The following is a 234546-nucleotide window of genomic DNA, read 5'->3' as shown; positions in this document are numbered from 1 at the left end:
CTATCATGTCACATTATGTGTTGTTATCATATTACGTCATTCTATGTCAAGCAATTAAAAAAAATAAGAATGCATGGTGTCACATTAAGTGTACAGTTACAATAGGACCGAAATATAAGTATTGAAAAAAAATTTTAAAAAACACCTTCCTCACATTCTCCGATTCATGATGGCTGCAGGTAATTTCTTCATAGATATAGATTTGTTGGAATTGCGAAATGAATTTTGATCAATTGGGTATTAAAACAAAAGAATGAACTAATGTTATGTTGCTCACGAACAGATCGATCTGATACAAAATTCCATATTATTGATTATATTAACTAATCGTTCTTCGTGGAAGACTAGGATTGAAAGAAGATTTTAAAAAAGCCAACATTTAATAATGCATGAGAAGATGCATATGAAAAAGTTTCAGTGTGGTTCCTTTGCAGCTATCAGTTTTGTATCACCTTAATGGTGTGGAAACTAGTGCATCCGCTAAACAACTTTAAACTACTCACCGCAAATGTTTGTGTCAGTTTCACCAAGTTAGGTTTCGTTTATGTGAAAAAGTTCGTCCTACACTTAGTACATTCGCAAAAAGACAATTTCTAGCCAGATATTTTTAACAAAACCGAATCTACGTTTTTCAATTCAACCGTGCCATTAGAGAAGCATAATTGTAGATCTTTTAAGTCCAACCTTTTTCAGAATAAAGCCCGGCTATCAGAATCTGGTAGCATTCGCTAAAAATGTTCAAATATAAATTTTGTATTAGGTTCAAAGAGAAAATCATTTTTTATCGTCTCAGTTTACCTCACTTTTCCCTACTTTGAAGGCCACGAAAGCCTTAGAAGGTTAATTTTTTTTATTTTACAACAAATTTCACTTTAGTTTTTGATCTTACAACAACAGGGCCCTAGCAAAGCCCTCCGAACACTTTCTGGGATGCGTTTACAACCATAACAAGTTTTCCTTGTCACGCACATCAAAAATAAAAGCTAAATAACTGTCCATCATGTAGGTACTCGTTGCAAACAAAAGCAACATTTTCCGCTACTTTTCTGCACCCATATGTGTCCATTTGCAAGGGTGTCACATTTCGCTTCTTTCATCTCGGGAACAAAACATTTCAACCGAAAAATCCTGCCATGTAGTAGTGTAAATACAAACTTTGACATTTTCCTTCGATCGGTGCCGCCGTCAGTAGCGGAAAAATCGCTAACGAAGTGACGGCACCTGCCAATTGATGTACCGAGAAAGGTAAGCAGAAAGAAGTGTGGATGGTTCCTAGCTGTTGGCACTAAAACAGGCACAGCTTTCTCCCACGTCAGTTATTTACATGAAGATGTTTTTTTAGTACTAATCGGAAAAATTAAAAACGCTCGCACTAACACTATAAAGCCAGGGACTCCTTGTTTCTGTAGCGTCAAATGTACGTAACTGGTAGCATGTGTAGTCACTGTTGAGAGCGGTCCTATTTCTCACTTCGATGCTCTCTTTTTCTAAGTGATGATAGCAGTTTAGTTAGCGAGGGTGGTTGTTTCTCTTTGTGATTAGTTCCTTCAGACTGGAAGAGAGCAGATATCTCAGAGGATATTTTCCATTTTTATACCTACTAAAATTCGCAATGCCATTTTCCGCTGATATCTTCTTTCTAGTGGCGTTACACCGTTTTTTCTTTTTCCTCTGTCACATACATACACTCTCTGCTCCGAATGGGATGCCATCGTTGAGATTGTGTACTGTTACATGAAAAATTAATTAGAGATTTAATTTCAACAAGCCATGAAAATAATGTCTTCTTTTGTTTTCGGGCTATTTGGTAAGGTAGCTTGCCAAATTTGTTTCTCCTTCGCTGATTACCGGGCCTATTTTGGCAAACCCACAAAATGTAGCTCAAACCGAGTTGATCACAAAGCCTATCACTTTTTTGTTTCTGTTCTGCCCAAAACTTCGAGCTGGTTTCGTAACAGAACTTTGGTAGCTATTTTCATTGGCAGACGATGAGTAACATCCTTGGAAAAACTCCAAAAGCATATACAGAATATTTAGCGCTACTTTGAACCAACACGCTCTCACTCTTTTTCGCGATTAGATAATTGAATTAACAAAATTGGCTTGCAAAAATTTAGCCCACCTTGCAATACCACTTTCTCGCTAAGTAAAACCTTTCTTCATGATTCCTACGGAAACGCTGTTCTTACTTTTAAAAGGTAATATTCAGGAAATTGATAATACAAAGAGCACAGTAGACGACACACGCACCGAACTCCACCACAGGAATATCCTTGAACTTCGAAAAAAAACTTTTGTTCGTTTCTCTTATCACATCAACGATCCAGAAAATAGCACACCGAACAGCCAAACTTCCCGACAACGGACACGTTGATTAGTGCGAATTTTCCAGCCAGTTGAATCACACGTAACAAACTATAAGAAAACCCGACCACTTTTACTTAGCCTATATTTTCTTCGAACGATGTACACGCTTTTCTTTATAGTTTTATATTTCTGACCGTTCCGCACTGCTGTCACCCACTCACTGAAGCCTGGTGCGGGAAAAACTCGCTACTACTCTAGTTTACGCTACTACCAATACAGTAATTGGTAGAATATAGTAAAGTGAACAGCTAAGGAAGCGAGGATGCTGCACGAATACGTCTCCGTGAGTTATGTTTTTCACGACCGTCGACGGATGACCATGCTGCCACTGCCGAGAAAATCTAGCATCCTTGCTCACCAATACATTTTTCGGTTTGTGAGAGACTCGTCTTCTTTCTGTTTGATTATGTGTACGTTTTCATGTGATTTATACAATCAGGCTCATGCTTGCGTAGCTTTTAGTAACACAGTTAAAGTCAAAGCTGTGCTTCCGAGTGGGGTGGTAAAATCTGAGCTTTTGCCATAAAAGAAAAGCTCACCGAACAAACGCTTTTTGGCTATCTTTACGGCGCCATGTTTTTAGCAACAGATTGTAACGATTCCGTTCACCTCTGTTCTGTTATGATGGACGAGTTACGCTATCGTAATTTCATACGATTGTAAAAAATAATACTGATTCTCAATAAATAAAGTAGCTGAGACAATGTTTTAACGAAAATTGCTTCCAGTTCCTTAAGAGCTAGGAGCTTAAGATCAGTGGTTTTTTTTAATTATCGTACAGGTTTGACCCATTATGGATCAGGTTTTCTGTTCGTGGAACAGTAATACAGATGTTTTTTACGAATAACTGAGATGAGATGACCATATATTGTTTTCTGTATATGCTAGCTGGGAATTTTGGCCTTTCTTTCCATCTGCAACACAAAAAAAAATATTTTCATAACTAGAAACGTCTTTCGCATATAACCATGCACATTTTTCAAGAAATGCCCAAAAATAAAAATTTAATCAATTATTGAGTAAATTGCTTTATTTTCGATTTTTTTTTTCAAAAAAAAAACGTTAGGAAACATTAAAAATATTCCGTGTGATGAATACGTATATGAATTATCTTCATAATGACTGTAATTTCGTATACATAACTTAACAAGTGTTGTAATCAAGCACGCCAATCCAGTACGAGCTGCTTAAGAAATTGTCGCTTTTTAATAAAATTTTATATTTCTAGGAAAGTAAGGTGAGGTAAGTATGTACATTACCTTTGAAAAATACGAAAGATTATTTCTCTGTGTCGTTTTTTTCCCTCGAAGAAAATTAGAAAACCCCCTTTTTTGAAGTCGACTGCTTTGCCAAGTCGACTGTTGCAAAGAAATTGAAAGACTTTTTGGATTCCGTGCAATTACTTCAAAAATTTCATTTATCCCCATTTCTCCATGACCAGTCAACCATTGATGTTTAGTAAACCTTTAGTAGCTTGAATTGTTTAGTTAAAAGTGGCCTAATAATACTGATTAATGGTTGAAGAGGTTGTTTCTAAGACACGACCGAAGATTAACGTAGAACTACGACAGTCTGTCTTTTGTCAATGTATTTTTTGCAATAGGTTTGGGAATACACTCCATTGTTAATTGTTGTTAATTGATTTAAGCGGTAAACACCAGTGATGATTCTCTTTCAACTCATTTTCTTTGGAGAAAAGCATTGATTTTGGATTGCCATTTACCATTGACATGGGATGATTCAAACTTTCTTGTCATTTTCCGCTCCATACACACTGCAAGAAAGCAAACAAGCCATAACGATCATACACACACGCTAACGGCACACTCACTGCTATCAACAGTGGCCAAATAACTGAAATCAAATGCCACGCGACTAATCCAGATGAAATTATTAACATTTCCAGACATGTCCAGCAATTTTATGCAGTGCCGCCGTCCACCGGTTGGTTCCTTCTGCTGTGGTACGCTGCGATCGAATTAGTCGCTTGCTTAACCTTGCCTCTTCCCAATCAGCAGGTGCTCTGCTGGCTGCGAATCTTGGAAGTTTCCAGTAAGAGTCAACCGTCCTCTTGCTGCAGTCATCGATTATACAATGAAGACTAAATTTCTGCATGCTAGCTTTTATACGTAACTACTGAGAGTTAAACTTCCGGTAGGTGTGTCTTTTTGTTCTAGAGTGAGTAAAACAACAATTTGAATATAAAGTTAAATCGTTGTATACCGGCTGTGCTGGGGAAGTAGGCCCTGTTTCTGCTCTGATTGGTCGAAACATGAGTTCAATAAGACTCTGCATTTTTCAATAGTTCAATCACGAAATCACTATTTTCTACATTTTGGTGAATGCATATCTAATTTTCCAATCGATTGCTGTTATAGTGAAGGAAATCTGTCGGAAACTGACTCGTAGGACGTAATTCTGCCCATGCTTGTCATTCTCCTCAGTATGTGGAAAGAGCAGAGAAAAAATTCACCGGGCACTTCCCTTTCAGTTTGTGCCTGCGGGTAGCAAATGCTTTCACCACACTGTTTCCATCTCCACTCCAAAGTGTCTCAACCAACTTACAGAGAGACAAACATAATTCCAGCTCATCCTACATCTGATAGAAACAAGAGGGGTGAATCACTCTACAGAGAAAACGCAGAAGTACACCACAGAGTCCACTGGCGAGTAGTCTGGAAAGTGAAAAAAAAACCTACCGGGCAAAAGTGTAGTCCTCGTGTAGCTACACCGCGAAAACGGATTTGACCAGAGTAAACTCGACCTGCACGAGCAACGCAGTCTTTTTTTCCCCCAATCTCTTTTCCTCTTCTACCATTCTCACGAAACAAACTGTAAAACGCAACGCAGATAGCTCTGCTGTGTAATTATTGTGCGTGATGTCCGTGTGTGTTCGAATCGTAGTAGAATCAGGCCATTTGGTTGCCAAAGGACTTTAGCATGGGTTTATTCTCAGGCTTCCCACCAAGTACCTTTCCTTCAATTTGAATTCTACAGTACCTCTGTTGACTTTCCTTCTAACAAAAATATAAATCCCTGTTATAATAAAACTGGTGTGAGTAACGTATGAAAGTTCTCTCCAGGGAATTGTAATTAGGCGATATTGTTGGAGGGACAAAGACTCGGTATAGTAGAGTAGTAAGCTCGGAACGGAAAGGTAAAACTGACACACAGGCACGGATATGAATGATAAGCGTATCACTTACTTCAATGGTGATACCGCCAATAATATGAAGTCTGGAGTACAGAAAACACCTGGGCAATATCACAACAGATCTAATCTCTGGTCGCTCATCACTGCCCACACTGGAAAAAGAACCGAGAGACTGAGACTGTCTGTAAAGATGAAATAATGGTCCGAGGGTGTTAATCCCTAAGGTATAGTGAATTGCAGCCAATGCCGCGTCGTAAACATAAGCGGCATTATTGGATTCGGTTAAATTGTTGTTGGAGATACCGAATCCAGTGGACCCATCGACAAGTGATCCCTCAGTATAGAAAATTGGTATTTGTGAGAAAAAAAAATAGGGATATGCTGCACCCGTAAATGATCCGATTTTAAAATATTTTTTATAGATTCAACAACTCTCGCTGAGTTTCGATTGTTTAAAATTTATAAAATAGCACCAAGCATGCCCCAGTAACATAAACCCGCAGCAATCAAATAAGTCACTGCGAATGTCCAGGTTGAAAATCATCCATTGAAGTGTCGTACCAGTACCGAAAGAAATGTGTTACAGATAGAACTAGCAGGTCCTGTCATAATGATCGCTTACAGCCAACAGCCACTTGAAGGCTACATCATGGTGCACTGGCTCAGCTTGGTACGGTTACCTTTCACTTTGTTTAATTGTGCACCGTGGATAGAACTGTTTTCTATATACATATTCCTTTACCTTATTTCCTAATATCATGTGATTGGATTCTTACCGTAGCACATAGGAGTACGTAGAACAAAAACCTGGCCAAAATTATTTTAATGACTTTTCAGATAGCAAATGTGTCTTAACGTGGCTTTATCTCTGTTAAGCTTCATATTTAGACATAAAAACTTATTATTAACAAGATTTCATCAAGATCTAATCACCTAGCAGTGATATATCAACTTTTCTCTGCTTTTACTCTGCAATTCTAAAAAGTACGAATATAGTAAGAGCTTGTTCTGGTGAATACTTTTTTTTTATGATATCTATTATCTGCTACTTTCAAAGCGTCTTTTAAATCACTCGCTTTCAAAGGATCGTCTGATATGGTCTTAATAATGTTGAACAGCGCAGTGCTCCCCGTAGATCATTGAGTCATGGGAACTGCGTAACTCAACTCATATGTGGGGATGGGGAGCTGCGTATCCGCAAGGTTACAGAGTCCGCTTTGTCAAGCGGATGGTCTTGGGTTCAAATCTTAGTAGAACCAGGCCATCCGATGTCAAAAAGGACTTAAGCATGGGTTTATTCTCAGGCTCCCAACCAGTTACCCTTCCTTTACGCTGAAATCTACAATACCTTTGCGTGACTTCCTCTCAACAAAAAATAAGTCCCTCTTATCAATAAAACTGGCCAGAAGGACGCACGACGAAACTTCTCCAGGGAATTATAATTGGTGATATTTGGCAAGAGGAACGAGTATCGGTATAGTAGAACAGTAAGCGTGTAAAGGAAGAGTAGCACATTACACACAAGCACTGATGAACAATAATAATTCGCATGCCACTTCGCAATAGCGGTATTACTATTAACAGAAGTGCGGGATACAGCAGACACCCGGGCATATCTCTCAATAGATCTACGATTCTAGTCGCAGTGAGGAAGTCCATACAGGAAAAAAAACTCAACTCCTCTAATGGTACAATTTCTCGTTTGCGTTTTGCGTCTCTTGCTTCGATCACTGCCATCAACCCTTTGCTTGGACTACACAAATGTGAAGATTCCAACCAACTTTACAACATTATGGTTAAGCTATACCTATTTTGTCATAATAGTTTTATATAAACTAACATTTGTATTTGTATTTTGGTCGAGTCATCCGACAATTTTGATATTATCTACATGAAAATCTTAAATCTAAAACTATTACAACATCCCAGACCTTGAGATTATTTTGCCAAAAGCACGTGAGGAAACATTTCCGAAATCGAATAAATCTTCGACCAACGAGAAGGTACGGATGCATGACGTCAGTGGTTCAAAAAAGCCGTACAAGGTCTGATGAGACCTAGTTGTCAGTAAGTTTGACGAACGAAGCAGTCTACTTAGTGCTCGAAAATCAAGGTGAAAAAGCAAAACCGAGGCATCAAGTTCATTGTTCAGCAGCTTAGCTACGAAGGTAGCTTGTTGTATCTTCCGCCGACTCTCCAGTGTATCCAAAGCCAACAGCTTACAACGGTCTTCGTAGCAGGGAAGATTATTATTTTTATTTTTTTCAAAGGTGGCGGGGAAATCTGCAAACAGACACCTGAGAAGAGAACTCAGGGTGTGGGGATGAGACTAGGGGAGAGATGCTGGGGTAGTTACACTCCCCCAGACACCTACTGATCCCTGTCCCGACCCACTAAAACCCCTCCAGTCTCCAGCCCTGGTCTTCCCGGAACGACGTTTACGTCGGGAAGTGGCTTTTGTGCGTGATGCACTCTTATAACCTCCTAGCTAACTACCTGGAGACTGGTAGTTAGCTACCACTGGCGTGTTGGTGATTGACCCGCCACACACGTTGTAGCTCCAGGACAATCTGGGAGGCGGCCGCACAGGCCCGGAGTAGTGCCAGGCCCGCTCATAGCCATCATGTTGCTCCTTGCTCTTACGAAACGGGGGCATACGAAGAAGACATGCTCTGCAGTCTCCTCCTCTTTCACGCACTCGGGACATATTGGGGACCCCGCGTGCCCGAACCTGTGCAGATATTGCCTGAAGCAACCATGGCCTGACAGGATCTGTGTCAGGTGGAAGTTAACCTCGCCATGCCACCTCCCGACCCAGCCGGATATCTCCGGTATAAGTCGAATTAGACCATTCCCTCTGCCAACGGAGCATCGAGAATGACCTTCTGGTGCCTCGTATGCCAATTGTGTCACGGTGGTCGAAACACTCTCTGTCCTCCTTGATGGCGATGCTGATAGGCATCATGCCGGACAAGACACAGATTGCATCACAGATTGCCTGTAGGTACTTTCCAGTTTACCGCGGTAACTGTTAGTACCTAGCGCTCTGGACCATACTGGCCCACCATACCTAAGTATGGACGAAACCACGCTGGCAAGAAGTCTTCGCTTGCTGCCATAGACCGCTGAGCTGTTGGACATCTTCCGAGATAGTGCTGCAATAGCCGTGGCTCCCGAACGTGAGCTTGTCGTCGACCATAACCCCCAAGAGCTTCAACGATCGCTTTGAGGTGATGGTACAGTCTCAGGCTCTGACCACCGCCTGTTGCTCTGATTTACGGTTGTTCACAACCGTGACCTCCGTCTTATGGTGCGCGAGCTCCAGTTTCCTGGAGCGCATCCAGTCCTTGACCTTCCTTATGCAATGCGCAGCCGTCAACTCGACATCTTCGATCGACTCGCCGTAAACCTCTAGCGTAATGTCGTCTGCAAAGCCGACGATCACAACCCCTACAGGAAACTTTAGTTTCAACACCCCGTCATACATGACGTTCCACAACACCGGACCCAGGGTTGTACCTTGCGGAACCCCGGCGGTGATTGGGACGCACTTCTGACCCTCCTCTGTGTTGTAAACCAGTACTCGATTCTGGAAGTAGTTTTCCAGAATCTTGTACAGCGACACCGGTACGTGGATGCTCCTGAGCGTGAGCGCTATGGAGTCCCAACTGGCGCTATTGAACGCATTCTTCACGTCAAGCGTGACGATTGCGCAATAGCGTATACCCCTTCTCTTGCGCTGGAGTGCTATCTCCGCCGTCTTGGTGACGGAGGCGATGGCATCCAGCGTGGACCTGCCCTTCCGGAAGCCGAACTGGTTGCTTGCCAGACCATTTACACCCTCTGTGTACCTCACCAGTCTGTTGAGGATAATCCCTCAAGTACCTTGCCCGTCGTGTCTAGCAGGCAGATAGGCCTATATGCCGATGGGTCACCTGGTGGTTTCCCAGCCTTCGGCAGTAGGACCAATTTCTGCCGCTTCCACCTATCCGGAAAGAGGCAGTCATCCAGGCACCTCTGCATGACTACTCGAAACAGCCCGGGGGCCGTTTTTATCGCCAGCCTGATTGCCAGGTTAGGGATGCCATCCGGTCCCGGTGCCTTGCTCACCTTTAGAAAGTTGGCGATCACGATGAGTTCCTCATTCGTAACCCTTGCCTCCTCCTGAACCTCGACACGGCTGTCGTCGCCCACGGATTGGATGCTCGGCAGGTTGGCCGACCATCCCTGGTCTGTGTCTGAGATACTGGAACGTCGGACGTGGGACTCGACCGCCGGAGGCCAAGGACTTGGCTCGTGGCGCGGAAAGAGTCCCTCGATTATTCGCTCCAGCATCGCTGGTGATCGCTCTGCAGGCGCCAGCGCGCCTTTGGTCTTGACCATTACGATCCTGTAGGCGTCACCCCACGGGTTCGTATTGGCACTCGCGCATAGCCTATCGAAACAGGCCCTCTTGCTGGCCTTAATCGCACTCTTCAGCGTCGATCTGGCAGAACTGAATGCTGCGCGGCGCTCTGTCCTCTGTTCGTCTGTTCGTCTGTTCGCGCACGCTGCATCCTCCGTCTCGCACGGAGGCACGCACTGCGAAGGTCCGCTATCTCTTCAGTCCACCAGTAGACCGGTGGCTTCCCATTCCTAGGTTGGCGAGTCCTAGGCATGGTGGCGTCGCACGCCCGAGATAGCATAGCAAATAGTTGGTCAGGCGTCAGGCGAAGCCAACTGCCCCCCTCGCGCTCTTGTCTAATTGCCTCTTCAAATACCTCGGCATCAAAATGCGATGTCTTCCACCCGCGGGCGAACGGAGTGTTGGCCCTATTTGTCGCTTGCCGCCTCTCGTTGTTGTCTTCACTATAACAGACCGCCTGGTGGTCGCTATTAGTGTAGCCATCGTCTACCCTCCAGTTCTTGATCAGTCCTGGGCTGGAGAACGTCACGTCGATGATCGACTCCGCGCCATTTCTGCTAAATGTACTTTTGTTTCCAACGTTCGTTGGCCAGATCTAGGTTGAGTTTTGCCAAAGCCTCCAACAAGATCTGGCCCCTCTGGTTCGCAGATTGTTGGGTCTACTCCAGGGTAAATGTCTCAGAGCGATACGAACAAACCTTCGTTGAACGCGTTCTATTCTGTTTTTCCAGCATAGGTCATAAGGATTCCAGATGATGCAGGCATTTTCAAGGATTAGCCGAACTCATGCACAATACAATGCCTTCAAGCAGTATGGATCTGTAAAGTCTCGAGCAATTTTGGTGATGAAACCAAGTTGTTTCGAAGCTTTGGATATGACAGCAGTATAATGTTGATTGAAAGTGAGCTTATGATCCAACAAAACTCCAAGATCGTTGATCTAATCTACGCGTTTGAAAACACATCCATTTATCTGGTAATGAAAAGAAATGGGCACATGACAACGATGGAATGTTATGACCATACATTTAGCGATGCTTATTGTGAGCTTGTTTCTGTTACACCATACAACAAACGTGTCCAACAGTGCTTGCATGCGTTGGCAGTCCTGGACAGAATTCACAACAAGATAGATCTTCAGATCGTCGGCATATACCAATACGCACCCGGCTCTTAGCAAAATGGCAATGTCATTGAAGTATAAAGCAAACAGCAGTGGACCAAGATTACTGCTCTGAGGGACTCCGGAAGTGTTGCTAAATGTCCGTGAAACTGCGGAATCCAGCTTAATACTCAAGGTGCAGCCTAAAAGATACGAGCTCAGCCAAGAGGTTAGTCTCTCAGACATACCGAGTTTAGAAAGCTTATGTAAAAGTATTCGATGATCTACTGTGTCAAAAGCGGCCTTAATATCTGTATAAACAGCGTCAATTTGCAATCCAGCTTCCATCTGTGAGATACAGGTGCTTGTGAATTCGATCAAGTTGGTCGACACTGAACGACCCGGCATAAAACCATGCTGATCAACTGAAATATAGCTTCTAGTGCAGTTTAGAATAACACTGTGGACGATGACTTCGAAGAGCTTAGATCCGGCAGAAATGCTGGTTATTCCTCTATAGTTCCTTACGTCACATTTGTCTCCCCCTTCTTGTGTATCGGAAATATGAAAGATTGTTTCCACAGCGCTGGAAATTTTTGTTGTTCAAACGATTTGGTAAAAATCCGACTGAGGGGCACGGCAAGAGCAGTAGCGCAGCGACAGAAAATAATAGCTGGAACACCGTCGGGACCAGAAGAGTAGGAGCTTTTCATCTTCTCAGCACCAGCAATGACCATAGCAGGGGTGATTTCGAAAATATCCATGTCTACAGCACCAACAGGTACACCAGTTGCAGCTAATTCAGCTTCAGACTGTGTTGTACAGCCATTGGCAAACACAGAAGAAAAATGATCAGCAAACAATTCGCAAGATTCCGTGACAGTCGAAGAGTCTGTGCCGCCCAAGAACACACTAGAAGGAATTGGAGAGCTTTTCCTCTTTGAGTTCACAAATGTACGAAAGTTTTGAGGGTTAGATCGCAAACTGAATTGCGTCCGCAATACATAGGATTTGTAGAGAGAACTATTCAGCCTACGGTACGCATCACTTGCATATTTAAAAGCACGTCTATTGAAGAGTGTTAGTTGTTTGCTGTCTTGCGTTACGATATCGTTTCAACCTTCGCAGTTCACCATTACCCCAAGCAGGAACTTTAGGAGGTCTAGTTGTCGGCAGATTATCGTCTAACCAACTGCAGATAGCATCGCAAAAACGCAATGTCATATCATCAACGTCTGATTCGTCCAACAAGGCTACCCAATCCAATGCAGAAAGATATACAGCAAGTGCATCAAAGTTGATTCGACGATAGTTAAGAGGTGCCATACCAACAGAAGCCGCAGGAACATCAACGGAACAAGCCGGTATTTGTAGAAGTAACTCCAGCGGCGGGTGGGGTAGATCAACGGGAAGCAGCGGAGCAATAGCTAAATGCACTGAGATTTTTTGTTCTGGCAGGCAGTAAACAAGGTCGAATACACGCCCCAGTTATTACGCAGTGTATTGACTTGTTTCAAGTTCAGGAATTCGAATCCATCGATGACGGCAGCACTAGCAACATGAAGCAGAAGAGAACTATCACATTGCACTTCATTCTCTCCATTAAACCAGGAAATTTGCGGCTGGTTGTAATCACCGCAAATGAGAACTCTGTCGTTCAGAGAACCTTTGTCACATAATTCGCACATCGACAAAATATGCTCGTCAATGAACCTAACAATTTTGCTTCTATCGGGAGGGATGTAGACTGCAGTAAGCAAGAACTTCGTGCCAGCAGAAACACAGACTTGTTCAAGACAACTACCACGGCATAAATTTATCGCCGAACTACAGAACTTTTGAGCAACGGTAATCAGTACTCCACTGAAACTACTTTTGTTGCTATTACTCGCGCTACGAACACACCGATAGACGTTATAAGCAGATCCGAACAGTTGAAGGGAATCAATACAGTCATCTAAACCGGTTTCTGTTAGCATGATTATATCATAATTGCAGTCACTAGATGCAAGCAACATTCCTTAAACCTCGCACGTTCTGATAGTAGGCGTGAATAACATTCGTCAATGTCGTGTGTAGTAAGTTTCGGTATTGAATGATTCTGACAGGAACTATCGGGCGACTCTGTTGACATCTTAAGATCGTGTGCTTCTTGGAGGACATTTGGGGTTTTTTGTAAGACTTTAACCACTCGATCATTGTTTTGATCTTTTGTAGTGACATTTGAGGGTTTCTTTAAGTTTTTCCTCCAGAATCAGAAACTTTTCAATTATCGAATGTTCATAGCATTGCGCAATCAACCCGAATAGAAGACAAATCGCGCGAAATGACCGATGGTCGAATATCGACCATTTTTGATTTGAATGAAACTTTGCACACGTATTTGGCTTACCAAACTGAGCATTTTTCACAGATGGAGAGATTTTTTACACCCATGAGTTACATTCAAAAAAGGCGTATGCCTTTTGGCATATTACTCTTTTGTTCCGATTTCAGAAAATAAGATACAAACGAAGCTGTTTTCAAAAGATGACGAATCATTTACTTATGATGTATATAAAATATAAGATGAAACTAGTTCTGTAAAGTATCTATGTCATAAAAAAAAATATTCCTGAGATAATGAAACTCGAAAATAAATATTTGATTCTTATATATATTTATATCACTGAGAACATTTAACTCTTTTCTTGAGAACCGTTCGCCCAATCGTTTTGTTGTCAAAGAATGAATTGTATATTTTTGTATAAGCATTCTAATGAACGTATGGTTTTTGCTGGAGAACCATGGACAAATTAAAAAAAAACGTGTATTTTCCGAAATATTAATAATTTTTCGAGCTTAAATTTAAAATAACTCGAAAACCAATGCCTTTAGAATGTTTACAACCGAGAGCTTTTTGATTTAAAATGACTTTCTGCATCTTTTAAAATCATCAGAATACAAATATTTTGAAAAATGTTTAAATAAGAATTTTTATTAAAAAATTAAACTACCATAAAAAAATATTTTTCATTTCTCCATCCTGGACTTTTCATAAAAAGTTGCGTATTAACGTCAAGTTTCTTTAAAAAAAATTAAAAAAAAATTCAACTCTTTTTTTTTTAAATTGAAATTTAATGTTTATTTTTAATTTTTTTTTGGTCAAAAAAAATTTTTTTTTGTACAGTGTATATTTTTTTTATGGTGCAATTTTAAATTACCTACAACTCATTCTCAGACAGTTTTTCTATACAATCAACGGTTTCTGGGCTACAATGCTTCGAATAAAACCTATGCCAAAAGGCATACACCCTTTTAGAATGTAACTCATGGGTGTAAAAAATCTCTCCACCTGTGAAAAATGCTCAGTTTGCTAAGCCAAATACGTGTGCAAAGTTTCATTCAAATAAAAAATGGTCGATTAAATTTTCGCGTATTTTCAGGCGATTTGAAATGATTTTGCTCTAGGGTTTTTCTAGGCAAGTTATCACAAAATCAGAAGAAACTAATCAAATTTTTTCAATCGATGTATGACAAAGGCATGATGAATGCACTCATTCAATAAAAACAAAAATTCAGCAAATCTGAATGTTCAAACTTTGCATTGGTCGCAATTACGAATGGGTGAACATGGGGCAGATTTTCTTTCTGGTACTTATTGAGAAACACATAAGCTTTCCAATGGTGAGTGAGTTTTTGCTGGGACTTGCTGGGAACCCAAACAAAAATCCTTTTTGACATACCGTCGTTGTTACCGCCCATAATAAATTTAGGCTCAAGAATCACTTTAAAGTTATAATAACATGACTGGAAGTTTATACTTTTCGTACAACAATTTGTGACTTATTCATGAGCTCTAATTAATAACAAGGTTATGATAGTTACTGTAGTTTGTAAACAACTCGGATAATTTCAAGATGGCCTGCATACAAAGTAGAAAATATCAGAGAATCCAAAAAGGATCAATAGCACAAGAAACACTTGAATTATTTTTTTCGTATTTTGGTCAGGTTTCTAATTGAAATACTCCTATGTGCGTAGTAGGTAACAATCCCACAGAAAATTAAGTGCCATATTCTGAATTGAAAACGCCCCATTCGCAGTGTTCTCTGGAGTGGGTTCTCGATGGGGAGAATGGTTCATAGAGGTTCGTGATATACGTCAAAACGTAATCGTTACCTTCTTGTACAGTTCTAAATTACGAACTTAGCTTAGCTTAGCTTAGTTCTGACTTGTACGGTTCTAAATTATGAACTGTTGAAAAAGAATATTTCAATTTTTTCATCTTATATTTTTTATATGTAGAGACTTGCTCAGAAATATATTTTTCAAATTAAAGAGATTCCAAATTCGGTAATGGAGAATTCTTCTTTAAAAAAGAGACTCTTTTCAATAATTATTGAGAATGTACACAATTATTGAAAGTGTACATGAAATCCTTTTAAAAGCAAAATAATCAAGTTAGATTTCAGTTGAGGCATTCCATGGAAAATAAATAAAAATAAATATTTTTTTAGGATGTCTTTTCCGATTTTGCTGAAACTTTGCACAGTTGTTCCCAACTGATAAAGAGGTCATTCTACACTATCAGTTCTTCATGTAGACTCACGACTGCTGTTTCGAAAGGGCCTATTCAAAAATGTGACTGAAGAATAAAATATTTTGTATCAGAAAAACAACTTGTTTGATTGAAATTGTGTTTTCAACAAAGTTGTAGGTAATCAAATTGTAATTCTAAAAAAATATATACACCGTAAAAATATTTCTTTGATTGACGGGACTTTAACCCGCAATCTCCCAACTTAAACCCGCAAATCCGCAATCCCGGAGATTGCGGGTTCAAGTCCCGTCGGAATGCGGTATATTTTTCCAAATCTGTATCATATTTCCAGTTCGCTTATTTTTCGCTTTCCCTACTGCACACATTGTCTGCTTAATGAACTTTTACTTATTACTTGGAGAGTAATAAAAAAATATTTTCCTTCGTGTAACAAATCTATTACCTTACAAGTAATAGGTAAAATTCTTCTCCTGTTGAGTAACAACTCTTACTGTCATATAATGTGCACATATTGTTGCAGATCACGAGTATCTAATAGTAACTGTTACAACTACTTGCAAAACTTTTACTCACTACTTGAAAAGGTAAATGAAAAATCATCCTCATCTCCAGTCGATTTACAACACACACTGTCGTGACTTAAATGAATTAGATCGCTGCATCAATACAAATACAGCAGATGATGTCTCGCTTACACATGCAAAGCGGCCCTTGCTTGTATGTTCCCCTGCAAAAATGCATACAAGCGCGTAACTTCATTACTTGTTGGTTATTGGTATCTTAGCAGTAGCAACAACTATACACAAAACAGTTTTGAAGTGAATAAATAAGTGGTTAAGTGAAATAACTGTTGGTGTTCAGGTCCAGCAAGCAAATGAATAACACTACGTACAAAATTAAATGTATTCGACCTTTCGATGGTAAAAAATGTTCGAAGTTGCTGCGGAAAGTATCGGATAATAATATCCAAATTAACCAAATTAAATTAATTTTTAAAACCGTCCGATAGCGGGAATCGTCGCTGAGTTACGCATATTAGATTTCAATAGGGCCAGTATCAAAATGATTGATTATGTAACAAAAATAGCGCGTTGGATTTGTATCATGCTCTTAGCGGTAATTTATAACAATAACAGAAAAAACACCCAAAAAAAATCTCAGTGAAAATGACAAAATATTACGTCCATAACTTTTTAGTTTTTCATTTTACCAACACCAAATTTTGACAGATAGTAATAAATATTTTCGTCTTCAATGTGTAAAAAAATTAGATTTTTAAAAAAAGTACTTTTTGGAATATTTTAGGATTTGTGACAATTTGGAATATTTGGCCCAAAAAAAAATATTTTTACAGTGTGTATATTTTTTTTCGAATCACAATTTTATTACCTACAACTTTGCTGAAGACAGCATTTCAATCAAACAAGTCGTTTTTCTGATACAAAATATTTCATTCATCAGTCACATTTTTGGATAGGCCCTTTTGAAACAGTAGTCGTGAGTCCACATGAAGAACTGATAGTATATAATGACCTCTTTATCAACTGGAAACAACTGTGCGAAGTTTCAGCGAAATCGGAAATCGTCGATCAGAATCGATTTATGAAGTAGCGTGGACTTGCTCAGTTTATTGATTGGAATCACTTTATAGACTACTGACGATAAATTCGTACACGAAATAAAGTTGTTTTTACATATAAACTAATACAATGTTCAAATTAATTAAGGTGGCATATTAGCTGTAAATGAACGAATACAATATTGTTCAAACAGTTTTGATAATTACTATGAAAATGAGAGAATCACAGCTTTTGAAGATGCTGCGTTTCAATATTTTAATCGATTACTTTTCAATAAATCATGTTATTTGGTTTCGAATAAGCATTTGTTAAGTCTAAAACAAGTTTTATTCCAGTTTTACAAAACTCAGCCCTCGAAATCGAAAATTAAAAGGGAAAACCAAGAATATTGATAAACTGAGGAATATTAACGATTTCAAATAATTAAAATATCTTCTGATCTAAAAATATAACTTAGGGGCCATCCACATACCACGTGGACAGCTTTGGGGAGGGGGTATGTGTGATGTCCACGGTCCATGCAAAATTTTTAAAATTCATATGGGCACTTGTCCACGGAGGAGGAGGGGGGGTCAAAATCGTTAAAAATCTGTCCACGTGGTATGTGGATGGCCCCTTATAGGTATTATCTAATTAAGATCTGATCCATCCACCTCACAACCACTTTATTTATTTTATTCTTCACCCAAGTTATTGTTTCAAGATCTTTTTTTTTCAGTTGATCTGCTGTTAACAACGATGAGTTACTAAAACATTCCTGTAGAATCATTCAGGTTTATTTATCAGTTTTGAGCCATCATCCGATTAAAAGTATTTGAAGTGTTCCGAGGCTTCAAATTTCAAACCAGATTGTACTTCATCAAGCACTTGATGTTTTCACCTTATTTGGGATAAACCTATTTCGACATAGTTACACTGTTTTTATCTGTGTGCGTTGTTGGGGAAGTAACTCCCGGTTCAACGACTTGTCTGCCGTGTTCCTGGCCATGGATATGGGGGTACATAGTGTATCATGCATAATAAAATACTTGTTACGAAACGGAAGTTTTATAGGAGGAAAACTTTATCCATCACGCAGGAAGCATTTCCTATCGTCAATGAGTAACACTACGTGAGCAGATACGTAGCGAAAGTGTGGGTATCTGGAATAAAGAGAGTTTACTGAAAAGCTAACTTGATTTGGAATTATACCAATTTATATCACCCGTTACCATTCTAACTTTCGTTATGTAATTTCGGTTTCGTCTAGTGATGAGATATAGGTATCATTTGAGTTCTTAGCACATTGATATATTACAATTTTCAGGGCGCTTTTGCTTTATAAAAACGCTCACTATTGTCGCTTTGAAAAAAAAAGTATATTAAAATTTTTCAATAATCGGGCATCGGCTCTTTAAGTTTTTTTTTTTTTATTTTTTTCTCCGCCCTAATTTTTTTCTGCACCTGAATGTGAGCATTTAATAAATTTCAGGCAGCCCAAACTGCAACAAACCACAAAATTTTGACGAGAATGTCCACACAAAAATTTATTATTATTACCTGTGCTCCCCTATTGGAAGTAGTATCTCTGTGATACAGGATACATTACAGTCTGTGTTCCCTCGAGGAAACATTCGTCGATCGAAAACCAGGCTTGATTTTACATTGAGGCCTTCTCATCATATCGTGAACTGAATTTTGTTGGATTAAAGTTTCCGAACTTCCAATTGGTTATGAAACTAGGGACTGGACAATTTGATTTAATTTGCTTATGTTATTCCAGGTATTAGCGGATGATTTTCTCATTGCGTAATTATTACGAAATAAAAACAAGAGTAGGGTAAGTGGGTAACCAATTCAAAATATGTTTTTTGTTGTTAATTCCTATTGATGTGTCTTCAACTCTGAAACGCGCATGGTTAAATAAGTTTCAGAACAAATCGCTGGAAATTAATTTCTACACTCATATACAGCACGATAATGCATAAAAAATTAATCGTTCGAAGCTTCATCATTTTCTATTGGTGTCTCTTCTAGTTTTTTTAAGCGCGATTTCGTCATTCTGAGCTTAATTTGGGACGAATACACTGAGTACCACAAGCGAAACAAAAAAAAAAAAAGTTTTTTTACAAATTCTGTGAATTCCTATAAAAAAGTTTCCCATACCGGGAATCGAACCCGGGCCTTCCGGGTGAGAGCCGGATATCCTAACCACTAGACAATATGGGACTTGCGCTAAACCAAACATCACTCAACAGAAAGCAGATGCATAGCACGAGGAAATTTTCCACACCGCAAACCACACAAATTGACACAGCCCGGGTTTTTCATCCCACATCCCAGTGAAAAGCGCCAGAACACTGCACGGTTCGCTACATTTGTTTGCAAGCGCAGCTGCTGCCGTGTCGTTCGGCGACCTTTGCATTTTCCGATGGAAATAGCATGCGGAAGTCAACAACATTAAAACATTGAACTTGAAAATGTGTGTGAATTTTCGTTCGTACGAGAGCGTAAAAACAAAAAGCCCAAACAACCGAATTCCCGCTCGCCATTCCGGCTGTGTCGCACTTTGACAGTCTGATACTGAGTGAGGAAGTTGGAGGGTTGAAAAAACTGTAAACCATATAATTGTGTATATAATGAAATTATCTTGCTTTTATTTAACTACAATTGAATCATTTGCTTACTATATATAAGTAAGCACAAAGTCACTCTCAAAGGCAGTGGCCATGGTCGAATCACCGAGTTTTGTTCCGCTGTAAAGAAGCTAATACGTGTACTGCTTTAATATTCATCCAACAGCAATCAAGCGCGGGTGTGTTGAACATTCATTCACGCCGGTGGATGACAATCATAGACAAAACAATGCAGTAACTTACAGAATAGTTTTATATAATACATGGTCCTAGCTGTTGTCAGGGCTGGCGTTTCCCTTGATGCAGAACCCGTAGCTTCGAATAACATAGTTATTAATTTACAAAATTTGATTTGTGGTAAAATTTTCACTTACTAAATACGGCAATAGATCGACTTCAAACTCAACAATTGATTTACGAAACTTGAAGAATCCGGTAGAGCCGGCTCTGGCTTTTGCACCGAACCGCCTAAATATGCAAAAGCTTTTATTACCCAGGTAATACGGTGGCTACAGTACGGGGCGATTCGGTGTGACGATGTGAACAAAACTGTCTGCGAATTATAATTTTCGTCATTGTTTCCAGAATTTGGCACGGTCGATGGCTTTACAACCCGCCGCCGTAACCGCCGATAGTTAATTGTCACGCAAGCAGAGGTGAAGCACCTTCCGGTCAATAGTTCACCGCAACGCTTGCCTTTTTTATTCACACATTTTCTAGCAAAAGACAGTTTATGTAATACATGTATGTAATACTTGTACTGCCTGTGATCGCATAATTGTAACATTCGACATTTTATGGATTTCGTGCTTTTTATTGGGAAATGCTTAGAATAGTATGTACTTTTTACATCTGGAAAAATATGCTTATGTTTGTGTGAAAAAAGTCGTAAAAAATACCAAGTTGTTTTGTCACATAGCGTAAATAACCGCATAATTGTCACACTACATAACTTTTTCAACTTTTTTGTCAAAAAAGTTTCCATCCAAATCCACATCTGCATCCTTTGGAACTCGGAAGTTATTCTGGTCCGGTAACCAACCACCGGTGATCCGTTTCTGATGTTCAGCTCATGCTTGTTGAATACATGAAAAACTTCTTTTTCCATGTGATATATTCCGAAAGTATCTTGAAAGTGACGGCATAAATGTATCATTGCTAAAATGTCAACCAATTTGACTTCAAAAGTAATATTCAATGTATACATAGTGTAAAGTAGTGCTTTCTTCATGATACTAAGTATAGTTAAAGTGTCTATTTGCGAGAATATATTAGTAACAATGCATTTAAGGTCAAAATATAAAAGTGCGAATTGCTCGAACAACCAATTTTGCAAATGTTACAAATATGCGATTATGGGCAGTGTATGTAATACATGTATGAAATACAATGGGTTCTTTTTGGTCCCTATAGAAAGATTGGGTTCATGAATCGAATATTGTCAGTTTTTTCGCATACTGATTTCCAAAATGGATGCTGAAGTACGAACCATAGTGAGTAAATTCACGCCGAATGACCATATCAATTTAGAGTAGTTCAGATTAATGGAAAACTGACTTTTTTCCTTAGACGTAGTCCATTTTCCAAATTTGTATAATACACCTTTTTCTAGATTTATTTTAGAATCACAAACAACAATCATCGAAATGCATTTCACTATCACACATTTCATTTTGTGATAGCTAGAAGATTGCATGAATAATTCAAAAGTTGTACCTGTATATCATCTGCTTGAATTGTAGTAGGTAGAAACAAAAAAAGCTTCTAGGAACATTCACGAAATATCGATTGTGGGTCAGTGTACGGTACCCGTGTCTCATGGTGTACCTGAAATGTCTGTTCTCCGTATAGAAATTGCTCGAGGCTTTTCGGAAGTTGTCAGTGATAAATTTGTTTAGGTGAAGTAATATAAATTGAAAATGGAATTCAATAAGCCTGACTGTTGTGATTTTTCTCCTAGAAAATGGGAACAAACTCCCTGAAAGATGGGCTAGATTTATTGAAGCGTAAGTCCAGAGGCTTTGAGGAGATGAATTTGCTATTCAAAAGAAAATTTGTTACGAGAGAAAGTCCATGAGAATACAAAATAAAAATACTGCTGTCTTGAAGAAAATCCTCTTCAAAACAGATGCAAACTGCTCAAAATAAGTTCAAGGTGATTGAAATAATGTCCCTTGATTGGAAATTTTAATTAATTATTGCTAAAGTTTGCTAAATCAGTTTTATAATCTGAAAACAAGAGCTGACAGAGAGAAAGATAGTAAACGAATTGATTTAGTAATGTTTGTATTTCACCATACACATTTAGAGTATTTTGTCTCAACACATGCAAGGCTGTGTGAGCTACTTAAAACAGGTTCCCTATCCTAGACGGAAAACTTAGTCTCGTAAACTAGTCCAAGTTATAACAAATCTGTAATTTAAAAGAGACAATAACAAAATCCCCTAAGAGCTGGTACCTAAAAAAAATTTGTTATTTCTCTAATCTAAAATTTTCACCAAAATTTATGCACATCGCAATTTGAATTATTCGAAATTTTGTGTTTGTTCTAGAGTTTTCATTATTTATGATTTTACAAATCACTAACAGTTTCTTACAGCTCGTTTTCAAACAGTTTTCTATACAATTAAATATTTCCGCTCTTCTAAAAAAAAATTTTCAAGTCTGAAACATTTTTTTTTTCGAGAAATAATCAATCAGATTTTGAAAATCGAATAAAATTTTACATATTTTTAGGATATTCTAGCTGCAAACACTCCTATGTTTTTCCTCCAAATTGCCAAGTATGATAAAGCGAAAGCAAAAATAAGCGTTACTGATTCTCACAGAGACTGCAGCTCAGAGTCACAAAATTTGACAGAATCAAAATTACAATGCAGAGATTTGACAGATATCACGGCGTGTAAAAAGAACAACTTTATTTTAAAAAAATGGGCATCGCCAAAACCTTCACCATTTGAAAATATAGCTTTTTACCTTTCATTTGAGACCCACTGGAAAATCATCCTTTTTCTCACAAAAATAACTTTTCTTACAAAAATAACTGACAAATTTCAAGTGAAGTTGAAAATTTGCATGGAGAAGTTTAAAAAATAATTCACAAATTTTAATGAAATTAGTACAAACCTATACATATTTTGAAAACTCCATTTTTCCCCTTTCCAAAACGGCTGAAACATTCAAAATCGGCTGGAAAAGAAATGAATCAAAAATAATTTTCATGCGCTGAGGTGAAAAACAGGCCTTAACCATAATTTCAAGTTTCAGGGGTGTTTAAAAAAAAATTTTAGTATGAGCGAAAGTTGCACTCGACTAAACTTACAACCTTCACTGCGTCACTTCAAAAGATCTTGCATTTTCATTTCCATTTGTAGCACCGTAGTATCCTCTCGGTAGTTAGACGCTTTGCTGTCAGAATACTTTTTATTGAAAAAAAAGTTGTTCGAAAGCCCGCGATGGATGATTTTCCGGAGGGTCCCAAATGAAAGATGAAAAGCTATAGTTTCAAATGGTGAAGATTTTGGCGATGCCCATTTTTTTAAAATAAAATTGTTCTACGATACACGCCGGGGATATCACACAGTGAGGAATTATAATAATTCTTGAGCCTTACCCTACCTTACCAAACAATCGCAAGCCGTGGTGTGGCCTTTGCTGCAGGTAAGAATCGTCTCCATTCCACCCGGTTCATGGGTGCCGTTCGCCATTTATCGGGCTGTCATCCGACATCCTTACGACATGCCCAGCCCACCGCAACCTACCAATTTTGGCAGTGTGGACGATAGATAGCTCCCCAAACAGCGTTTCGTTCTCCATCTGCAGTCCACTGAAGATGGTACGCAACTCCGTCCGCTCGAAGACCGCAAAGGCGCGTTGGTCCTCCACAAGCAAAATCCACGTTTCATGACCGTAGAGGACTACCTGGTTAGATCAGCGTCATGTAGATGGTTAATTTGGTGCGGCGGCGATCGAAATTTCCTACGGAAACCAAAGCAAGCAAGATGAGTTTCTCCGCTGATATCGTTATCGGCAGTTACCAGTGAGCCCTGGTACACGAATTTGTCGACCAGCTCGATTTCATCACCACCAACTTGAACTCGAGGTGGGAGTCCCCAATGACGACTTTCACGTTCGGTCGCGGGCAGCTATCGTAGACCTGCTCAAGCTGCGAGTAGAACACTTCCTTTCCGTCGTCGGGTCTTCCTTCATGTGGGCAGTGCACGTTGATGATGCTGTAGTTAAAGACTCAACATGCACATCCTTAGATTGATCGGCTGCCACCCCATCACGTGTTGGCGCATCTTACCCAGTACTATGAAGCCGGTGTCCAACTCGCTGTTGGTGCCACAACTCTGATAGAAAGTAGCCACCCGGTGCCCGCTTTTCCATACCTTCCGTTCTGCCTAACAAAGTTCCTGCAGCGCTACGACTTCGAAGTTGCGTGGATGTAGCTCGTCGTAGATTATACTGTTGCATCCTGGAAAGCGGTTTGCAGTTCCATGTCCTAAGTTTCCAATCATAGTCCTTATTTCGTTGCCTAAGTCCATGCCGATTTTTCCGATTCGTATTATCTCTTACATTGGCTGTAACATGTTATATTTCGGGCGGCTCGTAAGACTTTTCCCAAGCCCCTGACGATCGTGTTCCGTTCAGAGTTCTACGCTGGCACCAGGACGTTACTCAACGGCTTCTGACATGGGGATCAGACGCTGTTTTGAGCCGCACCACCATGGTGAACGGGCGCTCGGGTTGACGAAGCATTTCCTCTACCCCCGAAAGATGGACACGGCGTGTAAGAAGAACAACTTTATTTTTAAAAAATGGGCATCGTCAAAACCTTTACCATTTGAAAATACAGCTTTTTACCTTTCATTTGAGACCCTCCGGAAAAACATCCATCGCGGGCTTTCGAACAAGTCTGTAGCTATTTAACTATTCCTGTGAATGTTGGTGCCCCTAGCCATTTCACAAGAAGGATACAGCTGAACATCCACCGGCAATCAACTGCAGAAGTGGCTACAGAGTACCTGCGGAAGGTTGATGAGCGGATCGAGGTTAAGTTGGAGATAGCCTGAATGAACAGTAGAGGCATATCCACAGTGCAATCGGCACCACTGCAGGAGAAGTATTGGGTACATCTGCGACAGCCACGTCCAATGAGTGGTTTGACGCTGAGTGCCAGCGAGCGACGGATGAAAAGAACTGCGCCAGAGTTCACATGTTAGCCACGGCTGTAAGTCGCCAGAGCGTAGGAAGGTACCGGGAAGCTAGAGCTGCTGAAAGAAGACTCCATCGTCAGAAAAAACGACAGCATTGGGAGCGTATTCTTGCGAGGCGGAAGGTTGTTTCTCTAGGCACGATACGAGAAGCTTCTACAAGATAATAAATGGAATCAGGAACCGGAACGTGTCAGCCCCTGTCATGTGCAACGATAGCAAAGGGAACCTGATTACCGATAGAACGGAGGTGACAAGGCGTTGGAAGGTAATGTTGAATGGTGAAGAAAACAACGTAGTCGAAAGGAGCAGGATGGTGATTGAGGATGATGGCAAAGCTGTGGACCCACCATCCATGGACGAGGTTAAGGAAGTAGTGAAAGAGCTGAGAAAGAGCAAGACAGCTGGTAAATTTGGGAGCAAACAGCTGTATCGTGCTTTACACCGGAACATGCTGAGAGTGTGGTCCGATGAAGAATTGCCCTCGGACTGGTCTCGGAGGGTCTCATATGTTCGATCTACAAGAGAGGCCTCCGCCTGGAATGTAGTAATTATCGGGGCATAACCTTTCTCAACACCGTTTACAAAATTCTCTCCCGTATTCTGTTCCATAGACTGAGGCCGTTGTCGGAGGCCTTTGTTGGCGATGGTGGTGTGGTTTTCGAGGGGGACACTCCACTACGGACCAAATGTTCACCCTGCGACAGATCCTCTAGAAATTTCGAGAATTCAACCTGCAGACCTTCATCTGTTCAATTCTTCAAAGCAGCGTACGATACAGTTAAGAGAAATGAGTTATGGCGAATTATGCTCATTGTTCAACATCGCATTGGTGGGTGCTATACAGAGAGCCGGCGTGCAAAGAAGCGGCACCATCATTATGCTTTGTGCAAACTACGCCAAATATCACCTGATATCACCAGATGATATCGGATATCACTTCGGATGTTCACACTACAGTCAGATGATATGGTTTGACATTTGCTTTGGTAATTGAAAAGCGAAGAAAACGAAAACCGGTCAAAGCAAAAACAAGACAACAAGAGCAATGCAATTAGGATAGAGATGCCAGCTAGTTGGCTTGCACCAACGCGAAATCAAACATGCAATTGTCAAAATGTGCGGGATCGCAAAAGTATTTCCTTCCTTCTTACTCGCATGCAACACGAATCACGAAATTTGTAGAGTTGCGTCAAATGACTTCTGGCCGTGTTGCCAACTGCTGCAAATCTGGTTTTATTGGTTTTCAAACATGATATCCGGGATATCATGTAGCCGAGGTGATATCCGATGGCAGCTCGATTGTATGGGATATCAGGTAATATGGATGGTGATATGGCCTCGATAGCTCGAATCGCCTGATATCAGGTGATATGCGGTGTAGTGTGAACGGGGTATTACGACGTTTCACACGCTTCTTGGTTTTGCGGACGATATCGACATCATTGGTATCAACCGTAAAGCAGTGGAAGAGGCCTTCGGACCTCTCAGGAGAAAAGCTGCGAAAATAGTGCTCATCAATAACTCTGCCAAAGCGAAATATATGGTGGCTGGTAGAGAGCGTGGTAGACCGACGGATGTTGGTGCTGAGGTGGTGTTAGATGGGGAAACTTTTGAAGTAGTCGACGAATTTATTTACCTGGGTACATTGGTGATATGTGACAACGAGGTTAGCCGTGGCCCTCTACGACCATGAAGCATGGACTTTGAAAGTGGCGGTTCGGCGAGCTCTTGGTGTTTTTGAGCGTAGGATTTTGCGTTCAATCCTTGGCGGCAAACTATAAAATAGTGTTTGGCGCAGACGCATGAACCATAAAGTGTACCAGGTGTACAAATCAGCGGATATAGTTAAGCGGATAAAACACGGCAGGTTGCAGCTAGAATGCCGAAAGAACGACCAGCGAAAACTATATTCAGCGCAAAAATTCCGATAGAGGCCGTCGACTTCGAGATAGGCCCCGCACTCGTTGGATGTGTGCTGTCGACGAGGATGCCCGCGAAATAGGTGTTAGGGGAGATTGGAGGATCGCAGTACAAGACCGAGTGACATGGCGACGTATTTTGAATTCGGCATTGGATCGATAATCGATCTGTCGCCGTAAAAGTAAAGTAAGTAAGCATTTTCAGTTACGCGACAAAAGCTCCCACCCCCTATAACACTAACGTTTATAGTGCGCCTCCTTTTACTGTTGAATCGGTGGAGACACCAAGTACATCGTTCTAGGGAACGAGCTTAAGGGGACATTTGGATCTAGAGCTAGTACCTAGTATTCTAGACAAAAATATTTGCTCTACAAAGTTGTTGCCTATGATGGATCGCAATATTCATTGTAATCACAAATTAGGGTGACTAAAATCTTCGATGACATCCTGCATCTAACTTTCTTATCTTTGCAGATGGACTTTAATGATGTTCTACAATGTTTTAGGAGAAAGTTTTTTTCTATCTTTCAAAATAACCGATATAGAGCTATTTTACTAAATCACAACAAGAAAACACCCGGTGCGGCCCTAAAGCTCAAACTAAACAAAAATTAAAAATTTTATATTTACTCATTTCTGTGAATTTTGGTGCCCTTACCATTTCAGTTATGCGACAGAAGCTCCCACTAACTCCAGAGCGAACGTTAATCGTGCGCCTTCTTTCACTGTTGAATGAATGGAGACGTCAAGTACATCGTGCTAAGAAACGAGCTTAGAGGAAATTTTGGAATCCTGCAAACATCGTGAATTCTTCCGGTGTCGATTATACCATGAGTATACCTTGATTCGACTGCACGAATGTTCTTGGTTTCTGGCAGCACACAGTTTCTGAAGAAAAATAGTCAGTCTATCTTTCATCGGAAAAGTGACCAAGTTCCATTACATGGGACGCAATATATGACCATGATGGGCTGCGCATGATGAGCATATCCTTCAGCCAAATTCAGCTGTACACATGCGAGATTCGAAACATATCTCACACAGTCCTAAGTTAAACTGTGAGTTTCAACTTGATCTATATGTCTATCTAAGCTTCGTAGCCGCAAGTTCACAGAGTCCGCTTTGACAAGCAAGTGGCGATAGGTTCGAATCTTAGTAGAACCAAGCCATTCGTTGGCAAAAGGACTTTAATTATGGGTTTGTTCTCAGGCTCTTCCACTTAAAACTTTCATCCAGACCTAAAAACACTGGTCTGAATCTTCAATAATATCATAGCCTATAGCACGTTATACGCTGTTAAAGTGATAGCCTGCAAGAGGATATGTTGAAGTCGATTAGGAAGGAAGTAGGTTATTAAGTCTGAGGGAGAAGTCAAAAAGCACTATAACATGGAGCAGGTTGCTTCTCAATAAGTAGTACTGCTGTACCTGATTGGGCGTACCTTAACACTTCGATAGTCTTACTGGAGGCCACTAGCCTTAGCCTTCAGATTGCCCATCTACAGAGCACTATAACTCACAACGCGGTCTTCGGACGCATCCGTAGTAAAATATATATAACAATTGGGTACATAAAATAACTTTATTGAATGTTGCAAAACTTCTATTTATTAGTTAAGTTTTAAGAATTTATTCTCGACTCTTTAGCGCGGGTCAGTAAGATTGCTTACGATCGAATAAGAACTGAACTCTGGTACAAGTGCGGGTACGACATTATATGCCACTAGTGGTGAATTCAGCACCCGATCTCACACGATCGAATGTTGATCGCTATCCTTATTTGACCTAGTTCGATAAGCGCGATAGCATGATAAGAGCAAATTATAGGGAGAGAGAAATATTGTGGATCACGTTTGAGTTGCCAGTAAATCTTGCTTATTGGATCTTAAACAACTGTAAAAGGGGATAAAATAAACGAACAGCAAAAACGTCCGGACAATGTCACAAAAGATCAAAAAACTACTGGTTGCCGTGGGGTCCATACAGAAAAAAGTTGCTTTATATATGAGTTTTACAAACATAGTTTTAGAAGATGAAGATAGTTCCTATTTAAATTTAACAATGTCTTTTTCGTACCTAAAATTCATAACGGAAAAAATCACCTTATTATGATTTATGAATTAAAAATTATCTCTTAGTCGGTTGTTTTGAAAGATAGATTTTTTTTAAAGTTGCCTCAAATTTACGGAACAGCAACATTGTAAAACAATCTTCAATTCTATCGACAAAGATACGAAAGATGGATATCTGATTTGATAGAAAATTTCGGTTACTCTAATTTGTGATAACATAGAAATAACCGCCTCATCATATGTAACAACTTTGCAGAAGAGAATTTTTCTCTAGAATATTACTATCGATCTCTACATTAAAAATTCCCCCTAAACTCGTTCCTTAGAACAATGTACTTGGCGTCTCCATCGATTCAATAGTGAAAGGAAGCGCACAACCAACGTTTGCGTTAAAGTGGGTGGGAGCTTTTGTCGCGTAACTGAAATGACTAGGGGCACCAAAACACATATTGATGTATAATCTCTAGCTATAATCTTTATTTTTTTACAGTTTGAGCTTCGGGGCCGCACCCGTAGTTTGCTTGTTGTGACTTAGTAAAAAAACTCTATCGGTTATTTTGAAAGATAGAAAAAAAGACTGTTTGTTCACAAAGTTACGCAAAATTGACGGGGCTACAACATTGTAGAACATCATTCAACTCTATTTGCAAAGACAAGAAAGTTAGATGCCGGATTTAATCAAAAATGTGGGTCATTCCAAATTTTAATTACAGAAAAATGTGTGTTCCATCATATGTAACAACTGTGTAGAAGAAATGTTTTCTCTAGAGTATTACTATCGAGCTCTAGATGCAAATTTCCCCCTAAGCTCGTTCTCTAGAAAGCTGTCGAATAATTAACTTAGCGTCTCCACCGATTCAACAGTTGAAGGCGGTGCACGGTTAACCGTCGCGTCGGAGTCAGTTTTCAACAAATCTTCTTCATTTTTATAGCAATCGATTGGAAAGCTATATAAGCGTCTACAGGAATGCGAAAAATTGTGATCTTATGATGATTACTATTTAACAAATGAAAACTGAAGAGATTTTCAGCAATCAGCAAATAAACAAAACACGCTTACGTGCTCTTATGGAATCGTTCAGCATTGTATATTAAGTAAACTTAGCTAGATTTATCCTGAATTTTGTAAAACAAACCATTTTTCACAACGCTTCCATATTCATCTCAAAACTTGAATCACTGCTCAATTATTCATCTCACGTTCCCTTCATATTCATCACACTGTTAATCATGAATGAATCACATTATCATGAATGAACGTAGCCGCAGCCCGTCGTAGAAGGTTACCTAGATATCCGCTGCAGTTGTTTACGTGCAAAATTGGTAACCTAGGTAGCCACTGCAGTGCTGTCGATTTATGTCAATTATGTCGAAATAATTTAACATTTTCAGTATGATTTTTTCGTATTAACAGAAACTGATTTGGCAACTTTTAATTTTCTTCAACGCAGTGAAAACAGATGAAAATACATACAGTTGAAAATTAGGAATTGTAGAAATTCATCTCAAACATTTCTGCTAATTCTAGTTCGTATTTGAAAATTTGATGTGAACATTCCAAAGATTAAAGTATTTTTAGTGTAGTGAGTGATTTTGTTTAGTGATTAAAATAAAAAGTGGTCCGCTAGTGTTGAAATAACTTTGGTTGGCTGCTGAACGAGTCCCGTGGTAGCCGTAGAGAACAATGCGCGGATTTTGTTTTCTGAGGTAGGTGATTGAATTAAATGAGTTTCCGGGTGCAGATGCCCGCCTATAACATCAAATTTAGAGCTTTTAAGTGAGTTTTTGAGAATTATACTTTATGAGAAATCTAAAGTGACCTTAGAAGAATCCATTCCATGGACAAGCAGATTGGTTTAGTTACAAATTTGTCTTTTTTCCTGTTTTCAATTGTGTTTTCATGTTGTATGAGATGAATATATGGGCTGAGATGAATAATGGAGCAGTTCTCCTAATTGTTACCCCTGAAAACATTCACCTGCCAAATGTGGTTACAATTAGTTGGTCAGTTCTCGCAATGTGCAGAAATTTGTGTTTCATTTGTATGGAACCCATCCAGAAGAGGGAGGGGTGTCGAACAAATATGGATATATTTGTTACCCCTAAGAACGTCCACATACCAAATTCGGTTTTATTTGCTTGATTAGCTCTTGAGTTGTGCAAAAATTCCTGTTTCATTTGTATGGGACCTTTCCCTTCCAGAAGAGGAAAAGTTCTCACACCATCATAGGAACCTTTCTCGGCCCCGAAAACCACTACATACAAATTTTCACGTTGATCGATTCTGTAGTTTCCAAGCCTATATGGATCAGACAGACAAACCGGACTGCATTTTTATATGCATAGATGGATAAAAGTTACCGACAAAAACATATTGACACAAAATAGTTTATCGTAAGCTGAGCGTTAGAGAAAGTTGAATTAAATTTAAACTTGAAAATTGCCGGTTTAAACCACCAAAGTAAATAATTGCAATCTAGTGTATTTCCTAACAATAGCCAGAAATACATTTACATAAGACAAGCTGTCGTAATTCTACGTTCATCTTGCGGTCGTGTCGCTTACACAAGCACTTTAACTTTTTCAAGTTTGAGCTCTAGGGCAAAACCAGTGTTTTCACATTTTTCTCGTATTTCCAGTGGTGGGCACCGCTTACCGAAAATTCAGCGACGCTAATCGCTAAGCCGCTAACCGGAAACTTTAGCTCGATAATCGCTAAACACTAAACGTTAACCCCACGTTAGCGGAACTTTAGCTAATTACTAACTTTTTACTATGTAAATAGTCATATCGCAATACTTATTGCTCGTGTTTTGTAAGATTTGGATTTATCTTTTGTGGTAAAACAAACGAAAACAATTACTTTTTAGAGCTATTTACAATAAGAGGTTCACAAAACGGTGCTCATGCTTGATTTTGTAAAAACAAGTTTTAAGCAATAAAAATAGATACTTTAAGGAAAGTTTTCATAAAAATTCAATTATTATCAGAATCGAAAAAGTAGAATCAAAGTTGTCATAATTTTTAGCGCATTGCAATTTACAAAAGTTCTTGATGTGCCGAAAATTCAATCTAGACCTTGAGCTTGTTCTTCAAAATGCTCCTGTGGCTTGTACGATAACTGGAACTCCATTCTATGGTAAAAAAACTGACAAAAGTAACATTCGCAGTGTTCATATTTCGAAGCAATTCACGTACGCCATCAGCAATTCACAGTTTTTCTAAATAGTTCTATTGCTGCTTCTCTACCAAATTTAGCTGGTTAGCGATTCGCGTTTCGGAGGCCAAAATTTAAGCGACACCAACAGTTTCGCTAACCAGCTGAAAAATTAGCGAAATCACTAAACCACTAATCGAATATTAGCGTCGCTAATTAGGGATTAGTGAATTAGCGGAATGGTGCCCACCACTGCGTATTTTTGATCTGATGCGGCTGGTAATGGCTGAGTGGTGCATACCACTAGTACTTCATGTACTTGTAGGCACAAAATAAACTTCATTGTAGTCATATTTCGGAAGTAGTTATGAATCCGTTACCGAGGACACGCAGTCTGTGTTGTAATATAACTCGGTATTCGCAGAGCAGGTGTTACGAGGATTTGTTCTCAAGTCTGCAGAAGTGGCACCTCTCGTCATCGAGTTTGCCTAGCATTTTCAGATGGTACTTGCTCGGAGGAATGTTAAACCAGATAAGGGGCGGCTCATGATAGCGTCTTACCCGAAGCAAGCAACTAAATTATGAAACGTGTTGTCTCGAACGCAACATATAGCCAAGAAAATATAACTCGGAACATCTGACATGGAGCTAAGCCACGAAAAACGGACCACGAGTGAAATACTACAAGGTATACAGCCCTAGGAGTTGTATGAAATGGTGACATAGCACTAAATGTAACTAAAATATACTGCAATAAACTGTTCATAGGCAACACTACCGTTTATATTTGATAGTCGTTATTGTAAAACTAACAATGCATGAATACATGAAAATTTTACACTAGTAGTAGTTGCGGAAGTTCTCATAACTCTTATCTTCAAGCATCTATAGTTCTGAAAAGAACCGATTCCATAGTCTTCAGTTCGTGCTACACAACACTGATGATCGCACCAACGGTAGCTTTGAATATTTTTCTTGGCCTCGCATAATAAAGTTTGCTCTCCGCTGTGCCCTCCAGTAGCTGTGCCAGCAAAATATCCTGCAGCGTACGATGGTAACTGTTGCTGCCGAATGCAAAATAAAGGTAACATGCTCCGCAGTGCCTGGAAGTTGACTCGTATGCAGCTCTCGTTTTCTAAAGTCGCGTACCTCTAACAGCTATACTCCACTCGCTATTGTGTGACAATCTAGACTGAAGCTGAATTTTCTACACGTAGTCTTTTGTATCGAGTTCAGCGTAGATTTTTGCCATGAGGGCGTGGTCACGCAGTTTCGAGAAAGGCGAACGGAACAAAACACTTTGTTGAGTCAAAATATGTAGGGAGAGGAATTTATTCCGTCCATGTTATTGTTATCCGTGCTCGGGAAGCAAGCCAATAACGAAGGAAATGTATGGGAAAGCTTGACCTTGGAACTTTTCATCTTTTTTCACCATTACGCAGTAAAGCAACAATGTTAAACATTATATCAAACAATTGTTACACATTTTATCTCTCCACCGACATATAAATGACTAAGATGCATTAAGTCGTTCGCTTGCTATAATCGTTTGTAATCTGACGCAACATTTGCCAGTTTCATTTTCAATTTCACAAAATGTCATGTAGTATTGAAAACAAAGACGTAGTCCTACGTCAAAATCCATACCTGGAAGTGCAGGTCACAAAATTTTGTAGCTGATCGAGTAGCTAGAATCCCGCAAATTCGGCATCGTGACTTTACAAGAGATCTGTCGCAAAGGTGAGAAGGTGTGGAAAGTCCGTAAATCGTTCTATGCGCAGTTGGAAGAAACCCACGATAGCAGCTCATCACGGGAAATTAAGATCTGAAACTGACACGAGCAAAGCTACCTGGACCGAATGATTTCGAAACGCGCAGAGGATTGATACCATGAGATGTATTATCCTGCACGATGTTCAATTTTGGGGGTATAATCTGACGAGCGGGCAGACGACCTCGATGTTATTGAAAAAAACTTTACAACGGCGGAGACAATCTACGCCGGACTAAAAATGGATGCAATGTATCGAAAACTAAATCATAGACAACGATGAACTCGAAGTGGTAGATGAGTTCATATACTGTGATCGCTGGTAACGCGCAAAACTGAGTTTACAAATCTAGACACTAGTCATTCTTTGTGAATTTGAAACCATGACGGATAAGCTGGCCGTATTTCAATGAAAATTATTGCGAACAATTTTTGGTTGAGCGAAGAGTAGCAGGTGTATAAGCGCACTACTAAAAGAGAGATTTTCCTCGTGCACCTGACGCAGGTTGGGAGGTCACGATAGGCCGGACATGTCGTAAGGATATCGAATGAGAATGCGGCAAAATTGGCTGTCTCCAAACACCACATCGGCACCAGAAACAGAGGGGCCCAACGTGATAGATGGCTTTATCATGTTAACGCGGACCTACGATTGTCGGGGCGCCTAAAGAATTTGATGATTCGCATGGTAACTGTTACTAATATTTACAGGCTTAGGTGATTTCATCACTTAACCATTGGTGAACATCAGCAGAAGAGATGAAAACAACGGGCCCTGTCATCGGCGAAATTCACAATCCTCTCGGTTGCTTTTGTGATTTATTCGTAATCATTCAGAAAAAAAAACTTTATTTCACATATCGTAAATTAAATTACTCATTACATGACACATTCTTTCATTCATATTTTTTTATTAATTCTTCAGCCTATATATGCTGCATCCGAACACATCTTTTGATTTTCCTTTCTTTCTCTCCCTGCGCACTAACTAATTCATTAGTAGTTTAAGATTTACAGCCAACTGTGTGTACCTACTCGGTCGGTGTGTGTGTATGTGTATTTGTTCAATCAACATTTAATAACGATTCCCTGTTCAAAACTTTCGTAATAACTCAACAACAGAGTTTTTGGACATTCCAAGCCGTGCCGCCGCATCAAAAGATGTGTCCATCTCGAATATAACACTATTCTGTATCGTTTCTGCTGTAAAATATAGATTTTTGTTTCTGGTTTGCAACTACGTTCCAACTCACTGATATGAACGGTAGTTTGGATAGTAATACAATTCTCTTTTTTTGTTTGTTTGTTTGTATGCTTGTTCGCTATTTACTTATTTTGCTTTGTTGCTACGGTATTTCATTATACAGATAAAATTACTTAATTTCATGTTTTTTGTTGGTTTGATTTTCTCATTAGTTTCCTTTACTGTAATATGCACTATTGTTTACTGTTCTGGTTTTGCTTCGCGATTGGAGACGCTCTTACAAGTGAATCTTTGTATATAACACAGAAATCTGCTTTATCGACATAGATTTGAGTTTGTTTGATTTGATAGTTTTTATTTTGGGAGGGTGGCATTAAATAGTTCCATTTCTTTCTTTTCTCGCTTGTATTTATTTGACAGTCATAAATTTGAATGTAATTATAGTTTCAATATTTGCTGGTATGCTTTATTTCTCAATGAAACGGTATTTTGTCAGCGTGTTCTCTCGCTGGATAAATCAGTTTGAACGGTTTTTCGTTTTATTTCGTTTCATTTTCTTCGATTGTTCAAAAAAACTTTTTTTTTATACAAAACTAATCGATAGGAATGCAAAACAGTTCTCGTTTGGTTATACATTTTTTCTTTGTTGTTGTTTCGTCGTCGCATTGTGGTGAAAGGTGACATATCTGGTACGGATTGTCGTTTGGCTTGTGTAAGTGTGGGTGCGCCGTTTTCCTCTCGGTTTAAATCCGAGTATCACTGCTCACTGTTGATCACTGCTAGATATTATTGTTTTTTTTTTCGATGGAAGAGAGGCTCCAAACAAGCTTCTGAGATGATAGGTAGCGTGATGGTCATCGGAAAATGTAGTTTGCCAGTATTTGTGAGTTGATTGCTTCACCGATAGATGGAATAATCTCTCGTCTCTTGGGATTCATGTGATTTCGCGCTATAAGAAGACACAGAGAGGGCCACAAATGCAATCGGCGTTTAACGAATATTTATCATTTTTCTTTTTTCATTACTCCGGCCGAAAAGTTTCCCAAACTTTTCTTAACTAGCTGAATCACGTGTAATTGCATTCGGTGCGTTTTGTGTGCCATCGGACAGAAGAAGGTTGTGGAAAGATTCGACTAACTGCTAGCCGAATTTTTTGATGGAGAAGAGAGAGCGTTTCAGAGGGCAACGGGAAAAAACAAGGTTCGCCAGATTTTGTTTGGTTTTTCCTTTATTCCAGACACAAACCAACTATTACTAAGCATTGTTTTTTTTCCTGTAAGTTTGCTTTTTAGTTTCTTCTTCTTCATATTTTCTCCACAAAGCTTGCGGGGTTTAAATCTATGAATTAATCAGCATGTGAATCATAACTTATTTAAATGGTCGAATAAAACTATATAGTAATTCATGTATGTCTTGCAAAATCATTTCGTTCATTATCGCATCTTATTATTTTATAAGTAAAATGAATTAAACTTCTGAATTGTAGTTACAATAAATCAAAAAAATGATTTTTATGATAAGGTTTTTACATTTTTCGATTTTTCTTTTATTTTCGTATTTTCAATCACAGAGAATGTAATCATCTACATAGTAATAACATAGCTTAAAACTCGTTTTCTCTTCTTTCTTTTTTTAGTTATTTTGAGTTGGAGTCTGCGAACCAGGTCGCATCTGCCGCTTCTATTGCAAGCTTTAAAGCTTAGCTCAAATCGGCAATTCTCTCTGTATCGCACTGTGCACAGCTTCCTTCATAGTACAGTTACTAAGTCACTTCAGCTGGCGAAACTAGACAACGGTACCGCAGTTCTGTCGCATCAGTGTTGCCAGCGAAGCTCGTGTGTTTAAAATTATCTACAATGGGATCAACACTTTTGCTTTTACTAATCAAGACGGCTTTCAGTTTCCGAACAAATTGGACAGTCTCTTGAACTCTTTAATTATTTTTTTCTATTCTCGTATAAAGTTGTTTCACCTTGAAACATTCACACTTCTCGCTATCCTGATAGGTAAAAAACAAAATACGAAACCGAGAAGAAAAACGAACGTACGCTCGGAAAAGCGCACCTGATCAAATGAATTTTGACAGATACATATCGGTGTAATTATTCTCACTTACAAACGATATACAAAGAAGGAATTAACACAGCCTTTTTCAACAACTATCTCGCTCGTTAGCTACTACACTCTTAGGTCCACCATCGTCGGAATAGTTCCATCATCACTCACTATTTTTTGTTCTTTTGATTTTTGTTTTGATTCTCTGTTTGTCGCATCATGCTAGTTTAGACGGGTTGGAAGGAAGGAAGCTCGTTGCATCTTTTTTTTCCTAACCAATTATTTTGTTTTGTGCCTGTGCCTTCATTAGCATACATGAGATGATAGATACATTTTACCAAAAGATCGTTCCAATTTTTTGCGTATATATATATATATATATATATATATATATATGTATATATATATATATATATATAATATATATATATATATATATATATATATATATATATATATATATATATATATATATATATATATATATATTTTTATTATGTTGAGAGAAATCTTTCTGTCTTGATTTTAAGGCTCCTAAATATTGCTGGTATTCAGTGATTCCGTCAGTAAAACGCAAATTTAGTTTTGGTAAATTAGTTAAATCCGAAAATATCGACTTTAGGCCACCTTCACTATCAAATTGCGGATTAAAAGAAAACGAAAATCCAGTAAAAAATGTTGCGAACAATTTGTACAAATGCGTCGATTTTTTTTACCATAAACAATTTCGATAGGCATAACCTTTTGTTCCCCTCTAAATTAAATTTAATTTAAATTGTAGTGAAATTTTTCATACGTAACGCATGTGTCATGAAATTTTTCTTGAAACATTTAATGTGTCGAGAAATGTTTCATTTGAGGTGGAATTGTTCATTGCTCATCTGCTGTTTTTCTAAATCGATTATCAAAACTAAAAAATTGTGTTACCAAGTCGATAATTGTTTTATTTTTACTTTTAGAAAACTTCAAGCGAACTAGTGCCTCTCCGAAGAAAAAGGATATTACATATTTACGCTGTCATGCATTTTTATGTCTTTGCTATGATGTTACATCTCTCTATTTCTTCATGTGAAATGTTTCCTAAGCCAAGGAACTCATTTTCGACTAGAATAGTTTAAATTCATCAATATTATTTCAAAGCAAAATAACTCCTCCAACTTTCGTTGTGCAAACAGGGAAAAACACCTTTTTGTTGAATTTGATTTATCGACCTTGCACACAATTCGTCCTTTCCAATTGGCACTTCTTGTTGCAGTACGGCTTGGTGACTAATCGAATCAAAATCCGAACGATTTCACACTCAGTTTGCCATCCTTGAGGCACAAATTAAACGCACACAATCAAACACCAGCGGCAAAAAAAAACCAATCAATTGGCTTAACACTAACGATTGGTTTCAATTCCATGTAAAGGAAAAAAACTTGAACGACACAAAAAAAAACACAAACTAAAATCACAGCGTAAACTTCATTATAATAGCCTGAACTTAGTAAGCAGTTTCCTTTAGCCTTCTTAGCGTTAGTTTCTCAAATTATAATTGAAGCCATTTATTTCCTCCCATCGAAGCAGGCAGGCAGCAATCGATCGAGACTTGATGGGTTGCATAATTCAGTTGGAAATCGAAAATTGCATTTTAATACGGCCTTCTGCCTACCAGCGTTTTTTTTTCTTTTCTTTTCTTTCTTGTTTGCGAACCGTACGTAAAGGTAGGTTCTGATCGGTTTGATTGCATTTCTCGTCATCATCGATTGATTAACGATTTACAAAAACAAAAGCACTAAATTATCCTTGCAACAGTGAAACAGTGGCGCTTACGTAATACATCATCGACAGCCAAGCTGTTTTTTTTTTTATTTTGGGGGCTTGGTTATGGCTGTAATTTTTGAATTTTTCATCAAACAGAGAGAGGATGGACAGCTGGAAAGATTGGGAAGGAGCAACTAATTGGCCTTACTGACCTCATACCAAAAAATGTTAGAAGAGGTACGTCCTAATTTCACGATCTTGCTTCTCTGTTGAATACCAACACATTTGTTTAATTGCTTTGTTATTTTTTTTTTCTCTTATTATTTGTGAGGCAATCGACCCTTGCAGCTTCAGCACCGAAAGGGAGGAGGGAGCTTTCAACCAGAAAAATTGATCGAATTTACAAATCTACAACCCTCCGGGGTGTGAACGTCGTCGTTAGTTAACTGCTCAATACGACCTATCAGCTAGTGCTAAACATTCATATTGGTATTGGTATTGGTATTGGTAATCGACACTCAGAGTTAAAAATTTTCGCTTGAAAGTCGCGCCTTACAACTCGCTACTTAGTAAAATACGCACACATGCTACTACTGCAGAAGCGAGATAAATATTAGTTTTCTTTAATTTTTTACACATTTTGTACATTTTGCTGTCGTAAGTTCAGTTAACATTGGTTCTGTTTATGTTATCTTTATATAAGCTACAGTGATTGTTTGGTTTTGTTGTGCAACCACAATATTATATAACTTGGAGGGGTTTGAAATCAAAAATTTAAGACAAACGACGCCATTGTTTCTACTGTTGCTCTTATAAAGTGTGTGTGTGTGTCTGTCTACAACTTCATATCTTTGGCAAGAACTTCCAACCACTAATCGATTGTACTTATGTTACGTAAAGTCGAATATTAACAATGTTTCATAATTACAGTTTTTTGATCTTCAAAATGCATGTTTTTTTTCTTTTTCTTCTTCCGCATTGCTGCGATTAGATTACACCTGTGCATGTGTAAGTATTTTATTGTTTGCTTACTCTCCTTGTGATCATCGTTCCGATACTAACACATTTCTTAAGCAACGACTACTGCGGTCCGATACGTAGAATTCGGGTCGCTGTTCGGTCGATAGTGGGTCAAAAGTTGCCACTAGCGGTGCGCTGGTGTTCTGGGCGTTGGTGGTGGTGAAGCTAATAATCGATCCCACTAGCAGTGACGATGGAGTACTGCTGTTGTTACTGTAGTTGTTGATGTTGTTGTTGGTGGTTGTAGTAGTGGTGGTATTGATGCTACTGGTGGCGTGTTCCTCCATGGCCGATCACGTCGTTAGCCATGTCGTGTTGCATGTGCAGAGCGTCGTTGGGATGACTGGAGCGTAGTAGATTCCATTGGCATAGAGGAGACCAGCGGGCTGCGGTGCAAGAGAGATAGTCTGTGGTTGCGGTTGAACTTGTCCCCCTGGCGGAGGTTGCGCCTGCGGATGCTGCAGCTGCAGGGTTTGCGTCTGAGGAGAAGTCTGCGCGTGGTGATGGTGGATGACAGTCTGCTGTACTGGGGAGTGTGGCTGAGGTTGTAAGCTCATCTGGGAGAGCTGAGTCTGAAGTGGTTGCAGTTGTAGAGTGGTGGCGTGCTGTGGTATCGCACTCGCAGCGGTAATAATTGTAGCCTGGTTCTGCTGCTGGTCACGGTAGTAGACTTGCATCGCCAGCGACTCGATCAGCATTAACGTTTGCCGACGCTCGTGACCCATCAGGCAGACCGTACTCTGTTCTACGACCTCGTATAAATGCATCAGGTACTGGTACTGCAGATGTTCCTCCACCTCGCCCCAGAAATGGTTCCGCAGATAGCTCTCCAGCTTGATCCTCTGCTGTTCGATGTCCGGAAAATCAATAAAGAACCTTGAGCACATATAACGTTCCAAAGTCTTAATCTTTTGAGGATCAACGGGAATATATTGCCTCACGAGTAAGTTGCAATACTTGAGCAATCCTCCGCCACGAATCTCCTCCGGTTGCCTCGTCGATATCAGCTTCTTCTGTAAGTGGTACAAAGCTTCCTGGAAATCGCCGTAAACCGACTCCCCAACCACGGTCGGATAGAAATTTTCGGTAATCATGGGCTTCTCGGTGCAATCGTAGAACAGCAGTAGCGAGTCCAGCACAATTTGGAACGAATCGACGCTGAATTCGAACTGTCGACGCATCGTATCGACAAACTTCAGCTCGACGTTCTTGTGCCCTGGCGAGTTGCCGAGCGAGATCAAACTCCAACGGTCACCGTCGTTGTTAACCTTCACCATCTTGCCAACATACGCTTCCTTCAGTGAGCACTGCGTTATCCTCCTCCTCACCACACCTTCCGGCAGCAGATCCAACAGTGAAGACAACACAGCCGACTTTACTCGGTCGAAGTGTCTGTTTGAGCTAAACTCTACAGCGAAGATCAAGTCCAAATCATTGTATGGCTGTGCTTCCGAAGCCAGCACGTGACTAGCAGCGCCTCCATTTAGCCGAATGTCTTTCACTGTCATTCCGGCTCCACCGGAAGCGATATCGGTTTCCAACTTTTCACGCACAATATTCACCAGATCCCTTAGGCGAACCTCCAGCGTTGGAAAGTTTCCACGGCCATGGATCGCGACCGGTTCGTTCATCACATCGTTCAGCTTCCTCACCTGCTCGAACGACAACACCGCTAATCGTTGGGCCGAATTGTCCAGATTCTCATAGGACGATCCATTCTCCGAGCCCGCTGACGACAGCCCGGAAGAGGTGGACGCTGCCGACGAAACGGCCGATGACGACGAAACGGAAGAGGATGAAGCTGTCGAGTAGGAAGAGGAGGAGCAGGACACTAGCGAACTATTGGAACGTGGTGACGGAGGAGGTGACACGAAGCCCGCATCCGAACCGGCATAGCTTAGCGTCGTATAGCCGACGGTGCTGTTGTGATGCTGATGGGCATGAATGTGTTGGTGCTGGTGGTGCTGATGGTTGTGGCTATGGTGCATCTGATGGTGCTGCTGCTGGACATGTGACTGTTGATGGCTGTGCTTCTGGTAGGTGCCGTTGTGGTGGTTGTAGCTTCCGTTACTGCCGTCCTGAATCTGCACATGGTAGCCGTCCATGATCCGCTGGTTGTGGGAGTCGGGAACTTTCAAAGTTCCACACTGGAAGAGAGGCGAGAGAGAGAGATAAAAATAAACCAGTTAGTTTCAGTCGTGAGTGGGTATCATCAATGAATGGTCGTCAAAAGCGTGATTTTGAGTTCTTGATTAATCGTGGCAACCAATTTGAGACTAAAATAGAATATGCTATGCCTCTTTGCTTGCTGATTAAGGGGAATTAAAAGGCTAAGGAACTGATCTGACATTTCATCAAATCAAACCACGGAGTCTGTAGCAAAATGTCATCAAAAACTCAACAGGTTTTAGTGTGCAAACCGTAAAAGGCGCAAAAGGTAGAGTGAAAGAGTCTTCGTTCTTCTCACAATTCGTTAAGACAGATTGATATTTCTTTTCTTAGATCGCCTGTCTGTTCGTCGCCGACCACAGAACAGGCAATTTTGTTACTGCAAATCGCATAAACAAGAAATGAAACAGACTGAATCGCGAAATAATCGGATTTAGCTTAATTTCGATAAGGATATATACATTTTTTTTTATTTGCGATGAAAGTGGAAGCTTTTAACTGTTGTTCCCTATTAATGGGCCTGAGATATACAACGAATGGCTTATGAAAAAGACAGTAAATTCTATTGTATAAATTGTGGAAATAATCTTCAAGAATTCAGCTGGTTGAAAGCAAAATCATGTATTTGCTCGATTTTTTACAATTACTACAATTACAAAATTACTCGCTGATTCTCTTAACCTTCTATTTTACTTTTTCTGTGTTCTAGTATTCGCAGTGCTATGGATTCGAAAAAACAGAAGGGTTGTGTGCAAAACCACAACCGCAACATCAACGTAGACATAGGGCTATTTGTTTCATTAGTTATATTGTTACATTCGAGAGTGATCGCGAATGATAAGTTCGAAGAAAACTTTTTCTCTTTTTCAGTGGCGTAGCGTGACTTGGTGACACCAGGAGCGGAGAGTTTAAGTGTTACCCTCTAGGTCACAGTAAAATTATTTTGCAACTAGTAGGAAAAACTTTATATAATTATCGTGAGTGTCACCTATTAGGAATGACTGTCATGACAATTGATAATTATTTTCGTGGATGTTACCCTTTTAAAATAAACACGGATGAAAATATTCTCGTAGGCGTCACCCGACTGTTCAAATTTATTAAGTAGTTCTACGTCAACCTTGCGGTCGTGGCTCTACACACAACTTTTTTGTTATTTTTAATAGGAAAATCGCTGCTGTCCACTTCCACTGCTGCTACTTTGTTGGGACCATCCTAGCAGCCACTCACTAGTAACATAGTTGTTTTAAGCAGAAACAGGCTCTTATAAAGCCCAAATAGTACATTCCGGTTAACAAGGTATGTAATCCTGTCGACCGTGTCAGGGAAAACAACCATTAAGCGACCAACTGGATCAATTTTAGTATGCATTTCAACAAGGCTTCACAATTTTTAATAATGCAATAGCTCGAATGAGAAATGAGAAACCACAAATAAGAAATAAGAAAAGAGAAATAAGAAATGAAAAATGAGAAGTGGTGAATGAGAAATTGTAAATAGAAAGTGGAAAATGTAAATGGGATATAGATGAAGAAAAAAAAAGATGTTAATGGGATAATAATATTGGAAAATTACAAATGAGAAATGAGAAATGAGAAATAAGGAATAAGCACTCAGATATGAGAAATGAGAATAGCGAAATGAAAAACGAAAACGAAACGAAAAAGGAAAAATGAGAAAGTAGACATGAAAAACGAGAAATGAGAATTGTAAAGAGGAAAACGAGAGATAGAAAAGAAAAAATGAAAAACGAGATATGATGAATGAGAAATTGTAGATGAAATATGTATAACTAATGAGAAATTAGAAATGAGAAACGGGAAAAGAGAAAAAAAATGTGAAAAGAGAAGTGAGAAATGAGAAATGAGAATTGAGGTATGTGAAACTAATAATGAGAAATGTACAATACAATATATAAAATGAGATATGATAAATTGGAAATTGAGAATGAGAAATGAAAAATAAAATATGAGTAATGAAAAACGAGAATCGTGAAACGGGAAACGAGAAATGGGAGAGAAAAAATCAAAAATGAAATATTATAAATGAGAAATTGAAGATGGAATATGTATTACTAATGAGAAATTAGAAACGAAAAAAGGAAAAAGATAAATAAAAAAAGAGAAGTGAGAAATGAGAAATGAGAATTGAGGTATGTGAAACAAATAATGAGAAATGTGCAAGACAAATACAAAATGAGATATGATAAACGGGAAATTGGAAATGAGAAATGAAAAATAAAATATAAGAAACGAAAAACGAGAATTGTGAAAATAGAAACGAGAAGTGGAAAAGGATAAACGAAAAATGAGATATGATAATTCAGAAATTAAAAATGGAATACAGGTCGGACTCGATTATCCGGAGACTCGATTATCCGGGGGCCCGATTATCCGGGGCTCGATTATCCGGAGAATAAGACTCGATTATCCGGAGTATTTTTTTCTTCTGTATTTCCATAATGTACTTTTGTCTTCCGGGTCATTGGGAGTTTCGGGGTTGTTCAAAATTATAACAACAATGCCCCGTTCTGTTTAGGTAGTTCGTTTTTAACAGTTTTCTCGTCGTTCCTACAACCAATTCTTACTCAACAACCTCCAAAAGCGAGGTATTATGGTTTTTAGTTGCCGATGAGGACAACCACTATTGGTCAACCGGTTTCGAATTCATGGCCGGAAAATATTTCTGCAATATAATGGCCATGATTAATGCAGTGCTTAGAGCCCCAAGCCTGTTTCGGTAGTGTTCCGGATACTCCTGGATCATTAAACCAAAACTCATCAAGCGAAATCAATAACGATTTGAAATCCGCAAAGTAGCCCATTAGTGGCCATATCGAGCGTCTGATCGTTATAGGCCACTTAGAAAAAAAAACCATGAGTGTTGTCAAAATCGAACAGGGTCTGTATATGTAACACCTCAATTCTTCTTAATATTTAAAATACTAAAACAGGTAAATACCTAAATCAAATCAAATTCTATTATATTTTCTGGAAAATATATTCTTTAATCTCTCGAAGCAAAAGCTGTCTTTCTAATGGTAGTTCTGATTTATTTCATTTGGATTTTACATCTTTGAAATAATCAATATTACATAATTTATTATTATGTATATATGTATAACAAACGCCGACAAACAGTCTAAACACAAATTTCAATTTATTTCGTCCGTACATGTATTGTGTACAACATACTATAATAGAAAACTCACTGTTCTAAATGAAAGATATTGAAAATTAAAAAATAAAAAATGGCTCGATTATCCGGAGGATTCGATTATCCGGAGTGAAATGTTTTTCAAAACTCCGGATAATCGAGTCAGACCTATATAACTAATGAGAAAAGAAAAATTAGAAATAAGAAATGAAAACCGACAACTGAGATATGTGATATGTGAAATTAAAAACGAACAATGTGAAAGAAAAGAGATATGAGATATAATATATAGGAAATGGGAAATCGGAATTGGAAAATAACCAATGGAAAATGAGAAATTAGAAACATGACAAATGAAACATGGAAAAAAATGGGAAATGAAAAATGAAAAATAGGATCGTGAAATTGAAAACGAGGAAAGGGAAAGAAAAAAAGAGAAATGAGATATGAGATATGTTGAAAAAAAAAAAAACGTGATAGAAAAAATGAAAAATGACATATGATAAAATGGAAATGGAAAGTTGAATTTGAAAAATAACTAATGAAAAACGAGAAACTAGATATGAGACATAATAAATGAGAAATAAACCATGAGAAACAAAAAATGATACATGGAAAATGATAAGTGGAAAAAGAGAAATGATACATGAGAAATAACAATTAGAAAACAACTAGTAAGTAATAGAAAATGAGAAATGAGGAACAAGAAAAACCGAAACAATAAGAAATAAGAAATTAAAAATAAGGAAAAAGAAATAAGAAATAAGAAATAAAAAATAAGAAACGAGAAATAAGAATTCATAAATAAGAAATAAGAAATAAGAAATAAGAAATAAAAATTAAGAAATAAAAAATAAGAAATAAAAAATAAGAAATAACAAATAAAATACCAGAAATAATGAATAAGAAATGAGAAATAAGGAATAAGAAATAAGAAATGAGAAATAAAAAATAAGAAATAAGAAATAAGAAATAAGAAAAAAGAATTAAGAAATAAGAAATAAGAAATAATAATAATAATAATAAGGAATAAGAAATAAGAAATGAGAAATAAAAAATAAGAAATAAGAAATAAGAAATAAGAAATAAGAAATAAGAAAAAAGAATTAAGAAATAAGAAATAAGAAATAAGATATAAGAAATAAGAAATAAGAAAAAAGAAATAATAAATAAGAAATAAGAAATAAGAAATAAGAAATAAGAAATAAGAAATAAGAAATAAGAAAAAAGAAATAAGAAATAAGAAATAAGAAATAAGAAATAAGATATGAAAAATAAGAAATAAGTAATAAGAAATAAGAAATAAGAAATAAGAAATAAGAAATAAGAAATAAGAAATAAGAAATAAGAAATAAGAAATAAGAAATAAGAAATAAGAAATAAGAAATAAGAAATAAGAAATAAGAAATAAGAAATAAGAAATGAGAAATAAGAAATAAGAAATAAGAAATAAAAAATAAGAAATACGAAATAAGAAATAAGAAATAAGAAATAAGAAATAAGAAATAAGATATAAGAAATAAGAAATAAGAAATAAGAAATAAGAGATAAGAAATAAGAAATAAGAAATAAGAAATAAGAAATAAGAAATAAGAAATAAGAAATAAGAAATAAGAAATAAGAAATAAGAAATAAGAAATAAGAAATAAGAAATAAGAAATAAGAAATAAGAAATAAGAAATAAGAAATAAGAAATAAGAAATAAGAAATAAGAAATAAGAAATAAGAAATAAGAAATAAGAAATAAGAAATAAGAAATAAGAAATAAGAAATAAGAAATAAAAAATAAGAAATACGAAATAAGAAATAAGAAATAAGAAATAAGAAATAAGAAATAAGAAATAAGAAATAAGAAATAAGAAATAAGAAATAAGAGATAAGAAATAAGAAATAAGAAATAAGAAATAAGAAATAAGAAATAAGAAATAAGAAATAAGAAATAAGAAATAAGAAATAAAAAATAAGAAATACGAAAAAAGAAATAAGAAATAAGAAATAAGAAATAAGAAATAAGAAATAAGAAATAAGAAATAAGAAATAAGAAATAAGAAATAAGAAATAAGAGATAAGAAATAAGAAATAAGAAATAAGAAATAAGAAATAAGAAATAAGAAATAAGAAATAAGAAATAAGAAATAAGAAATAAGAAATAAGAAATAAGAAATAAGAAATAAAAAATAAGAAATACGAAATAAGAAATAAGAAATAAGAAATAAGAAATAAGAAATAAGAAATAAGAAATAAGAAATAAGAAATAAGAAATAAGAGATAAGAAATAAGAAATAAGAAATAAGAAATAAGAAATAAGAAATAAGAAATAAGAAATAAGAAATAAGAAATAAGAAATAAGAAATAAGAAATAAGAAATAAGAAATAAGAAATAAGAAATAAGAAATAAGAAATAAGAAATAAGAAATAAGAAATAAGAAATAAAAAATAAGAAATACGAAATAAGAAATAAGAAATAAGAAATAAGAAATAAGAAATAAGAAATAAGAAATAAGAAATAAGAAATAAGAAATAAGAAATAAGAAATAAGAAATAAGAAATAAGAGATAAGAAATAAGAAATAAGAAATAAGAAATAAGAAATAAGAAAAAAGAATTAAGAAATAAGAAATAAGAAATAAGATATAAGAAATAAGAAATAAAAAAAAAGAAATAATAAATAAGAAATAAGAAATAAGAAATGAGAAATAAGAAATAAGAAATAAGAAATAAGAAATAAGAAATAAGAGATAAGAAATAAGAAATAAGAAATAAGAAATAAGAAATAAGCAATAAGAAATAAGAAATAAGAAATAAGAAATAAGAAATAAGAAATAAGAAATAAGGAATAAGAAATAAGAAATAAGTAATAAGAAATAAGAAATAAGAAATAAGAAATAAGAAATAAGAAATAAGAAATAAGAAATAAGAAATAAGAAATAAGAAATAAGAAATAAGAAATAAGAAATAAGAAATAAGAAATAAGATATAAGAAATAAGAAATAAGAAATAAGAAATAAGAAATACGAAATACGAAATACGAAATAAGAAATAAGAAATAAGAAATAAGAAATAAGAAATAAGAAATAAGAAATAAGAAATAAAAAATAAGAAATAAGAAATAAGAAATAAGAAATAAGAAATAAGAAATAAGAAATAAGAAATAATAAATAAGAAATAAGAAATAAGAAATAAGAAATAAAAAATAAGAAATAAGAAATGAGAAATAAAAATAAGAAATAAGAAATAAGAAATAAGATATAAGATATAAGAAATTAGAAATAATAAATAAGAAATAAGAAATAAGAAATAAGAAGTAACAAATAAGAAATAAGAAATAAGAATTAAGATATAAGATATAAGTAATAAGAAATATGAAATATGCATTACGAAATAAGAATTAAAAAATATGAAATAACTAATAAGAAATAAGAAATGAGAAGTAAGAGTTTAGAAATGATAAATGAGATTTGAAAATAAAAAATGAGGATTGAAAAATGTGAAATGAGAAATGAGAAAAATGAGAAAAATATGAAAAACCGAAAAATGAGAAATGAGAAATCAGAAATGAAAAATGAAAAAATAGAAATGAGAAATGAGAAATGAAAAATGAAAAATGAGATATGAGAAATAAGAAATGAAAAATGAGAAATGGGAAATGAGAAATCAAAAATAAGTTCTGGGAAACAAGAAACGAGAAATAAGAATCGAAATTCTCAGTTTTCAAGAAAATGAGAAATGAAAATTGAAAAATGAAAAATGAAAAACGTAATATGTATTAAAAATAAAAAATTAGAAACTTAAAACGAGGAATGAAAAATTAGAAATTCAAATTTCAGACAGAGAGGGAGATAGGTAATGAAAAAGCTGCCAATTTGGCAACTGGGTTTCACATGTCAGAGTGCAAGATCTTTTTTAAAAGCGCAATATTGACTAACTTTTCCATTCGACTTGTAAATTTGGTGGTGACGATGAAAGTTCTTCGGAATTATAAGTACATCACAAAAACCGTGAAAGTGTCAAATTTTATGTTTATGTTTAACTTTTTACAATGTCACCACAGTTGCTCATTATTTTGTTAATGCAATTTTAGAGCGTTCTTAATTCATTGTTTAGGAACAGAACAAGAAAACGTTTCGAAAATAAATATGTCCTTTATCGTACCTGATTGCAGTACCTCTCAATGTGTTGTTACCTTTCTTATTCGTTTGACACATATTTTAACAGATCGTTTGGCTCATAACATTTTTTCCGCCTATTCTCAGTAAAGACTACTTCAAAGTAATAATTTAAGTGAGCATTGATGCGCAATAATTTCAATCTTCTTTGATGATTAACAAGCGACTAAACTCGCTTCAAATTAGTAGAGCAATTTTTTATCCAGGGGGAGTTTTTATTTGCAACTGAAATATTTTTTTAATAATTTATCACTTAACTATTTTGTGTGGTCAAACACCGCTGCCTTTAATTTTATTCCATTTCGATGTGCAGTAACCAGAACGACCAGAGTAAAATATAATTTATTACTATTGGCTTAGCTAATTATTTAACCTCCCCAAACCCCAAAATGGAAAGCCAGATGGAACAAAGGAACACAACCCAGTTGTATTTACCGACCCCTGAATAATATAATTTCCGAGAAAATTGAGCCGTTCACACAAAATGGGCATCCAGCTTTACGGATGTGTACTTCTTGATGTTGAATATTTAATCACAATTAAAATTTGCAGCACAATTTTCCACATCGTGACTGTTCAAACATAGACCGGCAGTAAATATTTACCTTACCTTGAGATTTGTTTGCTCTCTCGACGAGCCCAAATTTGGGACGCTGCGAAATTTCTCCCATTGTCTGATAACGTGCTCTTAAGCTGTGCAACCTTGCTCACATTTTTATCATTTCCAAGAACATCATAAAATCGTATCACCGCAAACAACCACGCCCCAAAGCATGTTTGTCTGCTCTCCTCCGTTTTTTATGGTTCACTTTGAGCGGGCAGCACGTGGTCCGGCTTTTTTCCGCGGCAGCTTTGAAAGATGAGATAATTTTACGATCTAATTTAAATCACAGGCCATTCATTAACCGTGATTGATGCAGGGTGCCCCCCCCCCCCCCCACGTGCCTTCATCCCATGCTGGTTGGTTGTAGTGTGTGCTTCGCGGACAGTGAGCAGCAGCAGCAAGTTCGAGTTCAATGCCAACCAGCTTTTAGCTGAACCGGATCAGCGAGCTTGGTTCACTGGTTCAGTGATCAACACAAAATTGGCCCCTTCACCTATCCGGTTGATGCTGGCTACCCACAACAACAACTGCCACCCGCTGACACCCGGCCGTGGGTGAGGAATTCGAGGTAAATTAAAAAGTGACTTCAACTTTGCGTATCAAGCTGACCTCCCCTTCATAGGGCGCACTGCGGTGAGAGTGGTGGTGACATGGCGGTAGCGTCGATAAAAATTAATCACACACCAGCTTTCAGCTTCTGTCGATTTACCGTGTCGCCATAAATCATCGACCATAACACAGCTCCTGGCAGCATTGTGGCCCTTGTTCCACCGAGACCTAGAAATCAATGAACTTGAAATGTCCGCAAGTGTCCGGTCCCTCCACTCGAACGGCAGGCGCGGTGTATTATGCAATCTTTAACCACTTATCTGCCATGTCCTGCGTGAACTTGATCACACGAGACACATGAAACTGGATCAAATTACGCGCTCCGCCTGGGCCCGTTTAACCGGCCAGCGGCGGATCAGGTTGCGAACGTGAGAATTTTGCATACCGTGTGCTCGGTGTTCACACTAATGTTGCCCCGCCCCCACATCACCCATTGGGCCCAGGTGAATCAATTATTTTTTTGTCGCTGTATGTGTGCATGCCGATTGGGTGACAAGATAGCCTTCATCGAATTTTAATAAAAACAGCCATGCGCGGCACACGCACCAAACCGGTGTCCGATTTGTTTTGCTCTCAGCCAGCCGTGTCCTTGAAAGGCCGAACTGCGTCTCCCCCGGCAGCGGTATGCCCTTGCTTGCGTTTTTGCAGTAGTAAATCTCACGACGTTTCTTTCATTGACCGACATTTTTGGATCATGTTATAATAACTCAAAATCTGACTATCGTTTGTCGTTGCCTCTTGCTAATCGAAGAGTTTTTTTTTTCACGGTCACCGTATTGCGCAGCGGAGGAGGAGTGCCATTCTACTTTTGCATATTTTTTGTATCACACGCCGGAACGTGATGTGACATCTAAATTTGTCTAAATTGTTATAATCGGGGCTGACGCCGGAGAGAAATTCCACGGTTGCAGCATTTGTTTATAAAGAAAAAACGAACTATCGGTGTTATTTAATAAGTTTGAAGCCATTTTTACGGTGAGAGTTTGAACCGTCGCAAATAAAATCTTGGCGCCACTAATCGCTAATCCCGCAATCGATAAAAGTAGTGTCGCAAACTCATGTACAGCAAGTTTTTGTGAGTTATACCGAACAGTCAATAATTACTAAAGAATAAATATATTCATCGCAACTCTCACATTTTGCTGTGTAGATCGATGCTAGAATAAATTAAGCTCTCATCAAAAACAGAATACTCTCAGAAAATAGAACATAATTTGACAAAATTATAAAAAAATACTTCATAGAATCGCAAATGTACATTACAACGTATCTATTCATACAATTGTTTTTTCTGTTCTTGAGTACGCTAAAAATTTTATGTGCATACATGTTTATGGCGTTTACTTTTTTTTGTAACTAAAATATTTTACTTTACTTTTTACTTTTACTCCATTTTACTTCAAAGTGTCCAAAGGAATAGTTACATCGACCATCTCCGTTTTCTACCAAAACTTGTGTGTCGATGTATCTATTTTGAGTTGAAACTCTTTAATTGAAAGTTTTTCATATCGATTGTTAAACCCCTTGACCAATGGGACTGACCCCTTTTTTGCGAATTAAGGAAAACAGCATTTGCAGATATCTCGTGACTCTGAAGAGCTACAGGGTGGAGCGACCAAAAAGTGCTTAATTTCAACGCAAAATTAAACCCATAATCGATTATCTAAAAAAAATAAAGGAAACCCCTTTTTTGTTCGCACAGGTGTGTAGAATGATGTCAAAATGTCCCCAGGCAAGAGGAACGGTGTTTAAAACCTCTGCACGCGCACCAAGAATTTCCACCTTTGTCGTAGGGGGACTGCTCCATTATTCATCTCATTAACCCGATATTCACGAAGAAATGCTCAATTTGTCTCAAACGACGGTTTCTAAAGTGATTAGAGTGTTTGGGGAGAGGTTGACCACAAATCGGAAGCCTGGAAGTAGAACCACATCCCGACGATCGAGCAGACAACCAACGCGGTGAAGAGGACATACACGAGGAATCCAAATTTATTGATCCGGGATATGTGCCAAGAAAAGAGTTGGACTGTCAACGTACAAAAAGGTGAAGACCTCAAACCGCGAAGAAAAGCAAAACAAATCGGCCAAAACGAGGACACGAAAGTTGTACACGACGATGTTGACTAAATTCGATTATATTGTTATGAATGACATCAAAATCGACTTTTACCAGCTTCTGGGACAAGAATTCTACACGGCGATGGGAAGGGGCAAGGTGGCAGAGATATTTAAAAACATTAAAATGTCGAAATTCGCAAAGAAATATCTGGTTTGGCAAACGATATGCTCGTGTGGAGAGAAGAACATCAACCAGAAAGTTTACGTCAACGAGTGCCTGCATAAGCGATTCCTACTGTTCCTGCAGCAGCAGACGGATTCCTTGCTGTTTCGGCCGGATTTGGCCTCATGCCACTGCGGTCAACAACATCCAATTCAAGTCTAAACAGGTATTAGATGAAGCAAATATTTGGCAATTATTTTGTGCAAATAAAATTCGTACCAAAAATAGTAAATGTTTGCTTCGTCTAACACCTGCTTAAGGATGAAAATCCAAAACCCCAGAGCTTCACCCGGTCGAACAACACTAGGCCATCGTAAAGCAGAATTTACGGAAGACAAAAAAAGTCGTCAGGAGCGAGCAGCATTTCAAGGTGAACTGGTGTGTAGCAGCTAAGAAGGTTGACAAATCCACTGTAGAAAATCTGATGCAGCATGTGAAAAGGAAGGCCCCAGCATTCGTTTCTTCGCCGCAGAAGAATAAACCAATTTTTTTTAGTAATGATTGTATGAACTTCAAAAAGAAAAAAACATAAATTTTGAAATTAGGAATAAACATACTCTAAACGTTATTTTGTCTTAGCACTTTTTGGTCGTTCCAAAAGTGCCTTGATATTCCATTTCGAAGAATTTTAGATGTAGAATCGATGTACGTGATCTTTTTTGTCTGCATTTTAGAAGGAAGCAGGACAGAGACAAATATTTGCATCAAATCTGGACCAGAGCAAGATCACCGAGAAAACAAAACCTAATGGATGGTGTAGAGTGCAAAGTACAAGATTTTTACATCAATGGAGAATAAGCCATTGGGTTTGAATCTGTGAATTTGTAACCATATCCCATAGTTATGAAATAAATAGTCATGTAAGAAAAACAATGCATGGTAATTGTTTTTTTTTTTTACATATTTACGCGTCCGGATTATAGCGAGTACAAGCCTTATACGGCGAGTTTGACCACCAACTTTTCTGGGTCTCGGATTCTTTGATCGTCAACACTTCTCCCTAATACTCCTCCCTAATGCTCGATTTCTAGGATCCTCTTCTAGGTCACGATTCCGGTTTGTACTATTGACTTGGTAAACTCATCGGCAGCTTGGTTCTGTGTGTTGACGTAGCTTATCATAACCAACCCAGTATCGATTACGTTGTGAACCAAATGGTATCGTATGTTCAAGTGTTTGATTCTCGAACAGTAAGCTCTTGGCGATGCAGATGGCCGATTAGTAATGGCACTAAAAAAAGTTAGTTTGACTTTCGTTCACGCGCAGCGACAATCAGGTCCGCTGGATACTAAAAAAGTCAGAAATCTTGTTCTAGTCATCTTTGGTAACTTAACCTCGGTAGTTGCAACAATCCAGTCGATCGTCCTTCTTGGATATTTTGGCATATGAGCCCGGCCGCTGCGAACACCTTTAACAACTAAGCGGTCCTAGGATCGCTTAATATTTCTTTTGGGTCTCCATTTGGTTTCAAAAAATCATTTGTTTTTGAGAGGCTTCCCGTAGTGCAATTTTCTCTTTCATGGCCACCATCTGTAGCTCTCGGTCTGGTCTACTCAACGCCTTGTTGTACATGGTTGGATCGCTGCCGTTTCTTCGGGTCGTAGTGCAATCTGCAAATCATCACTTGCATCATCGACTGCCACATTGAGAAATTTGATCCCCAGTAATTCAACTGGAACTGCCTGCTCGCGGCCAAAAAAAATGCCATCAGTTTTTACACGCAAATTTTTTTCTTGTTACTTCAAAAGCAATAACGAAAATTTTTCCCTTTTGCAACAAATTATTACCAAAAAAGCAATAAATTCTCCTCCAGTCAACTAACAGTACATACTGTCATATATTTTGAACATGTTAGTACAACTAACTGTCAAATAATGGTCGTTGCAACCACACGCAAAATTTTCACTTGTTCCTTCAAAAGCAATAACGAAAAGCTCTCCCTTTCTATCTCCATCGCTTAATGGAAAATCATTGGAACTGTTTGATGATACAGAACCGTGCCCATCTAGAATACCAACATTCGCATCTCCGGCAACTCTGGTTACAAGGTGATACACCTTTTCAATTCCAAGAAAACAACGAGGAATGAAACAAAACGTAGTAAAATGTTCCTCAAAAGTAACAAAATCTTCTGCGTTTGATTTGGGTGCAGGTTGTACAATCTTCTGCCTGCATTTTGTGTCCCTAATATAACCAACGAACATACGTTTCGTTGATTTTGAGTCCAGCTACTTTCTCTTCTGCCACGGATCCAACTTTTCACAGGTGGCCAACGTAGAGTTTCATTCATGATCACACCTTAAATACCATCCAAAGATCGCATTGGACTACAGTTAATCAGGTGTTCACCGTTTCTCCGCAGAACTTCTCCGGTAAAATGGCATCACTAAGCATTATGATCAGCCGTATACGGACAGGGTTTCTGATTCCGTCTCGCTTCATACTTGTCGTGAATCGACCATTTACCTATTCTTGCCCACCGAGAATCGTGCAACTTGTATCCAGAATTCCGTTCAGCATATGCTTTGAGGTCTTCATATGCCTCCAAAGTCTGATCCTTTGATTCCAGAGTATATATGATCGTTTTCCGTGTAGCATCATCGATGAAACTTATGGAATATCGACTTTCTACACTAGATGGCACTTCAAACGGAGGGCAAAGGGTCATCGGCCCTCGAATTACTTTTGGAGCATTTCCAAAATTCAATACCATATCTCGGGTTCGTGGTATGCCTGCAACCACCGATTTAAGGCCCAGTTACACACACGGCGTAATGACGCCTTCTCCATACAAAATAAAAGGCGTGAAGGCGATCACGGCTCACACAAAAAAAACCGTTAAAGACTGGCGAAAATCCAAATTTCCCTATCTAAACCCGCCAGATCTCCCTGATGGACTTCTCGATTTGGGGATGTTAGAAGCGAAACCCTGCTCACGAAAACATACAAGTTTGGACGAGTGGAAGAATTCTTTGCTCAATTTGCTGTAAATAAATTCCTCAAAATCGAATTCGGTCCACCTTCGAGTCTTATCCTAAGCATTTCTGAGTTATCATCAGAGCTAAAAGAGGACACATTGAATGAGTTGTTGGTTTTGACTTTCTCCTAGAAAGGTATAGCAATCACTTGCAAAACCGAAAGTATAAAAGTGCTCCAAAGGGCCGAATGGCATATATCACTCGACTCAGCTCGACGAGCTGAGCATTTTCTGTATGTATGTGTGTGTGTATGTGTGTGTGTGTGTATGTGCAGATTTTTATTCACACTCACTTTTCTCAGAGATGGCTGGACCGATTTTCATGAAATTATTTGCAAATGAAAGGTCTCTTTGTCCCATAAGACCCTATTAAATTTCATTGTAATCGGATTTTTAGTTTAGAGGTTATGAATTTGTTTATATGACGACTGAAACGGTTAGTTTGATGGGTTTATCGGCTTAATCAGTCCGTGTACACGGACTGATTAAGCCGATAAACCCATCAAATTAGAGGTTATGTTTCAAAATGTGAAAATCACGAAACTTCATTATCTCAAAAACTGCACAACCGATTTGATCAATATTATTATCAGATGAGCGGGCTAGTTAAGGGTTAACTGATGAATTATGATTGAACACGTGGTTCCAAAGTTTGGCTGCCCTATACGTTCCCATTTCATTTGATTATAATTGAACTTAAGCCACCGTTATGTATTAAATTGTTAATAAAACAATGAAAGTCTATTATTTCACATGACTTATTTGAACATAACTAGTGTCATACGAACGAGTCATCTCTCAAACTTACAAATAACAAACTTCATAACAATTTGATATGTGGCTTAAAAGTTATGGAAAGAAAAGAAATTCAAAGACTATTTAAAACTATTGATTGATATATTTATGTCGAGGATCTTTTTGAACTGGAAATTTTCTCGACTCACCACTGGGGCACGGTGTATCGTTGTACTTATCCTACACATGCAGAATGTGCCAAAAACAATATCCAAAATGTTGCCTGAAGTCTGAGGTATTTGTTACCACTAAAAACATTCACCTGCCAAATATGGTCCAATTTAGTTGATTAGTTCGCGAGATGTGCAGAAATTTGTGCAGAAACATGTGCTTCCATAAGAGGGAGAGGCGTCGAACCATTACGGACATATTTATTACCCTTTAAAACATCCACATGCCAAATTCGGTTTCATTTGCTTGGTTTGTTCTTGAGTTGTGCAGAAATGTATGTTTCATTTGTATTGGACCCCTCCTTTCCAGAAGAGGGAGGGGTCTCAAACTATCATAGGAACCTTTATCGGGACCAAAAACCTATACATACAAATTTTCACGTCGATCGGTTCGGTAGTTTTATTTATTGGATTGAAGCGTTCATGTAAATCTAATTTTACAAATAAAAGTTTGAATGAGAAAGGCTGGGTCTGACCGCTAGGTGGATCAATTTAGGTTTTTTAATTGCTTGTACTAGATAAATTATTTATATTTCAAACCTTTTCTGTAACTTGTTAAAAACATGCTTAACGGTCATATGTTTCTTGTTACAATTATTATGACGCACCCTGTTGGCTGCTTCCAGCTTCCTTACAGTTGTTCGCTGTGAACACTATTGTGAAACCTTTTCTGCATTTTACTTACTGATAACAGATTTGCCACAAACTCTGAAACTTCTAGTGCATCTTGCAGTCCAGGTTCGCGATGCTTTTAACCATGGCCGTCATACTGCGCCCATCTCATACGAGCCTCCAACTTCGCTTGGAAATTCGATCCACCGGGGTATACAATAAGTTCGAATGTGTCTTCTGTAAACTGGTTTTGATGTCAGTTTTAGCCTCATATATAGGCTAACCGACGCATATGGTGTCGACTTGCTGACATTTGTTGTTTGTTTACCGCACACGATAAAAGAGTTCCGCGACGTCGTAGTAAAGTTGTTTGCGGTACGCAAGTCAGGAGATCGTGTTTTCTGACATCCCGCAGTCCCGTGTCCAGGCGTGGGAAGCTATCACTGGTGTTTATCGAGAAAAAAACGTGAAAATCAACGCCGCGTGCTATAAGGCCGATGTTCTGGAAAAAATTGTGGCCCCTGCACTTCGGGGCTTCTACGGGAAAGATCATTACGAGTTTGTCGCCTCCCAGCTCCCTGTACTCTGAGAAGATCGTAGCGAGCTGAGACCACGAGTGGATGTAAAAAAGTTTTCGCTTGTGGTTTGTCTGTGTATTTCTAGAACATTCGCTAACATTTCCCGGTTTGTCGTGCTAAAGTGCTTAAATATTTGGAGAGAAATTCAATCCCCATTTTCTTCGCTGTTGTGGATCTTTTTCGTTTATCACTCTATTTAGACTGTGAAGTTACATCTACAGAGAAAAAGTGTGTTATTCAGTTATTAATGTTGTTATGCAGTTCGGAGTAAAAGCTGCAAACTGGTTCCAAGTAAGGAAAGTCATGACTAGAAAGAATGTTTTTTTTTTTCATTTTTTGGAACCTGCAATCATGAATGTGCGAAGATTAGTCAACGTTGTGCCAGACGTGATCCAGTAGAATAGCACAATAATGATCTTGGAGCAGCCATTCCATTCGATGGCGGAGCGCTTTTCTTCAAAAGTGCTTACCATCACTAAGGAAACGACGTGATTGTTTGTGTGCGAGTCATGAAAAAAGTAACGGAATGCTCTGTTCGCTGAATGCTGACATTCATTTACGACAACGTTTATTTATAATTTAGCTCAGTGGTTGAGGATCTTGAGCAGGGCCCAACATTTTCAATTCAATGGGTGTAATTCATCCTGAAAATGACCCACCCAAACGTCACTGTCAATCAAATACGTACAGTTTCAACGTACTACCATACTCTTCACACTTTCGGTTTCGAACGAACATTTCATCAAGCTTCACTCCTTTTTTACTATTACGTTCACGCCTTCTCTGTTAATCATATTGATGCGAGATTGTAAACTTCATCAGTCCGAATAAAAACGAAAGGTTGCTAGTTGGAGCAGTATTTTGTCACACTTAAATCTCATGAAAGCACTCAATGCTAAGTCAATGAAAGACAATCACCTTAGTCATTCAACAGTAGCAGAAAAGAAATACAATAAGAAGGATTGTTTATTTAAGATATTTTTAATTTTTTAATTTCATATGTTCGCCAAATGTCATGAAGGGGCATGTGTTTGTTATTTATCCGAAGTATTGCAGCTCAGAAGCCTTCGACTGTACAGAAATTATTTCTGAGAAAAAAATGTTAGGAATTGATAATACCCGGTTAAAAGATGTACACCATATGTGATGTAAGTTTTAGGAAACATGATCAGCTCCCTACTATTCAAAATCAGACATTTTTTGTTTGCATGCAAAGGTTTCTGAAGTACAATGCTTTGAATAAAATCTATGTCAAAACTCTCTTCTGGAAAATTACTCTTGAGTCTTAAATACATTTCACCCGTTGAAAATACCCGTTTCCACCCACGTTATTAATGTATGGCCATTTTATTTTTGGAACTGTCCGATATGGTAGTGATATGGAAGTGAGTAAGATGTTTTTCGATCAATTTTTGTTTTATTTTTTTTTATTTGCGATACCAGAGAAACTTTCCGTTTCTTTTATCGTACTACTCTACTAAGAGAAAAAAATCATTTTAATTCAAGTATTTGCTCCTTGGCTGCGTCGCATAGCTTGGGAATAATTTTGTCAAATAGCGGTTTGTTTAACTTAATAATCAGGATATTTGATAATGTATCCTCACCAAGAGTTGATCGGTTGTTGGTGAGCACCAATGCTAAAGCACTGAATGCCCTCTTAACCGACACTTGGTTAGACGGTGTAGCTAACACCACCGCAGCTACAGCACTCAATTCAGGATGTGTACACTTGCGGTCAACCCAAAATTTTCACACGTCAAAGTTATATGTTCGCCTTGGCTCAACTTCTATCGCCTTGAGCTGCTGGTTGAAGTTATTGTCTTCCAAAAAAAAAAGGATTCCGCGGTGCCCCCGAAAAGCTCTGTAAGTAACACGTCATTCTCATCTTCACCTTTGTCTTGGTTGATTAGCTGCTGAACGTCTGATGGTTTCGCCACCGGAGATTGAAGTTGATGAATTCTGTTCCAGGTTTCAACGATGTACGACTGAAACAATTTTGAATAAGTTTTTATTAAAATTTCTATTTTCAAACAGTGTTGTTATCATAAACATTTATGGGATATATAAAACAGTTATGCATACAGTCAAGTTTCATACCTGAATTTCTTTCTTTTCACTGGTGAACAGCTTGGAGCCCGCGAAATTAAGTCTGGGGTCAAGATAGAGTGCGATCTTAAATGCGCGAGATGTTCGCAGACTTGTCAATCGTTTATTCAGTGATTCGACAAGTGGTGCTGAGAATGGGTTCGTATCCATCTTCTTTACTTTTTGGATAGTAATCATCCATTGAAGATAAAATTCACTCAGCGAAATATGCTTCGATTGCATGTTTTTGGTGCATATAAAAAGAGGTTTGAATGCCTCTGCATATTGTCTCGTAAAGTCCCAGCTTCCCGAAAGATCTGAAAAGGTAGGAAATTATAATTGTGAATGAAGTCTCGTAAAAACTATGTAACTACCCATCTCAGGGAGCTGCTCTGCCAGTTTCTCGAAAAACGATTTTTGGTCGAGGAAACAAGACACCATCGAATAAATACCGCACCAACGGGTTTGTCCCCAAACGGGAGGGTATCGTGCCTTCTGCAGCTCAAAGGCGCTGGTGTACTTAACCGATCTGCATTTCTTGGCAGTCTCAGTTAGTAGCTTAACTGCTTCGTGTGACTTGCTCACTACGTCTAGAATCGCTAGCTGTAGTGTATGGACTGCGCAGCGGATAAGGTTTAGGCTCTCGCGCAACTCCTCTCCTAAAGCAGCAGTAAGTTGATGCTCCGCCATATCATGTTCCGCGTCCTGATCTGTGTAATCGGAATTATCATCATCATCGGCGTACAGATTGCTCTGGTGTTGTTTCTCCAGCTCCAACTTAAGCTGTTTCACAGCGGCGAGCATGTTCGCCCCATTGTCACAGGGGACGCTCCACACGTGCGTGAGTGTTAAATTATACTCCTGTATAACTTGCAAAATTTTGGTTTTTTGGAACGCAGCAGTTTGACGCACTTTGACTTCAATTATTCCTAGAAATCGTGAAATACGTAACTCTTTTAATTTAATTATACACTTTAATGGTAATGGTAGTAACTACGCTTTGACGTGTGTGGCGTAGAGTTGTTGATCGTTTCCTCAGTAAACACTTACCTAGGGTCCGGATGACCACCTCGCCATTTAGATCATACTGGGCTAGTATGGCCAGTACGTGGCGATTATGACGGCTTGCCAATCGATTTTGAGAGATACAAGTATTTCTTTCATTTCAGTGGCAATCTCTTGCCTCACCAATTCTGCTGCCTTTGCTAGGTAGCACTTCAGGGTTCTGGTATCCAAAGTGACCCCAAGAGCTGCCTTTATCGGATCGAGTAACACATTCATTCCCTCCCATTCGACACACGAAACTGGGAGGTTATGAAGGGCTACGAGCTTCGTTGCTGCTTCGACCAACATTTGTTGATCGATCGGAATAGGCCGCTTTGGGACGACTCTTGGTTTCTTAGCCGAGGGCTCTTGCTCCAACAACAAACCGAGGGCCTTCGCCCTCTCGGTGTGCAGGGACCGAAAATGCCGAATAAAATTCTGTAGATCCATTTTAGTCCTTTGCATGTAGCTACATTCGACGTCCGGTTCAATGTTGCAGGACCATCTAGCGTCAGTGGTTAGCACGTGTTTTCCTGCAACTTCCGAGAAGCGATATGCTCGTTTGGCGGTAGCATTTTCCTTTCACGGGCCGGGGCCGGGGAAGATTCATGTTTGCAATAAAAACACTCCTTTTATTTTCTGTTTCACTTTATGCTGCGCCACGTCGCGAACCACTAGGAGAACTGATATCAACGACAGAATTTTCAATCATATCATGCAATGAGGTGAAAATATTTGACAGATGAAACGACTGGGCCTGGTTTCAAGCAATTCAAATAGTCAGTGATAGCCTGTCGGTAGTCAGTCTGGCTGAAGGTGTTCATGAGGCGACTGAAACTATTGAACAATCAAAGCAAACTTGGAAACAGGATAGATAAGTTTCCGTTTCGACAATATGAGACGAAAAAAGTAGTTGACTATGACATTGCATGAAGTAAGAGGGAGAGGCTTGTTCAGTCATTTCATTACAATTGAGTCGAAAATGTCCCTGATCTTGAGTACATTTTTTCTATCCTCGGTGAAATATCAAATATTTATAAGCTAGTTTTCTAGAACCTTTTCTGAAATTTCCAAGATTCAAATAACTCAAACTTTGACATAATTTTGTAGGTATTTTGTCAAGCTTCGTTTCATGATTTTTCTAGCTTTTGAACAAATATTGATTTTTGAGTGAATATTTCGAAGCATCATAATTCGGGATCACATGAATCCACGACGGTATGCTAATAATGACAATTTTGACATTTGAAAAACTTCTCTATAAACAACTTCAGTTAAACACGAGCGAGTTTTTCGATTTTTCAAGCTTTTGGTTAAATGTTGCAGCTAAATAGTTTTAAAAATTATGACTAATCTTTGTGGAAGCGTGACATGAATTCACGACAACTGTACAATGATAAGTTTGGCAGTTTGAGATCAAATTTAGGAATATGTTTTGGTGTTTGCATTTTTATAAACTCTGAAGGCTTTGGATGCATGGAATTTTGCCAGTTTTTCAATTTTAATAAATAGTTTTTACGTCAACAAGTTCCTGCCTAACCCTCTTTATCCAACTCCGTAGTACTTACGAGAGTGTCACTGATTCGGTGGCCTCTCACTAAGTAAGTATTACATCATCAATGTCCTTTCTAATATCCCCAATCTACGGTAAAGATGGGCGTGGCCAGCAATGATTACTATCGGGCCTACTTCATCTCAGATTGGTTTAAATGTTACTCCCAAACATTGTACCCCATACAATCCGAGTGGAAGCGTTAGTCACCAGTCTGCCAGAAATATACCGTGCTTACGCTACGCTCTCAGCTCCATGGACTTTAATTCCCTGGGTTTTTAGTATGGTCGTAAAATTCTGGCCAAGCAGAGCGAACATAAAGTGGACACTATGGACCAATTTAAAAATCTTATTTTGAAGATCTGCGATTTGCCTTGTGCGATTTCTTCAAAAACGTCTCATGCTAGTCTGTACTTCTAGCTAATATGTTGTAAAATTCTCAATAAAACCTGCATTAATGAAACTTGATTCAGGAAAAAAATTCTTGTATTTTCATTTTTTAGCACCTTTTTCAAGTATGTTCGAACTTATTGAACACACTGTAGTCATGTAAATTGTGAAGTAAATTAACCTAAACTGCACACTGGTAATGATAATGATAATGTGTAATTTTTCAACATCAATTTGCATGCAAGTTACAAACGTCGTCACTTGCACACAAGTTTGCCTTTCTTATTTGGTGTTATTTATTTTTTATCCACCCTTCTTGATTATCTTTGATAATCTCTGACATGAAAACAATTCAAAACATAACACATAAAAGCAATTCATTTGTATCAGCTTTGAATATCACCGACGAGATTCAAGAATAACAATTAGCGTAGTCTAACGTCAACAATGCGGTCGTCTTTCAGATACAGCCATCCACTTTTTGTAGAATCCAAAACCTAATCAAACTGAAACCATCACTTTGCGGGTAGTTTTTTACAAAAAAAAAAGCGCTTGAAGGTATAACCATCTGCAGCTAGTTTCATAGCAAAAGGCGTTGCGTCTAGACACGCAAGCCAATGCACACATATTTGCCAATCACACCACGGCCGTACATCATTAATCTAAACCACCAAAATGGCGTGAAAAAAAAGGTGTTCCAGTGCGCTCGTGCACAGTTGGCAGGTCTTTTCGAGGGCCACTTGACTGCGGTCAGGGTCAGCTGCGCTTAATCTTCGAAGCGATCGTCGAGGGTTGTTATTGATAAAAATGGGAATACCCCTTCTGTGCTTGACCAGCACTCGATTCGGCTGATTCGAATTAGCGTGCACGCGAAACTCCTTTCACTTTTAGCGTTGCCCACGAAATCTGTCTGTCAACTTCACCTTCAGCAGATTTTCAGCGATCGTATTGGCGAATGCACTCATGCTCAAAGGTTCTTTATCTTAGTGTCTAAACAAGGAATTCATCATCATCCTAAAACCGAGCTGCTTAAAACCGCAGACATTCCGTTATACCGGAAGGAGCCAAATGATATCTGTTACGCTTCCTTGTTCTATTTCGCATTCGATTGTGGTTTTCAATTGGTACCTTCCACCAATAGATGCTCCAAATCGTGCAATTGCCGTTCCAAAACCAGACCTTCTCACTATGCACATATTCCATTCCGTTCAGGCAGTACTGTTCTCAAACGAACGGTAAAGTTACATCACATATTTAATAACACGTTTAACGTCAAACGTGATTGTTGCAAAACCCTTTGTAGCCAATCACGCCACCACCAGCCGCACAGGTGAACAAAGAGAGCTCCCTCAGATAATTGCCAGGATCGGTGACTCAGAGCGCTGCGGTTGTGCGAGACTATTAAGGGCTATTCCCACTGCTTCCGTTCCGGGGCCGGGCCGGATCCGGGCCGTGTCCGTGTCCCGTCCGGGACTTTAATGCATTCACACTGCGCCGTGTACGAACCGTGCCTGCGCTGCGCTCTGGCTGAGAAAACACAACACTTTTTTAACAAAACACTTTTCCCGAACTATAATTCAACGTTCGACTGTGACGGCAATATGCATGAATGCAAATGCAAAGCAAAACCGAAAATATGTTACTACTACATACACGCATCTACCCGAATGCCTTCCGTGCACTCTCCCGGCAACACAAAGTATCGTCGGCAACGATAGTTTTTTTCTCGCACGGCGGCAGCACGACGGCAACTCAGCGCTGCTCCGGTCTGGGCACGTCGCTTCGGTGTGAATGCGTTCGTAAGAACGCATGCAATCAATATCAAACGAGCCCGGATGACACACGGATCAGCCACGGCCCGGTCCCGGATCAGAAGCAGTGGGAATAGCCCTTTACTGCACCGTTCCGTGTATCGCGTAACTCCCATCGCAATCTAAGCCCGGTACTCTCGATCTTCGCTAATCAATTTATTTACTTCGGGCCAATCAGTCAGCTTTTGCCTGATATCGATCATCTTTCCATTCCAAGCCGCGCGCGCTGCACACCGGGGATAATCAATTCTCCACGCCATCCGTCGTCTGGAATCCCTCGAAAGGCACGCGTCCACAGACCCCGTAGTGTCTGACTGTCTTTGACTTTGCCGCCAGACTGGTTTTTGCTGGCGCGGGAAACCACTATCTATAGGAATCTATCGATTCTGGTCAACGAGCTGCGGGAAAATCAACGCGCGCGCACATTATGCAATGCGCAGCGCAATTTACAGCATCTTCACTTATTTTATATGCACTGTGTAAGTACTATATACAATAACGATGGTTAGAGAATCACCGGATATTTCCTGCTTTAAATGTTATTTTTGTCTACCAGTTGTTGCTTACAATAATCACAATTTGCTTCTTGTTTTTTTTTTTTTTCAATTTCTAAACCACAATTTTTTTGAGATTGAAGTATTTGATTCAATTCAACCATCCAGCGGCACTGGAACAACACAAGCCTAATTAAGTCTACGTTCAAGAATAACAGAGCAGCGGGCTGGTTTTGTACTCTAGGTTAACGTATCTTTAATTATAATAACACGCTTCGTGCCTTGCAAATGATGATACTCGTGAAATAAAGAGGGAGAAACAACAGCGGTACTGCTGGGGAAACGATCCGTGGTAGTTGTTGTTTTAAAATAAAACCAAACTTTATCTGGGTCGGGGAATTAAAGTTGACAATTTTGGACTTGAAATTTAGGTAGTGGAGTAAAAATTATGTTCAATTAAAAACCGTTGTAGATTCGATCGAAACCCATAGTATTTACAAATTCAATTCATCGAAAATATCATAGGCCCCGAATGAATATCATAAAAAAATATGTTTCATCAGTGAAGTGATTTATATCGTACCCAATTTGTTTCAGCTGCAAGCCACTGAAAACAGGCGATTATTTACTAAAATTTTCACTCCTGTTGAACAGCGAATTTCATTCCCTTGTTTATTTTCACCCTTCCTCGTATGTGCGATGAAATGTAACGAAATTGGTAATGGTTGCAATGCATAATTGAAATTTCCCAAATGAAACCTCGACAATGCACACGCAACGCGCAACCTGTTCGGTTGGTTCTTAAATTAAAATCATTTTCCCGCGTGCGGGTGCGTTCGTAATTCGGTCCGTGCCCACACGGATAAAAATATCCGGGTGAAACAGAATTTAAACGAATCACACCCGCCCCCATTTGGTTTGATCCGCCTCGGGCTAGAAATTGTTGAAAGCTGACGAGAAGCTCAATAACTCGGCAAATTAATATTTAATCAAAACGGTCAATAAACGCATGTGTTTCGGTTTTTTTTTTATTCCGCCTAACCAACCCTTCTGCGTTTCCAGAGGTGGGTTTTCATTATAATTGAACACGATTTCACACGTACAGCCATCCTTTTTTGTAGGATGTGTCCCACCCAATTCATAGGTGATCACAATGCAATAGGAAATTATGTTGCACGATTTTTGTTAGCGACTGCATAGAGTTTACATTTCGGTCATCAGAATCAGCATTGCTTTCTTTTTCAGTTTTAGTGTTGAGCCACTTAACAACTGGCAGCAATTATCGCACTACACAAATACGTTGGAGCAGAAAGGGACTGAAAGAAAAAACCCTCTGTGCCACATCCTCGTGTGTGGCACCATAAGACCTTCCGCTTTACTACTGGCGACAACTTGCAATACACTTTTGGAGTAGCGTCGCCATGGCGGGACATGCAGGGCATGGTTTGCATTTGCTTCCAATTAGCTCCTCGATTAAATGTTGTACGGTATTTAACACGAGTCGACAGGAACTGGTTTTAAACTTTGTTTGGTTGTTCGTGAAAAAAAAAACAAGACATTTTTACTGGTTAATAACAGAAAACCTTGGTCAGCATGAAGCGAGCGACTTTGCGGCGCTCTAGAGCTGGTTCGGAGAAGAGTTTACGAGTTATCGTTTATTACCTTCATTCATCAATCGAAAATTCTAAATCTTAAGTTTCAATACATGAAATAATTATTTAAAAGATTAGGTTTTATAATAAAAACAGTTGAAGAAGTTGTTTATCAGACATGACGGTAAGGTTAACATAAAGTTACGACAGCCTATCTTATGTATTTTTTGCAACAGGTTTTAGTCGATTGTGGTTAATCTATTGAATGGTGTGAAGCGGTAAATTTCTGAATTTTTTTAAGCTTTCATTGGAGGCAAAATGTCATTTTTACCGCCTCAATTAAAAACATGTGATCGTCCTTAATTCATTCCCATTCCCCGCGGGTGAAGCTGTATGGAATTACCTGATATCTAAAGTTTGATTGCAGTTTAACAACTATAGGTAAGGTAACCGCTCCTATATTCATCTCAGTAACTATATTCATCTCATCACGCCTTTTTCATCAATTTACCGTCAAATTTTACCATATTATCAACGTAAAACTTTCAACCGCTTAAGAAAATCGAGAAACAAATAGATTTACTTTCAAAAATTTGTATAAATTCGACGGTAAATTTGACAAATGAGAGAAATAAGATGAATATAGGTGCACCAAGCTGTTGAGATTAATAATGGAGCGATTACCCTACTTGAAATTTGGAACGAGGGAAATATAAAATACAGAGCAGATCGATCTTTAATATGCTATACAGTTTGTGAAAATTGTACATCAAGTTGATGAGCAATAAGAAATTAAACGTTAGTGGCAGCTGCGAAACTTCTTTTTTTGTGTAACCAAATTGAATCGATCTGATTGAATCGATTTTTAACCGATCATTCAAGCAAGGAAAATTCTCGCAGATTTAAAAGTATTCTCACATGTTTCTCGTGTTTAGAAGTAGGGATCGGCGTAACATGAGGAATTATCGGGGTATTACCAGTCTTTCTGTCTCGTCTGAATTGTTTAAAATTATGGTTAGCTCGAGAATCCTATCTTGTACGAAAAGCTACATTTCTGGTGGCCAACCCGGATTCATGCCAGGACGTTCTGTTACCACAAATCTCTTGGATTTCATATCGTCAGACATTCCTTCGCATTGCGAAGCCCTGTGCTGTTCGACTACAAGATTGATGGTCATATAATCAAAGGAGTGGATCAAGTAAGGTGTTTTGCTCGATGCAGCTCATTTTTAACCTTAACGGGTCATCACATTTCTAAGACAACTCGACAACTTGACTTCATTGGTAAAATAGGGCGTGAATTTAAAGATCCATACAGTTTAAAGGTTTTATACTGTTTACTTGTGAAACCATTATTGACATATATGTGAAATACAGGTGTCAGTAGGATCGTAGCGCTAGCCTCGCAATTGTCCTGTACACTAAACAGTTGGCTGCGAACAGAAGGTCAAGTTCCGAATCGGAATGTAGCACCAAGGTTTTGCTTTATTTTATGCTCGAACGACGCAGAAGAATCCAGGGTTTGTGACCAAGTTATTGAATGGCGAAATGGAGTAATCGAGAATCCTAGCGTTTCCCAAAGTACCAAAGGATTTAACAGGTTCAGAATTATTGCTCTCTGTGTTAAAAAGATTTCAATTAAAAAAAACTGTGGCCAACTCCATATTTGGAACAGAAGAAAGTTCAAGGTAACGGTTTATTTCGCTTTAAGATCTGGCAACTGTGATCATGTGAAACCAATTCGCCAAATCGACAGTATTTTCACTGCTCGTTTCTCTCTCTCTCTCTCACACACACACTCTGTTTTTCACTCTCTCTATCTCTCACTCTGTCTGTCTCTTTTTTTTCTATCAATCTCTCTTCTGTCTTTCTACTATCTATATCTCTTCTATCTGTCTCTTCTATCTCTCTCTCTTCTATCTCTTTCTCTCTCTCTCTTTTGTCTCTCTTTCTTTTGTCTGTCTCTCTTTTGTCTCTCTCTCTCTTTTGTCTCTCTCTCTCTTTTGTCTCTCTCTCTTTTGTCTCTCTCTCTCTTCCTCTTCTATCTCTCTATCGTATATCTCTCTCTCTCTTGTATTTCCCTCTTCTATCTCTCCCTATTCTATCTCTCTCTTCTATCTCTCTCTTCTATCTCTCTCTTCTATCTCTCTCTTCTATCTCTCTCTTCTATCTCTCTCATCTATCTCTCTCTTATATCTCACTCTTTTATCTCTCACTCTTTTATCTCTCTCTCTTCTATCTCTTCCTATATATCTCTCTCTTTTATATCTCTCTCTCTCCTATCTCTCTCTTATATCTTTCTCTTTTATCTCTGTCTATTCGATCTCTCTTTTATATCTCTCTTTCTCTTCTATCTTCCTCTTCAACCCCTCTCTCTCTTACTTCGATCTCTCTCTTCTATTTCTCTCTTCTCTCTCTCCTATCTCTCGCTTTTCTATCTCTCTTTCGCTATTCTCCTTTCTCTTTTCTATTATTTTTTTTCTACCTCTTTTTTGTATCTCTCTCTTTTCTCCTTTCGTTTTCCTTTCATTTTCTTTTCTATCTCTTTTTTTCGATCTATCTCTTTTTTTTTCTATCTATCCCTTTGTTTTCTCTCCGTCTCTTTCTTTTCTATCTCTCTCTCTCTCTTTATCTCTCCCTTTTTATCTTTCTCTCTTTTCTATCTCTCTCACTCGTTTCTATCTCTATCTCTCTCTCTTTTCTATCCATCTCTCTTTTTCTCTGACTATTTCTAGTTCGTTTTATTTTCACCGTTTCAATTTTTTCTAAAAACTTTTCAATTTGGTTTTGGTGTGTGAGTAAAAGTCGTAAATTTGGCCTATGTACTGTACAATGCACAGTGGTCCAATATGGCGAAAAGTGGAACTTAATTTTATAGCGCCTTTCACCTTCATCCTAGCTAAATGAAGTCTTTGGAACAATTGTTTGTATGAATGACCCGCATAATCGGAAATAGTCAAAAAGTATGGAAAGTTTACTATACCAAAACTAAAAAGAATTAGAAAAAATATGCTGAAATGTGCTTTAACTTTGTAAGGAAAAATCCTGGAGATATGTGGTTTTTAACAAGAACGTGTGTTTTGTTTGCCCAAATACTTCTTTGGAACAACGTTTTCTTGTAAAATGTAACTAACAAAAGTTAAGTACAAAAACTAACTTTTAAGTAACTTTCATAGAATATACGCTGTAACTCTGTACCCAATGAAAATAGGAATTTTATTCATTCAGCAAAGTTTCATATTTTTGCACGTTCTGAAACTTTGTCGAATTGACCATTCGTCTATATCTTAACACAAAAAGTTAGTATTTTGGATATATGAAAACCTACTGTAACATATGCTCACCGTACTCTAATATGGGTGGATTTAGTCTAACTTCAAGGAAAAGTTTTGACATCATGATTCCACTTGCCCCTTTTTAACCTATACGTTCCTGAAGTTATCGAAAAAATAAGCTCAAATATGATATAACTTTGTAGAGAAAAGTCCTGGAGATATATGACCTTTGGCAAAAATGTCTCTGAACAATACTTGCGTGTAAAATGAAATTAACAAAAGTTAAGTACAAAAAACTAACTTTTAAGTAAGTTCCATGTAATATACTTTATAACTTTGTACCGAAAGAAGATAGGATTTTCATTTGTTCAACAAACTTTCATATTTTTGAATTTTCTACAACTTTGCTGAAAAAACTATTCTTCTATCTCTTAACACAAAAAAGTTAATTTTTTTTTATTATTATAGTAAACTTTGCACACTTTTTGACAATTTGCGATTATGCGGGTTATTCATACAAACAATTGTTCCGAAGACACTTTTAAGCTAGGATGAATGTAAAAGGCGCTATGGAATTAAGTTCTACTTTTTGCCTCATACGACCACTGTGCAATGGCAACACGCGACTAGAATCAATTTTGGGCGTTTCGGTTTGGTAACGCTCGCGGTTCAATATTTATTTTCCTTTTACCAAAGGACCGGTGAAGATCATTTGTTTGGATTTTCATCACATTTTATTGTGTGACTGTCGTTGATGTGCGGGAAATATTTCATCAGTGTATGACAGCTAGTCACAAGATTGAAGATTAAGTGTATATTGAAGCGTGCTGCGTTAATTGGAAGTGAAAAATAAACAATTGATTGTAATTTCCGAAGAATTTCGCCATTGAAAATGATTTTTATCAGCACTAGAAGGTGTACAAATCCTGTATCCAAGGCACGCAGGATAGAAGAGCTTCTTAAACAATTATGGATCAGACCTAGATCTTGATTTTCATCCAACGTGATTTTCTTGTATTTTAATCATGAAAAAAAAGTTTTTAACTATTCGTTTTATACTACAGCGGACCCAAGTATGAAAAAACGCTGGCAAATAAGTGAATTCGTAGCCAAACATTTTTTTCTTTATTTTGACCATGAAAATATCGAAATTGGGACTCTCAAAATTAATCCATAATTGTGTATTCAATGAGTCATAAAAAAAAACAGATTGTGTGAGAAATGCTTTCAAAACATGGAAATACAGAGCCGTTTCGATTTTATCGCGGTCAAAAAAACACTTTCCGGAGAATCTAACGAGACTGTGGATTCAAGGAAATGATGGAGGTTAGTAATTTTTGTTGAATAGCATTGAAATCTAACAAAAAATACTAATTTAATTCATTTCAGCAAGCCCACAGCTTCGTTGTAATGACGGGAACATGTTTTTTTGACCGTGATAAAATCGGAACAGCACTGTAATAATTAAATCGACTGAAGAGACATACATCTGTAACATTTATAGATTATTTCTTAACAATGACAAGATGTGCTGATCATGCATTATACATCTTTTTAAGTGACCCATTCTCGTGGGAGGATAGTAAATATATTGAACTTCAACAGAAATAAAGCAACCAACAACACTCGTCATAATAAAATTTGAATAATTTCGCCTGATTCTATTTCAAGTTCAACGCTCGACACCAAGGACCCCGCTTAAGCTTTTTGCGCCGTCCGTCCCACTCGCTACTCCTGTCGCAAAACTAGGCCAAGCTATCTGGTGCAATGTCTTTGATTTGTGGTGTACATGGTTATTATACGCCAGTGCAGCCGTGTGCAGCACCGCTCACTACTGCCAGGCTGGATATTGGCATCGAGTGTATAAATAGCAAGTAGAAAGGAAAGGGAAGCCGCGTACCCGCTTTGCCAGACCTGCCGCTGCTGCCACTACCTTGAGTGATTAATGTATTCGGATTCGTGTGCGCATAAATTAGGTGCATGGCAACACGGTATCGGTGTCGGAATTAGTTATAGTAAATAGGGTACACTTGGTGAGTTGACGACGGTGGGACAAATATAGTGCGGGCGCGAGTTTTACCGCACGGTGTGACCGTACCGAAGGATTATAAAATGTGTGTGCCTCTCCTCTTCGCTTCTCCACGGTTCGGGCGGATTGTGTTTCGTAATACTACTTATTTACATGTATGATATACAGTGGATGCACAATCGCTGCCATTGTCACATTTTCTTATCAAGAAACAGCAAGTATTTTAATGCTAAATTTTTCCCTAACAACCTTCTTGGCGGTAGTAATCCAAACCGCATCATCATGGCACTGATTTCAAGAGGAAAATTGAAACATTACTAGAGTTGCACTTTCATTTTACTGACCACCACAGTCACTACTGCAGCGCCGGCCACCCAGATCCTGTCTTGGACGACTCCCGTATGTTTTTAGGTCAGTAGTAGAGTCTCAATCTATGAGACCTACCCAGCACGGAATGATGGGGGGCGTACTGAAACCCGGACATTGGCAACGGAACCCCGGGAAGCGGGGAATCAGGAGAAAAAATTGCAAGCTATTCAGTGCAACCCACAGAAACAATAAGTTGAGATGGTTTATGCAAAGTGATCGGTCCCCATATTGGTCTTAATGTCACATTTATTTTCGATACCCATTTTAGATTGAAACTGAAAGAAGATTAGTTCGGTTCATGCAACTTTTAGTTGATGATTTAACAGAAATTTCTCTAGGCCCAGCATTTGCTCTGACACGGTAGAGCAGTTCTCGTACTCCAATTAGCGTAACTTGATGGTGCCACCATTCTTCTAGGTCTGTCGGTTTGCGGTTTGGATACGGGTTATGATACGGATATCTGTAATCACCTCTTACGAGCTAGTAAACTAGCAGACTAAGCTAGTTATTAGATGTAGTTTTTTTATTTGTATTACCAGAAACTACGGTGGGGAAACCCGCCAGCAGAATCTTTCGAACGATTGTTTTGTTTGCACGTGCTGGACTCCCTCCTCCTGCTGTAAACATTGATTAACTAAGAAGGGACATTTCGTTCATTTCGATCCCCATAAATATCACAATTACGAAACATCATTACCACGAAAATAACAATTTCCTTTACGAAATCCCACCAATTTTGCCTTCTACTAGTGAATTGTTTGGCAGACAGAAAACATCACTCACCATGACTTGCGCGGAAGTCGATGATTGTACGCTAATCTAAAAAAACTAATGAAACAAAATTGAGCGAAAGAATACCTTCATTACGCAAACTGCACACTCTCCCCTCAAGGTTAGACACGGCAGGTTTTTCGGCCATTGGGCTTTATTCTAATGACGTTCCGCTTGTTATCGGAGTGTGTGTTAGCCGCGTTGGCCTATTTTGGTTTTTGCATCAATTTTCACTTTATTGGTCATCTAATCTAACAGTAATCAAAATGATTATTACTTAATGATAGATGAACAGATATTACAAAGTATGACGTAATAACAATTACTTAACTTGTATCTTGATCAATGGGTCTGCAGAACGCTTTCGCAAAAAAAGCTTCTACCGACGTCGGTCGGCAATAATTATGTATGACGCTAGTGCTAGTTCATGATGAATACAGTTTTACCAACCTGAAATAAAAGAGAGAAAAAAAAACAAATAAGAATCTACGGTTTCTCACGTCATAATCTAACAAAAAATTTAGCCCGTATAGGATGATGTAGCAGATAACAAAACAGCTGCGCGTCTTAACCGCGTGAAGTTCCCCGGTGGGTGTTCAATAATTAATCGGAAATTGAAATCAAAAGCTACTGATATATTTTTTCATTGGAAGTCCCCCGCATAGGTGAACGCGAAGATATGTCTCGCAAAACAGCTGATGCTCAGGTGTAAGGTTGAATTCCCGATTCAGCAATAGATTATTTAAAAAAAAAGCAGGAAATTCTTCAAGATAAGATTGGATCAGTTTATGGTTGGGATTCTCCCACTAAGAGTATTGAAACTTTGCGGATATTCACACCCGACCTAATCCAGCCATGGTCTCAAAACATCCTCTGGCTGCGACAAAAAATGGACTTTTATGCCTATTCGTGAAGAGTTCGAGCCAAATAAGCTACGTAAAACCCCAATTTCGTCACCCACGAAGCAAGAATAATAAAGCAATTAAACCCGATTAGGCTTGTGTACGTCAACATGACTCTCTCTCGCAGAACAATTGGTGGTGGCCTGACGTGAGAAATTTACCCCGTGAACAGCAGCAGGTAGTTTTGAATGATAAGAAAAACAATCTTTGGACGCAAAATCATCCTGTTATCGGTAGGACTGCTGTCGCAAACAAAAACAATTTTCAAACCCCAGCAGCTTTCAGCTAATAAAAACCTAAATTAATCCACCTAGCGGTCAGACCCAGCCTTTCTCATTCAAACATTTATTTGTAAAAATAGATTTACATGAACGCTTCAATCCAATAAATGTATATTACACCCTTAAAAAATATTGATGTTGTAATCTATACATATAAAAATGCAATCCGGTCTGTCTGTCTATCGGATCCCTATAGGCTCGAAAATTACCGAACCGATCGGCGTGAAAATTTGTATGTAGGGGTTTTTGGTGCCTATAAAGGTTCCTATGATAGTTTGAGACCCCTCCCTTTTCTGGAAGATACAAATGAAACATAAATTTATGCACAACTCAAGAATTTGGCATGTAGATGTTTTAAGGGATAAAAAATATGTCCATAATGTTTTGACACCCTTCCTTATTTTGGAAGGGAGGGATGCCATACAAATGAAACACAAATTTCTGCACATCTCTAGAGCTAACCAACTAAATGGAACCAAATTTGGCAGGTGAATGTTTTAGTGGTAACAAATAGGTTCCATAATCGACCTCAGGCGACATTTTGGATTGTAAGATGGCAACTTCCGGTTTCTGGAAATCAGCCTGAAATGGACGATTCCCATTAAATATGAGTATCTCCGGAACCAGAAAGATGCACAGAAGCTAAAAATTGATCACAGACACAATCTTGAATTTTAAGATGGTGACTTCCAGTGTCTGGCAAACAGCCGGAAATGACCAAATACCATTCAATATGAATGTTTTCGGAACCAGAATTACGCCCAGATAACAGAAATTGATCGAAAAGGCAATTTTAAAGTTCAAAATGACGACTTTCGGTTTCTGAAAAACTGCCCAAAGTGACCAAATACCACCCAATATGAGTATCTCCGGAGCCAGAATGTTGCAAGAACACCACTATGAATTGTAGGATGGCAACTTCTGGTTTCTGGGAAACAGCCAAAACTGGCCGATTTTCGTCTGACATGAATATATCCGGATCTAGAATGATACACAGCAGCTGAAATCGACCACACACCCCAGTTTGGATTCTATGTTGGCGACTTCCGGTTCCTGGGAAACAGCCGAAAATGATCGAATAACACCCAATATGGGTGTTTCTTCAACCAGAATGACGCTCAGAGGCTAGAAATTATCTTAAATACCATTTTGAAATCCAAGATGGCGACTTCCGGTTTGTGAAAAACAGCCTAAAATAACCAAATACCATCCAATATGATTATCTCTGGAACTAGAATGATGCAATGAGCTAACAATTGACCTCAGGCATCATTTTGAATTGCTAAATGGCAACTTTTAGGAAACAGTCGAAAATGACCGGATAATACTCAATATGAATATTTCCGTAATCGAGATGATGCATAGAAACCAAACATTGACCCTGGAAACCATTTTGAATTTAAAGACGACCACTTTTAGTTTCTGAAAAACAACCAAAATAACTAAATACCTCCCAATATCCCAATATTTCTGGTGTCAGATTGATGCCAGAAAATCTGCTGAAAATGACCGAATACCACCCAATATGAATATATTCAAAATTAAGGCGATGTACAGAAGCCAAAAGTCGAGGATATTGTCATTTCGATAAACTCAATCATTTCAAACGATTTGTTATTTGACTTTGATCATATCCTATGGCAGATTCGTCGTGCATTTGCAGACTTTTAACACATCGCAAGGAATTAATAAATTTGGAACATTCAAATAGTACGATACCACATTTAAATTATGTTGAGGCCACATATATCGATCAAAGCAGGTATTGTTTTTAATAGTCTTTGAGTTTCTTTTCTTTCCATGACTTTTGAGCCACATATCAAATTGTTATGAAGTTTGTTATTTGTAAGTTCGAGAGATGACTCGTTCGTATGACACTAGTTATGTTCAAATAAGTCATGTAGTCTTTGAGATAATAGACTTTAGTTGTTTTATTAGCAATTTAATATATAACGGTTGCTTAAGTTCGACTATAATCAAATAAAATGGGAACGTATAGGGCAGCCAAACTTTGAAACCACGTATTCAATCATAATTCATCAGTTAACCCTTAGCCTGCTCATCTGATAATAATATTGATAATATTGATCAAATCGGTTGTGTAGTTTCTGAGATAATGAAGATTCGTGATTTTCACATTTCGACACATTACAGACAAAGTTACTGTCCGATTATAGTTAAATTCAATAGGGTGTTATGAGGCAGCTAGACCTCTCATTTGACACTAATTTAGTGAAAATCGGTTCAGCCATCTCTGAGAAAAGTGAGTGAGTCCAAGTAGTCTTCAGAATATGTTCCTTTTCATAGCTGGATTTCACAGTTTTAAACATAACAGGCAAAGTAATAGTCCGATTGCAAAACAAATCAGAAGGGTCTTATGGGGCAACTAGACCTTCCATTTGACACTGATTTTATGAAAATCGGTTCAGCCATCTCTGAGAAACATGAGTGCGATTAAACAGTCTTCAGAACACGTTTCTTTTCATAACATTTGAACCACATGTTCAATCTTCATAAAATTCAAAAGTTTGGGGTTCTTTAGATAGCCCGTTCATTTGAAATTTATTTTGTTCAAATCGGTTGTGTAGTTTTTGAGACAATGATGTTTCATGATTTTTACATTTTGATACATAACTTCTAAACTAAAAATCCGATTACAATAAAATTCAATAGGGTCCTTTGGGACAACAAGACCTTTCATTTGCAATTAATTTCATGAAAATCGGTCTAGCCATCTCTGAGAAAAGTGAGTGAGAATAAAAACCTGCACATACACACACACACACACACACACACACACACACACACGCACACACACACATACAGAAAATGCTCAGCTCGTCGAGCTGAGTCGAGTGATATATGCCATTCGGCCCTTTGGAGCACTTTTATACTTTCGGTTTTGCAAGTGATTGCTATACCTTTCTAGGAGAAAGGCAAAAAGTGCCGTGAGCAATCAATGGGTAACAAATATTTTAGATGACAAATGTTAGAGCGCATTTACCCAACGCTATAGATTTCATATAATAACATGTATTAGCCACAGGTGCTGTAATCCTGCATGTAACTTTCGAATGATAGAGCTTCTACACTTGTCGTTATATTCGAGACTTCCAGAAAACATACGCGGTTCGTACATTCCATTTATATGGGCATTACATGGATAGTGACAGTAAACAACAACGATTTATCACTGTGTCCAGACTTGCGTCAAATTAGATTAGCACATGCCGTAACAGTGCTGCAACCCATCACCACAACCGCCGGTGTGAATAGAAAAAGAGTGCAGTTTTTGCTACTCGTATGCTCTTCCCTTTCGGCATACGTTGTGAACTAGACGATATCTTACAGAATAAGAACTGTACTTTATTAGCAAATGGATGCGGATTAGATGAAATATTAACATGGTAGTATATCTAATTACAAAGTTTGAAATAAAATAATTTAATTTGTCCTATTGGCCAAAAAAACTCAAATAAACAATGATTTGTTCGAAACAGCACAATAAATTAGAATATTGTGGTTACTGTCAAACACGTTCAACGGAATTTATAGCTGTTTCTTGCAGAAAATAATGAGAGAGTATGCTACTAAAGTGATACACACACTAGTCAAAGCAGGTTTGCCCTAAAAATTTTAGGTTTTCATTCTTGTGTATTTTGGTATTGCTGGCAAGCGCGGAGATACCTGTGAATTTTGGACTTCAGAGTCTTCAATAAGGTCATTCCGAAAGCAAACGTAGAAGCGCCGAACCCAGCGAGTAATTACTTTGCAGCCTTTTAACGTACTTTCGATCTTTGATTTTTCATTTTTTTCCAGGTTGAGATCTGAGGCAAATTGTTTTTTCGCATTTGTCGAGCAATGTAATCTAATTCATATATGCCAAAAGAATAAAATGATTCCAAAAAAACATATATGGTTTGCTGCACTATTAAAAATAAAAATAAAAAAAAGCTTAAATAATTTTTCCATTCCAACAATTGACTTGAAAATAGAACAAATCTGGGACAAAAATGGTACGCAAGGGGCGCAATTTACAGAAAAATGACAGAAGTAAAAAAAACTCCCAAAAAAATAATTAGATTGGTGTCAAAACAGCAAATTCGAAAGTAAAATTTAAGTATTTGGAAAGAATAATTACACTGGTCTACAGAAGCGAAAAAATGCTGCCCTAAAGCTCAAAACAGTTGTCCTTGAAAGATAACAGTTTATTAACCATTCCTTTGAAATTTGTTGCCTCTCTAAGTCTCTGAAAATATGTTGGTGACAAGGGGCAACAAAATTCACAAAAATGGTTAAAAAGCTATAATCTTTCATTTTTTCCAGTTTGAACCCAAGGTCCACACCTTTGTTGACCAGTGTTATTGACTCAAATTGGCATTAAAATTGATATTTGTCAGGTGTACAAATTGAAAACCGTCGATATCAGGCGAATACGGTGGGTAAGCTAGGACGGCCAATTTCAACCTTTCCTGGTACGTTTTAAAGGCGTAGGCAACATATGACCGAGCATTGTAGTGCAGAAGAATCACATTATCGTGTCTTTTCTTGTAATATGGACATTTTTCTTTTAACGCTCGGCTTAAACGCGCCAGTTTATGTTGGTAAAAAGCTCCTGTTAAGGTTTCACTACCAATTCTGCGTCTACAGTTTTTCCAAAGCTCTAGGACGCTCCTAGTGTTCTACATCGAAATCGCCATTTTTACCAAACAAAACAAAAGAGGACAGTCCAAAAATGATAATGTTATGATTTTCAGTTGTTGACTAGTGTCTTGGCCAGGCTTGTTCTTCTCCTCAATATTTTAAAAGAACAGAATGAATATTCACATGAGCGCTGCGTGTAGCAATTTTTTGCACCCCACTTCTTCTTTCTGCTTTGTGCTGTGTTTCTGCCGCTCGCAGAAAAATTATTACACTTGCTGCTTACATCACAGCTGAGCAAAACAAGAGTGGTGAATCACACTAGTGAGAGTACACAGAAGTACACCGCGGTGTGCACTGCTGGCGGAAGCATTCTAAGAGCAAACATGGATGGTTTTTTTTTCAGTTTCGAGATATAAATCAAACAACGCAATCTTCTTTCCTATCTAGATGCTCCCCTCATTTGATATATGCTTAAAAGGCACACAGTAGAAGTTTTGCAGTGAGTGTTTCTATGCAAGTGGTTTTTGCAGACCCGGATCAAGAGTTGTGGGGGCCCGGGGGTCAAGTAATATGTCGAGGTCCCTTTTCAGTTGTCAAAATTTCAATTAAGGAACATGTCATACAAAAAAAGAGGTTATAGAAGGATTGTGTTAGTTCCGTCTAAATTCCAGTTTTTTTTTAAAGTGTTTTGTTGGAAGTGAAGTTTTGTGGGGGGCCCTCCCTAGGTCTGGCTATGAGTTTTTGAGGTTTGTCGTGAGGTCCTCAGATACAAACGCTTTGCTGCTCTCTTCTAGTGAGTGCATCGCTTTGCCCACCAGTGTCAGAGCAATTATTTTCGTAGCAAAAGATATTCTGCTACACGCTAGAGATTCTCTGAGAAGAAACGACAAACCAAGGCCTCAGCTTACGATACTACGTTCTGATGTGACCTTTTTGATGAAGAACTACGTCTTTCCGTAAGGGTCCATTTTGAGATTTCTTTCGCATCTTGTGAAACGTTTCATGTGTAACATTTGAATCACGTGAAGCGATGTAAAAATCGACACATATATTCAAAATTTATGCATCATTCGAATGCTGTATTTTATAAGACTTGTTATTAGCAGCAACAGTACGACACGCTTTCTATTCAAAGATATCGCAAAAATGTACCAAATTTTGCCTTTACACCTCGCATCCTTATCACTACCACGTGATTGGCCGTTTCATCAATCATCTAACTGTTTCCGTGGAAGAGATGGTCTCATTTTCATGCATAAAAGCAGCACAGGCATGCGGCTCGTGTTCACTTCTAATCTGGCTTCTGAGACAGAAGCATCAGCAGCAGTTCTTAAATATTTTCGGAAATATGATCCATATGAAGCACATACAACTTTTTTAAGTTCTGTCATCCTCGCTTCTACGTTTACGGAGGTGGTCGTTTTTTCCAAAGCAATCGAAACGACCAGCTTTGCTTCATTCTGCCAAGTCTCGCCATTCATCAATCGGATGCGAAAGAAGTAACTTCAGCCAGTAGCTGTGAACAACCCTGAATTGAATTGAATTTAGTCCGGTAGGCATCAGACAGCACCATTCGGATTGACTATATAAGCCCTCCGTCAAGCGTATTTTTGACGGACACTAATTCGAGATAGAGCAACTATCTTCTGCTTCCGGTTGCGACACGGCAGGAGACAATTTCCGACTGTAGAGTAGACACAGTAGATGCTGGCTGCTATGAAAGCAGCAGAAAAAGTGCTCATTAGCTACTAACCGAAACGAAATTCTGTTTTTGCTTGATGATTGGGGGCAATTGTTCCTATACAAATACTGTCCTTTTCAGGACAAACAAATCTACAATTGCAAAGTTAATGAGTTTTCTCTCTTGTATACCTATACACGAGCTTGAAGAAACATTCTTTTTTTTTTGTAGTGGTGATAGCTCGGGCACTGGCACACTGTCCTTTACAGGACAAAAAGGATTAAAAATTTAAGAGTTGATTTTCTCCGGTAATTCTTCATTTTGTCATATCATAATATATGTCGTTATAGCCAAAGTGCAGAATTACTGACAAGCTTGAGGAAAAGTATTCCAATACATGGTGGTGATAACTCGAGTTGTTGGCACACTGTCTGTTCTCTACTCTACAGGATAAAACTCAATTTGTAACATAACGAGACATGAATATTTTAGTTCGCCATTAAGGGGATAGGGAGAATTTATGTGCTGAATATGTCATTACAACCAAATAATATTAAAGCGGTGATGAAACTGAAGCCAATGACTTTGGCAAGTAGCCATTAAGGATGTGATAATTTTAGTTTTCTACCCTTTCAAAACCAATACCAGCAATGGCAATTAAATAAATTATGCCCAATTGTTGAATGACAAATGACATAAAAGTTAGGCAAACAAATCACCGAAACAGCACAAAAACTTGAAAAAATAAAAAAAATATAGTAAATTTTATTTTAAAATTACATGAAACTTATTATAATAAACGGTGTCATTGCATGTTTTGGTGTAAAACTGTAAAACAAGTACAATAATTACTTTTTATACGGGGAAGAACATATTTTCCAAAAAGATTGATTGCCCGAAAAAATGAAAAGGTCACGTAAAAACAGAAATTATTTAGGAATTGAATGATGAAAATTAACCGACATACTGAACAAACGATTTGAAAATCAAAAACCGTATGAAAACCGATTTTTTTGGAAAATACACGCAAACAACCCCATAAATTCCGAGATCACGCAAAGTAAACCGCGGTAATACCTAGCTACAGAATTCTTCTTTCTTCTTGCTCCATATACCGGCCAAACAGTAACTTGCCAATTTTTCAATAAAGAAGACCTTTTTGTCATATCTCTGAAGTAACGAAACGTAATTCACCACTACTAACCGAGAACAACCAAAAACCATTCTAACCGTTTCTGAGCAAATCAAGACTCCAACCATTAAATCAACAGAGCAGTTTAACGAAAAATGTCCCAGTTTTAATATATTTTTTTAAATTGTCATTTTTGATTTGGCTGAAACTTCGCATAGACGTTTCTATAGGCAAAAGATGCCATTTTGTGCTATTTGTTTAGTTTTTTTGAACACGACTCAATTTTGAGAGGCTATTGAAAAATGCTATTTTGGAAAGATATTGATGATAACAAATATTTTTAGGGCTGAAACCGTTTGTTTTATCGGATACCGGTTGGTTGCAAGGTTGCAGATAATAATTTTGTCTTTCCGAAAAAAATATACACTCTAGAAACAAATTATGTTTTTTGTGAAAAAAGGTTGAATAAAAATTTAAAATAAGTCATCTAAAAAAGCTCATTTTTTGAAAATCTGAAAAAAAAACAATTGTGCATAATTGAAAATCGTTTCTCCGAGCTGGTCTCGAGGTACGATGCTGGCCTAACATGCCAGTCATCGTAGGTTCGAGTCTCGGCTCGGGAGAGACTGTTAGTGTCATTAGGATCGTAGCGCTAGCCCCGCAATTGTTCTGTACACTTAACAGTTGGCTGCGAAGTCTGTGTATAATAAACAGAAGGTCGAGTTCCGATACGGAATGTAGCACCAAGGCTTTTTATATAAAAAAATAGATTTTCAAAAAATGAGCTTTTTAGATAATTAATTTTTAATTTTTATTTTAACAAAAAACAAAATTTGTTTTTAGGGTGTATATTTATTTTCGGAAAGACAAAATTATTATCTAAAGCTTTGCCAAAGACGTCATAACGATCAAACAAACAGTTTTATCCCTAAACATATTTGTAATCATCAATACCTTCTCAAAATAGCATTTTTCAATAGCTTCTCAAAAATGAGTCGGGTTCCAAAAAATTAAACAAATAGCACAAAATGGCATCTCTTGCCAATAGAAACATCTATGCAAAGTTTCAGCCAAAACAAAAATGCTCGATTTAATTGGTTGCCCGTTTTTTGTGGGATTGCTCAACAGCAGAAACAATAGCGAAGACTCGAACAACGATACCAACCAGAGCGAACCCATTACCGCTACCCGATGAACTTACAGTCTTTGCAAAGACGAATGACCTAGAAACATCAACACCACATCGAAACGTTTCAGAGCACAGCATCAAATTTCTATGTACACTTTGATTCTATGAGTTTTGAAGTTCCAAAGTGTTTTAGAGCAGGTCAGTCAGATGCTTTCTGGGCAGAAAAATTGTTGACCCTGTCTAAGCCTGCATTGTAATGGAAATAAAATACAAAAAATTGTATTAAAAAAATAGATAATCCAGAATCGAATTGGAATGAAGCACTGGAGTGTCACATCAACTTCACAAATACAATTTCCAGATTTTCCAGGATTTTGACGAAGAATTATGGCTTACGGCAGAATATATAGGGGTACAAATTAAAACCGAAAACATCGAAAGCGTCACGAAAATTGTCCACTTTGAAATGTTTAAGATCCAGTCAGTTTCCAACTGAGTTCCTTCATTCTTATAGCAATCGATTCGAAAATCATCTATGCACCTGCCCAAATGCATAAAATAGTAGTTTGATTTTTGGAACATTTTTACTATTGAAAATTAAAAATCTTTGTTGAAACGCTGATTTCGTTCCTGATTGGTCGCTTAGTGCTTGCTTTCCCGAACACGGTCGACAGAATATTATACCTAGTTAACCGGCAATGCAGTATTTGGGTGATATAAAAGTACGGTCTTAACCAAGTAGAAGCTGATAGCAGTAGCGGCAGCGGATACTAGCTACAGTGGGGAGAGGGATGGTACTTGCAGCTGGGATACCAGAAGCGGTAGTAATAGCAACATAGGTAGGTGCAGCGGCACGGATAGCTACAGCGGTATTTCTGACCAGAGGTTAATTTACTTCGAACTGGATCGACCAGCAGCAAGCAGAACTGCAACAGGCGGTGATTTCAAATATCTCGTCCATAGCGGACGGACCAACAAAGCAAACAGTCCGCAGCTTGTAAGGACGACCACAAATATTCCAGTTCAAATCGTATTGATGTTATTTTAATGCAAAATTTCAAATATATAAGTGTATTTGTGGATATTTGTAGTGTAACTAAATTGAAATAGCAAAAAATCATCACAAAATTTTTCGCAGGATTTTTTCCCAAAACCAATTTTGCGTTTTAGACCTGTTGATGCCAACAAAAATACGTAGAATAATATCATTCTCCCTTACACAGGGATGATTTATATTTTGCGTCAGATAAATAGTAGAAGATCGACTAGTTTGAAATTGTTTTTCTGAGCGAAACACTTGAAAGTTTAGTAGGTTACATATTCAACTTTTTACTTAACCCAAAATACCGCTTCCTCATCCACCACCAACAACAACAACAACAGCACACTGCGAGTCGGTGATCGACGCAATCGATTGCTCACAAACGAAACTTCCGTCCGTCTATTTTCAATTCGAAACACTCAGCCAGTGGTAGGTATGTATGTACCTAGCAATGTGCGGACAGTAGCCCCCCGACTGCCGCACCGCGGCCGTTACAGGATTTCGTAAACGGCACCATATCGATCGCCAAAAGTGGTGCAAGTAGTACGCATACATACACACACACAATGAACACCTTTCAATCAGCACCACGAACGAAAGACGGTGCGCTGCGCATCCGGTGTTGAGTGTTTTGTATGTTTAATATGTATAAAAACAAACTTACTCAGCCGTGCACCACGGCGAGAATTTCGATAGAATGTTCGAAGAATGTTGAATTATTTTGCTGAAGGTAGGCTGTTAGCGACTTGAAATAGACGTCTATCGTACCGCCTGGAGAATTGAAGCTGCTATTCGATAACTCATTTAATATTGAAGTTATTTGATTTGATGGATTATCCGTCACCGTACAATCGTGTTGTTATCGTCGTTCATCAATTAGCGCAATACCAATTAACAAAGACAAGCGAATACGCCATCCAATCTAATCCGGCCATAATCGACGGGAGTTTTATCGACTTTGGCAAACCACCAGCCCATGGTGAATTACTAAAGGGGAAATATTTGTTAGATCGGGTATTGTCCTTTATTCCAATTAGGCTTCAAAACAAAATCCTTCAAGCTGAGCATTTCTTTGAAATACGATGTTCCAGTACAATACCATCATCGGATGAAGAGAAATTATTGCGCGTTCCACCGTCACTTCACAGTGGCTGATAATCGCTATTCTTTGTGGATTAAAGCAAAGATAATAGCATTTACTCAGTTTGGTCCTATCAAGTGGGAAATCCTCAAAGATAGCAAGCAGCTGTTTTTGTCTCTATTGTATTTCGAACAGAAATCTCGAGCCGTCTAAATTTCGAAAACCTTGATAATTTCATAATGGCTGTGCAAACAACGTTGCTAACCGCTACCGCGCAAATAATCAACCGGAAAGCCGAAATTTACGCACGAGAAAAACACCTGCATGGAGGTCTGGATGCTTCGCTGGAGTCTGCAACGATTGTCCCGAAAGCGCATTTGTTTCGGGACTGACGCAATTCGCGTTGACGGTGTTGCTGATATTTGTTTGGTTTTTGCATGCGATAAAGAAGGAAGGAAATATTTTTGCTTTTGTCATCACGCACATTTTGACAATTACATATGAGTGTTCACGTAGGTGCGAATAGTCTTCAAAATCTCTTTCAACGCGAATAACCCGAATAAACACAGCTTGTTCGTTGACCGAATGTGTACATTTAACGAACAAATACATACGTGCGAATCGATTCGACCGATTGAGGCAAACTTCAACTAACCAACAACCGGTACGGCGGCAAGACTCTGACTCACTGTGTTATAGACCGTTCCGATAATTATAAATACACTTACGATCAACCGTCATTTCAAATAACGTGCAGTATTCAACCAAACGTTGGCTGCGTCCTGTTGTTTACATCCAAAAGAAACAGATGCTGTCATTTTTTCTAACGATTAGTGCGAAATTTTGAAAATGCGTGGCCTTTCTCCCGAGCAAAGAAAGCGAATTGTGCACAAATGGGGTACCGTGAGTGGTCTTTCTATAAGAAAATTAGCCAGAGAAGAAGGTATAAGTTTCGGAGCAGTTCAAACCGCATTGCGGAAGTATTGTGAAGAGTGCACATTTACTGATGCCTCAAGACGTGGTAGAAAACCCGGGCCTGTTGATCCCACAATGGACAAAAAGGTTAAGGAATACTACAAGCGGCATCCTTCAGTATCAGTACGAGATGTGGCGAGAAAGCTTGGAACCTCGGCGAGTAACGTTATGCGTGCCAAGGGAAGAATGGGTCTGCAGACCCGTCGGAAGCAGAAGCAGCCAAAACGAAATCCAAAACAAGCTGAATCTGTGAAACCGAGAACTTCTGACCAAAAAAATGGGGTGTGTTATCATGGATGACGAAACCTACATAAAACTGGACTATAAGACTCTGCCAGGACGGCAATTTTATACATCACCGAAGGGAAAGGATGTCCCTGTACCAGTGAAAGCCATTTACACCGAAAAATTCGGCAAGAAGGTAATGGTTTGGCGGCCATTTGTGAATGTGGGAAAATATCTCGTCCATTCATTACGAATGACACAATGAATGGTAAAATTTACGTGAAAGAGTGTTTGCAGAAAAGGTTGTTACCCATGGTTAAGCAGCATAACAATCCTCTAATCTTTGGCCCGATCTTGCTTCCTGCCATTACTCTAAGGATGCACTAGGGTGGTATAAAACAAATAATGTCACATGTGTCCCAAAGGAGATGAATCCTCCAAACTGCCCTGAAATTCGCCCTATTGAAACTTTTTGGGCTTTGACCAAGGCAAAGCTGAGGAAATATGTCAAACCAGCGGACAATGTTGAAAAATTTAAAAAAGATTGGCTTAAAGTGGTAAAAATGGTCGGAGAACACACTGTGCAAAAGCTTATGAGTAGTGTTAAGAGAAAAGTTAGAGAACTCGCGTATGCTACGAAAAATAATCCCAACTTGAATTGAAACTGGAAAGAAAACACTTATTATCTATATTTCAGAATAAAATGACCCGAGAAATCCTGTATTTTTTGTTTTATTCAAGAAAGAAGATGTATTTATAATTTTCGGAACAGTCTATACTGTATATTCGTTTGCAGAAACAGCCTGCAATTATCATCGTAACGAGAATTTCGGATGGATCCCATACCTGCTGATCAATGAAATCCCCACAAGCGAGTTGAACTGGTTTTGGCAGTTGCGCAGTATGAATCACAAGTTTTTTTTTCTTCAGCCTTACCATATGAACGTACAATCATTCAGTTTACTATGTCTCATTATATCCAGACTTGACAGCCCGATCCATGTCTGCTCACAAATGCTTTATTAGATTTACCCACCACTGGGTATGCGTCACGATATAATCTAAGCAGTTGAAAACAGTTTTGTCATGATGATGCACTCCAATTGGCAACCGCATTTTCTATCATTTTTGAATTCAAGCATCATATTCTCCATTAGCTTAACTACTAGTGCAGTGTGTACACCCGTGATCGCTCGGAACGCATTACCGGCTGCAAAGGCTCTCAGGTTCGCAAGCTGCTGCCTTTAAAAATGCATTAAAATCATACAAATCTTCCTGGATTGTACCAATAGAGAACTCCCGTTGGGTCAAGCAATAGATTGCAACCACAATTCGCGAATGAACGACCGCCCTCCGTTTGCTGTTTGTAATGGAAAATAATTGTTTCTGTAATTAACCTCACGTTTTAATTCAGGTTTGAACAATATTTATAGTGCGCTCGCGGTATATCGTATCGTATCGCATTGTGTACTTGCTAGAGCTGCTGCATGCATGTCACCCGGTGTACTTCGTGCGTCCATCGCCAACACTCATCGCCATTTACGAGTGCGAAATTGCCATCATGGGCCGGCAAGCAATCACGTATGTACCTACACTGATGCAAAATAGCAGCGATGATGCAGGCTACGTGGTGAATTCCACTCGACCGGCAGAAGCAGAATTCTCGCATTAGATCGATTTGAAGCAAGCACGCCTCATAGCCGAAAGCTAGCTAGAAGTGTTGAACATGAAACAGACCTAAGCTGTACAAAACAGAGGCCGAACGATTCGAAAGAATTTCGTGTTATGTATTTCTCACATTCCATCGTAATGTTGAACAACTCAGCACTTGGTTTGCGCTTATTGGGAGCGAACTGCTCTGAACATAAACAATACAGCAATGAACAAAATTCTTATCGATGGAATATTCGTTTCGCCGCGGCAGAACACAACAGTACAATTAGCTGAAGACGGATGACAGATTTATAATGAACACCATCCTCTAATTTAACGTCTCAAATATATTGATTACACAAGAATCATGTTTTAGCGTCGTTAAAATATGAATAACAGAATATCAATCTTAAAAAAAATAAAAAAATAGATGAAAATTCAAAACTTCTTGTATGAAAATTTTTCAAACATTGTGCCAATAATTGGTAATGAACAACTTAAAGAAGCATTATCCAATTCAGAACTATCAATTATGACAAAAAGTCGCAAATTTTAAAAATGTGAAATATGCCGAAAATGTCAAATGACAGAAGAGACAAATAATAATTTCAACTTTGTACTCATACCGCTAGAAAACTCTTAAGAAGCTCATAAGAGACCAAACTATATTTGAAGTTTCCGATTTCTGCCAGTCAAAATCACTGGACAAGGCCGTGAGAGCCAAAACTGAAACAGAAACGTTTCAGCCCCAACATATTCGAGAGACCATTTCCAAAACCAGGAACAGTTCGAAATATTATTCCAATAATACTATAAGTCATTTAAAACCGAAGGCGAAAGAAAAAGATCATCCAAAAGATTTGATTTAAAGGAAAGATTTGTAGATATACCAAGTTCTTTCATTAAATTCAATTTATTTACCAAAAATTTGAAAATTCAGTCTCAAACTGCTGCAAACCTCCAAATTTCAAAACCACCAAAGAGGATATGAATAAAAATATATTTTCTCTTCCAATCAAAAATATCGGAAACATATCAAATACATGCTAAACATATGAATTCGTCTAAATTGTGGAAAAAGAGAGGAAAAAGTGTTTGAATTAGAAATTAAATCACCGGAAATTAATTTAAAAGGTCAGAAAATGCAAAACACTTGAAGAACAAAATTTCGTTTTCAGTCCAGGGTTGAAGAAAAAAATCGTTCACTGTTTATGATAATACACCCACAACAATTGGAAAAGGGTTTTGTTATCTTTTAGCAACTTTCAATCATATTTTATATCTTAGAATCACGCACTAAACAAAAAAGTAAAAAACTAAATTGTTACTTGTAATAAATTATAGTTACCCGATCAGAAAGAAAAAAAAAAAACAAAAATGTAACAGAAGTTGTTAGTTTGTTACGGGAAAAACCTTACAGGCTGTGTTTTCAATTTGGTCCCGTTAGGTGTTAAAATAACAGAAATTATAACAGAGATGATTCTACTAGTATCAAACACATATCAAAATTTGTTACTAATCTATCAGCTTTCTAACAAAATAAGATAGTATATAGAACAATATAATAACAAACATTGTTAGAAACAACAGGTTTTGATAAAAACGAAAAATTAGTTAGATTTGTTTCAAAACTACTACGTTTCACGCAGGGGCGACTCGTCCATAGGTGCAACCTGTGCACTGCACTGTGCATGGGGACGCCAGCAATAAATATATTCCAAACGCAAATTTTTATTTATATTTAAATTATTTTCACTATTAAAAAGTATCAGAGAAAATGACTTGCGTGATTACGCGGACATGATTGTGACTACTTTCCCAAATTATGATTTAAAGAATTCTTAGTTGAACAGGCAGGTACAAAAGGCACGAGTCGCCCCTGGTTTCACGTTTTGTTATTATAACTCATTCAGATTCAATTTTGTTATCAAAATTATATGGAAAAATACAAAATTGTATCAAATGTTATTTGTATCTCACGCTGATAGAATTTTGTATTTTTTTAGTTATGCTCTTCTGATCGGGTAGTTCTTGTACGTGTTTCTACAGCGGAACATCGAACCAAGAGCCGCAAAGCATATTTCATTTCTGGTTCATTTCAGTCCTCTCTACTCACTACCCGATCAGAAAGAAAAAACAAAAATGTAACAGAAGCTGTTAGTTTATTACGGGAGAAACCTTACAGGCTGTGTTTTCAATTTGATCCTGTTAGGTGTTAAAATAACAGAAACTATAACAGAAATGATTCTGCTAGTATCAAACACATATCAAAATTTGTTACTAATGTATCAGCTTTCTTTGTTAGAAAGTAAATAGAACAATATAATAATAGATAAAATTTTGTAATTTTTTAGTTATGCTCTTTTGATCGGGTACACATGCAGAATCTCTCTCATAGCGTCCCAGTCTCAAAAATATAATTGGAAACACCAGTGTCACCGCACTGTTTACAAACTGACAATAAAGAGATTTTACACAGTGACCAGAGTTGCCAAAAATAATTGCAAAATCACTTAAGGTGAGTATGGGTTTCTAGATTGGAATGAATTTCGTATTACCAAGCAGGTCATAATGAGCCTTTTTTGCGGTTAACAGGATGAAGTTTAGGGATATAGGAATCTAGAGAAGGAAAAAAAATATACGTGGTATATCTAGTAGATATCGATGCATTTGATCAATATTCTATTCCGGGATACAATATTGCTGCCTGTTTGTCACATTCTAGACATACTGGAGGGGTTGCTATTTATGTCAAAGAATCAGTACAATTCAATGTTTGTTTCAATGAAGGAAATTGGTTTTTGGGCATAACAGTGGACCGAGGCATGAAGGTTGGTAACTATGGTGTAGTTTATCATTCCCCTAGTTCTAGTGATCAGCGATTTTTGCAAATACTAGAAAACTGGTTTGAGTTATTTGTGGATAGCCGCAAATTTAACGTGATTGCTGGTGACTTTAACATAAACTGGCGTGATAGCTTTAATTCGAGCCATTTGAAGAGATTAATAGAGTGTTGCAATTTAAAACAAGTTGTTACTGAATATACGCGTATTTCTAGACACAGTAAAACTTTAATTGATCATGTTTATACAAACTTTGATTCTGTTTGCGCTGCAGTAAATTCTGAATTGAAAATAACCGATCATGAGTCTCTTGTTATTACTGTAAATCAGAGTATAAACAGTGATGATAATTTAGTTAAACTAAAGTGTTGGAAAAATTACTCGAAACGAAAGGTTTCGGATCTTGTCGCGAGAAACGTGGATTTCCCATTATCGGGATGCCTTGATCATAAAACCGATGTTCTCAATAACGTCTTAAAAACGTGTACTAATCAGTTAGTGGAACAAAAGTTTGTTGTTGTGAAGAACTCCAACCAGTGGTACAATTTGGATCTTTTACGTCTTAAACGTAAGAGAGATGGATGGTATAAAAAGTTTTGTAGAACAAATAGTAATGATCACTGGCGTAACTATACGATGGCGCGTAATATATATTCTCAAACTCTGATCAAAACACGGAGCGAATATACAGAGGAAAATTCAACATCATAAAAATAACAGCAAAGAGTTATGGAAAATATTAAAGTCATTGTTGAAACCTGGCGTTTGCAAATCGCGGTCCATAACCTTTAATGGCACAGAAGAACGATCAGAACAAGCAATCGCTTCTAAATTCAATACTTATTTTATCGATAGTGTTTCAGATATCAATCGATCTATTGAATTGGTGGATGAACCTGATGAAATGAAACAGCCAATAAATGTTAACTGTACTTTGACCGGTTTTCACCCTATTTCATACATAGAACTGAAAAACATTTGTTTTTCAATGCAAAAAACGGCTGGAATCGATAACGTTAATGCAAAAGTGATTCAAGATTGCTTTCATGTCATCGGACACGACCTCCTTGGCCTAATCAATGAATCGTTACAAACTGGGCACTTGCCACGAGTTTGGAAGAAATCTTTGGTGGTTCCTATTCAAAAAGTTGCTGGTACGAGTAAAGCCGAAGAGTTTCGTCCCATCAACATGTTGCACACATTAGAAAAAAATTTAGAACTTGTTATCAAAGGCCAAGTTTTAAATTATCTTAATATAAACAGTTTGTTAATACCAGAACAATCAGGCTATCGAGAAGGTCATTCTTGTTAAACTGCGTTGAATTTGGTGTTAGCAAAATGGAAAGAAAATATTGAGCGTAAAGAAACTATTGTTGCAGTGTTCTTGGATTTAAAACGCGCTTTCGAAACAATTTCTAGGCCCTTATTGTTACGAACAATAAAGCGCTTTGGTATTACAGGTACTGCATACAAGTGGTTTGAGAGCTACTTGTGTGACAGAACTCAACGGACTATTTTCAATGAATTTACATCTTTTCCCATGGGAAACATTCTTGGAGTACCTCAAGGAAGTGTATTAGGGCCCATTTTATTCATAATGTACATTAATGACATGAGACAAGTTTTACGTTTCTGTGATATTAACCTTTTTGCTGATGATACTGTACTGTTCATTGCAGCTAAAGATCTCGATTTTGCTATTATTCGCTTGAATGAGGACTTGTGTTCGCTGAGTAGATGGTTGAAATTCAAACAACTAAAACTGAATATAAGTCAAACTAAATTTATGGTTATTTCACGCAACCGTGTTACTGAAAATGTCTCTGTGGAAATTGACAGCGAGACACTTGAACGCGTACGTGAGATGAAATATCTTGGCGTGACTTTTGATGAAAAACTTAAGTTCAATATTCATATTGACAATGTCATCAAGAAAATTGCCAAAAAATATGGAATTCTCTGTCGTTTGAATAAAGAGTTGAGTACTTTTAGCAAGATTCATCTCTATAAATCAATCATCTCTCCCCACTTGGACTTTTGCTCTTCCATTTCATTTTTGGCAAATGAAACTCAAATATCGAGGCTACAGCGTTTGCAGAATAAAGTTATGCGGTTAAATTTGAGATGTAGTAGATTCACTTCCTCGGCCTTGATGTTGGATGCCTTGCAATGGTTATCTGTGAAGCTGCGAATTGTGTTCATGACGATGGTGTTAATTTTTTAAATAGTTAACGGATTGCTGCCTCGATATTTGTGTGATCGAATTGTGAGAGGAAGTGATATTCATAGATACAATACTAGAAACGCGACAGAAATTCGAACACCAAATTTTATTTTTGGAGCTTCGCAGAATTCATTATTTTTTAAAGGAATTGAAGTGTTCAATTCGATGCCTACACAGGTCAAACGTGCAGCAACGCTACTTGAGTTCAAGAGACAATGTATTTAACACGTCAAAGCTGTTTTTTAGGCAGCTAAACAGAAATGTTTTACAATTCACGCACTAAATTGACGAAGTTTTCATAACGGATGATTTTATGTGGACTTTTGCTGTAATAGCTTTTTAGTATTTATTTAAGCATTGTAAAAACTATTATGTTCGTCCCGATGATAATGATGGATTTTGTATTTAATGTAGTAGTAAAAAAAAATAATTGAGAAGTCTACAAAGGTTTGAGAATCGCGCGCGTTACACAGATATAATTGACTACCTTTCTTAAATTAATATATTACATTTTGAAAAATAAAGGTTTTTTTTTATTTACATACATACAGATGTATTATGCTGATGTATGTTATAAAAATTGAGTTTTTGTGACACAATAAACTTTTAAGTAGTTCTGGACATACGTCGGATTACTCGGGAAAATTATGACACTTTTGATTGTCTTTGGACGTTGAAATTCCTAGCTGTTCTAGGACTTTTTCGGGTTGGAAATTTTCTAGACTTCCCTAGGTGGGGACATCCTCATGAGTCTCATGTTAAGTTCACGGTTTACCTGTGCTTTGCTTGCTGAGTTCGGCGGGAATGGCCTTGTTGGGACTGTAGCAATTTAGCTGTGGGCTAGATTGGGTGTTGGCTTAATTCAGATGTGAATAATGTTCAACTGATTGAAAGAAGTAAAATAATTAGAACTTGGTAATCTTGGTCGTAGAACGGCTTAAAAATTTGTGTTTAGTTTTTTTTTTTATTCAGTAATACTGCCGTTTAAGCATTGGAATATTATGGAGGATTTTATATCTGTATTGACAAAACCAGTCCGTTTTTTTTTTTTTGCTTTCTGGTTTAATTGAAGTAATAACTAATTATCTAATAGATAAATCGTCTACCTCAAATCTTTGTAGGGGTAAGAGGCGGGACCATCATCATCATCATCAATACCCGTCACCGAATGAATTAGAGATGGAAATATATTTTGTTAATTGCTTGAAGATAAATGTTATTGCTTTTCAAGTAACAAATTTATTACGAACGGGAGAATTTTTCTTTATTGCTTTCCGTAGTAACAGTAACAAGAAAAAAATTGTGTATGCTTCATTGAGAATCAAACTTTGAAACTAAAAGAGGCTGATAAAATGACTCTTACTCTGGTTAAAAACTTCTAAAAACCATCCCTACATTGTATTGTAAGCGAAAACCAAAAACGTAAACAATGCAATGAAAAATTTGATCTACAATCACCAGTAATGGCAAATAATGATTGTGAATGTGAATGTGAAGAAGAGTAATTCCAAAAAAAAAATTATTTTTCTTAGCTGCAATTTTTAATTTGGCTGAAATTTTGCACAAATGTCATTTTGGGCGATTGTTTTTTTTTTTTTTTTGTAATCACGACCAATTTGTGACAAGGGTTTACTTAAAAATGGTTTTTCCGATTACAAATATTTTTAGAGCCAGAACAGGTTGTTTGATCGGCGTAACATCTTCAACAAAGTTGTAGATAATTATTTTGTCTTTGCGAAAAAAATGTACAATTATACACATACACTCCAGTTAATTAAGCAGACAATGTGTGCAGCAGCGGAAGCGAAAAATAAGCGAACTGGAAATATGCTACAGATTTGAAAAAATATACCGCATCCCGACGGACTTACAAAAAAAAATACACATACACATTTCCTGAAAAGTTATTTTTTCACTGCATTTGAGCATAACGACCGTACATTTCGTACTTGCTCCTCCGTGGTCAATCTGAGCTAGTAAAGTTGCACGAAGAACCACATATATGGCTACTTGGGACTAGTTTACCATCTTCAGTGTACAACAATTCAGTAGCTATAACGGCAAAGAAGGAAGTGTAACAGTCGTTGTTGTCGAAAACCAACTTTACTTCTGCATCTCCACGACTGCGACGGAAAGGCAGGGTTGTGTCACCGTGGTCTGCGACTGCATCGGACAGTATTGCACGCAAAGTTAACTCATTACTACGACGAACGATGTATAATTTTTTATAAAATCCCGTTGGTCTATGCGAGTGTCACACGTGAAAACCATTTATCATCAGAAGCACCCAAATGTTTGAATGTTTGTCTTTTACTATTCCCGAGTGTCTTTGATAAAACAAATGCACTTCGGCAGTCATAGTCATCAGATTAACGCTATCCCCGCGAAGAAAAATTAGTTTATACCTTGAAAAACGACATTCAAAATCCTGTTACCCAGCAACCACATGCACAATTGTCACAAACTCTATTGCATGTTGAAGATCGATCGGTTCGCTAACCGTAGAAAATAATTTCATCGTCAAAAAATTCAAGTTTATTTGTTGAAGTGTAATCAAAGTTTAGATGTTAGGTGATGCCATATGGTATCACCCGCGGGGAATGGGTTAATCAAGATTTTTATCGAGCGAACGAACCTGCTCCAATTTGCGACGCGCTATTTTTGAAGCAACGCAAGTTATCTTCGGCTTCACCGTTCGACCGAGATCATGTTCATCTCTGCATCTCTGCGACTGCGGTGGGAAGGAAGGTGTGTGTTATTATGATTCCATGATAAATGACGAAATCAAACAATGTTGCGCGCGTAGCTTGCTTATCACGAGAACGAACGAATAGTATAATTCTTGTCAAACACCGCGATTCTAAGCAGATGACGCGCGCGTAAAAAGTATCCACCACCCGTAGCATCCAACCCTTTAAGCATTTGTTTTCTATTACCAATCCCAAGTACTTTTGAGGAGGCAAACGTGGTTTTCCCTCAAATCACTACATTCTCGAATCCTTTATATGAGCAAATCTCACCCGGGTCAAATATGCGTTTGCATAGGAACATTAGACATGACCACTCTATTCCATTCTATCAGCGCTGACGCTCAGGAACACGTCGTTTCACACCGAATCACTCTTACTTATCAACGCGAGTTTTGCCTTATTAGTAAAAATAATGACAAAGTTTCAATTCTAAGCCTTAGGAATTTAAAAAAACTATGCACAGCCAAAATTGGAAAACAGTTGCTTTTAAAAAGGTTCACTGTAAAGTGTTTGCCGAGATTTTTGAGCAATTCATAGCACTCAGCAAATGGCATGCGCAATGCTTCTTGTTTCAACGCCATTTCGAACAGAACTGAGCTAAACAAAAAATACTGACATAAAGAGGAGGGGCATCCGCATCCATAAATACATATATTAATTCCAAATTGTTTGAAATGGCTACAAACTATATCGAAAACATCAAAACCATCAGAGAAGAGAAAAATAGGAGTAGAATTTTTTTGTTTTTAATCAAACACCAAGACACATAAAACTGTCTAGAAGAGCGAAAAAGGTTTTCCTGTTCAATTGCAAATTACAAAAAATCGGTCATTTTAGGCTGTTTTTTTAAAAACCGGAAGTCGCCATCTTAGAATTCAAACTGATGTCTGAGGTCGATTTTTGGCTTCTGTGGACCATTACAATTCCGGAAATTTCCATTTTGGGTGGTATTTGGACACTTCAGCTGTTCTGCAGATGCCGGCAGTCGCCATTTTGGATTTTAAAATGGCACGTGGAGTCCAATTCTGGCATCTGGACATTTTTCTAATTCCGGCACAACCGATTTTGGGTGGTATTGGGCCTTTTTCAGCTGTTTTTCAAATACCAGAAATTCCCATCTTGGATTCAAAAATTGAGCCTGTAGTCGATGTTTGGCTGCTGAACATCATCCCGATTATTTAAAAATGTTTTCCGAAAAATTGGTTGAAATATCTTTTTTATTAGCGTGGTAGGTGTCGAGAAAATATTTTCTGCTCCTAAAACCTCCACATGCCAACTTTGGCTCTATTTGCTTGATTAGTTCCTGAGTTATGCAGGAATTTGTATTTCATTTGTATGAACTTACCTCTTCCAGAGGAAAGTGTCAAACTACCACAGAAATAATTTTTGTTTTCAGAAACATCCCCAAGCCAAATTTGGTTCCTTTCGCTTGATAAATTCTCGGGTTATGCAGAAATTTCATTTCTATGAGAGCCATCCCCATTCTAGGGGAGTGGTAGCAAACCACCATTTGAAAGCTTATTAATCTCAAAAACATCCGAGAAAGACTCGGTGTGACGACCATAGAAACCGTTCGGATTCTAAAAATATTTATAATCATCGAAGCCATTTTTACACAAACGTTATCTACAAAACAACAAAAAAACATTTTTGAAGCACTGCAAAGCAAAAAAGAAGCTGGTGACAAATTTGCGCATGCTTCTTGTTTCGACGCCATTCTAAACGGGGCATGCATAGCGGTATCGAGCACTGCTCAGAGGAAAAATCGATGTAGCTCCTCGAGGTACTGTAGAAGGCCTTACCTACGCCCAAGATGGCGTTGTGTACAAGGACGGTTATCGGATAGAAAAGTTTGATGATGAGCGATTGGATCAGCTGAACGTGAAAATTAGAGTGTTGGAGAAGAAAAGCCACGAAAAGGATCAGAAACTTGACCAGCTGAACGTTAAGCTGCAAGAGCTAGAGAGAAAATCAGCTGAGCGTGAAATGGTGATAGACGAGCTTCGATCTAGGTCTGCAGTCGGGCAGTAAGTCCATGCCCAGTACTTCGCGCAGTTCTGGTGTGTTTCGAGATATTCCAAAATCTTGCTAGATATATATAAATATATATATATATATATATATATATATATATATATATATATATATATATATATATATATATATATATATATATATATATATATGTATATATATGTATATATATGTATATATATGTATATATATGTATATATATGTATATATATATATATATAAATATATATATATATATATATATATATATATATATATATATATATATATATATATATATATATATATGTATATATCTGTATATATATATATTATAATATATATATATATATATATATATATATATATATATATATATATAAATATATATATATATATATAATATGTATATATATGTATATATATATATATATATATATATATATATATTATATATATATATATATATATATATATATATATATAAATATATATATATATATATATATATATATATATATATATATATATATATATATATATATATATATATATATATATATATATTAGGGTGGGTCGATTTAAAAATCGCTCAGGCACATATGATTTTCGGGTTTTAGGGATCAAAATAAGATACTTTCTCAAGAAACCATACTCTAAAATGAATTCTGATGTCCCTTGTACTAACGTGTGGGTACCCAAAAGGTCAAATTTTTAAAAAATCCTGTTTTGACCCATTTAGAGTGACCCAATCGAGTCCAAATGTATGACCGACCCCCACTAACTTTGGAGGGCTGACCCACCCATGCTAGTGTTACCCCCCTGAGACCCCCCTAGGGGGTCTCCCATACAAAAATATAAAAAAATATCAAAAAATCACCATTTTTGGCACTTTATATGACAAAAATCAGTGAAATGGCTATTATTTTTCCGCACAAATGAAGTTTCTAGGAAAAAAATGTTTATTTTTGTTTTTGGATTTTTGTTTTCTCTTTAAAAATTTATTCGATCAGAACATAGGAAAGAAACTAAAAAATTATTGTTTGAAGTCTTTATGGGTTTCAACACTGGGCAATTTCACACGGCTCTCTAATGTCGCCTCCATAACAGCCTCTACATTTTCCGATATTACTCGTTTGGAAACGCTAGCTAGCTGTTGAACGTGTTATTCCGTTCCTTGTATATGTAATGGAATATGCGGATCAGTAAATGGTGAATCATCTTCATTTAAATATGCTATCAATGTTTCATACGGAATGATTCGCGTGAATGGTGGTTCAAATACGTTATTTTTATCAGTCAAATCGATCATTTTCGTGTAATCGAAGCAATGGAAGTTTATATCTGGTTTTTTATATTCTCTAAGTTCCGATGGGTCTTCAACATTGTCTCGATATCGTAAAATTTTCTTGATAGCAGAGTCGCGCACCTCTTTCCTATCATCAAACAACATTGATAGCAAGATATTTTCCGAATGTGCAAAATATGGATTATTTTTAATTACATGATTGACAACAGTGCGTAAATTTGGCTCCAGAAATTGTGCCCAAGTAATGTACTTGAAAAATAATACACTACCGTACACGACAGAGCTGTAATACTTGATATTAAAATACATTGGCACATAAACCTTAATTATAAATTCAACCAGAATTCTTAAATTTTTAGGTGGTTTTTTCATTGTCACATATAATCGTAATAATCTAGCGGCCTTGGTGAGCCAGCGAGAATGTACAATTTTCCCTGGTTTTATGTTAGCCAGATCCACAGAAACCACGCCATTAGAAATTGCATGTGCCATGTCGTATAAGTACTGCGAATCGGTGGAATATTCGTGCTGTTCTGCAACAGGAGGCATATTTTCCAACGCAATTCTCTGAAAGTCGCTCACCACCTAAAAATATATAATAATTAAATGAATTTATTATGATTTCACCATTCAAAATGTTAGAAAATTATAATAAATGAGTGATAGCAATGACTTACCGGAAGAGCTTCAGAATTTTCAATTTGCTTGCTTAGTTTCCCGGTGTTGATGTTGGTCCAGTGGTGGATGATTTATCCAAAACCCCAAACAAATGTCGAAACGGAAGTTCGTTGAAGTGTAGAAGGCAAACAAACCAATGCAATGGTCTTTTTAGCAGCAATTCGAATCTTCGTATAATTCCACCGTGTGTGCCAGTGTTTGTTGGCTCACCGTCAGTGCATATGCCAATCAATGCATCCAGAGATATGTTTTTATCGTTGAAAAATTCATTCAATTTTGTTGTTTTGTATTCAGCACTTTCCTCTACCAGTCTTGCGTAACCAATCAATCGAGAATTCGGTTCTCTCAAAATAACAAGGTGAGGTTCTTTTACCATCCTACTATGATACCTACCATCAATTTTTTCTCTCGTATAAGTATCATCTTTTCGGCCGTCGAATGAAAACGATATTAAACTGGAATCATCAAACCTTTCGCGGAGCACTATTCGTCTGCATTTCTCTCTTTCACTACGAACTTTCGATTTATCCATGATGAGAGGTTCGCCATGCTGATCTTTCATTTCAAAATCTTTGAAAAGACTGGTTGCCAATGCTGACGCTACTCTATCAGACACACCAAATCTGTCACACATCAAGGCAAAGTTAAAACAATCGTATCTTTCTGTGTATTGTGAACTTGTGCTTCTATTCATAACATCTTCATCAACCGTCATCGGTACGTCTACGTATGTTGTATCATCGGGATCTTCGTATGTTGGCATTGTTGGCATTGATGACGATGACCCTTGCTCTTCAATTTCCATCAGAAATGCATCAATTGTTAGTCTTCTCTGTTTATGTTGATCGTGCATAAACTCTTTGAGGCGTTCTGGAACCAAACCGCAGTTACATAGAGCTGCCGTCAAATCGCATTTACATGCTCCAACATAAAAAATTTCGTTCAGATATTTTATATGTTCAGATATATATATATATATATATATATATATATATATATATATATATATATATATATATATATATATATATATATATATATATATATATATATATATATATATGTGTATATATATATATATATATATATATATATATATATATATATATATATATATATATATATATATATATATATATATATATACATATATATATATATATATATATATATATATATATATATATATATATATATATATATATATATATATATATATATATATATATATATATATATATATATATATATATATATATAGAGAGAGAGAGAGAGAGAGAGAGAGAGAGAGAAAGAGTAAAAGACAGGGAGAGAAAGTTTGAAAGAGAGAGAGAGAGGAGCGAAAAGGGCGAAGATATGGTTCTAAATTAAAACTATATAACTGAAACCTTTTACTGACATATCGATTGGGGAAGCAATATAAATAACAATATTCTTATGCAAGTCTTGAATCACTGCTCTGTTTGGATATTCAACCTGCATTTATTCTGGTATTAATCAACTTGAGTTCCTCATTTGTTTGTGTGCCTAGTTAATGTGAAGAATTGCAGATTTATTAAAGTTTTTATAGGAGTTAGAAGCCAACTGTTGAATTACCGAACAATTATTGAAATCATCCACGTGTATAGCACATAACATTCACAAACGTACGAAAAAAAAAAACAAACAAACAATAAAATTGTTCTTTGGATTCCTTCATAAAAACATGTACATATACCCATACGTAATGCAGAGCTCAGTACCAACAAAAAAGTACGTACCAAAGCATAAGCACCAAATAACACCGATTGTTTGCGCAATTAACCCACGCATTAGACCCTGCTCTGCTCGCCGGAGAAGTGAACAGGTATGTGAACTCCATGTGTAAAACCACACATTAGCCATCATAAGTGCCTACGTACACCCGTGCGACGACGCTAGGCACGTGAAGTCACTCGCTAAAATGCGTACGAAACAATGCCACTCAGCATCATCATGCACCCTTGCATTTGGATCTTGGAAATCATAGGTTGAGGTTGAGGTCAAGGTAGACTGATGCTGGAGCAAAAAAAAAACAGTAATAACGCGCGGTTAAGTCGGTCATAATGGTGCACAGCTCAGCATTTGCTGAGAAGTGAGCCGAAATTAACTTTTAGATGGTTAACATCTCGCGCATGAAACACCGATTAGTCTCGATGGGGTGCTAGACGTTTTCTAGGGTGGTTTACCGGTAAAACAAAAACCGGTAAAACCGGTAAAACCGATATTTTTTTCAGTACCGAAATACCGGTATTGGAGAGGCGAGAAAACCGGTATTTACGGTATTTTTCTTCATATTGAAAAAAAAAACTTCACAATTTTCATAAGCCATTGTTAGGCTAATGAATGCTACTCACTTAGGTAAGCGTTACAAATCACATGATGATGTATACAGGGTGTTAGCTCACTTTTAATCAAATCCTTTAAGGGGTGATTGAGGACCCTATTTGATGAAAAAAATCTTTCTGCGCATATGGTCAAAATTTTACTACTGAAGAGTTATTCTATTCTTCCAGTTTTCGGTTATGTTCACCTTAAACGAGGTCTATCACAAGAAGTATGATAGCTAGCTCAGTTCTGTTGGTTCTCTAGGAGAGCTGAGAAAATTTCGTAATCAATAGTGTCTCAAAAATTCACAATTTTCGGCTCGTTAAAGGCAAACATAACCGGAAACTGAAAATAGTGAATAACTCTGCAGTAGTTGACTTTTGGTCATATGCGTAGAAGGATTTTTTTTCATCAAATATGATCCTTTATCGCCCCTCGAAGGATTTTATGTGAGCTCCCTAACACCCTGTATAATAAATACATTTAGACAGAAGCAACATTAAAAATTAATTTATCCTTATTAATCTACCCTTATATGTCAAAAAACTTCATATCAACAAAGCAAAACATTTATTCAAGTAGAACAGCTAATCTCTTTACACACTCATACTCACAGAGGTAACGCGTAGGCTTCGAACCTACCAGTTTAACTACAAATTAGGAAAATCATAGTTTGTGGCAAAAATCACAATCATGTCAGCGAAAATACGCAAGTCATTATTCATTTTGTGCTATTTAAAAGTAAAACTAAAAAATATATATAATTAAATATAAATTTGGATTAGGAATTTATTTTTTGTTAAAACAAAGTGTTCACAAGATGAAATAATCAACCAATGAAAAATTTCATCCTAAAAATTACTGCTCCTTGAAAAAGTAAAATTTAAATAGCTGTAGCATGGTCGAAGCTTCGTCGCCCGTACCGCAGCGGGCTTTTATTAGCAACTCGCTGAATGCACCCAGGCTCACTCGTGTAAAAGTTTATGCTATTTCTATCATTTTCTATATTTTTATATATTTTTTACCAACCTCTCATTTCAAATATTTATTTCGATTTCAGTTACAAACTTGTTCATATGCCACATTTTTCGTTTCTCCATCAGGAGCTAAAGTTAATAAAATAAGTTGAAGTTAATAATATATAATTTGGACGAACTGTTCAAAAAGCATCGAACAGAATAAAAAAGTATTTACCTTCGATTCATTCGGATTCGTAAAAAGTAAATTCTGGTCTGATCGTGATTTCTTTTTTTTACTCCATTCAGAAGAGTATATCTTCTCAATAGTTTAAAATGTTGTTTTTCTACGAATTTTGAAGTTATTCACTAATTTGAAACTAAGCTTTGCGATGTGAAAGAAAATATAATAAATAAAAATCTGCATGTTTTTTTTGTTATTACATGAGTTTTGGAATTATGTTCTACGTAATCATATCACTAGATTCATTCATTGGAGTTTTTCAAACACTGTTATCCAGTGTTGTATCTGGATCGTATACCACAAGAGATCAAAACAATAGTCTCAGAGGTCCTAATCTTAAAAAATCTGGATCGTAATGAAGCATAGATACACATAAATGCAAAAACATAATCATTCAGCGACACGTCCATGCATAGATGCAACCTGAAACGCTGAACCTGAAAGCAAAATATAAATTTCAAATCCAAATTTATGTAGGCAACGTCTTCGGCAGTGGCTTACTTCGGCAGATTTTTGCATGAGACTGCGGCAGGAAACCGTCCAAAGAAAACCACTACCGGAGACGTTCACCTTTAATTATTTTTCAGTTTCATTTTTAAATAGTACAGAGAGAGTGACTTGCGTTTTTTTTCGCGGACAATCATCATTACTTCCCTAAACTAGGATATCAGGGATTTGGTAGCTGAAAAAGTAGGTTCAAAGACCACGGTTTGTATTAATCCGAAAAATATAAAAATACCGGTTTTGTACCGGTTTTACCGGTTTTTATTTTCATGAATACCGAAATACCGATTTTTCGAATAGTCGGTAATACCGACCACCCTAACGTTTTCTCAACCTTTGGAAATATCATTCTTAGCATTCGATCGCCGAATCTGTTCCAGATAAAGGTCAAGTTCGGCAAGCGGCAGTGTCCGTGACGAGGGCCTCAGTGCTCGGCTCTGAGCATGACAGTCAGCCGACAAGGTCGTCGGAAAACGAAAACCCCGGTCCGGTTTTATTAGCGTGTTTGTGATGTGTGCTGCTACAGATTGGAATTCAATCTCATTCACCGGCTACTTTTTTGTTTGCTTCTCACTTCATCACTCTGTCCTTTGTCGTTTTGTTCTAGACGATCTAATTTTAGAACTGGAATCCAAAGTAAGAGGTAATTTTTAGATTGTTCTGCTTCTAGAAAAAAACATCACAGTAACTAAATGTCACATTCCGGTCTAAACTCAAATGTCAAGGTTAGTTGGCGAGAGAGAACTTACCGGTGACAAATGTTTAATGGTGCATGCTTCCGTATGGTAGCTGCACGACCACTTTGCATATCGGAACATAAACTGAGTGAAGAGCATAAACAAAAGGTCGTTTGAAACCACAGCAAAAACCTAACACTGTTAAATGGCTTTCTACAGTGCTGATGAAGATTAACAACTCTGCAGCAATGATAGAATTAACTGATTTTCTTTTATATTGTTAAAAAAGGGAAATACGCACTCACGAATGATTGTTTGATTGATTGTTGATAACTAAGTTTGGACATAATTTAATGTGTGGAATTATCTCTTTTCTTATGAATACACAACGTCGATGGCTTGAATCATATTGAGATTATTTGACTAATCTTGAAAGATTCAGATTAAATGCGCACGAGGCTGTTTTTTTCGGGTTCAAAGGGGGCGGAAAACAAAAAAAGGTTTTTGATAAGAGAGCTGGGGGAACCCCAGATTATACGTACGTACGTGATTATACGACCCGATCATACATACGAGGCAATGAGATGCGGCAATATTGACACAGCAATACCAAATTCATATAAATAGGTAAAATTTATGCTAATTTTATCAAGGCACTAAAAAAATGGAATAAGATTTCAACGATGATTGTAGTTCATGGGCCCAGTATTAAAAAAAAAGCGAAAGGTGAAACGATACTTACAGTTATATTCTAAAGAAAAAAAACTTATATATGAGAATAGCAAATTTTTACTTTCCCGGTAAAACAAATTGCTTTCTTGTGCCAGTTGGCATGGCAGGCTGGCACGGTGGAATCATGCAAATCATGGTAAACAGCGCAAAAATATTAATGTACAGCATTGTGCTTACCAACAAAACCTACTTTTTCTGATTAAACTTTATTATTAGTAATTAAAGTCAGTCATAAATTCCGAGAGAGATAGAAAGAGTGAGCGTTGCTATTTGTAGACAGTTTCACTGGTTTAAATAGTACCACAGCCATTTTCACTCTATTTATTTTATTCTCAATTTCAAAAGATTTAGGTTAAACGATATTTGAATTAATGATAATTTTATCCTTGTCTCTGAAGACTAGACGGTGTTTACATAATTTAGCAAAATAATCAAGTTTACCCTGTTTGCAGTGGATGACTTCTTTTGTATCGTTCTCAGTCTGGACTGAAAAGTCAACCGAAAAACTGTTTTGTAGCCGATTGCAACATCAATACCGTTCTAATGATGAATTGTAATACAAACCTGAAAATAAAAAAGAACGAAAATTTATTATTAGTAAAATAGAAATTTTGTCTTAAACTTAAACTGGTCTATTGCATAGTTGAGACTGATCGGTAGATCACAAGTATCTCATCTTTTGTGCTCAATCGCAAACAGCTTAAAAACCATCCCAACTGAACACATACAGCAAGTCCCACAATAACAAACAACAGATAATCTACAAAGCAAACAAACTGTATCAACCCAAGCCGGCATACCGGCTGCCAACCTGTGACCGGTGTAAAGTCGCCCCTAACGAATCACGCGAAAAGACTTTCCTAAATCCACTTTACCTGTTCGCAGGCAGGCCGTCCTTGGCCAATTCGAATGGGGCTCCCCATAATCGGGCATGTGCCGCGGGCTGTGGCAAAACTGGTGCGTCAGTAGCATCGGCAGTTGTATGGTTTCAAACCCGCAGCAGCGGGTCCGTTCCGATGGGCACAAGAATCGCAAATGGCGCACACCAGAGAAAAAAATCCCAAACGCGAAAAGAAATCCATTGCAGGACAAAATTGTTGACATTCCTCACCAGCTCACGTGACAAAGCCCATCGCCATCCGACCATGAATGAAGAAATGCATCCACGGAATTTACACGTAAGGACAGAAAACGTGTCCGTGTCCGGGCTTCAATTGTATTGTTGCTTTCGTTCCTGCTCCTCTACTGTTGACACATTCGTTGTTTTGATACATGCTATATGCTTTCCACTTGAAAAAGCGAAGTCGAATCATCATAGACCGTTACAAGCTCATGTAAAAATGCTAATTAAATCGGTGCAAAACAACTGTACAAGTAATTATCCTAATAGCTCCTAATAATCTTGGTTTCGTTCATTGATGAGATAACGTACGAAATCGAGTTCACACTGACTCCTAACACCGGCACAGCAAATGGCTCACGATAACCATCGAAAATTGGCGACTGCTAGCTAAAAGCAAGCTAATTGATGTCTTGTTACATAATCGCGTTCCATTTCTTCCACACTACATTGTTGCGCCGAGCTAGAAATGCATGTTGGAGCTCTTCTCTTGTGACGATTTGTTGGTAGCCGGAATCGAATCGGCTGAAATAACATGACACAGTACGGTTTTGAACTGTGGCGTAATGTGTCAACCCCAACGTTGCAATCCATTTGAACGGTCAAAAAACAAATGATAAGTAAAGAATGTTTCAAGAACAATGGTGAAATCAATGTTTATTCTTCATACATGCTTTTTTTGGTACTTTCTTAAAAATTATTGAGGCCGGGGATATTTATTCTTCTATTTTTTGTGGGATAGCAATAAATATTAGATTTGGGATGAATAAATTACAGAATTATCCTATTTTGTCCACGTGAATCCTAAGAAACAACGTGCGATATATTTCACCTTGGGATTTTAATTACTGGATATTATGAGCCATACCCAATTCTAAATAACTATTTCTGGCGAGTTTTGTCCCTTGAAATTGTGTGAGGGAACCACACTGACTTTTTGCAGTATTGCTCATCTTATTTGATTTACTACATTCACACTTCTGCATTAGTTTATTTTCTAAGCAATGAGTTTTTTGGGGTTTCACAAAACATTTGGTGCCTTTTAACAGAATTTGAATAAATTTTCAATAAATAAAATTATTTCAATTTATTTATTATCTCTAATTTTTTATTTTTGTACTACACAATTTACAAACTTTTGTTCACTCAATATTACCAAAATATATTTTATTTGTGTGATAATTAAACTTCACCATTACGCTTTGCCCCCTGTTTGTGATGAGTATTTAGCAGTCACTTTTATTTTACTTAAGGTTGCAGTCATGTTTGAACTGTTTCCATTTTTTATTCTTTATTTTTTATTCTATTATAATTCTATTATGCTTTTTTGTTTTTGTTTTCTCCTTCTTTGTTGTTTTATGGTTCCCAGTGCTTTTTCCCAATTTATTCTTTCTTTTCTTTTTTTTGACGTAGGACTACGTCTTTGTTTTCTATACTAGATTACACTTTGTGAAATTGAAAATGAACCTGGCAAATGTTGCGTCAGATTTCAAACGATTATAGCAAGCGAACGACTCAATGCATCTTAGTCATTTATATGTCGGTGGATAGATAAAATGTCTAACAATTGTTTGAATTAATGTTCAACATTGTTGCTTTACTGCTTAATGGTGGAAAATAGTGAAAAGTTCCAAGGTCAAGCTTTCCTATACATTTCCCTCGTTATTGGCTTGCTTCCCGAGCACAAAAAACAATAACATGGAAGAAATAAATTCCACTGCCTACATATTTTGACTCAACAAAGTGTTTTGGTTTATTTGTATTTCTCTAAGCTGCGTGGCCACGCCCCAATGGCAAAAATCTACCAATCTCAAAAAGTTCAGCTACAGAAAAGTTAGTATTCAATGGATTTTCTTCGATCTTGCATCCATCAATTGGAAAATCATTTATGCATCTTCCCAAACGAAAAGAAAGTTGCAATTTGATTATTCAACCTATTCAACTATTGAAAATTGTCAAGCCAGCCGCAGGTTTCGCCCCCTGATTGGTCGCTAAATGCTTGCTTTCCTTAACAGGGTCGACAGAATATTGTATCTAGTTAACCGGGAATGCACTCTTTGGGCTATACAAAAGCTTGCCTATGCTCAAACCGATCATTTTACTAGTGGATGGGAACTAGGATGGTCGTAACTACGTAGTTGCGGGTAGCAGCACTAGAGGCAGCGGCACTTCCTCCAATGAAAATCTGGCGTATTTTGACAACACACAAACGGTTTTGAACTTTGGACTATCAAATTTTCAGTGTGAAAACAGCTTCCACTGAGTTATCAAAGACCCCGTGGTAATTTGAGCCAATCTCGAGATATAAAAATTTTTACGAAAAATTAATTCAGAAATTCAGAAATATTTTCGTAAAAATGCTATATCTCGAGATTGGCTCATATTACCATGGGGTGATAAGTGTTTCTTATGTAAAATTTTCTAAGAAATAAGATGAAACCATCAAATTTAAAATGAAATTAGCTGCATTGGCCGAAAAATGCAAATTTAATTTTAAAATACAAAAATAATCCATCTGGCAACACTTCCGGTCAAAACTAATATTTTTTTCTGGATTCCTAGGCTTATTTTCTTCAAAATTCACCTATCACTATTTTTTGAGTGTCTTACGTCTATAAATTATAGAATAAAATAATTACGAAGTTTACAGCTTTTTTCGTAAAAACGTTATAACTCGAGATTGGCTCATATTACCTCGGGATGATAGTTTTTTTTATGTGAAATTTTCTAAGGAAAACGATGAAATTATCAAAATTAAAATCAAAATGGCTGCATTTGCCGAAAAATGTAAATTTAGTTTTCAAATACAAAAATTATTTATCTGGCAACATTTCCTGTCAAAACTTATATTTTTTCTGGATTTCTTGGTTTATTTTCTTCAAAAATCATCTATCAGTATTTTTCGGACATCTTACGTCTAAGTTTGTGCTCGTGCAAGTCGTGGTCACTTCGCATGGAATGACCCATATTCCATTTTGGAGTGTCAATTCCATTCAATGGGCCTGTCCACCTGCCGGTAACTCACTCCACAAGTACAATCTTGAAACATGATGTAAGACAAGCTTGCAGTCCTCAAATAATGCTTCAAGTTTGTCGAAGAAAGCAGTGTTCTAACTCTTATGCCTAAAGCGTGAGAGCCCATATTCAGTGGGATATTCAACCAATATTCGCGGTGAATATTGGCTCGATATTGCACTGAATATGGGCTCTCACATTTCAGATTTGAGAGTTAGAGCATTGTACTATTCGACAAACTGGTAGTACTAATTAGGGACTACGAATTTGTCATACATTGCTTCTCAAAATTGTACTTGTGGAGCGAGCTAACGGCACGCGGCGAAAAAGCGCCCATAAATTGAATATGAAGCCTTATATCTGATTTAATATTGAACAACAAACTAAAACAAATAAATGAGCTAATGGTTTAACATTTTGTCGTTTTGCACTAGAATTACTCTTACTGTTGACACTTGTTTGCGCCGCTCGAAGTTTGTTTCAGTACTGCTCTGTGATGTTGTATTTATATGTGCAAATTTAAATTCGGATCCTCTTTTGCAATAAACTTTAAAAATATTCTTTAAAATTTTTATTTTATTTTATTTTCATGTTCGTTTACTAGTTTTCCTATAGGGTCAATTTCATTCAATAGTGCCATGAATCTCGATTGATTTTTAGAACTGGCCTATGTTAGAACGGTATTGATGATTACAGATGGGTTCAGAGTTAAAACGTTGAAATACACATTGTAAAAATATTTTTAACTTTTGTTTTATTATCTCAAAAGTCTAATTTGTAAATGCTAATTTTTATGAATACTAAGAAAGGTTAGCTGAACATTGCTAATTGTTCATAGATCACTAACACAGAAAAAAAAGGGTAAAAATTTTCTTAAAAAACATTTTTTTAGGCCCACGACGAAAGCAGCGTCAGTGGTAGATGCAGCGGCACTACTTCCTCTATGTAAAAGCTGCATCAATGGTAGGTGCGTTGACCAGCACTTCCTCCAGTGAAAAACTCTATCGTAATTAGCTGTTTTCGACAGCTTTCCACTGTGTTATCAGGAGAATGCCTCATTCCCATAGTCAGGAATAGCACAAAAATGCCATCAGCATCATATCCTGTTTTAAATTGAACAATAAACTTTCATCTGAAAGACAAATTAAATGCTTGATTGAAGAGTTGATATTTTCGGGTAACCAGTAGCGGTAGTGGTAGCAGCGTCAGCGGTAGGTGCAGCGGCACTTCCTCTAGTAAAATAACAGAGCTGTTCGTTACAACACTTGTATTTTTGCATTGGGGAATGATCGCGAGTTCTTTGAATGCTAGACGCTAAGATTGCGATAGATTATCTCATATCAATGTTAATAACTTTTACCCAACATTGATAAAATAGCTCTCTAGAAATAATGTGGCCCTGAAAAGATTCAAACTGGGGTCGATTTACGTAGATTGTAACTTGGTCGATTTACAGCCCATGAATATCCTCGGGATGACCCGGCAATACTCATCTAAGGTGGTATTGGCCGTTTTCCCAGAGCCGGTAGTCAGCGGTGAATTTCACCATAAATCGACCCAATTTTTTTTTTCAGTGCCCTAACATTATTTCTAGTTATGTTATTAGTGTTGGATAAAAGTTATTGTCATTGGAGAAATGTAAGTAATATAACAAACTACTTCATGTAGTTTGACGTCAATCTCGCGATCGTGGCTTTGCGTACAACTCTTCTATTATTTTTGATTATCTGGGTGATCAATCCTCCTAAAAGTGAGATAGAATAGTTACTTTTTCATTAGATAAAGATAGACGCTTGGTGTCTTAAGCAAAATATTAGGTGATCTCAAAACAAGAAACTTTACAGAAGACATATACATATACATATTGCAAGCAACATAAAGTTTTCTATGAGAAGGCATTAAAAATCGTTATTTACATTTTAAGATTTTTCTGGTTGCAATATGTGAGTGATATCAGCATGCTGTCTTCGGCAAAGTTTAGTGTTGTGAGAACATCTAATATTTTGCTTATGGTACTGCGCTACAAAAAAGCAAGTAATTCAATTTACCAATTTAAACAAAAACAAAAACGAATAATAAACTTAATTGTAATTTATTTGCAACTTTACATCGGTTTTTTTAGGTTTTTATTTTTTTAAGTTTGTTCAGAAAAGTTTTAGGCAACCGAATTATCTATCTAAAAAAATGTTTTAAAAAAATAGTGATGATCGATTTTATATATTCACTTTTTGTTTTTGAATTTTTTTTTCAGTGCAGGATCTCAAATTGAATTTTTTAAATATTTTTTATAAAAGCTCAGACAGTTTTCTCAAATTCATCCCTTGACAACTTTTCTCTATCTTTTGTCATTATTCAGATATATCGATCGATCGAAAAAACAACTGCAGCTTTTTTCATATGTTTGTACAGACAAATTTTCCAAAAAAAAATAAAATCGCTGATTTTACGTATTTAGTTGTTGATTTAACATCTTCAATAAAAAAAATAAAATTTTAAAAATTTCCCGATTATATCACTTTCCCTATTTTATCACGCCAAAAATCATCACCCTGATCACTGTATCGCAAATTTCAATTTTTAAAATTAAATCAAAATTTTGATTTTAAGTCTTCAATTCTAATTTTTTTAACACTTTCTAACCTCCTAATGTTTGCGATGATAAAATTTCACTTGTTTTACATTTTACTCTTTTTTTTCACAACATTTATTTGACACGGATTTTTCTCATTCATTTAGCTTTCAATTTTTAAGATTTCTATTGTTTTATGCATTTTATTTCTCACTTTATTTTGTCTGGCTGATTTCCTCTTTTCATATTTTCATTTTTTCGACAGGGTTCCAATTGAGCAGTTCCACAAAAAATGTCCCAGTTTTAATTTCTTTTTAATTTTCATTTTTGATTTGGCTGAAACTTTGCATGGACGTTTTTATAGGCAAAAGATGCCATTTTGTGCTATTGATTTAATTTTTTGGAACACGACTCATTTTTGAGAAGCTATTGAAAAATGCTATTTGGGGAAGGTATTGATGATTACAAATATTTTTAGGCCCAAAATGGTTTGTTTGATCGGTGTGACGTCTTCCACAAAAATGAAAAAAGTAAAATTCGCTTCTCACTGTTAAGTGGATTAATCACAAAATTTCAACTTCTATAAAATGTAGAATAATCAATGGATCAACTTTCCTGAAGGCACTATGGCTCTAAAACCTTTTTTTTGGGTCAAATTAATTTCGATCACGTTTTTGCAGTTTTGGGAACAGTGTGCAATGGGGAGATCAGGGCGCCAATCATCGTATGGAAAAAAAGTGACCAGAAAATTTCAAAAAAAAAACCTATACAAAATGTTCACCTGCTTGAAAAAACACCCTGTGCAAAATTTCAGCTCAATCGGACTTAAAATGGGGTGGCGCAAAGCGATTGAAGTTTGGCTTTTTTGAAAACCGAAAAAGCACCCAAGGGGGGGGGGGTACGTGAAATTTCGGTTTTCGAAAATTTTTTTTGATGCCAAATGACTTAAAAACGCATGAAACGTGGAGAATTGGTGTCATCTGAAAAAAAAAATTTTCAAAAATTTACTCTCTGGGACTCGTATTTTCAATTGTGGAAGGCGGAGTTAAAAATGTTTAGAATTTATCTTTTGAAATTGATCACTAGTCCCTCGAAATAGCTTGTATAATGATATACACTATAACTAGCATCAAATACATTATGTTTCATTAGGGTGGTTCATTTATTCGACATAGGGTAGTTCATAATATTGTGTAAAAATGAAAAAAATCACTTTTCACTGAATACCAATAGAAATATTCTGAAAATATCATATTTGTTATATCATTGTCGTTAGGGTAGCAATGTTGAATTGGCAAAATTATATGTAAAATGGCAAAAAAATACAGAACAAATGTACAAAATGTATCAAACTACTCTGTGCAAAAAAAAAATTATCTCAACCAAAATTAAGATTGTGTCTCGTGGAAAATGTTGAATGCTTTCATGTCATCACACACGGGAGGTACATGGAATTTTAATATTTTAAAAATGTTTTCGATTCCAAGTGTCTTAAACTTTTAAATGAAACGGTGGAAACTGATGGAATATGTTATATTACTTTGTTTGAAAAATCTACTCTCTAAGACACTTGCACTCGTCTTTCGAATGTTGTGCCAGACAATTTATTCGTTTTATTTACCACAATAATGTCCTTTGCCAACACTTGAATGAACACAGTGCTCTGGCTTATATAATCGGACAAAAGACTGTATCGATGTTATTCAGTGATAATGAGAGTTTAGGGATCTCAATCAGATACGCAACACAATTGACTCGTTGTTTCTGGGTTTGCGTTGTTTTGGCAGTTCGACCATACATTTTCTGTCAAGTTTACATCATCAGAACGTAACGTGCCAATTGGCTGAAACTTTGCATATACGTTTTTATAGGCAAAAGATGCCATTTTGTGCTATTGGTTTAATTTATTGAAACCAACTCATTTTTGAAAAGCTATTGGAAAATGCTATTTCGGATAGGTATTGATGATTACAAAAATTTTTAGAGCCAACACGGTTCGTTTCAGCAGTGTGACATCTTTGGCAAAGTTGTAGATAATAGTTTTGTTTTTCAAAAAAAAATATACACCCTAAAAACAAATTACTAATTTAAAAAAAAATAAAAGAAAGTTATAAATTAATTATCGAAAACAGCCCATTTAAAAACTGATTTTTTTTTATAAAAACCTCGAAAGTTTACCTGAACAACGAAATCGGCCATGGAGAAATCTGCAAAAAGTTATATATTTCAAATTTTTTTTTTTTTTCACAGGGTACATTTTTTTGGAGGAACGAAGTTATTATTTACAACTTTGCCAGATACACTATGCCAATCAAATAAACCGTTTTGACTGTAAAAATATTCTTGATTCCTCATCGAGTGCTCTATTGGAAATTAAATATATGTCTACAGTCGAAACGGCATAGTGTCTTCGGCAAAGTTGTAGATAATATTTTGTCCTTCCAAAAAAAATATGCCTTTAAAAAAAATAATTGAAAATATTTTTTTTTTTAAATTTTTTTTTTTTTTCAAAAAATGATAACTTATTTTTCTTAATTTCTATATGATCGGACTGGTTTCATTGTTTTGGTAATCTTTCGTAGGTTTTATTAAAAAAATCAAGTTTTTAAAAAATGAGCCCTTTTGAATAATTAGTTTTTAATCATTCTTCTAACTTCTGAATGAATAATTTTTTTAGTGTAATTTTTTTGAAAAGACAGAATAATTATTTACAACTTTGTCGAAAACGTCACACCAATCAAACGAACCGAAGTGCTTTTTTTAATTTTATACTCATTTTTCACAATATTATGAACCACCCTATGCCGAATAAATGAACCATCCTAATGAAACATAATATATTCGATGCTAGTTATAGTGTATATCATTATACAAGCTATTTCGAGAGACTAGTGATCAATTTCAAAAGATAAATTTTAAACATTTTGAACTCCGCCTTCCACAATTGAAAAGACGACTAAGTCCCAGAGAGTAAATTTTTGAAAAAAATTTTTTTTGAGATGACACCAATTCTCCACGTTTCATGCGTTTTTAAGTCATTTGGCATAAAAAAAAAATTTTCGAAAACCGAAATTTCACGTAATGCCAATGCCAAATGCAACACGCCAATGTAACAGACAAATATAACTTCGGTCTTCTTGTCTAAATCATGGTTCAAGCCCAGTGGTATGGCTGTTAAATAAGATGTGATTCTATTTCTTCAAAAATGCCATGCTGATGAAAGGTACGTGTTTTGGCCCGATAAAGTAGCATTACATTACATGACGTCCATTCGAAGACTTTTTTGGGATTGTGAACTTCACGATGCACAAAAATAACTAGAGAGCAACGAACTACTAACATTTCATTAGTAAAATCAAATTCGAAACATCGACGTTATGGCCGTACTTCGTCGAAAAGCTTCGTCTGTTACAGACCTTTTCCAAATGTTCAGTCATTTTTTTTTTCGTTGGTAATATGAGAAATAAGTCAGTTAATCTTAAAGTACATCTACTTTTTTGACAACAGTAAAATTATTCAATATTTAAGTTGTCAACCTAATCAAACAATGATGCAAATAGATAACGCTTGAGATTTAAATAATTTAGAAAACTTGAACCGAAATTGATCGTACCAAGCCAAGCTGGTAATTGTCCTACCCGTATCCGCCTCTAATAACCGCTTGCGGCGGAAACGGAAAGACTACAACCCTATTTCATCATAATTGGGTTCATGTTCCGATAGTTTGCGATGACGAATATCGATAGGTACCGTAAAACCGTGACTGCTGTTGCGAAACGGTCGGTACCGAAAGAAGCGGGACGTCAAGTTTGGCATGATAGCAAAGCGCTCTTTTCTCCTGACTTTTTTTTTGTGGGAGCCTAATGGAAGTGGGTGGTGATGATGAAAGGGTCTGATGGACACGAAGACGCTGACAGTGACGAAGGAATGGGAAATCTGCCACAATTAAGCAACGAGTCAATGGGGTGCCTGCCCGGCTTTTTTTTCTTGTTGGCGGAGAATGTTGGGCAAATTTGCTGTTAGTGTGATTATCAGAACTAATTGCAAATTAGTACCCTGTGTTCTGTTATTCGCTTTCGCTGAAGGTATTTTTTTTTTTGGGTGAGCGGTTGGGTGTGAGTTTTTATTATTAGAAATTAATGCATGAGTTTTTTTTTTGCGGCTTTTGACACAGGACTACAGTGGTCTTTGTTTCCTAAGCTGGGGTACATTTTGTGAAAGCGAAAATGAACACGCGACGGATGTTACATAAGATTTCAAATAGTTATAATTGATTATTCATATAATGTATTGAAATCATTTATCTATAATTGGATTCAATAAAAAATCTCACTAACATGTAAAGTTAACCGCTAGTCACTGATGTTCTTTAATCATGAGCTTGCGAAAAAAATAATTCAAGCGTGTAACATTCCAGCACTATGAAGACTCCAGCGACTGTGAATTCCATTAAGAGAGGCAAACAATCTTCTTGCGGTAAAAACTCATCAGCACTCATCAGCTTCTTTTTTAATTTTCAGCTCATTGCGTCAATGATGGCTATAGAATTCCAACTTTTTGACGGAACTAAGAGCCTGTGTAGCCAGTTTTCATTGCTCATCTCCCATTTCCAGGAATGTCTACTGTCTAACTGTGGTCAGCATAGTCGATGACGATGATTGTCATCGTTATTTAACGTTGTTTCAGTTATTTGCTTTATAGAAAGCACGTGCCTGATCTGCTGAATAAATAAATACGCGTCGTTGTCGAGTGAATGAATGTCTGACTCGCTGTTCGTCACCACTGCAGGGAGAAAAATTTGCCATTAGATTTTTATGTAACCATCGCTCAGAAATCAGCTGTCTCAAAGAGTTGCATAGCTTTCCCACTTCGTTGCGGTGCTGCCCCGGGTTGCAGCAGGAATATCTGATTGAGTTGTTGAGGCGAGTGTCATGCTGTCCAAACCGGTTGCTGCGCGGTCTGCCGAAAAGCGTTGAATGGTGCATTACGGCACGGCCAGCTTGGAGTGGCACTCCAAGTCTTTTCGCAGAAAAAAAAAATACAAAACCACAAATTAAGTGCGACTATTAAGCTGATGGGAAAGACCCTCCTCGACCGGCAGAGTGTGTGCCAACGACCTACTTCTAGGCTATTGAATTCGACCGGGTCCAACTGCCAAGAAGCGGGCGGCAAAGATGAGATGCATTTTTCCTCCCCTCTCCTAGTGATGAATCTTGATCTAAATGAGCAAGGCTCTTCTGGGTAGGTTTCTCTTGTTTCGCACGGTTGAGGTTGCTCGAGGTTCGGTTGTTTTTCTTTTTTTTTCAAACGCACGGCACGCTGCTAATGAAGTTTTGATGGCATAACTACATTGCCGTTGAGAATCGAAAATCAATCAATTTTACAATTGCAGATGTACTTCTTCACGTTGCTTGGGTTGCTTTCTCGAAATAAACGAAAGGCGATAATGGCAGACGCCTTTCACTTTGTCAAATTACCGGCTCATCAATACGGAAAGCTCACCGGAAAAGGTCGAACGTTGGCTTTGTTGTGCAGCTTGAATTGATTCCAATTCATTTGCTGGTCGAATGCACTGCACTACGAGAAGTTCTCCAAGCATATCAAACAGAGCAATTCATTGTTAGTATTAGAAGTTGTTTTTTTTTTTTTGTGAGATAATATCAGTTTGAGAGTTGTGTTAGAGCGTTTTTTCATGTAATTAAACTGTAATTACAGCATATTGGGATGATATTTTTCGCACAAATCCGGATGTCTATTTTTATCAGTTTCGAAAGCGAAAAAGTGTTAAAAAATTATTGCTGTGCTTCCTGCATACTTCGTTGTCACTTCGTACTGTTTTGATTTACAGCACGGCTTGGCGTTTCAGCTACGAAAGTGTTTCCCCGTCAATATCGGCCTAAGCTCTACGCAAACGAATATTTGCATGACCGAACTGTACTCAAACAACAACGTTGCAAGTTCTGTGTGCTCGTCACGAAGGGAAAGTTTGGCTTGACAAACCGTGTACGTCAATCTGTTCCAGTTACGATAACAGCTGATAGAACAAATGCCGCTTGGTAACACAGCTGATTCAAGCTGTCGATAAGAGTTTGCAATCTACCGGTCGCAAAAAAACACATTCTACGTGGGGGGAAAGGTGCTTATCTAACACAGCTTTCTTACATATTTCTGATGATAGGGGGAAACTAGTCTGTGGGGATGCTTTTGACCATGAAGTCATCATTCGATTTTTGTTTTCGATCTGATAGCACTTTGGACCGGATGTTCCTTTTAAATTGTACATGCATAATGAAACTGATCTGGATGAGGAACGAGAATTGACAATTTATATCGTGATATTAAATTGTTAAACGATTTTTGACCTCTTAAGGAGAGTCGCAAACCACTCGATACCATTCCACAAGGCGGTATAGTGAAGCACCTGACTAGCTAGCATTCAATGCATCCCACGCAAAAGCACTCTTGCTAACCATTTTTCTGAGCCTAATAAGACCATGGTTCTACTGCGATTTTTCAACAATCACGCCCGCCCACACTCTCGCAGTCGTTCGAGCACGAGCACCTGTCACAAATGGTCAGATCCAGCTTACGATGCTAATTAAAATTTAATGGATCCATCTGTGCAGCGAAGGAAATCCAGCAAAGAAACCACTGAAAAATCGTGATCTCATTGAAACGTTTTGTCGGCAAAATATGGTCCACCTTTTTCGGCCGAGTAGTCATTTCTAGCAATTGCGCTTTCTGCTCTGAGCCAACACTAACTGACGTGATGCCGGTCTGTCATTTCGGAGTCATTTAAATTATTGGTTTGGTATTTCAGCTGGGTAACTTGTCATTCTCGTGTCTAGTGCTAGTTTCGTAATCATTTTACCTTGTTCCCAAAAAATGCCTGTTTGTATGCTATCGCCGAGAAATGTTACTTTCGGTGCTGAATCCATGCGGGGATACAACGCATGTGAGCCAACAATAAAACACTCACTACACTAAACTACACAGGGTTGAGAGTGACAGCAAAACCAGGTGCGATATTTGATTTCTTGATAATACTATTTGGAAATCGATCATACGGTTCAAGATACTTGTTTTAAAGGCAATCAATTTTCGGAGCCTTTTTAAATCCGCTTTTGGAATGTTGCCTTCCACTTAAGTGGGCTTCGCCCTTCACCACATAGCTAATCTTTTTTGATATTAAATAGCTGTGCGTAAATTGACCTTTCTATCACAAATGGTTAACGTAAATTGACAGTTTAATGACTGGCTGGCAGGCTGTAGAGGACTTGTTTTTCTATAGAATCAATAATACACATTTAACTACTTTCACAGCGCTTACACAGTATTATTCATTAGTAAGTGCCTGAGTATTGATCACAATGTATGCCAGCACCTTAACGGAACACAGCAGATTCGACTTGTGATTTTGTTAGTTTCTTAAGCTTTTGAACAACACTCTAACAAGAAATAAATATGCATTTCACTCAAACCCATTCTCATTTATGGGTATGTGGATATACTTCGTCATAGCTTTTAAACCAAGTACTAATGCTTAGGGATTTTTTATGCAGATATGAAGTGCATTCCCGCTTAACTATCAAAAAAATACATGAATGTAGGCGGAAGAGCAGTCCTGACGAAGTAGTCCCACATACTACCAATTGTAAATCTGATTTGTTTCTCATGAAGATACTTTCATTATTAATGAAATAATAAATAAACATTTGAGAAAGGTCCGTAATCGGCTTTCCGACGAAGCTATTTCATGCAGCCGGAATAAGAGCGGTGTTCGGCCTTCACTTTGATACCCCAAGGAACTAAAAATCCCAAGAAAACCTTCCATTAGGCGACACTGGGGCTGATTCGTTGGGTTGCGTATTTTGAGTACAAATATGGTCGAGTTGTTGTTTGGGAACGTGTGTGTTTATGAGTAATACGATGATGCTTTATCTGCCCTAAGCATATACCATGGAACGGGATGAAATTGATCAATTTTTATAACAATTTCCAATTAACTAGCTTCATGTACATTTTTCCCGAAATAGTATAATTTTAAAACAAGTACTGGTATGTGCTCCAGTAACCTCTATGGCTATTGGTGAAATTTCTATCGTCTACTTCATGGAATAAATTTGATAATTCTATAAAGATCTATGAGGTAAATTGGGCTGAAAAATTTATAACTAGTTTGGAAACGAAGATAACGATATTTCTGGTTAAAATTTGTTTATTTTGGTTCACGAGCTGCTTATTGCTAAATTTGCTCTTATTTGATCTTCGTTAGACCGATTTCAATTCGATTTGTTGCAAAAGCTCAAAAACTAGCTCTGAAAATGAAATCTTTGTGGTTTCCTGCGAATTCATCAGTATTTCTTTAATGGTATGGAATGATCATTGTTGAAAATTACATTTTTTGAACTTTTATCAAACTTTACTCACTTCTCCAATTTTAACGTAATTAACCCTCAACTAAGATTACTTTAAGTAAATTCAATACTTTTTTTTTGTTATTTGGAAACATGTTTGATCAAATTTGATTGAGATTTGACTGAGTTCGAAGAATTTTTCTAAAATATGAAAAATTGCACCGGGCATGCAAGGGTTAACTTTGACAGGTATGTGAATCATTTCAGGTGATAAATTTCACCCCATTTCACGGTACCTTACATCAGTATAATACAAAAGAAGAAAGAAGGATTAAGTGAAGTGTGCCACACAAGATGTGATCGTAAGTCTTGCATAGTGTAGCGAAATCGCGAAATAGCAGAGACCACACAAGCTGATTGACATTTGTCTATTAAGAGCCAGTTCGCGAAGACCGCAACTAGGTCTTGTTTCGAAGTTCTCCGATATGAGCAGTTTCTGAATATGTATAAGATTTTGAAGAGCCTGTTTACCCCACTAACCCCTTTTCCAAAAACCTCAAATTCTTCAAACTATTGCATTAGTCCATAAGCAAAGTTTTCAGGTTAAACTATAGCCCAATGGAAGAACAACGACACAAAACGGAGTTTCGCTTCTCGCACAGTGGGTTCGAAATGATGGTCAATAACATGTTACAGAAAAACTGGATTTTGTCAGGGATCTTTATAACGGCGCATTTTTGAAATATATCTAATGAAAGCTCTTGAGTTGCACTACAAAACGTATTATTTCGATTTCAATCCTAGATCTGTTGGCAAGAGAAAAACTGCTGTGAAAATCACCTTATTTTTTTAGAAAAATGCGAATATCTCATCATGTATTCTCGATAGCAACGATCCAATGACTTTCATTTTGTTTCCTTTATAAAGTAGAATAAACATGCCAATTTTCATGAAAATCGATTCAGTTTTCACAAAGTTATATCAATTTTAAGTTTTTAGCAATTTTTGGACATCAATTTTTGACGTGCTTTTTTACCCCACTTACCCCTTTTCAAAAAATCTGACATTATGCAAAACATTGTTCTATTATATAGATAAACAAACCCTGAAAGTTTCAGTCCGATCGGAGAACCTCGATACAACCTCCCTTGTAAAGGTGGTTGCGGTTCTCGCGAACTGGCTCTTAAGCAAACGCTTCACAACGGTTGGAAATCGCATGCAAGTTATCTTGCATACGATCTCGCTACTCAATCAGATTTACGATTTTTTTGCTAGACAACCATATACTTTTGATTCCTACAGTTAGGTTATTATGTGAAGTCGTCCAGAATGGTTAAAAATCGTGAGGAACCTAATTCCACAAACATGAAAATTGATGCAAATGTCTATGACTGTAGTCTACAGAGCAAATCGACGGAAGACGTTGCTACATTTCTTCGTCTATTCGTCTATTTTTATAATTATAATGTCAGGAAAATCCAAAATTGTAATCTTCAACGAAAGGTGATTGTTGACTTCATTATTTAATTTTACATACCTTACTTACCAAACAGTCCCAAGCCGTGGTGTGGCCTTTGCTGTATATAAGAGTCGTCTCCATTCCACTCGGTCCATGTCTGCAGTTCGCCAGCTCTGCAGTCTGCGTAGGGTCCGCAGGTCGTCTTCCACCTGATCGATCCACCTTGCCCGCTGTGCACCTCGTCCCTGACGGATTGGTTTCAAGAACCATCTTTATCGGGCTGTCGTCTGACATCCTTACAACATGCCCAGCCCACCGCAACCTGCCTATCTTAGCGGTGTGGACGATATATGGCTCCCCAAGCAATTCCTGCAGTTCGTGGTTCATTCGCCTTCTCCACACTCCGTTTTCCATCTGCAGTCCACCGAAGATGGTACGCAACACCTTCCGCTCGAAGACCGCAAGGGCGCGTTGGTCCTCCACAAGCATAGTCCATGTCTCATGCCCGTAGAGGACTACCGGTCTGATCAGCGTCTTGTAGATGGTTGACTTGGTGCGGCGACGAATTCTACTCGATCGGAGCGTCCTCCGGAGACCAAAGTATGCACGATTTCCTGCCATAATGCGCCGTTGAATTTCTCTGCTGGTATCGTTGTTGGCAGTTACCGGTGAGCCCAGATACACGAACTCATCAGCCACCTCGATTTCCTCACCACCAATTTGAACTCGAGGTGGGAGGTTAGCACTGTTTTCTCGTGAACCCTTTCCTTTCATGTACTTCGTCTTCGATGCATTGATGACCAGTCCAATCCGTTTGGCTTCAGCCTTTAGTCCGATGTACGTATCCGCCATCTTCACAAAGGTCCGAGCCACAACGTCGATATCGTCGGCAAAACCAAACAGTTGAACCGACTTTTGGAATATCGTGCCACTTGTGTCAATCCCCGCTTTTCTAATGACACCTCCCAGGGCAATGTTAAACAGTAAGCACGAGAGACCATCACCTTGTCTTAGACCTCTTCGGGTTTCGAAGGGGCTCGAGAGTGCCCTCGAAACTCGAACTACACACATCACTTGATCCATCGTCGCTTTGACCCACCGCGTCAGTTTGTCCGGAAATCTGTAGTCGTGCATAATTTGCCATAGCTTGTCTCGATCGATTGTTTCGTACGCCGATTTGAAATCGATGAACAAATGATGTGTGGGCACGTTCTATTCGCAACATTTCTGCATAACCTGCCGAACCGCGAATATCTGATCCGTGGTGGCGCGGGCACCCATAAATCTCGCCTGGTAGTGCCCCGCGAACTGCTTCGTAAATGGTGATAGTTGACGGCAAAGTATTTGGGAGAGTACCTTGTAGGCGGCGTTCAACAGAATGATTGCCCAGTAATTGCAGCACTCCAGTTTGTCGCCCTTTTTGTAGATGGGACACACAGTACCCTCCATCCACTCCTCCGGTACTCGTTCTTCCTCCTAAACCTTGACAATGAACCAGTGCACGGCTCTAGCCAGTATTTCTCCACCGTATTTCAATAGCTCGCTGGGAAGTTGGTCCACTCCAGCAGCTTTATTGTTTTTCAGCCGACCAATCTCCTCCTCCACCTCAAGAAGATCGGGAGCTGGAATTCTGATGTCTTCTGCTCGTGCACCAAGATCAGTTGCCATACCGTCCTCGCGCTCTACTGCATCGCCGTTTAGATGCTCGTCGAAGTGATGCCTCCACCTTTCGATCACCTCACACTCATCTGTAAGAAGGTTGCCGTCCAAGCTCCTGCACATATCGGCTTGCGGCACGAAGCCTTTACGGGAGCTGTTCGGCTTCTCGTAGAACTTCCGAGTGTCGTTAGCTTGGTACAGCTCTTCCATCGCTACGCGATCTCGGTGCTCTTGCTGGCGCTTCTTCCTTCGGAGGGCTGAGTTTTGGCTATTCCGTGCCTGTCGGTATCGTTCCACGATCGCTCTCGTACGGTGTTGCAGCATTCTCGCCCGTGCTGCATTCTTCTCCTCGACTAATCGTTTTCATTCGCCGTCAAACCAGTCATTTCTATGTATCGGGGCCCTTGTACCTAGTAGCGCTACAGCAGTGCTACCTATGGCGGATCGGATGCTCCTCCAGCCATCTTCAAGGGTAGCTGCGGCAAGCTGCTCTTCCGTAGGTAGCACTGCCTCCAGCTGCTGCGCGTATTCCTGTGCAGCCTCGGCGTCCCGCAGTTGCTCAATTTTTGGTCGCGGCGTTCGACTCCGGCGGTTGTTATACACCGTCGATAGTTTTGAGCGCATGCACACAGCTACTAGATAGTGGTCCGAATCTATTTTCGCACTGCGGTAGGTGCGAACGTTGATGATGTCGGAGAAAAACCTGCCGTCGATTAGAACGTGATCGATTTGGTTCTCTGTCTGTTGGTCGGGTGATCTCCAGGTGGATTTGTGAATACCTTTGCGGGGGAAGAAGGTACTTCGGACTACCATACCACGGGAGGCCGCAAAGTTTACGCACCGATGGCCGTTATCATTAGACACGGCATGCAGGCTATCTGGTCCGATTACCGGTCTGTACATTGCCTCCCGTCCTACCTTAGCATTCATGTCTCTAATAACGATCTTCACATCCCGTCGCGGGCAGCTATCGCTGACCTGCTCCAGCTGCGCGTAGAACGCTTCCTTCTCGTCGTCGGGTCTTCCTTCATGTGGGCAGTGCACGTTGATGATGCTGTAGTTGAAGAGCCGGCCCTTTATCCTCAACTTGCACATCTGGTAGAAATCAGGAGCGGGGGCCTAGTGTGGTTGGTAACGTCTTCGCCAACCACGCTCGACGCCTGGGTTCGAATCCCACCGCCAACATAGGTGTCGATGGTTGTGAGGTGGCGTGATCCACTCACAACCAACCCAACTGGTCTAGATTCAATCCTAGCCGACACCGGGAGATTTTCTGAGGCGAAAAATCTCTGGGATCACGCCTTCCATCGCAAGAGGAAGTAAAGCCGTTGGCGCCGGTCCGTTAATAAACGGGTCGTGAGTTAGGGTCCTGGGTGTGGTGTCGCCTCCCTGGGCGTCTGTGATTGGCCACAACAGTGGCGGAACTAGACCGACGGAAAATAAGCGAGAATAAAAAAAAAAATCTGGTAGAAATCTGGTAGAAAGTAGCCGCCCGGCGCCCGCTTTTCCATACCTTCTGTCCTGTCCAACAAAGTTCCTGCAGCGCCACGACTTCGAACTTGCGTGGATGTAGCACGTCATAGATTATCCTGTCGCATCCTGGAAAGCAGAACGATTTGCAGTTCCATGTCCCAAGTTTCCAATCGTTGTTCTTATTTCGTTGCCTAGGTCCATGCCGATTGTTCCGATCCGTAATATCTCTTACGTTGTTTGTAATATGTTGTTTTCCGGGGCGGCTCGTTGGGCCTTCCCAAACCCCCTGTCTCGCCGGGGGACCATCGTGTCAGCTCTGTTTAGAGCCCCACGCTGCCACCAGGACGTTTATCAGCTGCTCCTAACATGGAGATCAGACGCTGTTTTGAGCCGCACCATCTTGGTGAACAGCCGCTCGGGCTAGCGAAGCATTTCCTCTACCGCCGGAATATGGTTACGTTTAATATCACATAGCATAAACATTTGTAATCAAGGCATTAGGCCATTAAATATATATAATTATTCCTTGGTTTATTTTCTTCAAAATTCACCTATCACTATTTTCCGGGTGTCTTACGTCTATAAATTGTGAAAAAAACAATTACGAAGTTTACAACTTTTTTCGTAAAAATGTTATATCTCGAGATTGGCTCATATTACCTCGGGATGATAGGTGTTTCTTATGTGAAATTTTCCAAGGAATACTATGAAATTATCAAATTTAAAATAAAAATGGCCGCATTTGCCGAAAAATGTAAATTTAGTTTTCAAATTCAATTCCTTGGTTTATTTTCTTCAAAAATCATCTATCAGTATTTTTCGGACATCTTGCGTCTATGAATTGTAAGAAAAAGAAAAAAGATATTCTGAAGAAAAAAAATGCGTGACTTTGCAATAAACAGGGGGGTCCCACAGAGCGGGGGGTATTCCAATCGACACCAAATTTGGGATTTTTCCAAAGTGACAATAGATGAATAATTCTCCCAACTTTGAGCAAAATCTGTGATGGTCGTGTCCAAGTTTGTGCTTTTTCGTGGTCACTTCGTATGGAATGACCCATATACATGTGGTTTGGAGCAAGTTGAGAGTCAGTTTAAAAGTCAAATCTAAAATATCCCACATTAGCATCTCGGGTGCCCAAAAAACGGCCCAGAGAGTCGGTTTTCGAGATAACACCTGATCTTCATCGTTTTAAGGATTTTTAAGTCTTTTGGCATCGAAAAGATTTGATTTTTCCAATGACATTTACTTCCCTTTGCCATATTATCAAAGTCGAATTCGAAAGTCAAAAATTCACAACTTGGAGCGCTTTGAAGAACCACTAAATCATATCCGATTGAGCTGAAATTTTGTTCTACTTCAATTAGAATAATACCAAAAACCAAAAACCCCGCAATTAAGAGACTTACAACCGAACTAACATTTTAGATAAAAATGAAGAAAGCTGGAGTTATTTAGAAATTACTATAAGAAATAGTAATAAAAAACTCTAAGCACAGCTTGCTATGCATATCTCAATCATGTGCCCTAATCTTCGGAAAATCGCTAAACTCACATCATACCAATGAGGAAATCGAAAGGTGCGGAAACGGCTCTCATTTTTTAAAAACAGAGCAGCTATTATTATGACTTAATTCAGTACAATTAATTCAAAAATAATCAAATGCTGCGTTTGCTGGCCCATTCCAACCACGTTGTAAAAGGTGAAGAAGTGTGTACCTACTTTTGCACCACAAAATACCAACTAAGTTAATAACTGGGCTGCTGCCTCGATGAAGGAGTTGTTCCCTATTCACCGGACGTGTAAAATTTTAACCCGGCAGGGTTTCGCCTAAGTTGAGCTGATTCTTACAAAGTTGCAAAGCGAAAGTTACGCGTTTTTTTGTTTTTTCATCGGACTTTTGCTGCCGAACCATTTTGTTCTGGCTGCACGCGCGCACGTTTTGTTCGAGCGAATTCCACTTAGGTACCCCTTCTACCGCGTACCACCAACAGGCGATTGTTTCGGTTTTTCTCAGGGGGAATCTATCTGTCAAATATCGTGTAACCGTGACCGGCATATTTGGCAACAAGGCGTCCGGTTGTTTTGATTGTGTCGTTTTGATTGAAGTAAAATTGAGTAGAATTGTAACGTTCTTTTTTAACAAAACTCTAGAAATCGCGGAAATCTTTTATTAATACTGCGTTACGTAGTGAAATTTGGTGGCAGCAGCCTGCAATTAGCTGAAAATCATAAAGTTTCCTCGACACACAGGAAATCTTTTAAACGTCATGGACCAACAAACTTCATGGACCAGAGTTGATCTGCGATAACGCACACATATATGAATTCTGACAGCAGTAAATCCCCCCTGGTTTTTCTAACGCCGCTGCGGCAGCTGACTGTAGCTGTGTGACCTTCCCTTTTTTACATTCGGTTACGGTTGTCGCGACAGAGTGATCGTGCGGACCGCCATTCATTCATCGATTTTTTATTTCAACCACTGGATGTTTTTTATTACGGTAAAATCCTGACTGAAACAACGCAATACCCATCAACATCAACAACATGGCCGGGGCTTCAATTGAGTGTAAGTGAAATTTTTTGTCAGATGTTGCGGCCGGCGAATTCTTCACACATGAATTTAATCCCAACCAGCATCAGTTGGATGCAGCATTATTGAGTTGAATGATATGTACCGTTCCGCTATCCAGTATAATCGCAGTTTTTTTTTATCGAGCTGAAACCAAACTATATGCGGTTTCCACACTTTAGCAAGGTATTAGCTGTTTTACAAAGTTGACGATGGAATGACGAAATGCGCCGGCTGCTGCTGGTTGGCTCGGCTTCTCGACGAAAGGTTCGCTGCGATTTGTGGAATTTTGCGCAAACATTTGCTGATGCGCTTAGTCGCGTTATGCTTCAATGCATTCTAATTCGTAAACGGTTTGTGTGTACCAGCTTTTAACGGCCAGCAGATGATGGTTCCATGACTCATTTGGTTCAGTTTTCAAATGCTTGTGAATTTATGAATAGATGGATTTTTTTGCATGGCCACTTTTCATTAGCTTAGGTTGGGAAGCAGAAACAGCCTGCAATCCGTACAGGAATTTCATACTAGATAATTGATTAGGTTGGCTCCAGGAACTGCACGATAATTACGAATATTTTCATAGCTATTAATGCCCAGTTTATATGCACATTAGTGGACATTTTTAGATAACGAACGGAATGCTTTTTAGATCCCCTTGTTCGGAATTTCTTCTTTTTGTTTTGTACGTAACTGATATTTCTTTCATTTTCAGGACACCAGAAATTTGTTTTTTAATTGAAGCTCTTTTTGAAAGCAGGAAACGACAAATGCTTTGCATAAGGAAATCCGCACTGCGCCGCAATACTTCCATTTGTAATCGATATCACTTTGACTCAGCAACACTTATATCAACTGCACCAAAAACCATCACCGCATAACTTGTGCAAATTTCGGGTCGCTAAAAATCGCACGATTGCTCCTCACAATCAATACCACGAAACCGCTGACTTTTGTTTTACTCAGTCTCCAGCGCTTGACGAAATAAATAAGTAGAAAATTAAATTCAAATTATAAGACGCCGAGATTGCAGCGAATAATTTATACCACACTTCACCCAAAATGCGGTGCAACAGCCTCACCGCAAAGTGACCGCGCGATAACCTCTAACATTTCGGGAGGTGAGAAACCAGGTCCAACCTAGCGATAGGTACCAAGCAAAGTCAGTCAGTCAAAGCGCCGCAAGTTTCTTCCGCTAGTGTCAAGCAGACTGATGACGGCTGCTGCTACTGCTGCTGCTGCTTGTGTTTTGCCTGGTTTAATGGCACAGAAATACTTCTAATTAAAACTGATTATCTCAATTAAGCCAGACTCCCAGCTGAGCTGCTGTACGTGGCAAGCGAGAAACGGCCCCTGAGACTGAAGCAGGTCAGTTGGTTTCCCGTGCGACAGACTAGACAGCAGCCGTCGTCGTCATTTCCTAGTTCCTTTAGATGTTCGCAAATTTAACGCTGAATATAATGTATCTAAGTGGAAGCAGCAACTTGATGCGTACCGCCAGCAGCGGGGTTTTTGGTCCAAGCACCGTAACGAAGTTTCGTCAGCAGTTTTTCATTAAAAACTTTAACAGCAAGGTGTGTCAAAAAGCCTTTGAGAAATGAATTATACAACCCGTCCAGTCAAGCCGGGCCAGAACACTTATTGTCCTCGAAAAGGGGGCCCCTTATCGCACCTGACCCAGCATCGAATGAAAAGGTCATCATGGGTGTTGAAATTAATCGAAACTATACTGATAATCGAATTACTGCCACCGCAATTCGAAGGCCACCACGAGGTGGATTTCACTTTTCGGGGGCTAGCTCGGATTGCCCAATTGCGTTAGTTGGCGAGTTTTTTTCGTTGTTTTTATTGTGTCTATCATGAAGGGAACATTGAAGTTTCATGTTTTTCTATTGGCTTCACTGCGTGCTTCGCTCCACGGCCTAGCAAATTCAGTGATGCTTAAAAGGTTGACGCCAATTTAATAGCGAAACCAAACAGCGACGAGGCATGTTGGCTGACGAACCGGACGGGAAATCGATATGCCAGCAGCTGGTCGAACCAATGAGGTCGCGCACCCGATGAGGCGATGAGGGGGAGTTGAAAAGAACATGTTTACTTAGGACCGCATATATCAAGATGGCTTGACAAAATAATTGTTTTTAATTCTTTTATCACCAATATTTAGTGGTTGATTTGTGAGTTCGAAATCCAATTTGTGGTAATTTGTGGTTAAGTGGTTTCCGAGAAATTTTCAAAAAACTGAGTCAAGCCATCTTGAAACATCATTTTGCTTCAAATGAATCGGACAACGATGATATATACATCCATCGAAAGCTCTTAATTTGTGGTTCACGAAAATGTAATTTTAAGGTCATAATTACTAGTGTTTGTACAGAAATTTGTGTTTTATTGTTCACGTAGTTCTACGTTTTGTTTATTTGTTGATGACGCTGCTGGCCGCTAGTGGCGTTGACTGTTTGCGGTGTTTGTCATTGCTATTCTGAGCGTGCGTGTGGGGAATATGGTAAATATCGAGATTCGGGAAACTTAGCCAACACACTTGCTACTACAGGTAGCCCAACAGGCGCAGAATGGATATGTGTAAATTTGTTGTCAAAAAGGATACCGGTAACGAAATGCAATCCAAATTCGACGGATTATTTTTCGAGCGCACAGAGAAGTAACTCGAGTGGAAACCTGGCCAAAATTATTTTAGCTACTGTTAAGTAATATGTTGGAAAATATTTGAGTGAGAAGTGGAAGCGGCTGGTTCGAGTATTGTATCAAAAAGTAACTAAATATCAAGTACATAACTTGATGTTTACATTTACATAGCCTATGTGGCTTCATTAATGTTACTGAATAGATGAAGAAATACGCTCGTATAATTTGTGTTCGCAAAACGGGCAGCGAAACAAATCGAAGAATTTACGAGAAAAATGAGGTAGCAAAATATCTTCATTTTGAATTTTTAAATTTGTTGCTCACAGATTATATGATGCCTCGTGGAACCTACGTAGGTTAGAAAAAGGCTTTTGGACGGAGTGTTATTTACCTGAATTATTGATTCTGTGCATCAAGTTAATTTTAAGTTAACTTAAATTATTTGAAGTTCATTCACTTAACTAATCTCATTTAATCTTTATTGAACTGAAACTCTGTTTAAGGCATGAGGCAGGTATTTGTCTAATTGGTATATGTCATGAATAACTTTTTTCAAACGGGTCGCAAATGTCAATTTGGACGTTACCGGCTGAGGTATTTGCGTGGATGTGATGTTATGAACTTCCATTCCCCCGATGATTATATGATCGGATCCTGCGAGATTCGATAATTCTTTCAATAATGAAAACGCTCGAAAATACGTAAAAATCACCAATTTCAAAAACTTCTTAAGAGTAGCTATAAATTTTAATATCAGAATTTTTATCAACCGGTTTATTAGCATTGAACATAAAGAATTCATTTGGTGCATAATATTGCTCAATTGTCATTTTTTTGACGCCTGGCACAACTTGGTTCGATTCCCAAAAAATGCTTGAAAATTTGTCAATGTTTACAGCGCTCCCAGCATATGATAATACCGCTTAACGTTAATCGAGTGATAATATTGTGAAGCATTTATTTAAGCTGCAGAAAAAAATATAGCGGCACCAAAAAGCGACAAATTTTTTTTTCTTATTTTGGCCATATTTTTGTTCTATGTACTCCTCTGCGCGACGTTGCCACTAGTAGCTTAACAGACCCGCGGACAGCAGACATCTTCTTTACAACTTTGCTCATAAGTTAGCACATATGCATGAAAAAATAACAGAAGAGCAACATTAAGTTGGATCCCGGCAGTTTATTTGAACATTTGTTTGAATATTTCCGAAACATTTCTCAGAATCTAGGTGATGAAAAGGGATAATTATTGTTTGCCATTCCTACTGGTTCTGAAAAATAATCCGTCGAATTGGATTGCTTTCCTTTGAAAGTGCATTTTCGTTACCGGTATCCTTTTTGACAACAAATTTACACATATCCATTCTGCGCCTGTTGGGCTACCTGTAGTAGCAAGTGTGTTGGCTAAGTTTCCCGAATCTCGATATTTACCATATTCCCCACACGCACGCTCAGAATAGCAATGACAAACACCGCAAACAGTCAACGCCACTAGCGGCCAGCAGCGTCATCAACAAATAAACAAAACGTAGAACTACGTGAACAAACACAAATTTCTGTACAAACACTAGTAATTATGACCTTAAAATTACATTTTCGTGAACCACAAATTAAGAGTTTTCGATTGATGTATATATCATCGTTGTCCGATTCATTTGAAGCAAAATGATGTTTCAAGATGGCTTGACTCAGTTTTTTGAAAATTTCTCGGAAACCACTTAACCACAAATTACCACAAATTGGATTTCGAACTCACAAATTAACCACTAAATATTGGTGATAAAAGAATTGAAAAAAATTACTTTGTCAAGCCATCTTGATATATGCCTTAGGACCAGGCTTGTAAACGGTCACCATTTTCATTTGATCTCGCTTCCTTAGCGTGTGTCACAGTCGGCTTTTGCTCGTAAATGTAAAATGACCAAACCATCGCCGCTCAGCTCACAGAAAGAAAAGGATAGTCAAACGACACTCACGTATCAAAGATATGCACACTGTCAATCGTTTAGCGATTTTATTTCGGCCTATTTCTGTCTACTTCGTTCATTTATGTTGAGAAATTTTATTACAAGATCAATGATATAAATAATTTACAGAATACACGCACTCAACGTGCGTAATTCTCATTTCTAGGAAAAATGTCAAAATACGTTTGAGGAAAATAACGTCGTGGTGGCGATACTCATTTGACATGTTTGTTCAAGAATGTATTCAGACAGCGAGCCTTGGTAGCGTCAGAGGAAGAAGAAGACGATTATCGCAGTGAAAAGTGGTTCTATCGTGACCATTTCGAAGCCTGCTTAGGACTAGAACTCTCAACAACATTTTCCAAGTTTTTGCCGGCTGCCGATAGAACTTTTCAATGTGAAAGTTGATGGATATAAAGACTAAATATATAATATAAATGTAAAATAATATTGCTTTTTGATGAAACCAAAAGTGACGTAGTCGATCACAGTAAATGAGTATGAAAATTTCCAACCAAGTAGAAAGAGGTTGATACATACCATGAACAATTTCCTAGAATAGGATTTGTGAGTACAAAGAATCGAAGAGTACAGATCAATTAGTATGCCAGAGCTACACGAAAAGACTTTGGAAACTGTTGTCAAAGGCTAATAAATAAAACTTGTTGATTGCGATTCGTGAGAAATCATAATTACGATAATGGAAATACAAAATCCTTCGTAAGCTGTTGGAAACTTGATATTGTAGAAATAGGAATCTAACTTTGAAAATGGCAAACACATTGCTTTTATATTTCTGAGATTTATTAGCACTTTCGGTCCAATCGGCAGATCGTAGTTACTTATGCATGTTGAGAATTCCATAAACTGCTGATAAGTTTGGATTGATCTGTCTTTCTTATAAATTAAAATGCGATACTAAAACAAACCGTAAAGCGGTAGGTTCGTAATCATCTGGTTTGGGATGTGGACCAAAATTAATGTCTATCGTTGGTTTGAAATCCAACATAGCGACTTAATTTTCAAGTGATTATTAGATCATAGAATAGTAATAAATTTTGTCGATTGTGTTGACAAATAAAGTATTGAGAATATCTCGCTAGGCTAATTTTTTAATCGATTTAGCAAACCCATTTGATTGTCGAGATCTTTTATAACTTAGTTGTCACATTCAGTATAACTCAGGTGTTTGGATAAACGGCTGCTAACATGATAATTCGTTAGTCATCAATTTCAGATAGAGTCAAGATCCTGAGAGAAATCACATTTTAAACTGTTGGCAAGAGATATGACAGCAACACCAGTCGGAAATAGAAACACAAAGTTGCCTGCTCAATTTTTTTCCAATTTAAAAAGTTTGGCACCCATTTGTAATTAGTACTTGTTTATCACAATATAAATTTCAAAAATTCAATTGCAACAAAAATGAGCACGTGTTCATGTCAATCTATAAAAATCTATATTTGAAAGTTTTTCGAGCAGGTCAACCGTTTGTGATATTGATTTGGCACTAAGCACATTTACTCGCTGGTGAGCTGTAGCTTTTACAACTGAATCTAATCGATGAAAAGAAAAAAAAAAGAAGTAAAATTTAAAGTTTATGCCATATTCATATCAGCAAATGTATAGAGCTTACTAAGAACCCCAGAAAATGTTTGATAATTAGAGAACAATGAATGCGTCCTTGTTGACTTTTGAATCAAAATATGCATATGTCGATAATGCGATTTCGATAGCAACAAATTTCTGCACCGTTCAATAATGTCATCTTTTGAATGATGGTGGCGCAAAACGCTGTTGCCCATCTGTCAGACTTTGTGTGCCTAGCAGAAACAGTCACAAAGCATTATACCAGGAAAATGTGGATGAAAAGTATGGCCAAAATCTTTCACAAGCACGTCTGCATACCACAGATAGTATCAGATTTTTAGTTCCTGTTGCCTTATTCTTTGCTTTATTCAATAGAAGACTGTACTAAATACCGAATTTATAAAATAAAGTAGAACTCACACTTAGTTCGGAATCTCAGTCAACTAAATTTTTGTTGTTACCTGAATCAGCTGAGAATTCGGGGCAAAATTGTTTTCCCAAGAGTTATTTTCTTCCTAACAGTAGAAATGTTATTAGTAAAAGTTCCATCCAAATTTAGGTTCCGCTACTAAACGGATTAGTGAAGAAACGAGTCAGCAGATTATTCTGAGCATGAGAAAAGTTTTTTTTTTTCGAAGTCTATTGTTTATTTTGAAGTCGCACTTGGAAAGGCCGATTTCCTAATCAGCTGTTAGGAGCACTGAAGAGCGCTTGCGGGTATACGAATAGTTAGATAAAGCGATTGATTGACACAGATTATGAGTTTCCGTTTGGGATTTTGGGGATTGGATTTCAAGCGTTGAATGAATCTATTTAGAAAAACTTGGAAAAGTCATGGAATGTTTAGATCAATCAGGGTATTTTAGCTTTTGTGAAAGTAATAGAGTATTTGTTCCATTATTCATCTCAGTCAGCCGACGTTCACGAAGAATGCACGGATTAAACACCAGATTTACACGAAATCGTTGAACGAATAAACAAAATATGATTGCATGCTCTCATGGAATCGCCCAGTAATAGAAATTTAGTAATCTTAGCTAGATATATCCTGAGTTTTGTAAAACAAACCTTTTTTCGTAACGCTCCCATACTTCTCTCGAAACATTAATCACTGCTCACGACGCGCAGTGCGTTGAGTGTATGGTAAGACGAGACAAAAACCAAAACTATATGATTTTGTCGACTAATCACAATGATGTCATGGAGAAAGTTGTTCGTTACCTTCAGAGCTACTAATTGCACAAAAGTCTTAAAAGATTCACTGAACGGAAAAAGTGTCCCAAACGCCAACTTCCTAATTCAATACCAAAAACCGTTAGTTTTTGTGTAAAAGTTGTCCATAGTAATGAAATTTGAGGTTTATATATAGCACCCCAGCTGGTCTCGAGGTACGATGCTGGCCTAACTGTTCCAAGTTCCGAATCGGAATGTAGCACCAAGGCTTTGCTTTTTCTATATATTTTCCACTTTTATATAATTGCTAAAGTGACTCAAATGCAATTATCATGAAAATAAAAAAAAATATTTTTTTCAATTTATTTTGCTATGTATATTCATTTGATTACTAGAAAAATGAATGTACATACTCTTGAATAGGCAAGTTTTAACAGCTGAAACTACTATTAGCGTTTAAAGGATACTATAAACGATGAGTAAGTTTTGAAACCAATAAGTGTCGTGAAATGGGGTGGAAAAGGGGCAGAAAAGGAGCATTGGACTAGAAAAGGGGCATGAGACAGGTTTATATGTACTGCTAGGTGAAGGAAAATAAGTTTTTGTGCACCTTTGAGAAACCATCAAAAATTTTGCATCAATGAAAATAAATTTTTTTCGTGCTTCGATCTAACGTAACGAAAAAAAAGGCTTATATCGAGGTATGACTGTATAACCATGTTGCAGGTGTATCAGTGATCTTACGAGGTTACTCATACACATGCAGTGTATTTCAAACATGAATGAAAAGCACTGCGTACTTTTTATAGGGTATCAGTTCTATTATCAGAGATTTCAGGTAAGTATTTGAGGAGTCTTCTTCATGAGTGAACTAAGAAGAATCCATTCCATGGATTAGTAGATTGATTTAGTTAGAAAATGTGCGTTTTTTCTAGTTTTCAATTAGGTTGTTGTATGTTGTATAAGTTGAATATATGGGCTGAGATAAATAATGGAACAATTCCCCTTTCGCTTCATGAATTTACCTCCACTTCTTTGAATTCAATTTTTTTTTTTTAATTTCTTCATTTCTAAAAACTTCTTCTTTCGTTATTTCTAAAAAATCTAGCTCTTATTCTAACACTAATAAGTATATTTGTACGGCAGTTTCTAGTTATTGATTTGGTAATCATGTGCTTAGAACATACGATTCAATTGCTCAAAAATGGTTCATTCAGTGCGTACAGAAAAAAGGAGAAGCGAAAAGCGGGTTCAATTGGAAGAAAACTCGAAGAAAAACTTGCTCTAAATTTAAGAATTGGAGGTAATGTGATGGAGAACTTTAAAGAAAATTGAAAAAAAAGTAATGGCAACGAAAAAATTTTAAATCAAATTAAATTGATAGAATCAACTCTTCAGTAATACTGTTGAAAACTCTTATAAAACTGTTAAAACTGTATAACTCTCAAGATTTTTTAGAATCCGAATACTAACTTAGGTCTTTTTTGGCGTAAAATTTTCAAACATCACCAGTATGAATTTTATTTGAAAATTTTTTAGGCCTTTGTCTTTCGATGTTTTTAGCTTTTGGGTAAATCTTATATGTATTTTTTAATGATTATTGTCAAACCTTGTTTCAGCGTGACACAAACACAAGATAACTGCATCCTATTTATGACAAGTTCGGTGCTTTAACAACAAAGTTGACAGTCCGCGTTCGAGTATAATCTCCATGTAATTGAAATTGAACAACCGCGTACCGCGTAGTTGCCAATTTAAATAACGATATCGAGTGCTCTCATGGTTGTGCCCAGTATGATTCCATAATTCATATTTAGAATAAGGAAAAAATTAAGATAGTTTTTTTTCGGTAATTTATTAGAATCTACACTCGTTGTACTATTTTCCCTAATAAGTCACAGGATGGTCTATCACGGTGAATTATGATAGGATATTGGCAAATGAGCATATTTTTATTTCAAATTTGATAATTTCATCGTGTTCCTGAGTAAACTTTCTCCGAAAAACACTAATAACTCTGAAATACTATAGGTAAAACTCGAGTTACAGCATTTTTAAAGAAATTAGGTCAAATTTTTTCTGGTATAAAGCAATCGTCTTTCCTAAATTTTTTGCATTTCCGAATATGTCATAGAAATGGACGTTATAGATTGCATTTTGAAGAAAATTAGTCGAGGAGTTCAAAAACAAAATTAACTTTGATCGGCAGTGTTGCCAGATATATTCTGTATTGCATATGTAAAGCTGAATTTTCGATATACGACTATATTCTGATTAAGTTAATCGTATTTTTTAAAAGTTTCGCATGAAAAATACTTACCATGATCACAGTCAAGTTACAATATTTTAATTAAATAAAGTCAAATTTACTCTGATTTGCTTACAATTTCAATTATTAGTTTGCTAATATCTTGGCCATGAAGTAATGGAATGCTAAAATGGGCCATGAAGTAATTGGAAATTTTGACCAAATGTGTTGCCAGTTGCTTAGATGTCCCGAATAAATGTTGTTGCAATAACTTATAATTTTTATGTTCTAACCTAAACTTCGCAAAGAGTGGTATTTCCAATCTAAAGAATTTTCCGTAACAATAGATTACCATTCTGAAATAAATTAATACTTAAACAGATTGTGATAAACATTGTATTGAAGATTTTTTTTCACATATACGTTGTATTGAAGGTGAACAGAACATTATTTTTCATCAAGCATAGAACAAAAGTTATCAACACGGCTTCTAAAAAAAATATTATCTGTATCCTATCCATTGAAATCTTGAGTATTCTTGTAAATTAGCAATTTTGCCAAAACTGAGAAATTAGATGATGTCTATCAGCTCATCATTGATGTTTCGGTCCTTCCATGGGACCATCATTAGAGGCTACAATATATTTAATCTTTTACGTATGATTGAACATGAATTGGGACAAAATTACACTATACGGCATTGCAAAACTACTCATTCGAATCACTTAATCAAAGCACTCGTGTACACATTATATTCCTTCTTTTTTCTGTATATGTATTTGGTTAGAGTTGGGCAGTGCAAGTGGGAAAATATTGTAAGATGAAAGCAAAGTGTGTCGCTTGATAGATTGTTCACCAAAAACAACCAAAGCAAAACCGAACGAATTAATTTGTATCTTCGCTTTCAAAGTGCGACATTAAACCCTTTACGTTCGCGAAAATACATTAACTTGTTCATCTCCGTTTCGAATGAGTAGTATTTCAATGTCGTATAGTGTTATTTTGTCCTAATATACGTCCAACTGAACGTAAAATGTTAAATATTCTGTAGACCCCGACGATGGTCCCATAAAAGGACCGAAACGTCGGTTATAAGCTGGCAGAAAACGTCGCAATTCATCAGACTGCAAACCGACATATCAATTCCTGGTACTAATACATCAATTCCAGTCGAAAACATGAGCAATTTCAAATTGTTTGCAGACAATGCTGTATCTGGTGTAAAAATAATTTGAGAATTGAGAATCTATTCCTAGGGCAGATTTCATCAATAAGAAAAACCTTTCCTTCTGATGTTAAAGTTGGAACATGTAAATAGCAAATAATACAAAAAATCTGTTTTTTTTCTGGATACTCGAGCAATGGCAACATTTCCGATCAAAATATTTTCTGAGTTTCCCGAATAGTTTCCTTCAAATTACGTTATTTAGAATGTCCCTAAAGGAAAGTATTCCAAAGATATTACCAGAACAAGAATGAAGCAAATTTGACCTTATTTCTTGAAAAAAATTTAACTCGAGTTTGCCTAATAAAAAATAAGCTAAAACATGCTATAATTTTGTAAGGAAAAGTCCTGGAGATGAGTGGTCTTCAACAAAAACGTGTGATTTGTATGCCCAAATGCTTCTTTAGAACAACGTTTTCCTTTAAAATGTAGCTAACAAAAGTTACTTTTACAGAAAATACTTAGTAACTCTGTACCCAATGAAGATAGGAATTTTGTGTGTTCAGCAAAGATTCATATTTTTGCACGTTCTAAAACTTTGCCGAATCAACCATTCCTCTATCTCTTAACACAAAAAGTTAGTATTTTGGATATATGAAAACCTACTGTAACATATGCTCGCCATTCTCTAATATGGGTGGATTGGGCCAAATGGAACCTTAAAAAGTTTATAATACTTCAGCCTAACTTCAAGAAAAAGTATTGACATCATGATTCCACTTGCCCCTTTTTAACTTATACGTTTTTGAAATTATCGAAAAAATAAGCTAAAATATGATTTAACTTTGTAAAATAAAGTCCTGGAGATATATGGCCTTTGACAAAAATGTGTGTTTTGTGTGCCCTAACAATCCCTCTGAACAATACTTTCGTGTAAAATGAAACTAACAATAGTTAAGTACAAAAAACTAACTTTTAAGTAAATTCCATGTTATATACTTTAAAACTTTGTACCAAAAAAAGATAGGGTTTTCATTTGTTCAACAAAGTTTCATATTTTTGAATCTTCTACAACTTCGCTGAATAAACTGTTCTTCTATCTCTTAACACAACAAAGCTAATTTTTTTATTTTGAGTATAGTAAACTTTTCATACTTTTTGACAATTTGCAATTGTGCGGGTCATTCATACAACCAATTGCTCCGAAGACACTTTTAAGCTAGGATAAAGTTGAAAGGCGCTAAGGAATTAAGTTCCACTTTTTGCCTTATTCGACAACGTTTCGATTACACCACGATGAAAAAAAACCGCGTCACATTTTTTTTTCATGTTATTTGCATGTGTTACTGTTTGTTCATATGTGTTTGAATCTTATGTTTTAAATACTCGGTATAGTTACACTGTTGGCTACCAAAAAATTGTTATTTAGAGTGAAAAATAAATCCAGCAATTATTATCAAGGCGTACTTTTTTCTGAAAATTGAAGTATTCGTGTGAATCTATTCTAACAAATAATAAGTTCGAATGAGAAAGGCTTTGTCTGACCGCTAGGTGGATTAATTTGGGTTTTACCATTTTGCAATCAATAAATGTGAAAAAATTATTTTGATTTTGTTAGTCAGTAATGTCGAAATCGCGTACATGCTTACTTGGTTACTTATACAGTCTTTAGAGGAATTTGATTATACCTGGAAAGAGAGAAAAAAAGAAATACATTAACGAAAACCTAGTACAAGTTTCTCCGCTGACAATTAAAAAGTACACCTAGATTTTTAAATATTAAGATAATTATGAATATTGCCTCCCCAGCTGGTCTCAAGGTACGATGCTGGCCTAACAAGCCAGTCGTCGTAGGTTCGAGTCTCGGCTCGAGAGAGACTGTTAGTGTCAGTAGGATTGTAGCGCTAGCCCCGCAATTATCCTGTACACTTAACGGTTGGCTGCGAAGTCTGTGTATAGTAAACAGAAGGTCAAGTTCCGAATCGGAATGTAGCACCAAGGCTTTGCTTTTTTATGAATATTGGTGCTGACATTCTTCTTTTACTAATTCCAAGTAATCTATTTATTCATTTCATTAAGACATTGATTTTACTTGAAGTTGCAGCTGTTTTCGGAAGTTGGAATGGAGTTTAAAAAAAAATAAAAAAAAACTCAATTATCACAAATCACTTCGAGTTCTATGACAGTAAAAGAAAAAGATTTGTGGGGTCTCAATTATGCCAAATGACGCAAAGTAAAATTGGATAGGCTAGTTAGGTCCATAGGCATTTTAAAGAAACACATAAAGATTCTGTGCGTGCGAAGGGTGCCAAAAAGATCAACGTGTGAAACTTCCTACGGAAAATCTGGCGATGATTACACACAATAGGATGAAATTTTAACAGCGATTTGGGACAAAGAATGCAACATGGATCCACAACAACACTCCTACACAGTCAGCAAAGTGGCTCTCGCCTGATGTGAGTCGTCCGAAGCGCCCAAAAAACGTAAACCTTAAACATGGTAGTACCATCAATAAACCTTATAGTTTTACGTTATTGAATTGGTTGGACATTGAAATCAAGGTATGACGAGATGTCAAATAAATGTTGTGAAAAAAAGATATAACGGGTGCATATGGTTAAGAGAAAAAAAATGCTCTTCCACCAAGACAATGCTCCCGCAGATTCTATTCGTAATACGACCGATAAATTTGTTGTTTTCCACTTCTCGTTTTTACCAGATATAAATAAAATCCTCTGTTTTTCCGGTAGATAATGTGGATCTCTTGCAAGCAATTTCACTCGAATGAAGAAAGTTTCAAGTCAAGAACTTGACGCGCAGCACTACAAAACTGGCATTGAAATGTTAGAGGGCCACTGCAATTACATTATATGAGATGGATCCTGCTTTGTTTATCCTGTAAAGTAAATATTTGCGGAAGTTTATTCCGTCAACGTTAAATCTTCATAGACAGAGATTCTATTTTTAATCTCGTCAATTCCTTGATTTCAATCAAATAACTGAAAAACTATAACTGTAGTAAGCATTTATATAATACGGAAAGTTTCTTTTAATCATGCAGAAAGGAAGCTTTTCACAGAGTAATTGCATAAACATTGAGAAAAAGCCACTACACAATATGTATATTCTGTTTGCTTCAGTAAACTATCGAGAATGATCGAGCTGTTGCTCGGCTTTTAAGCCCTAGACCGCCACCAGTCACAACACTGTAAGTGGCTCGAAGAGCGTCACCATCAGAGCAGCGATGTACAATTGCAATATAGCTATAACCAGCTAAGAAATGATTCATTCTCGAACACGTGCATCGCCACTTGCCGGGACGCGATGTAATCACGACGGCTCAACTGTTCAAATCAGTCAGTGGGTGGTGGGTGTACCGTAACGCAGCTTCCACGGATGCAACACACCGCACTTGCATGCGCGATTCCATGGAAACGCGGATTTTTTTTCCGCTCTGTCCAGTGTTGGCAGAAAATGTTGCGGAATAGGAGACGCTGAAACTACAATAAAAACAAAGCACGAAAGTTAACTGTCAAACCCAAACAGTTTTGAACTCAGAACGTTGGTAACCGGGAGCAATGCGCACACACAAAGATAACCGTGACGTGTAACGCAGCTCAATACGGCACGATGCACGGTAAGCGGATTTATCTTCGCATTATTCGGCTAAACTCGCACTGACGGAACGCGGACCCGGCGCGATTTACATCAACGATACAACAACAACAAAAAATGAAGGTTATCGTTATCGCCATTCGCCTGTCACGATTTGCCTTGTTTTGTTACCATGTGCGAAGTGCAGCCCCCCTGATGGCAATAATTGACGTTCGGTTGACAATTGGTGTTGTTCTGATTATTGCGATCGTCGATTTGTCGTCGCGCGAAATTGTGCATTTGTTCGTGCCTGTATTGGGGGAGCGACGAAGATGAAACGTGGACAGGGTTGATCGGAGAGCATGGGGGGTTTCTATTATTCTTAATAGCCTTGTGGTTGCATTTATACGCTCTGTATGATGATTATTCGGAGAGAGAAAAAAAACATCCTGCGGTAATGATAAATGTCACTGGTGGTCAACTTCCTACTGTTGCGTTTGATTCGCTGGAGTTGATTTGTTTAAAATTATGTAAACATGAAGTAATCTCATAATTAATGACAGTCTTCAACTTTGGTGCGAAATGTCACAGGCATCGATTATCCATCATTTTGACAAAGCTAATCTTGGTGTAATATTTTAGAGTATTCAATTTTTTGTCCAATATTTCGTATAATGTTACTAGCGCCAGTATCAATCTTTTAAAAATAATAGTGTTAATGGTTTTCAATCGACCTTAATTTCAAAGTCCAATTGAGTGCCAATTCATGAAATTAACTACACCATACACTCATTATTCTGCATTTTCCTCCGGTCCAAGCTAATTTCACTCTTCCAGCTGTGTCAAACCCCGACGCATGAAAGACGGTCAGGCGACGCCATCGTCACCGGAGCGCACACTTTCCCAAAGTATCTCTCCGCTTGGCCCCAAAAATAGCATAAAAAAATCAATGATAGTCTCTACCCTTTCTCCGGTCCGGCCGAGGCAGCTCGCACTGTACTTTAACAACGCATTTCTCCTCCGCCGCCATCATCATTAAGCCGAACTGGAGAAATAAAAACGCCATCGCAATAAACTGGGTCAAAACGAGATCACTAAGCTGCCGACGGCGACGTCGTGTTAGGCAATGATCCGATCCCCGCTCGGAAGCTAGCTTTGGCTGGTCGTCTCCAGTGTAATTGCAAACATCTGTAGGGTATGGCAACGTACGACCAGCGCGGGCAACGTGTGACACGACCGACCCGGTCGCATGGCAACTGTACGGAGCGTGTAGACGACCGAGACGAACAAAAATCGATAAACCGATGTAGTCTTGTGCTTCCGCTGGTGTTTCCTCCCAGACCATAACAACTTCCAACACGACGACGCTCGTTCGGATTCTTAACTTTTCACTTTCTTCGATGGAAAAGTTGCCTAACCTGAAATAATGTGCTCAAACTGTTGAAAATATACAACAAAACTTATAGAATTTTTTCGTACAAAAAAATTGGAACAACTTTATCTATTTTTACTGCATTTTGATCGCAGTTCGTGTCGCTGCGACACCAACAAGCGTGCTTGAACTGAAAATACATACTTCTCGGCAAACGGAAATACCGTCCACACTTTCTCAAGGAAAGAAAAGCTAGCAGTAAACATGGCATAATGGTATACAACACGAAAAAAATAACAGATAACCACTAGGCGGTAGCGACCACTTAACAAAAATAGACAGCTGGCTAGTCCCCCCCAAAACCCCCAGCACCAATTCCCTTCTTCATGACTTCACCGCGACCACATTTGGTTGTTGTATGTTGTTTTTCGCCGAGATTGTTGGTACACGCTAAAAAGCGCAAACATTCTATCCGTAGTCGAAATATCTTAAACGACCACGGTGGATTACCATAACAGAAAACAAATTTATTTCAGTGAGTGCACAGGCGCACACCGCTAACCACTAGTACCTACTAGTTAGTATACAGTTGCATTCGAAAGCTAGCCAGCAGCAGCGACGAGGTTAGGGTTTTTGAAAGACAGCCAAAACAGCGCCGGCCATTGCGTGATTACCTGACGGTTCACACTGCCTGCCGCTTGCTGTCTATACCCATGAGTTTCCACACTGATTTTCTTTTTGTTTTCTGATTAGCATGTGTATGATTGTGGAGTTTTTGTCATTCAAATTTATTCGGAATTTAATTTTCGCGGAAGCTAACCGATTGCACAAACGAACAACGCAGTTGTTAGTTTTTTTCTGCATTCATAATAACAGCACGCAAAAAAAACTGCGCAATCTATTGTTGGAGTGCATCTCGGTTTGGTGGTCAACAGCCAAGGTCAGATTATTTTCGAACCTAAATCGCGCACAGAATGCAACTTAGATAGCGGAACGGCGATATTACACAACAGTTGCATGTTTTGGCGAGCGCTGGACGATGAACTTGCATTGAGAGGGGAGAAGTTGTTGACCGCACAAAAAAAAAAAAACAAATCGTTGGTTGTGCAATGCATGTTTTGAAAGCTCGCAATCGAAACGTCATTTAAAATCTGGTTAAGTGGAAGCTCAGTGCCCTGCAAATGACGGTTATTTTTTCTCTTGCTTCCATTACCGTTCGCTTTGGTACGCAAAACGTGAAAAATTGTTTTGGCGTGAAACCTTTTGACGTCATTCTGGAGTGCCTCGTCGGACTGGCACCGCGACTCGTGGACGATAGCAATATTTTTGAACAGGTTATAAATTTGCTTTTGAATATAATGATCATTATTGGTGTTACAAACAACCGTTAAGGGTGCGATGAGTGACGCAAAGTTTATTGTGTTACCGTTTTGAACTGTTGAATATATTAAAATTTTCCCGTTGTAGTATTGAGGAGACATGATATATCTTTAAGTTAACAAATTAAAATTTGACACCAACAACGGTCATATGCCATGTAAACACTATTACTCTACAACTGCACTGGTATGAGTAAACACACCTGTTGCAACAGCGAAGTCAGAGATGTGTAAAAAATAAGTAGAGATAAATTGGGGCCCATCAACGTTTTTGGCAAAGTCTCAACAACATTTGATTATTACTTTACCGATGATATCTTCCGCATCATCCTGATAGTAGAGGGGAAAACGCCGGAGATGCAGGCAAGGATTCAGTTGGAAATAATTTGATGTTTTCTTCTAATTATTTTAGTGAAGGGCTTGTTATATTATGACGTGTAATATTCGGTAAAGACAAGAATTCATAGTTAATCGGATTGCCAAGTGCCAAAAATGTGTTCAAATGTAGATTGGAAGATGTTGGTTATAAGCTTAATCAATATCCAAGCAAAAGGATACCATTCAATCTCCCATCTTAATCTGATAAAAAAGTTAAAAGATGATTTTTCATTCAAAAATTCACTCAAACGCATATAAAATATAGCTTGTTTCAAACTAACACGAGTAGTTTGGCTTGTTAATTAACACTAGCAGGCTTGTTATTCGCCTCAATATATGGGAACAGCAAAGAGAATATTCAGGGCTCACTTCCTGCCTAGCATGAGCGCTGCGTGAAGCAATTCTTTGCACAACATTTCTTTATTCTGCTTTGTGCTGTGTTTCTGCCGCTCGCAGAGAAAATAATACACTTGCTACTAACACTACAGCAAAGCGAAACAAGAGTGTTGAATCACTCAATTGGGAATACACTGAGTTATCCGCGCTGAGCACTGCTGAGATAGCATTCGAAGAGCAAAAATGCGTGACGGGTGGCTAAATTCATTTTTTTTTTTCAGTTTCGAAATGCAAGCAAATAACGCAATTTACTTTCCTACCTAGATGCTCCCCTCGTTTGATATATGCTTAAGAGACACACAGTACAAGTACAAGTTGTGTAGTAATTGTGCGTTAGCTCACACCAGTTTGTTATCTCTCAGGAGAGATATTCAGATTCCACCGCGGTATTTTCTTTGTACGCTACTCAGATACACACGATCAGTTGCTCTCTTCAAGCAAGTGCGTCGCTTTACCCATCAATGCAGTTGTTTTCGCAGTGAATGTCTTATTCTCCTACACGCTAGTGATTCTCTGCGGGGAAATGACAAGCCTGAACACTTGTAAAAACAGGTTTTGCCCTACAGCTCGAACTGGAAAAAATGAAAGATGAAAGATTAAAAATCTAGTCATTCTAGTATTTTAATGCCTTCAACAAAGATAACTTTTTCAAAAACTTTAATAAGTTTTTCCGCAAGCAAACGTTGAAGCGATGAACCTGGCGAGGCGATCTTCTTTTTCTTTTTCTTTTTTCGACCAGTGTAATTTATAACTTCACCCTTATCAAATGTTTTTAGGTGCAATAGTCAAAATCGTGAGGTAATATGGAGAACACTCCATATTCTCTAGAAGACTTAACGGAAACCCGACACAAAAAGGGACCAATAAACCGTAATAAGGAGGCTCCAGCAGAACGCCTTTTTAAATCAAATAATTCACTTTTTTATCTTTAGGCCAAACGGTATTAAATCCACAAATGGCCAACTTCGCCAAATTTAGTATCGAAAAAATATGCTGAAATATGCTTTAACTTTGTCAGGAAAAGACCTAGAGATGTGTGGTCTTCAACAAAAACGTGTGTTTTGTATGTCCAAATGCATCTTTAGAACAACATTTTCTTGTAAAATGTAGCTAACAAAAGTTAAGTGCAAAAATTTAACTTTTAAGTAACTTTTACAGAAAATACTCTGTAACTCTGTACCCAATGAAGATAGGAATTTTGTTTGTTCAGCAAAGATTCTTATTTTTACATGTTCCAAAACTTTGCCAAGTTAACCTTTCCTCTATCTCTCAACACAAAAAAGTTAGTATTTTGGATATATGAAAACCTACTGTAACATATGCTCGCCGTACTCTAATATGGGTCGATTGGGGCAAATGGAACCTAAAGGAGTTTATAGTACTTCAGCTTAACTTCAAGAAAAGTATTGACATCAAAGTTATTTTTTTTATTTTTAGTATAGTAAACTTTTCATACTTTTTGACAATTTGCGATTATGCGGGTTATTCATACAAACAATTGTTCCGAAGACACTTTTAAGTTAGGATGAAAGTAAAAGGCGCTATGGAAATAAGTTCCACTTTTTGCCTTATTGGACCACTGTGCAATGGTGAGAACAACAGGAGTGCTTCAAGAATCTCTCTCTGCCTGTTTTCCAAAATTACACAACTGGGTTATAATCGAAACACCTCACAAAAAGCATGGTATAGAAGTAAAATCTGGCTACAGGTTCAAGAAAAAGTGGTCTACTGTAGTGCGAAATGTTGTGCCGAACCACATGGAAGGCACGGTCAACAAATTTTGCTTACAAAATTCCAGTTCAATTGGACTTTGAGAACAACAACAACTCAAAGCGGTCAAAATTTTACTTTTTCGACTAATGAAGAAAAGCACAAATTGTCAATAACAAAAAATTTTTTTGGTGAAAAATCGAAAGAAATCGACTTTTTGGGACTTTGAGCTGGGAATCTTTTTTCAGCTCGATGTAAATGTTAGGAAGATTTTGATGAAAGGAAGATGCGTCAACTCGACTGAGGGGCGGACAGCAACCTATCAGAGCTCAGTTAAACAATGTGGAGGTGTAGGTCTTACTGAACTAAGCAAATTTTTCTCGAAAGGTCAGAAAATTTCAAGCTTTGTTTCATACATCGATATATCTGATCTGATATAATGACATGATGAGAGATAGAGAAAAGTTGCCACTTTCAGATAACTTTCAGGAAATTATCGAAATATGTATTGAAAAATATTAACAAAATTAAAATCGATATCCTACACTGAAAAAAAAATTTTTTTTAAACTAATGTTTTTTTGATAGGGTCATGTTGGATTTTTTTTAAATTTTCAGAATTTTTAAATGGACAATTTATCGGCCTAAACATCTTCCGAAATCGAACTTTTAAGCAAAAAGAAAGTTTTTCTTACAAAATACTTTTCCATTTTCAACGTGAAACAGTGTTGAACTCAAGAAAGTTTTTGCTCGAAAACTTTCGTTTCCCCAAGAGCGTCCACTTTGAAACGTTCAAGAAAGTTTTAGGCCTTCTAAAGAGCGTTTCCAAGCCAAATGGTCTATTAAATTCTCAGAATTTTTTTTTCACAGGCGGAGGATTTTTTTACACTCAAGAGTAATTTTCTAAAAGGGCGTATGAATTTTGGCTTAAAGCCATGTTGAAATTTTCGTCCGAAAAAGAATGACCACACTGTTAACATGTTACATCATAACAATCAGTCTCAAATCAAAAAGCTAAACCACTTTTTGTGCTATGGAAAAATTGCACACGCTTGCGTGCGTCCCAACTGAATTCTTACTGTCTGTTGATCTAAATCGGTATCAAATATAAATAAGCTGATTGTGCATCTCTATCAAACCGACTGAACAGAGAATAAACCAGAACAAGTATCAAGGTGAAACCTTATCCAACGAGGCCCTTCCCTACTAACTAAAATCTCCTTCCTGTGACCTTTGTGAAGTCGCTGAGAATAACACGGTCTCCAAACAGCAAAAATCACATTAACATCTCGTCCCTCTTCCAACTTGGTTGCAAGGACTTGGCCGGCGCCGTTATAGATTCTAGAAAAAACATTTAGTCACTAAAACTTGTACAACAAGAATGGTCGGTTACTCCCTGCTACGTATTTTGATTCAAATTTTTACACACAATTTTAATTTTTTTATATGAACATTAAAGTCTGTTCTCTGCGACTAAAGTTTTATTTACAATAAATAGACGAGTTGAATTTTCTTCTAATTTTTTTTAAGAAACCTGAAGTTTTAACAAAACTTTTGATAAAAAGTCCCGGATGAAAACATTTTTTTATTAAAGTTTGAGTTTCAAAAATATTGTCAATTTCGTCATTTTGTTAAATGATTATATTCTAATGATGTTAAATGATCAAAAACAAATTCCTTGATCAAAAAGCTTCTGATGATTTACCTCGTAAATTTATTCTTGAAATTACTTCAAAACTTTTGATAAAAAGACCTGGGTGGTGAAATAAAAAAAAACACAAATTTTTACCAAGAAGTTGAGTTGAAAATTTTTACAAATTTCAAAATAGTAGGAAAAATTAAACTGTGATGATGCTGTATGATTTTGATAGTAATTTCAAAGCATAAAGCTTTGAGTAGTAAATTATTTATACCACAAAAGATCAAAACAACGGTCGCAGTGGTCCAAATCTTAAAAAAAGTTAATCATTTAAATTTTACTTATAATTTTAAATCTAGGCTTGGAACTTTTCAGTATTCTATGAAATACTAAATTACTCTGGTTCTCCAGCAGCAAACAGTAATTTATTGAAAAGGTATATACCACATTTCATTTTTTGACAGCAAGAAAATTGGATAAAACTGGGTTTTACCCTAGAGCAAAACCTGGTTTTTTAGAGAAATTTTGGGCAACTAAACTGTCTATCCAGAACCTAATTTGAAGAACATCTGAGATGACCTTATTTTCAAGTCAGTTTTTGTTTCAATTTTTTTAATGTAAGATCAATTTTTTTAATGTTAGATCTCAAATTTAATCATTTTCAATATTTTTTAAATAAAAATTTAAACAGTTTTCTAGCAGTCGTCCCTTGACAACTTTGGTTTATCGCTCGTCATTAAGCTCTTTTCGAATGTCAGTCTAGATTTGTGTTTTTTTTATTTGTGGCTGTCAGTCTAGATAACTTTTAGAAAAATTCAATATGCTAAGTTGCTTAGTTTTGTAAAATCTACACACATTTAAAAATCCCGAAAGGTTTCATTCAGATTTTGGTCGATTGAAAGGTAACACTGGTCGACGAAAGCAAAAAAAAGTGTTGCCGTCAAGAAATAATAGCTTTATACCATTCCTGTGAATTGTAGTGCTCCAAGCTTGATAAAAAATGCGTCAAAAAGCTGCATAGGAATTGTTCGCCGGGTTCGTCGCTTATACGTTGGCTTACGGGAAAACTTACTCAAGTCTCTGGAAAAGTTATCTGGAAAAGTCACAAGAATGGTTAGAAAGTTATATTCATTCTTTTTGTTTCCGGTTTGAGCTCTGGGGAAAAGTCTGTGTTTACCAGTGTAATTTTTGAAAGTCAAAAGTTATGAATTTCGTGTATTTCTGTTTTAAAACTCTCTGTTGTGTTTACACAATCATGGACTCATGTTTTGTTCGTTCAATTAATCGAAAAAGCTAGAAAACTGCTTTGGAACTCTTGTAAAGATCTTTGCGAATATTTTGCCGCTTAAAGCACAAAAGTCACAACAATAAGCAGACAAGATCTACCTTTATTTTATTTTATAGAGCAACCATTAAACTTTGCTTATTGACTTTCCATTGGAAGGCTAGTCGATCTAAAATGATAAAACAGTATTACACTATCTAATCAATATTAGATCCAATCAAATTTGCTTCCCCAGCTTTTGAGCTTTTGTCTCTATTTCAGGGAATGGAATTAGCCGTTAATGGCGAGGCTTTAGCTGCATCTATACCTTATTTTAAAGATAGTTTTGGTAATGAGGTGAAATAAAGCTTTCGCATTTAGTCCGTAAAATATTTCGCCACCGACAACTTCTACATGATTTTTCCAATTTTTCCATCTCCGAATATAATCTAACGAAATGATCATATTAAAGTTTTGAATTATTATGAGCTTCGGCAATAGATCCACTGATACATAAGCGAATTATCTGAATTCAAACTACATAACTCTGGCCTATTAAATGCTTTTCGAAACTGACTTATCGAACGATTACTCCGTTATTCATAATCGATTTTCAAACAAAGCTTGCTCCACTACTGGCACGTTCTATTAATCACAGCCTCGCGAACATTCAATGTGCAGACAATCGTTTCACAGCTGCGCAGCGAAAAAAACTCCAAAAATCATTCATCTATAAACTTTCGTCACCGGCAGTAATTACCATTCCGCCTAATCATCGTCACCGTCGTTAATGACAACAACGAAAATAAAAAAAAAACTCGAGCCTTCAGACAACGACTATACGGCATATTGTCACATTCTTTCACAACCGTTCACGCGGTGGTGGCGCGCTAAGTGCAGCAATTACACAATACCCATACTGCCGCACAGTCGTCGTCGATACGTGACAAATTGCGGCCTTTATGCCTTCGAGCAATTGCAAAAAGCTAGGGTAGTCGTATTCGAAATTCGCCGGTTCCACGGTTCGAGCCAATGTTCCACGTCAACACGGGATTGTCAAGAATGCACCAATCTGCTGCATTACTCCATGCCGTTCAGCTCAATGCTATGGCCATAGCATGAGAGGTGAAAATTCTAATGTTGTCCGAAAATCATCGTTTCGGTCATTTGACGGTGCCCGACTAGCCGACTGCCGGCAGCAGTTTGTGTTGTTTGGTCGTGTGCCACAAACCGCGAATATCGACATTCTCGCCAGGCTGACACCGCTAAAAATTGAATCGACTCGTCAAATTACCCGATGCACCCACTGGCCTCGGTTTACCCTGCGCGCTCACTCTGCCGCATTTTTTTGCCATTCGCCAACCCGATCGAGCGTAACCAACCGCTCTGCACCATGCCGTCCGGGCCGTAAGTTCAATGATCGATTTCGAGTCGGCCAGCAGCGGTGCGGCTATCGTTTGCGAAAAACCTAAATTAATTCACCTAGCGGTCAGACCCAGCCTTTCTCATTCAAACTTATTATATGTTAGAATAGATTTACACGATTTGAGAGAAAAATACTCCTTGAAAATTTCTGCTGGTTTCAGCACAACTATACCATTATTGAATACTATACCATTATTAAATTAAAATTGAAAACCTAACATTCACACACATATGAGCATACATTAAAACATACATATGCAAATATAATGAAATAAATATGATTCAAATACATCACGCAAAAATCCAGATGACTACTTCTGGTTACCGGAGTACATTCTAAAATGGCTAAATTTTGCCTAATCCGGGTATTTCTATGGCGAAGGTGCCGACATCATCCATTATGAGTATTGCGTAAGCGGTACACCCAAAGGCCAGAAATCAACTTAGGACGCCATTTTAAATTTCTAGATACTTAGTATCTTCCGATTTCTGGAAAACAACCTTACAGGGACAAACATTACTTATGTTTTTCAGGAACATTATCCCGGGCTCGAAAGCCGGGAGTAAACTCCATATTTCACTTTGAAACCCGATTTTGCAGCATTCGGTTTCTGGAAAACATCGACACACGTACACACCCACACACAAACATATACACCAATACATGCACACATGCAGAAAATGCTCGTTTCGTCGAATTGAGTCGAGTAGTATATGACATTCGACCATTTGGATCACTTTTCTACCTTTTAATTAGCCAGTGAAAGTCAATATGTTTACTTTCATTATGTGATTTCACATTTTTATGAACAACGGACAAAGTTACAATCCGAATACAATAAAATTCAATAGCAACCTATGGGGCAACTAGACCTTTCATTTGACACTAATTTTGTGAAAATCGGTTCAGCCATCTCTGATAAAAATGAGTTAGTTTAAACAACCTCAGGATAACTTTTCTTTATATAACTTTTGAACCATATGTTCAATCATAACGAAATTTGAAAGTTAAGGGTTTTGGAGACAGCCCGATCTTTTGAAACCAGTTTTATTGAAATCGGTTATGTGGTTTCTGAGATATTGATGTTTCGTGATTTTTACATTTTGATACATAACCTCTAAACTAAAAATCCGATTACAATAAAATTCAATAGCAACCTATGGCGCAACTAGACCTTTCATTTGCAATTAATTTTATGAAAATCGGGCCAGCCATCTCTGAGAAAAGTGAGTGAGAAAAAAAAAGTTGCACATACACACACATACACACACACACACACACACATACACACTAACATACATACATACATACAGAAAATGCTCAGTTCGTCGAAAGGAGTCGAGTGGTATATGACATTCGGCCATTGGGACCACTTTTATACCTTTGGGTTTTTCCAGTGATTGCTCTACCTTTCTAGGAGAAAGGCAAAAAAAAAATCCGCCGACTTGCAGTGTTTCAACAACGAAACCAACAACGCAGAACTAATCGAAACCGAAAACTTCGCGGTCGGTGCGAATGGAAAATAATTGTTAGCAGCTGCATTGTGACCCGGTGATATTCGAGCCTACAGCAACTGAGCAACTGTTATCAGTTTTCGGGTTAACGTTAACATTTGTACTAGATACTTAGCATGAGGTTAAGTTTGCTGCACTGGATTTGATTTTGGTTTGATTCGAATGTCTTATCAGTATTGGAAAAGATTCTCACTCACTGAAGCCTAGAAAACCGAAATTAAAAACTGGGCCTTGCAACGACGAGAATTCAAGTCAACACTTGAAACAACACTGTAAACCAAACAAGCGGCTCGTAACACGTAAACTCATTTGCCAAATACCAGCCGCACGTAGCGTAGGTACTATCGCCATTAAAACGGAGTAGAATTAAACACACTTCATATGATAATTATTGGCCCCCCAAATGGCCTTCTCTCGCTAACGCTCAGTTTAATCGATTGCCAGCAGTAGAAAAGCAACGAAGAGTAATGAAATATCTACCGTAAGAATGGTTAAAATGTTGAACTCCAGTTTGATGCTCAAATTCCCACCTGCGTAATACGAACGAAGATGTGCAGATTAGTGCTGACTTAGAATTTTAACAGCTACTTGATAAAATAGGGTTTTTTGTAACAACTTTGATGTGCCGCAAGGAAGTAGTCTAAAATCATTGCTTTTTCTATCAATACAAGGCCAAGTTCGCCGTTCAAAGTCATTGCTGTTCACTGAAGGTTCATTTTTCATTGCTCGGTTTTTCAGATCTCAATTAAAATAACTGAATTCGAGCAAGAGTTTTAATTGTACACATGGTGGTTTAAGTTTCTTGCAGGAGTTTGCGAAAACTTGTGATTCATTACGGATATGTTAATTTTCAAAGAAGGGTCGGTTTTTACTTCAAAACCTTCCCGAAGACACCATTGTCCTTGAGCGTAACGTTCGCGCGAAAATGATTTTTGACTAGTGTTTGATTGATTGAATTTTTTTAAAAGAACTCTAACCTTAATAGATCATTTGTCCCTGCAATTGATTTTTAACCACAGTGCACCCCTCGTTCCGTGGAACTCACCTCTTCTGTTATAAACGTGCAATTTTTCGTCAAATTCTTGTAATTTAGACTACAAAAGTATGATGTCTAAAGACAAACTGATACATAATTTTTGAAAAAAATAGTCAAGGAATCCAACAAAAATATCAATTTCTAGCAGCAGTTTTGCCAAATATGTTATTTTTGCGTTTGAGCATAAATTGCATTTTTAGGCAAATGAGTGTATTTATATTTCAAATTTATTATTTTCATCATGTTTATGAGGAAATTCTACACGCAAAACACCTATCAACCCGAGGACTCATGAGTTAAACTCGAGGTGCAGCATTTTGAAGAAATAAAGTCAAATTTTCTCTGGGTTTTATCCATCTTTTTTTTTAAAAAAAGGAGGTCTTGGGTTCAGATGTGTGAATCTATAGAAAGGACTCCAGTTGCTTCCAGATTACAAAAGACTCTTGCCAAAGATCATACCGTTGAGCTTGGCAATCTAAAGCGTCACGACGGAATCTATACTGATGGTCCTCGTGATACCTTAAATCTAATGATAGAAACGCATTTTCCCGGTTCTATTGAAAAAACGGATTCAGCAATCTCTGGTTTAGGTGAAATTTGTTCTACGCAGACTAGCTATTGGTCTGCTAGAACGAAAAGTACTGTATCAGATGTGGCGGATGGAATTTTTACGAGAACCAAGGTGGAAAGTGCTATGAGATCCTTCGCGCCTTTCAAATCTGCAAGTCTAGATGTAGCATTGCTTTAAAAAGGTGAAGCAATACTGATTCCTTCTCCTATTGAGATTTTCAAGGCCAGTTTAAGGTTGAATCATATTCCATCCAAATGGAGGGTAGTAGGAGTAATCTTCATACCTAAAACTGGGAAGCGTTATAAAATGCATCCTAAATCATTCAGACCCATTAGTCTTTCTTCGGTTTTGAAAAAAGTGCTGAATAATTTCATTCATACATCTTCCATGCAAACAAAACCGCTTTCAAAGCTCCAGTTTGCCTATCTAACTGTAAAATCCACTCCAGTAGGCAATCCATCGATAGGCAATCGAACTGTAGAATGTCACACCGCTTCATACGCTGGTTATGAAAATTGAAAAGTCACTTTCAGCTATAGAAATTGCTCTGTGCTCTTTCTTGGATATTGAAGGTGCTTTTGATAACGCGTCCTATTCTTCAGTGTCTAGTGCAATGAGGAAAAAAGGATTTCACACGAGTATTGCTAACTATATTCATACCATGCTTGCAAAAAGAGAAATCACTTCTGAGTTGGAAGGTTCGTCTATTACGGTAAGGGCAACGAACGGATGTCCACAAGGAGGTGTTCTTTCGCCACTTATGTGGTCTTTGGTGGTAGACGATCTTCTCAAATGCTTAGAAGCAAAAGGTTTCGAAGTTGTAGGCTTTGCAGATGACATAGTCATCTTGGTAAGAGTAAAGTTCGACAACATAGTTTCGGAAAAATGCAGGAGGCTCTGAAGTAAACCCAGTCTTGGTGTATAAAGGAGGGTCTCAGCATTAATCCGACAAAGGCTGTAATCGTACCTTTCACTAGAAAGAGGAAATTCAATCTGAAAACTCTCAAGCTTGGAGGAGTAGAAATTCCATTCAGTGAACAGGTTGAATACTTAGGAGTTATCTTTGATGCCAAGCTAAACGGGAATGCACATCTTGACTATGCAATCAACAAGGCGGTCAGTGCATTATGGTTATGCTCCAAAACCGTTGGGAGAAAGTGGGGCTTGAGACCGAAAATGGTGGATATTTACATCTATTATACGTCCGGCCTCCCAGATGGTCTCGAGGTACGATGCTGGCCTAACAAGCCAGTCGTCGTAGGTTCGAGTCTCGGCTCGGGAGAGACTGTTAGTGTCAGTAGGATCGTAGCGCTAGCCCCGCAATTGTCCTGTACACTAAACAGTTGGCTGCGAAGTCTGTGTATAACAAACAGAAGCATGCTTGTCTTTTCTCCTCAGAAAACCTCTAGAGTGCAGGAGAACATCTTGCACTGCGAAAAGCAACTTCCGTCACATTAAAGAGCAAATCAACGCTCATTCTAGAAGAGAGCGACAAACGATTTTTATCTGTTGAGCTACCTGAACGCACTGCGGTGAAATCTGAAATCTCTCTCTTGCGAGACAATGAACTATGGTGTACTTTCTCACACGTGTGGACATCACGCACAATAATTACACTGCAGAGCTATCTGCGGTGCGTTTTTCAGTCGGTTTCTTGAGCATGGCAGAAGAGGAAAAGAGATTGGGAGAAAAAAAAATAGACTGCGTTACTCGTGCCGCTCGTGCCGGTCGAATTTACTCTGGTGGAATTCGTTTTCGCAGTGTAGTACACGAGGACTACATTTTATCCCGGTAGGTTTTCTTCACCTTCCGGACTACTCGCCAGTGTACACTGTTGTGTAGTTCTGCGTTTTCTCTGTAGAGTAATTCTCCCCTCTTGTTTCTATCAGATGTGGGGTGAGCTGGAAGTGTGTTTGTCTCTCTGTAAGCTGGTTGAGACACTTTGGAGTGGAGAAAGAAGCAGTGTGGTGAAAGCATTTGCTACACGCGGGCACATACTGGAAGGGAAGTGCGTGGTGAATTTTTTCTCCTCTCCTTTCACATACTGAGGAGAATAACAAGCATGAACAGAAGGTCAAGTTCCGAATCGGAATGTAGCACCAAGGCTTTGCTTTGCTTTATACGTCCAAAACTGACCTACGCTGCATTAGTGTGGTGGCTAAAAATCTTGTGAGTCACCTGACTATACTGAACTTTTTTAAGAGAGGGCCAGTGATGAGTATGAATGGAGACTGGATGGCACCTCAGGGGAATCATAATATTCCCTACAAGGTATGCGAAACGTCGCGTACAGACTGGGAAGTCGGAGTTCCTGATGTCCGTCTCGGTTCAACAATATTTTTCACAGATGGCTCAAAAATAGGTACAAAAACTGGTGCTGGAATCTTCGGCCCTGGAATGAATGTTTCAGTGGCAATGGGACACTGGCCAACAGTGTTTCAAGCAGAGAATTTGCAATTCTTGAATGTGTGTCTGACTAGAAAATACAAACATGCAAATATTTGCATTTTCTCTGACAGTCAAGCAGCGCTGAAAGCACTCGATGCTTATAAATGTACATCCATGATTGTCTAGGAATGAATTCTCACATTGCGACAGCTATGTCAAACAAACTCAGTAAATTTGTATTGGGTTCCAGTTTTATTTTGCTGATTTCGGGCGAAAAATTAATAGCGTCTTCAAATTTGATTTTAGTGGTATACTTTATTCGGAAAAGTTTTTACGTTTTTTATTGTGCTTCTTTTAAAATGTACGATTTAAAGATTAATTCATCTAGAAGTGATATGGAAAATTTATTTTTTCAGGACAGTGAGATAGACAGCTAGTGTCTTCAGAAAAGTTGTGGCAAATGGTTTCACTAGCAACTTTGTCGAAGATGTTGGATTTCTATCTCTTATGTTAAAAAAGATATAAAAAGTTTTATATGCATAGTTCACACAAATCATAATTTTAAATATAACTTTTTTCCTGGATTTTCTACATATTTTATACCTTCTGCAAAATTATTAACCAAACAGAAATACACCTTTTTGCTGAACATTTGATCTAACTATGGTTCAAAATATAAAAGTTACTCGACCTTTAACGGTTTTTCAAGGGTTAGTTTAACTTCAAAATACTCAGCCGTACGCAAAAATACGCAGATAACTTTATGATTTTCTGAAAGCATGTCTATTCTACTTCCAAAAGAATATAAAATCATTTGTCTAATAGAGTCTTTTCTATTGTTTCAATGAAAAAAATCATTTGCATGAAAATTCTGACTTTATCAAATAACTTTTTTTAATTCTAAATAAAGCGTTTTACAATATTCAGCAAAAATATAAATTCAATAAAATCGCGTAATTTTCTAGAAGGTCATAAAAATATAGAAAATCATGAGAAAGAGTTATAACCAAAAAATATGAATTTCTGGTCAAAGCTCAACGCATGACATCATCTAAAGTGAATCAAAAATCGTAATTTTTCAGTTTATTCTTCGTTTTCTTCTCCACTGTCTTGTTCGAATTGAACTAGAAGAGTTTTAGCATCTTCTGACAACTCTTTCGTATTAAGTTTTGGCCAACCTCGAGCTTCCGTCACCATTGGATCCGAAGAAACCAGCAGTTCCAGTGCATGAGATCCTCATTCGCACTTTTTCTGGATACTTTTCGGGTGTGGTATTCTCGATATCTGTTAATTAAAAAATGAATCACCGAATGGATTTCTGTTTGGTTAATAATTTTGCAGAATGTATAAAATATGTAGAAAATCCAAGAAAAAAGTTATATTTAAAATTATGATTTGGGTGAACTATGCATACCAAACTTTTTATATCTTTTTTAACATAAGAGATAGAAATCCAACACTTTCGACAAAGTTGCTAGTGAAACCATTTGCCACAACTTTTCTGAAGACACTAGCTGTTTATCTCACTGTCCTGAAAAAATAAATTTTCCATATCACTTCTAGATGAATTAATCTTTAAATCGTACATTTTAAAAGAAGCACAATAAAAAACATAAAAACATTTCCGAATAAAGTATATCACTAAAATCAAATTTGAAGACGCTATTAATTTCTCGCACGAAATCAGCAAAATAAAACACTGTGCATTGGTGGGAATGACAAGGCAGACGAACTTGCAGAACAAGGATCTAACTCACAGTTATGTCTAACTGTCAACCAGCTTAGGTCCCTTGCAAACTTGCAAACGTCGACGAAATTCGCTCTGTCTAAAATGCTGATCGTTCCGGTGGCCCTTCACCTTCTCATCTAATCATCTAGACTAAGTTAGAACTTAGAAATTCCAAATTAATTAAAATAACTGTTTTATTTTTTTTTTCTGGATATCCAACTGACTGACAACACTGACTGATAAAATTTTTGTATTTTCTGAATTTATTATGATTAGAAATATCGTTATTCGTAACAATTTTTTAAATGTTTGCTTTCATTTTATTTCATTTATTGAAAATTCTGTAACTCGAGTTTTGCTGTACTCGAGTACAGGGTGATAAGAACTTTTTATGTAAACATTTCGTAAGAACAAGACAATATTTTAAGATTTGAAATCAAAATATGCTGATTCGCAGAAAAAACATTTGGTTTTTAAATGTCATAAGAACACAGCCGGCAACACTGCCTATAGAAATAAATACTTTTGTTGGATTCCTTTAATACTTTTCCTTAAAATGCAATTTACAGAATGTCCATTGATATAAAATATCCGTATCTATATATGAAAACTTTTAAAAAAGAAGATTGCCTAAAACCGGAGATAATTTGACATTATTTATTAAACTGCTGTAACTCGAGTTTTGTTCATAATACCTCAATATGATAATTGTTTTTCATGTCAAATTTTCTCAGAAACACGATGAAATTGTCAAATTTGTAACCAAAATATACTCATTTGCCTGAAAATGCAATTAAATTTTACAAATGTAGAAATAGCATGTTTTGCAACACAGCCGCACTGTTGACGCCATCTACAGACAAATAGCAAGAACTCAGTTGTTCACCTCAATGTTCAGTTTTAATGAGTTAATAATAAATGTCAAATGAGTCAATAATAAATGGCGTAGTCATGTTATATTTACACCTGAACAATGATCAAGTAGGTATTAATAAAATGACAATTTTAAAAATTTCTTTCAGTATAATCCAAAATGACTTTTTAACATAAATTCTTTATTTCTAATAGAAGCTAGCGATCAAGTAACTAATGAAGCATTAGAGCTCATGTTAATCTTGTCAGTACAAAGATTGACTATGGAGGGATTTTACAACATTTCTCAGTAGTCTGTCTAAGACAGTTGTTATGTTTAAATTGCATTCTTCTTTGGTGGAATTTTATCCAATAATTTTAACATACTTTCCTAAATTTCATTAAGGAAGGTGACGAAAAATTAAATCGAGCTTTCAAATTTAGATGTAGAATATTTATCTCTTCCTTCATCGTCCAGTCAAAACATATATCGTCAAAGCGAAATAGAGAAACAGAATTTGTGAAGCTATACTTTTTTCAAATACTTCAATTGCAATAAATTTACAATAATGGTACCCCCACAGAGTAACAGACATAACACTGGAACCAAGCTCCGTCTCCACAAAAACGATCATTTCTAATTTTCATTCAAATTACAGTCGTCGCGCGACAACGCTGTCTGGGGCGCTGTCATGCAATCTCATATATTTTTCGTGGTTCCCAACACATGCTCGTACGCTAGCGCTGCTGTCGGAATACAGGACGCAGCGTAAACACGGCAGCAGGTGGTGCTAGTGTTACTTACTTAAACTACTGTTATCATCCGGAGGATGGATTGATTGATTATTTGTTCAAAGTGTTTTGTCTGTTAGTCTGTGGTACTCCGTTACACCGTTGCACAATGGGGAATCTGGCCATCGATCCAAAATTGAAAATGAAAAATTTTTTAAATTTTTTTGATTTCATTTCAATTATATTTTTCTATAGTTGTCTACTATTGAAGTGTCAGAACCCAAATTTTTAGAGCATTACGACAAAATTTGAATTTTCTATGATTTTTCAAAGTATACTGAAACAGCGTTTTTAAGCGTTTTTCTTGGAAAAAATGCAATGTTGCGAAACTTGCTGGAGCCTCAAGGGTAACTTAAATCTTGATGACGTCTAAGAAAAAGTTGTATATAAAATAGTGGAGAATAAATCCTCATCATTCGACAATGCATAATATCATCGTAATACTCAATAAAAATTAGGCGGAATCAAAAAATTACGTATTTTTTGCATAAAACAGCGTTTAAAGTTTCGACGGCAGGGTTTGGCACTATTGGCACTAGTTTTAAAAGATAGCTTGGAAAAAATGTTTTAAAATGCATCTAGTCCGATCCTGCGCAGAGTACTCTTCTTTCGAAGAGAAACAACGAGTGTTCGTCACATATCGGACTTCAAAAATGTAAATTTAAATTGCACACTGCAAACCGTCAACAGAATAACAAATGGCTCGTATTAGTTTAATAATAATAACGTTTTCAAACATGTTTCAGTATAATTAATCATACTATTTCCATATTTACAAATTTAACTCTTCTGTATTCCGATAATTAACGAAGTATTGAAAACTAATCATTGTTTTGGATCACCAGCACTGGGCACCAAAATCATGTTTTAAGTTTATATCATACCAGTCACATGTAAAAACAATCGTGTAAGCACAAACCATGACATAATACATCACCTGCTAATTTATACAGAGCAAATAGTGAATTATTATTTTGACGTTAGAAACTGCTTTTTGAAAACCCTCCCTGAAGATATTAAAACTGTATTGAAAATGAACACAAAAATGAAGATGAAGGTAGAAGTGAATAAAAAGAAAAATGCGATTAATAGGAGCAATGTAATACAGTCACTTTAAAAAAAAAGTCATAGTGATTTTCAATACAAAGCATATTTTTAAATTGATATTTTTTTTATTTTCTTAATAACTGATTATTATTTTATGTTTTTTTATGGCATATGAAAGTCTTTCAAGCATCATGCATTTTATTTTCGAAAAGATTGAACCCGACATAAAGTTTTCCTCATACAATATATATAAAAAACATGAAAATTTCCCTGGCGTCAAAAATATGCATTTTCATGAAAAAATATTTTGAAATTCGGACTCAGCATCCCAAAATTACATAGAAACCATGTATTTTTCATGATTTGAAGACATTTTTTTGCGTGGCCAGCATTTGTATGGAGTCGCCCCACTGTGCGTTGGTCAAAATATAAGTGGAATCCTAGCGCCGTATTCCGCATTCTCCAAGGCAAATGAGAACCAAAGATGTCAATTCTGTAGTTGTGTAAGATGCGCGTTTGCATGCATGAAGAATGGTTTGTCGTCGGTACTTTCTTGTTTGCTATGTAAGAACAAAAGAAAGAGAAATATTCGCACACGAACAGTTTGTTTGAACTAAATATTATTATAGAATTGTTCCCGTGACTCTTGTTAACCATAATTGTTCTAATGTCAGCGTAATTCTTTTAATGCCACGAAATTAGGGTTATTCGAAGGTGAACACTTGTATATTTTAGGAAAAGTGGAATTAAAATATCGCAAGCCCGGTATGATATCCGGTATGATCCACCATCGAATAACTGTTAGGAGTATTTTCATTAGAGATAATTAAAATAGTTCCAACAAAGAATTATCGTGGAATATTTTCAGAGCGTTATGATGAACCACATACAAAATAATTAAGATTATGCTGTCAAGGGGATAAAATTTTTCCCTTACTTGTTTGTTCTCTGGAAAAATTTCTACACTGATTATAATAGCTTAAATTTGGGCTTGCAATATGCAACACGATCCACTTTTCACCGAACACCGAAACTAATATTAAAATTGTACAATATAATTGTCATTCTCTGCCATAAACATTACTCCTTCGACGTTAAATTGAAGCAATAACATCCATGTACACTCCCTGCCGCCGGGATATGACTTGAATTTAGAAACTCAGTGATTTCGCGGATTGTTTACAAAGTATTACCTCTATAGTGAAAAGAAACCCGTCTGTCTGCTAACGCGCAGCTCACCTTCAAAGCATGAAGATTGAAGCGTTTTTTTTTTCGGAGCATGTTTGTGTACGTGACCTTCCCGCACTGTGTGCAAACGCTTCACGGTGTGGTGATTTCCCTTGGCGCTTCTCGGGTGCGTGTTTTCTTTTCGTTAGTGATGTCATGCCGTGTCACATCAAAAGCATACTCGGCATCTTGTCTCATAACTTCCCAAGATTGAGCACGGTTGAAGGTCGACGAGGGCAGTGTGGCGCGTACGCGGGAGCCCAATTATCTCTGTGATAGGTTATGTTGGTTCGGAAATTGAACTCGAAACGTGGCACTCGAGAGGTACCTTTCCACGGAGACGAAGGTCAATTTCCATAACAGGAGACCGGGCACCTGTCGGGGAATTTATTACGGTTGAGTAATTTGCTTAGTACACATACATGCCGTCATTGCCGGCTTAGTTTTGTTTCGTATCACTTCCATAACCTCGCTGGTGATGCACAAGCCGAGTCGGCTCTCTGGATGCAAGATACTAGGCGAACGGCGAATCAGCAAGAGTCCAAGTGCTGGAACAACAAACTCTTCGTACCGTTTCCAAATCAGATTAGAATGACGACGACAAAATAAAACACAAACGAGTGCGATGCCTGCCTGTGTATGCGGAGGCGTATTATAATCGAACCTGGTGCGGCAGCAGTGTGGTTTATTTACATCTACAGTCTGCACCATTAGAGACCGAGTACGATTACACGTGTAGTTTTGATCGAGATCGGTTATATGCACACTTCTTTCCGTTGTTTAGTTAGTAAAATCAATGCTGTCTAGTGCATACATCTACACAGTTAGAATTTACTTCCATATCTCGGTAATTTATTGCCGAACTGAAGTTTTCCGCAAAATATCCAAAATCTCGGCAAAAAAGTTAACACGCAAATTTTGGTATGCAGTGTTAATATATAATTGAGGTCAAATCTTGAGCTCAAGAGTCATTTTCAAGTGTGTATGTCGCTACTGGTAGAAATTGGTGTTCTCCAAAAACATTGTATATTTTTGTCCTGTTTACACACATGATTTAGCCACTGTAGTAACCTACATTCAAAGTACCCATTAAAGAATAGCTGCATAATTACTGAACTCCAAACGGAACAGTAGGGGAAAACGAAAGGTAATATCCTGCTCAGTTGGTAACTAACTTGAATACGAAATCAAATGATATAAATCAAATAAACTGCAGGGAAATGGCTGTTAAAGCTGAATAAACTGCAGGAAAATGACTGTTAAAGCACAAGAGAAATCACAGCACATTCTATAGCACAATGTAGCAATAAAACTAAACTAAACTTGAAGAGCACGTGAAATAACATGATTCTGTATAACGAAAAGTGTGGAAAGGTTTGCGATCAGAAATAATTAATCGTTTCTGTTTTTGCTCTTGGTCATAAACGAGAGACACATAACTTGAGTGTTTCTTTAAAACACTTGCTGACTACGCTGCAGCTAATTTGAAAAAATAAGAAGTAGTTTCCAAGTATGTTTTTTAACTTGTGGATTAGAATGATTGTTGAATTTATTGTTCTTCTAGCTATAGAAACAAATCAAAAAGTTGACAGGTTCAAAAATAGAAGAAGAAAAATATTATCGACCTTAAGCAGATCCTAATATTTCTAGCTGATTAATTATCCCAAGTAACATTACAATTACAAAAAAAAGTTTCGAAAAAGCTCCAAGAGTATCATGGAACATAAGTTGTTACTTGGGATGAAACTGTAAAATAACCGGCTTCGAGAGTTGGCGCGAAAGTTTACTATTTGATCAATAAATTTCAAGAAATCTATTATCTGAACCGGCAAAAGAAAGTTTGAACTTGAATAAAATATGAAAACACAATAAAGTGCACGATGTTTCTTTGCTGAGGCCTGGATGTGAATTGAGTAATGGCTATTGATTCGCTTGATATTTTGTTTGTTGGTTCAATATGTACCAACAACCGTATCAATTAAGATAAATCGTTAAATCTTGACGCATCACATATATCATGTCACAAAAGTGCGGACACAGATGTGCTCACTACAACTTACGCTATCGATGATCGTCTGGATTTGAATTACGTTACCTGTAAATAAAACTAGGAAAACTTATTAGTTGCAAGCCATAACAAGTTCTATCGAATAAACTAATGGACGGATTTACAATCACAACAAATGTGTCATTTGCTCAGGAAACAGCACCAGAGGAAACATTAAACCTACCGCCAGTACTTGTTTACTAACATCTTCTAACGCAGATGTTGGAAATACCCGCGCCATTCCGGCAAACCGGCAATGCACCAATGGTATGCGTGTTTATGTAAACACATCACACTGCGTCGATGTTTGCTATAATGGCTAAATGATTTATAAAACTGCCCTAAAGTACGTAATAATATGGCCGAAGCAGAGCGAATTCTGTGATAAATGGAAACCCAACCGGAGCAAGTTTTTATATTTCCTACAAATCGTTGACGTGGAACCGACTGACCTTTTGTCCGAAAAGATAACAAGCCATCCCGCTTTTATTTTTTTATGAATGGTCTGTCGTATTTTCGCCATACTTGATAGATAAACTTTCCTGCATATCACAACCTAGACCCACGCATATATCGCTCCAGCTAGTCCACCAACACGTGGTCCTACTCGCAACCTACATCACACTTTTTGTACTCTTTTTCTACTCTGTCCGACGATTAACTACTCCTCGGACAAACATTATTTACTACGTTATTTCGCAGCCGCCGGTATTTTCAGCGAAGGTCTTTTTCGGGCCAATTTAACGAAATCTCGAAAGTGGCCGGTCGTTTCTCTTCCAATCCACCCATCTCGGTACGGATTCGCAGTTTGGCCTTTGCATGCTTCATGCACCGTGCTGGTGCACTTTGCAGTTTTGTTGCACCATTACCACACGTTGCACCTTAGCCACACTCGCGCCGCACCCTGGACTTTCGTGATCATCGCCGAATCATGAACGGCCGGCGAAAGAACGCAACGCGCACGATCACGTTCTTGTGGGGTGCGATGCAATGGACGCCAGTCAACGGTCGCCATCACCACCGCGCGGTGCGGTGGTTGTCAAGTGAGCGATCGGTTTGGTCAGAGGAAGGCTTCAAGGTTAACCGCTATTAATGCACCCACCGTAATGGGTTCTTAACTATGTTCTGTTCTCGGGTGGCCACCCACCAGCCAGCCGAAAGATCATGGAGCCCCGCAGAGTACTACTGGCGGAAAGGAATTTTGCCGATCACTTTTTTCGCACATTAATTTGTCTCGGGGAGCCGCAGATCGAGAGTCTTGCTTTGCCTGTACCGCGGCTGCACATGTTTGTAAGTGTATGCACATACCGATTAAGGTCTTAAACCATCTCAGGGCACAACCGAGAACAATGGAATTCTTGAGGCCTACATGACATGCGCACGGTAAAGCCAATATTGCCATCTACCAATGCCGTCGCCGCCATCCGGTTTCTACCGTAGAGGCTCCCCTCTCGTGTCTCCTCACCGCAACAAAAATCGGCCAAAAGCAGCGCTGCGGCAATTTGGCGACCTCCTCTCTTGGTGCTACAGCGCGCCGCACAGCAACGGAGTCAATGTCAGGTGTTCTGTTCTAATGCTTGAAGCATGATTCATACGTTGGCTGTTGGAAATTACGTCGAGCCTTAGGATGGTTTGCAATAGATTCAAACGAGAATCATTTATATTCGCATTATCAAAGCTGTTGAATTTTCAAAAGATACTTTTCCAATCAGTTGTAATAGTCGGAATGAAAGTGAAGAACCAATTTTGGGCAAAAATAGCAGGCTTTGTGAAAAATATTTTTCACCATCAATAACAGAATATCTCAAGCTACAACTTTTTCCCATGTTTCTAGCGGTACTCGAATACCGTTACGATAAATGTTGTCATCTTTTGAAGCTATCCACAAATTAAGCCTTTTTGTGGTGTCTTCTTATGAGCAAAAATACTGATCAACCAGATCATGTGCCATCGAACGCTCGGACGGTACAATGTCTGAAGAATATGAGATAGGACTTCCCATTTGAGCCTGTCAATGTCAGTTTTAACAACTTTGCCAGTGTGAGGCCGAGTGTTGTCATGCAATAGAATCACTTTTCTGTGCCTCTGCTCGTAAAGTAACCGTTTTTGGCGCACTGTCCGACTTGATCGCATCCATCGAAGCCGATTCCGTCCTACAACAATGGTTTCGTTCGGTTTCAACAGCTCAGAAAAAACACCTGATGCCACGAAGCACATAGCATAACCAACGTAACAAGTATATTTGGCTAGGCCGATGATGTAGAAGCATGACCGGGCAGTCCCCATGACTTTCTTTTCTTCGAGTTGCTGTGAAGAATCCATTTTTCATCACCCGTCACGATGTGATGAAGTAAACTCTTTCTTTTTAGCCGCTGAAGCTTACAAACGGAAAAACGACTCTCAAAACCTGGTTTCAAATCATAAGGAACCCAAATTTCTTGTTTTTGAATCATTTGCAAAGCATGTAATCGCTTCATGCGTTTGACATGGATCCTCATAGTAATTCCTCCAATTCAGTGTCTTCGAGATTTTTGGCCACGAAATTACCGTCTTCTCAGCAACGCAGCCAACCACGGAACGTTGTTTCACCTAAATCAGCATTTTGTAAACTTTTTTAACTCTCGATGCGCTTCAGTCATTGTTTGCTTTGAATGAAATGAGAAAAGTTACACTTCTCGCAAATGACCCATTTATTGACAAATAACGAGAACTAATGGCCGTTCCTGTCCGAGTTCTCTGATTCGCCGCAAGCTAGGCTTCGGAACCATTCCCAAAACCGATTCCTGGAACTCGGCCAGTAGTCCAAGTGGCTAAATATCGATCGCCAATAGTGTAGTTTTGTGAAAACATGAAGTTTACAATGTCGCAAGCAAGGTTTCGCTACCATTTTCAATCTGGCCTGGTCTCTGGAAGGGTACTTATCCCACGGTTCCCCTCGATTAATCTGGAACAACGGAAAATTTCGAAATGTCCTCTACTGTCCCAAAAACTATGATAAATTTGTGATCTTTTGAAAACAGTTCAATCAAATTTGGTTTAGATCTTGCAGAATGGTAGGCAAAAGAATTTTCATTTTTTTGGCTCTGGAGGGGTCAGGTACGCAAGTGTTAAGAACGTATTGACAGTATCTGCACAACACGACCACCGCATTTCGGTAACAGTCCAAATTCACCGGAGACATTTTCCCCCTTTGCCAATGACGAATGTCGTGTGATGGCTGATGAAAAAGGCTGCAGAAAGAATAAGCATAATGAATAAAATACAGACTTCGTGCAATGGAAAACAAACTGGGCAATAGAACGGCTGTGTACTAAACTGCCGTGATATGACATTGTACGGTAGATCCAAGTGATCAGTTTTTCAGTATGGCCCAAAAACGAATGAATTTCGCGAAATGGTTGCCTACGTCACTTTGTTTTTTTTTTTTTTTTTTGATTTTATACAAATTACGAATAAGTAACAACGAAAAGGAAGATACCAAAAGATAGGAACAAATTGGCATGAAAAACCCATATTCGAAAAAATGACCTCTACGTCACTTTGTCATCTCACGGCAGTGAAGGATGTGTGTTTCGCATACCGAATGTTATATACAACCAGACATGCCATTGTCAACATGGTGAACGGTAAAGAAAAAAACATTTGTGTATGGGGAACTAAACGGCAATGTTATAGTCGCAAAACATTTTGTCTGTCGGCTGTCTATATTTTGCCAAAACCACTACTGTCATAGAAGAACACTCTCGAATGTCATCAAAAAACTGTCATCGCTTGGTACATTTTTTCCCCTGTTATTGATCACTCTTGAATGCAAGTAATGTAACAATAAGCCTACGAATTTTAATTTGTGAATATAAATACAACTTCACTGTAGAACTAGACACGGCCGGAAGATCAAAAAATTTAAAACCAAAAATTCCACAAGTTTTCTGTGTGGCCCGTGACCAGTGTTGCAAGACCTTTCTCCTCCTTTCTGCTTGAAAACGAGACATATGCTACGCTTCTCATGTTTTCAGCACATACGCTTTCCAGATACTTTATTCTTCATGCACTCACCGGAACAGCAGCTCACGTGCACCTGCACGCAAAAACTCTTTCGTCTTGTTACGCGAGTTCCTGCCTGCGAGTAGGAGTACTCGACTGAAATTGCTCAACTAGGAGTGTACCAACAGCCGAGAGTGGGGCGAAGAATCTGTAAAGTATCGCTTACTGGAACGTGTATCGGACTGCTTTGGTAAGTTTTTTACACTCTAGTGCAAACCCAGCCCAAGCAGATCGCTACCGAAGTAATCTTTTATTCGATAAATTTTCGCGCCCACGTAATCATCGCAATGCATCTTGAAACAAGTGTCTTCAGATGGACGTGCTCGCGAGTAGGAGAGTAGCCGCGAGTGTGTGCATATGATTTCGGGAGCGAATGTAAGCAAGTAAGAAAGCGGAAAAGAACGAGAAGTAGCTTGAATGGAGAATACACCAATGTGTGAAATCGGCAACAACGAGGGGGACTAACAACACTGCCTGTAATAGACTCTGTAGGGATTAATTACTCTTTCAGATTATGATCGTCAGGATGCAAAAAGTTTGTGTTGATGCCAAAATAAGGCAGAGTTTCACCATCTATAAGTAAAATGATTTGTTTAAGCTGAAGCTGGCTCTTATATAGACCAAAGAATACACTCCCGGTTAACAAGTTGTAATATTCTGTCGCCCAGGTTAGGGAAAGCAAGCAATAAGCGACCAGTCAGAGGTCGAAATCTGCGTTCAAACTAGCTTGAAAATTTAGGCATAGCATAGTGAAGATGGTCTTTCAATAGATTGCTGTCAGAACGAGGGAAATTTATTGAAAATTTAACCGTTTTAGATTTTCATTTTAAACCCCTATATAGCTTAAGTTTCTGAGAGATGTAGCTCTACGTCAAAAATATGAAAACGCTAAAAAAATTAAAAACTCGGGTTGTCACAGCTTCAACTTCATCAAAATACTAAATTCTATTTCACTTGTATGGACCAACCACTGCGATAATAAATATTGATCTACAATTAAGATATTTCTCGGGTGTCTGCTGTACTGCCGTTCCAAGCATAATTGTCCCATGTTCTACACAAACCTTATGCCCAGTGGGACAATTATGCTTGGGACGGCAGTGTACTCCCCACTTCTATTTTTAGCAATGCCACTATTGTAAGTAAGTAACACGTATGTAACTCGGCAAATTCAATATTTTCTGTAGGCGGTAAGATTTGTTGGGCTCAAAAGTAATTTTCCATATTTTTATATTTATTATATTCAAATGATGTAGGTAGTTTGGGGTAATTTGGACTCCTAAGGAGAATTTCTGTTATTTCGTAGCCTGTGTTTTCTATATCATAAACGTAATGTATTATAGTAGGGTAGATGATCCAATAGTTGTGGTAGCACCAATTGTTGCGGCATCACTTTTAAATTCATCGTTCAAACTAATTAGAACCGAATTGCGTATGCTACATCTTGAAGAAATAATAGATTAAACATAAGTACATATGTTACTACAACAATATATACTGAAAATATCCAAATTACTGATAAATACTGTATTTTTCAGAAACTTACCCGGAAGGCACCACTCACTACCCATTTTCTTATTTTGTCCACGATTGTTTTAAGATATGTGTGTGGTTTAAGTACGATTATTACTCACATAATTATTTTCCCAGATAACAGTTTATTATGGAAACTGTTGCACAGGTGAAGTTCGTTTTTTCCAACTTTTGTTCAGAAACTCGCCACTGTGCGGGCGATTAAAAACACTTTGTGTACGGATAATTTATCCCGGATTACCTGCAATGATTTTTACAGTTCATCTTTTGTACACCGTCGTCAGCTCGTCTGTTTTTGTATGTCCGCGGCATCAGTCCGACAAAAGAATTTACTTCAAACTCACCTGACCATATTACCCCAAAAATACTGTCCAAACAGAGCTCCTTACAAAAAACGCAATTTCTTCCATTATTTTTTCCACTATGTTAAAAGGAGCTTTTTACTAGACAAACAAGGCTGCAAAACAAATTAAACTGAAAACATTAAAGAAGTACTCATGATAAAACCTTGAATACACGAGCGTAAAACTTACAGCAAAATCAACATTTGATGTTTCCTTTGTTTACATTGGCACTGCGGTGCACCTATCACAGCAAACCATGAAATTTTTATGTTAGGAAGGGCTTAGTAGTTCAAGGAAAGGACTAGGTAATACCTGGAACCCAAAAAAGTAATACTTTCCAAGATATAGCACCTGTCCATCTCATCCAAAGGGTCCAAATTACCCCAAACTACCCTAATACAACTCTAGCTATTTCCGTGGATGACTTTATAGTTGCTACTGCAGGGTCGACAACTTCAAAAAACGCGTACTTTCGTAAATAACTTAAACTTTCTTAATTTTAGTTCGAAATAACTCGAAAATGGTCTAGCCAACAAACAGAAGTTAATCTCCAAAAGCTTTTTGAATGAAAATAACTATTTCAAATAGCTAGGATTTTGATAACTTAAGTATTTCATAACAAATTATCAATTAATTATTTTGTGACTTCTCAACAATACAAAATGATCTGAAAATTTAGAATTGCGGCTAGAACTAATTTTTTGGTGTCGTGTTGTTGATTTTCTATTGTAGATGATTTTGTCATATGAGAAAAGTGTTTCAATGACACGGGGTTGTCCGTAAACCACGTCAACGGAGGCAAATCTCATATTCCTTCGAAGGTTGTTGGACATAATTGCAATAATATCCGAAGAACTCCGTTGGTAGGTAATCCAAAAATTCAAAATTCAAAAGAATCAATCATTTTTTTTTTTCTATAAAAGATCGTTTAAAAATTCGGACAATTCCAAATATTTTCAATGTTCATAACAACTTCAGTAAGATTTTATTTATCCCAACATATTCAGAAAAACTATTTTTCTACATTGTGGAATCTGGAAAAGGTACTGGGTTGCCAGGAAGAAAGTAAGGAAACAATAAATCTGAACATTGTAACAGATGTCGTCGCGCATGGTGAAACAATTGCAAATGCTTTTAATGAGTATTTCCGTAAGGTCGGACCCCATTTTTTTGGACAACTATTAGTTCTCGTGATATAAACAAATTCGCCAGTATGTCTCCATTGAATAACTCTATTTTCCTGCAAGTCCGGAGCAAGAAATTATTGTCTTGTTAAGAGATCTTAACACCAACAAAAGCAGCGGTCCCGATGAAATTTTAACATTCGTTCTTCAGGCGAAACGGAGTTGAAACCACGACTTCGAGCAACCACTTCGAATTTGGGGGTTGGGGGGTATACAGTGCTGGTCAGTAATTATAGACCTATTTCCATTTTATCTGTTCTAAACAAAATGCTCGAAAAACTGCTAGTGATCCGAATGAATAAATTCTTCAATAGTCATCAAGTTTCATACAGTCATCAGTATAGTTTTCGCTCTGTATCTAGCACATTATCTGCAGCCAGTGGAATAGTGGACAACATTTACAGTGTGTTGGACACACGACAAGCTTTGGGCGTACTTTTTCTGCATTTGAAAGAAAAAAGCGTTTGATTAGATTGACCACAAACTTCTATAATGTAAGCTTGAGTACTATGATATTCGGGGTCCAGCTTACGATTTGTTTTAAGCTATCTTCCATCTAGAACGCAATTCGTAGTTGTGAATGTTTCTTGTAGTAAACGCCTAAATAGAACCCTAGCAGTACCTCAAGGCAACAACGTGGGACCTCTACTTTTTTATTCATGTCAACGACCTGCCAAAAATTGAACTGCATGGAACACCAGGTCTATTTGCTGACGATACGTCCTTGTCTTATGCATCTACTGACGCGAATCAAATTTTAAAACAAATGTAGGGGGACATGGAGAAGTTGAGAAAGTTTGAATATACAAGTATCTAGATCCTAGATTTGACACGAATCTCACATGGTACAGCCACATAAGTAAACTACAGTCGGAAATCAGTAAAATTTACGGTCTTCTGTATAAAGTTTCCAACAATTTATCGACGAAACAGATGCTTAATATATATCATGCCTTCGTACAGTTCAAGTAGCAATACATGATCTTAATGTGGGGGATAACAAGCAAGTATATAATTAGGTCATTACAAATTCTTCAAAACCCCGTTGTTTATGTACTATGCACTCGACAATTAGATTATTTGAAGAGGTAGCTACATCTGTCGTGCCAGTAACAGCCCTTCGTGAAAACCCTGATTCAAATGCATAAGATTCTATGGAATACATCAACGTATCATAATCAACTGTTTGAACGAGCATGACATAGCCACTTCACTAGAACTCAGTCTAATCTTGCAATAACGAGAGTTAGTTCGAATTCAGGAAAAGGGCTTTTTCGTTCTATAGAAAAAAAAACTATACAATGCGCTACCAGCTGCATTGAAAGGAGGATAAACTTCCACTTTTCTCACATTAGATGAACTCATATAATGCATGTAAACATACGAGCATCCCCTTCAAAGCTAGCCAAGTTAGTTTAGTTAGTTATCAAACTTTGTTATATTAATAATAACGGTAAATATAGTATTTACTATTACAATTACTATAAAAAAATCTGAAAGAGCTAACTTTGGAGCGTTTTTCAACATGAATTGTGTTATATACCAAGATTTTCTTCAGAAACTATGGAATCATGTATCAGTAACTAGGAAGGAAAAATAATCAATTAAGTTTAAGAAGCATTGGAAGAAATTTTCTCCACTTGCAGGTAAGAAAAAGACGGATTTTCTAATTTTTCTATTTCCAACATGGGCATTGATCCCTAATAACTCAACCCAAATTGTTTAATCTGGTTCAATATCCACAACGTATTTTGATTACCAGCAGTAACCAGTAAGCTTCTTCTTTAAAGTCCACTTCTGCTCACATTAGTCTCATGCTAAACGGCAGCAGCAACACTAAACGCAGAATCGTATCTAACTTACAGGTATTAGTATCAACAGCAGAAACAGTAGAAACTAGTTTCCCTTCAGCTTGAAATTCTGTGCGAAAACCATCCAAAAGTGTGTGGGCGATAATTTTTCATCCAACACACTCGTTCTCTCGCTCCCACCCACTTCTCACTCTCTCTTTTGCTCTCATACATCCATACGTATACCCACACCTGCACACTGTTGCGGGGGAAAATTCATTTAGACAGGATTCAGAGGAAGGTTGCATGCGCTAGACGCACTCTGATTGCTTCCGGTCATTGCCACAGACTGCTTGCAGTTTGCTTCAAGATGCTGGTATGCTGTGCCATGTGCGGATAGCAGTGGAATGCACTCTTCTAGATGCACAGCCCAACAGAGTGTGTGGGATAACTTCTGGTTGAAATGCGTTCGTGGGTGGAAAATTACGGAAGTATGCTCTGTTTGTGTGGATCATTCCCTGGACTGAGTCTTAGGAAGAAAGTTCAAACATAACTTATTTTATCGGTAAACCACACACGGCACAATCTAAAAAATCCCTCTTATATGTAGTGAAAAACGTCAGGCAAAGTTCAATCCCAGTTGAACTTTAAAATTTGTGAAACGGAAAATTCTCGGAAATACAATCCTCACTATCAAAAGTTCCCCGAATTTGTGTCTGCTTCCCAAAACTCAACCATATGTTTCTTCGGTTCCATATGGTGCCCCGAGAAAAACAATAAATTGTGTCATGTTTTTATGTACCATCGTCGCCCACGTGGGACCCCCACTGCAGCAACCTTCGAGCGGCCATCTCGAACGACCAGAGAGCGGAGGCATGTGGTTTTTCCTGCTCTGTCGCTAAGAGAACAGACACTCATTTTCTCCTAGCACTCACAGACCTCGACGGAGAGTGAGATCTCCAACACTTATGGGCAGACTCTGCGCGGTCTTCGCGAATTTTCCATTCAATATCTGTACACAAAACGAGCAAAAAAAACCTATGCATGTAACGTCCTAGCTTTGGAAACCAGTAGAGAGTGTTACACTGAAGCCATCAAGCACCGAGTTGATGACATTGTGTCGTCTTTTCCGGAACGAAGATTTTCTCTCTGTAAAAAGTTGATGTAAAAAACATCCGTTTTTAATTTTAACTTGCTTGCCCTGCTGTCAAGCGGAAAGTTGTCTATTGTGCGATGGAAAATGCGACAGCAAATTTCGATCGGAATGTTATGGGCAGTTTGTTTTAATTAAAAACAAACTCCATTCATGGAACCGACAGGCATCCATCGGACAACCGAACCGCAATGGTATGAAGCCGGTAGCAGTTTATTGTGAATGCAGTCGCCTGTAAATCAGTGGCCCAATTTGTTGGCCTGCGCAACCGTCCGGCTCCGTTACGCGCCTTTTGACCTTTTCGGGTCAATTGTATGAAAAGAGAGCGCTCGCAAAAGAGTTATGGTGCCGCCAGTCGCAAGTCGTTTTGCATGATTATTTTTTGTTTTTTTCTTTTCATTGTTCGGTGAAAGAGGCAATTAAATGGCAAAAGACTACCGACGACGCGGGGCAGAGAAGGACCAGTTTAGGTGCAAACTTGTGTAATGCTGGCTATTTTTGGGATTGTAAACATTCTTTGAGTTTTTTAAACGCTTTAAACCACAACAGCGAACAAATTCCAAGGAAATGTTTGCTCCAACTTATCAAGAAAAAATGTTGTTTACAGCATCGTGAAATCATGATTCGAATGTTTTGATGATTCTTGATTCAAAAAATTGAGCTAAGACACTTTCTTATATTGGGCACATTTGGTTAAGGTCACGGTCGCCACGTTGAACTACAATGATTCACGATGACACAATAATTTACAAGGTGTTTGAGATTTGAAAATAAATCAAAAACAATAATAAATAAAAATAGATAATACACTCTACATCTGTTGATCAACGAAAGTCTTACATTAATGATTTAATGCGTCCTTGGGAGGAATGGAATGTTAGTTTGACTTCTGCATTTCCACAAGGTTTACAAGAAAAGAATTTTTGTTAGTTTAAAATGGTCTGTTGGATCAAACTTGATAAAAAATGCGATTATTAGGGAGGCAATGTTTGTATGAAAAAAATTTCATCATCGAATTTCGAAAACCGACCATAAACATTTTGTTCATTGGCCCAAAAAATGATCTGTGCAAAATTTCAGCTCAATCGGACTTGATGAGTGCCTCAAATCGCCCATAGTTGTGATTTTTTCAACCCTTGAAAAACCTTGGAAATTGGGAAAGTTAAAATTGTTTTTCCGATGCCAAATGTCTTAAAAATGCATAAAACGTCGAGATCTGGTGTTATCTCGGAGAAAAAATTTTGACCGAAAGTCGACCTTCTGGGACTTAGCCGTTTTCTGAGCAACCGAAGGCTCAATATGGAATGTTTAAAACGGGATTTTAAAATGACTTACAACTCGTCCAAAAATTATTATTTCCTGTTTTTTGGGAGATTTTCGAGGGTCGAAAAATCACAACTGTGAGCGCTTTGTGGCACCCCTAAACCATGTCCGATTGAGCGGAAATCTTAAACATATTATTTTTCTGGACCAACAAACAAAATGTACAAATTATGCCGTGATTTATCGCGGGAACTAAAAAAAACTTTATTACTACGATTAACACTTTAATGTCCGATCACTACTGAATTACACACAAGACTGAATTGAAAATTAAATCTAGAAAGCTTAAATAAACTAAATCCGCTGACTCGTCGTTCCTCCGGTGGTTCAATTCTGATGCAGCCTTTGTCCGCGTGGTTCGATCGAATCCTGCAGTCGTCATCGATTGTCAATTTATGGTTTCGTTGCTGGTTTGGTTCCTCCGCTTGTTGCTACGGGCCTCAGCTGGGTTTTTGCTGACGTCTCGGCTCCGGGTGCGCCTAGGCCGGTCGGTCGTGGTGTAACGTACATGATCGGTTTTAGCGATCATGCTACTCGTCTGAATTCAACTATTTGACTTTCCAAGACGCGCAACAAACTATTCATATTTGGTACCGATTTAGAACAACAGATAATGAAAATGCTGTTGCGGCCGCGCACAAATGTGTGTAATTTATTTCAATGCAGCACAATTTATTTTATCTTCCTTATTAAAGACTGATTGAAACCAACAGGCAATAGAATGTTTTTGGGGTGTCACACAAGTGTCTTTGGTATATCTTATCTGGTAAAATTATTATGATTATACATACGATCTGGAACCAATATTTCGTGGAAAGGCTGTTTGAGCAATGCACGGATGTTTGTGATTTACTTGAAAGAATTTCAAAAGTTATTATATTTTCATTCTTAGTACTGAGTCAAAGCAACAAACAATGAGAATGTTGTTGGGGCCACGCACAAACATGTATATTTTGTCCAGTAAATATCGAAAGTGTATTAAATTATACGATTTAAAAATGTTTTAAATCAGCAGGAAATATGCTGTTGGGGCCAACACACGTGAACGTGGTTTGTATCACTAAAAATACAAATTTCCGTATATTTCCATAGGAAGCTCAAATTCACGTATATGAAGCAAACAATATTGACAATAAAATCGAAAACCAAAAGAATAAAAATCACAGCGTTCAGTAATAGGTCGCACACACATTTTATCTACAAAATATTGAGTTTGAAAACTTGGCAGGTCGCGATGTTTTGATGAACAGCTCTACTGCCAGTGCTCATAGCAAACAAGCTGAAAATTAATCATTTTTCGATATTTTGTTTCACTTTTTTCTAAAACAAACAAAAGGCTTCGAATGAAAATTTCTACTCAGGGTAGAACTGAAATTATACTCAAAAATGTCACCAATCACACTAATATTTTTCGCCGAAAAACAGCTTTTTAATAAAAAATAATTACAATACCTAGTTACTAAGTTGGCAATGAAAATCGATTTTTCGAATTTTGCTTAGAGGTAGTTGTCAAAAGTTTTGCCTTCTCGAGAAAAGCCGCAATACAAAGTTCCAGCTGGATTCGACTTTGGGAACATGTGCTTCAAAGCGGTCAAAGTTTCACTTTTTTGATCGATGAAAACATGCAAAAGTAAAAGGTTATGAAATCGTCCATATCAAAAATCACCGTAAAAATGAAAGAAACGTCGATATAAGGTGTTATCTCTAAAAAAATTGTCGAAATTGTTCGATAATCTGACTCTGAAAATTTTCGAGCTTGAAGCCGACGACACTTTTGAGCACTACTTCCTAGCAAAAATTATAGGTCAAATTTTTCTCATACAAGTCATCGCCACCCTACTAGTTTTACCTCACAAAAAATTGTATGTGCTGACACAAACTAAAGAACGAAGATGAATTACGATAGAACTGATGGAAAAAATGCGACAGGAGCAAATATGCAGAACAAGTTCAACACAACTGAGAGAAAGTTTAAACAAATTTTGGGAAAGTTGGGTCAAATAGCACTCAAAATTATGACAATAATAAGCAAATACTTTGCGAATAAAATTATGACAATAATGATACTGAATCGAAACTAATGTTGGGATTTAGGGAATAAGGTAATAAATTCATAAAAGATGCCAAACGCGATACCTTCTCTCACTTCCAAGCAGGCTTCGTTTTGCTCATCTTCATCTAAAAGAGAAAACAGTTTTCTCCCCTCTTAACGACTGTGAGCTTACATTCAATGTGCATCACACAATCTCTTGTAGAGAGAGAGCGCTGAGTTTCTCTGGCAAAAAACGCTCCTAATTTGAAGAACCGTGTTACCGTTCCCATCGCTCTGAGGTGCAGCAAAAAGAGTATAAAATCGAACGTTCTTCAGAATACGCGAGCTACACAACAGAGCTCACTGCAGTGTTTTGACCGTGTGTCTCTTAAGCATTAATCAAATTAGTGGGGTATTTAGGTAGAAAAGTAGATTGCGTTGTTAGCTTTGCGTCTCGGGACTAAAAAAAATTAGACACCCGTCGCGCATGTTTGCCCTACGAATGCTTTTCGAATTCATCGCAGCAGTGCTCATGTACTTCTGTGTACTCTCACTAGATTGATTCACCACTCTTGTTTCGCTCAGTTGTGGTATAAGCAGCCAGTTTATTATTTTTTTCTGCGAGCGACAGAAACACAGCACAAAAGAGAAAAAAGTGTGGCGTAAAAAAGAATTCAGCCCACAAAAAAACTTTCTTTTACATTTATCCATCCTGTGAACTTATTATCGAATGTCTCACTGCAACCTTCAGTTTTTGCGAAAAAAATATAAGAGAAAAATTCAACTCTCTTATTAAACTAAAAATTAAGTGTTAATGATATTTTTTCTGATATCTAGAAAAAATGTTACTTACAGAATTATGGTTATGATTAGAAACGTTCAATGATTCTTGATTTCAACGTTAAATCAAAAAAATAATTTTTCCATAATGACTTTAATAGGCACATTTAGTTTCGGTCACGGTCGTCATGTATAACTATCATAATTCAAAAAAAATACACGGCGAGTAGCTTTATTTCTGTAACTCCTTCTAAGACAGTTTTCTATACAGTAAGGTCTTTTTTTACACAAGGGATGCGTTCCAAATTTCTATGCAATCGCGTAAAAAAAAACTTTTTTGAGTTGCGAATATAACGAAGAAAACTGTTTTAAAATTTTTGAAACTCGTTTGAATATGATAGTGGTCAATCTAGAAACCAAAATTCAATATTTTAAATTTTCAGTATTTACACCAAAAATTGTGATTTTTTTTTTGAAAACTGATACATGGTACCTAGTGGCCTGAAACGCAAAACGTGATTGAAATGAGGTCGATATCTTGTACCGTTTTGAGTAATTGAGAAAAGCAACTCGCGTAAAAACCGTGTTAAAAAGACCTTACTGTACAACTAAAGACTTCTGAGCAACGGACGGTAAATAAAGAATACGTTTAACCACACACGTCCTATGAGAATATTACTCTTGAGGCTGAAATGTTTTCAGTTTGCAGAGCCAAATATGTGTGCGAAATTTAGTTCAAATTGAAAACAGTCGAATGCGTTTTTGAGTTTTATTTCCAAATCATTCCGGCTGGAAAAATTCCACACACGTATGGGAGACGTTCCAATATTCGTCTCAACACCTACAGGGTGACAAAAAAGTCCGGTCACACAGGAAAATCTCAATATTTCAAAGAATAAGAAGAAAATCTGAATCTGGCTTTCATAGCTTTATTCAGTAACTCATAAAGATACTTCACAGACGATATCTCGGAATTACACCACCTTTCTCTGATCGAACCAGCTTCAGACGACTCGGAAAGTCGTCGCAAGCGCCACGCACGTGCTCCATCGGCATCTCGTCCCAGATTTTCTTGATAACTCGCTTGAATTGCTCAAAATTTGTTATTTTATAGTCGTTCAGCTTCGACATCATGTATCCCCACAAGAAATAATCCAGTGGATTCAGACCCGGAGACGACGGAGGCCATTCATTCTACGTCAACTCGTCCAGGATCTGTAGTATTTTATACTGACGGATCAAAACTCAACAGTCTAGTGGGAGCTGGAGTAACAGGTCCCGGAATCAATCTGTCAGTCTCTATGGGTGGATGGCCAACCGTATTTCAGGCTGAAATTCAGGCGATTATAGAATGTAGCACTGTCTGCTTAAAGAAAAAATACAAGCATGCAAATATTTGTATCTTCTCTGACAGCCAAGCTGCTCTAAATGCGGTTAAAATCATTTACATGTACGTCAAAGCTAGTGTGGGAGTGCATTCAGCTGCATCAACAGTTGTCTGATCAAAATACATTAAATCTTTACTGGGTTCCGGGACATTGTGGAATAGAAGGTAATGAAAAAGCTGATGAACTAGCCAGACTAAAACGTTCTGAACAGCTTATCGGACCGGAACCGTTTTGTGGTTTCTCTCCATGCTTCATAAAAATGGAATTCAGAAGCTGGGAAAAAAATGATGATAAATTCAAACTGGAAAAATACTATCACTTCCCGGCAATAAAAACAGTTTGTGATGCCACATGCATCAAACACACACAAAATTCTTGCTCTACCTTAAAAAGACCTATGCACCTTTATAGGTCTAATTACAGAGCATTGTTCAGCCAAATATCTGAAAATAATTGTAAAGGCTGACAACGATATTTGTCGTTTTTGTAATGAAGAAATCGAGCCTTCAGCACATTTATTATGTATTTGTCCAGCACTTTACAAAATAAAAGCAATGTTTTTCAATAAGGGACTGTTACAGCCCTTTGAAATTTGGCAGTCTTGTCCTAATAAGGTAGTGCAGTTTATACGGCACATAATACCTGGGCTGGACATGTAGCGAGAATGCCGGATGAGCGTCAAGCGAAGGCTATATTTAGCAGGAACCCGCACTCGTTGGATGTGTGCTGTCGACGAGGATGCACGCGAAATAGGTGATAGCAGCCCGAAACCGAGGGACATGGCGACGTATTCTGGATTCGGCACTGGATCGATAATCGGTCTGTCGCCTTGAAAGTAAAAGTAAGTAAGTTATACCTAGTTGGGATCAAACCTAAATCAGGGGCTGAGAGTTATTTCTCATAGTAATTTTTCACTCTGATCAGGTAATAAAAAGCTGGGGAATGCTACAATAGATCTAATTTATGGTCGCGGCAGCTAAAACCCAACAAAAAAAGGTGTCTAAATCTTCTCAGCTTTTGCGTAGAAGTTCCGATTTTGGCAATATTATATTACGTATGAAAGATATCGATTATTTTACTTAGACAAAACATACTATTGAATAACCTCAACGGTAAAATCGGATGATTTTTCTTATAATTTCCTAAAAAATAGGTTTTAAAGGGGAAAAGATGTAGTGTTTGTATACATGTTATCAAAATCCGGAGACTTTTCCGTGTTCCTGCTGTGACCATAGCATTTCAAGTTACAAAAAATCGTGTTCTTGGTAAAATATAAAAAGTATACTTTTGTGATTAAACTATTTCATTTTTCTTCATTAGTTTCATTTATTTTATTAAAACAAAACTTTCAGTTTACAATTATTTTTGTTTCGTTTTAATGAAATATCCAGAGAAGAACCAGTCGGTGAATTTCTTAATACGGAAACATGTTCTTTAATTTTAGAATATTTTTTTTTAATTATGATATCAAAATAATAGCCCTCAACAACAGTTGTTGAATAAATTTCTCAATGTATTATAGTTAAACAACTATGATCAAAACGAAAGGAAACGTAAACGGGACCCGACAACAACATTTTTTTTCGTACCTAATATTAAGGTAGAATTGTGCAACTTTTCTATCATTCCTAGTTGTATTGTGAAGCTCTGAGTTTTAATTTTGTTTATACATATTTTTGATGTTACTTATACTTTGTATAATTCTTCATTCTTTTTTAAGGTTTTTATATTTAGTACGATTCGTTTGCAGTTTTTTTCTCTTTCGATTGTTTGGGTTAGCAGTTTAATGAACTTGTGTAAGTTATAAATGATAAAATAATTCCTAATTAGAATAGTTTTTAGTGACACACTACAAATAAATTTTGCCTTAGTGATTTAAAAAGTTTAGTTGAGCAACAGTTATTGCGAATAGCTTTTACCAATCTGTTTCCTGCACATGAACAATTAGTATTCCCCACCAGACTTTCTAGGTGTTACATATGGTAAAGTGAAACCGATTACATTTATATAGGAGAAACATTCGTATAGGCATTTCAATTAAAAAAAAAACTTCTTCCTCAAATTGAACGGTTTTCCTCGATTCGCTTGACACAAAGCACCAATCGGTATTCAGTGTCGCTTGTCGCAAACACACGGCACATACACGCACACACACTAACACTGGACCGCGAACGAAAATTGCTGCGGCATGTTTTTCTGCCCGCGATCACTTAGCTTAGTGGTACTTTGTAATGTAATGCACCCCCTAAGGCTAGCGGTGACGGCGGCGGCGACGGTGACGTCGGCATAACAAAATCGACCGAGGTCGTGTACGCTACTGCCACCGCAGGCTCTCTAACGTCGCTTCCGACCGAGCTGCAAACTTTGGCCTATACCTGACGTTTCGCTCTCCGTCCGATGATGGTTGACCCAGATGGTGACGATGCGGTGGCAGGCCGCTCGTGACCGAAGTGCTACCGTTCGTTGGTGGCAAGCGTCGGGTCGGCAACCGGTGACTGTTGGCCGTTTCAGTTCCCACCGATGCTTTTTTGCTGCAAAGGCGGCGCGACGCGTGCGAGACCGATGGAAACACCCGCTGCAGTCCTGACTACATTTACTTTGTATGTTTTATAGTTTATTATGCTGATGTCTACATTGTAAGCGCTGGTGAAAATCCAATTTTTGGTTTGTTTGCGAACAATATTATTGGTAAACTTAACGTCGAAAATAAACTAAAATACGAAAATTGAAACTTTTAGTGAACCACACTACCGTGCTCATGCCAATCGCAGCCGTAAATGTGGGTCGAAAGGGCTTAATGTTACCAGTAATAGAGCCAAGTGGCGCCTGCATTGCGTGTTACAGCCCATGGAGTCAAACCAATTTGGCACGTCCTCTTCCGGTTTGACTAGGAGCAAGCGGGTGGTGGGCGCGCGGCAGAACGATCGATCGACTACCGACTGAGGGACAGCGAAGAAAGTGCGATTTAATGTTAGGAAATCTGGAAAGTTTCGGTGTACTATTTTTCCGGTCACAATGTAAACTCCGCCTTTCTCGCAGTGATCGTGAAGCTCTACTCGAAGCTTATTAATTATTATTGCGTAACTCGAGAGCCCACCATCAAAAAATCGTCTGCAGAAAAGATAAACATCGCCCAGAGTTCTCTCGCTCGGCTATTAATTACTAATTCAATTACCATTCTTCCTCCGTTCGCCTACGAATTTCTCGCAGATGGTATGGAAAGCTTGCGAAGTAGGCTATTCTAGAGCTGTGGAAACTTCCATCTGGGAAACTAATTATCTCCTGGGCTGTGCCGCGTTGTCATGGTGCTAATCTTCGCTGAAATATAACAGCCCTGAAACCACTCCCGTGATACGAAATGTGCCTGTCAGCGAGAAAAACGTGAAAGGTATTTTACTCGAAGAGCCGGGGAGATGAAGGTGTGTAATCGGTTGTTTTGAAACTAGATCATCGGGATCGCACTCCGTGGGACGGCGTCGATTCCGCCCACAGAGGGTGAAACGGTTTATTTACGGATATGCACGGACATTATACAGATAGATAATTTTCTTCGAAAACCTCACGCTCGGGGCACTGCTGTGTGGTCTAAAATAAAAGAGATGTTTTTTGAGATTGCAGCTAAATATAATCACACTAATACACAGCGAATGAAAGTTGACATCCAAAAAGACGGTGGCGGCCATGATGCGCGCGGTTTTGACTGCTCACAATATTCAATCCAGTCTGGTGACTCTCTATACAACACGGCGGCTGTTTATGGTTATCGCGGCATTGGAAAGCATCAGTTCTCAGATTGCGGGATATTTTCGGCTGAATAACTGATGAAGAAGATTATGGCTAAAAAGCCGTGCGCAGGATATTTGTTCGGGCGGGTAGGTTTCCGAGCATTTTTTTACCGGCTGATTGGAAGAATTAGAAGATTTTTTTGCTGTTTACCATGATGCTCGGATTCTGCAATCAACTGCCGGAAAAAAGCAAACAATTTACATAATAAGCAAAACAATAATATGCTAGCCAGTTTTTGCAACATCGCATGTTTTGGGTAGATTTATTAAAAATACAAAAATAGCTCCAATTTGTGCGACTTTTCCGCATCTGTTTCAGCAAACCGATCATTTTCAGAGCTTCATAATTGCGTTTTCCAGAGCTTCACAATTCCTGGCCTGTTGAAGAATTATATTTCATTAAACATGATAATTTTATTAGCCAGTGACAAATTTTACGAGACGAAAATCATTTTTAATTTTCCGGATGACATGGAATCATTTCCTTTTTTAAATTCCCATAGGACGCCAACGATGCACAAGTCTAGACCGTCGGACGTCGTCCGGTGGGACGTTCCTGCCGCCCGATAGTCCTTGATTTAATTAAGGTTCATTTGTTGGCAATTAGCTCGTACCCATGATAACGAGACTCGATGCGGATAAATGTACGTTGTGTGGCCTCGGCATGTTGTTGATTGGTAAAAACGACGCACTTCCGATGCGATGCGATGGTCGAATTACGTACGGGTTCGGTCGGTACTAATAATTCCATCGATGCACGGGCACCATTTGCCCAGGCACTGCTCCACATGAGGTTTATGCCCATGGTTTCAGTATTACGCAGGATACCATAATTTCACCACCGTACAAATATTTCACATTTGGAACAATGTTCATAACGTAAAAGTTATTAACCAACCCCCAATAACCTACCCATCATAAAACAGCTCGGAGAGAACCGACTTCGCATGATTACTATCGTCTTTACGGCGAAAAGTATTGAAGCGATGTCTGAAAAAGAGCTTTGCTCCACAAGAAACAAGTTTTCTCGTTTGTTCGTTAGGTTAATTGTGTGCATCTTTCATCGGCTTTGGTTTGCTGCCAGTACCTACATGTGTAGCAGACATCGAAGACATTACTCTGAACGTGGGCAATCATTTCACTTTTAGATTGATGGTAAAGGCTTACGGCTTATGCAGAACTAAGGCGTTATGTCATCGGTGGACAGTTTTTCATTAGACAGTATATTGCTGTATTAAATTTTTATCGTAGCAGATTTTTCTAATGGATTGCTATTTAAAGTGATCTACGGTTTAATGCAGGAAACATAGGCCGTCATTGCTTAGAGTTCGCAATAGTTCTAGCGTTAATCAATTAGTGGCTGTTCCCCAGCGTTTTGATCTGATTTTACGCTAAAATTGTACGTGATATATAACACAGTTGGATTTTCTTTATCAGCCGAATACAATCAACTAGCTTGAAGTATAATGAGTTGCTATTAAACGATTTCCAGTGGCAATATGGTGGAAATTTCACTTCGAAGAAATACAATCCCGTCTCGGTTGACGCTCCACCCTATGTAATCTGCCTAATCAGAAAATCTCCATAGATTTACGAATCTTATTGGTATTTATAAAAATTCGTTTACAAAATCTATGGAATTTTCAGAATTACTTTGTTACATCCCCACAATCAGTCCCTTGGATGTTAGTCTCCAAAATTCAGTAATCTAAACATGACTCCGTCAAAACAGAATTACTAGACCTGATAAACAAGTAAACAAGTCGCTAGCCAAAGGAGAGCTGTAAAAGGTCATTGGTTGTCCCATTGCCACAAATTTCAAACTCAAAGAAGCCAATTTATGTAGGTCAAATTATTTAAAACTATCGTGGAAGGTAAGCTTTCTAGCAAACAAAACTAATGTTGAATGTACAGAAAACAAGTATGTTGGTAACGAACAAATCTAAAGAAGGTAGAACTGAAAACCTTAGTGTTGACAGCAAACATAAAATAGTGTTTTCTCTGAGAACGCATTAACTGTTACCGAGTTTTGTACTTTTGAAAATTCCAAATGTTGGCTCGAAGTCGGCCATTTGTGGCTTCAACACAGTTTCACCTTAAAAGAGTAAATTATCTTGGTATGATGATGAGATGGGAGGAGCAAAAGGTGATTACCAATTGGTTGGATGTCAAGAAGTGTTCCCAATCTTAAAGATTTTTAACGCCAAACGAGAATCATTCGAAAAAGCTCCTAGAGCTCAACAAAAGAGCTCTTTGTACATACGTCGGCCTAATAACGGGGCACTGTCCGAGTAGATATCATTTAAAGAACATTGGCCGGGTTGAGGGTGATATCTGTCGCTTTTGTAATATGGAAAGCGAGACATCGGAACATCTGCTGTGCAGTTGTGGTGCATTATTCAAACGCAGATCAAGGTTTCTTGGCAGTGGCTGTTTACAGCCCAAAGAGATTTGGTCTTTGAATCCTGGGAAGGTGATTGGCTTCATAAACCATATTTCACCTGACTGGGAGCGTGTCGGTGCAGGTACCTGATCACTCAACAATAGTGGTCATTGTATTTTGCAAGGGAACGCGTATAGCAATTGACTGGGATATATTACAAAAATTCACATCAATGGACAACGTAATTCTAATTCCCTAACAAAAAAAAATCTTGGAATGATATTAAATTAGAAGTTATGATTCAATGGATATGTAGATGTAAGGAAAGCCGCAAAAAACAAGGAGTCTTATAAACAATAGCTCCATCGGGCATCCCAAATGGTACCGTCTTTTTTTACTGTCTTCTCAGATTACGTTTTCAGTTGCTGTTTGTTCGTGATACCTATCCGCGCTAGCAATCCGGTAGTCACATTGATAACGTATTGGCAACAGAGCGTCACAAAAGGAAACGAAAAATGTAGTTCGTGTGTTGTCTTGACATTATTTGGAGGATGTCTTCGGGAAAGCGAGTGTGGTAGAGAAAAGAAACTGTGTTTTAGACAGTCGTTCGTGTCCGTACTACACAAACAGCGCGTTTCGGTAACAGCCCGAATCCGCCGGAGACATTTTCTCTCTCTCTTTTATTTCCCTATGATGGATGTCGTGTGACGGCTGTTAAAAAAGGCAGTGGGGGAAGAAGTGTACGGAATAACATACAGACTGCTTGGCACCTTACCGACAGCCTTCGTGCAATGAGAAGCAAACTCGGCAATAGAGCGGTTGTGTACTGAAGGATGTGCGAATGTTATGTACAACCATACATCGTCATCGTCATCGCCATCGTCGACACGGGAATAAGGTGAACGGCAAAGAAAAAATAGGCAAAAGATGCCTTTTCATACTATTTGTTTAATTTTTTGGAACACGAAGCATTTTTGAAAAGCTATTTAAAAATGCTACTTTGGGAAGGTATTGATGATTACAAACATTTTTAGGGTCAAAACGGTTTGTTTGATTGGTATGACGTCTTCTGCAAAGTTGTAGATAGCAATTCATTCTTTCCGAAAAAAATATACACTCTAAGAAAAAAATATTTTGTTTAATGAAAAAACAAGTGAAAGAAAAATTAAAAAATTACTTATCTAAAAAAGTTCTTTTTTATTAATCAATTTTTTTTAATCAAAACTACAAGAGATTACCAGAACAATGCAACTGATACGATCACAGAGTGGAGAAATCAAGAAAAAAATGTATGATTTTTCGAAAAAAAAAATTTTTTTTTCAATTTATTTTTCAAAGGGCATATTTTATTTTTTATTTTTTGAGGACAAATATGTTGTCTTCAATTTTGCCGAAGAAACTCTGTCAATCAAACGAACCGTTTTGGCTCTAGAAATAATCTCAATTTCCCGTAGAGCACTTTATGGGGAATTAAAATATTTTTGCAGTCGAAACGGTTTGTTTGATTAGCATAATGTCTTTGACAAAGCTATAGATAACAATTTTATCATTCCATAAAAAATATAGCCTGTCAAAAAAAATCAAAGTTTTTTTCAAAAAGTTATTTTTTTTTCTTGCTTTCTCCATGATCGAACCGGTTGTATTGTTTAGGTATTCTTTTGTAGTTTTTATAAAAAAAATAGATTTTTTTTAAATGAGCTTTTTAGATAATTATTTTAAATTTTTATTTTAATTTGTTTTCACGAAAAAAATTCTTTAAAATGTATATTTTGTCGAAAAGCATAAATTGTTATCTACAACTTTGCCGAAGATCTCACACCGATCAAACAAACCGTTTTGACCCCAAGGATATTTGTATTCATTCTTCCCAAAATAGCATAGGGGAAAGCATCTCCTCTGGTTACTTAGGTCCTTTTAAGAGGTAACGTAAGTAATGTTAGGGACAACACTCTACGTTTGGCTAGTGTGCTTAGTTGTATCAGCTGATATCGGTTCGGGCTTATATATCTTCGGAGTCAGAGGGGTTTCGTCTAAGAAAACCAAGATTGAGACTCCCAGACCTTTTATAGAGTCGCTTCGCTTTAAGTTACGTTTCATTAATTCTGTACATAAAAAGTTGTGGATTGCGAAGCCAACTGAATGAAATAAGTTATCTTAATCACGCTGCAGAAAATCACGGTCAGAAACTGATGAAATAGTGCGGAAAATTTAAAGGTTGTCGGCGAACAATAATTTCCAGGAAGCAATGCAGTCACAAATATCATTAACAATGAGTATAACAATTAGCGGTCCTAACAAGCTGCCTTGGGGTACTCCTGAACGTATGAAAAAGCAAAAAGATGGGCTCCCTAGTACACTAATGGAAGCCGTTCAACCCATCATATATGTAAACAGCCAATGGAACCTTGTGAAAGCTTTGAAAAAACCGATGTAATATATTACATCTTCTTGCTGGCTTTACTCCATGCGTTTTAAAAGCTTAGTCACATAGCACATGAGGTTGGAGACTGTCAATCGTTTTTTCACGAATCAATGTTGATTGTCAGAAATGAACAATTTTCTTTAAGACCTTTGACATACTGTTTAAAACCGATATAGCCCGGTAGTTTTCTACGTTATTCAAATTACCGCATTTGTGAATTGGTGTTTCCGAGGCATGCTTCCATGTGCTTCACTGGAGAGAGAGCTGTTCAGATTTTTTTTTTTTTTTTTTGAGTGGCACGCCTAACGTGATACGTAATGGGTGATGAAAAATGGTTTTATAACAGCAACCAAAAAAAAAAAAAGTTACGGGAACTGCCCGGTCATGCTTCTACGTCGTCGGCTTGGTTGATAAACGCTGTTAAGGTTATGATATGTGTATTTCGTGGGACCAAGTCAGTGTTATATATTATGAATTAAAATCGAACGAAACCTTCACTGGGGAACGGTATAGATTCAACTTAACTGCGCGAAAAACGGCCATAATACGAGCAAAGACACGAAAAGGTGATTTTTCTGCATGACAACGCTCGTCCTCATACTGCCAAAGTCGTTAAAACTTACATACGTTCAATGAAAAATTTGTAACTGACGATAGGCAATACATTGAATCATTCGTGAGGAACCTTTTTTTCTCAAAATGTAAGCATCTAAAGAAAATAGTTTTCAGTATATTTTTCTAAAAAATGATTGATTTCTTGGAGAGAGGGTCTCATTTTTTTACCCTTGTAGGAGCCTATGACCACTGCTACCATTAGTTAGATATATTGAGGTATAATGGGGGGGGGGGGTCTCATTTAATAAATGGACACATTGTGGGAACAATTCAAATGGAATAATTATGAGTACTTCTAGGACCTCGTTCATATATAATGAGGCTAGAAGTGGATGTGCAGAGACCTGAAAATGTTTTTGGACGCCATATTAATATCCAAGATGTAATTCGTTAGGTTCTGAAAAGCTGCACAGAACTGTAGAAAATCAGAAAGATGTTCCGCAACTAAATTTTAGTGTCCGGCATCATTTTGGAATTCAAGATGGCGACTTATGGTTTCTAAAAGTTTGCAAAACTCGATAACATACCTTATAATCTGGGTATTTTTGGAACCAAGTTGACGAATATTGAATATTGACCGAATATTGATATAAAATGCCAATCCTACATCCAAAATGGCGACTACTGGATTATGGAAAGCAGTAAATAATTGACGAAAAAATTTGAATAACCCTCAAAATTGGTGTTTCTGGAATCAGAGTCACGCCTAGAAACCGTAAATTCGAAAACGGAGGAATGTTGTAAAACGGGATAACGTTTAGTGACCATACATAGATGTCTGGCATTTCTGAATGGTGACTTCCGTAGAAAGTTTGTAGAATTGAGGAGAATGGTAAAATAATCCTCTAAATCCTTTTTTCCGAAACCAATATGGGTCATTCCATACGAAGTGACCACGAAAAAACACAAACTTGGACACGACCATCACAGATTTTGCTCAAAGTTGGGAGAATTATTCAACCACTGTCACTTTGGAAAAATCCCAAATTTGGTGTCAATTGGAATACCCCCCGCTCTGTGGGACCCCCCCTGTTTATTGCAAAATCACGCATTTTCTGTTTAAATTTTTTTTTCTTTTTCTTACAATTCATAGACGTAAGATGTCCGAAAAATATTGATGGATGATTTTTGAAGAAAATAAACCAAGGAATCCAGAAAAAATATAAGTTTTGACCGGAAGTGCTGCCAGATAAATTATTTTTGTATTTGAAAACTAAATTTACATTTTACGGCAAATGCAGCCATATTGATTTAGAATTTAATGATTTCATCGTGTTCCTTAGAAATTATCACATAAGAAACAACTATCATCCCGAGGTACTATGAACCAATCTCGAGATATAACAGTTTTACGAAAAAAGTTATAAACTTCGTAATTTTTTACAATTTATAGATGTAAGACCCCCGAAAAATAGTGATAGATGTATTTTAAACAAAATAAACCAAGGAATCCAGAAAAAATATTATTTTTGGCCGGAAGTGTTGCCAAATGGATTGATTTTGTATTTTAAAACTAAATTTACATTTTTCGGCAAATGCAGCCATTTTTATTTTAAATTTGATAATTTCATCGTGTTCCATGGAAAACTTCACATAAGAAGCAACTATCATCCCGAGGTAATATGAGCCAATCTCGAGATATATCATTTTTACGAAAATAGTTCTGAATTTCGTAATTAATTTTTCGTAAAAATATTATATCTAAAGATTGGCTCATATTACCACGGAGGGGTAAGTGCTTTTTACGTAATATTTTCCGAGAAGTACGATGATACCATCAAATTTAAAATAAAATTAGCTGCATTGGTCGAAAAATGCAAATTTAATTTTAAAATACAAAAATAATCTATCTGGCAACACTTCCGGTCAAAAATAATATTTTTTTGGATTCCTTGGTTTATTTTCATCTGAGTACACCTATCACTATTTTTCGGGTGTCTTACGTCTATAAATTATAAAATAAAATAATTACGAAATTTACAACTTTTTTTAGGAAAAATGCTTTATCTTGAGATTGGCTCATATTACCTCGATATGATAGTTTTTCTTATGTGAAAATTTCCAAGGAACACGATGAATTCATTAAATTTAAAATCAAAATGGCTGCATTTGCCGAAAAATGTGAGTTTAGTTTTCAAATACAAAAATAATTTATCCGGCAACACTTCCGGTCAAAACTTATATTTTTTCTGGATTCCTTGGTTTATTTTTTTCAAAAATCATTTATCAGTATTTTTCGGACATTTTACGTCTATGAATTGTAAGAAAAACAAAAAAGAGATTTTTGACAAAAATTGCGTTACTTTGCAATAAAGAGGGGGGTCCTGGAGAGCGGGGGGTATTCCAATCGATACCAAAATTGGGATTTTTCCTTAAAGACAGATAGATGAATAATTCCTCCAACTTTGAGCAAAATCTGTGATGGTTGAGTCCAAGTGGCATGTACACTTCATATGGAATGACCCATATGGCGTCACGAATCCAAAAATCATTGTCTGATACTGTTTTTGTACTGATACTGTCCCCCTTCATGTCTCGTTTTGTATATAGATCTTTAAAATTTTGCCAGATCGGGGGATCAGTTGCTCGGCGTTCGATTACTAGTGTCCCTTTAGGAAATCTTTATTAAAGCGTGTGAAATTGGATTTTCAACCATTTTGAGGTTGTGAGACAAGTAAATTTTTCTGGAGTGGCTTTCTAAAACATCCTAGGTATCTGCTCTGATCGTCTTTTAGGGATCATGCCATGGCATATTATTTGCACAAGTTAAAAAAGTGGGGAAAATCTATCGCTCTGAACGAAAAACACGTTAGAAAAACGTTAGAAGAACTAACCATTTTTGGGTTCAACTAGCCAAATCCCTGCAATTTCTAAGCTGCCATATGACAGCATTTAGCATTTTCACAATTGGTTATCATCTGATCCTAAGCTTCAGGCATTTCAAGGTTTCAAGTATATAGAATACATTTTGAATGACAATCAGATCAGAGTTTTCCTGCCGTAATCTGCACAACATTTCTCTTCCCTATGATTATATTTGACATATAATTTTAAATATTGAACTAACCGTGCTACGTTCCTCGTTTGAGATGTGCTTCCCATGTCAATTTCGATGTATCTTACCTGGAAAGAAAGAAATAAAATATTAACGAATGGGTTCAACATAGCGCCCAAGCTAAGTGCTTGGATAAGTTAACAAATTATCATATAAACTAAATATTTAATATACATTTGGTTTTTTGCCGGAAAATTATTGACAAAATGACTTCAACTTTATTCCTATAATTTATTGTCTTCCTTAGAAAAAAGTATAGTTTCATTTTTTTAACTCTGCTTTAATCCCATTTTAATAATCGCACAAAAAATATTGAACCACGTAATTATAGATAATGGCCTAGGAATAGATTAATGTTCTTCTTGAATCACAGTTTTTGCAAGTTGTGTTACAAAAAAGGTGAAAACTGCTCGCTGCCGATCGAATGACAGGGTGCAAGTGGGAAAGGTTAAACACAAGCCCACTTCCGCACTCTCCATTCACTCCACCATAAAGTCGACTTCTAAGGTAAAGTCATACACTTTCCCTCCCCTTGCATGGAAAAGGCGAAGCCACAATCGCATTAACCCACTGCTCGCCACGGCCGGTTGGATCTTCGGCTCTCGCAGCGAGTGCATTACCGGGAGGCCCCCCGGGCGGTTACATAGGCATGTAATGGTCGGCCGTTAGCTCACCGGTTAACAACTCTAATCTTGTTAGGGTGGAAAAGTGCATCAGCTAATTCACTGCACACCTTTCGCTTGCTGTTGCTGGACAGTTGCGAAACGCCGCGGCGTACGGACGAAGTGGAAAACAACATTTCCACCGAGAGTGAAATATCGCCTATTTGCTTCAACATACGCAACGGACAAAGGAACAGCCAACGTAGTGATGGCATATATTGAGACAAGGTTAAAAACTTTCCTTGTCCATTTTTTGGCCGGCATGCGTGGCTATGACGAGCCGCACCATTCTTCGGCAGGCAAAGCGGGGCAAGGTACGGCAGGCAGGTAAAACGCAAAACAAACAGTAAAAGTGAATTCAGTTGCTGCTGCGTTGCAGAAAAAAATACCACAACAAGCAAAGAAAACAAAAAAAGCGCCGTGCAAATCAAAATCGAAAACAACTGATTGATGAAATCGATTGTAAATTGCAATTACAGCTATTTGCGAAGACAGACTAGCGACTGCTGCGCGAGGCGTTATCAATAGGCAGGACCCGGAGAGGGGCGTTAGGTAAAGCAGAGAAAGAAAAACAATTCGTCGATTATTTCACATTTCGCTTCTTTCTTCGGCTGGTCGTGCAGATAAAGAAACGGAACGGATCCGACCGAAGAGTCAGCGCGCGGCGGATGGGTGGTTTGATAACCAATTTGGCCCGCGAGACGCGGGGAAGCATCTCACTGCCATTTGATAACAACATACATATAGCATATGGATCTGCACTGCACTCGAGCGGTGGTGAGTGAACCGGATGAAGAAGGCCCATTTGTTGGTGTGGTGTGGTGCCGAGAAGCGGGGTCCGAACATGACACACACGGTGCAATTCGAATAGTTCATTTAGTGTATACATAATGTAATCCTTATCAGTGTGGTTTAGCGACAGAAAGAAAATTTAACGGCAATGCACACAACTGACTTCGACCGTGCGCTACTCAACAACGGTCAGCAAAGTGGTTCATGAAGTTGGATGTGGTTGAGGTGGCCTGTCCCGTAATCTCACCCACCGATCGAAAGATTTTTTCACTGGTTTTTTCTTATCAATGGTAATGCGGTAATGATAATAAACGGATTCCATTGTCTGGGTCGGACGGAAAAAAATGGATGGGTTCAAGTACCTTCTCCACAGTTCATCAACATGATGTTGATCCTGCAGTATAAATGCATTCAACTATTCGAACTCCAGAAACCTTAACGAATGTCTATATTGAGATAAGTGTAGCACTTGGAACAAAGTACTTTATTCCATGACTATTTTTAAAGCGGTTTTAAACCAATGAAATAAACATCTATCATTTGTAACCTTCACATTTGTTCGACGCTACTCATGGATAATCCTGCACTCGTTTCAAACAAGTACGGTTTAGCTTTCCACTCGACATTCACTTGGTTTGCTACTTGTTTGTTTAAAATCTCCACCTTCCAATAAGACTGTGTTGCAAACATTATCAGGTCATCAAAAAATTTTCAATTGAAATTTGCTTACTCAACTTTTAATGATAAGCCTGGAAATTGAGCATGGCATTCTAATAGCTTATAATAATTTAAATCACTTTGAATACAACATGTTTATAATGAACTAGCTGGACCCGGAAAACCGTTGTTTTGTCACATTTTTTTTTTAATAATAAAAAACGTTGATAACTTTTGTTGATAACGTCTTGTTATGATTTGCTATCTCTTGAAGACCTCTCTTCCACCTTCTAATAATGAGGAAGGAACCTATAATTTGTGGGGAAATTACCTTCGTCCAATCATGACGGTCGTCCTTTTGACCATCCAACTCCCAGTAATAATCGCTTTCTCCTTTGATATATTATATAACTGGAGTTTTATATAGTAAGCCTCTCAGCTTCCTTCAGGCAATAACCAATCAACGTTCTCTGGACTTATCAACTTCTAGCTCTGCTAATCTTTTGCTATAAATCTAGAACTCTTTGTCTACTTACATAGCTGTGCCCCAATTCTAATTTCTCGATATCTGTATTAAAACGTATAGTTCCCTACTCGGGTGAACAAAACCAACCCTTTTTTCTCTTTTTCAAACAGAATTTTTTTCTTGTCCTAACAACCCAATTTTTAAGAGTGTATAAGTGCCTTCATCTGGAGAGTGCAATTATCGTCTTGCTATCCCGTCTTGTTTTTAATATTTGAGCAATTCGCTACTTTGTTAAATCTGTCTCGCAGATGAGAGATCTTTTTTTACTACGCTTTGTGCATCATTACGTCTTTCTAAAGTTGCACAAAAACAGATCGCTAACCAGTTTTTTGTGTTAACTGATGTTTCCTTCAAGTTTCATTTCACAATCTTGTCAAGTCCTTTTTCTCCATTGTTATTCACCTTCTTATCAGTAACATATTTTTTAAAATTCATAATATTGTTCAAGTCGAATATTATGAATCCTTTTCAATCGATTCCCATTCCTAACTACTAAAGGACCACCTTGCACTTGAAAACTTTACCACTTCTCAAGGTTCTCTCCACATATTCTGGAATTTCTGACCTGGTCCAGTCAGGAGTGCCTTCAATAGAACTTGATTACCCCACATAAGTTACCAGTCGTTCGATTTTTCGAATTTGTTGCGATTTTTTTTTTTTTGACTTTTTTTTAGAAGATTGTATAATATTTTCTATATTTCCTGAGTATACGTATTCGAAGTGTAGAGCCATATTTGCTACGCCGGAACTTGTCATCGATTACACGGTGCTTGTTGCATGAAAAAAACAAAAACTTCTCAAGTAATCGAGCGTAGGCGTTGAGTGTAGCTTTCGCTTATACTAGAAATTTTCCAAACAACCCCAATCGTGATCCGTTCTTGAATTTACTCTTGACATACGAACAGCCTTGCAGTTTTATTATATCGATTAATTTTGTGTGTTCCTCCCCAAAATGTGACATATCAACACTATTACATATATTTTCAATTTTATTACATTGACAGATTTTAATAGCTTCCGCAGTTAAGCGAATTCAATTTACTCAAATATATAAGGAAAAAGTGTTTTATTAAATTTTTTCATACATAGAATCAAATGTGCTCTTCAAATTGAAGCCAATAAATATTTTCATTTTTGTCCCAGAAAGAACGACAAACAAATAAAAGAGGCATATTTTTTATAAAAATATCGAAAACTTTGAACTTTTTTCTGAGTTACCTTACTTTAAGTCAACGGGGCTTCAACAATGTACAACAGTTTTTTTTTTCTATAGCTTCAAAGATACCATGGAACGGAGTGAAATTGATCAATTTTTATACAGTGATCACCCGATTATATCTCACCCTGATGATTTTTGGCGTGATTAAATAGGGAAAGTGATAAAATCGGGAAATTTTAAAAATTTTATTTTTTTATTGAAGATGTTAAATCAATAGCTAAATACGTAAAATCAGCGATTTTAATTTCTTTTGGAAAATTTATCTGTACAAACGTATGAAAAAAGCTGCAGTTGTTTTTTCATAAATCGATATATCTGAATAATGACAAAAGATAGAGGAAAATTTTCAAGGGATGAATTTCACATTTTGTTTTTGAAATTTTTTTTTTTCAGTACAGGATCTCAAATTGAATTTTTTATATATATTTTATAAAAGCTCAGACAGTTTGAGCTTTTATAAAAAATATATAAAAAATTCAATTTGAGATCCTGTACTGAAAAAAAAATTTCAAAAACAAAAAGTGACAATAAAAAATCGATCATCACTATTTTTGTAAAACATTTGTTAGATAGATAATTCAGTTGCCAAAAACTTTTCTGAACAAACCTAAAAAAAATAAAAAACCTACAAAAATCGATGTAAAGTTGCAAATAAATTACAATTAAGTTTTTTATTCGTTCAGGTTTTTGTTTGAATTGGTAAATAATGAAATGTTTTATGATGATAAAATCGGGTGAAAAATGTGATAAAATCGGGGGCAGATAAAATCGGGGGCAGATAAAATCGGGTACAGATATAATCGGGTGATTACTGTATTTTCCAATTAACTAGCTTCATGTCCTTTTTTCCAAAATAGTATATATTTAAAACAAGTACTGGCATGTGCTCTAGAAAACCTTTATGGCTATTGGTGAAATTTCTGTCGGCTACTGCATGAAATAAATTCGAGAATTCTATGAGGTAATATGAAATAAATCGGGGAGAAATTGATCACCGCTGAAATCCATACATTCTATTGAAAATATGCTTTTTTTCTTTATGTTTATGATAAATGATGATTTCTGAACAGAAAAATATCAATCACAGGTAGTTTGGAAACGCAAATAACGATATTTCTGGTAAAAGTTTATTAATTTTGGTTCACGAGCTGCAGTTTGCTAAATTTGCTCTCATTTGATCATTGTTAGATCGATTTTAATTCGGTTTGTTTAAAAAGCTTGAAAACTAGCTCTGAAATTGAAATCCTTGAGGTTTCCTGTCAATTCATCCGTATTACTTTGATGGTATGGAAAAATCATTGTTGAAAATTATATTTTTTGAGCTTTAATCTAACTTTACTCACTTCTCCAAATTTACCGTAATTAACCCCTGATTAAGATTACTTCAAGTAAATTCAATACTTTATTTGTTATGTAGAAACTCGTTCGATCAAATTTGGTTGAGTTTTGACTGAGTTAGAAGAATTTTTGCATTTTAGGACTCGCAAACATTGCCTAGTTTTGTAAGATCAGTATCTTTTGGTTAGTATTTTTTATCACGAATTTCCAAGTGATCAATCTCACCTTATTCCACGGTACTTGATTTCATTAAAAATTTGGGTCACCCCAATTTTCGATCATTTTAGAATAAGCGCTTCATCAGATACAATAACTGTGTAGAAGAAATTTTTTCTCTAGAATATTGCTAGCGAGCTCTGGATCCAAATTTCACCCTAAATTTGGTCTCTGGACGATTGTGGATTGGGCCCGAGATACTTCCTTGAGGTACACCTGCTCTAACAAAAAATCTATCAGATTTACCATTGACTATTTAAAGTTTCCTATTTAACCTAAGGGGCCGTTCCTAAACCACGTGATCATGTTTTGATTTCTTTTTATACCCCCCGTACCCCCTCGTGGTCTTTTGTGGTCTTTCGGCCAAACCCCCCCCGCCTTGCGACTTTAACCATGTGGTCTTTTTATTTTTTATTTTACATTTTTATTATTAAACTTTTAGTACATTCTATATTTCTAAAATGCAAAAGCTTCATTCTTGGCTTGGTGGCAACAATAAATTATAAGTCAGGAAAAAAGATCACGTGGTTATTTCGTAAACCCCCCAACCCTCGTGCGTGGTCTTTCGTGGTCTTTTGACAAACCCCACCGTCCTTCTCTTTATGGCCACGTGGTTTAGGAACGGCCCCTAAAGATTGCGGTCAATCTTGTAACTTCGTATCATTTTTGTGATGTAAAGAGGAAAACGGAAATTGCCAAACACTGTCGAATGCCTTTCCTGTGTCGAGAAAAGCAGCTAAGCGGGAATAGCCTTCGGATTTATTAGTTCGAAACACATTATTTACTCTAAGTAACTGATGAGTAGTCGAATACCCACACCAAACTGCTCATTTGCAGAAATTGAATTCTCATCGATATTTGTTATTATTCTGTTCCGAATTATTCTTTCAAAAAGTTTACAAATTAAGCAAACTAATTGGTCGGTAACTTGACCCTTCAGCTGGATTTTGTCAGGTTTTAAAATTGTTGTGACTTTGGCATTTTTCCAATTTGGTGGAAATATGCTAACACAAATGCTCACCAAATAATTCAAAGGGCTTTCGGGAACTCTTTTGAGAAAGATATAAAAAATACCTTCTGGTGCTTTCATGTTTTTGAAGTTCTTGATAAAAGATCGTATTTCATTCAATTTGTTTCCAGTGCCTCTGCAAAAAGAAATTGAAAGAATTGAGTGGTGATCTGATCATACTTTTGTGATACTTCATTTTCGTTTAAATTGAAATTATGAATGCTCTCGAACTGCTGAGCTGCTGAGTTTTTGAGCTTTTGGTTCATTCATAGGGAAAATAGTAGTTTTTCAACTTCCCTTATAAAATTATCTTATCGCAAAAAAGTTAATCTATGTTTGATTCCCTTTAAATCTTTGAAAATAATCTTCAAAGCGTCAAACGTGTAAGAAGTTAAAGTTCATTGTCAATAATCAATGTATTAAATTTCACTCGAGCCTTAGCAACTGCTAGGTTCTGGGCATTGAGATTTAAACTGCACAAATCATCTAAATGCTAAAAACTAGTGCAACTCAAAACGGTTCCATTGGATATTTAAAACGTTATAGCAAGATGATAAGAATTGAAATTAGCATGACGTAAAAAAAATTGAATGACTTTGATTTGTTAGTACCAATTCAATTGACATTACATTCATAAAAGAAGAGAAACATAAAATCCAGCCGAGCAATCGTTAAACAATGTTTTTCCCTTAGAATAGCTTTGAGCATAATTCCATGATCGATGTTTTCCAATAAAAGTACCGAGAACAAAATAGTTTGATTTACTTCAACAAAACGGACATTAACTGTAGCATAGATTGTTGTAGGTAGTCCAACTTCTCGGGAGTGAGACTACCCGAATCATAACAGGCTGACTTTTCTGCATCAAATAAAAAAAGCTTGTTGCTGTTTGAATTTGAAATATAACTAGAAAACCAAACACTAGCATATAAGCAACCAAATGATGCCAGAACCGAATAGTGTTGTTATCTGAAGTTTAAATAATATTTACAGACACAGGAAATACTTGTGATGCCTGAACAGTATTGAAAGTCTTTTGATTACCCACATGAATAGCTTTGACAACAGGTTGTATTGTATATCTACGCTGTCTGGATACAATACTTTTTGACCTAACAGGACAATAAAAAAATTGATATTGTTCACCCCCACAATTTACACATTTCAAACTACTAGCGGCCACTTTTACGGGACAGATGTCCTTCATATGATAAGAGTCATCGTACATTTGGCACCAAAAAACAAGTAGGGGGATTAGGGGCATAATGAGCACACGGGGCGAAATGGGCACCCCTCTTCTATGCGAAAATACGCATTTTTTAATACAGTGTGGTATGTGGAACTCTTCCGTAGTTACTACAGTGTCTCTTTATGTAGAACAAAAGTGGTTTGTCTGTTTAAAATATGGAAATATATTGAAAAAATCAACTTGGTTCCCGGATGTCGGAAAAAATATTATTATTGCGCACTAGAAAATAAGCTTCTACGGTCGTTTGAATGGCTCAATCAAGTATGTAGACACATCAATATGACGTATGGGTCGTACCCCAAATTTCACCATCATTGAAGTTTTGATTTTAAGCTATAATTAGTATTAAAATCTCTTGTTAACTTTAACTGATTCAATAGGGGCGAAATGGTCACCTTTAGGTAGGGTGAAATGAGAACACCTTGTCACAGAAACTTACCTGAAATTCATCTCAGTAGACTTGTGACTATGTATGTTTCCATAGTCAGTGTTTGTTTACAGTGATGGTGTGAATATATATTAAAAAATCTTTGAGACCGAATCGGCCAGAAAAAGGGACTGCAGGCAGAATTGGCAACCATAAGGCGCGACGGAACATTCACGAAACAAGCCGCCAAGTATCACGGCATCCCGCGACAAACGTTGGCCCATTAGTTGCACTTCTACACAGTTCAAGGTATGTTCTCAGTGCTCATTATACTCCGTGGGTGCTCATTATGCCCCAGTGGGGTGCTCATTGTGCCCCACACATCGACTGATTGCTAGTTTTTGATGCATGAATCTAATTTGTGTTTTTCACCATTATACGATGAACTTTACAATTTGTGAATAGTGTACCTTCAATTATTAAATCAGCAACCAAGTTAGTGTGCTCATTATGCCCATATTCCCCCTAATTCTATTAAACAGTCCTTAATTTTATTTGTGACACCTTCAAAAACAGCCTTAAACAGTCTCTCGTTTTTGGCGTCATAAGCATAAAATTTGTACTTCTTTTAAGTCAAAATACTGCCCCAGTTGGTCTTGAGGTACGATGCTGGCCTAACAAGCCACTCGTCGTAGGTTCAAGTCCCGCTTCGGAGGAGACTGTTAGTGTCAGTAGGATCGTAGCGCTAGCCCTGTAATTGTCCTGTACACTTAACAGTTGGCAGCGAAGTCTGTGTATAGTAAACAGAAAGTCGAGTTCCGAATCGGAATGTAGCACCAAAGCTTTGCTTTTTACTGCAAGGCGCTTTAAAACGCAATAAATATCTTCCAATAGCTGAAATATCTAAGTAAATTTCAAAATGCAGGTAAGGGTCCTTAAGCTATAATTTAAAATAGACAGTAACTCAATTTTCACCATACATGCACATAACAAGCCTCAACTTCAACTGACTTTAAAATTGCCTACACGAAAACTATCTCCTAGCTAGGCAATCCAAAAACTAACCAACACAACAAAACCGACGCTCTCGTTTCGCAACCGGTAATTATTACATTTTACAGTTCCTGTTCGTTTAGAACCAAGCTCGTACCTACAGAAGAATTCCCAGAAGGGCATGCTGCTTGCTTACGGGAAAAACGCTGCGCGCGGTGCAACCAGACACTAACATAGGGATTGCATGCTTGCAGATTCTATCTGTATGGCAAAGTTTATCATCGAGATATCATCTGTTTCGAGTGGATTACATGCCGTAGTTAGAAGAATGTGAACCAGGTATGTTTATGTTTTGAGTTCAACGTTTCAGGTTCTTTACCTCCGCTGGTACCGTAGGCCGTTGTCGTCGCTGAAAAGCTTTTCTTTTTAAAAGATATATAGAAAGAAATGTATACCTTGATTATGTATGTTTTATTCACGTGGTGTTATATCACGAGAGCGATTATGTCTACAGTATCAATTAGGCAGCACTTTGTTTGAGAGAGTACAAAAAGCTGTACTTTAAAATTGTTAATCGAGTTCTAAATGGCAGGCAACAGCCATTTGACTCGACAGTATAGAATTCCAATCTTAATAGAAACCGCTTAGTTGTACTTGAGATCAGATGGGATCTTCAATGAAGCAATCGCATTCTTCTGTGTATGTTGAAAAATAGCAAAATTAAAATTTGCCACCATAACCATAAAGCTACACCATAAAAACTCCATCCTAGGAGGAAACCGTGTATCGGCCTATAAATCATTCCAACCCACATCATAATCAACTTCTCGGAGTGATAGAGACGATTGCTGGGGTAGAAAAAAAATCAAATTTGAGACTCGCTTCAAGTGCTTCATGCATCGGGAAGAATTTGCGCGAAACGACGAAAAGTGTAAAAACGTTGAACGTCTGCCAAATTTTCCGCCCCCTTCCGAAAAAAGAAAAAAATCGCACAACGGTAGAATGTTCTCAATTTCCAACTGCTGGGAAAACTGGTTTCACACACCCAGGGGCCCCCGATAACCGACAGAGTAGGTTAATTGCCAATCATTATTTTCTTGGAACTATATCGTCTAAGCGCTGCAAGGCAGTCACCGCAACCGAAGCGATCACTTCGGCAGCACCATTTCAGGTAAACCTGCTTACCTTGCCTGCGATTTCAGACTAATTTACATACACGTCGTGGAACGAATTTATCAGCTCCCCGGGGCCCTCAGGTGCCCTGCCACGGTACCACGGTCGCATTCAGACAGACACCTTCAGCATAAATAGGGTCCGTACCACGAATTTGTGTGCCTCCCGCCAAGACGAACCGATCAGCTCCGCGCGCAAGCGATTGCCCCACGGGACGGACTTTTACTTTTTCGTGTTGCATTTTTAATTTCCCAGCCTGACCGAAAGGCCGCGCCGACCGATCGCGGTACGGCGATCGCGTCGCAATGAGTTTCATGAAAAATCCATCAAAAAAACTGTAAAGAGCCGCGCAATCCATTCGGTATGGATTGTGGCCGCACCCTTTCTACACTGGCGGGTGCGCCTGTACACGATGAAAATGCAGGTAAGTCTGCACCCTGAAACGTATAAGTTCTTGAGAAATAATACACGAGCGACGTTACTTTCGATGATCTACTAATAAACGGTAGTCGAAAGCTTCGTGTCGTATGAATGGGAATAGTGAATGACCAGGTTGGAAAAGGTTGAAAAGGGGTTTACAAGATCCTACCATTTAACATACGTGACCCATATTTTACCGGTGTGATCGAATAAGCGCTTTGTTTGGTTCTCGGTCGAGTTCGGATCGGTTTGTATCGCACACAAAGTAAATGCAGAAGATTTATCGACTGTTCAGGCGCAGCGAAAAAAAAACACCTCGTTTAGTTTGCGGCTTTTCTGTACACAAAGCAACAATTATCCCATTCAGTTGAACAAGTGCTTGTCAGCTGTTGATATTTGTTTTGACCCAAAGAAAATTCAATTAGTTGCAGTAATTATCGACAACATTTGTATAAAAAGTTATTCCCGAGGCGCCAAAAACACGATAAATTGAGATGTTTCTTAGTTGATATTTGAAGAGTTATATAATATATTTGAAGAGTTATATAATATAAATTTCAAATGAGTGAATAAATAAATCCAGTTCCTAGATGCCTGATGAACATTAGAATAATTTACATGTGGTTTTGAGTTTTGAGAGCAAGTTGTAAATCATTTTAAAAGACAATTCTAAACCATCCCATATTAGGCTCTCGGTTGCCTATAAAACGACCTCTAAGAAAGTCGATTTTCGGTCAATTTTTATAATTTTTTGAATGGCACCAGATCTTGACGTTTTATGCATTTTCAAGTCATTCGGCATCAATACAAAAAAACAAAAAAATTTTCGATTTTCCAATTTCATGTGCTCTCCACTTATATTTTCGTAGATTTTCGAGGGTCAAAATATCACAACTCTAAGAGTATCGAAGCTTCTCTAAATCATGTCCGATTAAGCTTAAATTTTGCACAGGTTTTTGAACTTTGATCTTTTTCGCTGCCCGTATGTATGCATTGACACTGATGCAAGCTCAAAAATATTTTTTTCAAATGAATATATGAAAATGAGTTCGGCTTTTTTCAATGAAAAATTGTTGAGTATTTTTCAAGGCATCCTTCTCTGAAAAACAGTCAATTAATTTCAAGGCTCATTTTCAAGTTTTTTAAATATACCACCCAGTAACAGAGCTTCATTACAATCAGAAATACCCGTGTTCAACAGTTTCGAAAAACACATTTTACAATTTTTAAACAGGGAAAAAATATCTATGAGCCAAAAATATCTAAAACAATACGAAATTTCTCTTCTAGTTTTTTTTTAATATCTCGAAAGCAATTATTTTTAGTAAATTCATAATAATTAGAAAACTCTTTTTGGTTATCTCAATTTTGCTTATAATCTTCTTGCGTTTTCATCGTTCTCGAATTGATGCAAATTTTAAAAATGGGCGTTGGAATTGTGTTGATTAGCTCAAAACTAAAACGATCAATTCAGATGAAGTCCATTAGGGTATCCCAGAAAAAATCGATGTTGAAGAAGACAAGATGCTCAGTCCTAAATTGAAAGATAATGATATTTATGGCTTTTTTGTAGAATATTTCGACTTTCTAAAAAATTGTTTTCAGGTGGTCCAAACGTGATTTATGAAAAAATAACTTTTTCAAGGTACAAACCCACTCTTCTGCACTTTTTTTAATTCCGTTCGATTCCCAATTTTTCCATATATTTTTTATTGTTGAGGGTTTATTTTGAATATTTGGCATGGTTTAGTTCAGCATCGTGATCAATTATTTGATTCATAGAGCCCATTGAACATCGCAGAAAAGTTAATTTTGCTCATAATTTTTATATAAAACCCTTCAAAACACATACAAAAAAATTTTTTGAACAAGAACTGAAATTTTTACTGCAAAGCGGGATTTAAGACGAAAATTTACATAAAAAGGAAAATTATTCCAGCAATGTTTACTTAATACCGCGTATACTGTTCAAAAATCGCGCCTGTGCATTTGCTTTCTCGAGCGTAGACAAAAATTCAAACATTTGAATGCTTCTCGCGCGTGCTGGTCGTGTAGGCCCACGGGTTCTAACGAGAAAGATACTTATTGTTCGTCTTTACAATGAATTAACTTCACGCGCAACACTGTCCGGCTTAGTCACATAACACGGTGACACAATCCTTCCTTTCCGTCACAGTCGTGGAGATGCAGAGGTAAACTCAGTCTCCGACAATAACGACTGTTTCATCTCCTTTCTTACAACATCGCCAATCGTAAGGACGTGGCCGGTGCCGTTATCTATCCATACAAAGCGGTAGCTACCGACTTGTTGTACACTGAAGATGGTAAACTAATCCCAAGTAGCCATATACGTGGTTCTTTGTGCAACTTCACCAGCTCAGATCGATCACGGAGAAGTAACAACAAAATGTGTGGTCGTCAAGCTCAAGCTCACGTTCAATTATGCCAGCAATGTTTATTATGCAATATTTATCTACGCATTTGAAGTCAATTTGATCGGATTCAAAGATAGTTTTGAAGTGGTTTTGACGTAGTACTACGTCTTTGTTTTCTATACTTTTCTATACAAATTTCTGCATAACTCGAGGACTTATCAAACAAATGGAACCTAATTTGGCAAGTGGAGGATTTTGGGAGCAAGAAATATTTCTGTGGTAGTTTACCACCCCCCCCCCCCCCTCCCTCATCTGGAAGGGACGGCTCTCATACAAAAGAAACACAAATTCCAACATAACTCGAGAACTAATCGTGATTCAAAAGTTGAAAGTGTTGATGTTCGAACGAACAAAAAACATGCTCAAGAATGAGCTGTCGTGTGCAATATGAGTCTGTATTAATAAAAAAAGAGCCCAGTCGTCAGTATAGTGTCACACCGCAGTACTTTTCCGAAGCTATGCAACAGCTTAATTGGTAAAGTACGTACAGAACTGACGGCGAAGCCAAAATGTAGCCGTTGTTTCCTACCTAACATAAACCACTAGTCTGGAGGGCTAATAGCGGTCTCGATCAACTAGATTAGTTGAGAGAATTCATTATTGATATTGTTTTTTGCACATTTTGCATGTAGTAGGATAAGTACAACGATGCACCGTGCCCCAGTGCTGAGTCAAGAAAATTTCCAGCTCGAAAAGATCCTTGACCTGATCAGGAATCGAACCCGACATCACAAGCGTGTATGGAAGAGCTAGCCGACCGACATCGCTAACCACAAAACTACGGGGACCAACATGCCCTTGCTGTTTGATGCTCGTCTTCGGTTCGGCACGCAACGGATGAAGAACAGCAACACAGCGATCATATCATTTTTATGACCCTTTTCTACGGTTACATGAAGCGTTAGGTTTGACTCTAAGACATTGTTTGTTTGCCTTTCTGTGCTCTGTACTGTCTTCTTGTATTCTGATTTTCGCTGGCTATTTAACACGTTGTAAATAGAGCAGCTCTACGTTAAATAGTGTAGTACCGTAAACTGGGGTGACTTTGATCACTTTTTTGATTGTATCTCAAATATTTTCAGAATATACTGAAAACAATATTCTTTGATATTTTTAAAATAAGTACTGGCATTCATTGAAAAAGATTCAGTCACTACTTCAAAAGTTTAGCAACAATTTTGCTGTTTTTAAATATGCTCTAAAAATTTTACACCAATAATCATTCCGGGGTGACTTTGATCACTTCATTGTTTTGATGAATTTGGAGTAACACTTTGCTACTTTCACTAAATTGAACAGCCTTAAACGACTTAAACGAGTTCATAAATATGGAAAGCAATTTGGGGGCCATTCACATTCTACGTGAACAGTTTATAATGGCGAATGTCCAAGATTCATAAAAATTTTTTAGAATATATATGAATGATTATTCACTGAGAGAGAAGGTGGTCTAAAATCGTCAAAAACTAGTCCACGAAATATATGACTTATGAAATTGTCCAAATTTGCATGTTACCTCACGTCTTGGGTTTTTATTAAGAAGAAATATGTAATACGCTGTGGAGAAAATTGGGACTCAACATTGCCTTCGAGAAAAAACTTGCAAAAATAACAATAAAATGTATTGTTATAATATGCACATACAAAAGTGTTAGTATTTTTAATGCTGAAATATTTTCACCAGGAAGTCATTCTTTAAAAAACTCTTAAATAAATAAATTTGAAATTGTATTTGTACGTACTCCCAAAAATATCTTAAGGTATCTCAGAAACAAATTCTTTTAGATTTTTTTTATTGTTCAGAATAATGTCAAACATAACATACTAACTCCCAAATACCGAAAGTAAGTGTTAATCTGTTAAAAAAAATCGGCTGAGAACAAACCGACTTACAAGCATTTAAAAAGATACAAATTTCGTCCTTTTCCGACAACTGATTTTGATTTTACACCCCTATCTAGTAGGCTAAAAACGACGTAGTTTTACGTCAAAACAGTGGTTTGAAAGTTTTTATGCTTATGGTGTATCGGAAGTGTGCCTAAATTAAACGCTCAATAAATTGCTACCACCGAAAGGCTTTTGAACACCAATATCTTGATCGATAGGTGAAGTATGCCCCAAACTCGTGGTATAATAATTGGAATATTTCTCAATCGCGAATTAGCTTGAAATTTAATCCATCACGAACTCGCTTTCTCACTTTCGGCAGCCGGCTAGTTTACTATATCTCTAATTTCGTACTTGCATCCAAGGAGGTGCAGACAGCTGCCATAAGGTGGACAAATAAACCATATTTATCAATAAGAATCAATATTGATAGAAGTTTATTGATTTTTCGCAGACATTTTCTGCGTTCTCAGAAGAATACTCTAATATAATTGAAAATAAATTAAAATTTTGTACCTATTTAATACTCCTGTCAAAGTTTAAATTTACATAGTCCTTCCAAAGCGATAGCACCATGTCAGATCACAGCAACAAAAACAAAAAATCTATTTTCGTTTCAATTTCCGTCATCTTTTTGTCATGAAATTAATAGTTGGGTTTGCTGATGCGCGGAATCGATTTCATTATTAAATTGGTTATAATTGCGTTAAGTCTAGTTTATGCTGAATTTCCATTTGTTCTCTGAAGCTTTACTGAAGCATTTAGTTCAAGTTGAATTTCCATTTGACCAGTAAAATTTCGCTAACGCATATTTTACAAACAAATGATTAGTTTTCCATTTTTTCTCTTCAAGGCAAATTCAGCGCTGCTTGATGAGCATTTGACCTCATTTCCGTACCACGCGTGTAGAGCACACAGTTTCGTACCGGTTCCACTTTTAATCAAACATCAGCTCCCAACTGCTGGTGCTGGTGCCACCTTACACTGCACTTGACAACAAGGTCTATTGTATGCGAATGACAACGATATGATTATGTATTCAGTGTACCTCATCGCCAAGTGCTGTTACTGCAACTGCTGCTGCTCCGTCTGGTGAGCCGCCCTCCCGCCGGTTAGCTGTTTTGCATAATGACAATGATGAAAGCCATTGCAAGATGCACTAAAAACCTCTCAGATGTAGAGCAAAACAGGGCTGTTTTTGATAATTTGATAAAGAAAAAGATGTAACTGCCTGCCGGTAGAAGCGTGAGAGTAGGAAATTGTAATTAATGTGGAGCAAAAAGGGCTGTTAGTTGTTGTTATCATCGGGAAAAGGAATAATGCGTTAACCAGTTTCAGGTTGAGTTACTCTCAGGCCTACCACCCACCACTATACCAGATATGAAATAATTCGTCAGAAGTGTATAAACTTCAAATGACATTGATCACAGAACTCACCCTCAAAGCGAAAACGAAAGAAACGAACAAACAAACAAAACCGATTGTCTTATGTAACATCGCCTCCAGAGACAAACCACGGCACCAACATTCAATCTTTTCATCCCACAAATATACCAGTAATGGTAAACATCCGGCCCCAAACAACCGAAGCTCTGGGATTTTTTTTTCTGATTTCGCATTCAATCAAAACGAACGAAATGGACTGCTGCTGGTAAGGCAATGTTGATGGGTGTATACTATTCTGACCAGCCGGCGACCGCCGTCAGTCGGGTACGAGCCACAAAGAACCGGCAAAAAATTTTCCACCCGGGTTCCAGTGAAACGCACCTCTCTCCAGCATCTGCCATTTCGAACGACTGCTGAACAAAACCAGTTTTTATTATATTTTTATCTGCCAGCCAATAGAAATGAACTCCCCAGCTTTGTGGCAGGCTTATTTTTCCAGTCGATTTCAGCGAAGGGATTATAATGTCTTTGTGATAATTTGACATTTATAAAGCGAAACCATTGAGACCATTGACCGCAAGTTAGCAACTTCTCGCCGTTCTGGGCAGTTCGCCCTCGGTTCGTAGCCCCAGGCTATTGAAGAAAAAATCGAGAGGCAAAAAAACGTCACGTGACGGGAGTTTTGAAAGTGCCTGCTGCGAAGTATGTAACGGACTTTTCGAGGTGTTCGAATCATACCATCATCCGGTATTGCCAGGCGCACAGCACGAGAAGAACACTCTAGACTGGCAACCGTTTTGCTGTTGATGTGTCTCTCAGCCTCAGTCTCGGTGCGTACGTTTTGAAGCACGCCAACAACAGTAAGCGCTTCTTGTGTATATATTATACTCAGACCGGCTTCTTTATAAATACACACTCATGCTAATTACCGCTCGATAGAAAACAAGAACAACAACAACAACAACTAGAATGGCTGATTGTTTCGGTGGTAAATGCACTGTGAAGTACGACGACGTATGTTGTTGCCAAAGGCAAAAAGAATTTATTTTTAGACCATATGTGGTCTAATGCGGAGAGTCGGGAAACATTTGCGCTGAAAGCCGCATTCACCGTTGTTCGTTGTGCATTGACGCTGGTCGTCACATCGTCGGTTTCGTAGCGATGATGGCGACGAATGATAGTTGGATGTGTCGAATTCTTTAAAGCGAGCGTCTGTCTGGCAAACCGATGCGAAAAGTTCACTGAAAAGAAAATGAGGGCGACGTATTTTCTCCGAAATCGGTGTAGTACGATTATGACAGTGGATTGACTAACGTTTCAGACGACATCGAATTCCCGCTCTAACCTAATTAAAATAAATTGTTGGTTGCGGTTAACCTTGGCCTGGAGGTTGTACTGAACCGTATGGGCTTGTTTAGAAGGTTCAAAATTATTACAGAATTTTAGCTCCAGTGTTGTTTGACGTTCGACATAATAATTAGAATCAGAACATTAGAATTGACTCATTTGCGAACATTCCGATGTGTTTGTTAGCAGCAGTTCATGAAACACTGCCAGTTTAAAATTTTTTAAAGATATTATAAAATTGGTTTTCTATTTTAGTCCTTCAAATATTATTTTAGAGCACAAATAAACTTTGTGTATTTAAAAAATTGTACTTAAACGGTTGAATAAAGATAAACCTGTTTTCACATCATTCGGCTACAAGTGCAAAAAAACAAAGCCTTAAAGTTCTAAAAATAAAGGAGGACACACCTTTAGTTTCGTGAGAAGAGCGCTGCCTCTGCTCGCGATGCAGAATAAAGGTAAGCATGTACAGAGAATCTACAAGTAGGATTCTACTTTCGAGGTAGCGAAAAAACAGTAAGCTACCCGGCAGGGTGAAGGTCGGTTTGTTTCACAATTTTTATGACTATAATAAGCTTAAAATAATTTTCCATCAAAAAATTGAAGTTTATTGTATAAACATAAAATTGATTTAATCTACGCTCAAATTTAAAAAAATATAAGCTTGAAACGAGAGTTACGATCAACCTGCAGGCTAATTGTAACAACCATTTCATTATTTTACTGCTCCATTGTTGAAGGCGAACAATTGCTCGAATTTCCCGAAGTAAGCGAAATGTTGTCTTTTGAAATTACATTAATTCAAATATATCAAAATAGACACACTCTGTGGATGAAGCTTCTTTCCCCGAAATGGTTAAAATATCGTGTACAAAAGATGCCACTAGCGTTCCACAACTCCCGGATTTGTTCATCCCACTGCCTAATAGAAGTGGACTTTATCCTCCTTAGCCCGTAAAGAGAGTATGCGGGGCTTAAACAAAGAATCAAAAGCAACCATAATCCATAGGCGTGATCTAACGTAGGTACGTATGTTCTAATTCCACAAAAGGTCTCTTGGCTGTTTTGATTCATTTTTTCGTTTTCTGGTAACACAAGCTCATTTCTAACTGATATAATTTGATTTCACTTCTATTCAATAGTCGAGGGAGAAAGTTTGCATTCGTATCGAACTTACATCTTAGAATTTACTGCCGAATCTCGGTAATTTTTTGCCGAAAATGGCAACACTGAGAGCTCGATTCAAAACAATGACAGCAGTCTCATTTTTGCGTACATTTCGGTTGAATCTAACTGAAATTCCGGCACAAAATATCCTAAATCTCGGTAGTGTTGCTGATCTAGGTTTTCTTAATTATAATTAAATAAAATTATTTTCGCTGAATTCTCAGTTAATTGAGTTTAAACTGTGATGGCTTGGTAATAATTATTACCGAGCTCGAGAAACACTTTTAGATTTGTGAAATCAATGAAGTAGATGCTCAGAAATTCTTCCTAATTAGCAATAAATGCACATTTTTGTGTGCACTTATTTCTGGTACTAGGCTTGTCTTCACAGAATCACTAACGTGTAGAAAAATATCTAACTGAGAAAACAACTGCTGCTTTCAAATTCGGATCTAGAGTTCAATAGCAATATTTTAGAGAAAAAAACTCTTCTACAAAGTTATTACCTATGAAAAAGCGCTAAGGATGACCCAAATTTTCGATGAAATCAAGCATCTAACTTTTTATCTTTGTAGATAGAAGAAAAAGTTGTTTTACAATGTTATAGATCCATTAATTTTATGTAACTTTGTGTTTTCTCTATCTTCTCTATTGTTTTTCTCTATCTTTGAAAATAACCGACATAGTTTGAAAAAAAAAACACATTTTTCGCTCTAACATTTTTTTTTAATTGTCACATTAAAATTGTCTTTAATCGATCGGGCTTTATAAGAGAAACAATCTGCAATTCTGACATTGTGAATATCTCAATTCTACTCAAAACTATTACCTTTTTTTAATAAAAAGTATGCTTTTTCACAACGTTCTTTCTGGGGCAAACATGAGAAATATCTCTTGGTCCTAAGTTGAAGGGCACATTTGACTCTATACATGAAGAAATTTTTCAAAATAAGTTATTTTGTATATTTGAGTAAATTTAATTTGAAAACTTGACAAAAATTATAAGAACTTTATCAATTTTGCATGTAAAAGCAGATATTTTTGTTAGTATTTTTTTCTTGAAACTAGGAAAATAACCTTTAATTTGATCCAACAAGATCAAAAATCAATCAACTGGTTCGAAAGTTATAAATTTCTAAAAATATAATACTTTGAATAAAGCCGTTTTTTATGGTTACCCTATTTCGAAGCTCGTCGCCCCAACAATTCAACGAAAAAATACGGGTTTGATTTCTTTCGACGGAGATCCATCACTGCAATTTTGAGCACAATTGAAGCACTTCGGAAATAGGGTGACCATGAAAACAGCTTTATTTATATATTATTTTCAAAAATTCATAACTCTAGAACTAGTTGATCGATTTTGTATCTTTTTGGATCAAATTGAAGAAGTTTTTTCTTGTTTTGAGATAACATATTTTAAATATAATATAGATTTGTGTGCTTTTACATGCGAAATATTCAAAATTATTACAATTTTTGTCATGTTTTCAAAATAATGAATATATTTTGGAAACATGACAAAAATAGTAATAATTTTGAATAATAAAAATAACAAAGCAAAGTCTTGGTGCTACATTCCGTATTGTAACTCGCCCTTCTGTTTTACTATACACCGACTTCGCAGCCGAATGTTAAGTGTACAGGACAATTGCTGGGCTAGTACCGCTACGATCCTACTGGCACTAACAGTCTCTCCCGAGCCGGGAATCGAACATACGACATGCCTTGTAAGGCCAGCATCGTACCTCGAGACCAGCTGGGAGAAGCAAAAAACATATTTCTAAAAACTTCTTCATATGTAGAGGCAAACCAAGAGATATTTTGTTATGTTTGTCCCAATCAGAACGACAAACAAATCAAAACAGGCATATTTTTTTTGAAAAACATTATTACAGTAAGGTCTTTTTTACACGAGAGATGCATTCCAAATTTCTATGGGATCGCGTAAAAAAAAAACTTTTCTGAGCTGCAAATATAACGAAGAAAACCGTCTTAAAATGTTTGAACCTCGTTTGAATATGATAGTGATCAATATAGAGAACAAAACTCAACATTTTAAATCTTCAGTATTTATACCAAAAATTGTAATTTTTTTTGATAACGGATATAAGATAACCTTTGGCCTAAAACGAAAAACATGATGGAAATGAGGTCGATATCTTCTACCGTTTTTAAGTAATAAAGTAAAGCAACCCGCGTAAAAAACCATGCAAAAATAGACCTAACTGTAACTTTGAGTAAAATTGAGATATTCATGATGTCAGAACTGCAAATTGTTTCTCTTATAATGCCCTAAAAATCAATTTCAGTGTGAAATCTTAGATAACAATGTTGGAGCGAAAAATGTGTTTTTGTTTTAATCTAAATCGGTTATTTTTAAAGATAGAGAAAAACGTATTTTTGCAAAGTTGCTTAAAATTATAGGATCTATAATATTGTAGAACTACTTTTTCTTCTATCTACAAAGATAAAACAGTTAGGTACTTGGTTTTGAAAATTTGGGTCACCCTCATTTTTGATTTTTTTCGCTTTATCATATGTAATAGCTGTGCACAATAACTACACAAGAGCTCACTTCAGTGCTTTTTTACCAGGTGGGACAGTAGATTGCGTTGTTTGCTTTGCATCTCGAAACTTAACCAAATTAATCCAGCCGCCCGTCGCGCATGTGTGCTCTTTGAATGCTACAGAACTAATCTCTGCAGTGCACACCGCAGTGTGCTTCTTCTAACTTTTCTGGGAGCGGTGGACACACAGAACAAAGCAGAAGTTGGAATTGTGGTGTAAAAAATTGCTACAAGCAGCGCTGTGCAAAAAGTGATGAATAGTCACTCTGTTCTTTCCACATATTGAGAAGAATAACAAGTCTGTCTAGAATTTTAATAATTTGATAGGTTATTAATTACACATATTATCAGGTCAATTGTTATAACATAAACAATCCGAAAAAACTGCATGGAAAAGGTTTTTCGAAAATCAATTCATGTTTCCCGCCGTTATGAAACAGCTACTGAAAATAATCTGGATTACGAATTATTAAACGGGTACTAATTTGTGATTAAAATCGTTAATTAATATCTGGCTTAAGGTGCAATTAATAACGGACAGTTTGCTTGTTTTACCGAACCGCTTATTGAAAGCTCAGCTGTTGAGAACTCATAAATAAGTTCGCTGAGCTCGGTAAAAAAACTAAATATAGGACTAGACTAGTTGCAATAAGTTATAACAATAAGAGATGGAATTAACATCGAATACCACTGAGAATAAATTGCAACAAAACGATTGATAAACAGAAGGATTACACTCGTCAAAACGGGATATGCCTCAGAGGTAAATCTAGAAAAATATGAAAGATTAGAGCTTTTTAACCGCAGGAATGGTTGTTGAAATTTTAATACCCCTAGTCTCTGAAAACTTAAATGCCGAAATGAGAGTTTTCCCGTAAGCAAACGTGGAGCGAAACTTGGCGAACAATTACTATGCGGCCTTTTGAAGTACTTCCAAGCAGGCCAGGGGCACCAAAATACACAGGAACGTTAAAAAAGTTAGCATATCGTTTTTTCCAGTTTGAGCTTTAGGACAATTATTTTTTCGCTTTGATGTGAGAGCTGAGCCAAATCTAGGTGGGATCTTCTTCCATGAGACGTAACTAGTAAGACAGTTTGCTAAAACTACCAGAGTTCATCTCCTCTGTATTTTGGCTCTTGCGTGTGTTAAAAAATCAACTAACTGCATACAATGTGTAACTATAATTCATTCGCCACCTGTTTCAAACTATTTGAGCTCACCAGGGGAATTCCAACAAAACAAGTTGCTTCATCTAATCAATTAATATCTTGCACGCAGACCGAAAACGATCAACAAACAAGCTCGGTACACTTTCATCCGGTTACGGGCAGTTAATTGCCTTAGAACGAACGAACGAACAACGATCGTTTCAGGCGTCAGACAAAGTTCATATCGGCCCCATCATCACTGAAGCCAATCGGTAAGCAGCACTTTCAGTTTCCACATACTGGTTGGAAATGGTTCCAGTCCAGTCAAGTCATAGTAAGTCATGCACGCAAAACCCCCCCGGCCGCTGGTACACGTTTCCACCGGGACCAGTCTTCCTGATCCGTGACCATAGTTTTCACTTTCGTTGCACTGAATCGCCACTGGCGCCCTCTTGCATATACACACACAATACATGGTACCATTTACATTCTCGGGCAAAGCTAAGGGGGATCCCCCTTGGTTCAATTTTGACACAGGTATAAAACCGTACAGCACCTCATCACTTCACGCCGGGCCATCATCATTATCAACGAGTGCGGTTTAGCCGCCGAAGGAAAACGTAATTTTCTAATTTTTCAAGTGAAATTATCGCGTCTCCGTTACCGTATGTGAGTGCTCCCCGCACCTCTCAATCATATTCGATATCCGAGCTGTGGCTCTCCACTGTATATAAGACAAAAACGGTTCATAAACAACAAATTTGCCGCGTAGCGGCAGCAGTACTGCCCTCTTCCCAATCGATCCTCGATCGAAGCCGGCCGTTGTTCGTCCGAATTCAATGGCTGGCTGAGCACACGAATTTCAGCAATGCCAGCCAACGGTTAGTTTTTTCTCTATCTCTATCTCTTTCTCTCTATTCGGTTGATTATTTTTTTCTCTCTGATGTGCTTCTCCAAGCACCGCTACCCCTTAACCACGCGCTGTTCCACGGTTGCGAAAACAATCGCAGAGGTATTATTGTGATGGCATGAAAAATGTTGTAACTGCCGGCTGAACTGCGATCGACCAGTCGGACACTGACATATGTTTCGCTAATCACAAACGCCTTTCTGCTGCAATGCCACCGCCAAGGGTAGCCGGAGGGGTGGGCTGCCGGACTCCAATCGATTGAGTTGAAAATTTGCCTAAATATGGTTCGCATAGCGCACATACCATAAAACAGTTACACTCTCGGTGCCGGATTGTTGTGGTGTGAAGCAATGAACCACACGGAGCGGTGCGGCGTGAAAATTGGGGACATGTCACATACACGCGCCGGCTGGTTTGATCGCTACTGTAAGGCAATTGGATTGGAAATGATGTAGCGAAACGGATATGACACGAGACGAGACGGATATGACACGAGACACTCGAACGGATTCCGTTCGGCGGCCTATAGTTTCGAGAGTCACGCTTTGTCGCATGTTCTCGCCGCAGATATCCCCTCTGGCCATGTGGCGCACGATGATTAAAGGAAAATTCGAACGAAAGCAAGCAATCAATAGGTTATCATTTGTGTGTTTTTGCCAAAATCAGCGCTCATACTCTCTCTGATGTGTTCGAGCGTTGCGTAACTGTGGGAATTATTTCCATCAAAAGTTATAATTTATCTTTGGCAACACCGATTAATATTGTCTATTAGGTTTCTGCACGCAATAGTTGGATGGTGTGAAGCTTTTTCAATATGGTGCGAAACTGGCGAATACAGTCGACTGCCCGTATCTCAATATCTTCCCCTCGTCGATAATTTCAATGTTTCCTTAAAATTCTTATGCACCCAGAATCTTGTATCTCGATATATCGGATTCCTTTTATCTCGAAGAAAAATAGTAAGCTATTGCTTCAATTTTTCTCTCGATATCTCGAAGTTCTCTCGATATCTCGAAGGAACATGGAATCAAGCAGGGGCAAACGATAGCTGCCTGCCTAATATTACTGAGGCACGTGGAGCTGAGCAGCACGTTTTCAAAATTGCAAAAATATTAGATTTTCCTTAGAGCATTCTACTGATTAAAACACGCACTGGTCAACACAGGTACTCTCCAACAGCTCAAACTGGAAAAAATGAAAGATAATAGCTATTCAACCTTCCCTGTGAATTTTGGTGTTCCTAGCCACTGACTTTTTTCCAGAAAAGAGTTTTCTCGTAAACATAACGTTGAAACGACGAACCCGTTGAGCAATTACTATGCGAAAATCTCACGTTAGTTGACACGTTTTGGCAATGGCTAGGGGAACCAAAATTCATAGGAATGGTTGAATAGCTGTAAACTTTCATTTTTTCCGGTTTGAGCCTTTGTAATGCCTTTTTTTTATTTTGTCGACCAGTGTCAAAGATGAATGGCTTCAGAAGAAACGATCCACCAGGTACCTATTGAGGAGAAAAGTACGGAAATTAGGAGATCCTTTTGATCTTTGACTACCTATAGCTTCAAAGATTGTGATTTGTGGCAGTGTGTCTTTCAAAGATTACGTGAAGGTTTGTTTAGTTGGTATTAGATATTATTTTTCAACTATTTTCGTATCACCTGAAATAGCAGGGCAAAAAAAGAAACAACGCATCACTAAGGGGAGGAAAAGGGAGGTATCTCTTTCTGACCCTAGTGCATGCAGTGAGAATCTATTTCATATTCTGCCTGAACAAGCCTCCTGCAAAATAGTGGTGCTTGAAAATAAAACCATTCAAAATGAAATTTCTTTTTAAAAGAATAAAGTCAAATAACCACACTGAGGAAAACAATTTTTTAAAGCCCAAGTTATCTTTAATATGCGGGTAAATTGGGAGATTTTTTAAAAATTTGGCGGGGGTGAAAAACATACAAAAGCACTCAGATTGCTCATTTGTGGAAACTTTTCTCGCAAGAAGAACACACTCCCTGTGAAAAAAAAGTAAAAATTTTCGCTGTGCCAATTGTGACGGCAACCTTGTGTCGAACCAACGCTCAGTCCGTTAAGCTACTGTCAAAGCAAGGCAAGGTAAACAAAATTTAATTCCCAAACCAAAATAAATTTTAAAACATATTGCTAATTCTCCAATTGTACCAGTTGTACAGCCCAATTTTCCTACTTCTGTACAGAATTGACTTTCATATGCAAAAGTTGAATGTAGTTCGAGCGTAACGCCGGCATATCCTGGTAGCTCGAAAATGACCGTTAATGTGAGTAAGCAAAAAATAGAAATTCTGAACTTTGTTTGCAGAAAAAATATTTGATTCAAATTTTGGAATTATGAAAAAAAATTGCCTACAAAAGCAAACAAAAAATGTTGTTCTAAAGCTCAAAATAGTGTCCTTAGAAAGATTATAGCTTTTTAACCATTCCTGTACACTTTGGAGCCTCTAGCCAGCGCAGAAGTGCGTCAAAGTGCCACAGAGTAATTGCTCGCCGGGTTCGTCGGTTCTACTAAACTCGTTTGAGTCTCTGAAAAAGTGATCATGGATAGAGGCACCAAAATTCACAGGAATGGTTAAAATTATAAACGTTGTTTGAAAAATAAACTTTTGACTCACGAACAAATTTCTAGATCAGCTATTGTGCTATTCCTATCTGGTCAAGTTGTTGTTTAACATGGAATAAAATGCTTCAAAGGATTCAGAACGAAATTCTGAAAATGATTTTGAAGCGTCCTTCTTTGTATGATACACTCGAACTACATATACTTACTGATGTTGTAACATTAGAAGCTATGTCAAATAAAATATTACCAGTTTTCGACAAAAATCGTTGCAATCTTTAGTTGCCACGATAAGCTTTCTTTACAGCCAATAGGTAAGCAATTAAGTCAGTTGTAAGTTTATTTCCTTTTTTGACAAGTAGGTTCAAATCCCTGTGAGTAATAAGTCCTAATTGCGAAAGCGAAAACAAATCCTAACAATTAAAATTACACATTTCTAAAAAAATTATATCGCCACGCCGAAGTGTCATTCAAGTTAACAGAGATTTTTAAAATGACGTATCTGAAAATGCTGAATCTATAGAACAATGTTTGAAGTCAATTCTGACAACAACACTCTTCAGAATTTGAATGCAACCCTTCATGTAACGGACAACGGTCCGGCAGAAATTTAACAGAAACTTTAGAACTCTGATTAAAAGCGTTTCTCTGTCCATGAAGTGTCCCTCTAGCTCCTTGTTCTCCTGCTTTAGAATATTAATTGGCTGTTACACTAGTAAGCACTCCGCTTTGTGTCCTACTTCAGATCTTCTGCACGATCTAATCCAGTATTCTGGCTAGCTCCTTTTTACGATACCTCGCTATCTCGATGGTCCCTTCAACATCGAGACATGGAGAGTTGACTGTTGTAGGTTTAAAACCTGAACGACAATCATCTCGGCAACAGTCACTACAATAAAAAACAAATGTTTGCTAATAACCGTATTGTCTTACGCGATTGCTGCAGTGTTCCACAAGGAACTAGTTTAGGCTCTCAGCTGTTTTAACAAGTTTGGTTTATATTATCAAATCTGCATCAGCGACATTTAGTTGAGGAAGGATGGCGATTATAAGACTCCCAAATGAAATATTTTCAACATAAAATATGGTGCATCGCAGAGGTTTGTCGGTTGGCATACTTATGCGATAGAGTTCTACGAGTATACATTAATTCCTGCTGTTCGTCTCAGTTTTCAAACACCTCCGGCGTTCCACAAGGTAGCAGCTTAGGACCATTGCTGTTTACGCTGTTTTTTAACGCATTTTCTTGCTGCTGGATGTTGGCTGTAAACTAGTATACGCCGACGATCTTAAGCTGTATCTGATAATACGCTCTATGGACGACTGTCAGTGGCTTCAAGGACTTTTGGACAAGTTTGTTTACTGATGTCGCAAAAAACGGTTGACGATTAGCATTAGTAAGTGTCAAGTGATGACCTTTTACCGCAAAATGAATCCAATTGTATTCAAGTATCAAATCGATAATCAAGACCTAACAAGAGTTGACCGCGTAAGTGACCTCGGAGTTTTGTTGGATACTAAACTTACATTCAATCTACATCGTACTAACCTAATCGCTAGAGCGACGAGACAACTTGGTTTCGTATCGAAAATTACTCGCGACTTTATGTTGTATTGTGCTATCGTTCGGCCACTCCTCGAAAATGCCGGCTTGGTGACCCGATTAACCTGCCTCCATATTCTGACCGTTGTCGTCTGCCTGGGATTGACACATTGCAACGACGCAGAGAAGTTCAGCAAGTGGTGTTCGTAGCAAAAGTACTAAACTCCGAAATCGATTCACCAGAAATCCTTTCTAAATTAAATTTCCAGGCCTCACAGCGTCTTCTTTGCTCTACTGGATTGTTTCAACCTAGCTTTCACCGTACTAATTTCGGAATCAACGACCCGAAAGATCCAGATCCAACCTTCCTTTAATCATTCGATGACTCTCGAATGTTTCGTTGGGACTCCTTACGCTGGAAGTCGTGCACAGCCAAATAACGGACCTGTATTGAAATTTGCTTCCCACCCATTTTCCTACAAAATAAATCAACCTTACTGAAACGGCAAAATGGTCTACTAATTACCTACTTTTACGTAGTAGTAATTGAAATGCCGAAAAGTTTAAGAAACTCCTTAATATTGGCACCCTTTGATTTCAAATGGGGGTAGATTTTTTTTGGCGCTCATCAGTGTAGCAGTAAATAAGTAAAGTAGGGGAACTGCTCCATTATTTATCTCATCAAGCCGATATTCACGAAGAATACACGAATTAAACACCAAATTTTCACGAACTCATTGAACAAATAAACTAAATATGCTCAAGTGCTCTTGGGGAATCGTTCTTAGCTAGATTTATCCTGAATTTTGTAAAACAAGCCATTTTTTACAACGTTTCCATATCCATCTCAAAACTTGAATCACTGCTCAATTATTCATCTTACGACGACCCCATATTCATCACAATGTTAATCATGAATGAATCACATCATGAATGAACGTAGCCGCAGCCCGTCGTAGTTGGTTACCTAGATATCCGCTGTAGTTGTTTATGTGCAAATTTGGTAACCTAGGTAACCACTGCAGTGCTGTCGATTTATGTCAAATATGTCGGAATAATTCAATATTTTCAGTATGAATTTTTCGTACCAACAGAAACTGATTTGGCAACTTTTGATTTGCTCCAACGCAGTGGAAACAGATGAAAATACTCACAGTTGAAATTTAGTAATTGTAGAAATTCATCTTATATATGTATGCTAATTCTAGCTTGTTTTAGGAAATTTGAGGCGAACATTTCAAAGATTGAAGTATTCTTAGTGTAGTGAGTGATTTTGTTTAGTGATTAAAATAAAAAGTGGTCCGCAAGGGATGAAAAAAACTCTGATTGAACGAGTCCCGTTGTAGTCGTATAGAACAATGCGCGGATTTTGTTTTCTGAGGTAGGTGATTGAATTAAATGAGTTTTCGAGTGCAGATGCCCGATTAAAATATCAAATTTTGAGCTTTTAAATGAGTTTTTGAGGATTATACTTCATGAGAAATCTAAAGTGAACTAAGAAGAATCCATTCCATGGATTAGCAGATTGGTTTAGTTAGAAAATATGCGTTTTTTCCTTTTTTCAATTGTGTTTTCATGTTGTATGAGATGAATAAATGGGCGAGGTTGATAATGGAGCAGTTCCCCTAACTGATTTTAAATCACACATTCAAGATTGATAAAAGCAACACTTGAGAAAATTTTTTTATTTTACTGAAAATTTACTTTCAATTCCTTTGAGTAAATAATTTTGAACCACACGGGAATCTATAATAAAGTTAACTAATTTAAGGATTCAAGGAATGTAGCGTATAACTTTTTCAGGGACTTAAATGAGATTTCCCGTAAGCTACCGTTGAAGCGACGAACCCGGTTAGCAATTTTTCTGCGAACTTTTGACGTATACTGCATACAAAATTTACAGGAATGGTTAAAAAGCTATAATAAACATTATAGGGCAACTATTTTGAGTTTCAGGGTAACATTTTTTTCGTTTTTGTTGACCAGTGTAATCATACCAACGACCCGCGTGTACAAATTGGATTCCAAAAATTTTAGTAAGAAATTGTTCAACCCTAAAAATAAATCTTAACCGATTTAGTGACTGATTAAAAACTGTTAAGTGTAATAGCCCTGTGATTTTTTTTTTTTTTTTGAATTTTATCGTTCGTCAATTCATATCCAGCCTAATTATGTCACTTGAAAATAAATGTATTTTAATTGGTCAACAACTATGTGGGTAATCAATTTGGGCGGATCACACTAAACTTGATGGTACTCACTACGAGAGCCACTCCACTGCGAAAGAGAAGTGAAGTGATCGCAATCTTGTTATAGGAATCGTGCCAGTTGAATAAACATTGAATAGTAACAACAACAGTTAAATCAGGCTGATTTATCCACATAAAATCCCGAAAAATTAGCATTTTTATTTCATCTATTACCTGAAGCCGATGGTCGTAAATTTAATCACAAGGCGTCTGTACACAAACTTGGTATAAGTTGTCAGAAAAAGTTCCGGGAATAGGTTTGTTTTGATGTGCTGACATCAGCCTATAGTATGTTATTTTCGCTGTGTCTTCTATCTCCCTTCCGTTAATTAATTTGGCAATTGACGCTCAAAGGGTGTCTAGTTTTCTAGGAACCGATATTGCGTCTTGAACAGTATGCAACCTAAGCCGACTGCGTTGTGAATAATATTGATAATAAAATTCCAAACTCAAAACAGATGATTAGAAGCTCCTAACCAGATGATCTCAAAACTAAAAGTGGTAATGATTCACCAGTTACTAAACCGCACGCAAATTTTTGACGTAGGACTACATCTAACTTCAAACACGTAGATTCTAATTACTCCCTTATTTCATAAAACGTTTTATGTAAGTGTTTGAACTTGGATAACTGTTCCGAAATCAAAAAATTGTATGTTACTGATAACCAGGTTTTGTTTATTATGATAGTTATAGAAAATTGATGGATCGTGTACGAAACGAAATCTCTCTGTTGATGTGCTATTTGAAGGCGCATGAATTTGACATATTGAACTGTTGGCGAAATTAAGTTTTATTCCTATTCACACATCACTTATTGAAAAAAAAATTTTTTTAAATTTTTGGCTGTCAAATTACACTTTAAAAATTCGTTTACAGTGCTTCCAGTTGACTTGACACTTTTAATTATTACCTCCAGCAAAAATCTCAGATTCATAAAAGCACGTCTCTAACATTCATTTCTGGTCATTTTTGTTTTCCTGCAAATTAGTTAACAATACAACGTTTCGAGGGGAATGTCGGACCCGGCAACAGGCCGGTAAGATCAACAACAATAAACATAGCTCGAAAATAAATCTGAAACACGTAAAACTATTGCCACGCACCTTCTCATTGTAGGGATTTATCCAAGCAGATATCATGAAAACAAATTTTCGATGATCCGATCCACAGGAAAAAAAACGAACACAACGTACAGTGGGCCGATAGGGTCGACGAGGGGCGCTAGCGGCTAACAACTGGCTGGCTTGCTAATGCACACACAGATATAGACGCGAGAAACGGCAATGAAAAATCAACTCCGACGTTGTTATTGGTATTTATTCTTCTCCTGCTCGATTATGATGATTTCGCTATTGAATCTGTTTTCTTCGGTGCTTCTGCTTCCGAGCGATCTCACTTCTCACTCACACCCCTGCTGGGTGCGATATCGTCGACTGCGACAACGATTACGAGAACGACGGCGACAAATAATCACGGTGACTCTATGTGTTTGATCGTGAATCAAGAGAAAGAAAACCAGAAATGCCGTGCTTCTGGTGCGGTACTAACTACAAATTTACTTCCCGCGAGCACACCGATATATTTTGGTTGTACATACACAAGATATGTACGTTTTATTTCTTCTTTTGCTTCCACGAAACGAAACCAAATTTCAACGCAGCTCAATAATATTTTCCCACTTGGCTCCCTTTTTATCTTTGGAAAAGCGGCACGAGCAGCATTTGCTCTCCAGCTAATGGATCCGTAGTGTTATCACTTCATGTACTACAGTGGGTAAAAGCAAACTTTCGAATTCACTAATTTTTCCCGTCACACTATACGGTCAGCAATTGTGACGATCATTCACGAAAAGTTGTCAGTAGTGCAATGCGCACACACGGTATCGAAGGTCACGACGGTGACGGGGCCGGCTTCGTCGTCAAGTGAGATTGAGGTTCGTATTGGACACAGCTGGCACCCCGATATGTGTACACTCGCGTACACGACACCCAATGTTGACCAGATCACTGACACTGCCCACGATTGTCTAATGATTACCTGAATGTCACTCTAGATATAATGGCCAAATTTGGCCAACGAAATGGAAAAGTGAAAACAAAATCAATGTCGGGTCGGGTCTAAAAACGCCTACGCGAAGTACACCAGCTCACGAGCTCCGGGACAACAAACGACAATAACCACTAACCGCTCCAGCTGGTTAACTGGAATCGAGAGCTCCAAATCAGCGTGTTTCGAACAGCAAGTTCTGTTTTTGGATCAACTACTTCTCAGCTCAGTAGGTTTTCAACCGGTCGTTCGCTTCTTGCTCGGATTTGCCTCTGCCGCACCCGTTCAGCCAGATCGGGGAATGATTCGATACAAACAACTTCCTCAACCCGTTTCTTCACGATCACGATCACTCTCACGTTCCGAATCACCGTACAAGTCCTAATTATCCCACTTCTCGGTGATTGCGTTGCGCTGCGTCGTAGCAAAAGCACTACAATGAATGCACAGCCAGATCGTTGTTGCAGACAGGCAAAGATTACGCGAAATAGACCAAACGCTGTATAAATCGACTCATTCGCTGCTTTCCTCCGTACCTTCGTCTTTTTTTTTTGATGTCGTTTTATGTGGTGAACACAATTTCCACCTTTTCTTCCTTCGGGCTCCCGTAAATCGTTTGCTAGCACTACCACTTCCTTCAATGCACTGCAGTTACTACTGCTGCTGCCAGAGGCTGAAGGCTGTTCGCTGTATCTTAAATTATTATTATTGTGGTGATTCAGAAAAAACGCAACCAATTACGCTCGACAATACTGACAAACTGACTCTGAACTGGACGCCGCGACTACGAACCAACGACTACGCGTTCGATTGGTACCGCGGCTCAGTGGTACTCTCTGGGAACTCGCGCGACAGTAACCCACTCTCCTGAGCTGTCGGCCGTGAGTACCAGCACAAACACCACCAACCGGCGGGCCGCAAAGGCCGCAACGCTAGTTCTGCTCGAGCGAAAGGTGGTTTTGCCTTCACCAGAAATCTATCTACGTGAGTTGATGCAATTCAGCTATCTATTATCGTTAATACCGCTTTTTTTCTAAATTTTTCGCTCAAAAAACCACTTCCACTTTCCAGATGCAACCAGAAGCTAGCGAAACACACTGTTTGTCACCGCGCTTTGTTGAAATCGCACTCGCAAGGACACGTCCTTGCCATCTTTTGCCAGAGCAAAGTATATCACATGTTTTCCGATCCGGCAGCCCCGGTACGCTACAATGGAATATTCAAACTTTTTTCCAGTCACGTGTCCAGTGAAAGTAAAAATAGTAAATAGATGCCAGTACGTACAATAGAAGCAATCCACGTGCTATTGTGAAGTGGATTCCACTTGAATCTGTGCTTTGAGATAGATCGTATCAGCTTCGAGTGGAATGCAATTGTGCATTTCCACGAGAGATAGGTAAATGACAAAACATGAGTATTTTTGATTTGCATGGAACTTTGTATTTGCTTTATTCTTGAAAATACATGATTTTTTCACAGATAATTAGACTATTTCTAGTCTAGTCTAGGCTAGTCTACGCTTACATCGCCAGCACTTGAGAGAATCCTGGTAAATGATACCCATAATTTTTCATATCAGAAAATGATTTCCATACATTTTTCTTATCAAACCATGCCAGCCTTACCTCACTCAATAGGAGACGATCTTACCCCAACAGCACCCATTTTTTTGAAGAGAGTATATATATTAGTTTTGAACTTCCCAGCTGGTCTCGAGGTACAGGTCTAACAAGCCAGTCGAAGTCTGAGTCAAATAAACAGAATAGCACGAGCCACCTCGGCTCAATACTGGATAAGAAGAAGAAGAAGATGTCTAGTACCTACTTCAATTTACCTCAGATCGACTTCCTGTGATTGTTTAAAATACAGGCAAAAAATTGTAGAGCAGCGAAAAAATATTTCAATCCTTTCACATGAATAAAAACATGAACTCCACTCGCGAAATATTGGAAATATTACATTTGTTTGCGCATCGACTAAAGTTGCGTGTATTTAGTCTATTATATTGACGTTTGACGTTTCACGGTGGCTTCAATGTGTTTTAAAATTCCCAAAAGTGATAAATATTATCACTTCACATATTCAAAAGCACACATAATTGGTGTTTCCGAGTAAGTTTTTTTTGTATGGACTCCCTCACCGCGACCAGAATCGTTGATCTATTATTAGATATGCCCGGGTGTCTGCTGTATCCCGTACTTCTACTATTAGCAACACCGCTATTGAGAAGCAGCATGCTTATTATTATTGTTTTATCCGTGCTTGTGTGTAATGTGATTTTACCTCTCTTTTTACACGCAATTGGCTCTACCGAGGATCCTTCGTCCTGCCAAATATCGCCAATTACAATTTTCTGGAGAAGTTTCGTTGAACGTCCTTCTGACCAGTTTTATTGATAAAAGGAACTTATTTTTTGTTAGGAGGAAGTCACACCAAGGTATTTTAGAATTCAGCGTAAAAGAAGTGTAAAGGGTGGGAGTCTGAGAATGAACCCATGCTTAAGCCCTTTTTGACATCGAATGGCATGATTCTACTGAGATTCGAACCCACGACCATCCGTTTTACAAAGTGGACTCTGTAACTTTGTAGCTACGCAGCTTCCTTACTTTCTCGCACTGAAGAGAAATATAATGTAATATAAAAGAAACGCTCTCACCTATGTTTTCTGGAACAGATTAGAAATATGTTTAGACTGTTGCTTGTCACCCGGCCAAAAAAGGCTAGATATATTCACTGCTGCGTTTAACGACTTCTCTTCAAATTTTTCCATCACTTGCCTCTGTAACTCTAGGAATTATACCAGATTGTCCGAGTTTTTACGTCCTGTTTCTAGCATGATGTACATGGTGAGACATGGTGTAACGGTATATATAAAGCAGAATCGGTCATATCGGAACAAAACTGTCAGAGACTAAGTTTGTTTATAAACAACTAGTGCATAAAAATTATCGCATCTCATGATATATCGTTTGGATGTATTTAAATTCTAAATATAGCCTTACTACCAACTTTTAACCATTTAAGAAACAATTTTCTACTTAAAACACCTGAATTTGCGGAATTCATATACCTAGTTAGTGAGGATGCTTCGTCTCCAACCCTCCGAGGTGAAAAAATTCTTCCTCACCCCGCACCAACTTTTTGGTCGAACCGTTACACCATGTCCTACTCATCATGGTTTTTAGTAGATTTGTTTACACTTTTCACTTTTTTACAAAAGCAAAACACCGTTGCACAACTATCGAAAAAAATGTAAACAAAATTGTAAAAAAGTTGCGACTTTTCGAGGTCGCAGATTACTGCGATGTTTGGACTAGGGGAACTGCTCCATTATTCAGCTCATTAAGTCGATATTCACTAAGAATGCACGGATTAAACACCAAATTTTCACGAAATCATTGAACAAGTAAACTAAATATGCTTACGTACTTGTATGGAATCGTATAGCATTGTATATTTAGTAAAATTAGCTAGATTTATCCTGTATTTTGTAAAGCAAAACCAATTTTCACAACGCTTCCGTGTCCATCCCAAAACTTGAATCACTGCTCAATTATTCATCTCACGACGCCCCCATATTCATCACACTGTTAATCATGAATGAATCACATTATCATGAATGAACGTAGCCGCAGCCCGTCGTAGTAGGTTCCCTAGATATCCGCTGTAGTTGTTTATGTGCAAAATTGGTAACCTAGGTAACCACTACAGTGCTGTAAATTTATGTCAATTAAGTCGGGATAATTCAATATTTTCAGTATTATTTTTTTGTATTAGCAGGAACTGATTTGGCAACTCTTGATTTTCTTCAACGCAGTGAAAACAGATTAAAATACATACAGTTGAAATTTAGGAATTGTAGAAATTCATCTCATATATTTCTGCTAATTCAACCTTGTTGAGGTGAACATTTCAAAGATTAAAGTATTATTAGTGTAGTGAGTGATTTTGTTTAGTGATTAAAATAAAAAGTGGTCCGCCAGTGATGAAAAAAACTTTGGTTGGCTGTTGAACGAGTCTCGTTGAAGCCGTATAGAACGATGCGCAGATTTTGTTTTCTGAGGTAGGTGATTGAATTAAATGAGTTTTCGAGCGTAGATGCCCGACTATAATATTAAACTTAATGTTTTTAGGTGAGTTTTTGAGGTTTATAATTTATGAGGAATCTAAAGTGAACTAAGAAGAATTCATTCCATGGATGAGCAGATTGGTTTATAAAGAAAATATGCGTTTTTTCCTGTTTTCAATTGTGTTTACATGTTGAATGAGATGAATATACAGGCTGAGATGAATAATGGAGCAGTTCCCCTATTTAACCTAAAACCGCTCAAACCTAATTAAAAAAAAACGTATCAGTTGTAGTTTGCATTTTCTAATTATTTGTTTTTATAATATCCGTGTAAAATTTACGTCATTTATAAATCTGATTTAAAACAGAAATGTCACTTAGATCATCTTTGAAATTATGGTCAAAATATTGTTTTTTGGACCTCACCGTTTGTACTTTTTTTTCAACTCCGTCATTTCTGAACCGATTTTCAATGTTTCAGCCGTTTTGGGAAAAGGAAATATATAAAGTTTTGTTCTAACTGCGCCATACTTGAAGTTTTTGTTGTTTAGTTTGATACCTGATATAATACTGATCGCAACTCTGTGCTATCTTCGATAATGGGAATTAGGCTTTTTTCTGATAACACAGCTGTATTCCTGGAAATTTTACGGCCGACAGATTTTGATTGTCAATGCCCCCGTTTGTGTGTTGCCAAAGTACGGACAATTTTTTTGCGATTGAGGAAGTACTGGTCAATGCACCTACCGCAGTTTTTACTAGAGTAAGAAGCTGACGCTGCTCCCACTACCTGCTACCCGCTGATACCCGCGATAGCTACTGCTGCTGGTACCCGCGGCCGCTACTGCTGCTGATAAGCGTTGCAGTTGCCGCTGCTGGTTCTCGCTGCTATTCGCTGCCACTATTATTGCTGCTTAGGTAGGCCAGTGAAGGAAATGAAATTTGAGCTGATTGTTTTTTCATCTTGAGTTGTGCACATCATGAAGTGCACAGTTCATGACTAAAATTGTATCCTCTCAATACGTAATAAAATGTTGGTGCCTTGGTCACTCGGAGATGACAAATACAACAGTTGACTACATACAACTCTGAGAATAGAGTGATGCGCGTTGCTCCGTTGTAATTCTCTATTCGTACGTGGCGCATCGTAGGAAAAAAAAGATAGCAACAAGCAAAAGAATAATTGAGAGTCCCATAAATGTTGGTTGGTTTGCATCTCGCATCGCAGTGACGCAGCAGCGATGATGCGGTGCGGTGATGATGGGAGGGAGAGTAAGTAGTTCGGATGGTATTTTTTTAGCAGGTTTTCTATAGCAGCCAAACAGATACCAAAATGTGCTATGTTTGTTACCGAGAAATCATACGTTTGTTGTATTGCGTTGCGATTTCGTCAATGACATTACTCACTAGTTTTTGTTATGATTAGTGAATGGAATATTTTCCTCATACTAATTAGGGTAGTAACGTCATGGAAGAGTGAGAGGGGATGGAGTTTTGAAAATCTTTGAATAATGCTTGACTTGCTTTTGAACAGGTTTTAGATGCATTATTGCATATTTTGATACTGCATTTTCACGTTTCAGTGCTGCGATTTTCAGGTTTTAGTGCTGTATGCCAATTGTGTTGAACCGAATATATTTGTACAGAAGTACAGAAATAACACCGAGAGGTAAAATAAGGCTTCTTTAGCAAAATCTTTAGCAAAAATTTGTAGAGGTTTGTAGAATTATCATTCTTATTAAACATATGCTGGCAACGACATTTTTATTATCACTGGACTTGTTTATTCATACTTAATTCAACAAGGAACTTGTAATATAAGCATAACAACTCAGATCTTTTTTTCCCTTCCTTTTCAATTTTCTATATTTCTGAGTACAAATGACATAAAGTATTTACAGATCAAATTTGTAACGGCTAATTTAACAAACATATTTACCCTAGTAAAAATGTTATGCAACTTAAATCCAAACAAAATATGGCAAGTGTTTTTTACGTCTAATGCCTGATTAATACCTGAGAAAATCTGCAATATTTTGCAAATCATTAAAACTTTTTCTATCTTTCACAACAGTTCGAAAAACATAGAGGAGAAACAATTGGTATGATAAAAAGCTCATCGAAGCTTTTTTCCTGATTGGTCTGATTTTAATTAGTCGAATGTTCGCGGAATACCAGTTCAAGAAACACTAGTTGAATGAAGAAAAAGTAAAAAACAAATCTCAATTTTCATGTGTTTTGAAATGTATTGAAGATATATTTTGTGAAAGGGCTATCAATAAACCACGTATACACATTGAGGGTCATTTCTGATCCCTCTTTCGTTACCTTAGAAAATAGCTGAAACTCACGAGAAATTAATTTTTTAGGTTGCTTGAGATATGTATGACGCTTACAGCACAACTTCATAGCTTTATGCAAACACTAGTACCTAACCTACGAACTAGTAGTGAAATTTATGTTTCACTTATATAAGAGCCCTCCCTTCCAGAGGAGGGAGGGGTGTCAACTTACCATTGACATATTTCTTACTCCTAAAAACCTCACCATGTCAAATTTGGTTCCATTTGCTTGATTAGTTTTCAAGTTACGCAGGAGTTTGTGTTATCGCCCTCCCTTTAAGAAGATGGAGGAGTCTCGAGCTGCTCTAATAACCTTTCCGGCCTCAAAAACCCCTACATACAAATTTTTTTGCCGATTGGTACAGTAGTTTTAACGTCTTTAATGATCAGGAGAGACAGACAGACAGATAGAATTGCTTTTTGATATGATAAGATTTCTTCTTTTTCTTTCTGATTTTACATATTAAATTATTGGTTTACCATCTTTAATAACGAAATAATAATAAAAAAAATTTCCCGATTTTATCACTTTCCCTATTTTATCACCTCAAACATCATAGAGGGGGTGATAAAATCGGGGAATCACTGTATCTGTTTCCTTAAACCTCTTTTCTAGAACCTTTAATATTGTTATACATTTTTATACATTATTGCAATATATATTTGCAGGATTAGATCAGAAATTATTTCTTTTATGGAAATCGGAGAGTAACATTTTGTTCTCGAAAATTCCTGAGGTTATTTTTATTATGGTGTACATCTTTCTTGAAGAAAATTCAATCACGACTTTCTCAACAATAGAGTAGTGAAATTTGAACAACCTGTTCGATACACATTTCAAGCAAAAATTATTGACTTGCTCTTAACGTAAAAAAAATATTGTTAATCCTAGAAAGATAGTTTGCGTCAATATGCTTCCTCACTTTCAGTGACATTACCCTCTGTTTTATTTTAATAGTGGGATTTCATTCTCGTTTCTTGAAATAAATTTTGGTAGGTATGTGTATCGATAGCACATCGATAGTTAACATCGTGATGACCACTCATTATTGACAGATTGACAGATTTTGAGATTTAAAAGTCAATTTTCAATCAACATAAGTTTATCTTTCCAGGGTTAATGTAAAATCAGCTAACATATGAGCAATCTTTCACATACATCGCATTTGTCACAAAAATATTGTCGTCTTTACTTATTTAACAATTAACTCTATTCGATATTACGCACAGGAACAATCTGATTAGAATCACTTTTTCAAAAATTACACCAAACATTTATCTATTATATTTGATCATAAATTACTGTAAACTGATTCCTCCGGAATGTAGAATGTACTAAAAGTTCAATAACAATAATGCATTCAGCAACTAGTATAGAGAAAAAATGCATTTTTGGCGAAATGAAACGACCACGTGGTTGCAGACACTGGGGAAACGGGAGGGTTTACCAAAAGACCACGAAAGACCACGGGGGTAGAAGGTATAAAAACTGATCAAAATATGACCACGTGGTTTAGGAACGCCCCTAAGGTGTATGCGTTTATTAAGTTATTGCAGTTTGATTGTATGTTATGTCACTAGCGTGAGGATGGCCATGGTTCGCACACAGTTTTAAGTTATTAATTTTGAAAAAATATAATTATTATAAAAATAAAAATACCATTTCTTCGACGCGATATTTAAAAGTCTGAAATGTCACATTAAATACATTTCTGATGCTTCGAAATGCAATTTGGTTTGGTTTTTAAGATGACTCTATCTGAATTAAAATGACTCGATAAATTACCTTTTTTCGAAATTTTCAATTTTCTCAATTTTGTAACCTATAACGAATCTTTTTTGTTTAACGAGATTCTCCAGAAAGCTTTGCACAAAATATACATTTTTGAGAAAGATATATATTTTTAATCAATTGTAACTATACAAAGCAGGAGAAAGTATCATAATAATATCATAATCAGATATTAGGAACTCGATAATACAATACTTAAATTTGATCTTATTATCGTTCACATAGTTGGTAAAATAACAAAAAATAAAACCCACATATTGTTCCTTCAAGACTAGATGAATAACAAATCTTGATATTCAATAACAAAAAAATAACTGGGTTTAAAAATCGCGAAAATAACCAATTCAGATATGTTAGAATTATTGAGCACTAAGTGCATGCACCAAATTAAAACAATCAATAACTGAATATTTGCTCTTAAAACGCCGTTTTAATGCAATATTCGAAAATCAATGCAAATATCTTTTGATCAATTAAATATAGCTGATCAAGCCTGCTTTGCAATTATACGCAATCATACTTACCGAATAACATTAAACACGTTGAAAAACAAAGGAATATCAATCATTTACGACACAATTACCCGTACAACTCACCGAATACAAGTCAGTTCCGTTATCTTTTAAACTCTTTCTATGACTTCAATGTGAGCAGAAGTCAGCACACGTTTTATTTTGAAATTCTATATAAAAATTACACAAAACATCGAAGTGAGATAAGAGAATCAAGAATTCAAAATTTGGTAAAAATGCCTTTCTTGGTTCTTAAGGGGTTAAATAAAATCAAGAATTAGGCCATACCTTCTGCTTCTAATTCTGCAGCGATTTTGTTCCAAATGACCGTTTTTTGCCGCGAGTCTAAATACCGTGCCTCTCCCAAATCGTACAACACAGGATGGCTTCTCACAAGTTCGATCAGTTTTTCGTCATCCATTTCCAATATTTTTTTTAGCAAAAACACAACACTTTTTAACACAACACTTTTCCTGAACTATCATTCAACGTTTGACTGTGACGGCAATATGCATGAATGCAAATGCAAAGCAAAACCGAAAATATGTTACTACTACATACACGCATCTACCCGATGCCTTCCGTGCACTCTCCCGGCAACACAAAGTATCGTCGGCAACGATAGTTTTTTTCTCGCACGGCGGCAGCACGACGGCAAGTCAGCGCTGCTCCGGTCTGGGCACGTCGCGTCGGTGTGAATGCGTTCGTAAGAACGCATGCAATCAATCTCAAACGAGCCCGGATGACACACGGATCAGCCACGGCCCGGTCCCGGATCGGAAGCAGTGGAAATAGCCAGTTAACGAAGATCACAAAAGAGCACCATATAAAAAAATCGTTACTGGTGCACTCTCTCCGCCTTCCTTCTTACGATGTACTTTTCATCGTGGGAGCACGCAATATATGTTATTCTCTATGTGCACAGCTGAGAATATAAAGTTAGTCGCGTTATGAACAAGTAATGAATAAGAGAAATTGGATCGTAAATATTTACTCAATGATGGGGATTTTTTTTTTCAAGAAAGAGAGTTCGTGTTTTCCTACTCTCACTCAACTCAACGGGGTTTTTTTTTTTGGTGGTAGCTGGTAGGTGCAAGCGCAAGTGCAAATTGCAAGTTGGTTAGAAGATTTTGTCGGTATGAGGCGTCAAGATGGACGAAGGGCTAAGAAAAAAATAATGTATCCGAAAAAGTTAGGCAAATGTTTGTGGCGGAGAATGGCAATTTCCGATGCACGGCGGTGGAAAA

At 37.5% G+C, this 234546-nt stretch overlaps 2 protein-coding genes and 1 non-coding gene across 6 annotated transcripts in view; all 3 read right to left on the bottom strand.

Annotated features, from left to right (window-relative positions):
• Positions 1–2540, bottom strand: part of LOC129725481 (protein GDAP2 homolog) — a 198372-nt gene extending 195832 nt beyond the window's left edge. Inside the window, exon 1 of one of the 2 annotated variants that reach the window (XM_055681384.1) lies at positions 2190–2540. The gene's annotated coding sequence lies outside the window, so the exon portion shown is untranslated. The remainder of the gene's footprint in view (positions 1–2189) is intronic. The other variant, XM_055681385.1, reaches the window with a different exon arrangement.
• Positions 2541–19287: 16747 nt separating this feature from the next.
• On the bottom strand, positions 19288–19359 carry Trnae-cuc (transfer RNA glutamic acid (anticodon CUC)). Its single transcript has one exon. It is a non-coding gene; the product is annotated as a tRNA-Glu (tRNA).
• A 16536-nt stretch (positions 19360–35895) lies between these two features.
• Positions 35896–233736, bottom strand: LOC129720682 (terminal nucleotidyltransferase 5C). Of its 3 annotated transcripts, none has more exons than XM_055672244.1 (2): positions 233588–233736; positions 35896–42077 (listed from the first exon to the last, which is right to left on the bottom strand). In XM_055672244.1, exon 2 carries the CDS (start codon positions 42033–42035, stop codon positions 40224–40226), a length of 1812 nt encoding a protein of 603 aa, XP_055528219.1. In that variant the 5' UTR covers positions 42036–42077; positions 233588–233736; the 3' UTR covers positions 35896–40223. The 3 variants fall into 3 exon arrangements, with proteins under 3 accessions (XP_055528219.1, XP_055528216.1, XP_055528217.1); XM_055672241.1 differs by lacking the exon at positions 233588–233736 and adding an exon at positions 223642–225371; XM_055672242.1 differs by lacking the exon at positions 233588–233736 and adding an exon at positions 73549–73841.
• Positions 233737–234546: the final 810 nt, after the last annotated feature.

This window comes from Wyeomyia smithii, chromosome 2 (assembly GCF_029784165.1).
Source record: "Wyeomyia smithii strain HCP4-BCI-WySm-NY-G18 chromosome 2, ASM2978416v1, whole genome shotgun sequence".
Lineage (NCBI taxonomy): Eukaryota > Metazoa > Arthropoda > Insecta > Diptera > Culicidae > Wyeomyia > Wyeomyia smithii.
The sequence above is the reverse complement of the archived record's forward strand: the minus strand, read 5'-3'. Positions and strand labels throughout refer to the sequence as shown.

Bases quoted from the DNA above. Each gene is read 5' to 3' on its own strand.
- LOC129720682 (XM_055672241.1), bottom strand. From the start codon at position 223,677: ATGATATCTGCTTGGATAAATCCCTACAATGAGAAG. The intron at 42,078-223,641 runs GTGCGTGGCAAT...CCTCTCTTCCAG, and splicing joins TAAATCCCTACAATGAGAAG to TGTGGAACTTTGAAAGTTCC.